This window comes from Falco rusticolus, chromosome 1 (genome assembly GCF_015220075.1).
Source record: "Falco rusticolus isolate bFalRus1 chromosome 1, bFalRus1.pri, whole genome shotgun sequence".
In the NCBI taxonomy this organism is placed as follows: domain Eukaryota; kingdom Metazoa; phylum Chordata; class Aves; order Falconiformes; family Falconidae; genus Falco; species Falco rusticolus.
The window spans coordinates 112,966,172-113,254,529 of NC_051187.1; the positions used below are offsets into that span (position 1 = coordinate 112,966,172).

The following is a 288,358-nucleotide window of genomic DNA, read 5'->3' on the forward strand; positions in this document are numbered from 1 at the left end:
CCTGCAGTCCACCTAAACATCTTAAACATGAGGCTATCATTTATCATGCAGGAAGTTTGTTTCCCTGGCATGCATGTGCTGTGCACATTGTGTTTGCATGCTTACTCTCCAACATGCCCACAAAAGCAAGACTTTGGTGGTCTCATAACACAGAATTGTTTAGTGATTTAAATGTCCCATTTTTCCAGACAGCTGTAGCAGATGGCAGTGAAAATGACAAAGAGGAAAGATTCTGCTAAGGTTCAGTGTAATATGATCAACCCATCCAGAAATGCAGTAATACAACTTTGTAAATGACCAGCAAACTAACTTAGAAAGGGTTTGTTAAAAAGCATGTTGGATCATATAGTGTATTGTTGCTTTATACCACAAAATAAACCTTTATGCTAATACATTCTATATTTACAAAGCTTATGCTAATGCTACAAAATAGTATGCCATAGAATTAAAATGAAAGAAGAATCTTTAAATAAGACAAAAACGCAAGCAATAAAATTCCAAACTGACAAAAAAAAAAGAAGTTACAATCATAACCGATGCAGATGTGTGGGGAAAATTAGCATACAGAATACGAATAGTAGTAAAAGATTTGTTTCTAGCATCACCTAATAGGGTTCTAGAAGGGACACTGGGAATCCATCTATCTAGAAGTTAGTATTTTTATCTAATTTATTTCCAAATTGGGCCCAGGTTTAGAAAAGAATTCTATGTTCCAACAGCAACCCCATCTCCACACATCATTATATTATCTTGCAAGAAGCGAAAATGTTCCACCAGCACTTCCCGTCCTCACCCTCAGTGGCAGTTACACATTAATTTGTTCTCTGATAACTAGTGTTTATCTTTAGCACACAGAAATAAAATTGAGAAATAATTCATGCGAGTTCCCTTCAGGATCAGTTACTACTTCTGGCCAGAAGGGGAAGCTAGTGCTACGTACGTTTGTCACGCAGCTTGGAGGCATTCTGAACACAGGAATTTGGTATTACTTCATCATCACAATCGTAAATCTACCCTGTTTGGCCGTGGCAGACTTAACAACCTGAGGAACTTAAACACATGGAACATTTATTCGGAGTGCATTCAGTAGGCTTCAGAATGTAAAATATAAAGTCACACCTCTGACAGCATGAATTCCATCTGTTTTGTTTTGGAGAGTTACTCATGGAAGACTAGCAGCAAGTGGCTGTAACGCTATTTAGGAGTCATTTAAAGTGAGTTTCTAACTTTCCAGCAGAATTTTGCTGTTGCCTTCTCTATGGTCGCTGCAGTAAGTCAGGGATCTCCGTGTAACATGGGGCTTACATAGGAATGCCATCTTTTTTCCCCACCTAAACCAGAAACAAAATACTAAGCATAAAAGTTTAACCAGGAGTTCTGTTCCTGTGTTGACACCTATTCAGAGTATCAGTGTGGGGAAAAAACTGAAAATGTCATATGAAAGGTATGAAAAGCTGCCTTGTTGCATAAATCAGTGTCCAAGGACTATATTTTATTGTTGAGAATGAAGAAACCTGCAGTACTCAGATGACTTGTGGTTGTCAGCATCCTTCATCCTTTTCAAACCAGATTCAACTGTATTTATGTTTTGCAATTTTAGCAGAGAGGGAGACAGACTGAACAACTGAGGGTTTTTTTTTGATCAACTACTCTGTTTCAGCTTCTCAGCATTAAAAAGCCCACCTATTTGATCAAAGCTAATTATCGGTCTTACTAGATGGCCTTTCTCACAGTGCGGTGGAAACAAACAGCAGCAGTCTGATGTCAGAAGCTGTATCTAGTTTTGTATCTGTGTGTCCCTGATCTGGCCTAGGCTCAGCCTCCGCGCCCATTTCTGCTAACAGCTTTACCAACTTCCAGGAGTGCTCCAGCTCTCAACCCAGCTCGGCAGGAGGCAGACTATTCAAACCCTCAATGCACAGAACACTAACAAATGAACAGAGGAACACCCAAATACAAGGTTGTGTTACATATACATGCACACCATCCCTTGTCCTTGTTTGCCGCTTGTTCCGAGAGGATATATTACTGGTACTATTTCCTTCTCATGCAACAAGATTGATGCTAGAACACAATAAACGGATGCTGAGTTCTTCAATGAGGATGTCAGCCACCAATAGTGGAGGTCTGACAGCAGGCCTTACAAGCCCATCAGATCTTCAAAATGACCTAAAATGATAAGCAAAAATTGATAGTGTTGCATTAAATGTATTCAAGAAGGCCTCATTTGTTGAAGTGTCTCTTCCCACCACCATCCATTTCCGCTGCATTGTGCACCTACTTATTCTAAAGAAGACAGAATGAATAGACACTCAAAGGATTAGAACCGCAGAATTACTGGGGGAACAAGAAGCTTCTTGAAGCAAAGGGACCTTGATTCTGTCTTTGAAAAAGCTTCTAATATTATATACCAAACACTGAGCTTTAAAGGTTTTTGTTAAAGAGCAGTATCTTTAGTCAAAAAAGCAAATCAAACCCAAAACAAACAAGAAAAAATGGAGCTCAAGTCAGAGCTCTTAGCTCTTAAGCCACATTTCAGAATCACGAGTCAGTGACATTTCACCTCTTCTGTGCTACTGTTCAACTGAAGAAAAAGCAAGTAGTCATTCAAATCCTCACTTACTTTAGCTAGTGTTCTGGAAAAATAGCATTTCATGAGTTAAAGCCTCATGATCTGTCCATCTAATTGTGGAAAGCATAAAAATTCTGATGTCATCTCCTCAGAGTGAATCCATTCTTGTAACTAAGACTATGACAAGAATAGAAATGGCATCAACAATCTGTTTTAATGACACTGTTTGTATCATTTCCAATTACAAAAGTAACATTTCTTTAAACTCATTAGTGCCCTGCCATTATAGCTGTCACCACTTCTACAGTCTTCCTGCTCTGAAAGTGAAGACTCTGAGTAGGTTCCTGTTAGGAATATTGATAATCATCATGAAAAGCTCTTTTCCAGATGGTCTTATATGAGGCATTCATACTCCAGCCGTTCCCAATGAAGGTTAAATGCTATTAGTAGAACACAGTCTCCAGCAGAATGTGAGGTTTGTCACTAGGACAGCTGTGCAAATCACTGATTTTTTTAGCTATACCTCACCTTCATTTTAACTACACAGGCATATGGAACAAGAAGAGGGGAAAATATTCTTGCCTGTTTTGTATTACAGCGGTATGTCTTGATGGGCATGAAAATATTCTCAAGTGACAAAGGGACCCTCAGCATCTGACACAATTCAGTTCTTAAAACGTTCAGACCAAGCCCTAAACACTCACAGCACAGAGCAGGAAAGCATCCAAGAAAGCATCAAGGACAACCATTCTATTCCCAACATGCATTTTTCCAACCTGTCATTGACAATCTTCAATGACTAATTCTTCAAAACCTATTAAGGAAACTTGTTGCAGTGTTTTACTATCTTTACTGATAGGAATTTCCACCCCCCACCATGACCCCAGTATTAAACTAAATTTTATTATCTGCAATTTAAACCTGCTATTTCTTGTTCTATTCCCCATGAAGTAAAGAAAAGGGATTGAACTCTTCCTCCTCACAGCAGCTTTCTATGCATGTTTCAAGACCTCCAGGTTTGTTGCAAAAATGTGAGTAACAAGCCAAGTAGGTCAACTGGAACCATTAAGGATGCTCATTCCTATCTAGTCATCTAGTCCCTATATTCACACCATTTTTATTCTTGTTGCAGTGTTAGCTATCACATTTGTCCCTATTAAACAGCAAGCTAACTTTTCTGCTACAAAGTTACCCATCTCAGTACTTCAAGGGCTTTAGGAGTTAATGCAAATAGAAGGAAAGCTGCTGGCCTTTGTTTCTCACCTTTACTTTCGTTAATAACAAAAAAACCCACAGCCTGCTGCCCCCCCCCCTCCCCAAAAAAAACCCAAACCAACAGAAAACCACAACCCAAACTAACCACAAAGCTTTTCTCCCTTCTCCCCCTCCCCAAATTTCTATTTACTTCTAACATCAGAAATTGTCCATATATTTTTCCTAGAAATCTGTGTAGCAAATGTCTTCTTATCTTCAGATCACAGAAGCTAGAGAAACCTGCGAAAGTTCACTAGTTAAAGTCCTTAATTCTACAGGGACATTCTAGTAGTCTACATAAAATTAACAGGGCAGACCACAAGTATAACTGTGCAGTTAAGCAGTTAAATCTAGTTTGGTTTTGTTAACATAGTATTAAATGCCAAGACAGATGATAAAAAAAGTTCCTTAACCATAAAATATAAAATCCCCGATTTCTTCAGTTAAGAGCTGAGACAGAGGCCACTGACCAGATCTTCAAAGACTTCCAACTAAACAAGTACAACCCTGATCTGATATTCTTTAGCAAGCAGAGCAGAAGGGAGGGGGTGATAATAAAAAAAAAAATAAAAATCAAACCTCGTTTATATGTCACAAATCCATTCCTCTGACCTTTTCATATTTTTTATCATATTTTTAATCATATTTATTTTAGAACAAAACTTTTCATAAATGATAGTAATACAGTGAGCATAGCAAGCTCTGATAGGCAGTTCCCTCACTTGATTCTCTCACTGTGCGCACAAACACTCCTACATTACTTAATGATGACTGCTATCTCTCAGAAGCTCAAACAACAGGGCAGCCTGTATTCTAGTGAAGGTTATTACTGATAAGTTTGTGGTTGGCCTTTCTGGAAGAAGACTACAAGTACAGACCTAATGCTAGTTAACTAATCACATACTTTCTTAATTCACACATTCTGAGTAACAAAGATCACATTTTAAAGTCTGATCTGCAAAAGAAAACTCAGTTTCTTGTGATCTATGAAAAAGGTGACAGCATATACATTTTTCTATTGAAATAAGAGGAAAAGGGGGGAAAAAAGTATCTTTTACCTCCCTTCTTCACTTTAATGCAACTGTTAAAGCTGTTGAGGGGTGTCATCCCCCCTCCCCTTTTTAAAAAAAACCCAATAGTGACTCAGATGCTTGTTGGGTAAATATTTCAACTTACTTAAGAAAGAACAGTAAATACTTAAAAAAACCCACATCTACTTCTTTAAAAGAGTTGTAGTTTAAAAAGGTAACAGATAAACAGTCAAAAAAGAAAAGGCAAAAGCAAAAACAGTTTCATCCAAGGAAACAATCTTTGTCCATTAGCTTAATTAATCTTTTCTGAAGACTAATCTGGACATTCCCCATGATCAATTTCCAGGAGATATAAAATTTAAGATTTTGGCTCAATTATGCATGTAAAAGTCCTGGAATTAGGCCAACATTTTCCTCCCCTCATTGCTTATTCTCTCAAAAGCTTTGCAAAAGCATCAGGAGACTATGAATGCATCAGGATTCCCAGGGAAATATGATGGAACCCCACTGTATTTCTAATGGAGTGACAATCACTAAAGGCAAGTGCAAGAGACAACATTTTGTGTAAAATAAGTACATAACCATAAACCAAAACCATTTGGCTAGGCACCCATCTTACTAAAAAGGCTTGGAAACCAGAGACTGGAAATGCTGTTGCAAAACACAATTCTGAGACGTATGAAGAGAATTGTTACAAGGAAGAAATGAAGTCATCATTTCACTTTACTCAGCTCTCCACTCAATATTTGCAGTATTGGTGAGGCCTCAAGTAGACTACAGCGCTCAGCTTCAGGCCGCCTACTAGGAGAGATGTAAGCAAACTGGAACCCAGAGGAAAACTTCAAGTACATTTAAATGTGAAGCAAAGCAAAGAACTTTTAAAATTAGGTTTCTGACAAGAGGAGAATTAGAAAAGTAGGGGAAGGAGTAGGAAGATACCCTTCAAGGCGTAAGGTGTTATGAAGACGACAGTGAATGACTTGCTGCATTACCATCAAAGGCAGATTAAGTAATCCGTTACATTTGTAGGAAGGCAAATTTAAACCAAATCACAGAAGAAACTTTCTAACTACAAAGCTGATTAAGACCTGAATTAGGATACACAGACTGCAAAATACCTTCCATTTGCATTTCATTTAATCCCTATTCAAAGTCTTTCTCTTCTGTCCATACCATATACCACCTGAAAGCATGCCTGATGATGCAGCCAGCCCATCACCTGGCTGGGATTTACTGCACTTCTGCACATGCATAACATGTAAGAGGCTCAAATAGGCTTCAGATGCAACATTCCTAAAAGAATTTCTCTCAAATATTTATGCACCCGAAGTGTTTTGCTTGGTTTTTAAGTATTTTTCCTCCCCTCATAGCCCTCAGGTGTCTAGACGGATCTTTTTAGAAGCCGAAATTCATACTTCCTCTGAAGAACACAGCATCTGTTCCACCGTGAGGTATCCCCCCTGTTGCTGGGTCAGCTTTAGCCACAGGGAAACCACACGGAGCAAGTCCCTCTAGATTTTTCCCTTTCCTCCCAATAAGACCTACAGAGGCAGGATTCATCTGGGGGATGTGGCAGGGAAGGAAGTGAAGCACATCCCTGCACTCCCCCTCCCCAGATACTAGGACTGTAATTTCTAACCTTTTCCATTCAGCTTTCCAGGAAAAAAAACATTATCAAAAAACAACAACAAAAGAACCACAAGAGATCACTAGTTAAGCACATTTGATGAGACAAAATAAAGTGACCCAAGCTTGGTTCTGTCATTAACATTGTGTATTTCCGGACTGTTGTACCATACGAATATTATTTTCAACCTAGCCTGGGTTTGATTCTACACACCATGCATGTTTCATTTTTTTAGACACCACAATCCGTCAACTTTAGTTTCTTAACGCTTTGTCCATTATCACTTTGAGAGGTGCTATGGTATTATCTAGTATAAGCACCTATGGAGCTAAAGAACTCCAGGACCACATGAAGACCTAGGCCCTGTGCAATTTTGTGACAGTTAGTAGCTACTGGGTACTATAAACATAGGACCGAGCTCCATTTTTCAGGTACTCTACTATTCTGACAGTCAGAGAAATGCATACAGCGCTCACAACCAACGCTGCTAGAGAACGGCAACAAGCACGGTGAGCTACGACAAATACCACAGACCCATTGGTTTGGCTGTTACCCTCAGACACTTTGAAAAATGACCAAAGGGTGCAACTGCCATGCACAACATACCCATACCGAGCAATGTAAATCACTACTTTCTGTTCTCACCCATGCTTTAAAAATAGGGTCTTACAGAATTTGTCTTCTCTAAAGAAAGAGAATTTGAAATTTAATTGCAATTGCAGAATTTGTACCTTAGAAGTGAGCCAGCAATGCCAGGTTAACCATGTCAGACTTGCAGTCTGGAAGCTACACTCCCAACAATCCACAGACAAGAAACAGGATACTTAAAAACAAAACAAACAAAAAAAGACAACCCCCCAAAAAAACCCAACAAACCAACCAACCAAAAAAGCAAAAAACCACAACTGTTTGTTTTTCCAGGTATATACTAAATACCTTCTCATGGTACCACATTAACTTGTGCTCCACACTCTTTCATTAACCAGCCTTTTTACTATGCTCTCAAAGGCCTCTGTAAGAGCTCAGAGGAAGAAAGGTTTTAGAAAGAGGGAGCAGGCTACAAAGAATGCAAGGTAGAAACTTCACGAGACACAGAATATAATCCATAGATTATTCAAGTGACAATATGGAAGTTGACAGAGCCTAATAATTATACATGCCTGAAGAGGGTACCATCAGTCTATTGTGACATTATATGGTATTCTTTTTGAGGAAATTAAGCCAGTTTTTACCGACATACTAGCCAGCACTTAGAAGTACATTGCATTCTCTCTCTGATGACTGCATCTAACAATATATGCTAACTCCCTGGTTTTTACTACTTACTGTCATCAGAAACTTCAGGTAATCAGACAAACCTCAACCTTGCTCCTAGTGGTTCAGCTAACCTTCACATGTGCAGGCTTTCACCCACAACTGCTGTGTGTGAAATACTTGTGTCTCAGATCAATTTTAGAAAAAGACTTAAATGTGTAAGACAACATCTGGTATCTATGCATTCATCCAGCCATGTGGAAGCCAGTTACAACCACGTTTTCCAAACTTGCGTGGCACTGAAAGGTTACCACATGGAGATGACTAACTGTTATTTGGATTAGGCTTTCAGCTATACTCAGTCCCCTACAAGGGCCATTTCCTGTTTATGTGACAGGCATGTCACATTTTTCAGGCATGCCATATAGAGTCACAGAAATAATGAATTTTGCCTGGGCTTCCTGTGTACATCACCTGTGTGAGGCCATGGTGATTTCCAATGCAAGGAGACACAGCAATGTTTTACAAAATGCAAGGGGTGACCAGAGCATGGAGAAAAACAAAGGGAAGGCCACATACTCTGCATATGCTTCTGTCTACCTTACTATTGAAGGAAAAACAGTACAAGAGCAGCCAAAGTACTCTGAAGTAACACTGAAAATAAACACCACACACAATGAGATCACTCATACTGCAGTCAGGCAATGCTTTCCCCCACTCAAGTCCAACATGACGCTCATATGCAAGTCAGCTTGTTCAGCTGTGAAATTCCAGGTCTGACCAACACATTTGGGATTGTTCAGTGTAACAGCGGAACCATATGCCAGTCACCCACCCACAGCTGCTGGCACAGAAAGGAGCAGTCCCTGTACTTTCTCAAGTGACGGTAAGAAAACCTGGCTGTGAACACACTGCCTTGGTACTTGCTCAGCCATCGACTCTTCTCTTCCCGTACCTGCTCTGCACTGGCTCAGCTCCCCAGTACATCAGTGTCGCCACTGCTGCTCTCTTGCTTCTCCCTGACAAGGCAGTCGTAGACACGGTACCGGCTTGGGTTTGTTTCTTAGGGTGACTGGGGCAGAGAAGGGAGGGAAATTAAGACTAAGAACAGCTTTCAGCTCTCTTCGTCTCCCTAATCAGTTTTGCTTATCATAAAAGAAACACCATACCCATATCCAATTGAACTCGGAGGGTGTTATGGGGGGGTGTAGGGGGTGTGGAATATCAGAGGCTACTATGCTCAGTCTACGTGGGGGAGGGGGTGTGAAATATCAGAGGCCCCTACAGCAAATCCACCTCTGAGGGAAGATCAGGGAGCCAACTGCTGTCATGTAGCCCTAACAGCCCAGTCTGTAACAAAATTAAAAAAATAAAAATATACAAATTCACCAAGTTCAATGAACCCTCCCCTTGCCACTGCACGCACACCTTTTTTTGCTTCACTTCTGTTGAATACTCACAATATGGATTAATCTGGGGTGTGTATGGTGCCAACAGATCCCATGAGCCAGAATGTGTGGCCCCTTACTGAAAACACGCTCTGCTGAATTAGACTCCTTGAACTTGAGGTTCCTACCTCAAAGTAACTGCTTAAATTGCCACATGTCCCCACACCAACATTAAGACCATTCCGGTGCTTTCCTAGGAACCACTTTGAAGATCATAAATTTCCAGAAAGTTTAATGTTTTAATATTTTGCTTAGAATACAAATAGTTGCTTCCTGTCAGTGTAAGGTCATCTAATTAAAACTAAGCCCTATTGCTCTATCTGTTCAAATTTGCTCCTGTGACTTGGGGGAATCACAGAAACACTTAGGGAAATGACATGACTCCTGAAAGACCAACAGCAATACAGTGGGTCAGAAAATGGACTGGCCACAATGCCCAGAATGCATTCCCAATTAGTGCCAAATCAATCGTTCCCAGTAGGGGTACAAAGAAACCCCACACAAAAATTAAAAGCTAACCCATGAAGGAGTATTTACAAAGTTACTCTCCTGGCACAAGATAAAAATCCAACTCCTGGATAAGTCTTCAGAGCATGCAGATCAAGGCAGCTTCTTTCTGTACTGCTTTAGAAAACACCATGGACCAAATCCAACAGACACAGGGATCAGGCTGTATTTGAGAGGTTTGTGGAGTTTGTTTGTAGCCAAACCATTGTCTGAGTCATGTTCAAAATGAAGCCATGCTTGGATCCAGTTTTAAAAGAGTGCTGTTGCCAGCACTATGGCCTATGGTGATTTTGACTTGAGAAGACTGGTCCACAAGCTTGAAATATCTGATGGGACAGCAGCCATCTTCCAGTCACCACATACATATCTGGAAATGCTCAGGATTACCAAATCCAAAAGCATCAACAGAAGGCAGCAGTAAGGGTCTCAGAGATGAGACAGATCCTGCCCTCCTGCCAAGAACCAAGTGCTCTGGGAAAACAGTAAGTCTTACTACAGCACTACACACGGCAAGTCTCATTCTCCTGCTTGTACCAAGTTTGACCCTGCCTAAAGGAACAGAAAACCAAGAAGTTCAAAGTCATCATATATAAGGAAGGGGAATGGAAGGGGAAGTTAGGCACATAATTTTTCTTCGTGTAAAATAATGTTCTTACATGTTACAGGGATACTGGGCAAAGAAGCTGCAGCAGGAAAATAATATTCTTTATAAAGGCAAACTATGCTGATGCCAACACGTCTAAGCAAGTGACCTATCTGCTTAAACCAAACTCTTCGAGCAAGGAAAGCTTGTTGGCATGTGCAGAGCCCCCTCTGTAATAGAATTACCGCTCATGTTACATTTATTATAATACAGAATTTTAAGTGGCAGGTTTTCATCACTGCTATGAGAGATCTTAAGTCCTCTCTACAATCTGAAGCACAGGAAGGTGCTCGCTTCAAAATTTACCTACAGCAGCCTCCTCTGAGCTATACAGATTTGCAGTCTCAGGTGTGCTGGCTGGATCATGAAGAGATGATACAGATTTTTCAATTCATATCTTAGCAGCAGGATGAAAAGGGGAAATTGCACACTAATTCCTAAGAGAGAACTAGGAATCTGCACCCACTAGAATAAAAATTCTTACATTCCTGAAAGATGAGTGAATCAAATTCCACACTTTTGGGGTGTTTGTAAAATTCGGGGGTTTCTTTGACATTACTTTTGATGACTTCAGCCGCACACAACATACACTGAGGATCCACATACCATTTTCAACTGTATAACACTTACCAGAGCTGAGTAAAAACCATACCCATCTCATCTATTCACTGCAATAGGCCAGGGGATGCTTTCATTATAAATCTTATTAAGAATTACTTTTGTGTTTGCAACAGGCTTGATCAGGAGGCTGTCTCTCCATTGCAACTGCTTCATGAAAATCAATTCACCATGCACCCTGACAGACACAGCTGTTGCAGCTGAAGAGACCATCATCTCCCACAGCTGGGATGAATGAAATAGGAGCCACCTTGTCAGCCACCTCAACCAGATCGAACAAAAGTGGGAAATCAGAGCCCTCCCCCCTCAGCAGTTCACAGCACATTAACGTACACAGACAAACCTGTGGCAGTTTGCCACACCACACAGATGTGTGACCTGCAGTGGCACAGGAACAGGCACAGCACCTCACAAGGATGGCAGCCTCTGGGAACAAGGACCACTTCAGCCAGCCCACACATACCAGCAGCCCCTGCAAACGAGAGCCAGGTCCCAGCTACACAGCTTCGTTTGTCCTGCAGAGGTTTCCCCTCTGAGCAAGTCACCAAGGCAAGCTGAGAGTACAGCAGTTCCGTTCTACAAACCACACAAGTTATTCTGGAGGCTGTTGGGAGAGAGATGACAAGTGCAAGGCTTGCTTCTGAAGCTGAAGGTAGCAGTCAGGGGACACAACCACTAAATACAAAGCCTGAGCACTCTGGCTGGCAACTTCTGTCATTTCAGTCAGATGCAAACCAAGTGACATACTACAGTAGAGAGGAAGGAAGGGAACTTTAATAACCATAAAGACCTATAAAACAATAATCCCAAAGTGAAATGCAATAGATAGCATCAACCTGTCTCACACTTCACCTTCCTCTTCCAAAAATCACTTGGGACAGCAGTTGTTGAAAAAGCGGTGCCTGTGAAGCACATATATCTTTATGGGTGGCTTCCAGTGCCTACAGCAACCCATAATTCTTTACCTGCCTTTGGCAAGCATACTGTAGAGGGTTTTTTGGCTGACTGAAACATACAGTCTCCAGCAGGTATGAGAAAAGAACGACACAAAAAGCTATTTGCAAAGAGTTCAAAAAAAGTGAGGAATGTCATCAAACATATAGGAGTCAGAGAGAGGGGGCTTAGGGAACAGAGAAGAGAGAACATCCTCTTAAAAGGTTAACATGACAAGGGCATCTCTCTTTGTTGAGCTGTTTAAGTCGGGGACAGTGTAAATTAAGAGCCATTTTCACTTCTCCCCTGCACAGAATTACAAATGTATTTGAAGAAAATAAACTGTGAGATGATGCATGTATAAAAATATATTGCTCTACCATGACTGGTGATGGTAGACTTATATTGTATATTTAGGCACACATCCAGAAAAGGATGACTGCCAGTTCACGGTAATGAATCATGACTCTCAAGAGCAGAATAAGAGGCTACAGTGTGCTGAACAGAACGAACCAGCAGCAATTAACAGAGACCATCGAAAACCAGCCAACTTCCAAGATGTCAATCAAAGGTTTAAAGTGTTGCAAGACAAAGGAAAAACCAAGGAGACAGGCACACCAAGAAAGGGCCGTGTAAACTTCAGACATCTCTGCATTAATTTATTGTTTTCAAACAAGGACAGTCACAGGACTGCATTCTTTAAGGCTAGAAAAGACAACTGCAGTTGTGAAAACAGCTATAGTAGCAAGAGAAGTGATTTAGTAAGGGAATGGCTTTATTAAACTAAATAGCAATACCAGGTTAGCTAGCATTAGAAGATCAGGTCGTTGATTGTGATACAAGGTATGTTAAAAAGTGAATTATTTCTCTCTGTACCTTTTCAAAACCACACAAGTAACCATGACTACCTCTCTTAGCTTGCTTCAAGCCTTTTAAAAGGTTCACCAGAGACTTTGAAATGTTAAAAAGTCATCTTCACCCAGGAAGAATTATTTTCTTTCCAGCACTTAAAAGCCAAAACACAGATTTCAAAACATGTTAAGCTCTGTCTCCACATCTACTGTTCACTGCTTTCTCATTTCTTTTTCAAAAAGAGTTATCCATACCTTTTCAGTTTCTCCTAACAGGGACCATCTTGGCTTTTCATCTTGAAAGAGTGCCTTCTGGGTTTAACTCTGTTGTTCAGAAGCCTAGACCCAGGAAACCATGGGGAAATAAAACCAAAATAGGCAGCAGGGACTCACCTGGTTACAGACTTGACACTGTGAGCTTTCTCCAAGTTTCTAACACTCATCATTCTCTGTTTTGTAAGACGTCAGCAAGTAACTGTTGTCTTTCTGTCTTGTCCTGTGATTTTTCCAGGTTTCTGACTCCAGCTATCCGAAGTGGGGCAAATCAGTAAGAAAACTCCAAGATGCTCCAAAAATCTTCACAAGAGCCCCAGGCTAGCAGTTGCCTCCTCCAAAGTAACTTCTGTCCTACCTCTCATTTTTCTGGCTATTAGTTTCAGGTGCTACTCCAATCCACTCAGCTTATTTAAGAAAGTGCAGCTGGGGTACTCTTGTGCCATCACATGAAGGTACATTTTTTTCTTACACCTAGTGTCTCCTCACCACAAACAAAAAGCTGGATAACAGACAAAAAAATATTATGCATTGATACTATGCATGTCAACAGTATCAACAGCATAGAAAAATCCACAACAGAAGGAACTTACAAAAACTGGGACCCTGCAGAAGTATTAACACTGAAAGTTTCTGAGATGCTGCAGAACTAGTATTTTCTAATTTTAATCCCTGTTTGGGAAAAAAAGAGAGGCATTACAGTCCCAAACATGCAAGACACCAAGCATTCAAAAGCAGTCACAACACAAAACTGTCTTTTCTAACTACAAAGCTAATTTAAAGTTCACCAAAACTTGCACAGGATCATACAAATATGAAAATACCCAAACAGAAAACACTCTTAAGACTTGCATGCTGGTTGATTACAGCACTGACCAAAAGAAAAAAAAACACAACACCCCCACACACCCCCGACTCTACCTCAGTGCTGCATTCCAACAAAAGGAAGGAAACTGGTTGGAAACAGCTGGGAGTTAATGTAGTAGGGGCTGAAGATGGAAAAAACAGACAGTGACTGAACAGCAAACAGAATTTATTCTCTTTTCGGTCATCTTTAAATTCTACTTATTTTTAAGACTTACATTTATGCTATGACTGCTTCTTCACGAAAAATATATGTTAAATTGAATTTTTAAAAAATAATTTGTTCTTGGAACTTACAAAAACTCACTAATCAAGTTCTAAATAGGGAATTTTAACATTACGGATTTTTTTCACCCCCCCTTTAGTAGGGAAAGAAGGGTTAGTTTTAAAAACATATAGTGAATGAAGCAATGGTATTAACTTAAAAAGATGGCATCAACTCATTCTCCAAAAAGGGCTATTACTCATTACAGGGACATAACACATGCATACATCTGGCTGAACACACATTCATCTCTGTTGCTCAGCTTTCCCCCATGCCCCTGTTAGCACTGCATGGTCCATTATACCCAGGCACAGGTGCTGGATCTCTTGTCAGCCCCCACTCTCTCAGACTCCATCATGCCAGCACCTGACAGACACTTCACAGCTGCAAAGGGACAGTCCTTCCCTCACCTCTCCCCAGAGCAAAGGCAGAGGCACAGGGAAAGGAGCATGGAGGCTCCTTTCACCACAGCCATGGCAAGCAGCAGTGAGAGACCGCCGATGGTGCAACCTCAGCAAAATCTCTCGTACAGGTATTGTATGTTGAAATCTCACAGAAGTTTAACTGAGCAGCCAGGATACTTCAGTGTTAACTGCATCCATTCTAATCTTGCCTGGTTAAGCAATCTTTCTCTCTAGAGAACTCATCTCATATACCAAGTTTAGTAGGGTTACTAACCTGTACTAATGATAAATGTCTAAGTTCAGCATATCTTAATTTCTAGTTGTTCCTCCTCCAAGACCGTAACTTTATCTGGTTTGCCGAGTCTACTAAGAAGTGGACAAGACAAGGTTTTAATCAAATGTAAGCAGTAACAACAGGTTTTATTCAAAACTTCCAGTAAAGAGGACCCACTAGTTTTGGAATAAAGGTACTTAAAAAGTACTACAGCTTACATGAATATAAAAGATCAAAGAGAAGAAAATAAACCAAGCAGTAAAAAAAAATAAAAATTAAAAATATATATTTTTTCGAAGTCTGAAATAGACCCACCGAGGGATTCTGAAGTCCTCCAAACAATTAACAGTTACTAAGTTTGGCAAAACAAGAGTCTCTTACAAAATTAATAGCCTACTTCTGTTACATAAACTGTATAAAACTGCTCAATAGTTAAAGAGCACTCTGTACAATTTTGTCTTGAAATACACTGAGCTGCAGCCTTCAAACCGCAGGAATTAATCATTTTGTCCTCTTCACAGGTAAAAGAATTAACCAGCTGCGCAATTGTTCTGGGGGAAAACGAAGAGGCAAAAATAGTCAGAATTAAGAAGATGAAGCCACTATAAAAATGAAATGCACAGCAAAACTCAGACCTCAGTTTAAACTAACAAGCTATGTTTACAATATATTCTACATTTCAGTTGTCATTTTCCCATCCCACTCCCACCTCCCCCCATTCAAATATTCCTAATTCCGTTATGGTCTAACCTAATTAATTTCTAAACTTTCAAATACACCGTACATACATTTAGCAAAAAACATACCTAACACTCTTACAGCAGTATGGTCAGGACACCACTTCAAAGATTATTACAGAGTTATTGAGATTAAACCTTATGAATTATTTTTTTTTTCCTTTTAAAGAGAACACCAATCATCAACTTAGACAAATGGTTTTAAAATATACTACAGAGAGCCTGCAAAAAGCAGGCTTCACCAACATCGGCTCTTAGCCCCAGAGGACACAAGGGAAAACAGCAAGCGCTGAATGCAGGGAAGAAACAGAGTATGAGAATGCCAGCTACAGGAAGATCCTTTGGGAACTCGGTCCGACAGATTGTGGTTTTGGCTCGGTCATCCCCGTTGCACTAAGCCCTGCAAACCAACTTTGCAACAGTACATTACAATGTAAACTAAAATTCTTGATACCAACAGTTTGACAAAGGGGTTTGTATTTGTTTCTTTTCTGAATCCAACAGTTGGTCTCAGAAGTTAAGTATTTTCGTGGCTCTTATTCTGCTGTTGCCAGTTTGGGGTGGGGGGGGGTGGGGGGCGGAAATAAAAATGTGTGTTTAACTCATACGTCTTTCAAGTACATGCAAGGCTCAATTATTTCCACGATGCAGGAGCTTGGGACCTTTTAAGACACTGAAGAAATAGGATTATGAGGAGAGCCCATCTGAGTAAGTACTTTATCCAGCCACTGAAGGGGACCATGAAGATGTATCTCTATCCAGCATGGAGTGCTCGTTACATCTTGGCGATGATATTCAGCTCCCCAACCCTGGAAACAGAATCATAAGTTGGGAAAGAAAAAAAGTCACTTTACTTTGTAATTCCAAATATGTGAGAAGCATACTTCAATTATCTTCTTTCTTACCAAAACACTCTGGCTTTCAACAGTCATTATCAGCAGGGTAGCATAATACCCTTGATGCACCAACTATTATCACATTTCAACAAACAAATCTGAAGTTTAAAAAAAAAATAATTCATTTTAGAGGAAACCTCATTCTGAGATCTCTTGATCTCTTGGAATAGAAGTCTTCAGATTCCTAAAGACAAACCTATGGCAGTGCAAAATTTCCCCATGCCTCACTGCCAGCTGCACAATGTCCCAGTAAAGCCTCTGAAGAGGGGGATAATCAAGTCTTCTCTACCAAGGCTAAAAATAGAATAAACTGGGGGGAAATGCTGCCAAACAGATCAACGAATTATAAAATGAGGTCACGGACTGACATTATGGAAGTGGCGGTGAGGCATCTGTCTGACAAGAAGCAAAGCATCATTTGCAGGATGGACACGATGAACCAAGCAGTAAGCCAGAAACATTCCTCTTTGGAGGAAGGGCATGGTCATTCCCCAGCAGGCTATTTCTCAGATTAAGACAAGATAGGTTTTGTTTCAGCTCATACCCGACTCTGTTACAGTAATTACCAAAGACATATGCAGATATTTAAACAGCATTCAAAATCATGCTGTAAGTGGGTCACTTTGGGGGCAGGTCTGGAGACAAGATTAAGCCACAGGTGCCGTTTTCTCTGCTCTATATTAATCCCTATTGAAGGTATTACCCAGCTCCCAGCGCAGGTGTCAGCAACTCTAAACACTGTGCAGTGTAACATCCAATATACAGGAGGTCCTGTGCAACCTGTTCAGGCAACACTGCTGTAAAACTCCAGAGGATGCAGAGGTATAAAGAACGTATTCCATTTTAGGAACCTCTATCCTAACATATCTGAAACTTTCTATCCTCCTATCAAGAGCAGCATTTTGGCATATTACCATCTTCATTTGATTACTTTCACACATGTGACCAGCCCTTTTAGATCAGTACCTATGTTGACACTCACAGCCACATCACAAATCTTGACCTTGCACGCCTCCCTAGAATAGAAAGGTATGTATATTATTCTAAATAATTACTGCAGCTCCTAATCTGGGAGCTGCTGGTCAAGACAGATTAGAGGATTATGCTATCTACACTCCTGCAATGGCTATAATGACTTGCACTGCAGTCCCAGCTCAGGTCTCCAAGAATACCACCCAGGACCAGGAGCATGAAGTTCAGCTGGGCCTCTTAGAGAGCAGGAGATGGCACGGACCGTAACAGTGGGCAAAAGAAGGGGCAAAAGCTGATGCTACATAATGAATTGGTGGCTTTTCCACTTTTAAGACAAATACTTAATGACTTAATTCTTTTCAAAACTTACTTGTACTGTATCTTGCCAGATCCCACAAAATTGAAAAGGCAAACTCCATAATTCCAAAGTAATTATGCAAATAAGTTATACACACACAGAACCTATATGCATATTAAATACAAGAATTCAACACTAAAAATTTACAAGAGGCAATACAATGAAATTAGAATAGTTAACAGAAATGCTTCACAAGTGACTGTGGACTTATGTGAAGAAACATCTTCTGCAAGTCACCTCAAGTTTTCAAAATATGTGTCAGATGAATTTTTGTCCACAAAGAAAACTTCATTTCATTAAGATCTGTCTTACACTTAAACATTATTCCACACTTAAAATATTAGAGCTATTAACAGGGTGATGGCGGGAGGCACTGGACCATTCAAAATCACCACATTAAGAAAAAAATAATATTTATTTTGCTTACAAAATAATCTCAAGAACATTTTCACATACCTTTACAAAACTCATTCGGAGAGTGCACATCTTAGTAAGCTCATACACTGTCTCAAAGCCATGGTTCACCGACTGAGCCAAAAGCTGAGCAAATTCTTGATTATTGAAAATCTTCAAACTGCAGCCACTGGGGATTTTGCAGACTGTGGTGGGATGGAACCCATGATGGTAGTTGCAGTTCCGACTTTGTACAAAAATACTGCTGTCGCTAAGACATTCAGCATAGACTTCCCCGCCAACATAATAGAGATGAACACCTGGGAGGAGAAGGTTGACATAAGGAAGTTAGACAAATTCACAGTGTGTATGTTTTTCATGCTCTGTCTCCACAGAGATATGTTTCTGCTTAATAAGATAAACATTAATTGTGTATCAGACCATCATCTGTCTGTCTTCAAACTTGATTTTTACTTTTCTGTTTCATCAGCAGGTCATTTGGAAGGAGGGTGTGTATGTATGCATATATATAAGGGGAATCAGTAATTCCTGCATTTTAACATGTTGTATATTCAACAATAATAAACTAGCAAGCATTGCATCAGTTTGGATGCGGTACACTGGATGGCTTGACCATTTGAAATATTTTGCATTATATTCAGGTAAACCAATAGCTGGGAATGCAAGCAGAGAGAGCAGAAACCTACTGCATTATTTGTAGATACTAAAGCAGCCCCAAGCTGGATTCTCTAGAAAAGTCCTGAATGCTATTTTTGGTAGCATGAGTTTTTTTCAGCTCACCTTAATTCCAGAAAGTGGGGTGATGGGGGAGGGGGGAAGGGCCTTACATCCCTCAGATATATCTTGTCAAATGAGGGTACACATCAATTTTACAGTCCTTTCCCCTTCTACTGCCTGCTCCCTCACCTGCCACTGATGGCAGCAAGCCCCAGAAGAGCAACACAGAGGCAACCTTAGGGGAGATTTGTTGTCAGTAGGACTCAATGCTAAAGGCTTTGAGAATGTCTTTTATGTTTAGAAATGGATTATTTACCATTTTAACCTTTCTCATCCCACAGCATCATGAATCAGATAAGTGAACATATTGAATTCAGGAACTAAACTGAAGTCCAGTCAGAAAGCCTTGACTGTGCTCTGTCATGCAGTATTTTGCCACTGATGATGCGTGTAACTGTGTGGGTACACAAATACCCCTACCTGATCTGCAAAAACATTTACAGCTATGTCTTCAAGTTTGGGTTTTACTCCTTCTTCCTCAAAGACCAACAGTCTACATCATCATTAGCTGTTCACATTTACTTATTCAACAGCATCCTTGTCTCTTCCTCACTCTGCTTTGGCACATACGCAGCTAAGTGCTTCAGCAGAACTCTGTTGCAGCTGGGTTACTTTTAACAGGAAAATGAATGAGGTGTTAGGTAAATATCCTGATACTTGGTAAGATGGATGGGGAGGAAAAGAAGGAAGAAATAGTAGGACTTGAGTGGCACAGCACAGGTGTGGTGTACTCCTGAGAGCTGCACAAGTCCTCATGTAGAGAAAAGCTCTCCAGACTGAGGGCTCAAAGGGAGACCTGACAGTTCTCTTCAGTTTCAATTCTTTCCTCATCTAAGGAGGAAGAAGATACTTCATTAATTGGCACTTACAACATACACTCCACTACCTGGGCGTGCTGACCCTTCAACTGTCTCAGAAAATTTAGAGTCTACTAGAAACACAAACACTTAAAAAAATTGTCTGGTAGGAACGCCACATTGCAGGGGGCATGTCAGCTTTGCCTGTCATTTGCATGACAGGTGAGTTCTCAGAAAAAGAGGACTGTATTAAGTCACACACAAACCAGAAGCTTTTCTCTTTTGCAGGACACTGTCGCAGGCATAGAAGAGAAGCACAGAATACCCACTGAAACAATTACCAGCCTGTGAAAAATGCATTTGGAAAAACTGTTTTAGCAGGTTGTCTCCCTGAATACATGTTAGGATAGCTAACTTGTGTTGGAACTAAGGCTAGCTAAAAACTTCGGTGCAAAGAACTGTAATTTGGATTTCTATATACACCAATAATCTGGGTAAATAAAGAAATTTCATTAGACAAACTGCCTTAAGGTCTCATTCTAATTAAGATTATGACAGCCCTTGGGCAATTAAAAATTGATTAAGGGTTAAAGCTTCCCGTAATTACACACCAGGCAAGAACAATACTTTACTTGTAAGACCTGGCCAGAAAATTATATATTTACCAGCACAAGCACTTACCCCATGTACCTAGGAAGAGCAGTCTGCTCGTGATGCATATGGCCCAGGTTGTCACGTCTAGAGAAAGGAAAACACCCCACCCTACCCAAAAATGGATGCAAAGATCCAAAACTCACCTTTGCCAATATGCCGCCTGGTGTTCTCAATGGTGGAGTTGCGGTTCACATTTGAGAGCAGCCCCAGGCAAAATCTGTTCTTGTTGTTTGAAGGATCAGTAAAGCCATCCACCAGGACGCTGGTGGAAGAAGCATGGAATGCCTCCCCGACGCGATTGTTCAGCTCATAGTAAACGATGGAGCACCAATGCTTTGGCTCTTCGTAAGCAACTGCCTGAACATCTGTAAAGCAACAATGGAAACGTTACAATTTAACTGTGCTGGAATACAGGATCAAGATGTAAGGATTCATAAAACCGCAGATTTTGGCTGAAGATCACTAAAAGATGAGCCAGATAAGCAACTGCAGCTAAATGAAGGCTCTTCTATCTTCAGTTATTTTTGAACTTTTCACAGCCACAGACACACAACAGAATAATCTCACCTCAACTTTACTTGTACAAGACTCAGAAGAGATAAAGGTTTGCCCTAGATATCAACAGAAAAGTGCAGAAAGCTCCTGGGCACATACCAAGCAGTGCCGCAATAGCCCTACTGCATTTTCTCCAACACACTGTGGTGTGGGCCCACAGAGCAGAGAAATGCTGCAATTATACAGCTTGGCTTTCTTTCCAATTAAGTAAATTAAGTTCTACTTCAGTTCATTTTCCTCAGCTACCAAATTACAAGTCACCTCTGTGCTTACTGCAAAGTCGTATAGTGACAGGGAGAAACGTCACCACACAATTGCACAAGAGACCATTTGTAACTTTGGGTCCCAAGAAGCGTAACAAGGTAGCTTAAACGTACAGTCAGCAGATCAATCTTTCAGCATGCAGGCCGTGCACAAATCTTTCTCCTGGGCTTCTTGGGGTAAGGGTAGGAGACTTCAACAACTAAGGGAGACTGACATTTCTCTGCAGAGCATGCATGAAACACATCTTCTGTATGAATAGATACTGCTTGGGACTGGAGGCTGAACAAAAGCCTAATGAGCAGGATCCTAACAATTGCGCTGGGCTGAAAGGCAGATGAAATGGAGGAAGATATTATTTAACGAGAACATTTTATTCATCAAGTACTACCAAATGCAAAATCTGCAACTGCTCATCACCAAAAGAATTACTTGTTGAGTAACAGTATGTTTCTCAGAACATGGTTTTCCAGACTCTGGTAACAAGAAGCTCCTCCTCAGCAGCTCCTAACCGAATCTGGGAATTGTGCAGAATGCCAACAGGAAATTCCTAGTTCACGACTTCTACCCACCAAGCTCTAGAAACACATGAAATGCTTGAGGTAACACTTGTGACTGTGCACAGAGAACAATTTCTCCAAATGATACAGAAGGTCTTTACCAAAAAGTTTCCCACTGGGCGTCCAACAGCAGCATAACCTTCTTCTGATACCTCCACCCAGTGTGCATTCTTTCAAGTGCCAAATACAGCTACAAATCATTAAACTGCTTCCAAATAAAAGGAGGCTAGTGAAGGGATGTGGTTGCTTTATGTGGTTTCTTTTGAATGAACAAGACTATTTCACTGCTAAGCCTAGCACAGTTGGACTTGCTGCTAAAATACCAACTTTGCAAATTAAAGCTCCAACTACAGGTCAAAGTGCTAAAATGAAAATCAGGTTGGTATTATGGGAAAAGTTGTTTCTTTGCCTAGAGGTTTCCCTCCCCCAGCCCCAAGTCTTTACTGGAAGCAGTCAACTAAGACTAGTATTCACATTTTCTTTTGTTCACAGATCATACTGCTATAGGTTTACTGACACATGCAAAACAAAAACCGAACACCCCTCAAAAGCAGCAGTACATAGCAGATACAAAAGGTGGCAAATAATCAAAAGCAGGGTAACATATCCTACATCCCTGTGCAAAACTTCTAAGCAGTGTTTATTGCTGACCAATAATGCTTAAAACACTGGTAAACAGGAGACGACCTATGCTGATACCTTAGCATTTTCTATCCTTTCACATCACTGTGGGGGAAAAAAAATAATCTATCAGTCATTAATTATTAGTAAGAGGTTACTACACTTTTAATTCCCATGAAGATGCCAGCAATTATCAAAGCTGCAGCTTTGCCCCAGTTCTCAAAGTCAGGAAGAAACCTTGCCAGCTGGCCATTCTTACAGAATTAATCATATCTCTCTCACACAGATTTCATACTAACTTCCTTACATTTGCTTTAAGTCATGCAGAGCAGGTGCGTTTAGTCTCTCTATTCCCAGCATGGGCCAACAATGGAAATTACCCTACTTCACTGACAGGATGCAGCTTGTTAAATCAAATCTCTTAAGACTAACAAATCACTGTGAAAAACATGCTTCTAAAAGGTTTGCAACAAAAATGCTGCAGTAAGTTCACAGTAAAACCTCGTATTTTACAACCTGCAGCAGATTTTTTAAAGTACTGCAGTTACAGCATATATATATATATATATATGAATAATAAACACATGAAGGCACACAGAAGTAAGGGATTTTTTCGTTGTGGTGGTGGTGGTGGGTTTTGGGTTTTGTTTGTTTTCTTTAAATGAAGGGATGAAGATGAAAATCCATTATATTAAAGTATGAAGAGGGAAAAATACTAACAGACAATTTTTATTTTGAAATGGTTGAAAGTTAAAAAGCAAGAATAAAAACAAACACTTTTATCTTTATCAACTCTCATGTAATAGAGGAATTCTATCTTGCGCATTTTGTGAGAAGGACAAAAATGCAAAGGTCTGCAGTTAGGCATAAACATTGATAAACATACTTTGGGCCAGCAAGGACTATACATACACACCTAGTGTACTGGATCAGTGGAAAGTGGAAATGCTACAGATGGAATTTATCACATGCAAAATTCATTCCATGCAGAGTGTAAACAGGTTAGCACAAAAGCTATCCAAATAGTTCTGAGAGGGCAAATATACTTCCTGAAACCAGAAATCAAGCTTAGCAACAAAACAAGTAAAAAAAAAAAAAAAAAAAAAAAAAATCAAACAACAGCTAGATTGTTCATATGCTTGTGATCTTGATAATCATTCTGGCACAGCATCCAGCTTGCTGCTCTTTCTTGGCATGGGCCACAACTGTGCAAGCTTATGTGTTCTCTAGAAGGGCTATTTCTCACAGTATGATGAATGCGCTAAATCCTTTACTTAGCAGTCATGGCTGGCTGCAAAGGCTTTAAAAGGCAATGTGTAAAAAGATGTGTGTGTCACAGTCATAAAGCAATAGGTTTTTAATACAGATTTTAGAGTCTGTAGCAATACCACACCTCAGGCGCACAGCTCTGAATTCCAAACCAAGTGCTATCACTGCGCGACTCAAAGATGGAACAAAAATGGGGAGAGAAGGTGCTACAACACAAAATACAAAAAACCCAAAAACCTCAAACACGCTTATGACCAGGAGAATAGTAAATTATTAAAAGCAGAGCATACACTTGAAGGACTGAAGTTTAGAATTCAGGGCAAAAACACTGTAAGAAAACACCATTTCATGAGATGTACTGTCTCACTGGAAAAAAAACAGTTTCCAGTTGCCCATGTAAAATATGTCTGGGTGTTTATGTAAACTGTCAGTATTAGCATCTATCCTCTGATTAAGTCTTTACATGGAGAGCTATACTTGACCATACCTACTGTCATCCACAACTCAGTAGGCTTTATATAGCATTAACTGCATTTTTCCAGTAAATCAATGTAATCGTAATAGAGAAAAAGGGATTCCTTTCCTTGCACACATATAATTTCAGCATCACACACAGAAATGTGCAGCATCATAGGAATTCTTGCTGTTCAGTGATTAGTGGAAGTTCCAGATACAAAACATAAAATTACTTTGGTCATTGAGTTGGTTAGGAGTAAGAAAGTAATAAACCTCATAAATTTTATGTCTTTAAAGAGTCATATGATAGTTTCTTATCCTAAATAAATATTTACATTTATAAATTTTCATCTCCAGATTTACTATTTCATCCCTCACAACAACACAAAAAATTACGTCTGGGTTTTTTTATTTTCTACAGCCAAAAATTCCATAAACAACATACAGCCAAAATCAAAACTCAATTATTAAATGTAAATCCTGAAAGTTCTTTATTCTTAAGACAACAAGAAGGAAGTGTTTTTACCTCCTCTGTGTATGTCAGGGGGAATTGCGGGTGCCATCATGTTGGTATCCATTGGCTGGGAGGTATCATGTGTCATCTGATCTTCCGGAGGCAGGTAAGCAGGAGGGGGAGTATCAGCTAAATATAGAAAAGGCAGAGACACACAAGTCCTTTCCTCTCTTTAAAGTATATATACATAACCACATAAACAGTTTTGGCCTGGAAAAGCTTCCAGCCTGACTCAGCAATAAACTTCCACCTACCAGCAATCTGAGAAAGCAATCATGGACCTTGAATCAGAAAAGCAAAGAATTATTGTGCATATTAAGCACAACTGCGATAAAAACAAGTCACTTCCCCACAGTCAAGCTGCAAAATAAAACTCAGCTATGCTTCCAGCCCACATTTTTTGCATGTTCAAAGTAACATGTAGACTTTAAGAAACAAAAAGGTCTCAGGACCAGGCCAGAAGTAGGTACCTAATATGGTAAACATGAACAGAAGTTGAGGCAGAAAACTTCCAGTTCGAAGTTTTCTGTCTCCAACATGATTCCACCAGCAAAGTATGCAAACATCCCAGATCTATTCAGGACCTTATTATTGTCGTTGCAAGTTATTAGCTCTATTTTCCTAGGTTGGCAACAGCAGAAAGTTTTCATGAACCCGAATTCTACAGAAGTAGCCGTCTGGGTCTAGAACTCATCTGTCAGTGTCTCTTACCAGCTGTACTGCCCTGTGCAGGACTGAATCACTCCCATAAAACTAGCCCGTGCACAATGACCGTACTCACTAACGCGCTGCTTTTAGCCCTGTTTGAAGTGTTCCAGCCAGGTACTCGCATTGCCCTTCAGCTGCCTATTCCACTTCTGGGAAAGTTTCCCAAATGGCTTCTTAGAAGCTGCAGGAAGTTGCCAAAGTCACTATTTCCCAATACATCAGAGGACACTCTCCTTCCAATCAACTGTGCAGAGATGCATGCAAAAGAGAGAAACCCTGGCTTGATCCCTGCAAGGCTTCACTGCAAAAGCTGAGATTAGATTAGCACTGTACTATCCTGGCAAACACGGCTGCTGCTCATCCCACATTTACTTCCACTACTGAGAGCATGGACTGCAAACTACCACAGCAAATAATCACAGGGGTCTCCAAAACCTCCAAAATCAAATTAGCATCAACAAAAGGCAGGAGGATCATACCACTACTGCTTTGTAAGTTTTGGGGTTTTGTTGATGTTTTGGTGTGGTGTGGTTTGTTGTTTGGTTTTTTTTTTAAGAAAACACATGTTAATGCAATCTATTAGCTGCTTATTGTTTAGCAGATACTCTGCTGAGAGCTTTACATCTAATGCTGGCAGGTACCTTGCTAATTCCCTTACTTGGATACTCTCAGTTGGACAAGAGACAGCAGTGGAGAAAGACTTGAGACAACAACAGGACTGCATTAAAAGCTTAACACTCTGCCCTGGAGTTTTAAACCCCGTGTTTTACTAAGCCTTAAATGTTCATTTGTGTGCAAACTTGTTGGTGATGCACAGATAGGGAAACAAGATTGTAAGGCCACAGGCAGCAAATCAGCCAGTATCTAAAAGTTTTCAAGATCTCTGGATAACTGCTTTGCGCCTCTTTTTTTTTTTTTTTGTATTTTTCCAAAAGTCACCCTCTTTCCCCATTAGTGCAAGACAGACAACTGTCCAGAGCTAAGCATGAAGGATGTCAGTATCTTGACCTCTCCTCTAGTTCAATTTCTTGACTGCAGCTGTTGGCTTGTCTTCATGGGCATGTGAACAGAACAGACCCTGAAAGATCAAGAGAACTTCCACAAGCCAGTGTTCAGGAAGACCTTGCCAGAGAAGCCTTTATCTCTGCTGGAAGAGCCTCAATCACACCAATCATTTTTACTAAAAAGAAAAAAAAAAAAAAAAGGAAGGAAACACAGCTGGCTCTGTGGCATCTTTTCACTTAAAAAAAAGTGAAAAAAAATTAGAAAAGCCAATACCAACTCTCCTTCCTTCCCTCCTGCCTCTGCAAATTCAGCAGTCTCCACTCACAAGAGAAAATTTTAAAGAAAAATACATATCAGCAGCAGAAATCTATGGAAGTTCATTTCAAGTAATAGAAAACAGATTTTTACAAGTCTGCCGCTTTGTTTACACATGCCCTCCTTCAGCCCCGGAAGAAAACATGCAAACAGAGCACTGCAAGTATTTGTATGGAATCCTTCTCCTAGCACGTAGATCAAGAAATGTGTCACAGACTGCTTCTACAGTATTTTTATACATCCACATGGAAAGACCATAAAAAAGCTTTACAGAATTTTCTACAGACATCACTCGACAAAAGAAAGGTTGTTACATCTTTGACTTTAGGAAGTTAAACAGTCTGAAGATTTCTTTCCAGGGCTTTAAAGAACAATTTTTCTGTTGAAGTATACTTGTTTCTTGAAATTACATCATTATGTAAATAAACTTTATCAAGCAGCCATAGCATAGTCCCCTTGAGAAACATCCTTCTGCAGAATTAAAGCCTTGTGCTGGATTTCTGATTATCTCTTTCCTAAGCAAGGATGATCTCCAGCATTACACTTCTTGTGCATTAAACATTATACTTTGTGGTCTAAACTGTCGAACTGGTCCCCAAAACATTCTGAATCCCTCCCCCCTGCCCCAGAAGAGTTTTACTGTAACATTGTAACAGTGAGAGAGGCACAATATTAAAATCCTCAATATTATTACTAGACAAAGTGATTACATAGTCTTTATTACTTTATATCTCTCAGCTTGCTACTGAACACAAGTGTTGGCTGATAATTTGGCATTATTAAAGCAAAAAAATCATGGTATCAGTGACGTCCAACCCCTTCTCATGGGGAACCAAAGTTGACTGTACCTGGCATCTGGAAAGGACTTCCTGGGTCTGAGCTGGCAGGAGAATGCGGGTAGGTGCTACTGCTGCTTCCAGGCGAGTTTGGATAGCTGCTGTTGGGCGAGTGGGGGAACGGGTGGCTATTGGGTTGCTGAAAAGAGTCCGGGAAAGTAGCATTGTGCGGCATGTGGGGCTCATTTTGTCCCAGGTTGCGGAATTGGGCCAAGAGGCTGTGCTGAGGGTTGTACTCACTGTGCCTTGGAACCAGCACTGGAGGAAGGACTGGAAAGGGAGAAAGAGGGAAAAGCCACAGCATTAGAGACTCAGTTCTGATGGACTAGGCTATACAGCGGAAAAAAAAGCCAAATTCTTCCTCCCCTAAGGCATATTCACATCTGTCTTAAAAACAACGTAGTCAAATCTAGGAGTGCATGTCTAAGCAAGAACTCTTTTCCTTATATCTGGTTACTGCATAGCTTGAATCCACAGCGATCATGCTAGCTACCTGGTTTGCCAGATGGGAGCTTGTTTTCACAGAGGGCCAGCGAAGAAGAGCCAAGAACAAACCACAATGCTGTGTTTTAGCTTTATTCACACAAAGAAATGCTGGGAAGTAAGCACATTACATTGCTGACATGCAGTTCATTTTGCTGCACTTGTGATCCTGCTAATCACGTAATGGCCCGTAACCCAAAACTTTGCTAATAAGGACAGATATTTTTCTGAGGACAATACTAATACTAATAGGCCTTGAACTCAGTCTGGTGTCAACAGCTGTAATTTCATTTTTAACCTGGACTACGTTCTTACAAGTTAGTATTAAAACAGTTATTAACTCTTCAAGTCAGTTTACAAAGTGCGCAATTTAAACAAAATTATGTAGTTCAAAAAAACCAACCAAGCAGCAATTGAGCCCCAACTACATGCTACTATGGGATCAGAGAAACACACACATCAGAAACTACGAGTCTCACCGCACTCCCAAGGCCTCCTTCACCAGCAGGAAAACAAAGGTCTCTTTTTAACTGGGAATACGAACATTGTAACAGATACACCAAGGCAAACTAATCAGCTCTTGTTCCGGTGCCTCAGTTTCTACCTTTGAACATCACACAGCAAAGTCCAAGCTACTCGAAGGACTAAAAGCTAGTCTTCTTATAGCTTAAGATTTTTGGGTGACAGGGGTAAGAGGAGAGGCAAGGGTGAGGTGAGGGAGATGAGTGCACAGAGTAGTGGAAATTTATTCCTCTCCACATCTGCCCCCCTTCAGCACCTCCATGGCTGAGCAGGACTGGAAGAAAGCCCCCAAGACAGCCCACCTTCAAGGGAGGGTGCTGAAAACCCACAAAAACCAGCAAAAGCAAGCCAGGCTACCATCCCCTCTCCTGGAGACTCCTGCCTTGCCTCCAACATCTGGTGGGCACACAGAAAAGGAACAAGAGCACACATACACTACAAGCCTATATTCACATAATTACCACTCAGATTAAGAAAGGTGTTTCAGAGATAGCTGCTTCAATAAAAGGCTCAATTACAAACTAATTGCAAAAAAACCCATCTTCTTGCCAAGACAAACAGGTTCTTCCAGGACACTGGGGCAACTTCACTGTTCTAGCACTTTGCTTATACAGAACCATTCAGATATTCACATGAGCATCCTGGAGCCCAAGAATATCAGGACATCGCTCAACACTTAGACCAGACCCGAGGTCTGGGTCCATGTCTAAAACAGGTACAAAAGGATGCCACACAGAAAACTCACTCAACTCAGTCACTATTCCTAAAGCAAGTCACAGATTAACTAAATTAAAAACAAACAAACAAACAAACAAAAAAACCTAAAAAAACAAACCAGCAGCAGGTTTCTCTTACTCTTTTTTTTGGTTTACGCCTAAGGGAGAAATTAAGCCACCAGATTTCTGCCCACTAGCGGCATTAATGCATGAGAAGTTTTATACTGGGAATCTTCACTGAACATACACTGAAAAAAACCCAACCAAACCCAACCCTCACTACTGCAATTAAGGCTGCCCCTTAAAAGTCAATAGCAGGTTTTAAATATTTAATCTGACGTCTCACTTTCTTAGAGCAGCTTCACTGAGATTCCAACATATCTCAAATACTTGAGGCAGATGTCACCCCCAAGTTGATTTGTTTAAATATGAAAATTTTAATTAACCAACTCCACTATACAAGGAATACATGACATTCCTAACTATGACATTTTCTGAAACAAACCAAACAAGTGGAGCTATATTAAAGAAATTACAGCTACAAGGCAATTTCACCCACAGGGCTATTTCACCTAAGAGCCAACACATCTATCTGTCATTCTATTGACGTTCTCAATTGCAAAACATCCAAGGAGAAGCTGCATCTCCCTCAGCTGTGCAGACTGTCCCTTGCCTCTAATGCAACTGTCCTCACATGTCACTGGAAAAAGCCATTTAAAAAAAAAGTCCGTCAACATTCACGTGGACATCACAAATCCTCTCATTCACAACATGGCAAATGTCAAACCCAATCTCCCTGAATATTAGGATCTCTCAGAATTAAGCTTGAACCTAGCAGTCCTTTTGCAGTGAGGTCAAGCACTATTTATTTGTCATAGTCAACTTTTGCTGGGCTAATAAATTACCAGTGAAAAAAGTAACAATGAGATCATGTGTTAAAAAAGTATTTTCCTTCTCCTGCCTTTATGATTCTTCCTTACTTTTCCGAGCATTAAAAATACATCTTTCCTATCTCTTCCTTTCCTATGGATGAAGGTCAAAACCATTAACTTCTCTGAAAGTAATCTGTGCAGAAAGTATATACCTACATTTCCCACCGCCCTACCTCCCATTAAACAATGACATATATGACATCACAGGAAGCCACGTGATTTATAGCATTTTAAAATAGCAGGAGAACAGGATATTTTCTGTATGCTTTCTGTAATTAAAATAAAGCAGTGCCAGATTTTGCCGAGGTGTATACATGTTTTCTCCTGTTGGGCAGAAACACTGGTGACATTTAAGACTTGAAAGAAGAACAAGCCTCCTCTTCCCAACTCTCCCTCATGCAAACCTATACTTTTTGTTCAGCTACTTCAACCTCAAATCATTAAATGCCAAATTCTTCAAAATACATATGGAAAAGGGGGAAGGAGAAGAAAAAAGAATACAACTGGTATTGATACAGCACAAATTGTCTCAAAAATACCCTTGCAGAATTTAGTTTGAGCGCTGCCCCTAATTCACATCCTCCCTGCATACATACAACCTTAAATGAGGATTAAAAGCCCTGAAAGGCCATGTCAGGTGGGACAGAGACTAAAGCGCTCTAATTAGTCAAATTCCAAGACAGTCACTCACTGCCATAACCTGATCTTTCTGCAGCTCAGACTTTTTTGCAGGCTAGCTGCTCCTACTGGAGTCACAAATGAGTTAATCTGAATGCTGTTCACTCAAGAGTGAAGACTTGAGCAGGGACTGGACCCTTTGCACATATGGAAGGATGCCAAGAGTTCAAAACAGAGGGATGCCTAGCCTCCTTGCTCCCCTCACCCCTGTGTAAGGCGCTGAGCTTCTGGTTGAGTTGCAAACCTCAACCATATGGAATAACAAATTACTGAGGCTCAGTACAGCAGGGGAGGAGGCTGATCTCTGTTGCAGCTGCCAGCTCCAGGAAGAGGTATAATTGAAGGGGAGAAAGCACGAGAAGAGTTATTCTGTGCTAAGCCAGCACACCTGTTGCTATAAAATAATGAAGCAGCACGCATCTTTGCTGTGCGGATCTCCACAGGATGCTGCTCTAAAGGTTTGCAGACAGAATTTTTCCCCTTCCTCTTTACCTTCTTCAGCGGAAGGGAACACAAACAAAAAAATATATGATTTTTTTTTTCAATAATCATTGTTTCTATTCAGTAGGGGTGCATATATTTAAAGGAAACATACTACTAAATACACTGTTGTCTTGAAAAGCTACTGCAACAGATTTGCAAATCCAACTTAATATTAAAATGGTTAAAACCAGTTAATTGAGTAGAACCACAAGCCATCCAACAGCGTGATTTCCAAACTTTCTCAAACACCAGATTAAAAGGTTTTATGGGCTATACTGAGACTCAACTGTGCTCCAAGATTTTGTGTCAACGTGGACCTGGAGTTGAGAGTTAATACATGACGATTAGCAGTAATGCTACTAGTAATGAAGAGGAAGATAAATCACCTGGAAGTCAGGCAGGGTATTTTGTGGAACTGTAGCTAAGAAGAGATGCTGTATCTGTCAAGACAGCCTGGGAACTGGGTAGCTTGTTTTTACCATTCAAATAATATCCAGAGTATGCCCATACCAAACAACTGGAGCTGTATTAAAGAAATTACAGCTACAGGGCTATTTCACCCACAGGGCTATTTGATCTAAGAGCCAAGAATGCTAAAATACAAAAGCTATACTAAAGACAACCTGGTTGTTCAGATAAATGTTCCAACTAACCACACTAAGAAAGAAATGCTTTTATGAAAATGTAATGGTGGCCTTTGAAGAACGCTACTGATCTCTCTTTTTTCTGTCCCCAGCACGTCATCCTGTTTTTCAGAAAACTAACAGGTGTGCTGTCCTAGAGTAAAGATTTTCTTGGTTTTCTTTTTTGTTCTATTTTCACATTCTGGAGATAATGATTTTAGCAAACACAGGAAGTCTCCCATTTATTAATATAACTTATTTTAAAAAAAGTTTCTCTATTAAAAAAAAACCCACCTAATCCAAGCGAAAGGACCTGCTGTACTTTCAAAGTAGCATTCTTTTGGTCCAGATGGGTTTTGTTTATCTTACACAAGCCCAAATGACAGATAGCTTCCCTCAAGGGCTCACTCTTTTCCCCCTTTCCATGTTACACTAACATTTGGGTAGGTATCTCTCCTTCCATGCCTGGAAATTGAAAGATCAGGTAATGAAATACAAGGGGCCACAAACAAGAAAGCAGATTTTGATCATCTTTCCTTGTCACAGTAGATTCTACTACTTCTGTGAGCTTTTGGGAAGAAAAAAAAAAAAAAAAAAAAAAAAGAAAAAGATGAACAACTGCTGCTGCACCTTCTGCTCTTAAGAATCATGACAATTTAGTCATCATATGTTCTGCAGAAGAGTTTATACAAGCTTATAGCACACCAGGGCCTTCAGCCCTAATGAAGACCTGATGGTACTATCATTAGACAATGTACTTTAATTTCCAAGCATCATATAGCTGTATTTTCATATGAATTTATGCAAAGCCACTTATGTTTTCCTAGAAAAATAGAACTGTGGGTTGGGAAGGAGGAAAATCCTCACACACAAGTTCATGCTATGTGGAAATGGGTATGAAAACATGGGCAGGAGGAGGAACTTGCGGCTTGTACTCCAGATAGAAAATCCTGCAAAGACGAAGTTGTAATAAAAATGAGGGGTTGGGGGAGGGAGGGGAAACAACCACCAAAAAAACCCCACAGCAGCAGTGTTAAACTAACAAATTTCAACCCTCCTGAAGATTCCTAGCTTAATTTCCTGCCTTTGAGGCCACAGCAGCTGAACCTGGCTGTGGCATCCTGGCAAGCAGTCCAGTCCCACGGTGGGAACAGAGCAGGTACCAACGTATGCTCAGCTGAACGTGCTTAGTTTTGCTTGCTGTCTGTAGCATTAGGGAGTCACTGAAGCACGCTGACTGAAAGGTCTTGCCAAGATCTTGCTTGTAAACAATAAAACACCAAGTAGAAAGAAAAGTTCTAATGTCATTAGGTTTTCCCATGTTGCCTAAAACAAAACCTGGCAAAATTGAGTATTCTTTGACCAAAGGACAAGTTCTCACATACTAAGACACTTACGTGTCTATACTTAGGATAGGGTTTACTCTGGTTAGAAAAAAAAAATTAATAGTGTTGTGGCAAAAGCAATCTCTGAGGATCTAGCTACTTCATGTTGTTCCAGTAACACCCGGCTTAAGCAAAGCTGTACTGGCTGTGGTAGCAGAGCTTTGCTTTACTGTTTTCTCACAAGCAGAAGTGTCAGCCTTTTAGACTTTTGCTCCAAACCTAAGTTCTAGTAATGGCAAGTGAAAAGGCTCAATACTAGTTATTCAGCAGCCTGTTTTGGGTGACACAAACATGCCAGGCTTTCTACTCCCAGAGAAACCTGAGAACCGTCTTGCTTCCTCAACTCTTCTATTTTACAGTTTCAGTAGACCCCATTGATTTGTCATTTTATATAGTTACAACTGAAGACTGTATTTACTAAAAAAAAAAAAAAAAAACCAAAACCAAAAAACCACCCACCCCCCAAAAAAACAAACCACAAAACCAAAAAACCACACAAAACACACAAAAACCCCAAACAATTGTTGCTTTACTGACTTTACTTTTACATCAGACATCTGGTCTAAATGCATTTGGCAAGGAATATTAGTACACTTCCTGCATTACAATATTCAGCTAACATTAGATTTTATTTGCGGATGCTCTGATAAGCTAACATTTTGATTGAACTGATTTGTCAAGGCCAGTTTCAGAATTTAGTACTAATTATATGCACATTAGCAAAGGATTTCTTGTAAGCGGATTTGGGGGAGAAGCAGTCCTGATATAGGAGGAAGTTATAGTGCGATAGTGTATATTAACTCAGACGTTTACACAGACCAGAGTTCAAATTACCTGTACGAAAGCCACAGTCACCATCCTACCGAGTGGGTTAAAACTTGGAAGTCTGGTCTTTTAAGTCAGAAGAAACATCTGTATGTGGTTAATTTTAAAGAAATAAAAAGGACACAAACATATCCTTCTCGACAACTTTTATGCTTTTATTGCAGCTTGTTTTTCTGACACATGGTGAGGTTAGACAAGGAAAATCCTGTTATTAGACCATTCCCTCCTTTCTGCCTACTTCAATTCCTCTCTCTCCCCCAGCTTGGTTGTGGTGGGGAATTTTAGAACCAAATTCTGCAAAACTGCCATGAAGAAAGTTTTCTACTACATGCCAAGCAAACTGACAGTTACTTGCTATTTTGGGAAACCACCCTATAATTGTGCCCACCTGTTGCAGCATGCTATTTTTAAAGTTACACCCAACAGCAGCATTACACAGTGATATGGCAAAACGTCCCCGCGACAACACTCTCAGCTCCCTCACCCCCAGCTTGCAGAGGCACAGAAATCCTGCTACAGAAATCACATGGGAACAAGGATTTTTCTAACTTGGTTCTACCTATTAACTCCAAAGGCATGCACTGGTTCTCCACTCCCTTATGTTCTCTGGAGCAGCTTCCCTTTCGCCTTCACTCCTCTGGCCCCTCTCCCCCTCGCTCCAATGCCTGGCGCTGCTGCTGTTATCCTCCACCAGGCCTGCTGCTGTGGGAGTTGCACCAGCAGCTGCTCTGTTGGGCTCCCTCCAGCCCAGGCCATCAAAGCTCTTCCATTTGGCTGTGAACAGCATGCAGGCTCTCATGCTGACCCCCGTTCTCCCAAGTGCTAGCAGGTGGCAGCCACCAAGCAAGTCCCAGGACCCCAAGAAACCCAGCCATGCAAGCTCACAGTCCTGAAGGGACTAGCTGCTTACTCACAACTTCTCTCCTGGCTCCAAATTTGATTTTGACAGACTCAGAGCACCTGCCAATTTGACAGCCCCAGGAGCTGCGCTGGAACCCTGCTGCTTGCCGAAAGCGGTACTAGCGATCCCATGGGCAACCTGCCACACCAGGCTGCGTCAGGTTTGATGCGCAGGAGTAGGTCGTGATGGGGTTTTAACGATCCTCTTCTCAATTTACCCTGGCTAGAAACAGTTTGGGAATATTCAATAGCATATGTAGCGATCCTAGGCCAGTTGAGTACAGGGGGATGAGATGGGGATGACTAACTGACGCATTTCATTTTTCTGTAAAGTACCTAGAGAGAGAGCTCACAAGCATGACCACGCCAATATACACGAACAAACATCTGTGTGATTTCAAATGGCATTACTAAACTCCTTTAAATATGCCTTATTTTTCTTTCACCGAGGACCACAGCTGCAGCACTGTACAAAGGAACATTCAAGAAGCATTCACTTCCAGGACCTGCAGGTGTTTTCTAAACCTGCCTCATCCTGGATTTCCAGTTTTAAGCTTCCTTCTGCACCCCTGGAGCCTGCAGTAGGTGTGCAGCCTTATGGAGACTCAGAGCAAATAGCAGGGGAGATCAAGACATATAGGAAAACAATCAGGTTAAAGTCATAGGCAAGGTGTCTACACTAGGAGCAACACCAGCATGACACACCACCTACCGCTCTCCTCAGAGCCTGGAGACCTGGCCTGTTCTTATGGCAAAATGCAGCTGTACACTTAGGTAAGATGTTTCTTGCCAAAAACAAGCTTCCTGAAGCAGACATCCACCTTGAGTTCATGGTTATAATGGAAAGGAACATCACAATCTTTAGGCAGAACTGAAAATTTAACTGTTCTGACAGTGCACCACAAAAAAATTGACCACTGCTCATCCCCTAGTTTGGATAGAACATGGGCATCATCGGCTTCATAAAGCTCCATCATGTAGAGCAGGCTGCAGACATCTCTATAAAGAGCAGAAGCTTAACAGAGGAAAAATCATCCAGCCTTTTTTATCTACGCTTTATTGCTAATTGCAAAAACCTGAACCAGTATAGTTATTCTCTGCCTCCAAGTGGCTGTGCTAATGGGCTGATACATGCAACTAGAATATTTCAGACGACAGATTGGCTGCTTCTGGACTGACTTGTTTTAGTATCCCTGTGATTGCATGCTTCGAGCACAATGGAGCATCAGTAAGCACCTCCAGAAATGAATATTAAGAAGTTAACTGCATTTCCCAAGGCAGGTTTAAGCTCACTCAGCTCAATGAAGAGGGGGTTTCTCCCAAGCCTGACCTTTGAGCAGGTATTAGACCCTGCACACTCTCAGGAAACAACATTCAGTTGTGGGGTGGGACAGCCGTTTACATAAACACTCTGAACCTACAACCGCTCCCACGCATGAAACATAAAAGCGAACGCCTCTTTTGCCTCCTTTGTAACATACTATAAACTCAAATCCTTTTCAATCTAGCAGGCTTGTGAGCAAGAACGCTTCGTAGAGGCAAACTAACACAATTCTGCATCAGACGGAACCAAGAGGTAGCGTTCACTAGCACTTTAAGAAAATGAAATATTCTGTTTCATCTTCCTTCCTTCCTTCCCTTTAGCTAAAGGCACAAGAACTGAACCACCTCCCCTAAAGTCACCTTAGAGGTGTGATTTAGGTTTGGGGTTTTTTTTTAAAGCAGTGTCAATTTAAGCATCTCTTCATCCTCCCTACTCACTGTCCCATTCCTTTTGTTTTGCTGCCAGAGCAAACGGGATCCAGGCTTAAAAAAAAAAAAAGTATTTTTTCCCCTAAATTCTGGATGACATCTTTCACCTGATCCCATTGACATAACTGAGGACAGAGGCAAGCGACAGAGGCTGTATCTCCACAGAAACCAAAGGAACAGAAGGGAACAAAGTATCTCAGAATGGACTTCCAAATGTCATTTCACACATTCTCCAGCAAAATCTGAGAGGTCATTTGTGGTATTTTCAGAGATACAAGGAACATCATGTTCACTTTTTTCTCACAGCTTCTAGGTATGCTCTACACCTAATTATTTCTCAAGACTTGGTCATACTTAAGGATGGTCCTAAACCAGGTATGAGCCTAATAACCAGGTATTTCTAAACCAAAACATAAAACTGAGGAGAAAAACAGATTCGGCCAAGTGAGCACACCAGCCGAGTGTGCCAGTTTCTAACAGGCATCAAATTCAGACCCTGCCCTCCCTAATGAAAAGCTTTGCTTTGCCTTGCCAAGGGAGAAATTTGACAGCCATTAGCCACCCTGCACCAGAAACAATTTTGCACACAACAGACGTACAAAAGAGCAGTAGTACTATAACACGTCTTGAGGAGATATTTGTTCCTGGCAGCCAAGTCCAAGGTTGTATTTCTATCCACAGCAACAAAACAGCATCTACTTTCTCCTCTCGTTTCCCACCACCTCCACTCCTTCCCACATGTCATCCTCAGGGCTGTGCTGGCTTACATGTTCCCACAGCCCCTTCGCTGCTCTGATCAGCCTGGAAGATAACACAGCAGGGGAAGGAAAAAATGACTGTGATCTGGTTCAGCACGAAGCCACACAAACAGCTGTGCTGGCACCACACAGCAAGCAGGAGCTGTTTATGCACCCTGCCACAGATCGGGTTATCACCCGAGGGGCAACTTGCTGATACCAAGCTGACCAGGTGTCAGGCTGTCCCAGGAAGGTCACCCTTCCTTGCCTCCACCCTGTGCCGCCTTGCCCCCATCTGACTGCAGTGAGCAAACCGAGGACACTGAGCTTGCCAAGCTAACCCTGCCAATAAGCAGTTTTCTGTCTGTTCGGTTTTCTTGGTCGATTCGCCACAGGATCAGATAGGCACCTGTGTCTGCGCAGAGCCTCTAGGTCAGGCTAGGAATGAATATGGTACCGCCACATCACACCCACGTGCATTCCAGATGCCATGTTCTCCTCCTTATGCAGAGGCAGCAGCAGAGCCTGTGCTCAGGGACACCTGGGACGCTCCCTATTTGAGACTGCTGATAGTTTTCCACCACCTCTCAACTGTATACAACCAGTTCCTATCTAGCCTGGCTAACAGAAAAGTCTCATTTGGATTCAGGTGTAGCTTTGTAGCTGGGAGACACACCACAGCATGCCAGCTCTCCTGTTCTCCAAGCTTATCTTCAAGCTAAACTGCAAGGGTGCAATAAAGTATCAAGGTAGAACACCCATGCATCCCTCTGGCAACATGAAAACAGAGATGCATCCATAGCACTGATTTCCCAACATAAAGCATTACCTGATATTACGTATTTAAGGATTTACCACTAATCTGCTCCTCAAAACTTACAGACGCTGAAACAAATCACGCTACAATCAGCAAAAGAGTGAACATAAAGATGCCATCCTATGCATGCACCATACGCTTTAGGTCTCTGGTAACTGGATCTGCACAAAGCAGTTCACTGCAGACAAGCAGAGCCAACATTTCACAATGTACCCTGCACCCAAAATGTGCATCGTACACAATCTGAGCATCCAATTTTGTTTTGTCAAGAGCAAGTACATTTCTAACCCTCCTGGCTGCAATTATAGCCTTGGAAACACAAACCTTGATATCTGCTCGAGTCCATAGACTGTTGGAAACAGTGAGTCATACACGAATTCCCACTACCCATTAATCTCAAAGCATAAGCACTTATGCAGCAATAATGGTGGTTTAATGTCCTGGCAAAAATGGGAAAAAATGGTTAGCAGAATTTGGGAGTGACTGTCAGGAAATGAAGATAAAGACAGTGCTTGGAGGACAGCAAGAACAAGGAAAGGACAGGAAAAAAGAAGTCCTAAGTTACGAAGCACAGCTCTTCATGTCAAACGGGAGTTCAGCTATCACCTGTTTCCAAAAGCCATATTCTCCCCACTCATCTCCATGCAATATCCCTCAAAACAACAGCAGATCTGTGACTGACTAAATATAAAACCCTTCTCCTTTACATACGCAGCCAGAGACCTCAGTAAAACCACACTGGGCTTCAAACCCATTCTCACACTTTGGCAAGCCGTTAAAAGTTCAAGACATAATTTCAGTATGCATATAACATTGTACCTCCAGACCCTGATTTAACAGAGAACCTCAGCAGAAATGAACCCTAGCTCCTAGTCAGCAGCTACCTTCAGAATATTTTAAGTGATTAGAGCAGCACAATTAAGCTTGTAAAAGACTGAAAACTTCTATCAGCTCTGTCAAACTGACTACAGCCCTAACACTTACAAGAAAACTGCCCAGTTGTCTATTAGGCAATTGACCAAGAGTATCTAGTTTTTCCTGAAGAAGGGTACTCGGGACAAAAGGGAAGCATTTTATTTCTACCATCTCCAGCTTCATTAACATTACTGTTTTGGATCTTTTTCCAGCAAAAATTCCATAGCTGGATGTAGACGAATGTAGAGATTTTATCTAATCCAAAAACAATTAAAGAGCAATCCAGAATTCAGGCTTACAGATAATTTTATATTTGGGAAATGGAGGAAAAAAGTTATCACTTAAACTACTCAGCAGCACTCAACTTAAATGCACATTTTAGTTAGACATCTTCTGAAAGTTCTATTCTATTTTTATTTTGTATATCTCATTGAAGTGACAGGACATTTACAAATATGGTATAAATCGTCCAAATGAAAACATTCTTAAAGTCAGTAATTGTTTCCAAGATTAAAGCAAAATGAGTTACAACATGTCATTTAACATTACAGTAACAGTTAAGAGCCCAACTGTTGCTCAGTCTGACAGAAATAGATGTCTTTCAGGAATCTTAGTTTTAAGTATTTTGGAATACCGAATGCACAGACGTGTGCTGACAGCTAGCAGTACAAGGACATGACTATTTTATTATCCCGCTACTGCTTAACACAGAATTGTTAAGAATTTTAACATTCTTTTTAAGTTTTCAAATTTTTTAAGATGTGTTTTTCCAGTGCACAGTTCCTTTGTTCAAGCTTCTGCTGCATACATACATAATGGGTATTACCTCTGCCACTCAAATGATTTCCAACTAACACACCAAAGGAAAATATTTAACACCTAGATATGCTGTGTTGCAGATCCAAGACAAATGCAATTTTTATCCACAGAAAAGCAAACAATCTTGCAACAGTCTTACTTCTACTGTAGTTCTCAAGATGCCCATGACACTGCAGAGACAGCATCACAGTTTCTGAAATGCCTAACACAGATGGACTTCCCAAATTTAAACCAGGGAAGTCCACCCACACCTACAGTGCGTTTCTGCAGATGTCCCTGTACAACCTCACAAGTAGCTGCAGCCTAGTGTAGGTAACATCCAAGCACATTTCATCTTAGTCCCTGGAAGTATTCCCTGATAAAAAACTTGCATAACAAAAATTAAGCAGAGATTTACCAAAAAGAGGTTTGGCCTTTGAAGAAGAGACAGCCAGAAATGACTGCACCTTAGAAAAGAAGTGGAGAAGTGGGTAACAGGTAAGCCAACTGTGCTTACAGGACAGTAAAACTTTTAAGTACAACCAAATGTTAATACAAAGTTTTAAGTTGAGGGGACTGTATTCTGCTGCCTAAAATTCAGTCTTTTCAAAAGGCTAAAACTGTTGGAGACTCTAAAGACATACTACCTTCTGAGTGATGAAGAAACAAAAGCGAAAAGTGAAATAAAAATCTGGAAATAATAAGAATACTCCTACCGCAGTACATCAGAACTGTTTTCAAGCACAGACTGCAATAATCCTTTACGTTAGCTTGCAATGTTTCAGAGATTCACTGACCTGCACAACTCAGTAAAAAACAAATTAATTGAGGGATAGTGGTCACCAACAAAACCAGGTGATACCAGGGCCAGCAGCTTGAGGCATATACTAAGACTATGCCTCTCCATACTGATAAAATATTTACACAAGTAAAGCATTCACCCTGTGAAAGCGAGAACTACCAATTAATGCTTACATCCAGATAAATTGCAGAGGAAGAATCTGACATGCGCAAACAGCTACTTCTGCTTATTTAAGCTGATGAGTCACATGATTAATTGCCATACTTTGCATTGTTCAGATAAGGTGTAAAGGTACAAACAAGCAAGAACCTACCAGGACTCTCTACCCTCTTGTAGTGGTAGGGATTGATGCAAACCTCCTTCTGTTTTGAACCAAAGGGAAACTCACAGCATTCCAGCGGTTTCAGTTCGTGATGGCTCTGCAGGTCTGGCCAGCGCCACACTCTACAGTAAATTACATGTGGTAGCCCTTTCCGGTGCGAAACCTGAAGCCGGCCATCCAAGGAACGAGGAATTGTGACACAGTTGCTGGGCTGACCAGGACAACTTAATGCTTTTTCCAGCTCCTCCATAGCACCTTTCTTCTTCTTCAGTTTTTTCACTAACGCATCAACAGCTTTCTCTGCCCATTTTTCTTCTTCGTCCCCCTGCTTCCATCCCAACAGCCTCTTTACTGCTGGGCTGGTGAAGGAGAATAAACTTGTCACATTCATGGTGAACCCACTATGGTGGTAACACAGAACCAGGCAGGAGAGACTGTCCTGTTCTTCCACCACCACCAGAGTACAGCAAATTGTGAAGTAGTCAAAAGCAGCCTGTATCAAATAATTCTGGTCCCTTCTCCTTTTCAGTCCTCCAGTCCCAGGAAGGCAGTGCTGACATCCCCTCTTGACAGCCGTGACATTCTCATTATTCTAAAGCCTTTTGGCCAAGAACCTGGAGGAGAATATCAGAGGGAGAGAAAAAAATAATTCTACCTTTTAAATTAACAGAGCAATTGAAAACTCCGCCCCTCCCCCCCGCCCCAGCCTGCAGAAGTGGTGTGATCAAAACCCAACCAATATCAAAAAAACCCCAAGAAAGTCCTGACAGCCTCCACAACTGGACTCAAGGCGCATCTGATGAAGACTTTTAAGCAGTAGGGCCTGCTGCTGAACCCTGTATATCCCTCTCCCCAAAACAGACCTGAACAGATGAGGTGATCACCTTGGAAAATAATGATACAGCATAAAACCAAAAGAGGTTGGGGAAGGGGGGGAGTAGCAGGAGGAGAGGGCAAGGGGTAGAGAGGTAGGTGATGGGACAATTCCCCATCAGCTCAGTTCCTTCATTTGATTTGCTGTGTGGCCTTAGTCATTTTTGTGCCACACAGCAAGGGGGACAGCTACTGCGTTTGCCAGCTTCAAACAATACTTCTGCTCGATGCCAAGCAAGGTCTCAGTCAGTACCATGAGAAGCTCGATAGAAAGAGCCAAAACACAAGATGACATGGCTGTATTCCCACACATACTTCACAAAAGAGCAAGGGTTCTGTATTAGAAATGTAGTTCGTATTAAATCTAGCCTAAAATAGTCCCTCAGATTTCCTCTTTCACCATTAAGTGTGAAGAGCACTCCCTCTGCCTATCAGCTGTTGCAACCTTAATCAGTAAAATGTCCCAAAGAACCAGTGCAAGATGACAAGCGCTTTTCTTATTTCTTTTGGAGAGCAGCTGGAAGCAATATGCCCCAACAGCATCATGCTACACAGTCCTCTCCAAACTGCCAGTGATGCAGCTCAAAAACCACTGCACTAGACTTATATATACCAATCTGAAACAAACACAGTTCAGCTTCACCTCTGACTTACTTTAAGGAACAAACCAAAAAAGGAGGAAGGAAACTAGAAAGATCTTTGCCTTCACTCATCTCACATGAGAAAGAAAACTCCATCTCCTCACCCCACCAAAAAGCCCTCAAGCTCATAAGCAGACTGTGAGAGAAAAACACCAAGAACCTCACTGATTACATCCTGACCTTTCCCATTGCAATGCCTGTCTGACATACTCAGGGACATACGAAGGAATAGGAAGCCCTGATAAGAGGATTTTAGATGGCACAGTGGCCCTCAAGTTGGGAGACATGGAATAGGAATGAGAAGATGGGTGAAGAGGGGGAGGAACTCCACATACGAAGAAGCCCCAGCTGTGACCAGCAAGTTTTGTACTTGCTCAGGCTGGGAGCAGGCAAAAGGCTCTGCTGGCGGAAGCAGGAGACCCTGCACTGGTAGGGAGGAGAAAACGAGACAAAGAGCACTAAACCACTGATTTTCAAACAGAGCATGAAGACAGACAGGAAACGTATCCTGGAGTGGATACTAACAGGTTGCAGAGGAAGGGGGAAGGGGAAAAGGATATGAATGTTTTTGTTGTCATCAGAAAGACAAAAAAAAACCAAAAACCACCCAACCAGCACCCTATACACACACAGAATAGAAGGTGCCATCACACCTGCATCAGACAGAATTTCAGAGTTATAGTACAAAAAGATTGCAGATATTAGAATTGTAAATGCTATGCCACGCTTACCCTCCTGGCCATCATGCACTGTAATGGTTTCATACTGTACTACTATTCTTGAAGTACTTTAAGCTGAAAACCATCCACTTGATTCAAATTAATTTGTCACTAAAACAATTATCTAATTGCAAAGGTTCAGTTTTATTATGCTGAATGCATAAACTACTTTTATGTGAATAATGATTATGGACTAAGACACGGACCATGTCTACCTCCACTCCAGAGTGGTACTTCCCATTTCTTTTATGTTAAGAATTGTATTTGAAATAATAATGTCAATGCAATGGAAGATTCACATCAGCCTGGGGCAAATGTAAGATATTTTTTTTGTTACCTGGGCATATGCCATACTATTAAATGAACTGAAACTCCATTACTGTCACTGACTGTACCACAGGTATACTTACTTTATCCTTACATACAGGGTAAAGAGCTCTATTAAAATGCTGAGCTAACTTGAGAACTGTATTACCAGAACCGCAGTACATGTGCTTAAAATGTGTTCGTAAGCAAGTTATTCTCAACTTCATATATAGTCTGTATCAATACTCTCAATATCTTTTTTCTGTATCTTTGCAACAAAAGATACAAGTTCCACACACAAAACTTTGCTACATCACCAAGTAATCAAGTCAAGCTTTCTACTTCACATTCATTCAAATTAAAAATACAATATTTAAAAGACTTGAGTTGAAGTTCTAATAAAAAAGAAAGTATGAAGTCTAAATCTCAATGTAGACTTCTTTCAGCATTGATAATGAACGCAGACATGGTTCTACCTAGGCCTGACTCATTTCCACCAAGCTACTTTGAAAATAATTGGCCAACCAACTTGCTGTGAAAAAGTCCCATCTATTAAGACTTTATGTTTATACCAGTGCCTGAAAATATAACCCTAACATGAACTTGTACACAAGCTCTCCAAAGACTAAGACAACACTCAGGTGCAGCCCCAAGTAGTCAGACCATAGAAACAGATTTTTTCAAAGCGTTTGGATTAAATCCTGTAACACACACGTGTCCCACTCCCACAATCATGCATTCCAAGACATATTTCACCATTACAATCAAAGGTATTATCTTAACAGATAGTATTTCTTTAGCAACAACTGCAGCAATAAATGCGCTGGGAGCAGGAGTAGCAGCATTATGTACAGTACTTGTAGATATGCTCAGAAGTAATGCAGCTCAGCAGGACCCAGCCAGCCTCTAACCCAGGGATTCCTGCCAAAGTCCTGCCTGCCCAAGCAAAGTCTAAGCACACTCCAAGACCTGAACAAGCCACAAGATAAAGGGGGAGAAAACCCACAGACTGCTGTATACTACTCACACTAAGCTCCAATACCAGTATTAAGCTTAAAAAAACACTAAAAAAAGGCAGTGTAGGTGGAGTTTTTCATTTCCAAGAAGCAGAGCGCGCATCCACAGTGCTGAGCCCTTGCCAGTACATTCCGTTTCCCTTTCTGCCACTCTTGGTTTTTGCCGTGCATCATTTCCTGTATTACTTTTGCACAAAGTGGTCTTATCAGCTGGAAGTACAAAATAAAGATTAAACCACGAGTCGGCAGATGACACAGTCTGCTTCTTTCTTCCCCAAATACACATGCCCTTCTGGGAAAGCAGGAGTTAGTATTTCTAATAGCTGAGTGACCACCAGCCCTTGAAGGGTAGGTTTATTCACAAGGTAAGAGTGAAACAGAAACCTAGGCCAAACAACAAGACACTCTAAAAGACAGCCTGATATCAGTTTAAAGGAAATTGAATTGTTACCCACTTATCAGCCACTCTTTACACATCAAAACTCATGCACTTTTTATTATGTGTTCTGTCTGCTGACGGATGATTTGGAATCAACAAACTTGTTTTAAATCCCAGTGCTACTTATTTGTCAACCTTTGCTGCTGCTTTTGCGTAAACTTTGGACCAACATACAAACTTGCACACAGCTTGTCAGAAGCCTACAAGAAAAAAAAAGTGATTTTATATACATATATGTATGTTTGGCCAGCCTTGTATTTAAACAAATGTATTCAGGCAAAATGCCTGAAAGTGAAATTCTATTTTCTATTTTTCTAGCCCTCAAAGAAGAGATGGTTACTCTGTCAGCACCACTAAGCAGACAGTAAAATACTCAATGAGACTGTTTTCAGATTCCCACAGGAGATCCCATAGGAAACTGTCCCACTTTGCATAAATGACTGTTTTTGGTGGGTGGAGAAAGGGTTAGGACAATTAGATGATCCTCTCCCAGGGGTGGGGTGGGGGAGCGGGGGGGTGGGAAGTGAAACAACTCCTAGCCCAACTTTCAGGCAAACAAGAAGCGGCTCTAACTCTTCTACTAATTTCATTATTTGTATTACAGGCTTAGTGATGCAGGCAAAAAGGATCCTATTAAAATATTTTTAATATATGCTCAGCACACTTAAGACATAAAAAGGGGCAGAAACCACAGTGAAGAGAATCTACATAATTGTTAATGGAGAGAACTGTCTAGCCTTTGACTACAGTTTAAAAATTCAATTTATTTTATTTTGTTCAACATACATACCTCCTCCTAGTGTCCATTACTTACTGATGATATAAAAAAAATAACAAGCAGAACGATTTTAATTTGCTTTTTTAAAAAATTAGGAATTTAGCTTCTCTGAAAGAGACATCTTTTCAGCAGCTCATGTACTCAGTACAATATATAGAACTTTTTAAAAAAAGAAAAAATATCAGATTTGGTATAGAAGCCAGGGAGCTGTCACTTTACTCCTGCAAATACTGTCTCCATGTATTACTAAAAAGCATGCAGTCTAAGCAGCTGTAATGCTAGAATGTGTTACAACAGATTGTGCACTTACTAACTAACTTCCTCTGCCTCCCTATTCTTGGAAAAAGCAGAAAAAAGTTTCAATTTCTTTCTTAAAGAGATGTGACTTGTAGAACAAAAAGTCCAGAGTCTTCTGCTGAATTATTCTGTTTTTAATCAAAGAGTTCTTTCTTTGCACCTTCTTATGGTAAAAGATCAGATCTTGCTCATCTTGGAAAAACGCATGGAAACCTGCTAAAAGCCTCAGTGGCACTACAACGCACATGCAAAAAGAAAGCCAAGTTTCATTTCAAAGTGCTGTAGAACTCACTAGACCAGGGGTCCTCAAACTACGGCCCGCGGGCCAGATATGGCCCCCCAGGGTCCTCAATCCGGCCCTCGGTATTTACAGAACCGCCCCCTCCCCCCCCCGCCCCCAGGGGTTGGGGGGGAACCAAGCAGCCGCATATGGCTGCCTGCCACTTCATCCGTGCGCCGCCCCCCTGTTTAAAAAGTTTGAGGATCCCTGGTCTAGAGAGTTTATACAGAACCTGACTTGGCCTCCCTTGTATTTCTGGAAAGGACCATGACACAAACCAAACACTTGTATATGACTTCTTGGCATGGTAGAAACGATTCAAGAAAACACTTGATGTGTAATCCTGTGTTAATTTCTGATATGTATCATATTGTTTGAGGAAAGAGAAGCACACTGGTGTTGAAAATACTTCATCATACTTAACAGTTCCCGGACACTGCATTAGCCTCCCTCACTTAGGCCCAGCAAGGGGAAGGAAGGTACTTCCAGCCTGTTCTGCAAAGTAGCCTCTGTCTTGGATCCTGAGAGACAGACCAAAACACCCAGTCTGTGAAACCTCTTCCAGGATCACTGCTCACCCTATCTGGCTGAGGGATGGCCCTTTCAAAACCTCCCATGTATCACTGTTCAGCCCACAGAGAAAATCCTTCCAGATATCTCCGCGCAGCCTTTAGCTCAGCAGGTGGTAGGAAAGTGTCACGCACAGAGCCGGTGCTGACTGCACCCCAGCTAATGTGACAGCAGCCCATCCAGTCTCCTGTAAGAAATACCTAGCTGTTCTCTACAGGGAAGTAATATTTGCCTTTAGGAGGAGGACTGGCACAACTTCTAACTTACTTGATAAGCCAAATCAAATCCATGAGGTCTGAGCACCTAAGAGCAGATTCACAACTTACTCAAAATGAGACAGTAGGGTCAATATGCACTTTACCGATGGAGGTGAGAAGGGCAACAGCAACCCAAACAATTAAACCCACACAGCTCAGTTACTCCAGAGCATGAAGAAATAATCTTAACACTATCAGCATCTGCCATCTCCTTCCTGATGCTCACCACAGTTCAAACCAAGTACACGGTGTCCAGCCAGTTTCTACAATGAACCGCAGCTTTTCCTCCACTCGCCTACCCACCCAGCTTCTGGCAGACAAGGCACCAATTCATGCCCTTGAAGTCTCAATTGCCACTATTACAAAAGTAAAACAATAACAAATTTTTACAGGTTTTCTGGATTTATACTTTACCTTCTCAAATTTGAAAGACTTACGGCAACTTCACTGTTGCTTCTCCAGAGAAAATACAGGGTTTCCATATACATTAGAACCCAAATTCTGTGCTGTAATCCAACTAAAGTGGCATTGAAGTCTTTGTAAGCAACACATAATTGTGAGAAAAGAACACAGCAAAGGTGCTTTCCCAGTTTAACAGATGCATCCACAATTGAATTTGCCCTTTTTCTGATTAAGAATACTTCTTTCCAATGCCTTTGCAACTGTGTGACATATTAAAAACTGTACTCCTGAAAGCAAATTTGAACACCACATCTTGCAAGAGTCTTATCTACACCTTCATTAAAGCACAACTCCTCCCTGTTTACAAGAAACATTAATACCTACAGCCTCCTAAATGATCGCCAGATCCTTAAATTGTGCAGTTTTCACCAGAGTTGAGAAACAGTGGTAAATTTCTAGGTTGCACTGCTAAATTTCACCTATTCCTGCATTCAGATGTTTGTGAGACTCCACAAAATCAAACTGTCAGCTCTTTCTTAATTAATGCCTGCTGGTCTCCCCTCTGTGCTGATTTGACTTAGCAGGACTACAGGAAAAAACTAACAAAAAGTTTGCCAAGTTACTTGGTCAGGAAGCTGCCTAAGCCTGGTGCACACCAGGGCTAGCACAAGTAGGACACATCAAAATGATCACCCAGGTGTGGACAAATCCTTCCTGGTATCGGCAAGCAGTTAGACTGAATTGGATGCATTATCAAAGATTTTCTCTAAAACTGCAATTTAATATTTGAACTGAATTCAGGAAGGAACTGTAATTTGATGATGAGTCAAAACTCTGGCACAGATGGGGTTACAAAACTATCAACTTCACTAAAATAACTTAAAAGATAAATACAATGCTGTGAACCACAAAACTTGCCAGAATAGTGTTCATGAGGTTTGGGGTTTTTTTTCTGAACGCTATGAAGGAAGAGCCACTTCATTTTTCACACTTTCTCCAAGCTGAAGGCCTCTTGAAAGAAATCCTCAAATTAAGACAAAACATTTGAAATAAAAATTATCCCAACAGTTGTTAAGACAGCCAGCCATCACAGTGGGTATTTCATAGTGCATCTTCAGGGCAGGTTTAGCCACTTCACTTGTGCTGTGGGGTATTTAAAGTCCATATGTTGCCCCAGCAGGCACTAGGAGCACTCAGGAGTAAAGGACCTCAGTAGTATTGTTAGATGATACAGGCCAAGTCCTGAAAAATGCACAGCAACCTATAGAAAAAGTCTGAAGCACTCGCTATGGCTTTGCAAACATGGGATATCCACAAAGATGCCATGACTAGTCTAGCTATTAAAGTAAGTTGGAATTCCTTTTCTAAAAGGTCAAAAAGCTGGGGAAAACAGGGTTTTTTTTCCCTTTCATCATAAAACTCCTGCATAACTCCCTTTTTCCACAAAGACCATTCCCTTTCCTGACTTTTTGAACTGTCTTTAGAAAGCAGGTGTTGTTTACAACAATAACAAACACACATCTGTGTGGGTGTGTTAATACACACAAAGGCAGGATAACTGAAACCTCTTCCTATATTTAGATCTGTCTGGTCAGCTCTAATTGCATAATTTAATCAAAACCCTCTCCAACGGAAACACATCCATATTCATCACAGGCATCAAAGGAAACATCTTTACAAACTATATCCTTTTACAAACCAACACATGGTCCCACGCCACTTGTCCAATTGTTGAATTCCTCCTTTGGGAAGGGCATGGAATTTTATTTCTTTTTATCAGCTGAAAAAAGCATTTCCCTCCAATTCATCAGCACAGGGCGGGAGGAACTTCCTTCACAGGTGAGATGGGAAAAATTTACTGACATGTCACTTTCAGGGTTGGTTTTTTTTTTTTTAAGTAGTTAGTAGTTAAAACATACATTTGCGACATAAAGTAAAACTATCAAAAACAAAAAGAAAAATGCTCACCACCACTCAGGCATGAGATTTTTTGAGTTAAGCTCAAAATATGTTCTGTCTTCACAGAATGGGACAGCCTAGCACAGACTGCATGAATTTAGAAGGGGTTGTCAGCCCCAACCAGAGTAGCACTACAGCAGAGTATTTTTTAAGGAGGGAACCCTACCAAAATGCACTCCAGTTATGCTCAGCTTATGCAAGCCACTGCTACTCCAAATGATTCATTTTACCAAGAGCATGCACCAATACAGTTACATCAGCTGCATTAAACCACTTCTAAAGACTGTGACCCAGACCTCATTTATCAGAGATTAAGATGTTAAATTACAGCTCAAGATCCCCAGCTTTCAAGCAGAATGTTTCACCAAAGCTACATACAAAAAAACCTGAGAAATAAAAATCACTTATTCACTAATAAAAGTGTTATTAGGTCAAGCTTCAAAGCAGAATAAACTGATGAAAATTAAATCAAAAAAGGAACATTGCTAAAATAAATCTTTTCACAGATTAGTCCCCCACCCACCATTTACACACTTGAAATAACAGACTCTTCAGTTTGCCAATACTGAAGACACTTCAGTGCATTTCATGAGATGCACGTTTTTCAAAAGGATTCCTCTACCTTTCCTCTTTTTTGCCTTGTTTGCAAAAGCTAAGGAGCTATTTTTTGCCTTTAAATGATCGTAAAAAACACTGTATCTTCATCTTGCCTTTAAAATGTCATGAGACAGAGTGGAAGACCTATGTTAAATTTTGTGAAGTGTCCTGTAATTTGCAACTATCATTCTGGACACAGAAAGTGTTTAAAGATGATACAGCTTTCCAAGCCAAGTTTATACAACCCAGAAACAAACATCAGGATTTGCCAGATTTCCACTGTCCAGGGAAACACTGTTTAATTACAGCATGCCATTAGTGGCCTTCTGAAAAGCAGGACTGGACTTCAGATGACATGAAACCCAGTCTACTCCTGCTCCCCGGGACAGCAAGCAGCAGCTGCACTACATCACAGCAGGTACTCCCTGGCAGTATCTTGGTATTTGTCAAGCCATGCTAACTCACCAGACCCTTTACAAACGGAAGCAGCCAAGATCAGAATGCTCAGAGTTGCCCCTTCAGCATACACACAAGAAAATGAGACTCTTTATAGATTAATATTTGCAGGCAAATACAAATTCACAGGGATCCTCCTGAGATCAGGTCAAGTAAACTTCAGGTTTGTATTTAAAATACACCAGCAAACACAGATCTAGGTCGAGCAAGGGCTTTAACGGCATGTGAGGTACAAGTCTGAGCTTGCCTATACCAAGAACTTAAACTGCCTTGAACTACACCTCAATGTAATCCTAGAACAGGGTACGATTTCACCAATATTGAAAACTATACTTGTGGAAGAATAAAGCCATCAACACACAACTACGAAGACATTTACATGGCCTCTTACTTTTCCATATGTTTTCATCCAGACAATTACTCTATGGAACCAAAAGAACAATTCTTGGTTCAACTGAAGAACAGGCATTAGGAGCACTAGTTTCCCCTGAACAAGCAGGCACACTTAAAACAGGTATCACACATTATTGTGGTTGGAGGCCAACAACCTTCCAGGTGACAGTTGGTTCATCAATGAAGCCCGAAAGCTCTGCTCTCAGGAGCATACTGACTGCAATGAATTTGCTATCAGTGTTATTTTTTCCTGCCATACCTAAGCCTGTAAATCCTTGTCAGCAGGAGTACTGTCATGGAGAGCGCTGGGCTAGAAGACACAGTTCCCATTTCCTCTGGGCAAGCCACTTCCTCACACTTCTTAGCTTAGAACGTCTCCAGCTAACAAGTGGAGAACAACGCTCTTGAAAGCTACTGATTAAAATGCAAACACTAGACAAAGAAAGCCAGAGAGGTGACCATGCACACACAACATTTGCTGGCAGGACAGCACCAAGGCAGCTCCATGAGAGCACCTGCCATTACCCCAGGGAACACACCTCCATGCCATGAAAGAAGAGGCAAGCCACTCGGCCAGAGACAGCTTGTCCTGACCAAGAATCTATGACTACTGCAGCAAAGGGCCAGAGGGCAAAGGCACTGGAGCTGAGACCAGAGCATTTACCGGTGCTACCGCTCCCATCACAGCCAACCAAGTGCCTCCTAACTGCTGTCACCAACAGGGAACAGCCAGGCACAGACCCAGAAGTCACAGACACACCTTTCCCCTTCTAAAAAGGGCAAACCATGGGTACACCTGTATGTGAGGAGCCACAGAAACCCAGAAAAACTGCAGGATGAGGCAAAAAGAGCTGTCACAGCCCTATGCCAGCACATCTGCAGAATCTCACATCAAACCGTTTTCTCATATTCCTGAGATCAAGGCTTTGGAGCGTTTTGTACAAAGGCTTCAACCCACAGATAGGAACTGATAGTTCATACAGCACTTGGAAACTGCACAGCTTGAAAGGAAGTGGGAGATATCCTCCTACATTGCTTACTGGGAATACAGAAGTTTTAAACCACAAGAAAATGGCTGTGATCTACCTATCTGATTCCCTGGTTATCTGCAAGCTTTTTATGATTTTTGGAAGAGGAACCAAGCCTTGTAAAGAATTACTCAGTACTCTTTCCTAATCTGTGAGCCTTTTTTTGTTAACAGAGCCTATATGATTCAGCATATGGAGTTAAGGCAACTTATTATTCATTCCACCGTAATTTTCCAAGACCAGTTTAAAGTCTCAAAATCCAGGTTTTGCAAAGTTGCAGTACTGCAAACTCACAGCCGAGACACCAAAACAGTATTTCCCAAATACCATATGCCCTGCAGGGTCAGCAGCAGTCTAGCTAAAACAGCCATAGTGCTTCCATACTTTCCACTGCTGCCTGCTTCTGAACAGTCATCACTGTCCCAGTACAGGGGACAGAAGGCCTCCAAGCCCCGAACACATCACAAAGTGAGACAGCAAGAACAAACTTCCAGGACTTGCAGTTTTCCAAGACTACTTACTTCTAGGCCAAAAGCTAGTGCACAAAAAGAGCACAGAAAGAGTTCAGACTTCTTGTCTCTAAGCTAACAATCTAGATGCCTTGAATTCTGGGGCTAAAACCAGTATTCCCCAATTCCCAAGACAACAAGCCTTTAGGCTCAAAACAGACCTGACTGCTGGCTGGACTGGAAAATTGAGAGTCCTCCCGTCCCAAATCAGGGGAGGCAAGAAGCTAGGCAAGGGTGTGATAGAAACCTGCCTATAGTCAGAAATATAAGACTTCAGCCACAGCAGCTTGCCACCAGCACTTCCAGGTCTCAACCGCTCCCAGTTCACAAACCACAAGAAACGCATTGAGTCTGACCATGAGCAAGAGTTAGAGCTGTTAAAACCAGTGGGGACAAGGGCAAAGGGAACAGTTATCCAGTAAACTGTAGTAAATAGCCCTGGAGTATTTATGCCAGTTATGCTAGGTGATGTTTTCTGCACAGAACAAAATTTCTAAGTGTGTAGCTGATCGGGGGGTGGGGGGAATTTACAGTCAGGTTCCCAACATCCAGATAGTTCCTTGGCATAGCAGAAGGCTACAAGGTAATTCAGAGAGAACCTCGTTCCAGCAGTGCCATTAGGTAAAATACTTAAAAGTTTGTATTTCAAATTTGTAGATACATTTCTTAACCTCAAGGAACTAGAGTATTACAAAGATACAATGTTTGAAGACGTTAAACAGCTAGCAGTAACGAGAAAAAGTAAGGGGTTTAAAACACATTTACCATATACCATTAAACAAGTGCTTATAAATTTCTTTTGAGAAAAATTGATTGAAAGCCAAAAATTTCAGAGTGACTTATGCAGTGGTACAGAACGCAGGAAAGCTACAAGCAGTGCACTGGCTTACAGCACATATCTGCTTCAGGTGCTCAAACTCTCTTCACTGGCAGTGATTTCTGGTAACACCAGCCTGCTTTTACAGGAGAGTTTTTAATGGATTTAATATTTAGCTTTTCTCCAATTTCTTGATAATGCTGTTAACAGTACCTGGTCTGCCAGTTGTTTCAAGTTATTTCATCCTCTAAAGAATAAAGTTTCTGCTACTAAGAAGTTAACCTTGGAGAACGTTCTTTTCTTCATGAGAAAAAACATTTGTCCTAGCTCATACAGAATGTGCACTAGATGCGCTCTGCTCAAAGCTGCATTAAACTAGAAATACATTTCTAGTATAGCTTGCAGCTTATACTACCAAAACAGCACTTGACCAGGAAAGCTTGTTTAAGTGTTCCTCTCCATCCATCCTCCCTCACCTCTCATAAAATACACTGTATCATTAATCATTGTCGTTTTGCTGCCAATATAACTACACTGGGGCTTTGTGACTGACGTAACTGTTGGCAGTCTAACCTCACCATGCTAATCACCAACATCAGTATCTGGGAAAAAACCCTGTAAATTAGACCTTTCCTTGGCAAGCATATTAAGGAAGTCCTCATCTGGGAGTACTACAGTACTCATTTGTAACTGGCTACCTCTGACAGCTGCCTTGGGCCAGCAAGGTCACAGGTCCACAAGCAGATGAGCAGCTCTAACAGCTTGCTCCTACCCAAAAAGAAAAGGTTTCCCTTTACTCCCTTGTACCTCCTTTGGTACTCCAACATAACTTCTCCTCTGCTTACAGTCTGTCAGCCAATTCCCCTTCCTAACCTGGCAATTAACAACAACAAAATAATGTTCTGCAGAACGGCTGGATCAACTCTGAGCAGAATAAGCACCGAACCCACCCAGCCAGCACATGCAAAGAAATCTGTGTCTGGGGTTGAGAAAGGCCAAACCGCTAACAGTTCTCTCCACCTTGTGGAGCTGCCACCCCCCTAATGTTAAAAAATTATATCCAGGACAAAGATTAGCTTACACTCAGACATGAGTATTTCTGCTGATTTGCAAAACCTCATCTCATCCCCGGAGCAATGAGCTCTGCCCTAGCTGGTTCTGAATATCCAAATGCTCTAGCAACCACTTCAATCCCCCTCTGCCATCACCATCTTCTGCTCTAGGTAACTGGACATCAAGCTTCAGAAAAAATAAGAGTGATTTCATATCGATCTCTCCAAAAACCACACACACTGCAGAGTTTTAAGCTGAGAGTATTTATAAAATATTTTGCAGGTTAAACCTAATACGACACGTTACAGAAACTATAATTACATTATCTGAAGTTTTTAAGCTAATAAAGACAAAGACTTTTCCTTTGGCTACTAGCTGACTCTAGCTAGCGTGGATAATAAAGGGTCTGTTATAAAATATGCCAGACAGCAAAACCAGCAGCAGGCAAAAATGCAAAACAGGAAACTGTAACAGCAGAGATGGCAACCTATATGTAAGCCAGGTTTTCCGAGACATTCAGCAAGGTCAAAATTCACATTTTTCAAAATAGTATCGTTCATCACTGCATTCACCAGACAATGAGCAGAACAGGGACAAAGACATAACCAATGTCTGTTGTATCTGTCCGTCTCCTCAGTGCTAAAAAGGCAGAGGTGGGAAGACCAAGAGACTGTGTGAAGGGAGATGAAACTCTGGTCCTGAGTGTTGGAGGTTCACAGTGAGATGTCAGTAAAGCCACACAAGTTAAGTCTGTCTCCCTCATCTCCCTCTTCCCTCCCTGTGCAGGGAAGCGCACTCTTTAGATGCGTATGAGATTTCTGAAAGACCACACATTTGAAATTAAACCAGTGTAATCACATTTAACAATCCCTGAAGCCATCATGTACATGTTGTCAGGTCTGCGAGAAAGTCTAGGTAAATTTCAACTCTACTTTCATCACTGTTGTGACAGAACAATAATGCTGTTGTCATACAACTGGAAAAAAAAAAAAAAAAAAAAAAAAAAAAAAAAAAAAGGAGTCACCTGGACATGGTCCTGGGCAACTAGGTGGCCATGTTTGAGCAGGGGGTTGGACAAAACGACTTCCAGAGGTCCCTTCCAATCTCAACCATCCTGTGATTCTGTGAAGTTCTCAAAACAATCACCTGCTCAATAATTTGAAAACAAGAATTTGGGCCACATCAGAAGAACAAATGGTTCAGTCCTGCAGGTGTTTCCATACCATGCTCTTCGCTATAGCACCTGATACCTTAAGCAACCATGACTAAGCCTTATCATGTTTGCTCCAGGCCTATCTGCAAAGGCAAGATTAATTATTTTAATATACGTGGAATAAGGCCCACAAGGAAAAAAATTTAAAAGAATCAGTCAACTTGTTGTAGTAACCTGAAGAAAGTCCCACCTAAAGCCCTCCCTAGGTTAAAATAAAACCAAACCACAACTTTCCCCAAACTACACTTTACTCAGGAAACCACAACAGTGGTAAAAATATGTCAAATTTCACAATGGAGCATTTAGATATTAAGAGAAAGACCCTTTAAGCAGAACTATGCTTTATTGATGAGCCAGTTTTACGAACTTTTCAGGACCTGTGAGCAGAATCTACACTCCTAAGCAGGTACTAGTGGCCTAACTTGAAAGTAACTTGTTACATACAATACACCTCCAGAAACCCTTGAAAAAAAGACAACTGGCCAACACTGAGCAGAGGTGTTCTGCCAACATTTTTATCCTACCAAAACATTAGCAGAGTTTGGTTTGCAGCATCTTGGGAGGGCTAGAAGAAAAAAAAAAAAAAAGGACAAAGAGTTAAAACCTAACAAAGAACAAAAAAACCACACCGGTACGCTTTTGCTATTCTTCAGCTTTATAATTTACAGGGACACCACAGAGAATTAAACCATCAAGTGAAACAGCAGGAGATGTCAGTTCCACACCTCCACACTTCTACCCACTCTCTCACACACACACTTGCAAATTTGTCTTGGAGAAAATTTCTTCAGAGCCCTCTCTCCACTGCCTCAGGAAATAACAGCTAGTTACAAGCTACCTTACTAGTAAGATACATGTAAAACTGCAAGGACAATTGATCAATTCCTCCCACATCCATATTCAACTGTAACAGATAAAAAAGTGAAATATATTGTTGGAATAAAGTCAAATATACAACTTATTAACAGCACCTGACCAAACTGCAGATGTTTCCTCCTCCTATCATCCTTAGAAACCCATTTAAGTGGAAGCCACAATTTGTTGCAACATGATTCTCCAGTTATTTACTTTATCTTTAACCAAAACTGATTTAATGCTTTTAAGCCTTTAAGCAGCATCTAAGTATTTATATATAAATAGTTATTACATACACACACCTTGATAAATTTACAGGCTCTTCTCAACTATATATAGGTTTAGTCTACCTTTATCTGATTCAAATAATTAAACTTTCAACAGCAGTGGATGTTATTTTAGGCATTCATATGTGCACATGCACATACAACATTCCTATCAAATGTGAATAAGTTATTTACATCCTACATACACAGCAGTACAAGAATAAGGTATCTTTAAGAGTCTCATGCCCAGGTGTCATCACACTATGCCAGACAGAATGCTGCTATTATTGTCAATGCCTTAAAATGCTTAAAATCAGAAGGAAAATATCCTCAGTAAATCAGTGTTTCATGTAAACACGTAAGAATGAGATACCAATTCCTGATACTAAACAAAGTGAGGAAGAAAAGCAAGCAAAAGTATGATCAACTATGGTCACTGCACACCCCAAGCAATCTGAATATAAAGGATTCTCTGCTTTGACCTGCTATGTAAGTGTCAAGCGTTAGCTCTCTCTGCACACTTGCTTTTTTGCCTTCATCTACACAGACAAGTTTTTAAACATTTGTACATCAGTCTTGCAACTTCTGTACAAGAAACTCTGTAATGCTGTAAATCCTGAAATCCAGCTTCTACTCATGCACAAAAACTGTATTAAAAGGATACAGGATACATTTTCAGCTTCCCCTTGAACAATAGCTCCATGTATGGAAAGAAGGTCCATCAGTTGAAGCTGGAGGGTAGACATGATTCTTACACCCATGCTGGGGACAGAACGAATAAGACAGTGAAAAGTCTTGCGATTCTGTCTACAATCACTTCAACGCTGTAAAATTTCGCTAATGGATGTCTTATTTCCAAGTTACGCAATAGTGCATTGATAGCCCATAGAATACTTTGATGTGGATTGGCATTTTAATGCCAAAAAACTTGCAAGTTAAATACATTGGAATACCATTAAGTACTATAATTCAGACTGTCTATTATACTGACTGATTTAGTTTCATCTGCTGCCATGTTGGAAAGAGAGTTCCCTTTATAAGCACAGAAATACGAAATAATGCCTCAGAAATCACTGGTGAGCCACATTAATGATTTGCTTACATGCCAAGACAACATAATAGTTGCCTTTGGATGATACTGCTTTGAACAGTGCCTAAATATAATGACTTATATAAAGGCATGCTTAAAAATAATTTGTTTTCCTCCTTGTACTCCAGACTTCGCCTGTGCATGCTAGAGAAAGGGTGGGGGAAGAACAAAATGAGAAAGACTGGTGACATCTATTCTAATAACATTCTCCCAAGTGGCTACCCCGTACTGAAATACAAGTAACATATAGACTAGAACAATTACTGAGCTACGTTAGAATGACTGAATTGTGCAGTGTCCAGAAGAGCTGTACTGGTCAGGTTCCCTGCACTGGCAAGTCTGGAGGGGAAAAAAACCAAGCCAGCCTTCAACTCTTGATCTGAACTCAGCTTTTACGCAGTCTCCCAAGACACAGCACTCACAAGAAGAGTACAACGGAGTAAAGGAATCCATGCTTGGCAGAAAACACTTCGTAATTTAATGACAGCTCAACCCAGCAGCTGTGTCACACACAGTAAGGTATCAGGAGGCAGCACTGTGGTCACACAGCTGTGCAACACTTCCACCACAGCAATCCCAGTACCACAGAACCTGACACATCCTCCCTCCTTCAAAAAAAAAAAAAAAAAAAAAAAAAAAGAGAATGGATCCATCTACATAACTCGGCAGAGTTTAGCCTTACGTGCACTGAATACTTGACCTCACAGTCTAATTAGTATAAGTAGCGTGCTCGATCTCTGTTCCTATTCAACTGTGAGGCACTTCCAAAGCCAATACATGCAGGCACGAAACCGAAGTAGGGAGAGATCTTGTACGATCTGGGTTTATTCTGGAAAATGCCTTAAATTCCTTGAAATTAGCCTATTTTATGAAATGTTTGGCTTCTCTATCCTGTTAAAAAACAACGAGTCCCCCACTCAAATACACATAAAGCCGAAAAGCTTCTGTAATGCAAATTAACATTTGTCTCAGGAGGAGGATAGGGATCTTTGTGGCAGCCATTAGCAGCCAAGAGTGTCCTTGTCCTCACCCCCGAATCTACCCTCTGCAAAGCCCTTCACAAAAGCCCAATCTAGCATTTTCTCTAGTTATTTTAAATCTTGAAGAATAGCAACATTCTACTGGAAATAGTTACACAACAGCCTACAGGGATACAACTCTATCAATTAAAAAACTACCAATTTAAAATAACAACTTTCCCATCCCAACCAAAAACACCTGTTATAACATAAAAATTCCCTACGCTCTTCTACCGCTACACCATCATAGCTTGAGCAAAAGAGCTAGAGAAGGGCAAGATGCCTGTGCAGATTAGTCTTTAAGTCACTAGCATTTCAAGCCACACTTGCCAATTGGGTGTTTATGTTTTAAACTCAAATTTTCTGTTCAGTAAACTTCAAAGGTAAACTTCTAGGAACTGCTTATCATCATTAAATTATTAAATTTAATAATTATCATTATTAAATTATTCACTTTTTTGAGACACTGCTGTAACACAGAAGAAAGGCCAGTGGAAGAGTACTAGTCTGCAGCTACTAGAGGGAAAGAAGTGAAGTTTTTATTGGCAGAACACCTTTCCCCACTCTGAAAGCACAACTGGGTGAGTTCGTCATCAAAACCTGAAGCAGAAATTTTAAGGGGGAGGGGGGTGCGGGGCAGAACACTGAACCACAAAACAAACACCAGTACAATCACTTCATTAACCATAAAGTAATTTGTTAAATCTGATTTTCATTTTCACAGATATTATGGTTCTCTCTTCAATAGGGTGGTTTCATTTATTCATCTGCACTGACACAGCAGAAGAGAGCTCCATAGCCACAGTCTGGAAGACACTGTACCCAAAAGCAAGCTTTAATTCTTTCATCTGCCACTCAGGAAGCACCTTAGCTAAAGCACAGGACTTAACGGATCTCTCACCACAAAGATTTATTTTCTCTGCTTCTCTTGTATCCTTCATAATTATTTTTTTTTAGTTACATTTGTGACTAAAAATAAGAGATATTTCTTTCCTGGCTGGGAAAAGATCAATATGTAGTGCAGAGTTCACACCAATTCAGGTATGAGGAGTTGGTTTAACCACTAATACAAAACTCTCAAATCACCAAGCAGCATGCTGGCTAGCAGAAAGAAGAAAAATCAGGATTTTCCCAAAACACTTCATAGTGATTTTCTCAGCAGAAACAGCAAGACCTAAGACATTCAGTATATAATAAAGGTTTTACTGTCTGTTGCATGCTAATTTCTAAGCTACTTAGAGCAGAAATATGGATCTGAAGCCACAGTTGCCTTCACTAGGAAGAGTGACCTATGCCAATATTCAAAATTACAGTCTGTTCTAAAATAAGTTTGGTTATATAGTTCAAGATATGACTAAAATGCTCTGTCTTATAAAAGAACTCAGATCCAGAGGAACATTTCAACTAGCAGTTACAAACTCTAGCTGGATAAAAACACTAGGTAAAAAAAAGCCCAAACAATTGGCTTGTTTACCTGATCATCCCCTTGATACCTGACAACACAGTCTGCAGGTAAAATCTAGCTGACTTTGAGGCTTGAAAAAGGATATATAGAATTCAGAGATATTCACTCACGAACATTTCCCACACACACACACCTCCAAGCTGCACATGCCTTCATCTGTTTCAGTTGCAAATGACTGCAGGAAAGAGGTTAAGAGTCAACCTAAATTGTTCAGCATTTACTCTTCACAGGGCCACAAGCTTTAATTTCAACTACTCTTTGCATAACTTAAATAATAAAACACTGTGCTCTCTTTATTTGATTCTTAAACCACTCATATCTGAAGCACAATGGGACATGTCACAGACACTTGCTTTGCTGCCCTCATAATATGGTTTAATTATGATGACTGAACTAACGGGCTCACATCATAGACTTTTACAGGTTGACCCTGTGTCATCCTGATGTATCATTTTGCACCAGTTCAGTGCTGTAAATCAATTTAAGATCTCCAGCAGGTTGAAAAGGCTGGTTAATGATGCTTTCTCTGCAGTCTCTGGGGACTCCACATTATACACAACTTACATTATTTATAAAGCAGAGATGATGCCTCCATTAGGCTTGTAAGACTACTCAAATGAGCTTTTATTTTACACACACAGCTTGGGCTTCATAGAACAGAACACTGGCTATATGCGATATGCAGTGCGATCATGATTCAGTTTTTTTAAAAAAAGTCACAACCCCTTCTTTTTTTTTTTAAATTTAAATCTTTATACCAAGCAAAGAAACTCATAATTTAATCTGAACAATTTCCCAGTATTCAGAAACACAAGCACTTTTAGTAACCTTTGTATTGGTTTTCTTTACGTTCAATTCTGTCTTCAAACTACAAAGGAAAAGCAAAAACTCATCAGCTTTCAGACATTTGATTTGATAGTTAATATTTATACAGAAAGACGTCCATTCAGTCACTTTTCTCAAATGTATTGGATCATCACATCTTCAAGGGTATACAAAAAGGCAAGCTAAACAGGACAAAGTAGGAAAAAATGTATTTGATTACATACCCAATGGTTGATGGGGTCAAAACCAAAGCAAGGACAAATCTCTACCCTTAGGGTAACCTGATCATACCTTGAACTGATCCTCTCTGGTAGCTGTGGAAGGCTTCTGGATCACCCAAAACAAGGGAGATTTCTCTCAAGCACCTACTTACAGTCTGAAGTAAACTGCAAGATTTCATTACTAAGACCAGAACAAGAACTTCAAAAAGGGCTAGCTATCTTTCATTTTCATACTGATGCTCTTCCAGCACAGTCACAGCAAGCACTCAAAACTTGCACGAAAATCCAATGAGAATCTCTAAAAAGGTTTATAGCAGTATTCTGTGGTTCAATCAGAAAATAAAACGAGTATTAATCAGCTGCAACTAACAAACCCATCTCCCATTATTCAGCAGGATAACTACAGACAAGTGAAAGAAAAAAAAATTAAGTCAATGTTAACACCTCAGGTTCCCTCACATGATTTGCTCCTATTGTTTGACAGGACAAGGTGCACACAGCCACATGAAGACCAGCAGAATTACAGACACACGCCTGCAAAGAAAAGTGGTCTCTGCGAGCTAGGTTAGCTTCAGTTATTAGTCTTATTCTTGAGTGCTGCTTAAAAACACATATAACTGAAGGAAGGGGGGGGGGGGGCGCGCGTGTGGGAGGGTGTTAAAAGTTTTTTGAATTCTTCTCTGCGTGCAAAAGAGATTTGAACTCTCAGCCGTGACATGTCTGAAATACAGCTTTTTCCTAAGCGCATTAGTTTCAAGATGCCATGTTTTTAAACGCTGACATCCATTAAACACTGACATGTTTCACACAATGATCTCTTCCATTTGCTTGTACGGGAAATACACATCTACTTTTACTCCTCCCCACCTGGATCTAACATTACTTCTCCTTCCCCAAATAAAACTGTTACCTTTTCTAGATGCAGTGAGCATAATTTTTTCCCAAAAATACACCAAAATAATGATTATTTTTTGGAATAAGCTCTAATTATTCAGATACCGTCAAAGCAAACTGTAAGGTCAGACCACATATCTCCTTCGGATTGATCTACTAACAAAAGAGCAAGCACAGCAAGCCTTCCTCAGTCAGAACTCCCACTGACTTGAGTTTATAACACAGAAAAAAACAAAACAAAACAAAACTCAGAATTTGGCCCAGATCCTTTTAAATGCATGACTGTATATTTCCACACCAGTAAACTGTAATAAGCTTTAAAGATCTATACTCAGGATAAAATTATTTGGCTGTAGAGCCCGAGCCTACGAAGAAACGACACCGAGGAGGGGAAAATCTCACACATCCAAACCTTCTACCAGAGACGAGGGAAAAAAAAAAAAAAAAGTGAACTTTCCTTGACCTCCAAGCACAATTTGTCATTTAAAAAAAAAAAAAAAAAAAAAAAAGGAGGAGGGGAAGGGGGCTGCGGAAAGAAAGGAAGGGGGGAAGCACCCTAAGACATGCAGCGGCCAGGGACAGGGATCGGCCGAGGCAGGAGGCGAAAGGCTTCTCCCCGCAAACACAAAGGCGGGCTCGCCCCGTCGGGCCGGGGCTGCGCCGCGTCCCCCCGCGGGGTGCACAATGGGGCCGGGGCCGGGATCGGGGCCGGGCGGCGGCTGCGGCGCAGGGCTCGCCGAGGAGGAGGGCGGCTGCCCGCCGGGGAAGGGCGCTCCCTCCCGCCGGGCCCGACGCGGCACCTACCCACAAACTTCGAGCCGGGAGCGGCCGGCGGGGAAGCGGCTCCGGGTCTCCCCCGGGCTGCCGGAGGGACGCCATCATGCCGGGGAGGAGAGGAGGAGAGCGGAGCTGCGCTGCCTTCGCGGCGCGGAGGAGCCGCTCCCCCCGGCCCGGTCCGGCGCGGGGTTCCCTGCACGCTGCGCCGGAGCCGGGGACCACCCGGGCGAGCGGGGGTGGGGAGGGGGGGAGGAAGGGGGAGGGCGGCGGAGGCGCGGCCGCCCGGCGGGGAGCGACAAGGAGACGCGAAGTTGTTACCGGCTGCCGGGCGGTGAGGGGGCGGCCGGGGCAGGCGGGGGCTCCGCGCCGCCGCCGGGCAGCCCCGCGCCCGCGCTGCCTCCGCGCCTGGATTGATCTGGTCTGGCTGGCGTCAGGCAGTCGGAGCCGCCCAGCCGCGCTCGCCCCGCTGCCAGCGCGCTGCGCACCGACACACGCACACACACACGCACCGGCCCGGCAAGGGATCCTCTCCAAATTACCGCCCCCGCCGCGCCGGCTGGGTCACCGGGCCCCGCTAGGAGCGCTGCGCCCGCCGCCGCCAAGCGGCCGCCCCGCGGGCGCGGCCCTGGCAGCGGGAGCGCGGCCCGGCGCTCGGGGGGCGTTATTCCCTGTCCTGGCCCGGCCCGGCCCGCGGTCTCGGCCCCCAGGGCCCAGCCTCGGCCACGTTTGCCCTCGAGGCTGGCGGAGGATTCAAAGGCGCCTATGTAGCCGCTGGAGCGCGGGCGAGATGCTCCGGGCAGCTGGGGCTTTCAGGAAAGCTCCAAATACAACGAGACTTGCAATTAAAGTTAATTCTGTAACGCTCTGATTGAACTGGATTTCATCCTGCTGCTTGCTTACAGGTGGCTCTGTCCCTGACTGAACCTATTCTTAATATTGAAGTAATTGCTATAACACCTAACAATCACAGACCGCTCTTCATCCCCAGGTACTTCACATGCGGCCATAGGTGCTGCTGCAGTTACTCCTGATTTATGCAAGTAAACCTATTAATAAGCACATGACGCTTCTTGTGCAATCATACCTATAGTAGTGAAGTCTCACCCCTATAGCCCTCTGAAATGAACCTGAACTCCATCTGAATCTGCCAGCGTCTGCTCAAAAGCCGAGCTAGCTGAAAGCTTGCAGCCCGCTTGAGGAGCTTACAGCAGTCTTTACTGTAGTAGTCAGATGAGCATGGCGCAAGTAGGACTGAACTGGAACTGATTCTTTAACAAATGCTTTGGCTTTTACTCAGTCATCATTCCTGGAAGGAGATATGAAGTAACAAGTGCAGGATGTTTCTACATGGCAAAATATTACGATACACCTACACTGGCATAATTACATCTCTATACTTACACCAGTAAGTTTTCACATGTATATGAAGTCCTAGGTATGGTATTAACCTTATTTTAAAACATAAAAAAACTGAGGCCCAGAGAAGTTAAAGGCCCTGAGAGTTTTACCAGTTGAACGGTAATAAGTGGTAAGTCCTGGACTTACCCACTGGCCCACCCAGGTGCATGACGAGTCTGAGAACACAGAACTGGAATGGATTGCCCAAGGTCACAGAAGGAGCATGACAGCAGCAGTAAAAAGTACCCAGTTTTATGGCTGTGAGGTTATCAGCACTTCTAACTTCACAATCTAAAATTCCTCCATTTCTTTGTCATGTAAATACTATGTCACTTGCAAACAGGTAAATGTACTGATGTTAGGTGGCATGTTACAACAGAAGCGTAGTGAAGAACTCCTGCACAGAATGATGACACAATATTGATGGGAATTTGATTTTAATATTGATCAAGGCTGGAATAAAATTAGACTTTTACTACTTAAGTTTTGACCCGTACTTGATTCAAGATCAGTGAACGTTGGTAATCAGCTTTAACTTGCATCCTGTGGTTGTACTGTATATAATTACAGTTAGCAAGTAAACTTTTATTTGTAATGTGCAGTCAAACACAGATACAATGCAGCACTGGGCTGCAGACATTAACTGGAAAAGGTTTATCTCAAGACAAAAATGTCTCTAAATTTTCTCAATGTGATGAAGATACTTGCGAGCAAGGTATAGAAGAAACCTGACACTGCTACTGGTTTTTGTACTGTGGTAGTGCTTACATCAGGGCCAAGTGTCCTGGGTCTAGAGTGGTGGATGCAGCAGCAGTACCTACCCCCAGAGTGTGGCAGTCTCAGTGATCCAGTCTCAGACAAATACGTGGAAGAGGCCTTACGTGTGCCCAAGGTCTGCTCTGCTCTGCTCTGCTCTGCAGGCTGACTTGGCAGGACTGGGGCAGGCAGCAGGCTCCATCCGCTGGATCTTCGTTGTCTGAGTACCTGTCTATTCAGTGCATGATTCACACTAAATAGATATGACAAGAAGGTAATTAGGAAAGCGCTGCAGTTTGTCAGGTGTCTTGTTAGAACCATGTTTTTACTGCTTTTGTTGTTGTTAGGGTTGACTGGTTGGGTTGCTTCGGCATGAGAAAATTAAATTATTTTCTACTTAGACTGAGGCTTGGGGATGATCACATTGATATGCTCCTTTACCTAAAAAGGGCTATGAAACAACCTAGTATGGCCTTTTGCTGATGTTTAATAACCAGAACGGTTGTTCTGGAGAGAGCTGGTTAGAACTAGCTTCAGACAGATCAGTTGTGTGAGAAGATCAGAGGGCAAGCAGAAACAGTGAGTGCGCCATGGTAAAATCTGCCACGAGGCTTCCCTGCCTGGGCTCTTTTGGTACACAGCCCAGCCAAAACTTCAAGCCTGCCACCCACTTTAGGATGTTCAGCTCAGAGCTAACTGTCCAAACCCCTTACTCTGTGCGAGTAGTATCAGCAGTGTATTAATTGTACATCCACCACTTCTAACTCCATTGGCTGCTTTGAATATACCCTAATTAAACGTCATTAGCATCTGCCTAGCTTTTCTGAATAACATGAGGAAACTTAAAAAAGGAGAGCAGAGGGGCACATACACCTGGGTATCTAGCTTGATGCTACTCCTGCAATAGTGTTTCTCCTCTGCATTGGGCTAAATAACTGTGCTATTTCAAGAGGCCACAGAGAACTTTGTTTTTTCTCTTTTTACTCTGCAACTACATGATCATTCAGACTGGTGTAAGGAAAACAGGCCATGAGGCTGGGGCAACGAAGAAAGAAAAGAACCATCCCTTCTGTAAACAGCCTGACCTTTGATCAGATTAGATGTACAATCCAATGATACCATCAGTCATAAGGCCTGTGAACCTGAATTTTAATGTAGTCGGGGCACTTAAGCAGATAAACTCCTAAAAAGATTCTCAAAGGAAACTTTAATCTCATAGACACTTTTTAACGTCTCATCAAGCACCTGCCTAATCACCTTTAAAATCTGTGTGTCAGAAACAGCTTATCAGAAGGCAGAATGCTAAAAGATATTCGTCATGCTGCGTATTTGGTACTATTATATTATATAACAAATATTTAAGAAATACTGCTACTAATACTGTTACTAATACTATTAGTTTTCAATTTTCCTCTAAAATCAGAGTTTATATGCAGATTATGATTTAGTATTTCTTGTTAACCTCAGCCAGGCTTCATCTGGCTTATTCAAGAGGTTCCAGGGATAGAGAGTGCCTTCTGGAGACAGTTTAGCTCCAAACTCAGTAACTTTGCTTCACCTTTATGTACACCAGATTTCTGCCTGTTTCATGATAACTAAATTGTATCAAACACAACTTATTATTTACATTAAAAACACTGGAGTAATTTTCTTTTTCACCATTACTGTGTTGCCCTAGTGTGGGAAAATACCAACAGTATTTTCAGACAGAAGAGGCAGTTCTGTCAAGAAGAATAACAGATTTCTAAGGATACTGGATTTCATTATTTCCTTCTTTCCTGGGCTGGCTGGTAGAATTTATCAACACCCATCCTTCATGGTTTTTCTGCTTCTTCTTTGAATAGTTGAGGTATTAAACAATCCTCCCACCTCAGCATTATTACAATAGGTTACGCAGACTGTTTAGCAACTACACAAATCTGTTCAGGAAAGATGCCTCAGGGAGAAGACAGCATGTGGGAGAAGGTGAGGAGTATTTTTAGGAGTCCATCATAATTGGGCAGAGCTGCATATGGTTTTCTAAACCCATGTGGATAAAAGGATCCATCTAACCACAGTAGCACAGAGTTCATAGCTGATTTCCACTGTCGAGACAAGCACTTGGGTTTGAGCTAGTTAAAATACTTCAGTCCTGCACCACAGCAGGAGTTGTACAGCGTACCCATCAGGGCTGACTGAGCTGTGGCCTCCAAGGGCAGACTGAATGGGGCAGCAAAATGACAGCATCAGCAGAACTGCTCAGCTGACACCCTGTCCCCATTAAAGAGGGCCTAGTGGCCCTCCTGTCTGCTTTCTTTACTGCCCACCTGCGCTGCCAAGCTCTCTGCTGGTAGCCGTGGGCAGCTGGGGTAAGGGATTGTTGGGGCTGCTGTCCTTCCCTTTCACCTCTCTGCTTTCCAACTCCCCTGCTGTCCAGTAGCAGAGGCACAGCAGCCTCAGCAGCCCCAAGCACCTGCCCAAGGCAGGCTGAGCACAGAAACCAACCACCAGCACTTTAATGGGGATACAGAATTATTGGGGTGGTGTTACCTTGAGCTTTTTAAGGAGGGTGGTGCTTGGAGGAGCTGTTCTAGTGCCCTCCTCACAATAGGGATTTCTGCAACCCCCACCAGAAGGCAAAGCAAGGTATTTTATGCCAGAAATTGATCTGTCCTCGGCCTTGAGCGCCAAGATTCAATTTTCCCTCACTGAAGAGAAGTTTTGAGCTGGCACTGTGAAGGTTATACAGACAGAAGAACTAAGTTGTGAAAGGACTTGAAGACAGAACTTGTGACATGAGAGCTCTCTCTATACGCCTGCTTTGGTGTGTCTGGCCATTTTCTAGAATGAATCCTTCATGAGTTTGCCTCTGTAGAGTTAAATGTCTACTTGGGACCTGCCTTAGTTTCCTGACTCACTCTCATAAGCAAAAGAACAAAGAACCCATTTCACTCTTAGAAATTCTTCCTAAACTGGCCCATCATGATTAAGTGGGATTTATATAGAATAAAAGCGGAACTGATAATTTTACAAGGTTATTACATGTATTTCCCTCTGTTACCTTAAATAAGGCTTCTGCTGTAAATCTATCTGCAGATATCAGAAAGGTCTTTGATCAGATTGAGTAGTCATTCATCTTTTCCACCATTGAGATGATGGGATTTAGACCAAAATTCATTACTTTCCCAAGATTAATGTACCCAGCTAAAGCTGCCAAGGTCCTTATTAGAAGTTATGAATTCAAAAGGTTTGGACCAAAACAAAATACTAAGCAGGGCACTCCCTTATCTCCTTTACTGGTTGTTTGATCTATAGACTTTGACATAAGGACTTTGCTCCAGCAATATTACATTGCACCCTGTTTTGACAGCTAATCACATGCTGCCACGAAGCACAGTATTCCTGCCCACTGCAATGCACCAGTAGTGTACTTTCTAGAGAATAAAATTGCATCTGCCTGTGCCCATGTAGAGGCTTTTGAAGGTAGTTTCACTTTCTCCTGGCTATCACTTCAGCAAGAGATAATGGACTCCATGTAACCAAACATTATTGGTTCTTTTAAAATTAAATATCTCTTCAGTCACTCAGCTTAAAAAGATTTCCATAACTGGAATAACCTAGCTCTGTCATTGGTTTCTTGGAAGACACTGCTAAGATTAATCTTATCTCCCATTTTAATTACTGTTTTCAAGTTCTTACAGTCCTTGTCCCAGTTACATCTTGTTGCAAAATCCACCAGAGAATGATATATTAAAATTTATTCAGACAGGTGGCAGATACAAAATTAAAGCTAATAACTCTATGAGAAAAGAAATCAAAGGTGGTTTGGCAAGCCTGAGCTCTTACTACTTGGTCACTCAGTTGAACTGTCTGTACAACCATTACACTAGGAACTGGTGCCATGCGAGTGGCTGTGTGTCACAGCTTGCCATGTGGGGCTAGGGAGTGTCACGGTCAGGCAGTTGCACTAGCATCCACGGGCTAAAGAGGCCTTGGGGTAGGACTGGATTGTAGTGACAGATGAAAGCTAGGCAATCCATGGTAAGAGTCTGGATACAGGGCTCTATCTCTTCCTTTATATCCGAAGAGGACACAACTATGTTGCACGTTGGAAGACTAACAAAAGCACACGTATGGCATCTAAATGCATCCCTTTACTTCCACATCTTGTTGATATTTTTTGACAAAATACTCAGCCCATTTTATATAATGATTAAAAATATAAAAGAAAAAGGCACCATGTCTTATTTTTATTCCCTGTGTAAATAGTACTTATTGTGAGTAATTTAGAAATGTCTTTTCAATTTTCCAAACTGATGCAAGCCTAAGTCACATTGCCTGAGTTCAGTAAGCTGTCAGTAGTAAACCAGCCCCACCCTTCCTCCTCCACAACGGCTGCTCATCCCTAGCCCCATGTCACCCACCCCCTTTGTGCTGCTGGCACAGTTGGTGGAGCCATGAAATGAACAGGCCTAGGGAACTGATCTCCTTGGGGAAAACAAGTGTTTCAGAGGCCAAACTCATTTTTAATTTGGATCAGTTCCCTGATCTGGTTCATTGTATGGTTGTCCAAATCCTTGTGCTGATCTTATGTATGGGCAGGACTGAGGTGGGAAAAAGGGCAAAACTTACCTTTTTGATAGTGTCGTTGGCTTCATCCAGTTTAAAGTGGTCATAAAACTGTGGTAGACTTAGCGAGGTTTTTTTTAAACTAAGGAAAAATACTTTCATTTTGAGTACAACTGCAAGCAGTTTTAGAAGAGCTATGGTAAGCATAGGAGCAGGGATCACCACTGAGTAACAGAAGACTAGAAGAAAGCATGACAGGACTGAGGAACTTAGTGAGTTGTTGTGATCACTGCATATTAGAAAAGGCAGCTGTTGAACACTGCATTATGCGGTAAAAAGCAAAAAACCTGTTGCCCTTCTGCTGTTCATGAACCAACAGAGGCCAAAGAATCACAAGGATCCCACCAAAAATTAATTGACTCTTCAAAAGGCAGATTTGTGCTCAGCTGGCTTAAAGAAGCTGATACCTGGGCACCGGGTATGCCTGTGTTCCCATGGTTTTTCTTTCATATATTCTCCAATTCCAGGATTTTCATTTGCTCTTTGCTTAGGGTGTGGAAGCAACTGAACTCTGGAGAGCAAGTAAATCAGTGTTTAATTAGTCATCCCAAGACAACGGGTTCTTAGTGCATTCTCAGTAACAGATAGCCCTGGTAATAAATGTACATGTATTGTATTAGTTTCCATTTGTACTTTCAGGAGGAAATTACCTTGTAGGTTTCAAACATCCTGGTGGTCACACAAAGTGTTGAAAAAGGTTGCCCACATGACAAGAGCATTTAAATCAATTTTAAACTCTACTATTTTCTTGCTTTAGAAAAAATAGCCAAAATTTTGACAAGTTTGAGCAGCTTTAAAAGCAACCCCCTCTACACTTATATGCTATTGCACAAATCACATCTCTAAATCCTCACTATAAGTAAAAATCACACATTAAAAAAAAATGAGTTAAATGCTTAAAAGTCATGACTGATCAAAATTAGTATATGGTATAATCTTAGTTAAGTATTCAGTTTGGGTGCATCCTGGTACCTGTCTTTAATTGTGTGCTTATATATGTTCCTTCCTGCAGACCCCTGATTCAGTGAACAGAACAAATAGTGGTCAAATAATGGAGAGTGATTTTGTTTTGTCCCCAGGTTCATGGTGCAGCTAGCCATTATAAAAAATGTTTTTGCAATTTTTAGATGCAAAAATAAGCCTGGCTTACAGCTTATAGCTTATCTCTTGACACAAAATTCGTCTTTCCTTTCCCTGCCAAATTTCATCTCTCTTCCTAAGTGGACAGCCTTACAAAAAAAAATCAATTTGTTATTCTTTAACCTGTTTTCAGAACTACTTGAACTGTTTCGCTGATATTTTCTACACATATTCTGCCTGAAGCACACACCCAAGGGCAATTAATGTTTGATGAAGTTCTAAACACATAAAAGCAACATAATCTCAATGTAGGTAGTACTGGGCAACCTGAATTACAAGTGATGATCTCAGTCTACTAATAATGTAAAGGACTAAAGCATGCTATGCATATCCAGTGGGTCTGCTGTTGTTGGAGATGTCAGAGAGAAGGGAAAGGACTACATGGCTTACCAACACTTGGGAAAACAGATTTCTAAATACCCCAGTCAATGGCCCTTTAAACATAAAATCAAAATTAAGGTACCCATTTGCCTCTTCAGACAATTAGGTATAAAGCAGTTTTCAGTGTAAAGCATTTTATCTGGCTGCCTAAAAGTATAATCTTTACAGACAAGGATCAAACAGACATCAGCACAGAAGGCCCCCAGAAAACTGCAAATGGCAAGAGATAGCCATGCCTTACTCTAGCTTTACTCTAGCTGAAAACCTGCACTCTGAAAGTGGCCTTACCATCAATGCACAGTTGGTCCAGCTTCTGCAAAATCCAGTTGTACAGTACCTAAACCCTACAGCCTGGGGAACCCTACAGCTACCCCACCCTGCTCATGTGCCTAAGGCCTTCAGCACCTAGAAGACAGCACAGATAGGCTCTATCACCCTGGTTAAGCAAAGCATACACTTGACAGAGAGTGACCAGATGGAGGATTACAACAATTTATGGCCTGCAGTTAGACAGGCCTGCACTGTGATCTCATCAATTTTTGAACAAAATAGGTCAAGCTTGGTCAGTTTTCAGATGAGATACACTCTAGGGAAAACACAGATGCTGTAAGAAACCGTTTAGGATTCGGATTTAGGATTCAGCTAACAAAACTGCTAAGGCACTCTCCCAGTTTAAGACTAGATTCCCAGATGTCTGACATACACAAAACAGGTTCCTGGTCTGTCATGTAAAAGGGGCACTGTACTGCTGGAACCATATTTCTCATTTTTCAGATTAGAAATAAAATTACAGTCATGCCTTGCGATTAATTAAATAAATCATTCTTTGCTTATGGACATGGCATTTTCAGAGGCAGCATAAATGGAGAAAAGGAGCTTGTTTGGTTTCTGTGATCCTGATACAACCTGCTAGCCCATTTTAAAGCTTTTCAGTGCTAGGGCACCAAAAGTAAGAAGTTTAAACTCAGTTAAGACTGCAAACATCATGAGAACTTTTTAGCAAGACATATGCAAAATAAAGCAAATTCTATAAACTATCACTTCACAGATACATTCTTTTTCCTTTACATTCACATTTCCCATCCATTCACACTCCCACTTAGCAACCTTTACCTCAACTCATTTCCCCAGATGCTGTTCTAATGTGGTTTCACCCTCATGTTGATTTTAAGCTCCTTGGTTCAAATCCTGTGCCTTTTCCTTTGCTTGCAAAACACAGTATGCATGTAGAGTTGTATCTGTAACTACTATGCTCCACAAAAACATGCAGATTTTTATCCTCATATAATTAAAGACAATTACAAGCTTCTTAGGAAATTAAGTAGTCAGAATGTAACTAATCAAACTGAAATTTAGCCAGGACACTCAAAGGACACCACTGGCTCAAGAGGAATGTGCTCATGAGGATTCTAGTAACGGCAAGTGGTCAGGAGTCTGCTCTCCTGTCTCACTTGCAGTGTAACACCTCCTGCATGCTGTGTGGTGCAGGATGCTGCAGGGTGAATGCTAAGGCCAAAATGAATTTATAAACCTCACATTCTCTCTATGATTGTATTGTTCAGATGTATCAGTCTATCAGTCTACAAAATAAATTCTAGATTTTTTTAGGCTGTAAAGCATCCACACGTTATGTATTTTGTTTTAATTTTTGTTTTTCTTTGCCTTATGGTCATTCATCTTTGATGAAAGTGAATCAGAGAAGCAATGCCTGCCTTATCGTTGATTTGTGGTGTATAATCGTGTTAAAGACAGATCACTGGTCTCCTTACTACAGTGCCATTTATAACAGACAATTATCCCTGCATGGTGCAGTTGTCATGATCTAGTGATTGTAAAATGCTTGCTACCAATGCAGAGCCAGCTAAATGCTGTGTGTTTCTCTTTAAAGCTAATTTGATTTTCCAGAGCTGTTTGCCATCCTGGAAGTTTTCTCTAGTGCAGCTCAGGTCTCAGTCTACACACAAGCGAGGTCGTTTTGATGGAAGCGTGCAGGGCAGAATCTGCATACTGCTCCAACCTACTCCAGGCAGACTATAGTTCAGGAAAAAGCACAGCAGCATGTCTACACTGGGAACTCTCCAGCCATTGCGCTATTGAAAGGAAGCCCTACTAATGGCAGTGACAATATGCAAATGCCAAGATAAAGAGCAAGAGGGGTTTGAATACAGTGGCATTGCCCATAAAAAGGAAATGTACCAAAACACTATAGTTAATTTTAAAATTAGCTGGAGAAGATGCAAAGAGTTCTAACTCTTAATGACCTCAGTTCTACAATATGCCACTAATTAGCTCTATGATGAATAACTGAGAACAAAATAAGGAGCGACAGAGTAGGTCAGCCAGTGGTTTGCCAGGCCCTTGTCTCATCTTTCCTACTGGGGCTTATCTATGATAATTTTTGATTGTGTCTACACTATCTTTTAATTGTAATCAGGACTGGAATTGCGTTGTGTTATACACCCTAGAAATGTACAGCAAAATACTGCATTTGCTCTTTGAACCTGTAAAGCATGTCAAAGAGGCAAAGAACATCATCCTCTACGTTTTTTTCTGCAAGTTAATGATTTTTTTTTAGAGAAACACATACATATTTACAGCTCGGTGAAGAACGATTTGTGGAAGCCTTGAATATTGTCTCACTCCCAAATGCCTCACTCCTCCTTAAAATCCATCAGGCTTCCTCAGACCCCACAGGATCTGTACTTTGAGGATTCCTGGACATGTTACACATTTCTGTATCCAGAGCAATTGCACATACCCCCAGTTCAGCTTAACATATGTCATAAGCAGTCAGTCAACACTGAGAAACTGCTTTGAAACGCTGTCAGTTTGCTCAGAAGGCTGCTGCATGCAGCTCCCACAGTGCCAAGTGATCTGGAATCGTTTTGTATTCTTCTTACTAGGATTTGCCATTTGAGTGTGTTTTGGAGGAGGATGTGTCTTTTTTTTTTTCCTTTTAAAACTCATCAGCCCCGTGGCTACCAAGAATGTAAATGCTGCAAAAAGAGTATTAGAAGCACTGTAAGTTATTACATCACTGGGTATCTGGCAAATGTTAGATCATTGCATTAATGAAATGTATGGCTAAACGTCACAAATCTAGACCACTCCACTAACATATATTATCAAGGTATACAAGCTATCAAGAAGAAAGTACCCTGCAGGTATGCAGGTGTTGCTTATGCAGAGGTGGGGCAGAGCTCAGCAACAACATTTCTAAAAGGAGTCTAAGGCTTTTAAAGGGACCATGCTCTTCTCACCAGTAAAACAATGAAGCTTATTAGTTAACACATCAGGGTTTTTTTTTTTCTTAAAGGGCTTGCCATAAATAGAAATATTGTAGTTCCCTTCACATCATTAGTCTTTATTTCATTCATGAGAAATACTTTAATCACCAGGTACACATTTACCAAGCAGTGGATAGCCAGGAGGACTTCAGCCCTTTTACTGGGCTGGGACAGCGGAGTGTGCATTACACAGCTTTCCTCCCATCCCTGTTCAAATTAGTGCTGTGTTCCCCCACTCACATTTTATTAATGGTTAGAACAAATGCCAGCTTAATTCTCACCTATTGGTCACACATAGAGGCATACACGCAGCAAACACCTTGACAGAACGCTCTTCCTCTTTATTGTAAGGAAAGCGATGTTAGCCTTCTAGCATTAAGATGTATGAAAGTAGACTTGGTTACGCACTGTTACCAGCAGATCTTGTAAACCCAGAGCCTTGCTTTCAGCAAGACAGACATGATAAAATCTTTCCTCTTTCTTCAATAACATGACTAATAAATGTAGAAATTCCCTTCTCCTCTCTCCCTTTGCCAATATCTGTCTTATCTCTGGTTCTTCCTTAGACATAATTTCAGACATGAAAGACATGTCTATACTACGAACAGGCAACCTTAATTCTGGCATGAGATTCACGGCACATTGCAGTTTAGTGCTAGAGAGCTGAAGCTTAACATCTGGCATCTACAAAACATGGTAACTGGAATTTCTGCTGCTGACTCTCTGCTTGCCTAGTGAGATACTGCACCTGGGGTTAGCATGCTCTGTCTTGTGAAGGGAACATTAGGCTCCACTTCAGATTTCTTTCCAGAGCAGGTGCACAGCTGAAAAAATGTGGCAAGCATTTATGAAATGGGGTCACCATTGAACACTATATCCAACAAGTAAGGGGGACCATCCTGAAGCCTTCCTGGAATTTTGACAGCATTTCCAAGAGACCATCTGCAAATTACCAGAGATGGATATTACATGTATGCTGTAGGCAATAAACAAGAGTGATTTTAAGGGGCAGTCTATATTGACAAAGTAACACCTCTAAGAATAGAATGGAACCGCTGGCATAAGCAGTAAAGACACACTAATAAAACTGAGGAGGACCTAGTGAGTGTCTTAAAAGTGTATCTAATAGCAAAAGTACTAGTTTAAACAACAAAATCCAAAGAATGCAAAAGGCTACAACTATACTAAACCTACTCAGTTAACTTGCTAGTTTATTGTTTCTAAAGATCACAGTAACTATACCTTAACTTGAGCACCCAGAATACCCCCAGACTCCTCCTGCACGTGCATCCCAGCTACATTACAGCCTCGTAACAGGGTGAGACATATGCATTCATCAGCATCCCACTTTGTCTTTCACTACAGGGAGAGAAACACAGGCACGTTAGCTGAGAGGGAGCCATGGCTTTGGCCAGGTCCCTGGTCTAGAAGGCTTGGAGACCAAGAGCATGATTGTCATTCAAGCCATTTGTACTTCAGCAACTTTTATTTACTATTTGCTCAACACCCACCACATGACAGCTTCCTATCAAGGGAATATTTAAAAGTTAAGCTAACTAAAGTTGGTGTTTCTTAAGACCTGACTCTAATTCAGTGGGAATCAATGGGAATTGTTCCAGTGACTTTTATAGAGATCAGATCCTTCAGAATTGCAAGATATCTCAATTTTAGAGCTATGCTATCTTTCCCCTGCTTTTCCAGGGGTGAAATTTTTAATTTCAAAAAAAAAAGTAAATACTTGGAGTTTGTGTATTAATGACCCAAACCAAAATAACCATACTCTCTGAATTATAAAAGATAATAGTCTACTTATATTTTGTGCCTAGCTCTGAATTTTGCAAAAGCAAGCTTGCTTCTTTTTTTTTTCCTCCTGAGACAGTACATTTATCCTATGACTTTTTCTTTTACTTTCCGGTGCAAGTGGCTACAAGGAAGAAAAAAGTCCTCTTGCACTGCCTTATGTGCAAACACTGAACCTTTGTGCATATGGAGGAAAACCTGCAGGCAAAATTCTAAGTAGCAGAAATAAAATAACTGTTTCCAAAACCACACATGAACACCACAATACAGTGTGTTGTGACACAAGTCACAGAATTATAGTCATAGAATAGTTTGGGCTTGAAGGGACCTTTAAGGGTCATCTAGTCCACCCCCCTTGCAATAAGCAGGGACATCTTCAAGTGGATTAGGTTGCTCAAAGCTCTGTCCAGCCTGACCTTGAACGTTTCCAGGGATGGGGCATCTACAACCTCTCTGGGCAACCTGTTCCAGTTCACCGCTCTCATTGTAAAACGTCTTCCTTGTATCTAGTCTGAATCTACCCAATCTACTCGCTTTTAGTTTAAAACCATTACCCCTTGTCTTATTTTTAGTAGGCTACAGGCCCTACTAAAAGTCTGTCCCCAGTCATGTTCATACGTCAATACTGAGATTCTCCAGTGAGGAACCTGGTAGTTCTGTACCACGTCAGAGAAGAATCAGGACATAGGCAACACAGACAGGTGTCTTCCTCAAGGAATAATTAATTTCTATGAAAAAATACCAAGAACAATTGCAGTATTGGTACCCTTCTCAGCCTGCTTGAATAGCTTATGACATTTCTTTTGCAATCCTTTTCCAGACTAGAATCACTTAGGTTGGAAAAGACCTTTAAGATCATCAAGTCCAACTGTTAACCCAGCACTGCCAAGTCCACCACTAAACCACGTCCCTAAGCACCACATCTATGTGTTTTTGAAGTATCTCCAGGGATGGTGATTCAACATCTTCCCTGGGCAGCCTGTTCAATGCTTGACAACCCTTTTGGTCAAGAAATTTTTCCTAATATCCAATCTAAGCCTCCCCTGGTGCAACTTGAGGCCATTTCCTCTCATCCTGTCACTTGTTACTTGGGAGGAGAGACTGACACCAACCTCGCAACAACCTCCTTTCAGGTAGTTGCAGAGAGTGATAAGCTCCCCCTGAATCTCCTTTTCTCCAGGCTAAACAACCCCAGTTGCCTCAGCCACTTCTCATAACATTTGTGTTCCAGACCCTTGTCCAGCCCCGTTGCCCATCTCTGGACATGCTCTAGCACCTCAGTGTCTTTCTTGTAGTGAGGGGCCCAAATCTCAACACAGCATTTCGAGGTGCAGCCTCACCAGTGCTGAGAACAGGGGGATGGTCAATTCCGTTACACATGAATTCCCCTTGCTCTACTCCCTGAGCCAGTAAGATAATTTGCTGGGATGCTGTCTTAATGTGATAGATTCATTTGGCACTGGGCAATCTGTTGTAGGTATATCTAAACAACATATTTTGTTCAGATGACAATTTGCTCCTACTCATGCTCCAAGCTGACCTAAAGCCCTTCAGCTTCATTAGCATGGTGCTGAGCTGAAACCAGTAAGAACCGCTAGAAGTGCCAAGTTAGGGCAGCTCCATAACTTTGTTGGCTGGTTGACAGTAAGAAGACATGTGCCTGCAATGTACCATCCCATGCTTGAAGACCTCCTATCAAAGGCCAGCTGCTTGTTCTTTTTCAACATCCACTGGTGTTTGAAAAAAAGTGGAAAGACTCCTACTGAACTCAGAGGGATGTCAGAAGAGGCTTTAAGACTTCTGAATGACCTTTGATAACCAAGAATCTTTTAGAATATACTTTAAAAAATTAAAACTAATGTTCTCCTTTATGCGAAAGGCAGTTGTCCAAGCTAAATGAAGTCTGTTTATAGTTTTAAAATAGCTTTTAAAACTGCATGGTTACCCAATCCACATCAAATTTTAAAGCATTAGGCAACCATGTTACCCTATCATGAATGACCACTAGCTAATGCCAATTGACTATAAAGCAGCACTTTATTTTGTACTATCTGTTTATATTATACGGAGTTCAACTTGTGGTTCTGCCAAACGTGGGGTCATAGTAGAGTGGAAATTTGGTAAGAGTTTTAGACAGAGCAAAGGGAGGGGGAAAAAAGACGTGAACATTCAGAATTTGGCCAGTGACAAAAGCAAACCAGGACTTTTTCCTGTTGATTTTGTTGCCTTTCTGAGCAGAAATAATAAGATGAAAGTAGAGAAGAAACTGTTTTTGCAAACTCTTGTAGATGTGAGATATCATAAAGCCTTGAAATTCTGCTGTCTTGAGACTTTTTTAACCTACTGTTGCTTTTGTCTGTGACTTAAGACTACTCCCCTTGCCCAGGAAAAGCAAATACTGGGTTCTGAATGCTTTACAACTTTATGCTAGAAGAGGCCACAGATGGGGAAGCAGTTTAATCAATGTGGGAGGGATCAGCCCAAAATAACAGTAAGTTATATTATACCATCAAAAAATGGCATGACTGGAAGGAAAGTTTTGAGCATAAATTAATACTGACCTTAGCCAGAATAACTTGCTCTCTTTAACATCTGCAGCTGTGTAGTTACTAGGGAGTTATCTGGCTTCACATGCTTTTTCACATCTGTCTACTAAATCAGAGATAGAAATACAAATATCTAGCACAAAGGGACATGGATTTGTGACACTCCCTGAGGGACTTCGGGTCTTTAAACTAACAAAGATACTAAAATGGAACACAGGTTCTCTTTGTGACAAATGCAGTATTGGTCTAACATTGTGCCTGATCCATTGTGCAATGGAAAAACTCTATCTATTTTCTTCTGGTGAGCTCTCTGAAATTTCCAAACATGGGTAAACAGGACTACAGTATATGAGACAATAAGTTTGGCTTACATGCATGAAACTTCATACTTTTGGGATGAGCAAAATGAATAAACTCAGTTCACATTAATTGCCTTACAACACCATATGTGAGTGAAAGCAATAGTGGAAGAGATTGAGAGAGGACAGAGAGACTCACAGTTTAACGCATACAGTATTATCATCATTCTTCATCATTTTCAGCATCACTAGCGACTTCCAAAGACTAAGCTGTGAAGCCTTAATAGAAATGGGCATGACGGCGTTATTCAACAGGAGTAACAACATTTTTCAGCATGTAGCATGTGAATTAGTTAAATGAGTGGTGTGTTTTATTTCCCCTGCCTGCATCATCTCAGGTTATGTTATGGTCCAGTCTAAATGACAAGGTGATGAAATTACATAGGTGTAACATGCCTTTATTTCAGCAGCATGCATGACACAAAGTACTAAAATCCCTAAAGTATAACAGTCTTGAATAATATGGTTCTAAATCTTCAGGTGTCAGTGGGATATTCGTATGTTATTGCCCCATGCTTGCAAAATATGGGAGTTATTCTCAAATTATGTTCTGAGCTTGTATTAAAAAACTCAACCAAATCAAAATGCAATAGCTTTTGCCCTCATTTTGAATAGCTAAACTTTTAATTAATACAAATTTTGTGTACTTTTATATCTTTATAGTATCAAACTACAATTTAGATTAAAAAAAGGTGAGATTTGAAATGGGCAGTGCAAATTGATGCAGTTTTAATGTACTAAGAGATTTAAGGACACAAACCTATAAGTACATAATCAAAATCAAACAAACATGTATGCAGGCACAGACATAAACAAAAAAAGTCAACTTCAATTTATAGCCATTAGGCAAGGTGAAGAAATTCTGTGCAATTCCCTCTGGAGAGCCACTAACATAACTTGTACTTTACAGCAAGCAAATAACTTTTTCATACAGGAAGAATAATAGAGAAGGGGATTGTAAACACAAGCTAAACAAACGTAGTGGTGACAGATATGAAAGGTAATAGAGATACGCCTTACATGGCAGAAAACTATTTTTTATTGAATTTATTTTCTGCTGGATTAGCTTAACGGAACAGCTCAGACGAATGTCAGCACTAGTGCAAAAGAAGGGCTGCAGCAGCAAGATTGGTTTAGACGACTGAAAAAAGAGCCACTGCTTTGGCTGCTGTCTGGTTAGCTAGAAGGTAACTGCTCAGGAGCAACAGTGGTCTCAGTCATGTGTCAAACACTCAGGTTCAGAGTGATCCAGGCAAAAGCTCTGCTGGAAGTTGTTTGGCCTCCACTAGAACATCTGAATGGACAGTCTAAGAGCACTTAAAAAAAAGCACTGGAAAAAAGGCAGGCCAGCACACTGCTGCTGAGAACACACAAAACTTCAGTCAGGATCAGAGCACTACAAGGCAATGAAACAATCAGGAGCTGGTACAAATAAGAACTTGGGCACCACAGCATCATGGCACCTTACTTGGCAAGCAGTGCTCAGCATTGCCCCACAGGCATAGCCTTCCAAAAATAAGCCTTTTGTTGTACAAAGAGGCTACTGTATAGACCTGGTGTCCTCAGTTCCACAGAGGACAGGGAGTAGAAGTGCTTGGCAGCAGACAGTACGGCACAGCTAAATTCTTTAGGATAGGCAGAGTCTGAAGGAATCTAACAGCTTTGTTGAAGGAAACCAGCAACCTGTTTTGAGGATATGCTTTCTAAATAGCCCTAATACCATGCAGTATTACTTCCATCATTATCATTAGTAACGTGGTAATATGAGCCTAACATTTGATATTTCTTTGTTTAGTAAAAAAATTCTTCTGTTCTTGCTTCTTTTAAGATAGTGGACCTTGCCCAAAGATGGTCTGTTCCTAAAAATATTTTATAGCATGCTAAAAATCTGTGTACATGGCCAGCCTGGCTCAAGCTGATGTTAAGGGTGAGGTCTGCTCATGGAATGAATACTTTGAATTTGGGCTTAATTGGCTTATAATAATTTTTTGCATGTCATTTAGTGATATCTATAGCTCTGAATCTCATAAAATCCATCTTTAAATTACCCTGAACTCATCTAGTCTGTGATTCTAAGGGTTAATTTGAAAACACACACATTTAATTAATGGAGCAGATTAATTAGAGCAAGGAAATGCAGAAGCATGATTACTGCAGGAAAAAAATTACAAATCTAAAGTGAACTTAAATTTTAAAATTAATTTTCTTCATCTTTTTTCTTGACTTTTTTTTTCCCCCATGAACACTGAAGCTGCTTTTGTATACATGCATATGGATAGCAAATTTCAGTGTCCTGCAGGAATGGCAGCAGAAGCTCAATTTATTTTCACATCCAAGGATAGGTATGACAAAAAAATACCTACATGTTAAACCAGTATACTGAAATCGACATAAAGCAAATAACAAAGAGCTTTATAAATGTGCATAAAAAGTAAAAAAATATTCAGTATCAGAGGAAATAAACCAACAAAACATATAAGCAGAAAAAGGCTACTGTAGTTGGTTGCATTTTTATGCTGAACTTTTCACTGAATTGCACTAAAGAGGTTGTAATGTGGCAACCTGAGTTTTTTTCCCAAGCATGAATAGAAAAGTAGTTATCCTGAATACTTGTAAACAAGGCCATGGCTGGTGTGAGGTTTCCCTGAACATGGTGTTTGGTGGCAGGGTTGGTGTATCACTGCTTCTGCTCATATCCTCCATGTCACCACTTATTCTCTCTTTCCAACTGCAGGGGACATTCCTGCAGGTTACAGCCATACAGACATTTCTTGCAGGGGTCCAGCTGTTAACCCATTCCTTTTCCAACCCCGTCACCTCATTCCTACCCTCTGCTGTCTCCTCAGTCAAGTCATGACAACTCTTTGTAGGGTAGCTTATCGGGGCTATTTTTAAGGAAAAGCACGACTGTGTACTCAGCTCTGCAGCTGATGCGTGGGCTACATTCACATCATCAGCCCAGCTTTTCCATTTTTGGCTCTACACTCCTTAGTCTTGTGTAATCTAAAATCCAAGCCTTTAAACTTCAGCCATTACAGCCAACACTAAAACACATCCAACAACCTCTTAATATCTGCAAAGTTCTTTCAAGTAAATCCAGCATTTCTTGAGAAGTTAAATCTGGTTGGATTGTGATGATTTGGAACTGAAAACAGACAGCCTGGGTAACTGGAACTTAAAAATGCAAAATTGACAGAGAACCTAGCTTAGGTTTGGGCATCGTATTGTGTTTGTCTCAGCAGTAATAACAGCTATTATGTTTTAAAACAAATATCTAGCAAACAAACAGGTCAGATGTATTTCAAAAAGTGAAAGTCAGTCTATTTTTTTCCACTTGCTTGACAAGGTGATTCATTTACACACTCCTTACTAAACCACAGGGTGATTTTAATAGGAGGCAAAATCTGGGATTGCCAGAGAGGGGTAATTGGGTCAAGTTACCCTTTGGAAGAAGTCAGTGAACAAAATGTAAAACAGAGAAATCCACTGCCTTTCCTCTTCAAGCTTCATGCAAATATGCTCTGGAAATTTGGTATGTCTCATTTTCTAGGGCTCAACCGCAGTACCAGGCCTCCAGGGATGTAATTTCACCAACACCTTAAGCAGTCACTGCTGCTGAAAAAAAAACCCCAGTCTTTCCCTCCACTCCCATACCCCACTCCTTCCTGCCCCTTTGTCACTCATCTGTAAAGCTGATCTTGGTTGAAGCTAAACACTGGTACTGTTGGTTTGGCTTTGGCGCCTGGCTCAGTTTGTCAGCTGGCTGTGCAAATGCTGGTGCTGGCATAAAGAGGGAGGTGGTGGGGAAGCAAAAAACAAGACCCAGGTGGGACTGCAGCAGAGTTAGCTCAGGGTGCAGCTAGAAGATGCAGCTGAGCCAATTTAATAGCTTGCTGCTGCCAAAAACATCAGTCCCACGCCCTCCTTCCCCTCTCCTCTACACCTGTCTGCGGCTGTGGAGCCAGATCCTTTTTCCTTGTGTTGCCCTAAAGCCCAAGCAACCTTGCAGTGAGCCAGCTCAGCTCATTAGCCACAGGACAACTGTTGTCATGTTTTAACTGCATGGGAGCTGCATGGCTCACTGAAAGATCAGAAGAATAGCAGAGCTAGGGCAAGAGACGTGTAAGGAGTGCACAGAGCAGCAGTGAGGCAGGCTGAGGGGGTGGACAGAAGAACCACCCCCTTTCAGCAGCAATGACCTGTTAGTTTGGCTCAACTGGATCTTCTCACTTCACCCTTGCACTGTTTTGGGCAGCAGTGCTGGCTTATGTCAGCTAAAAGTGTTGTGAAACAACATCCTATGTCTCATTTCAGCCATGTAGGTAAGCAAGAATTCAATGAGCAATTCATGTACCTACAGTTAAGAATATGCTGATACAGATTTTGCATTAAAGCCCTATCTCAGGAGCCACATATAATTTCACAGGAAGCCAAATAAATGGCCTTCAGAGAGGTTCACTGATCTGCATTTCAAAAATGTGAACCATTATGCCAGTAGTTGTCCTCTCCTGAATGATAGTTTTAAGCACTTGTTACTGATCTAAATTTTGAACTAGTTTGTTTTGATTCAAAACATCATTACATCTACAACTTCATTTGTGTTGAGTTACTGTCCACTGTCCAAGCTTTCACATAAATTACTTCATCAGCTCAACAGAGGTCCGAGGCTGTGGTTCCCCATGCAGAAGCTGCTGGCTGCAGCAACTCCCAGCAACCCCCTTCTGTTTGTCCTGACCTCATGCTGGTGCATCGTGTCCCTTCAGCTTTGCCACTTCGTGGGGCTACACTGCAAAGGTGATAACTGCACTTAGACACAATAAAAATACTCCAGCTGCCCCTTTTATTTTCTGGGGGAGGTAGTGCCTCAGGCTGTAGTTTCAGCAGTAATACTGGCTTATTGTATAACCAAACACTGTAATTTCCCCCCTGCACATACACAGTTTATACCTGCCCACATTTCACTTACAGTACCCTTTCCATTGTGTCAGTGTGCACGGCTGTGCTGGGAATGGGAATAAAGGACTTATCAAGCTGTAATGTAGGCTGGGAAAGGCACTTAATTTCCTTCTCTAGTTCACACCAAAAGGTACACAGATAGTGTGATATACAACTGAGGCCATGGTTAGATACTTGTAGGTATTTTGCTTACAGAGATCCCCACTGTTGCTTTCCCTTCCCCAGTGCCGTATTCTTATCCTAGAACTTCTTCCAGCATTGTGCCAGAAAACAGGCAATTTAATATCTATGTTAAAGTCTAAAATAGCAGATAGTTCTAAGAAACAGAAATTCTCTATCCACCTTGTTATTTATGCAGGCATTTTGGATTTTTAAACAAGCTAAGGTTTAAAACAGTCCCAGAACTCACCCAAACAGTCACAAAACAATAGCACTGGAATCTGTAGTGATGTTCTTAAGATCATCCAGCATGGAAAAGAAAAGCTACTGAGCAAGAGTGAAGCACCCTCTCTGCTACCAACAGGCACAACAGGCTGTCCTGGGTCCCCGGGGCATTATTGGCTTTGGCAGAGCAGACCGTGCCATATCCAAACCAGTTAAACTGGCTCCAGAAGTACCACAGGAGCCCAAAGGCAGGTAGTTGTTCATCTGCCTGGGACAGATACAGAAGCTGCAAATCGTGTCAGAGGTTTTTTTCCCATTACTGTTGCCATTTTTGATTGCCAGGGTCGCTGGCTGGCAAGTATGACTGGAAAGCATGCCAGCTGTGGAGACGGTAATCCTGCTATGTCCAAATATTACAGCCCTGGTGAAATCTGCACAGTGGTAGGTTCTGCATAGATCTGTCCACAGCAAGTATGACAGTCGGTGTACTCTGACAATGAGTTGGCCAACAGTGTTTTGACAGTGCACATTAGGTGAAGGAACTGCAGTTATCTTATAAATGCTACTGGCTATGTTGCGTCTGTGATAGTTTTCCTGATGATGAAATAAGGTTCCTAGTCTGATAAGGAAGAGGTGGGGCATATGATTAACCAACCAAGTAGCTGGAAGCAAGTCCTGGGGTATTTACGTAATGGTTCCTTGGGTGGACTGTACTTGTTTGGGAAAGACAATTTCTGCTTTTTATTAAACAAACAGTAAAGATAATTTACATGTCAACACCGTTAACTATTTCAGCAGTAGGGGGGAGATAAAGTCACAGATCTGCTCAATTAGCTGTGAGCAATGTCTCATTTTCGTGCCACATTAAATGATACTTGGGAGATACCCTGATTTCTGTGCCTCCCAAGAAAGAAGTTCAGTGGAACTCAAAACATATTCAAGCCACGTCAAGAAGATGCCCAGGCAAGCAAAGCAGCAACACAACCTACCACCTTTTCATAACCCATGTGAATAGGGCTCATTTTGTAAGTGGGACTTAAAAGAGAGTGGTCAACTCATCTCTGGACTCCACTGCTGTCAGAGGGTCAGAGGATCCAGCAGCTCGCAGCTCACCACTTGCTGCTCATCTAGTCTCCCTGCTCTTCTCCCAGCAGTGTGATTACTCTGTTTACCTGCTGCTGTTCTCAGATCTTGTCAGACCCATTCCTGAGCCAGTTCAAACCACTAATCTAGTAGAAAAATCCAGGAAAAAAAGATGTCTAGTCTTTTACTGAGCGAGTGATCTGAACAAAGAGCCTAAGAGCATACAACATGTATCAGAAATGATTCAAAGCTGGGGGCAGCACACATGGCTGATAGCAATGGAAGTGAGGAGTTAGTTTTCAATAATTATCTTTCTACTATGAAGAGTTCATTAAGATTCAAGATTTGTCCCTTTTGTTTATATCACCTGCCCAAAACTCCAGTTTTGCCTTTAGTGCAATAATACAGTGGTTATTTTATTACTTGTTGGCGACTGAATGCTAACAAGGTCCCAATTTCTGATTGTGACAAGGCAAACTTCATTAGCATGTTCATGAGATTAGATAATTAGGTTGAAGCTAGCTAACATATTCTCAAAAATTCATCTTTTATCCAAATCTAGGCAAGCACATCTAATAAGTGAGAGATTCCACAGGCTCGTATGTTGATTTTAAACAGGTGATAATCCATCAAATCATGCTTTCTTATTTTCAGGCACAGTCAACGAGAAAAATGCTATTAGCAAGAGTTTGGTGATGGCTGGGAAAGCAGTGTGCAAATTCAAAAGAAACTGATGTCAGTAAGAAGGAAAGATTTTGAGGAACTTGCAAATATTCTCATCTAGCCACTGTGGAAGAGTGGTTTAGGATCTTAAAAGATACAGATTCACAGAACTATGTGGATTTCACCGCAACATTGGCATAAAGTATTCCTCTGCTCCTGCCACTGACTGTTGCTCTCACGCCATAGTAGCCCAATGAGGCAGGTGGGACATTTGATCTATTTTAAATACCAGAAATGCAAGTCTTGTAAGGTATTCCAAAAAGCTGAATTTGTTCACTGAGCAGCCTCACAAGAACAGGGGGTGGGGGCTGTATTTCCTAACCTAAATAGGGTGTATTTCCTAACCATTTTGTATCACAAAAAGACAACCTTGCAGTCAAGACAAAGTCATGACAATCATTGGACAGCAGGTCACAGTGCTGCATTGCTTACATGAAAGGTTTTATGTCAAAGCACTTTAAGATGACCAAATGTAATTTCTGGGGAAACAAAGACACAGAAAATTACTTCTTCTATCCCTAGCTAGCCAGAAAGCTGTTCCACTTTTTCAGTTAAGCTAACTATTGACCAATGGTTTCTTTACTTCCAGCCTTGCTTCCCCAGTCTTCACCTGTCTGTGAAAGGAAGAAATCAAAAAAAAAAGGAGTTCAAGGCTGATACAACCTTTAGATAGCAACCAGTTCAGCTTTGGGAAGTTTTCCAACTCCTGTTTGTTCTTTAAAAATACTATTTACATGTTCAGTGTTTCTGCCCTATTTCTTTGGTTTGTTCTTGTTTATTTGTACCTCCACTTTTTGCCTGCCCCAACCTGGATGTCTCAGTTCTCCGAGTGAAACAGTGCACATTTTCTGTTCTCCCTGCCCCAAATCTTTGCATGTAAAATATATAGCAAAATATGTGCAGGCTCCACCCAGGCAAAGCTCTTCAAATCCTACTGCCCCTGTTAAGGCAGGGGCCCCTTGCACCTCTAGCTAGTTCTCTGCACTCCTCAGAGCCTCATCAAAGCACTGCCTCCAGGGCCTTCACCTCATTTCCCTAATACCTGCATCTTCTGCTTGCAAAGGCACCTCCTGAGACAACTGCCTCTTGCCCTACAGCCTTGCCCTTCATAGCTCCATTCCATGGCTGCCATGCCCAAACCAGTGAGCCTGGGCTCTGGCAGAAGAGGAAGCACCACTGGGCCTCCAGCACTGCAGCAGCACCTAACTTACCCTGGGCCAGGAGAGGGAAGAGCACAGAGGTGGAGGAGGCAGTTTCTTCCTAGTCCATTAGCACTGCTGTGTGCACAGAAGGCAGCTCAGCCCCAGCTGCAACCCTTCTTCCCTTTCATGTCCTTTCCAGCCATCCTGAGGGGGCTGGTAGAAATGACACTCTTTGCAAAACTGCCAGAAAGAATGAAATTTTTGGGTGGAGGGGTAGGGATTTGGAGAATGAGAGAGAGAAAATGAAGAGGGGAAAAAACAAAGGCTGGGCAAAATATTTATGGCCTTCCTGCATCCTTGCGGAGGGAGCCACTCCTTCCCACCCTGTCCAATGTGAGAACCTGCTGGCATCATAGGCGGAGTAACAACAGAGTTTTGTGTTTACAATTTTAACATCATATTTGAGGTCTTTCATCTTTTTCTCTGAGTCCAGCCACTTGAAAGCAAATGCATTTTCCATGAGCTATATTATACCCCAATTTCAGTTTACTATGCTACCTACTGTCACGTTCTCCAGTCAGCAGCCTTTCCCTCTTCTCATTTCCCACTTCTCTTTTCTCCTTTCCCAGGATAGGCATATTGCTTTCTCTCCCTCTTTAAAGCTTCCTCAAATATTAGGCAGACCTCCCTGGGGAGGTGATATCCTCACCCAACAGAAGTGCAAGACTGAAATACACATAAGATCAGCATCCTGCTGGGAATATGCAGTGTTGCCCTTAGCGAGACAGTGGATTGGCACTTAAAGCTGTCTATGAGATTTGTATCACTTTGTCATAATCCTTTTCCTCTTCTTGGCAGATTATCCTCTAAAAAGGCCACAGTCAAAAAACTGAAATGGGAATATTACTTTCAGTTACTACAGAGTTTTCACTAAGCCAGCAAAATAATAATTCTGTACTGGGTAAATCAAATGGAAATCATCCACCTGGAAAAGGCAATTGCTTTTGAAAATGTGAGATAAACCTCCTTCCTTTTCACATAAAATGCTATCCACTGAACATATCTTTGGTACAAACTCACTAAATTTAAGGGAGCCAGTCCCCTATATTTCTTCACAGGTTGAAGGAGAGATGCTACCACAAGATTTGAGACCATAAAAGTGAAAGTCAGGAAGCATATTAGTAATTAATCTTCCTTTTCTCTTACATTACAATCTACCCCAGTTCTGTGTCAGCTATCTTTGTGGTGCTCACAACAAACTTCTCCCTTGGTTATATTTATATTTTTCTGCAGAACATCAACAAAATGTCATGCTTTTCCTGAGAACACTGTTAATTACTCATGATAACTACTAAAGGGTTTAAGTGTTTGCTTTACTAGGCTCTACAAAGATGCATTTTAAATGCCACAGGATAAGCTAGTTGCAATAAGAAGTTTGTTGTTTGGATTGGTTTCTTTTTAAACAATTCTACAGTTTGAGTGCTGTGATATGCAATTAGGCACATAGGAGTAGCCTGGTGAACATGAAAAGCCTGAATAGACTATTCCCATTTCCCCTACAAATCTATTTTTAATGCAAAGAAATATGGACATAATTCTTGTTAGAAATAATAAAAAAATATCTTTATAAGTCAAAATGAATAGTCTAAGTCCCTATTTTTCCAGCCCTATGTGCAATCTTTTTCACCCCATGACTGTAATTAGCATTGCTAGAAATCACAAAATTCCTTTGCATCCTGCAGAAAATTATCCTCATAGGGCAACACTTTGCTACTCTTATTCTGCAAGTCACCAGTCCCATACTATAAGGTACCAGTCACATTGATATCAAGTATGAGTGAGACAAGCTTGGCTCTCCCTCCTATTAAAGACAAAAAACCCCATAGCAAAATTCTCAACCCCTTACTGTTATAGTTCAGAAGGGATTCTCAAGTCTAAGCCCACTGATATTCTAAAATGTTCATAGTCTATGATTTTGCCTGTAATAGCTATCAGACAAACTTTAACCCTTTTTTAACATAAGGAGAATTGTGCCCGCCTTCCTAAATTAATTAGGGTTCATGCACAACCTCATCAGATGTTATTCCTATTTATAAATGCACCAAGGGAGGTTGAAAAACAAAATGACCTGCTCATAATTATTCCTGAAATCAATGGCAGAGCTGGTGTTAGAAAATAAGACCATGCTGGGTCCCAAAAACATGTTCTAGTTACAAACCATGATCTACCTATGTACGTTATGTATGAATGACATAATCATGCAGATGTAGGAAGTGACTTGAATCACAGAAGCTTCCTGGAAAAACTTTAATCCCCCGTATTTCAAAGAAAGTGCTTTACGCTGCTATACTAAATCAAGATAAAATTAACACAAACAGCATTTCCAATGCAACAGAAATACAGTGAACACAAACCTGTGGTCACCAGACTATAAAGTGGTGCAATGAAAACAGATCAGAGCAAACAACTTGTCTGGCATCAGTACAGTTGACAGTAGTTTACCCGGAAGTATGTATGTAGACTTGCATTTGCAATGCCCTTGCTAAATGTAACTCCAGGGCAATTAGATGCAAAATACTTTTATTTTTTGGCTACTTCAGTGCTTTCTGAGAGGGCAAACCAGTTGCTTCTTTCCTTTTTCTGCCACTCATTACCTAGTATAAAACCCACAGATTACATAAAAAAATAACAGCACAAGGCAAGAAGTAGGTATCTGAAAAGATGGGTAGGACTGCTACCATCCAAGAAGAGTGATGGATTCTGTATCTTCACCCTGTGATGTGTGGTCTGATATATCATTCCCTAGAGAGGCAGCTGCTTTTTAGAACCGAACATTCATATTAAATTCCACTGCAAACCTCATCTCAGCAGATGGGGTTGGTGATGGCATCTCTATGCTGCTTCTTCACCAGCTTCTGAAGTGATCAGTGTTGATCAGTGAGATCAACTGTGAGAAGCTGCTCCTTCTCACAGGCCCTGTGCGAATGTTAGGAAGTAGCTGAAAGAAAAATCAGCACTCAGTTGGAAGACTGTATTGAGTGATAAAATTAAATTTGATGTCTTTGTAGAACTTTGAAAATTCTTTGCAAGAAAATGAATATTAAAATTCATCTGTTCGTGCAACAGAGACCAGAAGCTAATAAGCAATAAGGACAGGAGACATTTTAAGTAAAGACATAGAAGGGAAAAAATATTTTTTTCCCCAGTGAAAAGCAAGCACTTGTATTTTTGCTCTTTAGTTTAATTGCAAAACCTTTGTTCTGACGTTCTGAGAGTGCCAAAGGTAATCAGATGTTAGTTTATTTTCTTTCTGCTTTTTTTTTCATTTGTTATCTCTCTGTCAGGTACTTGACTCCCTCTCTAAAAAAGTTCTGATCTTTTTGGTCTATCATTCAGAAATCTCTCCATAAAAACCTCTTGAATTCCTTCTATTTCTGCTATGCTTTACAATATAAAGCAAGGTTTGTGGGAAGAGGTAATGTTTTTTATTAGAAAAAATATCAGAGATGGGAAAAACACCCAAGCATTCAAATATAAAATACAGGACTTCTTTTTGAAGTAGACAGTATTTAAACTAAGGAAAGACTCCCAGGTGAGTATCAATGAGCTAAGGAAGGAATAAAAATGTTTGTTTATTGAGAACACTTGAATTACATTTTATTTTAGAAAGTCTGTATTTAAGCAAGTCTTCACAAAAGCATTAAGCAGTGTGAACTTTACCAACACTTTTTGTTAAACGCTTAATCCACACCCACATCAAAACAAAGACGGAAGGCTGAGCTCTTTACATATGAGAAGGTGACTTTTCACACATAATCTTAACAGTAAACCGTTTTGTTTTTTTCAGGGAAATACAAAGCTCCAAGATAATAAAGTTTACGTAATTTACCGATCTTCCAAGTGGAAATTACAAAACTACAGACAACAAACATTGGCTCAGCAGTCTAGGGAAAAAGGTGCAAAGGGAAGAGTCAGAAAGGGGTTTGTTTAAAAGCTACAGCAGGCAGAATGGACCTGGAGCTATGAATGCTTTTGTTTTGCTAATCTACCTAATGTTCTAGTGACAAAAAAAAACTCAACAAAAAAAACCCTTGAGTGAATGATTCTGATTTTGTACTAGTGTGAATTGAATCGCTGCTTCTTAAAAAAATCCAATACTTGCTTTGTATTTAAACAAGTCTTCCTGAAGACCTGTTTTGTCAAACAAGTCTTTATATGGGGAAAACAAGTGTTAATTTTGTAGTCATCCTGTGAGTAACTCCTATTAAAGTCAGCAGGGCCTTGCCTACTGTGAGTTTTTTTTGAACCTGTAACTCTTAATCAGTATAGCTGTCAGCTGTCGAGCTTGAGGAAGCTGTCATACAGACAATATTCAAATGTAGTTGTGTTTTTCCCACAGTGTTGTTGAAAGGAAACCCTTTTGTTTCCAAAGCCTGAGCGACATTAGTATCCTGAAATGGAAATAGAGTGAAGAAGGGTCTTTAACCTGATAAACACTTCACCAGTGCAATGTGTCCCCAGAGCTGAAACTACACACTACCAAAGATTTTTAAATCTCTTTCACAAATATAGGTTAGAAGTGTTAAGAATTTGTGGGAAAGTTTTTCTTCAGTGTAGACCACAGCTTGATGTTTATTCATACGCTGTAGTAAGCAAATGAGAAACTAAGCACTTTGTAAATGGTGCATCATTTTGACTACTTGATCCACTGTACTGACAGAACAGTTTGGCATAATTGCTGGCATACATAATATTTTCAAATGACAATTCTCCAAACAAGCCAGGGCCTGAGCTAACAGCAGTGGAAGGTAAAGAGAAGCTGTTCAGCTGAATTCTAGATTATTAAACACTACAGACAATTAAGATTTATAGTTGATGTTGTCCACAACATAAATGCATTCCTCTGCCTTCAGTACTTCCACAGCATGTACTGATATCTATCTTCAGCTGTTGCTTTAGATGTGAAAGCTCATGTTTATGCTATACCCTTTCCCTTCCTGAAATGGGCCCCAAATATCTTCAGTGCTGCTCCTACATGTAGTTTTGATTTAACATTGGTAGTATCACTCAGCTCATGCTGTTGCTTCTGAGTCATGTCAGGCAGTCCCTCGTGAAGTAGCTTCACCTCCATGCTGCTGTGTATCTTCACTTGTAAGACAGACAGGAGTACAAATACGGCTGCCTTGCTAATGGGAAAAATACTTAATCGAGAGTGACTGGCAGAAAACGATGAACAGCACTTTAAAGAAATCCAAGAGACAACAAAGTATGGCCAGTAACAAAGGTCTAGGGCTTTCAACAACCTTTCACTATTTCACTGGTGCCAGGATATTGTCATGGGATTAAGATGGAGAGCCTACATTTTCAAACATGCCTGTTTTGTTTTGGCATCTCAGTGTTTGGTTCTCAAATTCCCAACAATTAGCTGCCACCACAATTAAAGAGAACCTTCTATAGAAGCTAGTCAGGCAAGAAAAGACACAGTGGCAGTAAGGAGACTGATGGCAAGAGGGACCCACAGAACAGGATAGCAGGTCAATATACATTTAGAGGCTGCAGATATGCTAGCTCAGAAGAAAAACTACAGCTAAGTTTCAGCTGTGAGCAGCAGTGGTATGAGCAGCAATGTGGAGTCAGTCAGAGTGCCCCCACCAAAGAGTTGTACAGATACAGAAGACATCTGTCTGTAAAAAGAAGCCTGCACAGCACAAAATATGAACTGTTCTTAATTTATCTGTTTATATCTGGTCTCAGAATAAAAGCTCAATATTGAAAGTATTTTACCTATTGCCTGAAAGAAGCACTTTCCATTTTTGTCCTGAATCTTCCCAAGGTGTAATACCTTAAAAACTTGTCAATACTGCTGCATAAAACAGGCTCTGAAACCTCAATTCTCTTTTCAAAGTAGGAGAAAATTCAGCTTTCCTACCCTATAATGCTGTTTGAAACAAGAAAATCTTGTAATCAGTAATACTGTAATACCATACATAATGAAATTTTAGGTCCTTTGCATGTTTTGCCTATATTACTTAAGTCAGGCAGGTAGTTACTATCAGTGCTGTCTGCTCCACCTAGTCAAACTGCATCTTGTGTTACTGAGATGCCTCTTCTTGCTGCTTATTAGGGAGCTTGCTGTAGCCTCATGCTCTGGTTGATAGCATCACAGATTGCTTTCTGTGCAATCCCATGGCATATAGCTGTGTTTTTCTTTCCAGAGCTAAGTTCCTGACAGAGAACCACAAACAACATGTTAACCCTCAGAAAAATCTGTGACCAGTGTTACACTTTAGTGATCTATTTTTTTTTAATCATGCCATATTTTCAAGGCTGTCTTCGTAAGAAGAAAGACTAGAAACATTCTAAAATCTCTTTCATCTTCCAGGCCTAACAAACTGTAGAGGATAGGCAGCCACAGACTTTGGGAAGCTACAAAATGCTAGCTGCTACTTCCAGCTGATACTTTATCTTCCTACTCTGACTACTAGCAAAGGTAATAACTGTGATAATAGTTATAACGATTTTGCTGTCAGACCAAAAAAGCTTCCACAGCAGCACATCCAGATTGCTGACCAATATAATCTAATCAATAATATATGAAAAATATACCTATATGGCTAAAAGAAGACTAGGATTGACAGCTTTCTAGAGGTGTGGTCCAGACTGTATTCTTTCTTTCTCAAATTAGAGTTTAAGATCATGCTAAGTAGCCATTTCTCTTAAATACAGTAAACATGCCACTGATGGTGACACCTTGTCTTCTGGAAAGGCACTACCAGCAGCCCTATATACCACTCACGGATGTATATACCCTCTTTGTTAACTGTAGATCCATTGTCAAAGTGACTTATAATTTGAGTACAACAGAGGAACCAATTCGATGCATATGGAGTGAGTATACTGCAGATGAGCTGATACTTGCTAGAATTTTCATACCTCCCACTTAACAATAGTATCTCTCTCCTTGTGGTTACTAAAGTAAAGGCACAGTCTGAGGAGAGCTTTTTTGTTTTTACCACAGTGATGGAACTCTGGTTTTAGGCTGAACCACTGTCCTCATGTCAGCTGTGATTATTTTGTGACAAGGCGCATTACAGAAAAGGTAAAGAATAGGCATGTTGCATTAATACATTAAGAGATTTTTCCTTTATCATTAAGAGTTTTGGAAAGCTGAGGAGTTCCTGAACTTTTTAAGAATTACTAATAAAATTTCTTTTTATTCTTTGTCCTAATGGAAACAAAATCATTGTAGTCACAGTGTCTCTGTGCATGTCTTTCCCCCAGCCTGAATACCTTTTGCATCTGTGGGGCAACTGCAGATAGATTTGAGAAAGCGTAAAAGGTCTGAAGGCAATTATATTCCTACTAAATTTTATGCAGAAAGGGAATGCACAAAGGACAAAGACCATGAAAATACCTCTGTACGTAGGCCTATAAGGTATGTATCAGAGAAAGGGTGAAGCACAAAATTATTAAACATCTTAGAATCCACAGGGTCCTCTTTTGTGAATATTGTCCCGAGACTTTGCCTCAGCTATGAGAAAAACAAATCTCAGTCAGATCTTGTGCATTCTTGGACACTATGTCAAACAACAACAAGATGCAAATGGCCAGGAAAACGAATCCCAACATACAGCTAAACACATGCCCAGACCAGCCCATCTCATTCCAGCATTTGGTCTGAATAACAGTTATAGTAATTATTTTCCTGGGTTTTGACCTTGAATAGTCAGTTTTATCTTAGTGGGTTCCCTTTGGCCTTGGCACACCAGCTTTCTGAAGTAATTTCCAAATCCAGTATTCGATGACTCTGTTTGTACTGGCACATCATACCCTGACTTATGATCTGAACGGGGCAACACTGGTAACTATTTAGAATGCTCTAGTACACTGCTGCAAGGGTCACCTGAATTTCCAGCTTGTTTTGAACATGATGGCAGACTAGCTCAGAGTATTAACAAGAAGATATTACTGTCTGTTTCCTTATTCTTACTGTGTTCATCCTAAGCATTTGTGACTGGCCACTGTTGCTCCAAAATGGAAGTTAGCCTTCATGCATTAGTCTGTCTTCTTGGAGTAGTTCTTATATTCAGCTATTCTAACTACATTCTAAATTACGTTTTATGCCTTCAGCCTCTAATTTTAGCATCACTGTCCAGAGTTTCTGTCATAACCCATACCCATTGCTTTCTGCAGCTTCTATATTGGGATATGCTCCTGTTTTTCTGTTAACACTTTAAAAAAACATAATTCATATACTGAAGTTATAGACTGTGGAAATACCTGTAGTTTTTATAATGTGAGATAATATTTTTAGCATGCAAGATCACCTCTTGCTTACTGAACATGCAACCTAAGATACATAATTGATACATGCTAGGAAAAAAAATAGTGTCACTGTATATAATGGTGGAGATTAAGAGAGAAGCACCTTTTCAGAATGTCACTGCTTTTAAATGACATAGCCTTTGAGCTAATATTAGTTTTTATTGTAAAGCAATTGGGAGTTTCCATTAATATCTCTCTTCTTTTTAAAATCTAGTTTATACGAGCAAGTAGAAGCTTTTAATCAGACGAGCCAACAAAACATGGCCAAAGCATAGACACCACTGCAGACCTGCATGGGAAAAGCGAATAATGCAGCTATTCTGGAATGGTTTTGATGGTGCAAGCCTGGAATGACTCCCCACTGTGACATTTTTATTCCACAAAATCATTGATTTATTTTGGAAGACAGTACACATATGCACAATCACCCTGAATAGCTATTCTGGCCAACAACACTAGGCGGGCAAGCATAGAGCATGATTTTCAGAGCCATATGCAGTTTTATTGTTGTCTGTGTCACTTCAAAATCTGTGGGAAGATCGTGGTGTAAATCTCTCAAATCTCAACACAAAAGCTCAAGTCTCTAGCTAGCGCAGTATGAAGTATTTTAATTTATCTTAGCAGTATTTTATTTGAGCTTATTTAAAATCATAACCCCCTTCTTAAAACTTACTAATTTTAAATGCAGTTTAAAACCAAGAGAAAATAAACTGGAAAATGTTCATAGATTTTCCTCTTCATATTTTATCTAGCTAAAAAATGAATTGAACTTTGATAAACTTCAGTTAACATTTTATACTGAAAACAAAAGTGATTGTATCTATGCATGTATGAAACAGTAAGGAGTGTCAAGATAACTTAATCTTTCTGACAATTTTTAAAGCAGTTCTGTGAATAGGCCTAAAGCCTGGAACAATTTTTAGCTGGTGAGCCACAAAACTGCAGGAACTCTTGGAATTCAAGATGTCTCTGGGCTGCTTCCAGGGGGTCACAGAAAGATAAGGAAGAAAAACTAGCAAATGAAATTTTGCTAGCCAGACAGCTGCACAGAAAGAAATGCTTTGTGAATCTGCAAATAGGGAGGCTGATCTAAACGGTTATTAACAGTTAAAGATGAGCCATTTGTGCCTGTACAAATTCCACGTACAGAAACATTGAGAGAAGTTTGCCAAGTCACTGTTGTGTGTTAGCCTTGAATCCTATCAGTATTGATTAAAATATCAATCTATTAAAGAGCTTGTCATGACTACAGTTACCAGTTTTAGTTGGGACATATAATTTTTTAGTGTTACTACTTATTCACAAGAATGAACATGCTAGACTTTAGCCTAAGGGGTTTATTCTTTATAACTTGTAACACCATATAGGCAACAAGTTTTAAAAGCCACATGATTAAGTCAAGAGTGAAGGGAAAACCCAAACAAAAATACCTCTCACAAGCAACCTATACCTTCAAGTTGTTACATATATTTATATTCTTCTCAGAGGCCACAGCTGTATTTACATCAGAATTTCTGTAACTAACAAAAAAGTTTTGTCTCTTTCATAAATATGTACATATATTCATCTTAACTGGTTTTGAAAAAATGAAATAAACAGAAAAAGTAGTAGTAGATGCAAATGCAAGAGCTAGGTATAAGCTCCTCTGTAGTTGGGTACATATTCCAAGGTACTAAGCTTTCACTTTGAAGCACTGTAGAATGGTTACATTTTTTCCATTACCCATGGCACATAACCAAACCTCAGCAGTAAGGTTAAACCTGTGAAGCTGAGTAGATACCCTAGTATTTTTAGATGCGCAAATGAATTAAGAAAAATCTCAGTAACTTCTTATAAACAAGCTAAAAAAAAAAAAAAAAAAAAAAAAGATAGTGCTGTCAGAAGAGTGAAGGTGGTTTTTGCACAGGATTAACTGCTTAGAAAGGCTAGAGTGAAAAGCATATTAATCCTAATGTAGCTGAGAACTCTGTCTGCTATTCAGCAAATAATTTAAAAGCCTGCGTGAGATTTACTGGAGCTAATGAGATTTAAAATGCTTAATTTTATACTCAGATTCATATTGTTTCCTGAATTGGCATCTTTGATAATGAGGCAGTTTGTTTAAAAAAGGAGAGAAACAACAGTTCATACCATCTTCATAGATGCAAGCTTTCTTTCCTTCCTCTGAATTGAATAAACTGTAGAATAATTGAAACTTTATTTGTGCATTTATTGAAAGTAAGCTGCGGTATCAGAAACATACATCTAGAGACAGAAATAGCGGTTAAGTCATTTAGCTCTGTCATGCAGAACTTGTATATACAGACAGAGACAGCCATTTTCATACTGATAAATGTTCTTTGAAACTCCCTGTGTGTGGGGTAAGAAGAGACAAGTCGTGTTAATACCTTGGCACTTCTGTTTCCAACCAATTAAAAAACTCACTAGACTTTGTTTCCAGTTTCATGCAACCACAGAAATATAATGCTAATAATATATTATACTAAAATCTCTCTTGCAGCCACCTTGTAGTATTTCAGTCTCTACAGAACTTAGATACTGTTTTAAGAAAATTCCTAGCTATTTTGGTTATAAAGAAAAACACCATAATATGAAACAGTCCTCTCTATTTTTGGTTGTTTCCAGACTTGCCAAAGTAGCTATATCCTCTGTGTATTTCTTTTTAAGTAATAAACACTTCAGATCTTTATTTTATGGCAAGCATGTTGTTGTTGTTAAGCAATTATATAAAAATTAACATTAATAAATGATACTGATAACTGGAAAGAGTAACTAAGAAATCGTGTGTACCACTGCCTCGAGCCACCCTAGGCTGAGCATTGGCTCTAAATCTCAAAAATGTCACTACCAGTGTTAGTATTTTTACAAGTTTTATTATCTATAGATTATCTGGATGGAGTTGGAAGCCACTAAAAGAAACACTTGAAAGAAATGTTATTGCATTTTGTATAACTCATCAACCTCCACTTTCCCCTGTATCTCTTAACATGCACAGCGCTGAAAAAGGTAGTCCCTTTGAAGAAAATTGAGAACTTTTGTACATGGCACATATACAGCAAATAAGCTGAAGAAAGATACTTCTCTATTCAGAAGAAAAAAACCCCAGAACATTGTAGTACCTAGGCTGACAAAGCAATTTTTACAACCATACATTACATACACCTGTATCTGTGATACACCTAAAAAGTCATTGCAATTGCTGACATGATGTTTGCAAGATAAAGAAGTTCAGTGGAAAAATCAGAATCTAAGAGATGCAGACTAAATACCATTAAAAAAAAAAAGACAGAAAAAATGCAGTTTAAAAAAGAGTGTATTTCAATTCTGGGACTACACGATGATAGCAGCCCTTAGGCTGTTAAATTAGATGTTTAACAAACACAGCATTTATTGCGGGTTTAGCAAGAATTTAGAGGAGAAGATGTTTATGACCTGTAATGGCCACGGTAGCCTTATATAGTTAAATGTGGAAGTCTGTATGGAAAAGATCATACTGCTAACGAAAATGAGTGGGTTTTGTGGTCTTTTTAGGACTTGATGCTGTGTTAAGCAGGGAGCTGGGCAAATGCTCCTCATCGCATAACCAAAGGACAGGTTATGCTCATACTGTCACCAAAGCAACCTCATTAGGTCCAGAAAGAGCTCTGGTTTTCCACTGGCACTGCCCAGGGTCTGGGTACCTAACGCAGGTATTCTGAGCCACTCTGATGGGTTAACTACCTGCTTCCTAGGTGTTGTAAATGCTAAGCTAGGCCTTCATGGCTACATACACATACCTTAGCATAAAACAGACTGATATGAATTAAAGAAACATTGCATGCATCTTTTCACAGTGATATTATATACAACAAATTCTGGCTTAACAGAATTGCCCCTTGTTTTTTGAATTCCAGTTATTTGTCTAAGCCACTAAAGAAGCTTTTGATTTCCTTTTAGTCAAGACTGACATCTTGCAAATAGTTACTTTTATTACAGAATTCCTTAAAGATATATTTTTACACTCATTTACAAGAGCAACAGTATACAGTAAGGAAGGTAGTAGCCCACACTGGCATAGTTTATAGTTTGTCCATTAGCCAGGTGTGTTACAAGCAACAATCATATACTTGCCAGTTAGCTCAAATACTGTCATTTTCTCAAAGGATAATCTGCTCCAAGTACATGAATAAAATTCATCTCTAGCCATGTTCAAATCTTAATAATACTCACACTTGAATGGGAAAGCAAGGAGATTGTATGTTTTGTTAAGGAGATCTGGAAGGAGTGTCACAAATACAGCAGAAAACAAGCACATCTTTTGAAAAAAAAAAGATTTGACTGGTATCTTTGAGGGTGTCACATTTAGTAAGTAGCGCTACCACTATTTCTTTTCTCCTAACCAGCAGGTCTCCATTATAAAGATGAAAGCACTTAGCACTCTCCTAGATGCCAGTTACATCTCTATCTTAACATAGTCTGTCCTCTGATACTAGGAAAAAAAACTTAAATCACCTTGTGTTCACATGTAAAAGTCTTGACTTTCTCAAAAACTTCAGCTTTAAGAGACACTTTCTAGAGATAAGAGATAATTCCAGAGATACTTACTGGGCTTCACTCACAGCAGCAGCTCTGTTGTTCCACCCACAACCATAAAAAGTGCTGAGATTCCTGTCCCGATCACTCCTCTGAAAGTAAGGCAAATAAATAGCCACTAGCATTTGGTTTCTGATGAGGTAAACTGCTTACACATAGCAGTCTGCCTCTTCTGACACTTCTGGGACTGGCACAGATGGTGAGTCAAAGTGCTTTCAAATAGTAGATTTAAGTTCACGGAGTCCCTGTTTTTCAGACTCTATTTTCCCTTAAGAATAGGTATTTTTAAAGTACTTGCATCTCTTCTACTTTAAAAAGACCATCAGAAAAGCCTTTCAGCAATTTACTGTGAGGACTGAGGGGAGGTGAATTCGATTCTTTGTAGAAGATTATCAGCAGCTATCACACGCTTAATGTGCTGTAAGGTTTAAGGCTGGAAACAAATTTGTGTTACTTTAGCACAGAGCTCCAACTCAATTGCTTAATGACTTGACCACACTGATGAACTACCGAATAGAAGACCCTGATTTGGACCATGCTTATTGGACTTGTATTTGGACAAGCAATTCAGGATAATAGGAACAAAAACCTGCTTACTGTATTACTTGTTATTACCTGTATCTATGCTCACAGAAGAGAAAGTTGACAGAGCAGTATCTGTGTACATTATTTATGCACATTTATCTGTCAGCAGATACAGCTAAAATCCTCTCAATAACTACTTTCAATATTGATTAAAATAGTGTGCATATTTTACCATAACTGGAAATAATCTTTCATGATTCAATAAGCAATGCTTGGTAACTCACTGGTGAATTAGGAGGTAAATTAGTCAAGTTTATCTAAAAGACGAGCAAAATTTTGGCTACCTTTAGTTACTTTATAAGCATCATAGGACTCTTACTTCTAAACTGTAACTGCCATGGCATTGCAACTCTATTGACAATTTTCCTGTTACATTCACTAGACTGTATTTATTTAGCTGTGCTAAAGGAGACTAATGGTTAAAGTACATCTCTTTGTGGCTGAGGGAAAGCATCAGAGCTCAACACTTCACAGATTTCTGGGAAGCTAGTAAGATGTGTGGCTGATGCTGCATGTCAAGAAGTGGGCAAATGGCAGCAGAAAATCATTTCAAGCCACTTCAGGATCTTTGCTGAGTCATATCAGTTTCAGTGTCTGTGTGAGCAAGTCTGTGTGGTTTCCACATCACACTCAGAACTACCAGAAGAGATTTTTGCCTGCCTTTAATATTTCTATAGCTAATTTACATCATCTGCCTGAAAAAACAAACTGAAAAATGCAGACTCAGATGGTGTCTCCGAACATCTCATATAGCCATAATTTGGCAGATCCAAATCCAATTGCACATGCTCCACTACTGAAAAAGTGTTCTTAACAGTCGGTCTGTTAAATGGTGAAGCCATCATCAACACAGACAGAACTACTATAGCATAATATTTCTACTAATTCCTTTTCATTTTCTGATAGAGCAGCTGATGTATCTCTCTCCATCATCCATGCACTTGCCTATTTTAGGCCCAGTAAGTGGCTCATGGCACATCCCTTTAAAAAGGTGGGTGGGCAGAGTAGAAACTAGTTTATTTATCAGAGGAAGCACTAAGAGGCACATTCACTGAGAGGTACGAGTTCTGGACCCCAGTTTTTCTCCCTGTTCCCTTCATTGCTCCATGAAAGAAAGAGACGACACTTACCATGCAGCAAATTGTAATAACCAGGCTCAGCTCAACAGTTCTTACTGATAACATTTGGTCGATAGATCTAGTCAGAAGGCAGAACTAGCATTCATTTTCTTTCCCCTCTCTGCTTGCCTACTTGCTGAGAGCCAGAGGAGAAATAGCACTCAATGACTGTCACAGCTTTAATTCAGACCTGAGTTTAAGGCTTAGGCAGCCTAACTAAACACAGTGCAAGCAATTTCTGCACCAGTTCTTCATGGCTGCATCAATATATGGAATAAGCACCTATATTGTATATTCCAATAATCTATCCATGAGTAGAAAATGTTAAAGATATACTGGTCCATGCTGATTCAGACAGAACATAAGCCTTTTTGGAAATGAGCGCTGTTGCTTTCAAATTGTTCTCATTTGCTCTCAGACTGTTCAGATGGAGAACACAAGTGTCAGCTATATGCCATCCATAAAAGAAATGGATACAATTCTCACCTTACCTTTGTCTACTTCCAGTGGACAAGCATTACCTCAGATTTACCTTTACGTAGCTCTCACCTGTGCTCACCTTAACCAGACAAACCTTTCAATGGTGTGAGATGGAGAGGGATAAGCCTTGGTTTCACTGGCATATCAAAGCAGCCCTGCAACTCACCTTTTTCTACAACCCTTTCAGCAAATCCCTTTTTATACAGTTAAGGGATGGAGAGAACTAGATCTGAGACTGTCATTAATATGACAGAGCTGTGTTAAGTGTGCTTTTACAAATTAAGTTCTTTAGGACTTTGAAATTCACTGTGAGTCTGTCTTTTTTTAAGCAGTATGTCAAAAAAGTATGTATACTTGGAATATAAACCACTTTATGGGATCATAATTTCAACAGACCTCCAAAATAAAATTTTGCTTGTAGACAAGAGCAAGTCTATCAGGGAGAAATAAACATATTCTCAAGCTCAGTGCTACCATTTGTATTGCCAGGGAGCTCCCTGTATCCCTAGATCATAAAGACTCAGAACAATGTAGCCTAGAGTTACGCAGTGGTAAAAAGATTTATTAAGTCATCCTACTGACTAAAGCAGCGTACTTTCAGTCTTGGGGCTTCTTCCATTTCCCTTAGAAGACCATTTGAACTAAAATAACTCAAAGTAAAAAAAATTACTAGCCTGTATGCTGCAGTTTATCCCATCTGTCTCTAATTTAATCATACTAATTAGCTGAACTATCATAAATATCATGTTCTCCTTCTGTCATCACTGTTCATATTCTCTCTATTTACCTGCAGATACCATGAGAACTTATTTGTTCTTGCCATATAGAAAACGTTGTTATGTCAGGAAACTTACTGTGATAAAGCTTCTCTTTAACAAACAGTCACCCTAAGGGAAAAAAACAGTGTCCACAGCTCTGTGACAAGTAGTAACAGGCTATCAGGTGGTAACAAACACTCAAAGATTTTACATCTAATAGTGTGTCAAATGTTGGCAGTTCAAAGTAAAGATTTTCAGGACCCTAGGACTAATCTTTACTATTTTAAAAATCTTCATTAGCATATTAACTACACAGTTTAACTCTGTGTTATATATGATGCATATGGAAATAGAATACCATTTTTTTTCAAGCAAATGTAAGAGCTAGTGTGATTATATATGGTACCATTTTGCATCCAGGTAGAAATGAATAGTGCCCCTAACCTCTTGGGAGTACAGACAATATTTGCAGCCAACCAAGGATAGGGAAGAACAAGAGGACTCTTAAGATTTTGCCATGTTTGAAATATTTGGGAATACGTTTAAAAACACTATTTGGTGCCATTGCTTCTACACAACCTTATTTTACACATATGATTTGTTTGGCAGCAGAGTCACAAAATATAGCTTGAGAAATTTTGCAGGAAAACATTTAATTCCTATTTTTTGTTTCTCTATTGATGTTCTATAAACTATAATCAGGTTTTTTAAGGACATCCTTTATTATAAACAGATAAATAACTGAAGTGTTCAATGTCACATTTTGAGGTTTTATGCAATCCAACTGTAGTCCAGGTCATAGATTTAGAAGATCCACTTTTCTTATGAAGAAGTAAATTTTGCATAATTCAGAAGAGTTTTACACAGAACTGTATTCTCAGATGGATAAAGATGTGTAAATTCCTCAAAATCAAAGGGAACTGATACCCAAGAGGGCAAAGCAGACAAAACAGCCCATCAGCAACTCAACCACATGAAAGACCACAAAGAAACTCCAAAGCCACCCACGCAGCTGCCTGAGGAGTCTGTCAAGGAATGAGAGGCTCTTGTTCAGCTCATGTTGCTGCTGGAAATGTGTTTGAAGAGCTTGGCAATACATCTGGATTTTACAAGTGGCACACAAAGATGAGAAAAATGAAATCGGATTTAATCATGTGCTGCAGTACACTGGTGGTGTCACATCTCAGCTAACTAGTTTGTAATGTAATTTACAAGATAATGGAACAATCTCCTGCATTCATTACTTCCAGAGGGGCAGCTGACAAACATGTCCACAGTGTAAGTACAAACTTAGCTACACAGTCACTTAAAAGACAAAGATAGGATCCTTTTCATAGTATCTTAAACTATGTTTGTTTTTTAAAGATATCTATAAAGCCTCTGTTTCTGAAAAATTAATATTCAGGGTTTGAATATCAGAGATCTATAAAAGCAGAATAGGAATGGTGAAGAATCAATCCTTTGGTTTCTACAGCCTTCAGAAACTATGAGTATTTACTGGTAGAGTAAGAATAACACAGCTATTGTATCACTTTTTACTGCTTTCTACCTGTTTTATATAAAGTTGACAGAAATGTCCCATCTTACTGTCTTTCCACCTACAAATCTGAAGACATTCCTTCTCAAAATTCTTTGCTTTCCTCAGTCAGAAAGAAATATGAGAAGAGACATTTTAAGAATATTTGTCAATAAGCACTCAAAACAACTCGTCTTAAATTTTAATCTCTACATCAACATAGCTCAGCTAGATGGACTGAAATGTGAAGAGAGTTTTTAATGAGAAAACACTTGTTTAAACTATGTTTTAAACAAATTATTTTAAATGCCTTCAAATTGCTCCAGGGAGTAGAAGGGAGAATGAAGAAAAACCTGGAACACTGAAGACACTTGTCTTCAACACTTGTTAAATGCTCCGTTGTTTCGTTCATTTTGTGAATCTGTAGTAAAATGAACAGGATCTTAAATACACATGGTGAGGACTGCAAACTCCTTATTCAGTCTCTGTTTAATCTTCCACAACACTTTTTGTTTAAATTTGTGAGTGACTCATAATGGTGGCTTCAGCCAAGCTTAGCACAGACAGACTTTGTGCGTGCCCACACAAATACTGATGAGTCTGTTCCCACTGTTGGCTTGTAAGATTCCCACTATCACTATCTTGAGCTTTTTTGAGTAGAGATTATTCTTTGCATAGGCCTCTGCCAAAGTATCTCATATTCTGGTGATGGGAATAGTTGGAGACAAGACACTCTATATATTCATTTTCATTTATGACCTAAGATAGGAGATTATTTTTTGCATTAGTTCAAATGAAATATTTGTCCTGTAAATTATGCTTTTATAGGCCCCTGCATAATGCTCTTTTATTTACAGTTGAAAAGCTCTCTAGGCAGCACCTTTTATATGAAACAAATTTATACTGCAACAACATTCCCAAAATAAGAATCTACTTGCATGCTGTTGCTCATTGTTCCACACAGTTAGGAGACTTCAGTGGTTAGAGCAAAAAATTCATTAGCTTTGACCATCTGAATTAAAATCTTAAATCCTCTTTCAAATGAGAATCCTCTTCCTCATGCAAATTTCTGGCACATGACTAGCTTAAAAATAGTTATTATATGGCATGTTCTGCACTGTAGTTGCCCTTCCATTCCTGCAATTATTAGACAGAACACTTCTTCAATATGTAAATCTTCTGCTTAAAAAGCACGCAGGATATGATTAAGTATAGAAGGTCCAGCCTAGGGGATCAATACTGTACTAAAACTAACTAAATTTTCAAAGACAGGGTTTTAACCCACCCCACTTTTCTCCGATAGATTATTTTCTTCTGGTGACATAGTTTTTAGCCAGATCAAATTTGTCATCTGGCATATTTCCTGGCTGCTCAAACCCCTGTGTCAGGTCTGAGGGAAGCTGTGGAAATGCACACCATGGGGCAGAATAGGATCTCCCCTTTTGGCACTGCCCCTGAGCTTAGGATACTGTAAATGATCCTGGCACCATAGTTGAAGATTCTGGTGGCCTATTATTAAGTGCACTAGCTGTAGTGAAGTGTAACAGGGTTTAGTTCTACTGGAAATTTTACAGCAGTTCAGCAGAGTGCTCTGAAACACTCTTGCATATTTAAAAGCCTACGAGCTAACCAGTTCCAGTTCCTGGCTTTTAGGCCTTTAAATATGCAAGAGTGTTTCATATATGATATATACTCTACTGAGGCACCATGGGAAGGTGTATACAGTTTAGGATTAGGACAGGATTGAATTAATGAAATTTCACATAAAAATTGAGGTAGAAGTTTGCTATATTGCAATATCATTCTAAGAGCTTTTACATTAATTTTGATGTACACCCTGTACATCCTTTAGTGGATTTCTACCGCACTGAAACATACTTGAACAGTGTCTGATAACAGGCTACTTCTAGCTCAAGATCTGCCTCATGGTGAAAAGCATACTTGTGAAGCTTGTATTCAGGGAATGAATTCAAGTCAGGGGTTTTGCTGAAGACACTTGGTGGTGACAGCTCTGATTTCAAGTTACACATTTCAGGACTTTTTCTTGGCATTTATGCAGGTACACTAAGGCCCTCTTTGTCTTTAAGAAGACTACTATTACCTATGGATCCCATAATGGACCTGTAGCTCTGAAGATCTGCCTGTGTTTAGATGCAAGATTTCAAGTAGATAAATCCTGAATTAGTAAACCCTAACTTTTGGTCCCCACTTCCCCTTTTTAAAGAAGGGATTTGTTTCTCAAGCTTCATACAGGACCACTGTAATTTTCTCTATTTACGAAGTCTTGTTTTCTATCCAAGTCACTCTAGTTAACCTTTAGTTAAAATTTTTAGTTTAAAATCTTACCCTTTGGTTTTACAGCCAACTTAGGCTGATCTAATACTTCTGTGCACACAGCTGAGAGACTCCAGGTGCATTTTACAATTGACCAGCAAATTAAGATCCTTGAATGTATAATGGCATGCACTAGGTCAGTCTAGACCTGAGGGCATCAAATATGACTCATTTCTCTTCTGATTGTATCATACTTTTTCCTGTTTTCAGACCTGTTTCTACAGCAATCTTATTGACAAATTGATTAAATCTGGGGGAATTTGGCATTACTTGAGTAATCTTAAACACTACATAATATAACGTACCTTACAGGAACTGACAGTAAGAGAAGTATCTAGAAAATCTTCTAAATTCCTCCCATTTATTGTATTCTATAATGCAGTATTGATAAAATGAAAGCTGAAAGACTCTACTGCCCAGTGATGGAGATATTTCTTCTGTTCACGGTCTGGCATAAGCCATCAAACACCAGGATGGAACCATAATTTAGAGGCCTTTCGCTGCCAGCTACATTCAATGATGGTAACCGAAGTGGTAAACAATTACCCAATTGCTTTCCTGGATGTTTTTAAAATAAATTGTCTTAATGCATTTATCTAAACTTTTGATGAAAATTGACAGCTTCCACATTCAAGCATCCTTCAAACTTCTGAGAAGGCTGGAAGAAGTTCATAACACTGTTTGCTGCTAATGCTATAACATGAAATAAGCTTTGGGCTTCCCAGCAGTCATGACATCCCATCACAACAATGGGGCACAGTGAAAGAAGGAAGTTGTTTCAAATACTAGTTGGGTTCACATCATCCAAATGGCTACCAGATGGGGCTCTGACCTGCCTGGAGATTCCACCTGGGGGGTTAGAGTTGCCCATGCACTCTGCAGCAGGATGAATGGGCTCTCTGTGTCACCACTGCCCTGAGTGTGAAACCCAGCTGATCACATCTGGTGAGAGTCTTGATGTAGGCCACTGGAGTAGACATCAGTAGGGAATCCATGGGCAGAGGGAAAAGCTGACAGCACTTCCTAAATTGTCCAGGAGTTCCTTAACTGTCTGTTTTATGGGATTTATTAATTCTCTGGGATTAGGCAGTAAGCTTCTGCAGCTAGAGAGAGGATGCTTTCAGTAGCTGCACGGATTTTAGTGCTGTCCTACCAGCCAAGGCTGGGGAAGGCTTCAATATCTATTCTCAGTCAGAGGTCAGTAGTTACAACAAAGGGAACATGAAATGAAAAAGATGACTGAAATCTAAATATTTAAGTTTCCATTAATCAGAATATATAATATAAATACAAAAGCACACCAGATTACTTATCTGTAATACAGGGAATGTTAACAGTAGCTATAATATTTTTATTTTTGGTGTATCAGGTTTAGCTGTGTATCATACAGCTAAAATTCAGCTAATTTTCTGATACTTGAAACATTTGTTCTCAGAGTTGGCAAATGGATGTTTACTTGTAGTGAACTTAAAAATCAGACATAAACTTACACATTAGGTTAAATAAAATCTATCAATTTACTCTCTGCAATTCATGTTCAAAGTTTTGCTGAGTTACTTAAGAGACACAACTCCCAGAATATCGCTACTGGGTTTATCTTGTAGCAGTTTTGGTTTATCTTGAAAGTAGACATCATGGGAGGAAGCACATCTGGGTCATGTTTTCATAACTTTATTAGCAACCATTAGGAAGAAACTAACCTGGTAAATGAAAACTTTAATTTTGACATAATGACACGGTGCCAAGAATAAAAGCTCTAAAAATGAAGCTCTCATATGGATGATTATGTACTGAGTGGCAGTATTCTTTTTACCGAACAAATCATGAACTCACAAGTTCTGGGCTCCCAGAAGTGCCATTCCTTGAACAAAATACAAAGCTTGAATCCATTACATATGATTAAATGAAAGATGAATAGAGAAATACTGATCTGGATAACTGTGCTCCATTCAGCTTGTAGCTGTTCAGCTTGTTCCACTTCTCTTGTAGCTGTCCTATAGGTTTGCTCTGCACTGATAACCAGTTACTGCAATTAAATCCAGAAGTAGCTGCCTTTTAACACTAACTGAGAAGACAATTCATGGATATGCACTGATTTATCCAAGGTACCATCTGCACTGAAATGTGAAGACAAAAGCGCCTGACTCTTGTGATATGTCAAACTCAAATGAAACAAGAAACCACTTAAATCATGCAAGAGGCTGAGATTTTCAATCTGATTTTCAAACTAAACCATTCAGACTTACTTTGGAAACTAATTCAATCTTCTGGATCCTTACTGGAAAAAAAGTGAACCCATAATCCTTATGCTTGAAAGAACTTCTCTTCTTTTTCAGCAATACCAGACTTCCGCTGATTTCACTTCTTATTTGGACTGTTCCTTTTATATACCATAAGAGGAAGACTGGCAGTAAGCAATCGTCTAAACAGAAAAATTACTCCAGGTTATGTGTCACATACTTCAATCCAGGAGACATGTTCCCACCACATGATTCTTGCAAGGTACTCACCACTTCACAAAGCATTGACTAAAAAATGTTCATATCAAGGAGGAAAAAAAAATCCCTTTCAAGGATTGCTGTAGACTACAATTCAGCTTTGAGATATGAAATGAAGCATAGTAGTAAATGCTGAAGCAGGAGTAAAAAGGCAGCCTGTTCAGTGACTCTGAAAGGCTTCTACACCTTCACTGTTTTCTTCACAGAAAAGAGTTTTATTTCTGTTTTCCATTCAATGCACTCTTCTTGTGCATGATTTTTTTCAGTGAAGTTAAATAAGAAAATTGATGAAGCAAGTGCTTTTTTTAAAAGTAAAAGCTGTGCATTTATGTGGCAACATCATCTCTTTTTAACAAAGAGGTTTTCTGTGTATTCCTTACCTGCTGTACTATGGAGAAACAAATTATATTTAACTTTATGCAAACTGTAATAATCTGTACTCTTGTTTCACGGTACTCTGTGCCCATTGCTGCTATTATAGAAATTTCACACTCCCTGAAGAAATATTTGGTCGTTAAAAAATACACATGTATACATATATACTTCTGAATATTTTGCAGTCTGATAGAGAGGGAAGTTACTCACTGGCTTGTCAGTTTAGTGATGCTTTCACTCGGTGGTGCACTGCACAGAACAAAACTAGTCTGTTCTAGGATTTACAGAAATATGCCTACACAGGCAAAACCTAGTCACAAACTGCAAGAAAAAATACTTGGACAACTGAAATTAATATGAGGAATCAAACATATTTTCCTACTTTCTATCTCATACTATGGAACGGAAATGTTAACTTTGCTGGCTGATGTTTCTCCACTTAACACATCAACTGACAAATTTTATAAAATGCAATATGTTTTTATGGAGGCTGAGAGTGAGCTGAATAATTCAATGATTAATATAGTGATGAGGAACATAATGGCTTATTTTTACCCATAGGTGACATCATACGTTAATTTTGTAGAATTATTCAGGTCTTAAAATGGGGCAGGGAAAACGTCTTGATGCCTCTCAAAGGAAAGGGTGTGGTACACAGCCAAGAAAAAGAGAGCTGATAGAAAGAGAACATAAAAAATGTTCATGAAATGTGTCAAGGCAAGCACTGTAGGCCACATTTACTAAATCTGGAAGAAACAACTATATCCCAAAAAATAAAGTTTACAATGTTTTCTTACAGTGATGGAAGAAAGATGTGCAGTTAAATGTAAGAGAGGATGATAAAAGGTCACCGCACTGCAACGAGTCCAGTTCGAATTTTAATAAGCAGGTGAAAAGCTCTACACATGAGGAGCTTCCACTAACGCCAGTTGGACTAGGAGCTAGCTCAATTATTTTAAGAATGGGGACATCAGAGCATCAATGTGGGGGAGCCTGAGTGGGTTAATACTACCTGGGGAGGTATTATCCCACATGTACAACTGAGCATTCTTACTCTGGTAGGCAGGATGTACAGAGATTTTACCTAGTATATTCAAGAATTTAATCTGCATCATTGACACGCTAACCTGTTTGCTTTTGCTTATTTTTATTAAATAATTTCTTTTAAAATTCACAGTATTCTGAACAAGGGAAAAAAGTAGCTTCACAGGAGAAAGCAACAACGTACTGTCTGCTTATCAGAAAAAAATATATATTCAAAGACAAGAATTCTGCAGGAATCCAGGAAACACCTGCAGGTTAACTCACTGGCTAGCTAAAGGGACGTAAAAGGACAGCTGAGCTGAAGCAGAGATGGAGTAGGTGGCTGACATGTATAAGGCCTGGGCAGCACCACTTCTCAGCCTGTCCCACCAAAGTTTAACATAGGTGGTGATCATGAGACACAGAAACAGAAGGGAAAAAGAAGTGGGAAAAGAGTAAGAGGATAGAAATCACAGGGCTTCCCTTAACATGCATGAATACTAATGAATGAGAGGGAGGTTATTTTCCTCCTAATGATCTGTAAAATATGAAAAGTTCTTGAATCTGAAACTGCAACTGCTGCTTACATAAGGGTATGTCTGTGTACATAGGGGTATATATACATGGCTAGTTTTGTATTTGTGATGACAGGTTGTTTAGCTAAGGGGAAAGATTACAGTGTTAGGACCATAATTGGAAGAGGAATGGTTGTTAAATTTCCTTTGCAATCCTTGATATCTTTTCAGTCCAATTTTTGTTATGAAGATTGATTTCTTAAAGCAGTTCTATAAATATGGAGACAAAACACTGAAATGAGAAAACTTTATTTGTACTTAAATGAGAAGCTTACAGTTAGCCATAGAATCACTGCTGCCACAAATACATACTACCACCACGAAAAGGGAATCTGGCCTGCTATGTTCAGCTCCTAGTATTGCACCCAGCAAAACACATAGAAACATGTAATTTTAAGCATACGCTTAACTCTTTCCTGCATTGGAGTCTAAAATATTCCTAGTATTCTTTCTAGCCCAGTACAATTACTGGATTAGATGCATAGAAAGTGAATGGCATAAGGGAATATACCTATTCTAAGGGAGAGATTCTTTCTTTTAAACTTTCTACACACTCTACATTCTTCTCTGTCTGTTCCTGCTTCATTAGTATTACTAAAAGCTTGTGTATTCAAGACATTTATAATACTGAATTACATTATTCAGCAGTTCTAATTACATTATTTCTTGAATTCCAAATTGACTCCCAGCCGTACTCATTTTACCAGGTTTAAATAAGAATATGATTCATCATTTACAGAAAGCACATTATGTAAGTTACACAGTTTCACAATTGAGCACACTGACTGTCTCCATTGAAGCTACAAATAGGAAAAGAAATAGAGAGGATTTTCTATCCTTAGTCTGAAATTAAACTTAGGACTACTGTATCAATCATGTGAGCTCTGGCTGAAATGAGAACAGAAAAAATTCATCACATGTTTTAGATGTTCCAAACTAATAATAGTCTGGGACTGCTTTTCTGTGAAATATATAGCTGTGCTTAGGAAGGGTGTGAATCCCAAGTATAACTGCTGCAAATAAAAGCTTTGTTTCTTTTTTCTGTCAGATTCCTCATGAGGAAAATTTACTCCATATGTAGTACATATAATGGTTTTGCAATTCTAATGAAAAGGCAGATTATACAGCATCAAAACTCTAGTATATTCGGCAGTGTACTGTGGCCTACAGATGTGACTCCAATAATAGTAAGTGAGCTCATCCTTAGTGTGGAAGATTATTCATTAGGGAGAGAATAATGTAAGTGATATGATCATTACATCACCTTTCCCTGTACATTATTCTCACTACCGCTGACAAGGGAAATGTTTCTCAGTTTTAAGTTACATTATTTTCAAATTTTGCAGAATCTAGATAAAGGTGGTATTTGAAAGTATATGTACTTTTAAAGTTTAATTTGATAACAAAGAAGGGCTAATGCTGCTGTGTTGAATTTTTTATTTTATATGCTAATGCTAGCTATTTTAGTTTTTAGGTAAAGCTATTTTAGTTTTGAAGAAAAGATATTTTGAATCTATATAATCACAGAATCACAGTATGAAGGCTTTTAGTTGAAAGATAGGATCAATCTGATTAATGTAAAAGAGGTCTTAGTATTAAACTCAAAAGAAAATTGCCAGAAGTTACAAACTCAGGGAAATTTACATTCAGATTACTGCAATAACATGTTTCAACGACAATGGAGTCAATGAAGAAAAATGAAAACAATTCTTAGCTTTTTCTGTGGCTTTGGTAACAATGGTTTATATCCCTGTATTCATGCATGAGGAGAAAACCACATTCATTATGATTGGGATGGAATTTATCGTGAACAGTGCCTACTGATACTACTGCATAAAGGAGGGAAAAAGGTAAACCAACAGCAGAAGCCTTCCCAATATTGAGACTATGGCATTCATAATTTTGAAATTATGCATATTTTGGTCTTACGCTTCCAAATCAGACTGCTGTTCCACAATGTTCACCTGCCATCAGAATGAGAATTATTATCAACAGTTTGTAAAAGCCTTAGCCTTGACTATATTAGTACAGACAAGCATTTGTAGATCATGGCCTAATTTTCAAGTTTCCACTAAATGAGGATGTTGTGAGGATGTGGAATGCTTATGTGCAAAACTTATATAGCATTTTTGGAACTGAATTGATTTAGCAAAAAAATACCAGTTTCAAAATGTAAACAGTAGTCCCATTTGTTTTGCAGAAATTCTTCAGACAATTAATACAATGAAGTTTTTAAAATAAACCCATTCACTCCATTGAGTGCATTTGATTGAATATTGAGGTGGGGAACAGGAATAGACTTTTCATTCAGTTCTGCTTTCATGGGCATACACCACCTTGCATAACCACTTGACACTCAGTGTTAATAGAAAAGAAACATGGTTTTGGCTTAATCATAGTAGAGTGCAACTGATCCAAGTATTTTGTGTAAGGAAAACAACAAAATACTTATCCTGGTTTTGGCTTCTTTGCTCTGGTATCTACCTCATACACTTGTTGCATTCACAAGGATTTCCTGCCGCTGTGTGCACCAAGCTGGTTTACTACATGTGTTTCTACTTTTGCACTACACTGTTTCTCCTGCCTGAACAGTCACAAAGCAGTGTGGTGTCAGTCACCATGCAGTGTAAATGCTACATCAATAGACAAATCTCCCAAATACAATTAAATGAAATTCTGGAAACCTGCTCATAGATATAAAATTACATTTCCCTCTCATTTCTATCATCCCCAGATGTGAATGGAACAGAAAATGTTTTCTCTTTTTAAAATTTGGATACTCCTGTAGAAACACATGTGACAACTATGATTAATAAGGTGTCTTTAATTGTAAGATTTTCCTGATCTAAATCACGGCAATGCTCTGAGAATCTAGATTTCATGAATGTAGATACACTTGCTGGCTGGTGGTCTCACAAAATGGTTTGCAGGGACCAAGGCCATTTGGTAAGCAGTGCAATAAAGACAGTCTGGTTTACTGCAAGCTGACATCCTACTTTAACTAACATTGCTCTTCTCTCTTCCCTCCACCTCATCCCCCACCAGTGCTCCTTTCTTCTCTTCTCCCTATTTCCCAGTCCTCTTCAAAGTGTTCTGTCTAATTTGGACTAGCCCATGGCACATATGTGCTGTGGCTAGTATGGAGTAGTTGTGAGCAGTTTGCCTCACTGGTACCCACACCAGCTAGGCAACTGACTACAGCTTCTTGTAGGCAAAAGACGATGGGTTCGAACAGCTTTCTCTCACCATGGAGGCAGCATATTTGGGTCTCCTACTGCCTTTGACACACCTACTTGTCCAAGAAGTTTGGCTGACCAATAGATTTAAAGATTATTACAGTGGAGTGATAGTAACAGTGTGAATGCAAAGGGCTCACTTAAATAGAAAAACAGAACAAAAATATAGTGGAGAAGTTGAAGGTCTGGAAATAACAAAATCCTCATTTCCTTACAACAGGGAGTACAAAATGATGTTACTATTACTGAGATTGATAATTTCCCTCATGCTCTAATGAAACAACTGAGATCTATTTTCCTAAAACATTATTGCTTTCCCCCTTTAATCAGTGTTTCCATGATTTTTTGGTTACCTTTCAGGTTTCTTCTCTGGTTTTATTCAAATGTTTGGGAGTTCATACCTGCAAAATTTTCTGCCCCCACAAAAGACCAAGAAATACATTTTTTTCTTTGTAGTAGTGAGCCTATAAGAAAAATATCAAGCATTACAAGATCTTATAGTTGTAAAACTATCCTTGACAATTTAAAAATAAACCAATACTTTTTGTGACATGGACAAAACCACATAGTTTATAACTGTTGAATTCAATCCTTCTTCATAATAATAGTGCTACTTTAATCAACAGATTTCAAGATGAAGCCTGTAACTTACCAGTCTTCAAGAAAACAATTATGGGAAGTTTTCATAATAGATTTTATCCATATAACCAAGGTGCTCATATAGAGCCCAGTACCGGAACGCTTTACTATGATGTCTCAAAAGACCTCCGTTAGATATGCAAGTACCAGTCCCATCACTTCCCAGTCATGGGAATCAAAGACATGATTATTCTGCAGCAGAAAACCTTGTTGCTAGCACTTGCACTGGCTTACATCTGCCAGCCTTGCTGTATCACCAGAGCACATACCCACCTGGGTGCTTTTGCCAGGGCAGCATGTCTACCCCTATATGAAATTTCACTGGTTAAAAAAAAAAGTTTGTTATGAGTGGGGGCAGAAGCTTCTAGGTGCCGGTGCTGTTGTGTCATTTGCCATGTAGTTGGTGGCTGAGGGCTGGTGTGGTATGGGAAGATAGTTTCTTTCAAAGGAGGGGTCATGTTTTGCCAGCTTACAAACTTGTGTGGGAACACAAGACAACTTTTCTTAGAAAACTTTGTAGTGTAGATGAGGCCTGAGGAAATGTGGCTCTCTGGTTCCAAGGACACTCCTCACACTGACAAAGCCAGCTAAGTGCTTCCAGCCCCCTTTCGTCATCACTGATCACTTTCATGCCTGTGCTGACGCCCTGTTTGTTCTAATGCGATTGTCTGTGGAGCTGAATAATAAACCAGATCAGAGAGCTGATCCAACTTTAAAAGCACTCCTCCTCCTCTTCCCTTTTTTTCTATTTTTGAGGACATGCTGTTGAGAGAAACATCTATAGAACCAAGACCTGCAAAACTAGGGATCAGGTCCTTAATAACATTACATCCAAAACAAAATTAGATACCTAATTAAATATGTGAATCTGATCTTATATGACTGTTTAGAATTGTGAGAAGTCCAGATCTTCAGATTCTGCCAGATTCTTCTTTGGTACCCTAAATCTCAGTTAATCTTTTTCATTTAGTAAATGAATGGTACTTTAATCTGTTTTTTTCTAGATGCTGAGGTTATATATATTTCACAAATTAAATTTCAATGGAGGTACGAAAAATGTTGACTTAAGCCCTAGCTGAGGGATATGCAAATACAACAGTATACCAAATATATTTGCATTAAAGATCTAATTGAATTAACTGTTCACACAGCTTCCACAGTCAGCTTGTCATGGCTTCCTTTGCAGCTTGACTACCTCCATTTTTGACAGAGAGATTTAAAAGGTTTTCTCCCTTCCTCTGGGATTAGAGATAGCACGGAGCGCTAATTAGCCACCTGCACCCATAGCACACTGCTACAGCTTGTTTACCCTACAAAGGCTGCTGCACCCCTGGGGAAAAGTCAGTGTGGTGTTTTTTTCTTTTAAACATTTCAAGTTCAGTTCCTTCAAGAAAAGTTTAACGGTTTACGCATTCTTTAGCATTACTAGGAGGTTAAAGAGTCCCCTTTTTTCACATTGCTACCTGGATTCTGTAGAAGAGAAAATAAATACTGTTTATTTTTCTTCTCTTTTTCTCTTTTTCATCAAGCAATTCACACATTTGGTGTTAGCTGCAGCACTTTGCTCCCTATAACATGTAAAAACGAGACTTTTAAAATAAAAGTAACATCTGGCAATCACAAGAGCTTTACTCATATTGGTGTGATGTGGAATCCACTAAATAGCCAATTAAAATCTAAGAAAAAAATAAGAAATAAATAAAAGAAACCTCTTCTCAAATCCTTTACTGCAGTCATGCTTAAGTAGATTTTTTATTGTCAAATTGTGTCTTTGAATGAAGAAGCACTATTTAGGCCAAACACCTGATATAATTGAAACTGTATTCTGATTCGTTTGCTGCTTTTCCTTACCATGACTGGCTAAGACTGGTAAAAAATGTTCTGCTTTGTTTGTCTTTTATAAGTTCTGACTCAGTGGCAGGCAAGTACTACTTATGGGCCTGATGTAAAGCCTTCTGAAGTCAACTGGAATGTTTCCAATGACTTCATTAGACTTTGGATTGGGTCTGAAGTGCAGCAATTTACTCAACTCTGGAGCATAAATTACAGACATAAAAAACAAATTATTTGTGTGTTGCTGGATTACTGACAGCAAAATGTATGATGTCAGAAAAATAATAGGCAGAGATAGCCTGCACAAGTTGGAAAAGCTTAAAATATAGCCAAAGATAGGGGAATACTCTTTGGCAAGAACAGAGACAGTCTCAGCTCCAGCACCAATGGAGGAAAGTTGAATAATTTGACAGATAATTATGTGATTAATCTAGTAGGAGAAGACAGTATCTGTCTCAGTGACCACTCTGCTGCCTAATCACTGGACAAGCATTTGGATGAGACAATGGTCTGCTGTCACAGCAGGAAGAGCTCTGAATCTGTAACACCCGATGGAAACCCCTTTGGAAATGTTAAGAATTTCCGTGGCCTAAACTCAGAGCAGAGGCAAAGGGTGTCTGCCAACCCATCAGCTGAGTTTGTTGCCAGAGTAAGTATGATAATGTTGCACAGAACTGAATATGAATATTCCTTAAATAACAAGAAATCAAGCAATCTCTACCAGCAACGTAATATTTTGTTTTAGAGAAAGATCTCCCAAATACTGTTCTTCTGGAATTTCATACTGTATGTCCTGATGAATTAGGAGTGATACAATGAGCTAGGTACTTGTTTCAGTCAAAACTTCCTTAATTTCTCCTTGTTTGAAAACCTCAAGATGCCCTAGCTACCTCAGATAAACTAACCAAAATATTTGTTACAAAGTGTTTTTTTGGTTGAACCAACTCTTCTCAGGGAAGTATTTTATTTCAGCATGCAATAATCCAGTCACTGAAGAGTAATTCTACTTTTTATAAAATTACTTTCGAATCGACTAATTTTTTTGTTCTGGAAGAGTCTATCCAAGCAAGAGCTGTTATCCTGGAATAGCTGATCATGCAACAACTATGTCAATCCACTTCTGAAGATATGCAAAATCTGAGTATTCAAACATTGATTTCTTCCAGATCAGTAGTATGTTTCATTTTTATAATTTGTTTCAGATTATTCTTTAGCCAGGTGTATATACCACTAGCTTCACCTTATTAGCAAATCAGGAAAGATTTTTACTTAAAGAACTATTTACATAGAATAGTTTGCATTTTAAGAATATAGTTAAAAGAATGTGAAATTGAGATTTAATGTGGGTAAAATCAGTAAAAAACTTCAAATCAGTAGGTAATATTACATTGTAAGCCACAGAACTGAAAGATGCACATATTTTGTTTATAAAGTTGATATGCAAAATGAAATTGTATTTTTAAAAATATATGAAGATGCAAGTTAAACTTTAAAATAATAAGGTGCATATCTTCAAGTTTTGTCTTACATTAATCTATATGCACAATTTATTTATATGGTAGCATTTACTGATTTCGTTTTATGTAATGTTTTGCTATTAGAAGCCATCTCCCTCTCCCAAAAGCAAACAAAACCTTCTGTAAGTAAAAACCCCACCTTTCAGCATTCCTTTTCTATTCAACTCTCTTTGTATTTTGACTCCCTTTGTTTTCACAAATTGTTTTCACAGTTGAAACAGGGATGAACATGAAAATTGGACGGGCAAATGGAAAATAAAACCCAAGGGTTTTTTTTATTATTATTATTAAACCAGATGACACACTAACAAATACAGGTAAGATATCAGACAAACAAACATTTCCTCAGATCACACCTATGACTTGAAGTATGGCCATTTTTTACCACTGTATCAGCCTAGTAACAGGTTCTCCTCAAAAACCTTGCATCGCTTACTGCCTTAAATTGTCATGGTCGTCATAATACTCTCTAGGCTGGAACAAAAAGAATGGGAAAGGGAAAAGGGTACAGAGAAGAAACCCTTGGGAAGATAAAACTTGAGTCACTAGAAATGCTTGTCTTTTAAAAATCACTGTACAAGAAAAGATGCTTTTCTGAGATAATTTTTCCCCTTTCTTTTTATACTGGCTATAGCAGAAACTGTTTTCTTTTTCTTAAACAGCACCTGTTTTCTGCTGGGCAGATCACATAAGACCTGACCTCACAGGTGCTGCACACTCTTGCTTTGTTCCAGTAAAACACGTGCTCAACTTTATGTGTGTATACTCCCTGTAAATTCATGTCAACAGATAATAAACAATTTGATGCAAAAAGCTTTGTTCAACATCATTAAAAAAAACTTTGGTAGGATTCCCAGGCAGGATTCTTACAGACACTTTCCCACATAAGATGGGCAATTAGACAGTATGAAAAGTGACTCTCAGTTCTCAAAGTTTCATTTCCTTTGGGAGACAATATAATTGAGCAGCTAGACTAGTTTAAAAGACAAGGAGCTAGAAGGGTTTAATATTTTCAGGAAGACTGAGCCATTTAGTCCAGTTCTGGGCTTCCCAGCTCAAGAGAGACGGGGAACTACTGGAGAGAGTCCAGCAGAGGGCTATAAAGATCATTAGGGGCCTGAAGCACCTCCCTTATGAGGAAAGGCTGAGAGAGTTGGGCCAGTTTAGCCTGGAGAAGGCTGAGGGGATCTTATCAATGCATACAAATATCTTAAGGGCAAGTGTCAGAAGGATGGGGTCAGGCTCTTTTCAGTGGTGCCCAGCAACAGGACAAGGGGCAACTGGCACAAACCGAAACATGGGAGGTTCCATCTGGATATGAGGAAAAACTTTACTCTGAGGGTGGCAGAGCACTGGGCCAGGCTGCCCAGAGAGGCTGTGGGGTCTCCTTCTCTGGAGACATTCAGAACCTGACTGGATGAGATTCTGTGCGACCTGCTCTAGGTAAAACTGCTTTAACAGGGGGTTGAACTAGGTGACCTCCAGAGGTCCCTTCCAACCCCGATCATCCTGTGACTCACTGAATCTAATCTGGGCTAATCACTTAACGGTTATGTTCTTGAGTGAAACCATCTGTAATACTAGGTCAAAACACCCCACCACCACCCCACCCCCCACCCCAAAAAAACCCTACCCCAAAACCCCAACAAAACCCCAAAAAACCTCACTGAGAAACAGATGCAAAAGTCTGGTTCAGTTCTACAAAGTAAATAAATCACAAAAAAGAGCAAGACAAATATGGCATGACAACAAGACATTAATTTAGCAAGCTAAGTCAAACTGAGATGCAGCTGCAATGAAAGACTACTCAACTGCAATGCTGCATATTGAGATAAAAGCCAACACGAAACACACTCTGATGTCTACTTGATTATTAAATTTGAAATTAGAAGGCAAAATTCAGACTTCACTTGTATAGCTACAACCTCACTGACTTCAGAAAAAATAGTGGAAATCCATGGAGAGCATCCTGTGGTGTCTAAACTTTATGCACACAAAAGATGACACTTCTAAGTCAAGGAAACAAGCATTGGCAGCATTCATACCTCGCGTTCTTTGTTGATGCGTGTGCTTACTTTAAAACACTGTGCATTTTTATGTGTTGTGGCTTATCCCCAGCTGGTAATTAAGTACCACACAGCCGCTTGCTCACTCCCCCCTCCCCCAGAGGGATAGGGAGTAGAATTGGAAAGGAATGTAAAACTTGAGGGTTGAGATAAGAACAATTTAATAATTGAAATAGAACAAAAATGAAAGAACAATAATAATGACAATAACAGTTATAATAAAAAGGTGTGTGTGTGGGGAGAGAATAAAATCCAAAGGGGAAGTACACCATGGTACTTTATCAAAGAGAAAACAGTTGTAATAGCCATTGTTCTAATCTGGACACTAGCTCAGACTATCTCATGGAAAACAGCAACACTATTCCCATATAAAGATGTACAGCAAGTGTAAAATTAATCTGGCAGTTAAGGCAAAAGAATACAGATCGGTAACCCACACAGGTTCCATTTCCAGATATGTCAGACACTTCCTGGATGATCATGTGTGTATCATCGAATTCTGATGTTCTAGTTTCCTGACCCGCAAAATGGATCTAGCAGCACTTGTTAAAGAGGTTCTGTACTTCGATGAAAAAAAGGCTTAAAAGCTCTGCAGTTAAGATGGAACTGCACATCGCTAACTATGGCAGCCTTACTCAGTTCTTTTCCTTTTCAGTTAATTTGGCATATCATTGAAAAATTCTGCAGCAGAGACATGCACAGCTTAAATGCCCCTGTGTGTCATCATCAGCTGAATTAGTACTCTCTCTCTTACACAGAACACACATTAATTTTATACTCAAAAATATGCAGAAGCCCTGTATCCTACTGAAATGCAACACCGTATGTAGAATATTTATAGTTTCAAACAATGCTACTTGCAGTCATTCACAAAACCTAGGAACACAATGGTATTTTCAGCAAAGCAGTGTGCTATCGGTTATACTTTTTTCTCATAATCTTAATCACAACTACATACTGCAATACTGTCACTTCACGCATCAACAGTAAAACCAGAGCTAGCCACAGCACAGGGAACCACTAATGTATCACTTCAGCACACAAAGAGCCTCTCATGGCATCAAGCCAACAAACCAGTGTATTTCTGTGCCTCTATACAGCTGGCAGAGGCAGAATAGATGGGAGAACAACCTCACAATCCCCTGCTGCTTTATTTACACCTCAGAGTTGTTGTAGTACAATGCCTGGGGACAGACCGAGCTCAGAATCAGACATTTCTCAGCCCTGTGCTCTGGGGCTGGGCTCCAGAAAGAACGTCCTTCATGTTTTCAGTCAAAAACCTCTTTTTATGTTTTTTTGTTTGGGGGGGTCGTGGAGACGGGAGGTGCAGCATGCATTGAGTGTACTGGCTGTTTCCTTAACAAAGCATCAGTTCAAAAGTTATTGCTGTGTTCCCTCTTCTCACACTGGGAACTCCTTAGAAAAATCAAAACCTAAAATGTTCAAGGAGCTGATGCCACCTGAAGGCTAATAAGCTGAACTACAATATATGGCCACTGGCCTGATAACCATCAGGAAAACGACTGCATCTTAAGTGCTACAAATTTTCACTTATTCTATTGCTGACATCGGCACAGGCATCAGAAGGACTTAGCTGGAATGGCAACCCACCCCACCTCACTCCCAGCGGTTCTTATTACTTAGCCAGATTGCCTGACACAAAGTCCATTTCTTTGTATATGGCTTTTTTTATCACTAGAGCTTTATTAGTAACATGATTTATCCTGATTTTATTTCTGAACATTATTTCATTGCACTTGTACTTACTTTCAGCAAACTTGATAGTAGTATGAACTGCTGCTCATTTCAAAACACAGGAATGAATATTCCACAGCAATATTAAAGATTTATGTATTTGAATGATATTTTTTCTAACTTTGCTAAAAGACAAGCTCCTCCAATCATGTACAGCCTTCTTAAACATGACAAGTACCTGGTTTCTAGAAGGTCTTGACTTTGTGTTTTATTTAAGTGTAAGGCTGAAAAATTGTTCTTCCCTAGTAACTTCTCCGGCTCTCTAAAATAAAATAATAATAAAATCAATCAGGTTGAATAATTTAAAATTTAATTTTAAATATGTTTGCTTTAAAAAACAAATACTACAAAGTCATGCGCTGAACAATTAATCTGTTTGTTGAATTGTTAAACCAGTTTTTGACTAGCATCTTTCTCTGCAAGCAAGGTGGCAGTATTTTACTGATTTCTGTTTATTCAGATAGATCACTTAAATTAATTATCCCAGCTGTTTAGTTTTTTTCTCATTATTTCCATCCATAAATAAGAAACAGATGGAAAAGACAGGATGATCTCTGCTAGTTTTACACACTTGAAAGACTGAGTGATCATACCAATTAAATTATCTTCCTACAAGTATATTTCCATTTTTTTAATAAAAACTTTTTCAATGCAAAACATACTTAGATAATCTTCTTAAGAAGGTTCAAACACATTTATAGTAATCTTACTTAACCAAAAGCAACTATAGTGGTTTTTTTATTATTTTCTCAATTCCTGTATTTTATCTACTATGAGTTCAATACGAATGACAAATAGAAGTGTAATAATTATCTAGTAAAAAAAGAAATAAAATGGTCCACATCTTCTAAAATAGTAAAATGTACATAAAAATTAGGAATCCACATGAATGTTATGTTAAAAGTCTGAAAAGTCTCAGATTTATGTAGATATAGCATGCCCTCTTTGTTAGCAAAAAGAAATGCTAAATTATGCATAATGACTATAATCAGCACATTTTAATGGTTACCAATCAGTGAAAAATCAGTCTTTAAGAAAAAATACAACTGTAATTCAAGATTAAAAACAATCATTTAAATCAATGTTTCCTGTTCACTAATTTGATTAATTTTCATGATGGCTGATTTAAACCACTCCTCTAATATATGCTGTTTACTCATTCTGAGTTACAGAAAATATTTTTTTCTGCTTTTGAAACAAAATACTGCTGCCAGACTCCTCACTTTTCCTAGCTGCAGTCACACATTTACTTCTGTAAAGAAATCCCTTTCCTTCCTAACTTTTATCATGGACTCCCTTTGTCCACTTTTCACTGGACATCAACGTACTTGCAGCCAAGCAGTCAGCTGCATCAGTCCCCTGATCTAGGTGAAACAAAATTTGTTGAAAACAGCAGCAAATTACTTTTTATGAAGGACAGCCTAGGCACAAGAGGAGGGAGCTGGAAAAAAACTGGGGAAAAGGTGGCATTCTGTCCATAGCAGTCCTGTGGTGGGTTAATGCTGGCTGGACACCAGGTGCCCACCAAAGCCACTGTATCACTTCCCACCTCAGCTGGACAGGGGAGAGAAAATATAACGAAAGGTGGGTATCTGCCATATGGCTAACCTCCATGGTATGAGGGGGACAGCCTGCCTCACCATGGGCTTTACCATGGGCTACAGAGTTGTTCTCCCATAGTCTCACTCCTCTTTCCAGCTGCAGTTGCTCAGGTTTCCTGCTCCCCCCTTCTTAAATATATTATCCCAGAGGCGCTACCACTGTCACTGATGGGCTCAGCCTTGGCCAGTGGTGGGTCCCTCTTGGAGCCATCTGGCATTGGCTCCACTGGACACAGGGGATGCTTCTAGCAGCTTCTCGCAGAATCCACCTCTGTAGCTCCCCTGCTACCAAAACCTTGCCACGCAGACTCAATAATACAAGGTCCTGTTAGTATAAAGCAACCGGGGAAAGAGTACGCTTTTTGGGTACAGTGTACTGTTCACATTACCTACCGTAATACTTGACACCCATTCGAACCCAATTCCTTGTTTTATCTTTATATAACTAAAGACATTCTTTTAAATGGATATGGCTCTGCCATCTTCCTTCATACCAGTTTTCTTGGCCTCAAAGCGTATTTCAATATCACGCAGCACTCCAGACCCCTCATCTAACTCCATAGCTATAGTTAGAATCCTTTATTAATGCATTTAATGTTTCTCTACATATGTACCAACTACCTCACAAACCTCTCCTGTGGTCTTCTGTTCTCTTCTGATCACCCAATACCTCAGGTAATAAATTTGGCTTTGAAATAATTGATGGTTTACAGATAGATTTACATATTTCCATTTCGGAGTCAAAACCTGATTGTAAAAGGTACTATAAACTCATAAAGACAAACCCTTCATTTACCTTTAATTTTACAACTACCACTTTTAATCTAGTTTGGAACAAAGGAAAAAAAAAAGAAAAAAGGATCGTTTATACTGTCTGCTTGATTATCTGTTGGTTTCTTCTCTCTCACACATGTTTGGAATCAATCTGCAAATTGTGAACAAATATGACAGAGGAATGGAAGTCTCTGTGATGGTAAGATTCTGTAAGTATCAAGAAAATCAATATGCAACTCAAGGAGAAAGACCCAAATTACTGTCACTGTTGAACATGAAGTTACCTGCCCTTTTTGGCCTCCTGGCTGGATAATGAGCACAAGCCAAGCCCCTCAGCACAAAACCAGTGTATTTCAGAATCAGGCACGACACTTGCTACCTCTTGTTTGGCTAGCACTTAGGGAGCACAGAGGCAAGATGGGTGTATTACAGTGCCTGTCAGAGAGCTACAAGTCTAGTGGTGTGCCAGAGCAATGTACATCTAGAAATAAGGGAACATGGCAGGAAACTTGTGCTATTGTTGTGGCAGGACCATGTATAAATGATGTAAAGACAGAGGACACAACACTGTGGGAAACCAGGATTCAGTATTTCTGCTACTTCAAGACGAGCTAACAATGCAAACATTCATAAACTCCAAAACTTTTAAAATTACTTTTCTTGCCTCACCTCTCAATACTTCCTGACTACACAAACACATGACTTCAGACCAACATCTTCAAGACATTTTATAAAGTGTTCCACAAGGGTAGAAGGAACAACTTTTACCACAAAGTGCTTTTTTCATTTGTGTTGTACTGAATGGCAACCATTTGTCTAAAAAAATCCAACCAAGGAGAACTTTTTTCCCCAAATTAGAGACTGCAATGTGATATTCTGGCCAGAAACTCAGAATACAACTCCTACAGCAGCATCAAAAATACTTCTGGTAGAGAAATAAGAAATGTGGCCAATTACATCACATGCAGCCCTTTTATCCTGTCTTTTTCATTCTATGTAGGACAATGTTAATTAGTTGCTTTCACAGGAATTCATTCCCCACACTCAAGCCAACTCTTCTGTTGCTTGCTCTGTTGTGCTGTCATATTAAGCTGCTGACTGTGCCATCAGCCCATCATTTTTCAGGTACTGTCCACCTGAACATTAAACACCTTGAATCTGGTGCACTATTAAATCTGCATGGAAGGAAAGCAGTTAAAATATCAGGGTGGGTTCTAGCCTTGACCAAAACTCTCCAGAAGGCACAATGTTACATGATTATCACATTTTTGAAGAATAATAATTTCAGTCTCAAGGACACTACATTTCTGTAGTTCGCCGAGATGTAATGAAGGAACGCAGACTCCGGGAGTGTATGATCTTTGACTCATGCATAAAGCACAAAGATGTAGTCAACTATAAATAGTATGGAGGAGTAATGCAACCATTACTGTATTTTGCTACAATTGCACTGCTATTCTGCAAGATGGACGTGAAATCCAGGTCTATCCTTCATCAGCAGAATTAAAACCAAATTGGCCTACACACAGAAATCCATAAATAAAATGGTTTGTGTTGAAGATGCTCTTATCCTATATTTAAGCCTAATCCATCACCCACTAATGGCAACAGAAATCTTCCTACCAACTCAATTAAATGTCGGACTGAACTATTTATGCTACCTCTGATGTCAGGAAAAGATTTTTCCTTTCAACAGGTAAGAGAATCTCTTACTTACTGTTCAATTATTTTGTGTATGTATTTTTTAAAGCTTCTTCACGAGGGGCATAACTGTTTTGTAAATGCCAGTATGAACACAGCCTGGACAAGAGATTGTAAACATTCACAAAAGACTCCAAAACCCAAGTAATTGTTACTTGTCAGAATTCACACATCCAATGGGGATCCAATTTTACCATGGAAGAATTAAACTAAAACTTTTGAGCAGGCTGTTCAGATTTGGTACAAGGGGTTTGGGACAACTCTAACACCATTGGCCTCTCAGGTTGGAGTTTGACAAGGACCCGGCCTGGCACTACAACAGAACGCAAACCTGTAATGTCCTCTTCATCTATTTGCTCTTTCTCACCTTCTCCCCTCTCTTGTGCCAGTGTTTGCGCAGCAAGTGCACAACAAAATGGTTTGAAGACCTGATCTCACTGAAAAATAATTGCAGGCTAACACCTGGCTGTCAGCTGGGTCAGTTTTCTCAGTGCTTCACAATCTGGCACAAACAGTCACAGAGAGGCACTACCAGCTCAAATGCTTACTGTAGTGTAACTCTGGAAACCCAAGACCAAATAGGGATGAATGACTTAGGCTGGATTGGTTTTTAGCCTACTGTCTTCAAAAAAACTGTTCAGATGCCAACTTCTATTTAACATTCACAGAGAAGGTAAGACTGAATTGCACCTTACCAGACAGGCCTAATGGTTTATATAATCTCACATTCTATTTCAACCAAAAATGATCATTTCAGACAAAGACAAAAATCTCATCACAGACTACTAAGCGAACAGGCAGGCTATAAGTATTTTTTCTAACCAGACCACACTTACATGGGGTTTTTTTACTGTGTCTCCTTAAGAATTGGGCTTTATCACCACCAATAACATTAATGCTAGAAAATTTGAAGTATTTATTTTATCAATTCCCCCTAAATGCTTTGGCTCGATCATGTGCTATAAGTGACTATTTCCTAGCATAAATAAGGATTGGGGGAGGAGGCAAAATTCTAATTTTGGGAGAGAAAAATACATAAAATTTGTATTTGCCACACACTCGCTTACTGTTCTCACAACCTTCCCCCTACTGATTTACAGACACTTTACATTTTTTCACGTCTGTTACAGCATTTCTGAAAAAAGCAACGCGGTATGGAAACACAGGCCATTGCTGTAGCAGCACCCCCGATCCCCTCAGGGCCCAGTTTAACAGCTTTCCCTTTTAGCAGCGAGGCCGGCCGATGGGATCGCCGGGTCCCCCCTCTCCTGTCCCACACCTGTTCTTCAGGGCTGTTAACGCATTAAAACAAAATATTCACCTGTCAGAAAAACTCTTACAAACGCCCCCCGCTCCAACTGTGCTACGCTACAGCGCTGCGAGGACAAGGCGGGCCGTAACACCCTTCCCGCCCTCCGCGGCGCGGACCAGCGCACTGGGAGCGGCGGGGTAGGGGGGGGATCGAGATGTTCTCCGGCCGTACCACTGCGTGCCCCCGGCGGGGGGGGAGTGAGGCGACTGCTTCTCGCCTCGGTACCGTCCGGCTCCTTAAGGCCACGCAGAGACGCAGCCCAGAGAAACATCCCCGCGCTAAAACGCCGCTCCCTCCTCCAGTACCTGGGCAATTTTCCCCGGCCACCCTCTTTTTCCTCCCCTGTGCGCCAAGTGGTACGAGCCGCCGCGGGTGAGGCCGTTGGGACAAACCAACAGCAGGAGGGGGGGGGGGGGCGAGAGCGGAGCGGGCGCGCGCGCGGCGGAGAGTGATGAGAGGCGGCGAGGCGGGAGAGCGAGACCGGGACGGGGCTGACAGCGGCCGCATCATCGGCGAGCGACGCGAGCAGGGCGGCCGCCGCGGGAGATTGAAGTGCCTGCGCCGCCGCTGGGGCAGCTGCGAGGCGAGGAGGGGGCGGCGCCGCTGCTGCCGCCACTGCAGCTGTTGCTCGGGAGGAGGAGAGGAGGAGGAGGGGGCCGCCCGCCCCTCCGTCGGTAGGTGCCAGGCAACGCTGCTGCGGGGGGCGGTGCGGACCCCGCCGCCGCCGCGGCCCCTTGGGGCGGGGAGCCCGGCCCCGCACGCCCGGTGGCGGCTGGTGTGGCCGCGCAGGGAGGGCCCGCTTGGACCTGCTCCTGCTCCGAGAAGCCGCTGGGCTGCAGGCCGAGGGGCCGCCCCTGCCGGGTGCCGGTCCCCGGCCTGTGCCGGGCCGCCCTTGCCGGGCTGGCGGGCCGGGGGCGGCCGCTGGCGAGCGGCGCTGCCCGGTGCGGGAAGGGGCGGGCGCGGGGCGGGCGGGGGCCGGTCTCCTCCGGCAGTGCAGGTCGCTGAGGGGAGGCAGCCCCCCGCCCCGGGCTGGCCAGGTGTTGGCACAGGCAGGCCGTGGGCTGAATCACGAAACTAATCCTCCTTTAACAACAGAGTTGGGTTGTTTGTTGGGTTTGTGGGGTTTTTTTTGCGTTTTTTTGTTTTTTTCTTTTTCTGTTCTTTGTGGTTTATTTTTCATTTCTTTTTTTTTTTTTAGCTTGAGTCAGCTTCCTGAGCTGGGTCAGTATTTGGGCAGCAGAAGTGCTTGTGTGGGCGATAGAGGTTGGTGTGGAGGAGGACCTAATGGCTGGAGCTGCTGCTTGTGGTAGAAGTGCTGGCTGAAAGTGTTAATAAAGCTCCTTGCTGATTAGAACGCTTGTAGTAACTCTTGAGGTATAATTTGGCCATTCTTATCTTGATGGAGCATTTGTTTTAACATTGAGATGCTTCAGGTGTCTTTTGGTGGTTGCGTTTCTCCTTAAGCCTTAGAAACTCTGTGCACAGCCTATATTTCTTCAGTGAGAACATCACCTCTTCAGAAATACTTGCGTAGGGGTACTTGTGGGGAAAAAAAAATAATCTGTGGCTCACCATTGCTTGATTGACTTCAGGAATCAATTGTAAAAAGAACAGGCTTTTAGGAATCTGACAACTGTATGAGTTTAATTCTTTAAATTTCTCAGTGTATTCACTTACCAGAACTATGTTTACGTTCTGTCACGTACTGGATGCCTTTGTGTATAGGCATTCTTGAGTCTTAACAGATGGATTTGTCCTTCCTCTAACCGGCCTCTAGAATCACAGTGGCAAAAGGCTCAAATGTGACAGAAGACAAATCTGTGAACATGTTGTAGAAGATAGTTCTGTCTCTAGCCATGACAAATAGGGTGAGGAAAAATGGAATATTCCTAAGAAACTCTTGTAATGACATGAGTTTGATAGGTCTCAAGAGCATAGTGCCAAATCACTTCTGTCTACAGAAGAAGCACCTCTCACATGCGGGACTCTGCTAGTCTGAGTTTCTTCAGCGAATATGGTAGCTGAGTCAGTGGCAGCAACTGTTTATAGTTCAGCCTTGTTAGATGACTTTTTCCATCTTCTGGTGAGAAGTTTGAGCTTTCCCTCTAGCCCCTTGTGTTCCTTGTCTCAATCATCTTTACGCTGCCTAACCACCTCTCCAGTGTTTTGGAGGTTCAGGTGCTGTTAGGATTTCACTTTCACTTCTGTTTCTCTTTTTGTTTTGTTGGGAATTTGCTCTTGTTTGCAGTAGACCCAGCTCCTTTCTGAAAGCTGGCCTGTTAGGAAAAAGGGGTTTGATACTGCTTGTATGGAGCACTAGCCTCAGCCTGGCTTGTAACTTCTGCTTGTTCAGTCAGTTATTATATACAGAGCTCAGCTCAAGTCACCGCCCTCCCTGGTCATATTACTGTTGGTTGAAAGTAAAAATCAGGGGGTTTGTTCCTTCTGTCTTCACCTCTCTTTTCTTGCATCTACATTTGTTCATTTAAGCTAAGTAGTAACTGGTAGCATTTTATTTATCGCTAGTTATACTGAAAGTGTTGTAGTTTTTGCTCCAAGTTGCATAGCCACAGTAAAAAAAAAAAAGCCTTACAAGTTTGGGAAGCTGCCTTCCTTGTCACGCTTTTTGCACCAAAATCTTCTAAAGCCCATTTACGATGCCAAGCAAAACTTAGTCATGCAATTGTATTAAAAATGCTTGCTGCTTCTTACCACTAAAGGTGGTATATGGAAAAAGCAGTGTATTGAAAGTATTGAATGGCTATGGCTTTTTGAAAATCCCTTTTACTCTCCCAGTTTTATTTCCGTCTTCCTTCCTGCAAGTGGATAAACTAAAAAAATAATTTCACCACCTAATCTGTTGGGAAGGCGGGAATCAAAACCAAACTTAAATCCACAAAGTCCAGGTATCTGTGGATTGGGTCTCAGGCATCCCGGTATTAGTTCTAAAACTAAAAAGCTCTTGCGGAGCGAAGCGGGGCTGCCGGGGTGCGGGGCTCGCAGCCGAGCCCCGGGAGCGGGGTGGCCCCCACCGGGGTCCCGGCTCCCGCCTCTCCCTTCTCCGGGACTACCGCTCCCAGCAGCGCCCGGGCTGAAAGTGAAAGTAAATGCCAGGTTTCGTGTGTTGTTTGGTGGTTTTTTTCGGTGTGTGTGGTTTTTTTTTTTTTTTCCTCCCCCCCCCTCCTCTCCCCGGCGGCGGTAGCACATGTCCTTTCTCTTTTGTTTTCCGCCTGGCAGGCCGGCTGCGCGCTCGGGCTGCGGGAGTCGCCGGGAACCGCCGCCCCGAGCGAGAAGCGGGATCGGGCCCCCGCCTGAGCGGCGTCCAGGAGCTGCTGCCCGGCCCTCCAGAGAAGCCTAGAAGCGACGCTTTTTCACGGAGCTGCAAGTCCAGACTGCGGAGTAAAACTTTGCGGATCCGCTGCGCGATTCCCACATGCAAGTTGATAACGTGAGCCCGGCTGCTTTTCTTACTGCTGCTGCTACCTCGAGTGCAGGGGGGGGCAGCGCTGTTTTCCCCCACCTGCTGCTGTTTCCTTGGCCTGGCCCTAGAGCTGCTGGCTGGGTTTACCTGGCCATGTGGGGCTAGGAGAGGTGCAGCGAGTCTCCACGGCGTGAAGTGGTAACATGGAGGCAGCGTGCAGACCCGACGGCGGGGAGCAGAGTCATCAAGGCAGCGGCATGGACGCCCCTGGGGACGCTTCTATGGACTGCTACTTGCGATCTCAGGGCTTGTACAGAAAGAGAGTTGCAAAGGATGGATCTTGTCTTTTCAGGGCTGTGGCCGAGCAGGTAACTGCTTATGTAAACAGAGCTACTTTCTCATGAAAGCATGGGAAGTGGATCTTATTAGCAGGGGATAATTAGTGTTGAAATGCAAACAAGTATAGGTTAAGGTTACACAGTCATGTGCCGGGAAAAAACCCCATTATTTTGAACATAGTCTTGCGAGGTGAGTGAAGTTCTGTGTGTACGGCCGCCTTCTGTCATCGAGAAATTGTTACCTGTTTTGACCTTCCAGTGCTGCCTTGGAGCTTTCTTCAGTGTAAGATTTCAACGTTTGGGGACAGTGGCTTTGTATGGGACAATTTAGGGAACGGAATTTAGTAGAAAGAGCTGAAAAGCCTCGTTCTAGTTTTGTGAATTAGTTTACTATAAAATTAGAGCAAGTGAGTAATTTATTTTCAGTTCTTCCTGTTGAATTCCCCTCCCCCATTTCAGTGTTACTGGTAAAGGAAAAAAGTGACAGCGTCATCTTGTCTTAAATACAAACAAACAGCAGTGGGAGCTCTGGTGCTTCCGATTGTGGGAGCCCAGATTCCTGTGCTAATTATACGTGGTTTGTTCGTTTTTTAAGTTACTTTCTCCACTGAATTTATAAGTTCAGGCAAGCAAATGTTATTGATCTGAAGTGACCAGTTATTTCAAAGGAATAATCAGTAAACTTACATTGATATTCTGATGTTTTTAGTATATATAGAAGGTTTCTCCCACATTCAAGCCTATGTAGAACTTTTTTCAACTGTTACTTAAATTTTTAACATCCCATTCGTGTTTCATTGAAGGGAAGGTCTCGAATTCAGAGTTAGTAGGTGTTTATCCAGAAATGTGGCCTAATCTCTGTAGTTTTCATGCAGGAAAAACTGAACTAATCTGAACTTGGAAGTGTTTTAAATTGAGGGTTGTGTGTAAGGTTTGCAAGAGAGGCTGCAGTTTAAGTTGACTGGAACCTCCCTATGTTGTAGTGAGGATGCAGGCGAAGTCATGTTAGAAAGAGCTCTGAACCTGTGATGAAAATTATATTTTTCCAGTAGAGATTCCAGATCTGAATTTCTGGCTTCCAGATCAATGTTTGGGCAACAGGCCTATACCACTTAAAGTCAAGAGAAAGTAGACCTGCACTTTCTTATATCTGGTTTGATTTCATTTGGATCAGTGCATGTTGGTAGTTGATTTCCTCATCCACTGCTGTGGTAACTTACTTCTTCAATTAATTGAAGCCTTTACAAAGGAGTCAGTTAAAGAATGACAACAATTGCTATTAATTTAGCTTAATAAATCCTCATAAAAATGAATGTTTCAATTTAGTAAATCTGTGGATTCTGCAGTTACTCAGTTTTTGATAAAAGTTGAGGTTTCACCTGCATAAAATTGTTGTTACTGAATGGATGCACATTTGTAATAGTCTTAAAAATAAAACTAGAGTATTTCCAAGCCTGTATTTAGACAAGTCATTCATTATTTGTGACCTGTCATCAAAACTCCTAAGAGCCAGTGTCACTTTCTTTTCTTTCTCCCTTTATAGGTGTTACACTCTCAGTCTCGGCATATTGATGTTAGGATGGCTTGTGTAGACTATCTTCGGAAAAATAGGGAGAAATTTGAAGCAGTAAGTATTTTTGTTTTCTTTGTGAGCATTTAAAAGAAAGTTACTCTGTTCCTTCCACTTTTCTAAGATACATTCTGCTGTTTGTGACAGTATTCATCGTAGCTATATACTAGTTGTTGCTTTTTAAAAGGGAGTGCACTTTAAATTAATTGGCACGTGTGTGGTAGTAACTTACTTTCATAAGCTTGGAGAAGGACATATGTACTGCTTGGACTGGAGGGATGTGGGGTGGGAAGAGAGGGAAGGGGTTTTAATGCTCGTTAAGAAACAAACTTTCTTAAACTTTCATAGTCTATAGTGGAGCAACCAAAATCTGGATTTCGTTTTACTGTAATGCCAATTTTAATAACAGTCATAAAATGTTCTTATTGTGCTACTTAATTGCTTTTACAATATGTAAGGGATTTGACTAATGAGGTTAGTAAAATTGTTTCAGGGTCTACAACTTACTATGCAATGCCACTGTGGTTTCTTTTTCTGACACCTGTAACGAAGTTTTCCCATCAACTATGGACATAAAATATTTTGATACTGATCTATATTTGGCCAGCATTGTCAGTGTTAAGGTTATAAAAATCCATTTTCTTTTCTTCCTTTTAAAAGAACAATAATAAGTAATGTTGCTTCTGCTCGGGTTTGTATGTATTCTAGAGTATATGCTATTTAACTAATTTTGAGGATAGGCAAAATAGGAGTATGTGTAAGCATTTGTTACTAAAGGATTATTACTCAGCACTCTTCTTCTGTTCTAAATTTACCTGGATCAGAATTAAAAAGGCTGTTTTAGATGCACACTGGTATAGGGAAGAGAAGGAAAGCAGGAATAAGAGTGTGTGTATTTGCTGTAGTTTCTGACAAAGTGCCCTATGCTCAAATGTGACTGATCACTGTTAATGTGGGAGTTGTCAGGAATGAATGACATAAAATACAGTGATTTTTTTCTGGCAGGATGCAGCTCTGGCTTCACTATTTCTGCTTGCCAGGACTCTTTGTTTGTTTCCAGACCATCTGAGGACTTACCAAGTCTTAGAGCTCTGTCCCTTCTTACTTTATTTTTTCATTGTTGACTCTTTAATCCCTTTCTTTCCAGAATTACCCCGCTCACCTCAGTATCTGCCTCTGTACTTCTGTTTTCTTGTTGTATTGTGTAGCTTTTGGAAATACCTTGACCTTTCTTGACTCTAAATATGTGCTGTTTCCCCTCCCTAGTTCTGCATCTTCTCAGCTGGGTAACTTCTTTGTCAACCCTGGCAAGTCTTGATCTCTCTCCTCCAAACTCCCAGTCTCACTGATCTTTTTTTTTTCCCCTCAGACTGGTCCAAGTGATATTGACCTATCATCTATCCATCTTTACTGTCCTTCCAAAAAATCTTTTAAAAAAATTTGTAATTTTTCCATATAGGTGTTTCATGATTGAGGTGTTTTGTATGTGTTCTCATTTCCTAGTGTTCCTACTCCCTCAGGTACTTCAGTTCTGCTGATCTCCTTTGCTCCCCATCTCTTGCTATACTTTGTATTTTCCACCTGGAATATAGCGTTGTTAACTTCTCTTTCTAAAAAACCCAAAACAAATGCACTGCAAACAACAGATATCTCTATCCATAATCTCTTAATTCAACTATTTACTCATCTGTCATCTTTGGAGTTACGCTCTATTGACATATACTGGTGGCACTCACTGAAGTTCCTCTTTCTCTTGTCATTTGTAACCAACCATTTTAGCTTGGATTTTTGTCTCTTTCATTCCACTGATACTGCTGTCACCACAGTTTCAGGTGACTTTAACCACCATCTTCCATTTTCATCCTCATCCTTTCTTGAAGTTTTATCTTTGATTGCTGTAGTCTTATATTCATTCTCATTTTAAACTCTTCAGTTCTCTATGAGAACTTTCTGGTGGCCCTCCTTTCTTCCTCTGTGCGTTACCTTTAGGTTGTTTAATTTGGACACACAAAACAACTGCTGTCCATGATCTAATACAACAAAGTAAATGTCTATTTACTAATACACCTTTTAACTACATACCCGATGCCTTTTGTCTAAATCGAAAATTTTGGACAGACTGATTTTTTTTTTTTTTTTTCCCATGAATGACACTGTCCAGCCAGCTTCAGAAAGGCTAAAGCAGAATTTTTAATCTCAGTACTCTGCTCGGTTTCTCTTATTACACTGTTTCTTAATCACTATGGGTGATAAGAGGCCATCCAGCTTGTACCTTAACTTGGAATTACTTCTTTGGTTGGACTGCTGTGGATCTTCATTTTAACTAAATCAAGCAGTTTGTGTCTAAGTAGCTATTTTAAAATTTTGAAAAAGAAGCTATTTAAATAGCTGCTCTGTTGGCCAGCATGGCTGTAACACTTTGAAGTTACTATGTCTCAGTTACTGCAGCATCTTTTTCCAGCTTTGACAAATGTGAATTTAGTGTCTTCATGTGTTAAGGAGTGTGGCTGAAAGATTGCTTTCTTAGCCTGGCGCTTGCAGTGTAGCCCAACTGTTTGCATCCTTTCACTGAAAATAAAAGCAGTTTGTTTGAAGCGATACAGAGGAGAGAGAAAAGTGCTTCATGATTTGCCTATACTGTATCTTATCACTACTTGGATACTACAGAAATGTGACTCCCATGTCTGATTGTCCATTGATGCCTTTTTCTTTTAACAAGATACTTGATAAGCCTACCCATGCTCTCTTCAGTGATGCTGTGCATGCCAGGGATGAATTAATTGCCCATAAACATGTACTTGACAGCATCTTTGCTTTCTTTCAGATTTCCTATTTGGCTGCTGGATTTCTCTTTGGGTTTTTTGTTTTGTTTTGGATTGTGTAATGACTCCGAAAGCTGTTCATGTGGTTATTTTCTGGAATGCAGACCTGTATGTTTGACTGGTTATTTGCTTACCTCTACATCACTTTATACTTAGATTGTAAGCTCTTTGAGGGCAGGATAGGCTTAAATTTCCAATGGTACATTCATTCCCATTGGTACAATGGGTCACAGACTGGGGATTCCATGTGCTATGCTAATAAAAAATAACTAATTATTACTTTTTTTAATACAGTTCATAGAGGGGCCATTTGAAGAGTATTTAAAATGTTTGGAAAATCCACAGGTATGTTAAACTTTATTTGTAATAGAAAGTAGTACTTCTGTTGAAGTTGATGGGTAATTGAATTTTTTCTCACGTGTTTTTGACTGAGCTTAAGAGGTTTTTGGGTTACACGAATATATACTCTTATGCATGTCCTCTATTGTAAAATGATATGTGGATTTTTTTGTGTGTCTTGATGTAAACATGTTACTCAAAATTGTATCCAAACGTTTCTAGCCTCTGCAAATGCCAAGAAGCAGCATGGCTAGCTCTTTCTTGAAGACAGCCTTGAATAAAGGCCTAAAGGTTTAGGCGATGAAAAGACAGTTAGTCATGTAAGGGATGTTATGAACAATAGCCACGGATTCTTACGAAGATGATAATTTGAAGCAGAATTATTATTATTCCCCTCCCTCGCCAATTTAATTTCAGTATTTTTGTTAGGGAGTTAACAATTCATGTAAGCATAAGGGGGCGGGGAGGACTATCTAGTACAACATTGCAAAATCTGTTAATTTTTTAAAGTGCTTGTACATAAATTTTATTAAAATTTCCTCTTCTAGAAAGCAGAGCATGTAATTTTTGATGTTTTGTAGGGTTTTTTGGTTGTTGTTTCTTTGGATTTTTTGTTTGTTTGTGTTTTCCCCCTGCCATGCTTACAGCATCCCCAGTTAAGAGTGGCTAACCAGATGGTTCTTTATTTCAGTTTCCAAAATAAATGGTGGAAGGAGGAAAAGAAGTGGGTGTTAGCCTATTCTGCTTCTGTACTGCTTTGTTTATTTCAGGATTTTTAATTGCAAAGCTTTGTTAGTCAGTTCCTGAGGTTATATGCTATGCTAAACGGTAAATCATGCTGTTTTCCAGTGGAACATACTCTGCATTGAATGACACTAATGTGAATGGTTTACAGCACTGCAATGTGTGTACAGAAAATGTCTTTTTCATAATGTCTACTAACTTTTAAAAAATCTTTTTGAAAAATAGAACATACAGCAGCTTCTTTACATGATCAGAGAAATTAATGTTGTTCTGAATATGAAATATACAAAAAAAAAAAACCCCGAAGAAAAACCCCTCTACAAATTGCTGCCCCAAACTTCACTTCAGTCATTTTTAATTTAGTAAGAATTTAAAAAAGGAAAAAAGTTAATAAAGAAATAATGAGAAAATCTAGTCACATCATGCTGGAGCACAGTACAGCAGTTAGACTGGGAATGGAAGAAAAATCTTGCTTTTCTATGATTTGAGTCTGGGTTATGGTGTTGCTGATGATTTACTGTTTAACAGCTTTAAAGGACAGATTTTTGGTCTTAGGTATCAATATACAGCTGCTTGCATGAGAAATGTAACTATTGCAGGTTCATTTTGGCTGTTTGGTAGTGCTGTCTACTTTGTTGGAGCACTTGACAAAACTGTATCGAGCCACTTGTACAGAAATTATCTGTGTTTTAGGCGTGAGAGTTAAGTCTCAAGGTTCTTTTTCTGGTTTGACTGTAGCTAAAGGTCTGCCTTCAAAGCATGACAGTTTTGAAGGTAAAGGGTAACATTTGTAAAAGCACTTGGTAAATCTAATGCCTGCGCTTTTCAAAAACCACTTTTGAAAAGCTAGACTGCTGGTTGGTTGAACAAAAGAAAAAGAAAACCTCACCACTGTATCACCTTTCAAAATCATACTTTTTAATGACAGATCTGCATTTATGTGATTGTTTTAAGTTACCTCAGTTTTCATACAAATCCATTTCTACTTTTGTAAGAAATTCCTCTAGCTTGTACCCCTTAACCACCTTACTGGAGTAGTTACTGTTATTTCAAAAAAAAACCCCTTCAAATACAGTCAAAGTGTCTTGGCTGAATTTTGGACTCGGTGTTAATATATTTTTGACAATGATATCTTGCATCTCTTGATCTACACAGGAGGAAGTGTAATAACTGTGTGTATTTGAACTTAATTTTCTTTTGTTTTTTCAATACAGGAATGGGTTGGACAAGTAGAAATAAGTGCCCTTTCTCTTATGTACAAGTAAGAAAACCTTTAAATATGTTTAATTGAGTTCAGTTCAGTTGTTTTGTTGGTGAATCGGTTGGAATAGCAAAGATGGAATTGTGTGTTATACTGTAGTTCTCCAGAAAATTACAAATATGCTTTGAAAATGGCAGCTGTCAAGGTATTATATAAAAATATTGCAAATCCCCAATCAAATGTCTTTTTCAAAGCTCATTTTCTAATGTCATGCATCTCATCTGCACAACTGATTGTGGATAGTGTCATACAATTTGTATTTTGTTAATTTTCACATCTTTTAATTTTTTTGTTAAAATCCCTTTTCTTCCTATTTCTCACCAAGGCTTTAATACTAAACCTGTTGCTAGACTGGGGGCTGTACCATTTTTTTCATTATCTCTGTACAAATGCTTTGATGTAGCTTGGAGTACTGTAGGCTGCATGCTAGAAAGCCATTCTCACATCTCCCCTGGTATGAAGTTGTATGTACCGATGTAAGGCTACCTGGTGTACTGCTGTAGCTTACTGTATTTTTTGTATAAACTTTCCTTTTTGCACTCCATCAGCACGGATGAAATAAAGAGTTTGTCAGGGGCCATAGCCTGAGCTATGCTTAAGAAATGTTTTGGTATTTATATGAAGATAAACACTCCTCTTGGTGGTGTACAGTTTTGCTGATGTATTTTAATTAAATGTAATCCTATATATTAATCTTTCTTCACAAAGTAGTATGAAACAATATGCTTGATATTTATAACTGCTTTCTAATGACTGTGCAAGGGCATGAGCAATGTACAGCATCTTTCTGCTGTTTGTGAACTAGTTAAATTCAGTATTTCAAAATGCTTACTGTAAATTAATGATTTCCTTTGTACTTGGACTCTTGATGAGACAGTTGATAAGAGGAAAGAAACAAACTAGTTAAATACTACTTTCAGGTACTTATATGAGTATTAAGTGCCAGAAATTGCATGAAATTCTACCTTTGCATTTTATGTGGTTAGTGGGACAGTTTAGAGTTGCATGTGCTGCATGGGTGGAAGAGGACTGAACTGAAAGTCAAAGTAAGTTTGGCCTCGGAAGCTTAAAGGGAAGGTCTGGTGGTTAGATTGAGCCAGGATGTAGAGGGACGTAAGTCAACAAAATTGCATCTTGATTACATTGCAACCAGATGGTTATGATCTTCTGTTTGTTATATTTTTGGCCATGGAAGTGGTTTATTTTGAAGTCGTGATACATTGGTATCCAGGACCGCAGTTGATCCATGAATACAGAGGCAAATTCTGGTTGTCGATAGGATTTTTCAATTTCTATGGGAAGTACGATTAGGTTTGTGGCATAGTTGCAATTATATGTAGTATTTCACTGCAGAGTTGAACGTGCAAGAAATATTACAATAACTGTTTTGGGGAGATTGGCTTCTATTAAAAAAGCAATTTAGAGGCTCTGGGAAAGTAGGAATGGTGATGGAGGTAAGGGGAAAGAGTTGCTTCCCTTCATGCGTGCTGGCAGACTCAAGGAAACCAGAAGTATGAATTTCCCATTTGGTGCCAAGTGGAGACATGAGAGTTTCAGGCTTCTCAAGCATAGGACAGAAATGCAGTATGAAGAGGCTTGTTTTCATTTTCACTCCTCGGATCTGTCGAAAGTATAATTTGGTTATCTAGTAAATCTTCCTTGTCTCCCTGAAGCGGGTGGGTCTCTGAGCTATGAAATGATTTTCCTCTCAGAATTGCTTTTTCTGAGCTGTTGTAGAAAGTTTTGGTATTGTTTTGTTTTTAATCCAAAAACAGCACCTGTGAATATACTTAATCATTTTGCAAGACTGATAAAACTTTTGCTTGTGTGAGCAAAGAAGAAATTGAAGGAAGTGATAGGTGGCTGAGCAAAGAATTCAAAGGGAGGATTAGGGATAAAAAAAGAGAAAATAATTAAATTTAAGGTTATGACAGAGACTGATTATAGCAGAAAAACCCGTAGCAAAGATTGATAGTCTTTCAGTTTTTAGAAAATATGAAATCAAATAGCATGTCAGTATCGGTTCTGGATTTTCCTGTATTTGTCACTTTATACCCAGTTCAGCTTTTTATGCTTTTTAATGTAACAAGCTAAAAAAATAGTTGTAAGTGCAGAATGTAACTTCTAAATTTGCTTAATGGTAGTAGCTCAACTGTTCATTTCTTATATTTAATCTTCTTACACATAATGAGGTACCCTAACTTAGCTTGCAGTGATTAAAAAAATTTCTAAATCTGTTTTGAAAAACTATACTAGACTGATACCTTTGATGATGCGTATCTGTGAGCACTGCAACAGCATGCTATCTGCTGGTTCAGTCCAAGCTTCCTAAAAAGTTTCTGTTACCTCAGTTGAAGAGAAAAGAGGGCCACTTTAGATCTAGCAATTTGAGTTCAATGAATGCAGCGTGATGTTCGACTCCATGAAGCATGGAGTCCTTATCCAAAGAGAAAAGGAAACTGAGCCCTCTGAATGTCTGTCTGTTTTTGGTTTTTGCAGTGTTTCATTCATTTTAAAATGCAAGGAAAGATTTCTTCTTGCTACACATGAAAAAACATGTGGAGGGCATGATTTTTCAGAGGTGCTGGAGGTTTGGTTACAGTATCTGATGCTGAGACAATGCCTGCTGATGGTCGGTTGGGCTTTTGGCACATTCCTTAGCACACTTTGGCAGCTGGGCCATGGTTTGGGAGCAGGAATGTTGTGTGGACCCTTCTGAGCATGAGAACTTAGTTTTGGAGGCAAGAAGAATTTCTGTGCACAGATGGGGGGCTGTGCTGTTAGCTGGCCACTATGTCCAGAAGAGTTCTTGCACGCGTGTAGTCAATCTGCTAGTACAGATTTAGCCTAAGCTGTTGCTCATCTTCTGGAAATTTACCACGGTTTCCTGTCTCTATTCATAAAACCAACCTCCTCTTTGCTCTGGTTGGTTTCCAAATGGCAAAGTGTAGTGAATTCCTCCAGGACTGGTAAGCCATCATCTTTCTAGACACAGCTCCAGAAAGCTCCAGAAAGTCTGGAAATTTGTTTGACTTGTTGGCTTTGTGTATGTTGTGCCAGCACATCTTATTCTAGTATATTCTTTTGTAAAAGTAAGCTTTTTTTCACCAGTGATAGCTGTACTGATCATCTTCAGTATTCTTTTCCACTAGGTCTTTTCTGTAGTTATGTATGTTTCTTGAACTTGACTTGAATATTCCAATTTCTATTGACATAAATCTTTAAATGAAATTTTAACTGCTACTTTTTTCTCAGGAAAGATTTCATAATATACCGGGAACCAAATGCTTCTCCTTCACATGTAACTGAAAATGGCTTTTCTGATAAGGTAAAAAAAATTAAATAAATAATTCCTGGCTACTGTGAAAGGCTGATTTAAGACTACTTCATAAACAGCAAGTAGTTTCATTTGAGTTTTACTATTCAAAGCAATGAAATGTTCTGAGAATTCAATTTTAACAAATTCTTTTGTATGTATTTAAGGTGCTATTCTATTAACACATGTAGCACTTTTTAATAGATGGTCCGTATTTGGGGTGCAGTGTATCTTCCTTGTAAACTGATTTTTACAAAATTTTCTATTACAAGTGCTAACTCGCATAGCTACGTCTGTCTTGAATTCTTTTTGACTTTTGGTCAAATTCTTGGTTTAAAGGACATCTGCGAAACATTTTGATAATTTTATTGATATTTATTGATGCTTTGAGATCATGAGAGATAACAATGCTTTGATACTTTAGGTTTTGTATCTCACTTGATTTTTTACATGAGCACTACCCTTTCAACTCAATTTAATGTATCTGTGTGGTTTTGTTAATAGGTATTGCTGTGCTTCTCAAATGGAAACCACTATGATATTGTTTATCCCATAGAGTATTCAGAAAAGGCTGCTCTGTGCCAGTGTAAGTATTATGTTGGTTAGTTAAAAGCATGTATTTTTACCAGAAATGTTAAAATGTTCACTATCGGGTTTCAGGAAGAGGCTGCGTATGAAAGTTTATTATAGTCATTCTTTAATTAGAGTTGTCAATGACTGTATGATTTTGGAGAGCGTGAGTTCCTGTTGTGTCCTGATCCTTGACAAAGCAGATTATATACCAAGAGGAGATTTACCGACCAATTTGAATCTGGGTGGTCCAATATAACAAATAAACAGAACATGTTAATGTACTAATCTGTTGCGTTTCTTTGGTCACCATTCTGGTTTTATTTTTGTATTTCAGACTGCTAGCAAATTGATTGTCTATGTTAAAATTATCCTTGCATGTGTAACTTTTCACAGAAATTACGGGGGTTGCACGTGCAAAAAAAACCTGTCTTCATTGGTTGTTTTCTTTACTAGATGGCAGAAATACCCAAAGGTCTTAATCGCCTTTGATGTGTTCTTGTGACAATCCCTGCAAGGATTCTAATTCCTTATGAAATCTGCCTGTGTGCAGAGTTAGAAGGCTAAGGCCAAGTTTGCCCCTTGAGAGACCTGATTTCTAGTAGTTTCATGTATACCCATTAAGCCATAGTAGCTGCAGCTGGTTTTGCTTCTAATGCCTTCACTGTTTCAGTTAGCACATCAAAATGCTTGCTTGCTTTGATTGAAGTAATTTGAAGTGCATCTGTAATGGTGGTATAAAAATCCCATTTACCTTGTAATTGATTTTTCCCTTCCGCTTTCTCTTCCTCTTCCCCAGCTCTGCTGTATGAGTTGCTTTATGAAAAAGTATTTGATACAGATGTAAAGAAAATCATAGCAGAACTTAGTGCTGTTGGTGTGACAGAAGAAAGTAACGGTAGCAGTGAAGTATCAGCGTCAGATTCAGAAGATGACAACTACAGGTAAATGCGATTTAAAAGTTAATGAAAGGTACCTATGGGTGACACATGTTGAAAAGTGTTCTGAATTTCTGATAGGTAATAGAATGTAACGGAGTTGAAAAACTTCACAAATTACTAAGAAAAGAAGCATGAAGAAGTAAACTTCGAACTTGAAATGTGTAATCTTCCCTGTACCTAAGGACAGGGGTTGGATTCCTCTGTTCTTCCTGCAGGCTAGCTTTGGGTCTCTTTACACAATGGAATATTGGCATTGCAACCTGTCCATCTTCCTGTTTAAAATAGCAGAATCCCTTGGGATTGCTGTCAGTGTGCCAGTCTGGCATGGTAAAACTCCATGAGAATTAACTTGGCTCACTCTTGCAAATGAGTAGGGTTACAGGAATCTAATCCAACTTGTGTTGCTTCCACATCTGGGGGCTGAAATGCCTGCTTGAGATGTGGCTAATGGAGAAATACAGATGTAGCTTGCTCCATGTTGTTCCTTGACCTTTGTGAAGTGGTTATAGCTGTGGGTTTGTATTCCTTTTGCTGGACCTGGATGCTCTAGCCAGCTTTGAGATTTTGACCTACTGATTCCTTTTGCACAGTAAGTCTTTCACAGTGCTGTTTTTGCATTTACATGTTGGCAGTTTTTCTTCCGTTTAGTACTGTTCTTAAAACCCTGGCTTGTGTGAGGTTCCATTGAAGCCATGGAGATTACGCTATGCTAGTGGATCGTGTCAGCTCTTCCTGCTGAGCGTCATTAAAGTCCTTTCTGGGGGCTCTGCTGTAGTCTGTATGGCATGTGGCAGAAAAAATTTCTTGAGATGTTGGGAGGTGATTTTTTTTTTTTCTCTCCAAGCTGAAAACAACAGAAGGGAAGACTATGGAAATTGCCACAGAAGGAAAACCAAGTTCTGGGAAAGGGACTGGTTTTCTTTCTTGTTTGGAAAAAAAAAAAAAAAAAAGAGAAATACCAGGGAACACTTCCAATTAAAATACAAAGTATTTCTGCCTCAGGGAACAATTATTGTAGTTAAATGTCAGAGAGTGGAAACCTTCTTTATTTCTTTCTGTTCTCAGAGCTTTCCTGGGCTTCATATGCGGTAGCATTACCCTGTATTTTTGGGATTCATAAGAAAATATACTGCTAACCTTAACAGCACCTTTGTAAATGAAGGTCATATGCTCACTTAGGACTATCAAACTCAAATGTTTTTGATTTAAACCATATGTCTTATGATGTAAGGGCTAGTGTGTGTGACCCTTGACCTAGTTAACACAAATTACAAACATTTTGCTGTGTTTCTGTAGTCTTAAATTTTTGGCTTCTCTTAAGGTTGACTTTAATCTGTTTCAATACCTAGTTTTCCAGAAGATCTTTTTCATTTTAGAAAGGTGGGCTTTTCAGTTATGTTATTATTGAATGTAATAGTTCAGTTAGTTTTAGAGAAAAGATAATGCTGGCAGCTGTACTACTACTGCTATAGGGAAAAATACAAAAATACTTGTTTGGGTTTTTTTCTGTGGAAGGTAAATTTCCAGCAATGTCAGGTATAGAAAACAAGAGTAAATTAGAGTGCCTGATGCCAGTTGACTGATGGAGTAGCTTTTGCTTTTGAGTGTGTGGTTTTTTTTGTAATGTCTGCTTTTGTTAGGTTTTCCTTGTGTAGCTGCAAAAATTTTAGAGTAATTTTTGTTTCCCTTGCCTGCCCCCCCCCCCCCCCCCCCCCTTTTTTTCTTTGCTTAAATGATGGCTAAGTCAGTATGTGTGAGACTTTGGAAAACCTCTGCTTGAAACAAAAAAAATCTTATTTTTCCCTTTATATGATATAGAAATTCAGCTCTTGTTCTAGGCACCTATTTCATTTTAAGAGATGGGGATGTTCTATGGTAAGCTTGTTCTTGAAAAATACGTAGACAGTGATAGTTTAAGTGTTTTTATCTACTTCCAACTGATTTCTACTTCCAACTACTTCCAACTGTATTACCACAGCTTGCTTCTGTCCTTTTGCAGAAGTAAAGTTACAACAGTTAGTGATATGAATGGATTGAAATCTCTTTCTGGCAACAAGGTATTTATACGTTAAGATTTATTTTCTTCCTCATAACTTGTACTCTGCTATATTTCTTCAGTGTTTAATGTTCATGAGAGAATGAGTTTCTAGTTTTCCTAATGTGTGATATCTGAAACTGCTTATTTCTTTGTAAAGTAATGTTTGCTTTTGGTGCGCCAAAAGGTGTGTATAGTGACCTTCTCAATGCTGCTTAGTTCTTAATTTTGCTCTGGTATGGTTAAAAGAACAGTATTGAACTAATTTTTCAAAGCTCTTTATGCTTTATGTATTTTCAGCTTCTTTATATTTCGTTTTAAAGCTTGAGCACTGTGGCTGAAAAATGGATAACTGTACATCTTTAGGTAGTTGACCATTTAGCACTTTGTTTTGTTTCATACAGCACCTTAAGAGCAATGGGAGTCCTACCTTGTTGGTCTTGCCTAAAAAAGTTCTTAAATCACTCAATCCATCAGTTTACAGAAATGTTGAATATGATGTTTGGCTCCAGTCCAAATGGGGTAAGTAACTGAATACTTAAAAGTTGCAGTTTTTGCAAGCTGATGTATAAAGTGAATCCCTCTTGCAGAACAGTGGTGCAAATGGCAGTTTGGGTTTAGGCAGAAGTCTTCCTCACATGGGTCGATGCGCAGATTTAAGGCCTGAACTTGTGGTTTGCATTTTCACTGCATCAAGAAAGTATCTCTGTTGGTGTATTTAAACTAACAGTATATTACTGCTAATGTGTTTACAGATCAGCAAAAACAAGATTTCTCTATTGCTGCTGGCATGCAGTACTCAGTTGGAGATAAATGTAAAGTAAGTAACATTGAATTACAGTTTATAGAGACATTAACGTTTTGCTCAAGATGCTGATTTCCTCTCCTTGTTAACTATATTGATATATAGTTGCTACTTTCTAAATATTACTTGCTTATGTCTTCAACTGAGCATATGCTTATTATATAATTGATGGTGGTGTTCGTGACTTCCCAGCACACATGTAGAAAAGGTGTGTAATAGAACATCTGATTAGTGCAATATTACCGCATTAAAAAGCGTGGTGATTCTTCCTCTTGAACTATTCAAAGTGTTAGACAATTGCTCTTTAAATTCTATTAAAACTTGCAGTAAGTATCAGTGCTTAAGAAGAAATAAGATTTTTCCATTTAGCATTCGGATTTTAGATTAAACTCCTTACATGTGTTAACTGAACTGGTGATACTTGGCTAAATATAGTTCTTTCTAGGACATTTGACCATCTATTAAAATTATTAATGTTGAAGTGAAAATACTCAGTTAGGTTTATCGTGCAGCATGGGGGCTCTTTGAGTTTGTACTTCTAATTCCATTACGCTAGTGAAAGCATAGTAAATAAATTGCAGGAAAAACACATTCCTAAACTTCAGGGAAAAAAACCCCAACACAAACAAACGAAAAAAGGGCAACCCTCTCCGCCCCCAAATGACAAACCTCCAAAAGCCCACAGAAAACAAACAGAAAAGCCTAATGTGGAGTTTATTATTTATTGTGTAATAGTACTGGCTTAAAACTTGTATTTAAGGCCCTAAGGCTGTCTCGTGTAGTATTTACTACAGGGTACAGATACTATTAGTAGAAAAAACTCTAGTAGTTAACATACTCTTGCTGTCAAATTTTATATGTATGCGGCAAGGCAGTAAATACATGGCATAAAAAGACTGGAAGGGAAGATGAAGTAAATAGTGAAAAGTGGAGTTGACCAAATTAATACAACTGGAAAGCCAAATGTTGTAGCTGAATGTTATGAAAATTATATTTAATGGAAGAATTTTAAGGACGCAATGTCAGTCAGACAAGTAACACTGATGATCGTGTCTGAACAACTGTTTTTGGTTGTTTTAAACATTCTGAATAGTAACTTCAGAAGTAATTGGTGCTCCTTATGTGCTTAACTAAACTGGATTTCACTGAGTTCTTTTAATGAATTTTTAACAAGGGCAAGTTTTGGGTTTTATTCTGAGAGAAAGATGTTTTCAGTAAATCTGAAATCCCTTGATACCCTGATTACTTCAACTTTCTCATATAGTTTTGAAAGCGGAATTTCATAAACTGGTATTACCCAGCAAGCTTTCTGGATTTTTCTGTTGTTTTTTGACAGTATTTGTATTTCTTTTTGAAGAAGCAATATGGATTGAAGATATGGTTTTGGCACATTTACTGAATTAAGTGGTGTTTATTTCTCTGTTCTTCTGTTGCCCAAAGTAAAAGTTCTCGTTACTGGTATTCTAGTTATGTCCTCTGATTGTATTATTTGACGCTTATGTGCGGTTTTTTCTTTTTCTTTGTAGGTGCGCTTAGACCATAACGGGAAATTTTATAATGCTCATATTCAAGAAGTTTGTTCAGAGAATGGGCCAGTTGTTGTATTTGTAGAAGAGCTTGGAGCAAAGTAAGGGCTTAATCTCTTTCAGAGAAAAGATTGCCAAACTGAACACTGGGCATGGCAGCATTACTTTACTTCAGAGTTAATTTCAGCCCCTGAAGTATATCTACTGAACTTGAAGCAGTACTATGACAAAATTGTTAAGAAAATGACACGCTAAATGAAAAAAAGGGGGTGGGTGGTTGTTTCTGCATTGATTGTCGATTCAGACTTTTTTTTCTTTAGTGCTAAGTAGCCTGGATATTACTTGCAGAGGACACTAGTAAGTACATTATTGTTAGAATTTTTTTGTGCAAGATTCAATTCTAAACAGATTGACACCATCCTAATTACAAAGCACAACAAGCAACACTTTAATTAGATGTTAGATTTGTGACAAGCTTTTCATATTGAAAGGTCCATCACAGCACCTAGTTTCTCTGTTGGTTGAGTAGCTCTGCCTGTTTTCACACGGAGTGCCAATTTTCTGTTTAGGTCAGAGTCACGTTTGCCCTATGCTGGGACTGTTAAAAGCTGTTGTTGGGGATTGCGGTGTGGTTTTTTGTGTGCTGTTGGTTGGCTGGGTGTTTTTGTTGTTTTCAGAGGCGGCAGTGGTGGCGGTTTTCATTGTGGGGGGTGGTGTGTTTTGTTTTTTGGTTTGTTTTTTTTTTCGGGAGGTGGGCATGGGTGCAGTTTAAGACCTGTTTTTGAGCTCTGCTGTAAGTTCTGTAACTCTTCTGGAGCAAAAAAACCCCAAAGTTGTGTAGTTTGGGAAGAGGAAACACTTTCAGTCAGAGTGAATGAGGGAACGAGAAAGGTGCCCATTAATCTCATCAGACCTCATTTTGTTAAAATAAATAAAAAATAAATTGTCTTGCACTTTGTTCCTTTTTTAAATTGAGATTTAATCTGATTGGAACTGTGTATTATAGATTTGAATGTCTTCCTTTCAAATAACGTAAAGTTGTTTGGACATCCTACAGCATCCTCAATTAAAACAGCAGTAATTGCTCTGGGATATAAACCACCAATATAATGTTTTTCAATCTTGACATCTATTGCAGTGTTTGTGGTAATTTTGCCTGAGTCTGTTGGTTTTCTGTCTGCCCTGAATACGTTGTAATACTCACTTCACAAATGATTGATCATTCTTTACCAGATAGGCTTGTATCAACTTGTCAGAGAGTTTTATTTATAAAAAGGGGAAAAAAAAGAAAAGGTTTGTTTTTCTGCATGTTGCTTGAGTGTAATCATAAAGAGCAAAGGACTTTGCAATGCTCTCAAAAACTGAAAGATCCACCAGTCTTAGTAAACATGTAGTATTAATTTATGTAAGCCCCGGTCTGGTCTTTAATATAATTTTTTTCTCCATAATTCCTTGTTTTGTAGGCATGCTGTCTCACTGAAGAGCCTTAAACCTCTTCCACAGGCCTCTCCTATGGAGGGCTGGAACACTGTGCCAGGGAAGAAGATGAAAAAGTTTTTCCCAACATGGGGTCAGAATGCTCAGCCCGGTAGGATTGTACCTGTCTTTGGGACAAAATGTCTGACAATAAGGATTCTGCCACACAAAGAGCTTAAATTATTTAAAAAAATGTATCTGTTTTCACTTCTTTATTACAGATGCAGATGGCAGAGGGCCAAAGAATCAGAGCAAGTCAATAAAGCCCCAGTCAGCACTACCTCCTCGACTTCAGCATACTGTGGGAACCAGGCAGCATCAGTTCTTAGGTTCTGGACCCCAACCTTATCAGACCTCAACTGAGCAAAAAGCTCCATGCAGGAATCCTTCCCAAACTGTAAGGTAAAACTGCAAATAACATCCTCCTTATCTTGAACTCTGGCTGAGCTTCTTGAAGCCCAAGTGTCTGCTTCAGATGCTTCCAACATGCTCTTTTGAAATATGTTGCCGTTAAATTCTTCAGCGGTGTTCCAGGTCCTTAAGAATACACACAAGCACAGGAAAAATAATTATTTTTTTTAATTTTATTTTTAAATTTTTTTCAAAATTGCTATCATCGTGAGCTCCACTTTTTTTTTTGCATGGCAGCATCTTCCCTGCAAGAAAACTACCAAACCTGCAGTTTCTCATTGGAAAGTGGTTGTGTTGGGGGTGTGTGTGTGGTTTTTTTGTTTTCTTTTTTTTTTCCTAGTTGGGGCTGAAGTAATGTTGCATGTAGTTCTTGGGCATGGCTAAGATCTTCCCTCAGCTTCTGCAAAACCTGTCATAGAGAGGACTCTTTCATGTTATTACTGATCGCTTGAAGGAGTATAAGAACGGCATTTTGCCTGCATTTGTCGGCAGTGATTTTTTTAATTGACTGGGCTGCTGCAGCAGAGTTTTTCATCATCGTTGCTACTGTTCTGTCCTATCTAAAAGACTATTCCGTACTTGGTTACAAACCCAAACTCTTCATGGTCTGTTCTGTCACTCTTCTGTATCGTAACTCCTCATGGAATAAATGGGGCTGGGGTGTCTTTGGAGTCTGCCACATACAATATCCTAAGGGCGTTTTTCTTCCACCTTTAACCTAAATAGATAAGTATCCCAAGATGTTTAGCTAAGTAATTCAGAAAGCCAAAACAGTGATGTTGTTTTTGTGTGGCAATACTTCAGACATGGAAAACTAATGCATTTTCCCTTTTGTTGTTGTATTTACAGAAATCTTCCTCAACTGTCTCTTACATGTTTATATGTAGCATGTGGGGGCGTGGTCAGTTCTCAATTGGCACAGAAATGTATTAGATCACTTGATGTAGGAATTGGTTTTTTAAACTGTGATCTAATAATTACCGTTTGTTAGAAAGTCTTTCAAAATTGTATCGAACTGAATAAATAATGGACAAAATCTTTTCTTTCTCTTCCTTAAACTTTATGTGTGTGGGTAACTTGCAGTAGGCAGAAAGGGATCTGGTATATGTGGAATCACATAAGCAGTGCTGTATAATTATCTTCTTTCTTCCATCTAAACAATGGCTTTCTGTTGTGTTTGATACCGGTGAATTTCTTAGTCAAAGTGATCCCATTTCATTTTTCCCTTTATAGAAAACCAGACCGGGAGAGAACTGAGGATCTGAACCATGGCAGCAGAGATTGTAACTACTTTGGCTTATCTCCAGAGGAACGCAGGGAGAGACAGGCTATAGAAGAGTCTCGTTCGCTTTATGAGATCCAGCAGAGGGATGAGCAAGCTTTTCCTGCTCTTTCCAGTGTATGCTTTTTTCATTGTGATTAATAGTGCATTTTTCATACTTGCCCATGAACCTTTAATTAGCAATCGTTATTTTGCTGTCCATGCATTACAGTACAATTTGGAAGTTAAGGATGTTTTCTTTACTCTCACTTTCTACATAGAAGTACGCAAATCTACAACACTTTGTGTAGTCAAGATAAGACACATACGTACTAATTTCCCTGGGAATAGTTGGTGTGCGCCATACATGGTTCTTTAGGCATGTAAATACAGTAGACACATGAGCTTCTGAAAGCTGTGGGTATTTTCCTTCATGTTCCTTCTGGTTTTGGACAGCTCTGTGCTCCCTTACAGTTACTCAGATGTTGTCTTTTTTTTGTATGGTGGGATCAGGCTTCAAGGTGAAGAACTTGCTCTGAAGTACAGTTTAATTTAGCTGAGAAATAGCTCAGTAAAATGGCATTGCGGCGCTTGAATTAGTAGCGGAGGTGACTAGGTGATTGTTTCTGATTTGGTTTGCATAAAGCCTGTTGTATTTGTCAGTGACTCTTCTTTTTAGCCTGAGAACTTACTGGTGTGACAACTTGCCTGGTGTCATAAGTAATACAAATTCTTTGTCAGCCTTTCCCTTTTTCTGTCGTGGAGCTGAGCTGGCTTCAGTGGACTTCTCTATGTCTGAGGGAAGAAGGTGGCCTTTAGATTTTGAGAGTTTATTTTATTGATGCAGTTTTTGAAGAAAGTGGGTTGGAGTCTCAGTACACGCAGGGAGTGAGCAGGTCTTAGGGGTAAAAAGGGCTGCTGTTTACCAAGGTTTATTCTAGAGATATGGAGGGCTTTTTGGATTTAAATCTGAGGGCAAACAGAAACAAAAACCAGGCTGAGAGGAATGCGTAGGTGAAAGATGGGCCTTAAATATCTCTTGCTTTGTGGAAGTGACATTCTGTGCTATATCTTTCAGTTCTTGAGCAGTAGTAACTTGGTGTAACTGAGAAGAAATGAACAGCTCTTTTGCACTGCCAAGAGCAGACTAAGTCTGAAGCCTAACGGGCGGTGGTTGCTCTCTTTCTGTGAGCTGTGGTTAACAGAACAGTATGCTGTATTTGCTCACCTGAAGGAGGAGGATGTGGTTTTAAAGCTATACTATCTTGAGTGAAGTGTTTTTTGTTTGTCATGTAAACTAATGACATGAATGCTTTTAAAGGACACTGCAAAATTTAGCAATGAATGAAAGAGTGGATGAATCTGATACTTACCATGACTGCTCCCCCCCTCCCTTTCTGCCTATCATGGGTATTATGTGTCATGAAGGCATAATAGTGTCATATCAGATGATGGCAAAGTGTTATCTCACTTATATAAAGTCATATTTCTGCTTTTCTAAACTTTTTTAGAATCAGTCGGTCTGTCAGGCTGCAACACAGACTGTGGATAATTTAAACCAGAAAAAGTTCTCAAATAATGAGAGAAGAAACAGCAAGTGGGCAGCAGAGGTGGAAGAGCGAAAGGATAAAGGTAAAAATAAATGTTTTTAGATAAAGGCTTTTTTGTTTGCTTATTTTTATTACCAGCCTCAGAATTTGTTCAAGACAGGGCATTTGTTCAGGCAACGACGGGGAAATTATCGTTAAGTAATAGTGCCAGACTAAGCTAGGCTGAAGGTAGCAAAGGTGTGGTTTGGGAAGAAAGTACATGTTTTCCTGCTTTGAGTGTGGCTGAGAGCAGATTCCTTGCTGGGATTTTTTTAGTACGTGGGAAGAGGTATGAGAGAAATGAAAAGACTATCAGAGCTACCCTAAACTCGATCCTGTAGAAATTCCAATGAGTGTGGCAGAAGGTGCCAGTGGGAGGATTATTAAGAGTGCCTACTGTAGTCGGTTAAGAGGAAACCAGGTAAAAGTATTCAATGTGGTATGGTTAAGAATTAGCGTACAGAAGGAGGGGAGAAGATGGTGTACAGAAGAGTGGAAAACCTCCCCACTTACAGCAGAAAGAGCTGTCACAGGGTCAAAACTTGTCTGGGTTTTTTCCTCCCAACCCCAGTCTGTTGAAAGCTCTTTAAGCTTTTCTTCATTCTTCTTTTCCTCTTCTGTGAGTAATAGATGAAAGTTGAAGCTGGCTGTCAGGATCTAGTTAGTATATCTCTGCTAAATGCAACCGATACTTTTTGTTTGTTTGTTTTTTGTCCTGTCAGCTTTGCCGTAACTAAACATTGACTTTGACCATAGCTTCTTCCACTACTTTTTTTTTTTTCCTTCCTGATTAAATAAAATTCAGACTCTCTAGCCTCCTCTTAGAAGCTGTTCTTTCCCTCCCTTTTCTTGAAGTTTTTGTTTTCTCATCTCTAACAGCAGAGGCATTGCTGTTGTGTATTCATGGTACTTGTGCTCCTTAGTTCCTTTTACAACATGTGAGACTGTTCAAGAAGGCCTTACAAGGACTGATGCTACCTATTTTTCATTCTCCGAGCATCTGAAAACTTGTTTCACTTGAAAACTTCCATCAGCAATGCTAAAAAGAATGTTCATGTAGAGAAAGCTCTTAACTACAGTGTCATGATAGGTTTTGCTGAAGTGCATGGCATGTACAGGTTTCCCTGTTTTTTGTGACACTCTGGATTGCGTTGCCTCTTCTGAAACTAGGTTAAAAATCGTATAGGAATAAACTACTTCCTTATGAGTATTTAGAGATTCCTGTTGATGCTTGGGGAATTGGCAGTAATTCTTATAATTAATATTGTTACAATTTACTTTGTTGTCTAGTTGTGATGGTGCATATACTAGGCTTTTAAAAAGTACCTATCTATTTAGTGGCTACTATTAAACTTATGTGCATTAATTTGATTAACAAGCAGTGGTAACCAGCTTTGAACATAAGCTAGAATGTGAAGAACTTGTACAGCTCTTACTATATGAAGATTATGCCATGACTGTTTTCCAGCACCATCTCCCCGCAACAAGTGTTTTGCTGGTGCTTGAGAAATTAAACTCTTTCTGCATCAGTCTGAAAACTTTGTAGATCTTTTGAACCATTAAAAACCTCCTAAGCTTATCAATCTTTTACTCGGTCTAAAGTAGACAAGACTTTTAAGCTTCTGGTATCTTAACGCCTGAATATGGAAATGCTGATCAAAACATTTTCACTTTAAGCAAAGTACAAACTTTCTTTTTCACTAGGAGGGACTTAGGATGAATGATATGTGTTTAAAGAGACAGCTATGTTTCTTTCCTGCTTCCCTCAAGCATCAGTGAAATGGTTAACAAGCATCAGTAAAGAACTCCTGTGGAGCTTTGAAAACTGGGTTTGAAGTAGTAGCTCTGTTACTGCCCTAACAACTGTTTGTTTTAGGATGCTTTGATCTTTGATAAAAATTTAAGTTTTCTGAAGTAATATGTGCTGAGGTAGGTTTTGTTTTGAAGATTTAACTTTAGAAAGACAAACTTTTAAGTGGCTTAAGTTGTGATAGCCATAAATGGTGTAATGGTTCATTTACTAGGTTATGTCTTGGTGTTACAGAGTCAAATTCCAGGCAGATCCACTTAAGTCAGAAGCTTGAGCCAAATTCATCTGAGGTAATCTTAAAGAAAAGACCAAATTTTTTCTTAATGTTATTGCTTCTCTGATACATGATTAGCAGAGCAATAGCTGCCTTTAGAGCTGTGATTGCTGCTGCTGCTTTACAGCTTTTAGTGAAATACTTCTAAGGTTGGAGGCTTGTATTGCTGTCAGCTTTCCTCAGCCCCTGTAATCCATACTTATAGTCTTTCTCTGCAACCTGAGTTCTCAAATCCGGGCTATCGAGAGCACTTGTGAATCTGGATTTGTAACTGCTTAGTACAGTCCATATGTTCAGTATAATGGGACCAGAGAAGATTTGATGTTTACTAATAGCTGCTGTGCTAACAGACCATGGTCTCTGAAGTTCAGTGGAGATTTGTGGCCTCTTGTTGGCTTTTAACCTTTGCTGTCCTTTCAATGAGCAGAATGTTACGCTAGTTATAATAGTGATTGGGTGCTTAGCCCACTTTGTATGTAGTGTGGTTTAATATCTTTGAATGCCTCTTTGAAAAGTAAATCTTATTGTTAGACTAGCTGTGTCTGTTTCTAACTTTGCTTTAGAAGAATAGTCAAGATGAGAGTTTTCCAAAAGCTTCAGCTCCTTTGGAACAAGTGAAAACAGATTCTCCGATTCTTGCTGAGCAAGTAAGAAATGTTTGTTTGATTTCAAAGTTTTCCAGTCAGGAGACTTCAGACAAAGGGGAGCTTCATCACAGCCACGTATGTATTATAATACTGGCTTTTAATTACATAGTCATTTCTATGGTGATAATGCTGAAATTTTGTATTTACATCTAGGAATCTATTATGTCTAACATAAAGAATTTAAAAGAACAACGCTTCCTAGAAAAGTAAAAGTATATCCTTCCTCTTCTGAGAGGGGCTACTTCATATCTTTCTGCTAAGAGAGCTGTGATTTTAACTTCTTTACCTTTTGCCTTTTCAGGTTTCTCCAAGGTTATTGGTAATCATTTGTGAGGGTGGCTTTTCTTTTGGATGGGAGAAATTAAATGTAATGCTTGTGGAGGTGGTTATAACACTTCTGGCTGTCATGGTACAGGCATGTTCTGGGTAGAGCTCGGTGCAGAGTTCTTCACAGTGATGTGTAACGTACCTCAGACATCTCTTACGTATGCAGCCTGATACGTTAGTAGCTGATATTTTGCTGTGGTGTTGGTCAATAGTCTGGGTAATACCGAGTCATCGAGCCTTTGTTGGTGGAAGTCAGACACATGAAGGGTCACCAGCAATGGTGATTTAGAATAACTTTGTGTTATCTCTTTGTTTTTATAGAACCTGACAGACTGCTTACCAAGCCTAACTCCAACACCCTCACCAGTCTTTTCTGAGATGCATTTACCTCCAGCAGTGCCTTCAGTACCAGCCATTGTGCCAGCTTGGCCAAGTGAGCCAACAGCCTATGGACCAGCAGGTTTGAAGAAATATTAACATAAATGAGAAACCACTAGCCCTGAAAAATACTTTAACTGTCTTGCTAAATTGAAGGTACTTCCAGGAGCCGCGGTTTCCTGCAACTTTGCATTCCACAGGCAGTCATTTATAGGAATATAGTTTCTCACTGCTGAAAGCTAGTGAGAGTTGTAGGAGTTCTGGTATATCTTTGATTGGCCCATATGTGTAGTTTGCTTTACTCCCTACCTGAAGTTGGAAGAGGGATGCGTACTCGATTCTCTTGTTTTCCTCCTGAGTGGGATAGCGTTGAGTTTTGAGGGGGCTTACTCGGAGGATCTGCTTGAAGTGTAGCACACTGTCAGCACATAGAAGCTTGATTATGTGTTTGTGCTCTGTGTACCATGTAATATTAAAGCCCCTTGATTTACTAAGGACGGTCTGGTATGTCTGGAACTAATGAGATCCATTTGGACCTGAGCTGCAAAGCCAGTATAATGTTTTTTCTGCGCTACACGTATCTTCTGGTACGTGGAATTTTTTTTGATTCAATATTGCTCACTGGATCAGGTGCTGCATTTCTTGTCCCGCTGTTGGGTTTCTGTACAAGAACTAGCTTTCAAATCTGCTTACTATGTTCAGATGATACAGTAATAATCCTCTCATAGTTGACCGCACCTGTGGCAGAAGATGCGTAGCCCATGTAATGGAAGCTCAGATGGAGGGTTGACTGTAAATGCCTGGTTGGAATGAGAACTGCAGAGATTTACACATAACTTACCAGTTCCCCCCTTTTTTTTTCCCCTTCCTATTTCCTTCTGGTATTAATAATTCTAAAAATAAATATGGGAATGCTTTATCATTTCAGGAAAGCTTAACTGTTTTACTCTTTCTGAAAATTATTCTCTGCATTTAGCCATGTCTTTTTTTTTTTTTTTTTGTTTGTAACTTCCCGACTCAAGGATATTCTATATCTTCCTGAATACTGGTGGTTGGTTTCTTCTCCCTTCTGTCTTTTGAAACTTGCTTTCCTGCTGTCACTTTCTTTTGTGATAGTACATAGTTGATGTGTTTCTTTCCCATAGGTATTCCAGCCCAAATACCTGCTTCTTCATTGATGCCAGCCCCAGCAACGGGACCTGACTCTATTGTATCACAGGCTCAGGTAACATCTGCTCCAGTTGCTGGAGTTCCTGTGTCGCTGCAAGCAGTTAACCAGCCTTTAATGCCTTTGCCTCAGACTCTGAATCCTTATCAGGATCCACTATACCCTGGATTCCCTTTTACTGAAAAGGGAGAAAGAGCCGTTGCACCCTCTTACTCCCTGTGCAATACTGGGGAAGACTTACCTAAAGGTGAGAAACTAGAAGCGGGGTCGGGTTTTATACCATTTTTCCTAATAGGTTTTCTTCTCTTTAAATGTAGATTAGGACAGCTTCATTGATCCTGTTGTTAGTCTATGTCAGAAGAACTAATCGTTGTCATTCCATGATGTAAGGTGTGGAAGGGATTATTGAATAGAGTTTTAACTTTTTAGTTTGCATTGCTAACATTGCGATTATTTTGCGTGGTTACATCTGGAAATTGGATATGATCATTTTGTGGTTCTTAGCTTGACCCACCGTAACTTCAGGTTTTGTGAATGTAAAGGATTTTTTTTCTCTGGGGAACTGCTTTCTTTTTACAGTAACAGGTTTTCTCTTGTAATCAAAACCTTGGAAGTTGTTGAGCATTTCCTCTCTGGTCTGGGATACAGGTTTTGGCATACTACAAATATGGAATATGCCCATAAAGAACATACCATGTCTGACTGTGCAGTGGTGTTTTACTGAACCGTTTCTTTACAAACGAGAAGTTCAGTTCCACAAACTGTTAAAACTGAAATGTGAACTGTGGTTGTGCTCTAGATAGCTTAACTGTGGCAAGCACCCACCACCTCCAGTCAATCAGACATGCAAGCAGCAGCTTAATACCAGTGTTCCTCTACTGAAATGGAACTTTCTGCAGAGACTAGTTTTTGGATCAGATGAAGTGTAATATTTTAGGTCTTCATAGATCTTTTTCTGTTGTTTTTTTTTTTTTTCCCCCAGATAAGAATATTCTTAGATTTTTCTTCAATCTCGGTGTGAAGGTAACTCTTCAAACTTATTTATGTTTTTGTGTGTGTGGTACCATAAAATTTGGTTGTGTTTGGTAGCACTTAGAGTGCAGGCGTTTGATTGCTGGAGCTGTGCGCTTCACTTTCAAATTTGAAATACTTTCTTCTTTTGTCTTCTGTTAACCGGGTTCCCAGCAGTGGTCCACACTGCAGTTCAAGTTCACAGGAATAAAATTTATCTCAACAGTGACAGTGAGAACTATTGGCTTACAGCTGTGGCTATACAGTCAACAGATTGTGCTTTACAAATGCACAGGTAAGCCATTGTGAGTTTGAAGATGTATTTGTTCAGAAGCAGGGTATAATAAAAAGACCCTCAGACTTTGACCATGTCCATGTACAGGCAAAGCCATTGCAGTACAAATATCTAGTATGTCTTTCCCTGTGGATGCTCCCTTAAGTAACCTGCATGTTTCTCCTTTCTGCTGAGGTTAAGGACAACAGTATTTTACTTTTAGCCTTCCAAATAATTATAATAATAGTCCATGTGTTTATGTGGTGCAAATCTGTGTGGTTAGGGAAGAGGCTTATCCAAAATAGCAACGTTTCCTATTTCTCGGTAAGGACTAGGGGGTTTTTTGCTTAGTTTCTCCCTTCTGCACATAAAAAAGAAACATTTTTATCTTCTCTTACTCCTGTCAGGCAAGCTACTTTGGAAGAGGTGCTGAATGCTCTGAGGCTTATTCCACATGACTTTGAACCCAGAAGTAATGATTTTCTTTGGTGTCTGTGCATGGGAAGAGGGAATGTTCAGCACAACTTACAAAGTAAACTTGGATTAATAACTGTGTGCCTAATACAAGTCTCTTTGCTTAATAGAAATTCCATAAGCCAGAAATAAGTATCACTGAAATATATTTAAACAGCAGTTATTTCATCAGCCTACATACGTTTGGGACTCTCCTTACGGAGATGGTACCAAAAATGGTACTTTGCATTTTTTGGGATGTAGTCTGTCACTTTGGTGCTTCAGCACCATCTACTGGTCAAAGTACCGTGTTGGAGTAGTTGTGCTCCTCACTGGTGACCAAGCAGCGTGGTAGACCTGGGAACTACGTTTTGCATTACCCTGTCCGCTGCCTTGGTCCCGGGTCCTGCCGTGCTGTTACTCACACCCTTCCAGCTGCTCGTGCAGGGTGAACCAACTAGTTCCTGGTGAGAGGCAGACGGGGTGGGCGTACCAGGGTGGGTTTGCTCCAGGAACCGTTTCTACAGATAGTACAGCTGTGCCAGCTGTTGGGCTCTGCACTCTACCTACATCAGTGTTTTCTTAAGACAACCTCGTGCCTCCCGCAGCCTTACGTGGTGTTCTGTATGGCCTGAAATAGGTATAATATTTGGCAATTTGTATTATGCAATCATGCTACAATGTTGCTCTTGGGCCAGTTGCTAGGTACCATAGTACAAACACAAAGACTGCCTTCATAAACTGAGCAGTGTGACTGTAGGCCATTGTGCACTAGTTAGCTAATGTGGAAGCAGAGGAAAGGTGTTGCGTTAAAGGGGAATGGAGGCAGGACTCCAGGATTGTGAACGTAGCTTGTGTTCATTAACAGCACAGAAAAGGTTGCTGCGGAAAATGCTGCGTGTCCATTGCGTGACTCTCACCAGTAGATGGAAGTGTGTTGTATTTTTTAAAGAAACCTATCCCCCTGCTTTATGAAAGGTCTTTTAAGAAAGCTGGTCTGCGGGTTGTGTGTGTACACATGGATTTTAGTCTTTACAGATTGTCCTTGGGGAAATAATCTTAACTCCAGGTCTCAGTGTAGTATTTTTTTTTTCTTTTCCCCCTTTTTTTTTTTTCTTCTTCTTCTGGTTTGGTGTGGGTTTTTTGAGGTGAAAATGTGTGCATGGTGTGACTTGTTTGGATTGTTGATCTATTAGAATTTTGAGAAGTGAGCTAGTAGAGTAAATTGCTGATGAATAGTTGTGATTCTGGAAAATGAATTTGAAATGCGTCTCTTCAAATGCGTAGCTAAAGCTTGACTTAATAACATGTGTTTATATAGAAATTGTTACTAAGGTAATTTAGTTTTCTTACTGGTCATAACTTGCCCATTTCGACTGCATTTGGAAGGAAAACAAAACGAGAGCATCATCCTGGGGCCTAGCTATTTAGAACTGAGGGCAGTCACTGTAAAAAAAAAAAAAAAAAAAAAAAAAAAAAAAAATTAAAAAAAATTGACCTTTACTTTCTGTAACTGTTTCAAAATGGTAAATGACCTGTATGTCTGTCTGAACAGTCAAAAGACCAATCACTGTTGTGTGTGTGTTTTTTTTTTTTGTTTTTTGTTTTTTTTTTCCCCTCCCCCCCCTCCCCTCATCTTGCAGGCATACAGTTGTCCCATGTGGGCACCGCATTCTTACTTGTACCCCCTGCACCAGGCCTACTTAGCTGCTTGCAGAATGTACCCAAACATGTCCCTTCCTGTGTATCCGCACAACGCCTGGTTCCAGGAGGCTCCGCCGACGCAGAATGAAAATGAAACTGCACGAACAAACAGGCACTTTCCTGTTCAGAGCGAGGCCAGATCCAGTGGTCAAATCCCCCAGGTTGATAGATCTCCATCACTGCCCTTGATTATACCGACAGCTCATGTGTCAGAAAGTCAAGGACAGGTCTGTGTAGAACCAGAGAATGCAGTGCAAGCGCTTCATGCAAACTATGAGGAGTCCCTGAGAGGGAAAAATATGTTCCCACAGCCACCCTTTGGACACAATCACTTTCTAGGAGCTGTTCCAATAGCATCTCCTTTCTTTCCTCACTTTTGGTATGGGTACCCAGTTCAGGGTTTCATTGAAAATTCAGTAGCAAGACCAAATGTTGTCATCTCACCTGAGGACAAAGAAGCAACAGCTAGCACCTCTGCAAGCATGTATGTGGCTAAAGAATGCAGCCCTCCTGTTCCTGTCGTAAACTCTGTGGAACAGCTTCAGAAGACTCACAGCAGCAGCAGCTCAAACACTGTACCATTCCCTGTGGCAGGTGGAAGCGGTGAATGCAGCGCCCCAAAAGAAACTTCGGCTAGGGCACCTCAGCTGGAGCAAACTTGTCCTTCGGCTTCTCCTGCTAAGCAAAAACCAGCTGGGCAGCAAAATCGTTCTCTGCAGATGCAGGGGACTGAGAGGCAGCAAACAGCAGCGCCCAATACTCCGCCGCTGTCGGCAGAACCATCAAAAAACGAACTAAAAAATAGCATTCCCGGTCGTAAGGAGAAGACTGACAAAGGTAGAGATTCCAAGGGTGCTGGCAATCTGCAGACAGAAAGCAGGGCACAGAGAGCGAGGGAAGAGAGCTCTGAAGATGAGAGTGAAGTTTCAGATATGCTGAGAAGCGGTAGATCCAAGCAGTTTTATAACCAGACTTATGGAGGCAGAAGGCCTAGACTTGAGTGGGGTTATTCCAGCAGGGGAGGATACCAGTTCCAAAGAACCGAGGAAGCCTGGAAAGGACCCCCCAGCAGAAGCAGAGATGATGGCTACCAGTATCAGCGAAACTTTAGAGGAAGGCCGTACAGGAATGACAGGAGAAGGGCAACACTGGGAGATAATCAGAGAGGGCATCAAGCGTAGAATGAATGGATAATAGAAGACTTTAAAATACAAGAAGTAATTGGAAGTAGCAGTTTAAAAATCTTTGTTTTTAGTGAAGTTCAAGGATATGTTTTAACTTCTGGCGAGTAAAGACAAGGAGGATCTGAACTCCTAGCATATGTTTTTTGGGGGATTATTGTTTGGCTTAGTGTTTTTTCCTCAATGTCAAATTAGAAAAAAAAAATAGGTTTAGTGTTTGAAAATTATTTTTTTCCCCACAAAGGTTTGAGTTTGTGTTAGAGGATGGATATGTATGTTTACTAGAGTGAGAAATTATAGCATTTGACGTGATCTAGATTCTAAAATTGATAGTAACATTGCACCAAATATAACTGTATATTTTATCATACAATGCCTTAGTTCTGAACTGAGCTAAAGGAATTCTCAGCCTACTGCACTGTTGTCTTTGATATGCTTCCAACCCAAAGGCCTTTCATCTCAAAAAAAAAAAAAAAAAAAAAAATCAAACTTGAATGTTTCTCTTCAGTGTGTTACACGTACGGCAGCCAGCTAACCCTGTGTCTTAGGTATGTTGTATATAGTTCTTTTCATATTCATAGGGTATATTTTTGAATTTTAAAAAGCATTTATTTGTTGAAATCAAAATCAAAAGACAAGCAGTCAAGAATAGCTGTGTATAAATTGGTAAGAATGGCTGTTTCCACCAAGAATTCTTAATACTGGTGTGACTAGAATGGTGCCTATGCCAACTGAATTACAAAGACAATAAAAATGTAGATGCTATGCATTTCCAAAATAATTCTGCATCTGTTATAATAGCAGAAGTTTTTTTAATGCCACTTTAACACTAATGCACTGACAAATCCTAGATATTTTGTGAGGAGAGATGCATAAAGTACATGTTACGTGTTTTTAAGTTTGTATGATGGAGCTACTGTTCAGTATTCTTTTGTTGTTGCACTGTTGATGCAAAGTTTGTTTTGCATGTACAACTCCTTGCTGGAACTACTTTTAAAAGCAAGATGGAGAGTCTCGGTGTGCTCTGCTCTTCCCTACAATTCAGAAGAAAGTGGCTTCTGCCTTATATTTTTACACTGTGTCAGAGTTCTGATGCTGTTTCTTCTGACCCCGATAATGATCTCCGCAGTGTTCCTGTTGCCTTTGCAGTTTGGACGTTCAGCTGTCCAAACTCGGAGAGTGCAGTGTGCACAGTATTCACTCAGCTCTGTTGCTCTGTAAAATTAACTGTTGTGTATATTTTTATATCTCTGTATATACTAGTAGAGGTGATGGTACACTTTCTTTCATGTCTGAGATTGAGGAAACCTGAGTTATGTGATTTCTTTTCAGATGCATGCCATGTATAAAACCCTACTTAAAATAAATGTTTGTGTTTTCACTTTATTATATTTATGTATTTGAAATTGTTGCAGTGACATGAAATGCATATTTGGTGTTGATAGAGCCATTTGTAGAGAGCAGCGGAACTATAAACTATAGATAGGCAAGATGCGAACTAAACAGGGATGTAAACTGGATTTCTACTTCATAGTCAGAATAGTGGTAGGGGCTGTACTGTGGGTGGCTTTTTTTAAAATCGAAATAGTTTTCAGTATTCAAGATTTTGAAAGAGGCAATCTTTAGTTCTCAACCTGAAAAACTAAGCAAGTAGAGAGGGATTTAATAGTCAATACCATTGCGGTCCTCTGTTTATGTCTGCTACTTATGAAGACTTTCAAGTGTCGTCTTGGCATCTTGGGAGGTTCTAAACCGTAACTCTAGCTCTAGCCCAAATCTGTCCAGCGGTCACCAAAATAATCATTTGGTACTAGAGCAGGCATTTAATCACGAGCTTTGTTGTGAGAACAAAGGCAGTACATGGTCTACAGAAACTTTTGGGAAATAATGGAAAACGTAGGCATGGCAGTAACTGCTAAAGCCGTGCTGTTTTCGAATTACTTTTAAAAACTGACTTTAAGTATTCAAGCTGAGCTTAAACTCTGCCTTGCTATTCAAGGGCAGTTGAGGACTGAAATGAGCAGATCTAGTATTGTTTTTCACCTTTGCTGATTAAGTATGGTTTTCTCTGGTTTTGCTGAAAAACTTGTCGATTGATTAGCCAAACCCTTTACCTGGGGCAAGGTTGCAGGATCCCAGTGGTTAGTAGGGGACTACATGTAACATCTAGCATATAATGAACTGAGGTATACAGTTTCAGGTGTTTGCTAAAAAACATCTTTTCCCTTACCCTAATTAGGACTGATTAACAGAAGATGCAGAACTCAAGTCCAAAGGGATGTGTTACTTATCTGTATGACTTAAGTTTTAGTTGGTCTTTGGACGTTTTTGTCTAAACACAGGGTGGGGGTGGTATAAGGCTGCATTCATCACCTGTACTTCACGGAGTACTTCTCCTGGTGTAACAGAGGTGGACTTCTGTTGTCAGGTAGCCAGGGCAGTGTATATCTAAACACCTGATACTACCAAGGTTATAAAACACCAAACCACTGCCTTCTGTAACTTAACAGGCAAAAATGTAAATAAAGAGCAAAACTATAATGATTTTCACATGCTAATGCAGGCAAGACAAGCACTGTTGCGTGGAAAATACCCTTCCTTACTTTTAAGATACATAGCTGAAAGGGGTTTTACATGTCTGCACAACTTACTTGGAAGTGACCTCTTAAATACAGGTACTTTTCTCTCTGTCTCCTTGAAGGACCTTACATTGTATGGATAAGCAATTTTTTTATTTACCTCCCATTTTTGTCTACAGTAAGGATTAAAGCTTTTGGTTTAGGCAAAAGTAATTCCTGGAAAAACTTAATCTTTCTATTCAAAGATGATTGAATGGGTTAAAGGGAATGAGTTGGAAAAAACAGCCATTAACCTTTCTTTACTGGGGAGGTTTAAGTTAGAGAAGATTGAAAGGATTTCAGTGTTTTCTTTTATGACTTTATTTAATTGGTTTTTCTTCTGTAGCTAGGTCTGAGAAGATGCACAGGCACAGATGACTAAAAGTGTATCTTTCTATTATTTGTACTCCATCTTTTGTGTGTTCTTTTCTATAGGATGCAAAAAGGTGTACATGACTACATGATATAAATAAACACACTTCTGAATTAGTAGTGCAAAAGTTCTTGAGTTATGTCACAAGAGAGCTGTAAGTTAGGAGGATATTTATTTATGACACCCTCATCCAGAGAGATTCAACCTTTTTAAAACAGGAGTTGCTTCTGTAGCTTGACATTCTTGGTAGGCTTCCCTCTTAAATGCCAAACAGCTTCAAAGATTTTTAAAATGAGGAAGTTCAGTCAGTACTTGGTACATGAGTAGGATATATTGAAGTGAAAACCTCCCTTAAATTTTGAAAAATCAGGAGACTCATTTGTACAATTTCAAGGTGGTCTATTTTGAAATTATTACACTGAAAATAGGGCTGTGTCACCAAAATATAGAAAGTGGCAGTTTTACTTGGACTAGGATTTACACTGCTACTGGTCTCAGATGTTACACGCAGCAAGAGATTTTAAGCTCCAAATGATTAAGCGTTCTAAAACCTGATTGAGCCTTCTCATTGACACATGTTTAGGTTCCAATATGCATTTCTACATGCCAGTTACAAAGATGCTCCGATTCAGTATTTAGTCATCCAGGAAAAAGTAGTTTCCACTCTTCTTTTGTTCCACATCCTTGGGAAGACAAAGAATGTCAGTATTAGTTGAAGTAGCCTTTGGCAGACTTGAACATAGCTGAAATACAAGACACTTACCTAAACTCCTTTCTACTTTACTTATTCCTCTTACTACTCGTTTCACATACTGTTTTCCAGCACAGCAAAACTACCAGGTTAGTTTTTGTTCTGTAGCTTACTGTAAAACCTGGCTTTATATTGAACAGTCATGGCTTCGTCACGGTAAAGGTGTTTCTCTCTTACCTTGATGGAATTGAGTTTGTTTATTCTTGGTCTGTAATTGTTGGGGTCTCTTCTAAAAGTGATTTCGAGTTGAGATAAAAACTTATTCATTCCAGCCAAAAGAGTCTGTGGACTGCGAAGAGAGAAGAACATTCCAGCTACGTTTTCAGAAATTCTATACGATGCAGATTACAGACAGCTCACTCAGGTGCAGTAACACAAATGCGAGCTGTTTGATGTACCAGGATGGGCTACACTTTCAGACAAATTACATCTCAGGCAAGAAGTCGTAACTACTACTCTCATCTTTCAGCACTATCTCAGCATGGTGCTACAAGTCTTCAGACTGCTACCTCTACATGCTTTTTATTTTTTATCTATGTGTGCTGGAACACTTGGTTCTTTACATTTAAAGAAAAAGAGCGCTGCACCATTAGCAGGGTAAAACAAAGATCACAACATACACTGATGCTGAGAAAATGTTAAGTGATTGTGACTTCAAATAAGTTTGTTCTTAGAAGACTACCATCAAAACCAGGCTAGCAGCATGTAACACATGGCTAGACAGCCTTGTTTACTTCATTTGGCTCACATCAAATACGTGGTAGTTACACTGGTCATAGATCATGTACCTTGTATGTTGCTGTGCAGACTTGCATGTGACAAGGTTTGCACGCAGGTTCAGTTAGTACACTGCTTTCTTTTAATACATCTGAAAGTTATTTTCATAAGCATAGTTTACAATTAGTCCTTTTTTCATTCCTTTCAATCGATACCACTTATTTGTTCTGTTCTGATAGTAACTTCATTGGTGTACAGCTGCATAAGGTTAGTTTAAGCCAGGAGCTGGTCTTGTTTTTGAGGGCTTGGTTACATTCCAACTATGCTCCAACTCCATCTAGGCAGCTTCCACGTGTGGGTCAGTCCTCACTTCAGAACAAAAGCCAGAACCCTTGGGACACTCTTGGATCAGTTCAAATGTGGCTTGAATTTCCACTGGCAGGGACGCTGTACTTCCTTATTTTTGTTGCTGCTTCTGATAATTTATTTCTTTCTATGTTGCCCTTCTTTATCTTGCTTACTAATCCAAACAAATCTCTTACCTGTTTGCAAGTGTATTCTTGGAAGGAATGCCATCAAAAACAATCACACGATCAGCAAGATATGTAGCCATGATAAAATCATGTTCTACCACAAAAGCTGTTTTTTTAGCATGGAGAATGAAACTGAAATAGAAATAAAAAGAGCGCTGAATGTAAACTTTTTGTGAAAGTACTGAAAATTTCAGGTTTTTTTCCCCATCGTGTATACTTTACCGTTTAATGACTCTAGCAGCCATTAGACGTTGTTCAGAGTCCAAATACGCCGAAGGTTCGTCAATTAGGTAGACGTCTGCAGGTTTACCAAGACACAGAGCTAATGCAACGCGCTGCAACTCACCACCAGACAATGTCTGAACCTGCCGGGGTGGGAGGAATAAGGCTGTATTTAGTTCAGGTACAGGTAGAGAATTGAAGAAAAGTTAGGATGTTGTCTCAGGCCATTAATACCTCCTGGTCAATGATGTTTTCTATTTGAAGGGGTTTCATTACATCAGTTACAAACTGGGGGTGGGTATAGGCATCTCTAATCTTCTCATGCAGCAGCTGCCGGACACTTCCCTATTGGAAGAAAAACATTGCCACTCACTTTTATGTACCGCGCCACAGGAAAACAAGAAGAAATACAATTAGTGGAGCTTTTTGTTCCAGGCATAAAGAAATTCTACCCGTGTACTACGAACATGCTTTTTGTAGGAAACAATACTTAATAAACAAGGTTTGAACGTACTGTAGATTTAGGACTGATCTTCTGTGGTTTGTAGCTGACATTTAAAACTGGGACCTCACCTAAAAAGAAGATAAAATTTTATCATGAAAACAAAAGCCTTTCCAGGATCTTTAAAACGGGTTTCAGCTAAGCTTTGAAGCACTACCTCCTTCATCAGGTGTAAGTCTTCCTGCAAGCATCCGGATAAACGTAGTTTTGCCAGTTCCTAAAATAAAATGCAAGTTACATGTTACTTCAGACTTTTTAGCAACTTGGACCTCTAACAATTAAGTCACTGATACAAAAAAAGACTTAATAAAGAATGTATTTTAAAATTAGACTGCTTTGAGAATTCCTGTACTCACTTCCAGCAAGCAATACTCATTATTACTTGCTTTTCCAAATGGAAGAGACATCTAAAGCTACAACAGCCTAGACATCTGGCTAAGCTCACCAGGTCCATCTCTGTTGGCTCACCCTGCCAATCTTAAGTTCTTAAAATGAGGTAACAGAGAAACACAATGGCGTGAACATTCGATAACTTCAAGTTCCCACTGTTCAGAGACCGAGCTCATGGTGGGGTATCTTCACTAGGAAACCAGCAGTTTGACCTGCCTCAAACCCAGTGGTTTTGAAGCCTGGCCCCCAGACAGCAAAAGGGCTTTAGGAGAATGTTTAGGGCTGCAGGAACAGCTTCAAACGAGAATTGCACTTACCGTTTTCCCCCAGCATCACCATAATTTCAGAATCCGTGAATTCTCCAGCTACTATGGATAGTTCAAATTCTCCCATCTTTTTTTTCATTCCTGGATATTTGTACATACACATCTTTTTAACTTCTTCTTCATTAGCTGTCTCAGCCACTTTAAATACCAGAGATGCATCTCGAAACCTTAGATTCTCTGTTGGAACATAGCCATCTAAGAAAATGTTTATGCCTATGAAGGAGGGAAAAAATATAATTAAAAAGAAGTCTACAATAAAGCAAGACAAGACGAATTTCAGTTCTTGGCTGTAAATTCCAATTAGATAAGGAGAACACTGGATTTTAAATGGCAAGTTAAAAAAGGCAACACAACCTCCTAATGGAAAGTGTGTACATTATGCAAATTGAATGAAGAAAAATCTTACTAAAATTACAGCAAGGCTATAGAAGCTTTTCCTGAAATCCTAGTATTAGTAAAGTGCGTAGGGTTTAAAGAAACTACTGCTGTTGGACCCATTCTCACAAAAACAGTTATTACTGACTCTCTGTGCTTCAAGTGTGGTCAATTCAGTCGAATGCTACATATCTCTGTACTGTACTAAATCTCTGCTATACTTTCTCTACTATTTATAGGGTCTTTTGTGAAACTCCACTATTTACAAAACACCTGCAAGTATAAAAATAATGTCCATAGTGAGAGGCAAAGGGCATTTCACAATTAAGACTTCTGGGCTGAGTTATAAATTTAGGATCACAGCAACCAGAGATTTTGCACGAAATAAAGTGGTTTTTTAGTTACTGAACTGTAACAGTAAAAAGACATCATGTTCACATGACAACTAGCATTTTAGCACCTTTTCTTTTTTCCTTCCATAGAATTCTTTTGGTACATTTTAGAAGAGACAGATTTAAGAATTACCTTCTCTTACGCTGAAAGGCATAGTAACGACACCGTAAGCACTTGGCACACCATACAGGCAGCAGATAAAGTCAGAGAGATAATCTAACACACTTAGATCATGCTCTACAACAATAATGTACCTGAAAAATAGAGCCAGAGAGATGCTTTGATACTTCAATACGACACATTTTTTTCTTACTCTAGACTTGCATAATCAAAAGTTATCAACATGGTTTTCATTTAATATGGTTTCTTAGCTTTACACTAAATAAGAACAGAGTTCAAATCTCTGATCTGCTTTTTTTTTTTTAAACTGTACAATAAACAGGCATTGTGAATGACAAGCTGAGAGTCCATCTTCAGTGTAATCTGGCAGCTTTTTTATGTACAGTAAGTGGAAGGATATTGACTGATTAGAGCAAAAAAATTCTTACCACATTTTAAGAAAAAAAAAAAAAAATCTTTGTGAGAAGGGGATGGAACAGCAACATTCAGGTGAAAAATAACCACCTGCATTTTCACATCCTTATTACAAAATGCCGGAATAGTACAGAAATGATAGGAAATAAGTTTCCAAAATGCAAAGGAATAGAATATTATGGACTTAGAATATTTAAAACATGTATTACTCTACCATACTGAGAAGTCAGCATTTCTAGGGAGAGGGACTGGATGTTTCCTCCCTCTGTAAACAGTCACCTATTATTACAGTCTAGCAAGACATTTAAAGTTTGTACTTACCTGTCAGGGTTTATTAGGGATCGAATAGTAATGGCAGCCTTCAAGCGCTGTTTGACATCCAGGTAGCTAGAAGGTTCATCAAACATGAAGCTAGCCCCAAAAGAAAGAATTAAGTCTTGGTGAATGCAGGCTTTTAGTTATTTCAACCTAATACTAACATTTCAAACATTAAATAATCATTATTTATAATGAGAAAAAGGGACAAAGAATGAGAATTATGTACTGACATCTGTCCTGAACCTCTGATGACTGTCACTTGAAATTGTTAAAAGATTCAAGTTAAGTATTATTTTGCCAAAAGCTCCGACAGTTACCAAATATTATGAGAAATCAGCAATCTATTAGGAATCCCATGCATTCAGTTCTGATTCGGCTTAAATTTAACATGAACTAAAAAGTGCAAAAATGCTTAAGGAGACTGAAAGAAGAACATCTTCCAAAAGAGAAAAACGAAATAACAAAGCAAACAAGAAAATCCACCAAAACCTGCACCAACCAAAAAACCCTCAGCCAAACAAAAAACCCACAACCCAAACAACAGAAAAAAAAAAAATCATGACATTCATAGAAACCAAAACCCAAACCCCTCCAACTTTTCTGATCTTGCTTTCTTGGTTCCAAGGAGTCAGGAAACACCATGGACTACACAGTAATTTCCTGGTTGCAAGACAGGAGAAGAGGGACACAAGTTGTCAGAAGCGGGGAAGCATCTGTTCATTTCTTATTCAGAGAGGCAACTGAGGTACACTGTCAAACTGAATACGTTTATGTGGGATTAGGGAAAAGGTTAGGAAGTTGTGATGCTGAAATTTAACACTGGCCTCTGAAATTAGCTATTTCCAGCCAGATGAATTAAAAGTATAAAAAATCCAGAGCTTATATATAGAGTAAATGTGGATCTTGGCTGCACAGTTGGTCAAAAATATTTATTTTTCAAAATTATTTTTAAAAAATTATTTCAAACAAGTGTTATTTCTAACAATAAATGTGGATTAGAGGACCATATTCTGAGACAGATTACTAGAAGCAGTGTGTAACAGAAGTATATTAAACATACATATCAGCCTTCTGAATGCAAACAACCGCACAAGCAAATCTCTGAAGTTCTCCTCCTGAAAGGTCCTCAACATTTCTTTCTTTCAGATGGGTTAAGTCTGCAAATAAATGCTTAATTTTAGATATGTTATAACCAACACAACAGTTCATATTTTTATTACCTACAGAAACATGTATAATCACAGCAGACATCCTACACAGAGGAAAAAACAGAAAGTAGTAAAATAAGTGTTCAGTTTATATAGAAGGATCATCATGCTATTTGTACGTCACAGCAAGTTACAGCTTCTCTGCAGCAGTAGCTGATTAATTGGTACGGCTGCTACTTATAATGCAGGAGGAGTACATTTCTATTTGTTTTTCCACCAAATATTTGGTAAAGATTTCTGGCCCTAAAAGGAAATTATACCAGTTTTAAAAGTGTTTCAATAGACCTGGCTGAAGAGTTCTGATTTTCGGGAAAACCAACTCCCCCCCAGGTGTTACAGCAAAGGGGTTAAGCCTGTAATTTCTCATCATCTTTATGAACAGCAAATTTCAAGTATACACTGTTTCACTGGTAAGTTAAGCGAGACTCAAAGACCATGTTTCCTAGTGGTACAATGCAGCCCCCACCTTCACCACCCAGATCTACCAAAAAGAACCCTGTTAATTTAGCAACACCTACATTAACACCTAAATTTCACAACAACTGAATTCAAAACATTACTGTTATATATATATATAAATACAAAAAATTACTGGGGCTAGACTATGCAAAAATTGTTCTTTTTAACTGCATTACTCTCAGAAGTCAGTATTACTCCTGTTATAATTAGTTCTATACAGGGCTTTTTGTGGGGGAAGAAAAGTTTTTTGTACTTCGGTATTTTCTATATGCAATGGCTCCCAAAAGAGGGGATGCTAAGATTTTGCCAGAGTTGTAAGCAAGCAAGCAAAAGCAAAGCGGCAGATGGTAACTGGAATTTTTCCAGATTTAAAAATAAACACTTTCTACCATGACACAAAAACTGCATTAGATTCTGTTAACTAGCATGTATCAATTAGTTTGCCTTTGCCACTTGAAAGTATTACTTACATTAGTTCAGATATGCTTACAGCAAGCCCTAGACTTTAAAAAATACCTTTTTTTTCTCTATTTTTTTTTAAACTGGTGTAATTTAAATCTACCGTCACATTAGTAGTAACTTTATTTTGTTCAGTATATATGAATTTCTTACATGCTTTGAAGTTTGACTTCACAAAAATCACTTACCAAGTTGCTGACATACAACAGTTTGTGTCTTAGTTTCATCCTTCCTATCCAGAATTGATCCCACTGTTCCCTGCATGATAAATAACAAAAAACCCCACCAAAACAGTATTTCAACATTATAAATTTCAGACAGTAGTGGATTTTTGACATTGAATTATGTTGCTAAATAAAATCTTTAAACACAAGAGAAGTATTCCAGGAGAAGCTCCCAGCCTTCTTAGCTCATGAAATTTCTTACCTTTGCAGCTTTAGGGATCTGGTCCACGTACTGAGGTTTAATGATAGCTTTCAGGTCATCTTCCAGGATCTTGGTAAAATAATTTTGTAATTCAGATCCTCGGAAATAAGTCAAAATTTCTTGCCAGTCAGGTGGATCCTGTGAAAAAGAAAGCCTGTGTTTACTTATACCGTTCTAAAAAAAAAAAAAAAATCATAAAAAAAATTTTTTAAAGTTCTGATCTATTTAGTTACCAAACTGTTATGTTGCCTCTGCAAAGTTTCCATTTAAAAAAAAAAAAATATAGAGGAAAAATTGTAAACTTGCAAATTGAAGGGGTAGAATGAGATTTTTTTCTCCAGGTGTCACTAGCTCCTTCAAGAAAAAGGATTTTTAATTTGCACCTAGGACATCCAAATCTGTCCTTAAGACACTTAAGAAGCTACGAGTGAAACTACTTCATGGAGAAAATGATAGCATGGATTAGTTTAACTGCACTTATTAGTGATCTGATCCAGCTAATCCAAAGGAAGATCGTTGGACTGATAAAATCAGCTTGCACAAACAACTCAATAAAATTTGGTCACTTTCTCTGCTTCTAGCAAACTTCATTCCAAGGAAACAGAAGAAGATAAAGGAAAAATGACAGGAAAAAAACCCAAACCAAACAAAACCAAAAAGGGAACTTTTCAGAGCAATCAGCCAAGAAAAAGTCCCAACTTGTACAGTTTTGTTGTACACAGAGTACTACTCTGAATGGTGCAGAGTTAATTGTTTTGATGGTAAACAGCACGGAAACAGAGCGACACAGCCGTATTTCCAAACCAAGCAAATACACAGAGGAACTGCTTGGTAAGTTTTAGAGCAGAAGCAACATGGAAGATTCGATTCATACCATGTGTTTCTGTGATCATATTGATTTGGCTCTTCACAGGGAAGTCTGATTTTGGAAGCATGGTAATTCAATTAAGAACACATTCAGAAAGTCAAAAGTTTTGCTATTTCTGCAATACTACCACCTGAAACAAGAAGTCCACAAAATAATATAAAGCAAACTTGAAAGAAAGTGGAAAATGTAGCTGGGAAATTATTATTTCTTTGTAGTTTTAAGTGGCAGCCATGAAATTAATAATTTATGAAAATGTTACCCTTTCAGCTAAAGAAACTGATGAACAAATTTTGAACACACTTGTTCCTACAAGTCCTTATTGAAGGACAAAAGTAAGCATCAGAATTCAATTGTCACCATGTAATTTGAAGGTGAGAAGGTGATAATTGAAATACTGTCTGATAAGAAGTGTCACAATAGTTACAATTTAAGTCTTTTCTCTAATATTCCCTCTTTGGAGTAGTGCTGGGCAAACAAACGCTATAAGCTATTTTGCCTGCTGGCTGCACAGTTCAACTTTGTGTAAATACATAGGAAAATGGGTTATGATCTCCCTTGAAGACCACCAGATTACAAGTTTTTTTATGCCTAGAAAAAATACATCAAAATTTCTAAGCAACTCTCAACATGAAAGAACTGAAGATTTTCAGAACTCGGTATTAAAATGTACAGTGGGAAATACCTTCAACAACAACTTATGATAACAACGTATTTTTTAAGAGATCATCTTCAAAAGAATCAAAGATAAAAAAGCCCAAGAGATCACAAGGATACATGATAAGCGTTCAGACACTAGAGCTGTTCAGATAAAAACGTTGAAGAAAATCCAAAACTTCAGCTACAAAAATCCCTTGAGGAGGAACAGGTAAATTGTGCCGGGGAAAAAACCTGACATTTTAAAAGACTGGTATAAAAAACAACCCCACCCTTAAGCGGGACTTACAGACAGAAACCTACCTTTGATATTTATCTTTAATGAGTTACAATTATAATTAGAATCCTTATCTTTCTTGAAAGTTCTACAGAATTTGCAAAAAAGCCTTTGTTAGCATCCTTCTACTATCGTTTCGTGTGGAATACGTCATTGGCTGTTAATAGGGAAAGCGCCAATGTCTTCGCAAATTCTATGGCATTCACAAATAACGAAAACTCAGTGAAAAAATATACAGCTATCTGTAACGCCAACTGTAGTTTATTGCTGATACATACATCGTATTTTCCAAGATTTGGCTTCTGTTTTCCTGCTAAAATTTTCAAGGCAGTTGATTTTCCAATACCATTGGTTCCAACCAATCCCAGTACTTCACCTGGACGAGGGATAGGCAACCTGTACACAACAGCGATAACTCTGGATTATATTAATGCCATCAGACACCAACACTTGGTGGTAAAGTAAATGTTACAACCTGTTTTAAGACTCTCTGTTTATTTCCGCCTACTTTGTTAACTTGCCAGTATATAATTCAAATTAAATCAATAGTCCTTAAAAGTAGAAGATCACAGAAAGACTTAAGAGCAGTCTGTTCCTTAAACAGGAGCTCTGTAAAATGAACACTCAGGTTTAATTGAATTTTAAGACTTTTTAATAAGAAAAAAGTAATTAACATTCAAAAAGAAGCTACTGAAGTAACAACCAAGAGCTCCTTCATGTGCACTATGCCTCCTTGATGTGCACTATGTTTAGACTATCAAAAATTTGAATGTTTTGTCTCTTTTATGTTGATTTGAAAAATAAAATACCTGTGAAGTTTGAAGGCATTGGCACAATATCTGTGTGTTGTTTCTTTCTCCAGGTTGCTAGGTAAGTTAACAATTGACAAGGCTCCAAAAGGACATTTCTGTAATCGAAAGAAATTTATCCATTACTGGTGTACATGAACAACTTATTAACAAAATTCAATGTTCTGCAAAGCCCCCAGCTGTGGATTTAAATATTTTTAAAAGAACTTTTACCAGATTACTTCCTTTGCATTTAGACAATCAACTTTCCAAAGAAGTTCTACGCCACAGTTTTCAAATAAATAGTTAGCAATTTAGACTATCAGCCTACAATACCAATAAGGCATGCTGCATATATTCTCTAGCTCTTTTACAAAAACATCCTTCTATTGCTAGGTGTCTACAGCCACAAACAAAACCTAACAAAAGCCACAAACAAAAAGTTACAACCCACACCCTGCAACCCAACCAGGTTCACCAAGCTGACACAGTATTTGACGTTCTATAAACAGTAATAATTAACAATGTCTGATTATTCAGGGAAACAAAATTGCTTTTTGAAGCTACAGTATGCATTAATAAATACAACAGCAAAATAAGGAAACTGTATCACTTTAAAAAGAGCACTCTTACCTTGATGCATATACCACAACCAATACAAAGTGTTTCTGAGATCCACGCTATTTTGCTCTGTGATGTGACTTCTATGCAGAGTTTGCCTGGTGAAAAACGGTAAGATTAATTCAAGAACGTTTCTGATTAATCAGAATTCTTGCCAGTACTACTAAATTCCAGAGGAACATGTAACTGATTTATGTTCACTGAAGCTTCAGATCATCCAAAGAACTGAAGAGTGGCATTATTACTACAAATTGTTCATGCTTTCAGTGATACTTTAAAGGCTTTATGAAATGAAGTATGAATGATAAACAAAACCCTAGCAACTATAAAAACCTAGTTCCTTCTAGTAGAAAAGGAGTCCTCAGACTACGGCCTGTGGGCTGGATACGGCCCCCCAGGGTCCTCAATCTGGCCCCCGGTATTTACAGACCCCTCCTGCCGGGGGTTGGGGGGAAACCAAGCAGCCGCAGATGACTGCCTGCCACTTCATCCCCACGCCGGCCCCCTGGTTAAAAAGTTTGAGGACCCCTGTAGTAGAACATTATTTAAAAATTCTCCAACTTCTTAAATACTTTGTTAAATCACATCTCTTACCCATTCGAACCACAGGACAACTCTTCTTGCATTCCTGACGGCATTTCTTTGGCTTACACTTGTCATGGTTGACAATAGCAATTCTTGTTAATTTGTCTGCCATAATGCACAATTTCGGGTTAAACACCAATTCTGAGGAGTAGTGGGAATCTTCCAGATCTTAAGGAAAAAAAAATTCCAAAAGATACCATAATTACTGACAGCACAGAGAAGAACATACGTATCTGAAGTTATTGCTAGTAGAGTTCAGAAATGAAAAAAGCAAAAATTATTTGATTTTTCCCTCTCTTTTAAGCAACATGGCAAACAGGGCAAAGTCTCAGATACAAGCAGTAAGGGTGCTGATGTGTAAACAATGGCACATATCTTTAACATCAGCTTTCTATTTCATTACTGTTTCTCTGCTGTAAAAAAAACCTGTGATTATATGTGAGAATGTATTTGTTTCCAAGAAAAGCATGTCACAGTAAGAACAGAAGAATGTATACAAATTCCAGTTTCACAAGCTGCCTTGTATAAAGTAACTTTGTTCATGCTACAGCGTCTGGTCAAGTCAAGTTGTGACTGCAACTATTACTCCAAGAATCTGATCATAATATTTTTTCAAACTGTATGCCAATATTCTATATTAAATGATTAAAATACTGTAAAATTTAAGCTAGCTTTCAAAGTGAAGATTTGTAGTTGCATATAGAAAAGTAATCCAAGCAACGTGAACCAACATACATGACGTTTCATTCTTTTATCTTAAGCTCTATTAGTATTTGAATAACTACACTTACATTCTACATTTCCTAACATGGCACCAATAACTATAATATATCCCAATAAAAATAAGCAAGATTCTTAATAAAATTACTTTATTTTTAGAACAGAAAGGTCTTGGAGCACTAGACTAAACATTCCTGAAATAAAAAATAAATGCACTCAAGTGAAATCACTACTTGTATGCCTCTACATAACTGTCTCTTCTCTTGCTTAGGTATTTATAATGCCCATTGGCAAGCACTGGACCGTACTGGGAATTTATGTCAACAATTGCAGCAGAGGGCAGGGAAGGATGAAGAATTTTAAATTTAACTCTTGATTTAAAAAAAAGATGGAATGTATCTAAAATTGCATTTATATTTACACAAAGTACTGAGAATAACAATAATAATGATTTTAACTTCCTATGAGCAACACACACCTAAGGACAACTCTTTCTACTTGCTTCCGCTGCAGAAGAACAAGCCCACTGAATTATGAGGCGCTCAAAGTTTACAAGTGATTACAAATGACAAACAGATTATTTATTTTTTTTTTAGGTCTAAAGAAAGACCATAAACAAAGTACAAAGCATTTCCAGTTCAGCACTGCTAAATAAAGTGATAGCAGCCCTACAGACGATGCCAATTCAAAAACATTGCAATTCAATGCAATACGTATCAGTAGTTCAAAGACATAACTGGGAAGGAGTCTTGAAATACTTCAGGTTTCCACATGGCCCACACGTGCGCTTCCTTCCAAGAAAAGGATTCCAACATTTCTTATTAAAGAAAGCATTTCCTGCTGGATGTCCAGTTCATCTTTGCTACACCAAACTAAAGTATGCTGCAGTGGTTTAGAGACTATTTACTACATACAGCTATTATACGAAGAAAGGCTGTGACTTCCAATCTCCTGAAAGAAGCAAGAATAAAACAGGTGCACGGCACATTTATCACGTTAAAACTCCATTCTTCTCTAAACACACCAGTGAATTTTAGATAGAAGGAATCCTACAGATACTACTGTAATATGAAGGAAAGGAAGAGACTGGCATCCAACAAGGAGCAATGGTCAGAAATGAAGAGGTTATTGTATCTTTAAATCCATTATTACCATAATTATGAATATTTTAAGTAGTTCCTTTTGAAGGTGGTAGTCTTATTTCTCTTTTCAACGTCCAAAGAGTTTTTAAATCAATGTCTAAAATATATTCTTCACCAGATATAAATGAATGTAATTATTTGTCATGCTGCCAACCAACCTTATTGTGGCACTTTTTACTTGTAACATTTTTTTTTCTTTCATCTTTTAACATTTCCTAAGCCCAAGTGTCCTAATAACATAGTTGATGTTTTCAAGTAAATGATTTTTTTAAAAAAAGTATTTTTAAAAGTGATTTTACAGTTCTGTACCAACAGACCAGATTGACAAAGTAGGGCTGAACATTGCAATTACATCCATAGACCAGACCAACAGGAATGGAATAACGGGTTTGCAATTCTCACTTTAATACATTTTTCTTACATAAGACAACAAGAAACCGAAAGTCTTATCCTTAAAAACTACAAGGATCTTTGAGTCAGGGTAACTTTCTAGGAGATAGATACTGGATTTTGTTAGTGCTTCAAATAAAGACACATTCTTTAGGAATATATCCCTGTGCTTTTAAAAGTCCTGTTCACAGTGCATAGAGTATTTGGGGGTGAATCACTCGCTCTCCCTTTGGTTTTCCAAGGCAAGTGCCCAATCTGGGTCCGCCCTTGCTCCAACAATGCCTTTGTGGCCGAGTATGAGCAGCCAGACCACACTGCTTTTCTTTCTGGCAGGGTTCTCTTATCTTAGCTCTAACTGGTACGTATGCTACTTCTATGCGTTACAAAAGCGAGACAAAGACAAAGCTGCCACACTTGAGGAGCTTACCTCTGCTATCCAACCTCCCAAACCTCTGGTTTGAGGTTACCGCCTGAGCAGTGCCGGCAGCAGATGGGACAAACTCTCCCCTCGGCCACCCACCCACCCTCGCGTTTGGCTTAAAGCATCAAAGCAGGAAAATGGGATGGGGGTTGCTCTAAAAGACCAAATCAAATATGGCTTGAAACAACTAGTTTTTGCCACCTACCTCCGCAAGCTTTCCACCTAGTCTCAGTGGGATAATTAGACTGAAGTCTACACTACTACCCATTGCTGAATCAAGTCATGGTTGGTAAGTAATAAAACAAGTCTAAGATTCTTTTTTCTTTTTCCTTCTAACTTATTTATAAGGGAAAAAGCCCATTTGTGGTGAAGAGTTTTGAAGGGGCCACAGAGGCAAGTACTCTAAGCACTCAAAAGTGTGGGGAGGGGACGAGACTAGAACTAATGAACCAGCATGGAGACATACACTCATGCCCCCCGGTCCCATCTACAAGATGGAAATGTAAGTTTATCCAAAACTCTCCAGCAGTCTTAAACCATTTTCAGAAAAAAAATAAATAAATACTTGTGACTTCCGTCACTTTGGCAATATTTCCAGGACTGTCCGGAAGTCTGTGATGATAATGGTCCACAAGAAAGAAAAATAAATTTCTACTTAGAAATGACAGTTTAGAGCAAATTAAACACTGTCCAAAACCAGACGGGACTCAAATTACATATTTATATGCAGTCACTTTGCTGGCATTTAACATACCAAACAGGATCTACTGACTTCAGGATGCAGACAGCAGAAATCTCAATACACTGAACACAGCTCAGCAACACATACAATATACATATGATACAATACAGCATAGCAGTTGTTAAGTGTAGTCAGCAGTTTAAGGGCAAGAGAAACTGGTATTCAGAAGCTGTATTTCTCCTTTCCAAATCAAGAAGAACAGGACAAAAACCAAAGTAAAAAAACATTAATTTTTTTATTAACTACAAGAGTAAAGTGTTATTTTTGAATCAGTGGCTTATGATGGAGTGACATGAGAAAATCTTTCCACAACAACAGACCGATGACACAGGTGAAAGAATGAGAAGGAATAAGAACTGCTAGCAAATAAAACAAAATAAAAAAAAAATTCTAAAAAACTTGACAGTAGTACTGAAGCCAAAAGCTGCCCATTAAGTCCAATTATAACACTTAATACAAACACTAAAACATGTCTAAAAACAAGACACAAAATATGTTGTCACAAGCATTTAAAGTCAGCATTCTTAGGCTTTCTGACACAACTGCTGCTCTCTGTGACAAACCAGAAGGAAAAAAAAAGAAGGCACATAAGACAACCTTGCTACCCATCACAAAAGGAAACAGTAATATACAATCTATAGAGCAAATGCAATGTATTAAGAACATTTATTACTTTCACAGGCTTTAGAGTTACATTAGAATTTACTAAGTCCAGTCAACTACGACCATGAAGGACCTGTAATTGCATTGAATTATTCAGACATAAAGAAACATTAAAAGAAACAAGTAAACGAAGACTGAAACATAACCAGAGACAATTCACCTAAATGATGTGAAAGCAAGATCCAAGTTCAGAACTGAGCCATACCTTAGTTAACTTGCAGAAAAACAGGTAACATTTTATTAAATTACATTTCATCAGACCTCAAAGGTAAATGCTGTGGAATGAAGTGAGGATGTGCAGCATTTCCACTTTCCTCTGAAAAGCATTAAGCTCAAAAATTATCTCTCAGTGCATTGCTAACGGACTACATAGGGTCACTCCATAACAAGAAAATCAAGAATTAGAATACCCAAAGAAAATTTAAATGAAAGACAAAGTGCAGGTTTTCAAATATGCAATATGGGAGATTACTAAACTTCTAAGAGCCAAAGCAGAAATAATCATAAATGCTACGGGCCCAAACAAAATCTACTAAGAATTAAGAACCAGGCTGTGCTTAAGGTTTTGGCGTTTGTTTGAGAAACTGAGGCAACGTCCAATAAGTTTAAACAAGCCCCGAACCTCCTCACTGTATTTAACTCATTATATTACTCATAAGGCACAACATGAATATGAAAATAAATACGTTAACGTGAAAAGCATATGGTCAAATATACTGACGCAGCATAACGAGCGGGTGTGTTTCGCTGGTGCTGCACAGCGTTAATTACCACTCAACCTTTAATATTTCCTTTTAACATGAAGCAAAGCGCATGAGAATAAACCCATAAATCAGCACGAAAACTGCAGAGACATTTGACGACCCACTTGCTCAGGAAACCTGAGCAAAGAAACAAATCACAAGCGGAAAACGGCCCCGGAAAGCGGCAGATGACCCAGCCGAGTGCACCCTGAGGGGCCACGGCCGCGCTCCGGCAGGGGCTTGTCTGCCGGGGCCTCCGGCCTTCGCACCCGTCCGGTACCAAGCAGCCTCACCCGTTACCTCAGCATGCTGCCAGAAGCATCACCTCACCCCCGAGCCGGCACACGGGTAGTAACTTTCCCCAGAGTAGGGCAAAACACGGCTTTCCCCCCTCTCCAGAAGAGGTACTCCCCTGCTTGCACAGCAGAAAGCCGCCCCCCCGGCCCCGGCCGCGCCAGCAGCCCTGGCGGGCTCCGGGCAGGGGGCGACGCCCGGGGCACGCCTCCCTTCGCCCCGGCACACGGCGCGGACAGCCGCCACAAACGCGGGGCCCAGCAGGTGAGGGGCGGCCCGCCGCGAGGGCCAGCTGCCTGTGCGGAGCGGGAGTGCCGGCCCGGGCGGGGGCGGCCTCCCACCCCCCGCGGGCCCATCCTCCTGCCCGCGCCGGCAGCGAGCCCCGGGGCAGCGGGGCGGGCGGCCCGGCTCCCCCTGGGCGTGGGGAACGGCTTCAGGGCAGCCCGGCGCTACCGCCTGCCGGCCCGGGAGCAGCCGGCCCTGACGCCCGGGCGAGGGGCGGCCACACGGCCTCGCTCCCGCGGGGTGTGGGGGGAGCCCCAGGCCCCGGCGGGGGGCCGAGCCCGGCGGCGGGGCAGGGCCGGCAGCACGGGAAGCCGGCGGCGGCTCCCGGCAGGGAAAAAGGGCCCCTTCCCTACCCGCCTCCCTCCCGTGCGAGAACGCCGGTATCCCCCCACCCGCCTCGCCGGAGACCGCTTACCGGGAGACGGGGGAGAGAGCGAGGCGCCCCCGCACCCCGGGCCGGGCCACAGCGGGGAACCGCCTCCCCTGTCCCGCGGGCCGGCACGCAACGTGCTCCCGCCGCTGCCACCCGGCCAAGATGGCCGCCGCCCCCGCAGGGAGGGGCCTGGGCGCGCACCATAGAGAAGACGGGAGGGAAGGGAGGCTCACCATAGAGAGAAGGGGCCCGTTCGGAGAGAGAGCGGCGCCTCCCGCCGCGGGGCGGGATCAGCCCGCGCGCGCTGGGGATGTGACGGTTGGTGACGCCGCGTCCGGGTGACGCCGCGGGAAGAGGCGCGTTACGCGCGAGGTGCGTCTCGGCAGCCCACCCTCGACCCGCAGCGCTCCCTGCGGGGACAGCGGGCCGCTACGGGCCGCACCGGTTCCGCGCTGAGGGGAACCCCCGGGGGTCAGCGGGCTCCGCCACTCCTCACCAGCTGCGCGCGGGCTCATCCCCCCCCCCCCCCGCCGTTCTCTTTTAAACGGGGCTCGTGCGGGGTTCTGCGCGTGCGCGGCGGGAGCCAGTCCGGTAGCTCTTTGGCGGGCTGCGGGCCCTGGTGAAGGTGACGGGTCCTGCCCGCGCTGAGGTGATCCCCCGCGCTGAGGTGCCCGCCCTGCTGCCCCTCTGCCGCCCCCTCACCCACCGCAGCGGCTTCGAGGATCAGGTGGGGACGTTGCTCCGTACCGACCCGGGGGACGGGGTGGGGAGGGAGGAGATGGAGGACGGCGGCGACCGTAGCTTGTAGCCGACCCTCAGCCGGTGACGGGGACCGGGCCGGGGGTGAGGTGGAGGGGGTGCGTCTTCTCCCGCGCCTCGCCTCCAGGTGTCAGGCCAGCCGCGGGAGCTGGTCGTGCCCGGGCAGAAGCGAAGCGCCGCTGGCTCGGGTGGGCGGCTGGGGGCTGCTTAATCGGGTACCTCCTCCGGGTGCCTCCCTCAGCGACTCCCCCCAGCTGTGAGAGGGGAGCGTGATCTGGTGATTAAGCACAGCCGATGTATTTCGTGAGTAGGTGGTGTTGATTTATTTCCAGTACTTAAGTGTTTTGTGGGCTTGGGAGATGGGGCCACAGTACAGTGTTGTAAAGCTAATCAATGGTACTTAAATTCGCAATTGAAAGCCCTATAAAGAGGTCGTAGGGGGAAGGCTACCAAGGAGCTTGAGTGAAAGCAGCTTGGTTTGTTAAACTGACTTCATCCTCTGGTTGCAGTGTTTTTCCAAGGCTGCTTTTACTTGCATAAGCACTTGTAAAGAAGTGCTTGCATCCTTTACAGAACAGCTTATATCCCTACTAGGTACTTTTAGAAGCCTGGGCTTGTACAAAAATACATTTGTAAAAAATGTATTCGTTTAGATTGATTAGGGATATATGTATAAAACTGGTAATGTACTTCTCTTGTGCCGTTGCTCTGATTACCTTGTTTTTAGTGAAATATACTTGTGACAGTGAAGGACTTAAGGTAATTTTCACTGATAGGCTTAAAGCAATATACTGAAGGCAGAGTAAAAGTAATAGGTATTTAAAATTGCATTGAGAGCATGAGAGATCAAATGTACAGGTGAGCTAGTTGTTGAAATAGGTTGCTACTGAACGCACACTATCATTGTTAAATATTAATTAAATCTTAGTAATTTCGATGTTCAATGTTACTGTTCAATCTTCCACCTGGATAAAACCCAGGAAGCATAGTAAGAGACTAGTTTCCAGATATATCTTGAGATCTTTAAAAGCTTTAAACCAACAAGGGGCCATCCAAAGAAAATCAGAGCTTGTGAGGGAAAATGAGTAATGTAAGGATGAAAATCAGAGAATCCTTAGGTTTGAAAAAAAGGTATGAAATCCCTTTCTATTAAGAAGAATGAAAAACAGCCTTATAAATCAGGGATGTTGCAAAAGTGCTGTAATGGTCAGTGCAACCTTTGTTTGGTTTTGATAGAAAAGTTTTAGCCAGGTAATTGCTAAAACTGAATGAAATATGAAGGCAATGCAGTCAGTAATAGTTTAAAAAAAAAAAACCAAAAAACAAAGCTAGCTGAGCTTTGATCCCCTGAAAAATTCTGGGGAGGTGGCTTGGGAGGAGAATTTGTTGGTAAGTAGAAGACAATTAAAACCAATGTGCAAACAAACCAAACTAGTTCATTGTCTGTTAAGAACAGTCTGGATCAAACTTGTTTTTGCAATAACCAATGCAGTTAATGAGGAAGGAATATAAGGGGTTTGTCTTGAGTTTTACAGGGTTTCTGCTATTCTCTGGGTCACTGTTAAAAACAAGCTACTGAAATGTGGTCTAAAAATAATGTTTTTGAGGTCGTCTACAGCTGGTTGAAAAATTCCTGTTTGAAGCTGACTTGTAAATAGTTCACTTCTAAACAGGAGTGTCACTAAATGTCTTTCTGGCGGGTTCTGCTTTGAATGTATTTTCATTGTTTTCTGTAAAGGTGAACACGAAATAGATATGTTGCGGAGTTGGAAGGATTGCAAGGATTGTACAGCTCAGAGTCAGAACTCAAAATTATCTTGAGAAGATTGATAGCAGATTGGAAATCAGTGTAATTAAGCTTAGTTAATGGGAACTGAGGGAGGAAGTGAACAAAGGGACGAAAAATCCAAGGCATGAGTAGTGGTAAGGGTATTACTGAACAGCAAACCGTATCCCGAAAAAGTACTTGAGTGCTGCAGTGTATAGGAAATCAAATATTAATCAATAATGTAATGTCCTTTCAAGTAGACAAATGTTATTTTGGTATGTTAACAGATGTGATTAAAGACAAGGGAAGTGATTGCTCTGCTCTAACTAAGGGCCTTAGCTGAAGTGGTATGGCTATTTTTTTAACCATAGTATGCAGATCTCTAGACTCTGCAAGAATATGAGGTTTATAAAACTTGGTTTGAGAGAACCTTGAAAGGCATGGGCACACTAGTGAAGAAGAAACTAAGCAAATTTGATGAGTGGCCTCACATCTGTAAAAGGGTTGCTATGTGAAGGCTAGTGATTATTTAGTCTTTGAGTTCTCTGGAGCAAGAGAAGAAATAATGCTTTTTTTTAGAAGGTAATACTTAGGTTAGGTGTTAAAGCGAAACATTTGGCTTTTATGTTGACAGAAACACTGAAGCTGGTATCTGTTGAGGACAATCTGGTCTCTCACAGGTCCTTACAGGTGTGTGTTTAAACAGCTCTGTGTGTACTAACATAGTGGAATTAGAAATTTTAGTTCAAGAAAACTGCTTTGGAATCTGCAAAAGCTTCCTTGAGCCTGGATTTTTATGGAGCTTCAATAGGAAAGAACCACGATGTATCATGCTCTGTCTTCTCTTCAGTATGTTGCAGCAGAGTATGTGTGTGCTTAGTGATGGCTTTGCTTTCAAGTAAGCATTTTTTAAAAAATGTCTTCCACTGGTGTTCTGAGAGTGACCTCTCTGTCTCGATTGTGAAAGGTAGATTATTGAACTGTTTAAATCCATTCCACTCTGTTTATAAACCGTATGTTTGTTAAAACATTTCTAATGGCTGCTACTCCACAGCGGTGTTCTCTAGATAAGAGCAAACTTCTCTAAGGAAGATGCTGAGGGATAAAGAGTTGGGGAGGAAGGGGTGGAGAAGAGCTTAGCTGCTGCCTTGTCTTGATCAGAGGATGTGCATACCATATAGTGGGAAGTGGCAAAATGAAAGTGTGATGTTGGCCATGTCATTGAGACATATATGTTAATGTTGTTCATGAGTAAAGCAGCCTATTAACGGTTTTTTGGAATAACTGAATTGGAAAATTGGAGATGCTTCCAGCCAATGGTTCTATAGATGAGGTGTGTCTTTCCATTTTTCAGCACATGTCAAGGAGAAGGGCTTCTAGGCAGATTACTTATTTTTACACAGCCTGAAAAAAATAAGGATTCTCATTCCATTGTCTCCTTGAGCTAAGAAAACATTTTGCTTTGTTTTTTTATTGGTGCCTTAAATTGCTTTTAATGGTAAGTATTTGTGTCTTGTGCAAAGTGAGGTACTTCTGCTAGTAAAATGTCAAGAAGTCTCACTTGAGTGAGCTGGCTTGTTGCAGTATTATTTTTCCTTAGTACTGCTGTAAAGTAAAAGCTTTCTGCTCTTAAAATTCTTAGGAGTATTGGGAACCTTCAGCAAAACTATCCGGAATGTATTATTACTAACTATGCTGGTTAAACAGAAGTTCTGTCATGAAAAGCTGACTTGATTAGTTCAATTCATGAGTTCAAACATAAAAGACTTTCAGTTTTTCACATTACTAATGCACAATTTGTGGTTGACTTGTGTCAGCAGTGGTTTGGAGTTGAAATCTGGATTCTGAGCAGCTTTGCCTGTTAGACAGAAGGAAATGAGCTCGGTTTAAGATAGTAAAAGTTGGATGGCGTTTCTTGCTGTACATTTTTGACCCTCAAAATCTGTGTCTCAAACTTTTGTGAACCAGTACAATACAAATCTTGGCATTTGTGTAGAACTTTCCTGTGTACACTGAAGCTTATAAGACATTTCAACTTAATTGTCTTAAGGGATTCTGCATACTTGAAAATTCTAATCATCTCAGAAAGTTGATTATGCATACTTTTTCAAAAAATTACTAGATGTAAAATGTAATTTCTGTGATTTACCTTATTTTGGTGGGTGGTATGTTTTGTATACACCTTATGTCTTAAGGTTGGGTTTTTTCAGTAATCTGACAATAGCTATTTCTTGGAATGAAGGTGTGACTATCAGACTTGGAGGTTTTTGTTATTTTTCTCTTGAAGTCAAAATAATGAAGGACTGTGAAGACTTGCCGGTGGTGATACTCAAGAGATGTTTTGTATCAAATGGATAATTTAGCCTTACCTTGTGAAGTTGGATTTTCTATGTATATATTTTAGAGGTGTTAAGAAAGGCATTTTTGGTTTCTGTATAAATCTGAGAATTAACATGAATGCAGCTCAACTTCTCGTAGTTGATTTATTGTCACAAATGTAATAGCACAGTTTGGACTAGTGGGTGATTTGAGCTGTAATAAGTCTGGGAAAAGTCTCCCCAATGCTTAATAAACATATTTTGAGTTTTGTTGTAGGATGGGGGTTGGACTAGATGATTTTTTGAAGGTCTGTTCCGTGAATCCAAACCACTCTGAAAAATGTTGGGTTTTTTTTTCAGGTAGCTGTGAACTAAGTGTTTTGTAAGTCTTTCTGAAATTGTTTTACTTTTTTAGAAGATTAGAATGCCTTTGTCACTTTTATTAAAGTTGTACTAAGCAGTAACCAGAGTAAGTTACTTATGGAAATAGAGGTTTTTGGTGTAGCCAAATCAATAGAGAACAGCTACATTTTAAAAGAGTCTATCGTAAATGTCTGATAAGGGTTTTAAAACGAAGAATGTAATATTTAAATACAGTGACTAGGAAAGATTTCTGTGCTAGTGTATTGTTACAGAAATGACTAATTAATTGCCTGTCTAATTTTAATAGCTTATTTTTTTAACAACTTTTCTGCATGGGCAGGGACTTAAAACATCTTGTTGCATGAAGTTTTTTGATTGGATGGCATTAAGATTAGTATATCTGTGAGTATATGAATATATATGTGATATATGTGGGATTATGTGTAGTGTTCAACTGACTTTTTTGAGGATGGTGTTTGAGCAGGACTTTGTGGATTTTTGTGATGCTTGCTGTTGCCAGTACTTAAATTTTACTGTACATGTAACTATTCTTTTCAGATTTTTTTAATGCTAGTCAGGACTGCAGTCTTGTATATGCAAAGGCAGCAAAAAACCCCCCAAACCTGGGAGTCTTTCAAGTCTGTTTGCACAAGAAAAACAAAAAACCCCAAACTTATCCAAGGACCAATAGAAAATGTTTGGTATGGACAGGGATGTGCACTACAGAATTCGGATTTCCTGTGTCAGACAAGTTTTTAGCTGCAGTGTTGTTGTTACATAGAAAGTCTTGTTTCTGCCTTTTATCAGTTCTGTAGTGGGTAAGGTCTGGATCTTGTGGACGCCAGCCTAGTTGAATACTTCATTTGCTGTCTAGGCAGGAAGATGTTCCCCAAGAATAAGAGCATAATATGATGTTACACATGTAAACAAAGGATTAGATGTTAACTCTTAATTCCCTGGCTCTCGAGTGTTTTACATTAAAATTTAAACTTTACTGTAGTTCCTTGCATGGGACTTATGCTTCTTTTGGAATTTTTTCTTTTTTAAAAAAAGTCTAGGGAGTAGTAAAGTGCTCCATAATATGTGAAATCCAGCATGATTATGTTGTAGTATGTGTAGCAGTAGTCTAGGTGTTGAGGCTGAATGTGGTAACTTGAGCAGTGCAAGTCACAGATTAAGGATTCCAAATGAAGTTAAGGAAGTGGACCATGGGTAAATGTGTTAATGATGAATCCCTACCAAATTAGACACTACTCAATTTGTTTGAACTCTCATTTCCTGTTCTTAAGGAGAAGCATCTCCAGGAGGACAGGTTTGCTCTAGCTTCTGATTAGACTTCTGAACTTACAGGTTAGGAAAACCCTTTAAGTGTATGTGAAGGGGAAACGAATATGTATTGCTAGCCTTTAAATCAACAAGATCTGTTTTAATTTCTTAAAAACAAACAAAAAAGTAAAAAAAAAAAAAACCCACCCTGAAACCCTGACTAACTCTGTGTGTATGAATTAGAATGTACAATATGTCTTATAATTGTTCCAAGTTTGTATTGAATTTTTAAGGACACAAAATTGAGATGTATGTGGAACCTTTTATTTAAAGATATAAATTTTTTACTTGTATAGTATTTTGTTATCTATATAAATAAAAGATTCTACAGACATGCAAAAATGTATATGTATACATGTATAAAGCACATATTCTGAAGACTATATGTAAGTGTAAGGCCAAAGAATTAAAGTGTCTATATGAATGAACATAACCCTTTAATTTTCCCATCAAGCTAAAAATGTATCAACTAACTCATTGTTTTCTTTTACTAGAAATGACTACCCCAAACAAGACACCACCTGGTGCTGATCCAAAGCAGTTAGAGAGGACTGGTACTGTTAGAGAAATAGGCTCACAAGCAGTTTGGTCTCTTTCATCCTGTAAGCCAGGTAAAAGCACAACAAATAATGTAAAAAGCTGAATGTACACTTTTGTTATTAGGATATATAATGGTTTACGTTTTGATAAGAAAACACACATACAGAGTGTAGCAGTAAAACTGCTGGTAGTATAAGGGTAGCCACTTACCGTGGTTTAACCCTGGCCAGCAACCAAGCACCATGCAGCCACTCACTCACTCCCCCCAGCCCCCCCAGCAGGATAGGGGAGAGGATCAGAAGAGTAAAAGTGAAAAAACTAGTGGGTTGAGATACAGTTTAATAGATAAAGCAACAGCTGCACATGCAAGCAGAGCAAAACAAGGAGTTGATTCACTACTTCCCATCAGCAGGCAGGTGTTCAGCCATCTCTAGGAAAGCAGGGCTCCATCATGTGTAATGGTTACGTGGTTACAAACACCATAATGCCCAATGTCCCTCCCTTCCTACTTCTTCCCCCAGCTTTACATACTCGGTATGACGTCCCATGGTATGGAATATCCCTTTGGCTAGTTTGGGTCAGCTGTCCTGGCTGTGTCCCCTCCCAGTTTCCAGTGCCCCTTCAGCCCTCTTGCTGGCAGGGCCCGAGAAACTGAAAAGTCCTTGACTTGGTATAAACATTATCCAGCAACACCCAAAACCATCAGTGTGCTGTCAACATTGTTCTCACACCAAATCTAAAGCACAGCACTGCACCAGCTACTAAGAAGAAAGCTAACTCTGTCCCAGCTGAAACCAGGACACTACTATGAAGGATTTGTGCCTAGTCTATATTTGATGCAATATGAAAGTGGTAATTACATCAGAAATATCCTACAATGAGGAAATATCTCATATTAACAAAACAGATGTTTTACTGATTTTATACTGATTTAGTTTTTTTTTACTTGCACAGTGAACAAACACAACCATGTGAGCAGAAACATACCCAGCACTGTGCAATCGTTACTATGCTTTGGCATTTTTCCTGGGTATCGTCAATTTTTGACTTAGAAAAGCCATGCAGCTGGATGACCTAAACATTCTGTCTGAACTTTGTGTGGGCTTGGCTATTATATTGTAGCTCTCTAAATCCTGCAAGTGAAACGGGACTATTGTAAATGGTCTTGAGGTGCAGTTAATGATAGCTTATACCTGCTCAAAATACCTGAAAATCTGTATTCTTACCATCTGAGGTGGTTGAGTTGCTATTTCAGAAATATCTGCTGGGAACTGATCTGGTATCTTGCTGCAGCCTACAGTCAATGATCCCTTTATGCCACCATATTGAGCTCACGTTGAATGGCTTCGGTCTGATGTTCTGGTGTCCTGGAGAAAAATACCATAGTTCAGTTGCTTCAGAGTGAAGACAGTTTTTTGTAGCAGATTAAACTTAAACAGCTGAATTAAAACTGCAGCTAATGTGGGCAAACAAAGGCATGTGATTACTCAAAAGACAAATAATGAGGGAATGGAAAAAAGATTTGGAGTTGTTTCTTCTAATGTGGCAGTATTAACTTTCAGGAATACTGGTTTTTGCATCTATTTCTTGTTCTAGTCACCAACTTGAAAAGGTACAAATATTTCAGGAGAATATTTGAAAAGAAAATTTTGCATTTGGCTAAAATTTTACAATAAACAAATGGTCTCTGATAACAATTTTCCTTTAGTTCAGCAGTTAGATTATAGAATATGTGGAAAAGCTTAACCATTTGGTATTGTTCTTGCAATTAGTATGAATTACTACTTAACCATTTGATATTCCAGGACATGTTGAATGATTTCAAACCCCACAGACTTCAGCAAGAGATAAGAATATAAAGACACTCAAGCAATGAACTTTGACAGATTCCCACATCGCAGTTTTGGTCACAAAACCATAGGCAAAACTCAGCTATCTAGAAATATTTCCTTGTGTTAAAACTGAGGATACATCTTTTGGTTTGTAATAGCTGAAGAAAAGTTGTATCTGTGGTGCCTGCATCACAGAAATGGGATATTCAAGACTATTACATTTTCTTTTTCTTAGGATTTGGAGTGGATCAATTACGAGATGATAATCTAGAAACTTACTGGCAGTCAGATGGATCACAGCCTCATTTGGTGAACATCCAATTTAGGTATTAAAAATTACTCTGTATGGGTTAGGGTGTTCTGTGTAACTTTGTATTTATTACTGTTCACCAATATAGGAATTCTGGAAGTGCAAGGACTCCAGGGTTAATCCTGTTACCCAACTGGTAAGAAGCCAGTTAGATAGTGTTTATAAAAATGAGGATTTCAAATGTTATGGTTACTGAATGCCTAAATAAGGAACAAAAAGGAATGGTTTTATGTATGTAATTTGTAACAGTTTCAGTTACCTTCCTAAGGTGACATTTTTGTCCTGACTTTCTGTCTTTGAGTGTAATTTGAAGGGTAGGTTTGAGAAACCTTTTCTTGTTCTGTTCTGTGTAGGATGCTTTCAGTCTTTTTTCTTTAACCAGACTCTTTAAGGTGAGGTGAGAAGTTTGTCACCTTTTTTTTTTTTTTTTTTTTTATTTGCTTTCTGGAGGACTCTTTGGTATAGTAATAGAGCCCATATTTGATAAGCTAAACATGCTTTATCACATGAAAGTTGGCATTTGGCCTTTTGTTGTATTTTGTGTTATACTGACACTTCTGAAGGCAGACAAAGGGGAGCAGGGAAAATCAACTCTGTGTGCATAGCAATGTGGAAAAACACCTAGCTGCTTTAACAGTGGAGTTCTTATAAATCAGTAGACACACTTGTGTTAAGTTTTAGAACATTTCAATCCTTAGGTTTTTGCTAGTTTGTAATAACTATCCTGAATGTTTTCCTGTATGATGCTTACATAGCTTTTTTGCTTCTTGCAGAAGAAAAACAACAGTGAAGACATTATGTATTTATGCAGACTACAAATCTGATGAAAGTTACACTCCAAGCAAAATCTCTGTCAGAGTAGGAAATAATTTTCATAATCTCCAGGAAATCCGGGTAGGTCAATGGTGCTTTGCTTTCTGTCTTAAAATAGTCCTCTCTCATTAGGACATCTGATGTAGTAAAATGGTTTTTGGAGGTAAAATATGACCTTGTGCTTGGAAGGGGGGAAATGCCTGGGTTAATTTTGATACTTGCTTTTAGTTTTTATCTTGCAAATTTACTGGGCTGGTTTCTGTGGTTTTCTTCAGGGTCCATTACCAACATGGTTCTAGAACAGACTTTGATATACCTGTAATGGAATAAAAGACTGAGGTTTTCTAGAACAGGGCTGTTAAAAAATGGTTAAAACTGATCTCGCTTAAAATATCTGCAAACCCTATGCATTGCATATATCAAAAGGGAAACTTAGCTTTTAAATACTTACGTATTTAGACTTAAGTCAAATTCATGCGTTTTTTATTTTATGAATGGGTTGCTCGCTATTGAGCTGACTAGGAATCAGAATTTAAAACTACAGGTTTTAATTATGCCTGTGTATGGTGCTTATATGTCTTTGGAGTCTGGATTTCATTTTTGGGAAGCTGCGTGTACTCTTAGTAACTAGTAGCATCTGGTTCAAAGCTTACTTTGACACCCTGGCAAAAAGAAACTGGGACACAAAGCCTAATAATGAGTTATCAGTTATGCAAACGTTGCTTGTTTTCTGCTGGTTAGAGAATCTTCATATAAGTGAGAATCTACTACATATTTGTTAATAATAGTTGACTCTAGCCACTACTGATGGTGAGAGCTAGCAGAATTGCAACACTCGCTTTACCATAATGATCTACAAAGCATGCAAGATACCAATTAAAATGGGTAAGTCTAACATAAGTAAAACATCATTTATGAACACATCTTACCATAATTTACAAGTATTATTTCTAATCTTTTGCAGTGTGGTTTTTTTATACTGGACAGTCACTGAGATGTAGAAATTTTGGAACAGATTCAGTGTTTTTGTTTTTAACAGTGAGGCAAAATCCAGTTTCCATTTCTGTAGATATGACATTTGATGCTAAAGACTTCGAATGGGACATAGATTTGTAGTGTGTTGTGAATGTTTTTATTTACATAAGTGTAATAGTCAAAACAGTATTTTTTTTCATGGTGACACTTCTAGCTAGGAAAAGTTTCTTTGATGGAATAACTGAGATCAGATTTGAGTTCCTGTAACTGTTTAGTTTTGCTAGCCTTTTAGTAAGTGGTAAAAGCAGATTTTAAATAATCCATGATATTTGTAGCTTACCTTGTGAACTACTCATGAGCAGGTATCTTTGCTAATTATGAGTTACAGTAGCCTCATGTTTCAGACTGCTCTTCTCTGAAGCTCAGCAGCTACTGATATATTGGGAGGGTTCAACTTTCCTCCCTTATGGCAGGTGTTACAGTAACAGAAGGCTTAGGATGATGAGGAAAAGGGAGGTGCTAAATAGTGGTTTGAATTTTTACTTTTGGGATTTTTGTTTTCACCTTTTCCAGTGTTTGAAGTCCCAGCAAGAGCAACTAATAAGTAGGTTTTAGATGCAGTGGGAATGGAAAGTGTAATAAACATGTATGCCTCTGTTACATATCTATATACTGTGAATGATCTGTGATCTCTCAGGTGTTGACCTATACTTTATCCTAAATCTTTTTTCTAAATTAAATATTCTTTTGAAAGAAATGATTCATCACATTACTTTGACCTTAATCAGCTGCAAATTCAGTCTTAATCGTAACATAGCAATTTGGGAATTGCACATTTTTTAACAGTAACAGCAGATGATCTTTTCCTTGTTGGGCTGTGGGTGTGTTTTCCGAGTGTCCACTAGATGTCATTGTTGTCTGTAATTAGCAGTTTGATTTTTGTGCTTGTCCATTCTTTCAGTTATCCTTTTATAATAATGTTTAGTGCAGGATTATACATGTAACTGCAATAGCTTAAGTTTCTTATACAGTGGTAAACTTCCACTTTTGAGGATATGTGTCTTGTTAAGGTTCTATAGAAACAATAACTTATAATAATAATAAAATGTATAATAAGCTTATTCTATTCAGTCTTAGGCAGTTTCTCAGGCAGTATTTCTTTGGCTAGTTTCTTGTTAAACACAGGATTTTACACATAATGTACTTAGTTAAAAAGGGCACTTCTAAATTAAACAAGTTGCTAGTATCTTTTATAGTATATTAATATGACTGTAATATGTTGCATGAGAGCAGTCATTCTTATGCATACCACATGCTCATATGCTTTTTTTATTTCAAAACTGAGACGAAATCACGGTCAAGCTGCTTAATGAGATACAATACTTCAGTGCTGTAGAATACTAGTGACTAACTTTGTCACCACTGTGATGTTAAATATGGATATCAATTTTCATATTTCTTAAACCGTTTGATACTTGGGTTGTTACTTAAATTTTTCTTCAATCCTGAAACTTTCTCTTTCCTTCAGCTTCTCTGACACATAGGCAGGTTGTTAAAACAGTGTGAACTGTTATGAGCTCTTCAGAGAAATCTGCTTAATTATACAGTGATTCCATTGGCTTCAGGACTGATTAACTGGGTGGAAAATCCAGCTAAATGATTTTATATTTTTCCATGGATGCTTGCCCAGCTCATAGTGTCTAATGAAAGTTCTGTGATGTGGTTTTTTTTTTTTTAATGGTCTAACTTTCAAAATAATGCAATGTGCTGTTAGGCTTGTTTTTATCACTAATATAAGATTAGCTTTAGTTTGTCTAGTATGCAGGCATGTTCTTTTCGGAACGTAAGATGAAATTTTCTGAATAAAAGGTTTGGTGGGTTTTTCCCCCCTCTGAGAAACAAGTCATTTGTACCCCATTAAATGGGTGAGAATAGCTGTCATAATCTGGCAGTATTATTCCCTTGCTCGGCTGAAGGAACTACAGTTAAGAGTGTGCAGTAAGCCGCCTCTTCCAACTTAAATGCCTTTTTATTACAGCTGTCAAGCTTGAAGAGCAGATATTTTCTCATTTCCAGTCTCAGAATTCCCCCACATAATGGTGCAAACAGTCTGGATGGTAGTCCGTAGAGGCACTTCTGGAACAGTATCCAGACTCTTCAGTATGTGATTTAAATTATTACACTTTCTCACAATGTGAAAATAACTTGCCACAAAGGATGTGAGTGAAATCTTGGCTGCAAGAGATCTCTGGTCTCTTCAAATAATGGTCACCAGCTTGTTGCCTTCCAAGACATTTAGGTCATCAGCAATTCATCTTGTCATGAAAAAATTAAGTGTTGTAATGCTAAGTGCAGATAGGTTTTTGGGTAATAATCACCTAGTAGTTTCAATCGCTTCTGCTGTCAGCCTATAATGTAGGGCCTTTACACAGCAAAGCAAGACACCTGTAAACTCTTGTAAATCCAAAGATGTAGAACTGGCTAACACAAGACATTGGGAAAGTGTGGGTCAGACTTTCTAGAAATAGTTAGTCATTACATTAGTTCACATTGAGAAGCCACTGCTGCTTAATTTCCAAATTAAAGTTGCTTTAAGAGCCAGAACCCCTCCTGAAAGAGACAAAGTTTTCTGCTGTGCCTTGTAGAGGACTCGACAACAGAATGTGGTGTACATGTCTTGGCTGTAACTAGGTAAGATGCAACTAGACAGGTACAATTTCCTTCCTGTCCCAGCAGGAGTTAATTCCTCCAGCATGCTTTTGGATATCTCATGCTTTTTGATTTGGAGTAGGACGTGTTTTTCATTTAGTTGTTTGTGTAGTTCAGAGAAACTGGGAAGCTTTGTCATAGGACCAAACCTTTGCTAGCATGTGGCATTGCTTTTTGTACGTTGTTTTTCAAATTGCTCACAGGTAATAATAATCCACATGGCAGGTAAGATGTATTAAAGTTCAGGCCTAAAAGGAAATGATCAGAAATAACCCACTGAAGGGGGAACGGGAAGCCTCTGGCTGGGAGTGTGTGCTCCCTATGCAGTAAATATGCAGATAGCATCGCGGCTCTGTGTAACCTAGTTAAGCAAGGTGTTTGCTCTTGGCAAGCCATTAAGTCTGAAGCAAGGCTCATGGAACAGGGTAACTCCCCTGGTTAACAACCTTCATAGGCGTGCCATGCTCTACCACTACGCAGGGAAGGATGGCCCTTAGGTAGGAAAAAAGACAGTTGGTCACTGGAGGTCCCGTGTAGTAAACTTTGCATCAGAGTGATACAAAGTATTAAACATTGTTTTGGAAGAGCCCTGCTTTATTTAACTGACTTGCCCAATGCTTTTCTTCTGGAACAAAAGCCTACTTGGCCTTTTCAACAAGACTCTGTTCTGAAGATGACTTTGAAGATTCAGGTGAGAGCCCTTAATACACCTTTCCTGGCAACAGTGTGAGTCCTTTGTTTCAGCTTTTTGTTGTCTTTAGTTGAATTGCTGTCAACTTTGTTTTCAGTTTGTTTTCTAGCCCTTTTGGTCTTGCCTGGTGTTTTGTAACCAGGTACTCCAGAGCTGTGGCAAGCGCAGCATTCTCCCTGGTGGCATGGTGTTGTGGCCAAGCACCACGGACAGGGCCGCTTCTTCACTGTTTTAAGAGATTCTGCACTAGAACAGGGAATTATCAACCAGAGGAATGACAAAACTGGGAAGCCTTTCTGAGAGGAAGTTAAGGAAGTCTGACCCAATTGAATCTTTCTATTCCCGTAATGTCCAGTGATTGTAGCGGAGAGGCTGGACTTTCCTAGATGTTTTCTGAAACTCAGCAGGTGGCAATCTCAACCTGTTTTCTGTATGTGGAGTAAACTTAGATACCGAGGAACAGTTAGGTGCTGACTTGTCACAGGACTGTTGCAAGCTAATGAATCAAGAAAATGTACTGCTTCCGAGTCTCTGATCAGACATCTCTAAGGTGCATTTTAAACTGCTTTCTTCTGAAGATGGAGTACTGAGTTGTTACTGCTTTATTTAGATTCCTGACTAGGCTTCAAGTACTTTGGTTAGAAGCATAGAATAATTTAGGCTGGAAAAGACCTTTAAGATCATGAAGTCCAACCACTAACCCAAGACTGCCAAGTCCACCACTAAACCATGTCCCTAAGCACTTCATCTAGATGGTTGTTTTGAATGCTTCCAGGGATGGTGATTCCACCACTTCCCTGGGCAGCCTGTTCCAATACTTGACCATCCTTTCAGTGAAGAAATTTTTCCTAATATTCAATTGAAACCTCCCCTGGTGCAATTTGAGGAAATAATGCTGATGTTTTCTTCCATATAAGGAAAGATGCATTTCTGACCCGTAATTATTGCTTGGGTTCAGAATGTCAATTAAAAATATTGTCTGCTTTCTGCAAAGTACACTTGATACTAAGAAAAGACTGAGTAAGCTTTAGTTTTATAGAATTTCAAACTGTATTCTGTCTTATCTGTGTCCGGGATGTTCTGCAGATTAGGTCATCTCATAAGCTTGTTCATTTTGATTGTTACCTTGCTGCTATGCTAGTTGCGTATGGATTTAATTCATCAGGATGTAGATGGTACCTCTTCCTTACGTAAAAAATTTACCAGTACTGGAAATCTGCAAACCAGGGGAGTAGAATGATCTGCTGGTATTGGTTAGTTACTAAGCCTTGTGTTTGATGTCAAGGGTAGTAGTCAAGTTTAGGAAGCAGGGTGATTTCCATTTGATGTAGATTTGTACTCCACATTTCCACTTCCAGAAGAGAGGATATTTTGTGAGTCACCAGCTGGGGTCTTCATATGAACCTCTCTCTACAAAAGAAAGGCTAATTAAATGGCATAGCATCACTGTTCCATGCTATCGTCATCATCAGGGTAGATGATATGACCTGCTCATTGTTCTTATGCTTATGGAAATCAACTAATACATGCTTGGAACTGTGGAAATTATGAACAGGATTGCAGTTTTCCTGGTTTTTGTACCCTGGAATGAAAATACATTGGAATGGAGCTTACTATGCAGTTGTGAGAAATGCAGTTGTTGAAATAGGCTTTTGTGCATATGAGTTACATGTATACAAATAGAGATCCGTATTAGATTCAGAAGAATTCTGAAGAGTGGAAGATTATTTTGGTCCACACATCATAAAATTGTTACGCATTATCTTACTTTGCTGTGAAATGCTGCTTTAAAGAGAAATAAACATGTCTTCTGTTGGGTCTTAGAGGAAAAAAAAGAGGAAAATTAAACATTTTTTTTTTTATGCTGTGGTATGTGTTGTATGTAGAAAAATATTCTTGTTTTGTATCCCAGCATTCAAAAACAATTCTATGAAGGAACCTTTTCTTGCCACAGAGGGACTCAATTAGGCAAGGGTACATTAAAGAGGCCCTGTATTTTTAATTCTGTCAGTCTGACTTTACCTTCTGAAGCCGAGGAAAAGCCATGTAAAAGAAAGTGGCAACAGCTCCATGGAAGGCAGGAACTTGATGAAGTACAGAGCTTTCCTCAAGGGAACTCAAGTACATGGAGGCTAGGAACTGATTGAAGCACAAAATTTTACATGTATGTGAAAGCCTTGCCTGGAATTATAACCTTTTTCATGATTGTTCAATCTAAGTTCCACTGTGGAAAAGGAATTAGAAAACGTGTATGATTTTCCACGTAAAGTGAAAGAGCTTTCCTCTCCACTGCCAATGAGAAAAAGACAAAATAATTTAATAATCAAATTGACTCTACCTTATGTTATGCTGTGTAATACCTGTTTTGTGTAGGGAGTGTTTGGTTACGTCATTTCACCTCTTCTCTCTGCATGAAGTTCTAGTAGGTGGATTTGAAGAGATTTATCTTTTACTTCTATCAAATATTTTTCTGGTATGGATGGCTAAAAGCTTCAGATAAAAAAAGCGCACATTATCAATGCAGGGAAACTGTCATCCAATATGATGAAAGAATTTTTCATAAACTTTAATACAAGCCTCCAGTAGTGTATTCTAATAATACTATCAACAAATTCTGGTCCTTTCTCTGGCAGACAGGAGCAGGTTGCAGATAGTGCTCTGTGTGGGAGAAGGAGAGTGCCAAATAATTGAACTGTTGATATTGGTGCTTTTTTCAGAAATTAGGGTTAGTATTGTGGCCTTACAACAAGTAAAAATTGGTATGGGAAACCAAAAATTTAAACAAGTGTATTTTCCAACACTTTTGAAGCATGTAGGATGATAATACTGTTGTAGAATGGTAATAATATTAGTCATCTTGTAGAAAGGTTAAGTGATTTGTTTGTCTGTGCAGATTGCCTATGGTATTGAACCAATATGTCAAGTCAAAGCCCACTTTGGGCTGTGTCCAGTTTATACCTAACTGACTGAAACCTGTAATTGTGATGTTCATTGGTACCAGATTGTGAATGTTTTGACATTCTTGTTCTGAGTGAGTTCTTTCTATAATTGCCTGGTTTGCACTGGTAAAATTTCAGTCTACCTAAAAAAAAAAAAAAAATATTCCACAAAGCCAAGGTAAAGCATCGTACACACTTTTATATATAAAAGTTCCTACTTCAGTTAAGCCAAAATAAAGCACTCCCCCTTCCAGTCCCTAAAACCTGTTGTTCCTGTTTGTTCATCAGTTTGTTATACTAACTCAACTTTTCTTGGTAACGCTATTTGTTGTCAGTGGTGCTTTAATATTGATTAAAATAGATTGATTAAAATAGCTATTAGAGATTTAATATACTGTGTATACTTCTGTGTTGTTCACCAGGTTTATTAATTTGTGGAATCCATATTTCCTCATTGATTATCTCTTGATTGTCTCCTATACTACAGACTGCCCAGATGGTTTCAGTTGGCTTTGGGTATTCTACAGATACTGCAAAAAACAAAAAGTGGTAGAATACAGCCATGAAAGATTGCTGGTTTTCCATGATAGTTTCTTACCTTCTTTATATCCCAGAAGAATTTGTTCATGAAGACTTGAGTAATGAAGAGCCGTGTACTTATAGACTAGCACCTTTACCAATCCTAACTAGTAAAAAGGAAGAATCTCTTCTTTGCAAGAATACTTTGTATGAAGGGTGAAGTGAGTTACATATATGTGTTAATGAAAGGTCTGTGAAACAAGGGTCTGTCACTTCTCTTTGCACATTTTGTCAGTGGCATGGCTGTGCTGCTGACCTACAAAAAATCTAGCAAGTGCTGTGGAATAGTCCTCTTTTTTTTTTTTTTTTAACCAATAACTGCGGCTGATTTCCAACACCCCCTTCTGGCTTTTGTGAAAGCATTTTATGTTGCCTTTAACCCTTAGTGCTACATATAGCATGTCTTTGTTTCTTTTAAACTGTAGCTCTTTCTTTTTAATGCCCGGATAGATCAGAGATGCTGATCTCTCTCTTTGATATCATTACCAAACTTTTGGAGCTCCTAGAGGGATCAGTCAAATGTCTGTGTTCTTTAGCTCCTAGAAATTGGTCCAAATATGTATATTTAGGTACAATAAATCATATATATTTAAAACGGTAGCGCCCCCCACCTGCCTTTCACTCCCTGAAATTCAAGTTGTAATCAAATTTACATGCTATCAGGCTGAGGGAAGAAAAGCATCTTTTTCTTTTACATGCCCAAAATGTAGTGAAAATCCCTGTGGACAGTCGTGTTTACAAGGGTAACTGTCTGCATTCAATTGTGGGTTATAAAAGTGCTTGCTTGAATAAATACACTGAGCTATCAGACAGAACAACCAATAGTTGGGTGGACTAATTGACCTTGTCAGTAGAATAGAAACACTTGCAAATAAAATTCCCATTGCCAGCAAAGTTGCAACTGGAAACCCCTGAAGAAACTGTGTATATCCTCTAACTATTGTGGAATGCAATGATTCAAGCAGCAGACATTGGTAAAGCAGACAGCTTTACTTTGGCTTTGTGGAATATATTTTTTTTTTTTTTTAGGTAGACTGAAATTTTACCAGTGCAAACCAGGCAATTATAGAAAGAACTAACTCAGAACAAGAATGTCAAAACATTCACAATCTGGGTGGGGGGTGGGGTAGTAGTGGGGAATAATTAACTAAGGAAGTTTTATATACAAGCATTTTTCAGTGATCTTTTTTTGTGGTGTGAGGCTACATGCGTTCACCAAATCATCAAGCAGTTCACTTCCCACATTGAGTTATGTTTTCTAACAATTGCTATTACTTTTACCATATCTCAGGTCCCCTTGTATTACTTGTTTTGCTGGTGTGTTTTTATTATAATGTACTCCTTTCAGAAAAGGCAAAGATGTTTGGCTAATAACTACAGCATGTTGTAATGAGGGTGGAGTATGTTTGTCATTCTACAGCAATGGTTGGCTTACATGAATGTCATGTCTATAACTGTGCATACTGTGGCAGTTTTATATTTTTTAACATATTCAAATTGCATAACACTGGAAAAGAATCGCAGTAAATAGCAGAGTATCTGGTCTTCCAATCAGATGGAACCATTTTTTACTTTACCAGTGATGAGTCACGTGTCTTCTTAAAAAAAGGAAATATTTTACTCCAGAAATAAGTCTTCACAAATGAATTACTCAGGTATCAGAAATTTCCTTTTAAAAAGTTGGACAATGTCACACAGGTGGAGGTAGTATTTAGAAATAAAAGCAACAGTAGAAGACATAACAGGCTTTGCTGTGTACTATAAAAACATGATTTTATTTTGGTTAGGAAACAAAACAGGAAAAATGGCATTTGGGAAAAAGGTCTGAAAAACAGTCTAGTTTAGCTGCTAAATAAACTTCATAGATGAAGGTTTAAAAAAAGCACCAAGATTTGTAAAAGGCGGGGGATAGTGTATTTCACCTTAAGTAAGGGACAATGTGTAATAAGGGATTTTGTGGTTTTACAGCTCGGTGCATGTGTTTGAAAGCTGTTCTCTCAGCAACGTGGGTGGCAGGTTATGCTACCATATAACGTATTGTAGTTGGCTCTCCACACTTGTCAGGGTTAGCGTTCAACCATTCGGAAAATTTTCCCATTGTTCTATCATGTGAACCAAGGCTAGTGTTGAATTCCCAATAACCTTCTGCAGGAAAAAGAGGTTTAATTAGAAAGTTTGAAATTTGATTACTTCTGTTATTGTCTTAATGTACTTCTCTCTAATTTAGGTGCTTATCTGCAAATGCAATCAATTTTTGCTCAGAAAGATGAAAAATAAACTTAACACTGTACTGCAGTTGCTTCAACACTTTTAAAAGAAAACTTGTATACTCAGTTCTGTCTTTCTTCAGCATTAACACTCTATTTCCATCTTAAACATGTTTGCTTTAGATGGATCATAGCTTTTGGCAGCTACTGCATTTTTAGCAAATAATACTGTTTCTAGTAAGAGTTGCAAAAAAAAAAAACACACAAAACTTTGTGTGAGGTCCTTGTAAACTGAACCTTGGGAACGTTATGTTATTTCTGTATTTTCCCTTTTGTGCTGCTTCTCTGTTTGTGTCAGGGTTATAAATTACATTGCTTGAACTAGAGAATTAAAAACATTTTATTTTGTGATTCCTGTAATTTAAAAAGAGAATGTTTGTTTTATGTGTGGGGGATTTTTTTTTTGTTGTTTGTTATTTTGTTTTTACCTGTTATTTCAGAGGCTGGCACACAGAGAAATAAGCAATTATGGTATTGAAATTCCATTGTGCCAGCACCTCCAGGGCATAATCCAAAAAAAACAGAAAACCCGCCTGCTGGGTTGTATGCAGTATGCTTCTGTGAACATCAATGTCTGCTGTTCACACATCATTTTTTACTAAAAGTTCCTGTTGGAATAAAGGTTCTGTGTTTGGAGAGTGTACTGGGATATTTGTTGGTCAATGGTTTTTCAAGGTTTTTAGGGATCTCTAATTACAGTTTACCAATGTAGGCTCACTAGATACTTCTTTCAGATAATCATTAATGCTTCAGAAGCAAGAGAAAAAGGCAGAGATTTGGTTTTGGCAACATAAAAAACGTATCAAGAGTGAGCTTGATGTTCTTCCATTCATTTAAGCGTTCTGCTTGAAGACTGAACATGGGAGTGAGCAATAACGTGGGTGGGTGGAAGGGGAGATGATAGCATCATAGAAAAGACTCAAACACTTAGTGTCCCTGCTTCAATATTTTAACCCCTTCCCTTCCTTACCCCTCCCCCTACCCCCCCTCCTTTTTAATGCAAATGTGTTGTCCAGTCGACATTTGAGAACAGTACGTGCGCATCCAGCATTACAGTTTGTACTGGGTTTCAGTGTGCAGGCTCATCTAGAATGCCTTCATGGTGCTCAATCAGATCACTCTTCTCAGTTGATCGGAATTCGTTTTAACTGTAGTTACAAAACATGTAATACTATTCACTTGCAAGCCATAGTGTGTAGCAACATTTGTTTTCTCATTTGTTTTCAATCTCTCTGCACTTGGGCATATTGTTGGAGACTCTGGGAGGCAACCTGTTTAATGCAGGGACAGATGATTAGTTTCTAGTCTTTTGCTAGATTCATAAAAGTTAAGAGAAAAGGAAATTATTCTAAACCAGATCATAAAGTTCAAGCTAGGTAATGTGTGATAGATTACCGTGATACTTAAGATAATTATCTATTTATCTTACTGAATAAACACTGCTAAAGTCCTTCTACTAGTATAATTGCCAGTGGCAAATGATGTCAGTGGAAGCCTGCCAGTACAGAAATTACGCTTTTGGTTGTCTATCTAAAAAAAAAAAAAAGTGCAGACTGAATTCACCTGTAGGTTGTTTTCTTTGGTTCCTACCCCCCTCAACTGCAGTTAAGATCATGTCATGTGACCACATAGCTACATACATGTACATGTGTTTCTTTTTCCTTCAGTGAAGTAATTGCAGACATGTATGTCTTTCATTTTTGCTGTTATCAGTACGGTAATGGACTATTTCTTAGGTATAGGTTATCTTAATTTCTTTTTCAGATTAAAGCATAATGCTTTTCTGCCCAGGTGTGGTTGTCTGTTAAACAGCAGATTACTTATGAGTTTATCTTACTGCTTTTATAACTTCTTGTGAACAAATGTGCTACAATCCATTGCAGGAATTGGGTCAACAGGTTGTTTGAGCACAGAATTAGATTTTTTTGATCACTAGGGGAATGCCTGCAGTCTGAATTTCCATACAATGTTAATTGCTGTAACAACATCATGTATCCCTTTTAGTTTTACTTGCTTGTAAAGATCTGAAGGAAAGCTTCTGGTAACAATTTTAATTGTGTGTGTTCCCAAGGGTAAATTGCTGCATGGATTGGCAGTTAGTTTTTTTTCCTTGAATGTTTGAAGTAGCTCCTGGTCGCATAAGGTGTCAAGGTTTGAGCTAACGAAAGCTGAAAATCTTTGCCGCCTTTGTTTGCCTGCTGGATTGTTTATTGGCTTTTGGGGAAGCGCAGGGGGAGTGGTGAATATTCTGGGAGGAATTCACACACCTGACTTTACCAGTCATTTAGCAGAGTAAGAAGGTAGGTACCACTGAAGAAACTGGAACAAGGGACTCTAATGTCTAGTGAGTGGCATGTTAGGGAGGAGGTCTTGGAGAAGTGTTTCCTGGTATCAGCAGACCGACCTGCACTTGAAAGGGAAATTATGTTTTCCTGTAGTAAAGGGCCCCGTGTACCGTTAGAGGGCTGTTTATCTCCTCTTCTTTTTCTTACCCCCTACCACATTCTACAGCCATATTTTTTTCCCTTGAAGTTCCCCAAAACCTGAGAAATCCAAAGTTATCTGCTCTGGTTTTGGATCCCGTATGTAATGGAACATTGTAGGAGGCCAATACTGAATGCCAGCATCTTCACTGAAAGATTTAAAACTGAGTTCTTTTGTGTCAAAGATGGTAGTAAGATGTTGCTCACTCATTCCTGCTTTTCTCTTTCTGGAGAGGTTGCTAGCCAGCTGGAAATAACTTACAGTAGCATTAAAGCTATTTTTTTTTCCAGAAACTGTGGATCAGGATTGGGAGGATAGTCAGTGCATAATAAATAATCTGCTTTTATTTACCTGATTATCCTCACAGACTTGATTGCGGAAAGAAATCCTTAGAGGGAGTACTAGATAATTCCAAACAGTGGGAAGTGCTAGATACATGCAGAAAGGTCAAATCAAAGATTCTGATCCCTCTGGGTGCTACTGCTAGCACACAGTATTAAAATCCTTCAAAGAGGAGAGCCAGCAGCTGACATCTAACCCGGGCTAAGCATAAAAGAAGAAGATACAAAAGGAATGAGAACTTTTTAGGATACCTAAGAACTAAGAAAGTCCTATGCTGTCATCTCAACTGGTGCACCACCACTTACTAACTTGCAGGCAACAGCAGCTGGGAACATCCTGTTACGATCTTAACCACCGAACAGTTTCCAAGTGGGGTGGGGGGAGGAAGTGGCCCCTATGTAGAAGAAATTAGGAGCCAATTAGTCCACCACTTACTGTTTTCTGGCCTATGTGGAGCTTCCATGTTGTAAGTATCTTTTGTTTACATCAGTGCAAATTCAATCAGATTTAACTAATTGTAGTACTCCAAAACAAATCCACAAAATGCACTGGAAGTGGCCATGCTTTGTCAGGCCAGCACCAAAGCAAACAAGCAGAAATTTCCGTAAATTTACAACTAGTATTGGCATGCATAAACAGTAGTAAGAATGTATTGTTCTGTATCTCTAACAGTGAAAAGACAGACTTTTTTCTTCAGGTAAAAGTAGAGAAACAAATGCATTTCGTGTAGGTATATGAGAGGGTTTCAACTTCATAGTATTTTTTTCATTGTTCCTGGAGCTTAACACTTTAGTGGAAAACTGAGATTATTCCCAGTGTCATTAAGAAAGTAGTTATGGAAAGGGATGCTGTTCACATGAGAAGTTAAAGCAAACCTCAAGGTGCAGAAGAAAATGCTACCTGGTAAGCGGTAAATATCTAGAACAAGTACGGAGTTCCTGAGCAAAAAATTTAGTTGCTTCAGAGACATCATGACAGTCCTCTCTAGAGTTAGACCTTGCTCCCTTGATTGATCAAATGTTAGTTTGATCAGGAATGATGTGTCTGCTAGGAGCTTTGAGACCTCTGCTAGACAGTGTCTATATTGTATTCTTTGTGAAGTTGTGTGTGTGGGTTTTTTTGGGTTTTGTTTTTGTGGGGTGGGTTGGAAATTGCATGTGGTTTTATCCTGTTCCTTATCTCAAGTAGTGCATGAAATTGTTTCTATGATCTGAAGTATAATTTATTTCCCTTTGAGGACTGTTCTTTGTCTTTTCTGTCGTAAGATAACTGAGACCATGCATTTGAAACAGAAAAACCTTTCCCAGGATTTTCCCATTTTCTGCAGGAACACACAAGAGAGGGTGGAATGAGAGTGATAATGTAGCGTATGTGTCTGGCTCGAGGGCTTGTGCTTTCTAACTGCCTTTGTCCGATTCTGAAACTAGGTTTATCTCACCACTCCTATTTTATTTCAGAATGAATTCTGGAGTGTTTTATGTGTCATGTTAAAGGAATGTTAGCAAATACGGTTTTTATTGAGGCTTTTTATGAATGCTGTTCTCGGTCTGAGTGAATCATGAGGCTCTAGCCCCTAATACTTACTACCTTTTTTAATTTTTTTCCCCATCTGTATCAGTTGGGTCAAATTTAACTGTGTGTGTAAAGAATTTTTTTGATAATTTCTACTAGCAAATGCAGAAAACCCTAGTTTGTTTATGTTGAGATTCATTTGTTACTACTTAGCAAGGTGATGTTACTGAGGATAATTAGAAAGGTAAAACGAAATCTTATTCTGTTTTTTCATTGTTGTGAAAGGAGTTGCAGTTCCATATCGGGAGAAATCATTTAGTAAAATCATCAGGTAGGTTTCCTTCTGTTTGAACAGGTTTCTGTTGTGATTATGATGGTCACTGTGTATGAGGTTTTCATAAATCGGCTTTGCGTAAATCTAGCAGTGCTAGGTTAAGAACTTCTATTGTGGAATTATTAGACTTTGTTCTTTTTATTTATATTGTCCGTTACGAGGAGATAAAGATTTACTCTCACAGTAGAATTAAATTAAGCAGAGGAGCATATGTACCCACAGGACTTTGATATACAGCAAGTCACATATATTTGTAATCCAATTCGATCAGCTTCTTACTGACTTCTTGTATCTAAGCAGTAAGATGATATCCAACAGTAACTCTAGATTTAGGACTTTGTAGGCCTATTAGTAAGGAAGTTTTCAATTATGCCATTCTTGTTTTGTTTTTTCCATTGCCCACTCATTCTTGAGGAGCATACACAATGTAATTTTATTTCAATTCCCATACAGTTTACTGAAGAGCTGATATTCTTACATCTGTTGAACATAGCATTAAGACTATTCCAGACTGCTGTTTATAGTAGACATGCTGTTGCAGTATGGTAGTCATTAGCCCAGCACCATATAGCTCCATCTGAATATCTTTTTGAACTGTACATTCTTTGGGTGGATGGTCACTTGGGGAATCTTTGACTCCTAGAAAGAACTCCAGAAATAATCTAGACTGAGTAGACTCCAGAGGCTGACCTCCACATTAAACAATGAAACATAAGCTTGCATTTTTCTGGACACACTTGTATGTGGATTTGTAAGAAGGCACAAGCAAAAGGTAAAACTCTACTGCGTTTGTTCCATTATGTTAAAGAAAAAAATCGCATGTAGGTATAAAATTAAATGCTTCCATTGGGCAACAGTTCTGGTTCCAGCTTTGCAAATTTATGGAAGTGTATTCTGGCTCATAAAACTACCCAGCTGAACCTCTGACAGATACACTCCTATTTCTTCTTTTGAAGTTCATTTGTACAAAAATATATCTCCAGTGAGATGTGTTTATGAATGTGGGATCTTTCTCAGATGAGATACTGCGTTGCATTTTAAATTTACACAAATAGTTTTCACAACAGTCTCTTGCATTTGTTTCCAATGAGTAAATATTCCTCGAGTTGAGCATTACATCTGCGCTCGATCCTGTGAAATGTTATTCTGCGTTTGCTTATTGAAATCTGGCATGCTATAATGAACTTGAGTAATGTTACAGTTTATCTGATTTCACCCTACTTGCCTTTACTGAGTATTTGCATCCACAGAGTCCTTATTCAAATGCAAAAATGTTTAAGTTTTTTAGTATACTGTACTTCTGCAGCATTTTTAATTATTTATATAGGTTTAGGGTCTTTATGTTCCTTGATTTTAGGAGGGGCAACCCCCTTTCATTCCCTGCTTGCTCAGAAACAAGTAATTCCTGTGAAACCAGGAGAAATGCTTTCACTTAACCCCAGTGGTTTTTGTGTCTTACAAAACAACAACTTATTCTCTTGCTGGTAAAAAAGAAGTAGGATTTTTTAATTTGGTAGCACTCGGGTATAATTTATTGCAGTCTTTTTTTCTAACAAATAAAATCACAGGAGCTACATTTTTGTGTAACAGAGAAAATATTGGAGCCATGCAGTTTTGTGGGCCCGTCTTCTGGTAGAAGATCAGAAATCTAGTTCTTGTTAATGTGTAGTAAGAGCCTTTTTCAGTGAGGGGAATGCTTTTCTTTTAGGTGTACTTTCTTTCCCTCATCTATAAAGGCTGCTTGAGAACTAGCAGCTGGCTGCTACTACTGCTGTTGACTTACTAAAATCTCATGATATTCCCATTTTCTTGCATTTATTAATTTCCCATTGTAATTTTCTGAAGCATTCAAGCATTCTCTGAGATGCAAAGTGCAAGGCATGAAGTGTAATCACTAGGCTATCTTTGCTAAGTTATCAAGATGCTTGGATATGGGATTAACTTGGTGCGACTTGTTTTCAGACACTTAAATCTTTAATATTCATTGCATAATCTGATTTTTTCAAACACTTTCTTTGTGTAATTTAACTGTAGCTATGTCTAGACATATTTCCTGGATATGGCTAAACAATTCTGAAGGTAAATGATGAGCTGATATTTTTGCACTTTCACAAAAACATAGTATTTCACACAAACATAATATCATGCCATCATAACATTAGGACAAATGGAAACTGCAGACATGAGAAGTACAGTTTTCATCCATTTTGCAAACCTCTGCACCTTTGTAAGATTAGTTATTTCTCAGTAGTTTTTCCAGTCACTTAACTGTCATTTGTAATAAATTAATGCAGTGCATCTGTACAATCAATGTATATTGTTTCTGCTCGTACCCAGCAGTTCTGGTTTGGAAAAATTGATAGAACCTCTTCATTTAGGCTGTTCAGTCTCCTTGTTTCTGATGTCTTAATTCTGTTTGCCTCAAGGTCATCTTAAGATTACCTTTTATAAGGCCATCACTTTACAAGAAAATCCTACTATCATTACTTGTTAAGCACTTTTTTTCTTTGCATACAGGAAATTCTGCTTATTCTCTCCTTTCTTGTAGGATCCTGTGGTGTTCTGTTACCTTTTATGAAAAGGCAGCTGCCAATATTAACACCTTGCCCTGTTCTTTAGTCAGCAGTCCCATTTGTAATGTAAACTCACCTGAACTTTGAGGGTTTTAAAATATATTTTCAAACTTCTTTGCTGTAGCATGTTCCACTGCTCTTGTTCAATCTGTTTTCTGCTCTCTTTGTATAGCTCTTTCATTGCTGCTATCCTGCTTCCTGGTTTCCCCTGCCTCTCTTCAGTAGATGGTTGAAGTGCTGCTATATTCCCTGAGAGCAGCCTGACTCACCTGGAAATTGTAGATGTCCTTATTTTGCATGGCTGCTGCTTTGAAGAGGGACTAAAGTTTTTAGATCTCAGTACAGGAATTGGGCAATCTTAGGGCTTTTCAGTACTGTTGCGGGGTGGTGGGAACTGAAATTCATGACTAAGAAATTAAATTAATGGGCTAATAATGTGTTATCTTAAGTAATTTTTGAGAGCTTTGTACCCCATTTCCTTTATTATGAAAATTTTAGTCCATATGCTTAACCAGACGGGGTTTTTTTGATACTTCTGTCACTGTTTTGTGTTGTGACTAGAAAGTTCGAATACAGATAGTACCATTTGTTGGAATGAACTTGGGGAATTGTTGGGGTTTTTTTGTGGCAATGTCTGACACTTCCTTTCTATAAAGCAGTCTCCCTGTGTTTTTCCTGTCTTCTGATCAGGTAAAACTTCCTGGAAGGGTTTTTGAAGAAACAGTTCTGTTAATCACATTTTCCGTGTTTATGCAATAGTTTGATCAATTTTTACAACAGTTTATCTTCTTTTAAACATAAAATTGTTACTGTCTTCTGGTTCTATTCTGTACTGTCACGTAGCATGCCAAGAATGACTTGTATCAGTTGCTCATCATCTGCCAGACTCCTACTTAGCAGGATACTTACCTGTTATCTTGTGTATATGGGGCCTCCTCCTTAGTTGTCTGTGAAATGAAAAAACTTTGCAGTAAGATAAGCTTTTATGATCTGAAGTGTTTCCAAAAAGGTATAAAATGTTTGATTTCACTAAATGGGATTTGTACTAGTTTCTAAATGTGCAGTCTTGGCTCTATGTTTTTGTAGTAATTTTTTGTGGGTTTAAATGTACAGTTTCCTTTCTCCCATCTGCATCTACAATACTCTGAGCTACTGATAATTTTAGTTGGATAGTACCGTGGGGTGGTTTTGGGTAAATAATAATATAAATATATCCTTCATCCCTCTTTCAGAATGCTGGAATTTTGGGAAGTTTAAAGGCTTGCAGCAAACAATGGCTTTTCTGTCATTCATTTCCAAGACGAGACTGTCCAGATGCAGTCTGTTCCAGTATGTCTGCAACTTAGACTTTAAACAACTTAGGTACCAGAAGTAGGCAAACTGAAGCAGAAAGTTTGTGTTGGGTGGCATTACCTATTTTTGTCACTGTCAGCCAGGCCACCACTCTACAGTATAAGCTCAAGAATTTTTTTTGTTGCTTTTTCAGCTTCAGCATACTATTTGCCAAGCTCAAGGGAAGTAACTGAGATTCACATTGGAGCCAAGTCCCTGTAGGTCTGAAGGATTTCCCTTGGTACCCGGAGTCTTCTCAAAGTTTAATAGCAGTGCACCATCAAAGGTATGACGTTCCTGTCTATTGTGACAGCTGGTTAATGAGATGTAGGTCCCAGCAGGAGAATACTAATGAGCTTTAGGATATGTTTGCCTTCCCTTCCTCTGCTCTTCACTGATCCTTAAATGAATTCTGAAAGCCATTTTTCATTAGACATCCAGAATTTCACAGCTGTTATGACTGATTTCAATTGGAGATGGGATTTCTTCTGAAGCAACAGGTTCCTCTTAAGATGAAATCTGTTTTAGCTGAAACCAAACTAAACATAGATTGCTTCCTGCTGTGGGTTGAAGATTTGCTTTAGTGTTTCAGACTTTCTTTCCATACATGCCCATGTGAAACTCCATACAAAACTGTCGTCACTGTTTGCTAATTTGATCACGCAGCTTTTCAAAGGGACAGGGAGAAAGTTTTTGTGTTTTTCTTAAGTTCCAGTCGATAGGTTGGCTGCCACTTCATACAGAAACAGACAGTCCTTCTCTAATGAGACTTAATTTATGGATGTGTCAAGTATAAACTCTATTATGTGAAAGTTCAAGTGACCTTGCTCAACAACAAAAAAAGGATTTTGAAGATGTGGGACTTGAGAGCAAACTGTCTAAGCCTATTTAACGTTTGGCCTTCTCTGAAACATCATATGCATCTTGACATATATTTTTTCAATTAATTTTGAGCTTAGTATGCGTAGTCCATCACAGAACATATTAAAAAAAAATAAATATATCTGCCTCAACAAATGTGAAAACAGTTCCTTTCTTTCCAGGGAGACTTTCCTAGCAAACAGTTTGTGACAAATTCCTGATGTTTTCTGTAGTTACGTTTTCTAGAATGGAGAGTTGTTTTCAGCCAAATTCTGGAAGATGAAGTATTCAAAGACTGTTGTCTATTTTTTTTTTCTTCTTTCCTTTCACTTGCTCTTTTTTTTTTTTTCTGCCACCCAGAGTTAAGCAGACAGTATTTTCTGAAATAACAATTAAAAAAGTTTTTGCTGACAAATCCACAGTAATTGACCATTTGGCAGGCTATTTATTTGTGTCTCAGGCTGCGTGTACCTGACTGTACAAGTGTTACTGTCAGGTACTGTGAGCAGATACAGCAGTGTGAGCGTGATGGGCAGGGTGGTGGTTGCTTAAGTACCACGGACAGGGCCCCCTCCAGACGTGTCCAGACCATCTCTTTATCAGCCTGTGGAATTTCCACTGAAGTGATTTCATCTGTCAGAAGTTATTTATACAGGCAGTTCAGTACAGCCTTGACCCTTTTGCAGACATCAGTACTTAGGATTCTTTATCACTTGATATTTTTGAAACAGCTGTTTTTCCTGCAAGTGCATGCCATAAAATTCTTGGTGTTACACAGCATGTGCAATTGTATCCCATTTTCACCCATTTGACAATAGTTTTATCTGCATACGTACTCACCAGAGACTCCTATCACATCTAAGATTTAATTGTTGTCCTCTTACATGTTTCTCCTCTGATTTCGGAGACAAACTAGGAAGGCAATAATGATGTGAAACCTCACTTTCCCTGTTTAACATTTCATGGATTAAACTTCAGTGCTGTGTTCTTCCTAGGTTTATTCCTATTATAGCGTTGAAATTCTGTCTGAATCAATGGAGAACAGCTGGGAAGAGATTGCATTGGTTTTTCAGCAGAATCAAATCAAATGGTTTCTTGCTTTTTTACTGTATGGGGAAATTCTAATCAGGACGCATGATTCTAAAGAATATCAAAATGGACTAGTCAAGCAATTTCATAAATTGGCTGGTGAATCACTTCTGTCATAGCTCAATTGACATCATCTGCTTACTTCAGAAACATACCTGTTTCTGTGATCTACAGGGTAGCAATGTGATATTACCCACTGACATTTTCCAACATGTGTTGTGCTGCATATGTAATCCAAACACGAAATTTGGAAAGGCACTATAAGAATCTCTATTTAAGCATTATAGATGCTAATCCTTGGCCCACCATGCAAGGAGGATATGGCTTGCTGGTTACCAACACTGGGAACTTATCAACGCATTCTTGTAGAGTAGCTATTTACTTGCAGTAACTGCGATTCTTGGAGGTGTGGCAGGTTCAATCATAGCAGCTAAACTACATTGTTCTAAGAAACCATAGTAATTTAGGTGTTAAATCATAAGGAAATGAGAATAGAATGAGATTGTTTGGTTTTTTTCTTTTTATGTAGGTAACCACTAGGCAGTATAGGAGTTAGATATGATGCTGTTTTGATGAATTCCAGTTCTTCAAATGTATTTTTGTGTCCCTGAGGTAATGCCCACTGGCAATTCTGTATCACAGTTCCTGTTAGATAGCCATGGCAAACTCATACTGATGCTTATGTTGGTAACTATAGCAATGAGCTGGGGGCAGGATGTAGTTTGAATAAATCTCTGATCAGACTTCAGACAGTTTGTCGATAGCTTTTTTTGCATTGTGTCAGTAATGTGCCTGCAGATCTCCATCCATCCAATGCAGGTCTTATGTGAAAACTACTTGCAAGTTTCCAGTGATGCAGAAACATTGTGTTTTTAGTCCCAAGCATTACACAAGCCTCCAATTTAATGGTTTTATGCTATTTATGATGTATTGGTTGTTTTACAAAAATAAATTTTCTGTGGTTTGGATCCTTTTTGCACGTCAGTCTGTTGCTCTTCCACAACTTGTAAAGTGTATTTAAAACGTTGCTGATCATACTTCAAAGGATGAGATCCTCACAGTGGGATAACATACTGTCTTAGCAGATTCCTTCCCCATCAAAGGCTCTAAGTCCAGTTTTTAAATGTCTGCCTTTTACCAGGAGTTCACAGTGAAAGATTATCAAGGTGATGGTGACTGCTTTTGCTTGTCATAATAAAGCAGAAGCCTTGCTTTACAGAGCACTTTCTAAGGAATATTTAATTTTTGTGAGACTTCCTGCTAGTTCATTCAACAGCTCAGAAATGAGTGAAATGAAGACAAGCTATATGGGTGATTCTGGACATATATACACTGTCACTTGCAAACAGCTTAATTGCATAAACTGAATTGGCACACTTGATGTATTTGATTTATACAGGTACAAATGATTCCGAGAGAAACTCGGCAAGATATGTTTAAAACTGATCTGTGCAAAATGAAGTAAAATTTAGCGCATTCGTAAAAATTTGGCCTAATATATTTTGTCATTGTCATAGTGTTCCCCTCTTTCGTTGAGCTGATTGAGCACTTCTCTAGTGTTTCCAGAGTCTCTGGTCTAATTGATGTCTATGCTGCTTCTAGCCTCAGATACATATTCTGTTGACAAATACTTATTTTGGTAATCTATATCAGGAAACCTTACTTACTCTTTCTAGCTTGGCTTGTATGTTCAGTTGTCTTTATTTTAATCGGATACAACTTTCTAACAGGTGGACACTGGTTAATTTTTACTACTTTTAATCTAGAGCACAGTAGTCTGAACGAGATTATATAAAACTTTTTGCAAGGATTCTTTTTGACCTTTCTCTTTGTAAACCTTCCCAGTCTTTCAAAAAGTTACTACTTTCAGCTCATTTGAACATAAAGCTTATATATGATAGGAATTCTTAATAGTTGCAAATTTCACTGCCTAATACAGCTTATTCTGCAACAAGTCTCCTGTCTGCCCAAATCCATAGTTGAATCTTCCTGAGGGGTGGACTATGTTCCTCTAGACTCTTCATTAACTGCTATTTGGAAGAATGGAAAACTTCTCTTACCTAATGGACTGAAGTTAGATTTCTTGACCATTTAAGTAGGTGATTGATTAAGACCACAGAGCCACCTCCTTAGGTGGTCGTTGCTTCGTTAGAGTAAAGAAGTGTGCTTTTCACAGTGGGTCCTTTGAGCGTGTTTCTGTGTTTCTTGTTGAGCTGCTAATGTGGTGTCCCTCCTTTGACTCACTTGGAACTTGCAAAGTTTCTTTTGGACATGCTTCATTTTTCTGCTGGAACTGGTGCATCACTGCTATTAACTGGTTCTCTTACTTCCTAAGTGAAGTGATGGCTGAAACCCAAGCTCTGCTACTTCATGTGTTGACAGTTCCAATACTTGGAATTATGCAGAGGTCTACTGATTCTGAATCCTGGTAGCTATATGGTAGGGTATGTCAGGTACGGAAAGAGAATTTTGGAAATTTAGCCAGCCTTCTTTCTCCTTCCCAGTCGTGGAAACATATTTGGATAGCTGTAATGAAACAATGGCTAAACAGGGAAAAGCCTTTCCCATATTTGATCTCTCAACTCGGAGAAAATCTCTATATTGATAAATATTTCATTTCTGAAGATAGCATTTATTTTCTCTGGAACTTAGTTTTATAATCCTCTTCTGGTTGGAATAATGCTTTATTTGTTGAGAACCTCTCCTCTGAAAAGTTTAGGCTTTTTAAATATAACTTTATGGTAAGAAATAGTTAAGCACATAGAAAAGGAAAATTGTATTTGTGAAGAAGAGTCTAGCCACTCCTCTTAATTTCAAAGGTGGCTAAGTCACTAAAATAAAAAGCAGCAGCTTTAACAGTTTTATGAGAAGAGTAGGAGCAAAATCAAGCACTGTTTGGTTTCGCAGCCTGTTTTAGAGGCAGCCGCTAGAAATATTTGTTGCCATTTAGATCTAGTGGTACACATGATTAAATGGAAATGTGATGAGGTACCAATATCCCAGAATCATGTATCATGCTGAAGCTGTGACGGCAGCAGTAATTCTCAGTTTTCTGTCAGTATGTGTGTTCAGAAGAGATTTTTTTTTTTTTTCCCTCCAGGGAAGAAAACAGGCTGATTTTTCTTATACGTGCACAGAAAAACTTAATCCTCTGAAATCTGGGAGCCCTGTCTAGCTTATGCTCTGGGATGTGTTTGTAAAGTGACCCTGAATATGAAACTACTTATAGCAAGTTCTTTTCCTTTCTGTATCTTCACAAGAGATATCTTCATAGGGCAACAAAAATCATGTATTTTTCTGAGGATGTTAGCTTCCTGTAAATATAGCAAACCACTTGGGCTGGGTTTCTAAGCCTAGTAGAAGTAGCAGTTTGTTACATGCTGCATTGAAGACTTCACAGAATTTAAGCAGAATATCACTGGGTATGGAAAAGAGGTCAATATTCGATTTAAATAGGATTGAGTACAATAGACAAGCCTTCTTTTGGATAAATAATTTCCTGCCTACCCTGTAAGGAGGCCAGCAATAGCAGTATAGAACAAGCTTCCTTGTAAAATCTCTGGTCTTGTGTTCAGTCATCTTTCTGAGCTGTAGCGTCAAGTTGCTTTGGCCTTGATTATTTTTTTGTTTGATACATATTTTGTGTGGTTTGCATCTACTATGGTAGAACACCCATTAGTTGCAACAGTAGCTTTGCCAAATGTGTATGGAATTCTGTAGAACCTCTGGAATGTACAATAAAGTGAAGAAACAGGGCTATTAAACTGGCCTGGGAAGAGATTTCCATTGAGAATATTATTTGTGCTTTGGCTTTCGAAATAACACGGATTACTGGAGTGGGAGTATATGTCCATAGGTAAAGCTGTAGCACACAAAGGACAGGAAAAGTAAGAAAGCGATGGAGACAAAGCAGGAGAAGAGATAGATAAGAGTGTATTGCAGCAGCAAAGGACAGGTGAGTGATTTTTCCACTTCAATTTTTATCCCTTTGTTCCTTTATTTTGACTTTCATGCTTTTGTTGTTTACCACTTTTCACAAAATCTATAGTATGGAAGAAAAACAAACAAAAAAACCCCCCAAACACACACCCCCCTTCCTCCTCCCCAGAAAAACCCCACAAAAAAAACACACAAAAGAAGTCCATCCCCTCCACAACCCTGGCTTTTAGTATGTTGTATGTAAGATTAGTCTACAGCTGCAGGAACTGTCCTGAGTTACTAATGTTGAACTTGTATCGATTCTTTCCTTTGTTTCCATTTTTTTTAACCTTTGCCGGGCAAACACATAACAGTAGAACTTCCAATGTCTAGTTTCACTCGGGAAATTAATAATACAGCTGATTTTTAAAACTTTCCTGGAAGCCAGTTAATTGTGACTGATTCTTAATGACCTACATAGGAGGAAACAATCTGGCGTTTTCTCATAATGGCCTTATGCTGTAGAGTTGGGGTGAAACATATATGTATGTCTATAGAGTGGCTAGTGGTTTTGAAGAACAGGGTTGACAGCAAAGTCAACTGAAATCGATTTAAAGTATAGTATTTACTGTAGGTAGAGAGGCTAGTGCCACCTGTATTTAAGGTTGCATGACCCTTTCCTTTTTAAGGCTTAACTCTTAATTACTTTATAGCTTTTGCCAAAGTTCAGTTCATAAGGATTTTTCCATGCCAGATGTCTGCTTTGGGTTGAATTTTTTTTAAAGTTTCAGCCAAAGCAGTTCTGTTCCAAGAATAAGGCTAGTGAAGAGTATGTTATTTTGCTTGTGTGAGAATATTCTGGTGTCTTCCTTTGATGCTCCAGTGCCCCCAAGCTCTGAAGCAAGGATTTGAAATTTGGCAATAGTTCAGCCTTTGTGTTGAGGATATGCCTTTTGCCTCCCTGTAAAAATCCACCCAAATTTCCAGGCCGGTTTACAAGGCTTTGAAAGGTTGCCATTTTCATGGGCTTAATAGGAATTTCTTAAAACTTCACAGTAAGTTTCCTTTAGATTCTGTTCACGCTGGGAGTGCTCCAGGCAGCGTAGAGCTGCATATTTCATCCTACTTCTGCTAGGAATTGTAATGGCTGGATCCGGGTGCTGACATTGAACTAAGAGTGGACAGCACTTTGTCATGTATCACCACCGCCTATTCCCATGGCCTGTTCATCCCTGCTGAAGGACTTGGGTCCTCTGGAAAAGGAAACTGTCTCATTCATCTAAAAGAACATGACAGATGCGGAGAAGAAGAATTTAGGAGAGTATGTGTGTGTGTGTGTGTCTGATTTGTACTACTCCTTTGGTCGCAGAAAATGTGTGTCATACTGGCAAAATATTACTTCCTTTTCTAGAGGAAGTTCAGATAATAATTATTGGGGTTTGTTATATTTAAACTTCAGTCGTTGAGTGGGTCTCAAGGTTTTAATCATTTTACTGAACTAGGTAGGCATCAATTTAAAAAGTTAAACTCAAATGTCACAGTACACTGTTCTTTAGAGGGCAAAAATAGAGCTCACTTTTTTTAAACACTTAAGTCTAACTTAGACCTCTTGCGCTTTAATACATTGTAGTACAGCTTCCAACTTATTTACAAGTGTTGCATGCTTTGTCCAAGTAGCACCTACTTAATTGCAACGGGGAAAGGGGTCTGTTCTGAGGACAAATCAGGATAGATTTCTACGGTGAAGGTTGTGTATTCATATGTTACAGAAGTTTGAACTTGTGAAGTGAAGCAGAGATTTCAGGAATAAAAATGAAGGCTTTGTGGCTAAGGCAATTGAATGCTGCTTGATGAATTGTGTGCAATCTGTGCTTAGTCGTGGTATTGTTACATGATGCGCTCAAATAACTGTTCTGAAGTGGCTGCTCAGACTGTGTCTTCTGGTAGCTGGTTTGAGAACACTTACAACTTCCAGAAATGCAGACACTTGTAACTGCAAGTGAACTCAGTGGGAGCCAAGCCTCATGTAAAATACTGTATGTTACTAAAAATCAGGTTTAAACTATGTGAAATTTGACATCTGGAACTAGGGAATATTTTAATCTAATTAACCTAATGGCTTATTTAATGTGAAACTTTGTTTTACGGATGTAGAAATTACTTGTCCCTTCTGTAGAAAGGCTCATGAAGCAATTGGTGGCCTTTGTAGCAGAACTGAAAAATAACATGCCATAAATAAAGCATATGACCACCTCCCGTTGATCAGGGGTGAAACAAAGCATTGGGAAACGTGTAATCAAAAGTTTATCTAATAAGATACAACTATATTACTACATTAGTAAAATAACCTTTGCAACTTTTAACTTTCCAATGCTTACCTTCATGACCCTAATAATTCTTTTGAGATAAAATATGTGATTTTCTCTGTGAACTTAGTAAGCATCCAACTTGCTTTTGTACAAATACTCCCGTTTTGCCAATCCCTTGTTTCTGGAGGTGGAGTCATTATTTCAGTCTTTGCAATTTCTTTCCCAATAAAGCATGCAAACCTGAACTATATTGGATCTGTCTGAAACCAATGATATCAACTTACAGAAAGTGCTAATTTTTTCTTTTACTGTATTAACTAATCAATTTCATACTGATCCAAGCATAAAAATCCCTTGGGAACTTGAATTTTCCACTTTGAATCAGCAGTCAAAATTTGTAAATGGTGAGAGTGAGAATAATACTAAAATTCAAGTTTAGTTAGCAATAACCTTTTAATTATCTTCTAAAATAGCCTCTCTACCTTAGTACTAGTTGAATATGATATTACTGGGATCCTCATCCTTTCTGTTCACTGTGGAGATGGAAAGCATACTTAATCAAACCGTTGACTACTATGTCTCCATGATAAATTTCCCCATTACAAAGCCTCTTCAACAGTACATGAGTTTAATCGCTTCATAAAACCAACTGTTACCTGATGCTTCCTATGCAAAAAAAAGATTTTTGAAAGGCACAGGGCTACAACAAGTAAGTCAATGTGCATTTGTGGAAGTCCGTATCTTCTGGAGTGAAAAATTTGCTGCTAAGGTTTAGTGAATTTAATGCTTTGGAAATTATTTGTTGGTCAGTCTGCAGCAGTGGAGAGTTTTGGGTTGTGGTGGGTTTTTTCTTTCCTTTTTTTTTTAAGGTGGAGGTGTGAGAGAGTTTTTTGATCTCTTAAAGTAGTCATCAAACTTACTTTAAACTTGTTTCTTGGGTCATTCCCTCAGGGTGTTTGCTGCCTCAGAAACAGTAGATCTCAGATGGTGTTTTGAAAGCTTCAGCAAAGGAAAGGCATTTGACAGGATGTTTGTCATGCAGTATTTTCAGGAGAAAGATGGGCATTTTGAGCTGCTTGTAGCATAGAACTTTCTTAGAGGGACTTGACTGCTAAGAACAGCAGTCTTACTTGCTTAGCTGTGTGAAATCCACTTGCTTGTGGACAACTGTTTTGGGTTTGGGGTTGGCTTTTTCCCCCTCAAGACTCCTGCTTACTTGTGTACTCTTCCATATGTGTTTTGAACTGTGCTTTGAAGTTGGGCAACAAGCTTTAAACAAAGCTGTTACCACACTTCTGCATAACATCTAGCTTGATTTCAGCTTGCTGATGTCAGTGATGTGGTTTAGAGTTAACAAAACACAATTCTTTTCCAATGCGTTGACATTAGTTTCTGTAGGATTAAAATAAAAAAAAACACACTTGGTTTGTTGTATAAAAGCCAAATCAAAATGGACCTTAGAATGTGATAAATGGCTGTGCAGCAATTACTAATTGGCCAGCCTTCTGTTTTGACACACGGATGAGATGAAGTCCGAGTTACCCTGTATGTTTTCCTCTGTCACCTTCCTTTTCCTCACCCTAATAATGTAAGGAATTTCTGCAAACCAGATTTTGTGTGGATTTGGTTTCCTGCGTAAGTCATTCTAGCATATTGGTTCAGACTGCCTAGATAAAACAACTTAAGATGCATATTTTTGTCATCTTTGAGCAGTGTACTTCAGTAACAAGCTCCAAGTAGTGCTGTGTTGACTTGGATTTATACTCAAGTCTGTACCTTTTATATTGATTTTTATGTTAAGGTACAAAAAAGGGTAGATTCTGAAAGGCAAAAGCAAACAGAACTGTAGCCAGCTGAACCAACTTGCATCCAATTACACCAGCAGTAAATTAGCTATGATTACTCCACTGTACTATTTCAAATTCATTTAAAAAAGTAACTAAAATCTGGTTTGGAAGACTCTGCTCTATAAAACAGATTTAATATCTGATCATTTATATTAAGTATGTTAACAATTTCTGAATGTTTTGCGCTTTTGTCTTGTTTTTGGCAGCAACTTGAATTAGTGGAACCAAGCGGCTGGATTCATGTTCCTTTAACAGATACTCATAAGAAGCCTATTCGCACATTTATGATTCAGATTGCTGTTCTAGCGAATCACCAAAATGGAAGAGACACTCACATGAGACAAATCAAAGTGTACACCCCAGTGGAAGAGAGCTCTATTGGTAAATTTCCTAGATGTACAACAATTGATTTCATGATGTATCGCTCAATAAGATAAAATTTCTTGATGAGAAATAATAAAGGCATATTTTGATGGCAGTATCATTGTTTAAGTATTCAAATAGTTAAAGGGCAGGGTTTACTGCAGTGTAATTATATTTTCTGTTTATACTTTGTACAATTTTGAAATAAAGATAATCTTGTGTTACAGTATATTGTAGTCTGTAATTTTGAATTACAAAAAAAGCTTGGGTACTTTAAAAGAACTTATTTGTGACTGGAAATCAGTAATTGATATAATACAATTGGGGTTTTTTTGGGGTGATTTCTTCCCCTAATGATCATGCATGGAAACAGTTCATTCTATAGTGTTACTGTTCATTCCTTTACTTAGAAGTTGCTTCCTTTTTTTTTTTTTTTTTGAGCATTCTTCTTGAACAGACATGGTTTAAAGACATTGCCAGTAGTATTTTCCTGACACTGCCTATGTTAATGTGTTGTACCCTTTTCTGTATGTGTTTGGGTTTTTTTTTTTCTCCTGCTTAATGATCATCTGCATGGATTTAGCCTTCTTTGTAACTGTAAAGTAATCGTAGAATTGTAGAATATCTCAAGTTGGAAGGGACCCGTAAGTATCATCAAGTCCAACTCCCTGCTTCTTGCAGAACTGCGGAAAACTAAACCATATGTCTAAGAGCATTGTCCAGATACTCCTTGAACTCTGACAGGTTTGGAGCTATGACCACTTGCCTGGGGAGCCTGGTCCAGTAACTAATAATGCAATGAAGATCACAACAACATGAAGAAAACCCAACCTTTCCAAATAACTGAATATAGCCTATGCATTAATGTAGATAAATCGAGTATAGGTTATCTAAATGTTGTTGTTCAAAACAGGAGGAGAATTAGGAGTACAGTAACAGTAGGAATGAACCTGAAGGTCCAATGCACCTTCTAAAGTACTGAGAAATCAACTGTATAACACGAACTTATAGCATGAGTGTGAGGTTACCTTCTTTAACATGTTCTTAAGTAAAGAACAAGGCAAGGACAGTGTATGCTTTGTCTGCTTGCTATGAATAGGAATATTTAACACCTCTACTAATGTCTTGTAATCTGATTACTAGTTATTTCACCTTTTTAAAATATTAAATACATTTTAGCAAGAGAGGCTCTTGAAGTACAAGGGTTTCTTTTAAAATGTTCAGTACTGATCAGAGCCATTCTTCCTTCTAACACCATAAAAGCTGATGGTAAATCCAGACTAATCTCAGCCAAGAAAAGCTTCTGACACTCCTCTTAATTGTTATCAAGGAAAGGCTGGTAATAGTGGAGGCTCATCAAACAATGATACCGCATCCTCCAGAGGAGAAAGGAAGTGAAATGGAGGAAAACAGGAAGATTGTCAAAGAAAGATAAAGATTCAGCTGTTAAAATACTTTATATACTTATGAAGTAAGCTTTTTACTGAACAGTTTTGTCCACTGGCTGAATTCCAGAGTCTTTAGGAGGGTAATTAAAATAGGCATTTCCTGATGCTGAACCTTTTAGAGAAGTCCATGACTAGCCTGAGTTCTGTATTTAAGTGTGGATTCATTCATTTCAGGAGGACCTTAATGGTACTTTACCTTTCCATGTAAAGGATGTATGAACAGCAGAATTCCTGTTTATCAGAAGCTGGTTGAATTCATGCTTTTCACCAAATCTGTTAGTTCAGTGGATTTTGTTATAGTGCTAAGGAGTTGTACATTTGTATTCACTTATTTGAAGCAGAATTTGTACTTTTTATGTACCACTTAATATTTTTCTGTCACACACCCCCCAAAACAAAACAACCCACCAAAAATACATTTATTCAGTTATTCTTGATAAGTTATTGATAAATCTATTTATTTTTTTACAAAAGGAGATTTTTAGTCATGCAGTTTTCCATTTTCTCTAAGAAGGTAAGATTGTGGTTATCTATCCTAGCTTTGTATTCTCAACCCACTGTTCCCTACTCTAATGATTCTACCACAGATAATTCTCTGGTACATCTTCTGAACTCTGGTCAGTAACACTTAAAATATTTTGTTTCAAAGATGCTTTAATGTTTTCTTCTCTCTTACATGTCATTCTGTTTATTATGTACTTAAATAATATGTGCATTTATTCTTTAATTAGTTCACAGAAGACCAGTCCTCAAAAGGACATGAATACATTCTACGTGAACCATCCCCAAGAATGGTTCGGGTAGCAGTTCAAGGGTTACATAAACAAATAAGGGTACACAGTTCAAAGCAGAAGCTGTTATCTTTAGGCTAATCAAGTCAAAGTAATATTGCTCAATGACAAACATTACCCAGTAGACTAGGAACAGGCCTGGCAGTGCAGTCTTATTATGCTTATTTCTGTCCTGCCTCAGTAGGTATCATTTTTGCATCTTTAGAGAGCTATTCCTGCTCATACTGATTTTTCAGGGTTCCAAAATCCGTGCAGGATAGGTGCTGGTATTGGCTTCAAATTTGAATTGTTATTCCTGAAAGTGCAGTTGAATAAGCGGAAACTTGTCTTAACTACTTCTCCTGCTACTCTGAAATCATAGATGCCGTTCAGATATTTTTAACATCCTATGATACATATGTTAAACTAGAGGATGTTAAGCTTTACTGTTGAGAAGGGAAACTACTTACAAATTAAATTTAATGCAGTCTTTTAGTAGATGTTAAGGTACACAAGGCTCTCTAAAGGTTAAGGCTGTAGAGTTACACTTTATTTTGTCAACAGGTGATCTAGTTTGAAGCTGCATGCTTTAATATGTTGTTTCTAGTTTATTGCCAGCGATTGGTATCTCCATGGTTGAGACGCTTCCGTGGCTGTTTGCTGAACTTCATCTGTGAAACAGATAACAGATCCTTGGTCTTTCCTTGGCCCTTTAAAATAAATGCATTCTTAGTACTGGGTGGAAGCAAGTAATCTGTTGTAAGACTGTGGGAGTGAACAGCGAGTCATGATGAGGGCGGCAGTAAATTAGAAGGGAGAGTACAACTATTGACTCCTTCAACTGCTGCTGACAAAATAATGTATGACCATGCCTGAAAGGCATATATAAAAATGCAAACTCATTACTACAGTTTGTCTTCCTCTTTGATGTTCAGCGTTACTTGAAAACAAGTGCAGTGGCTATTCTAAATCCATTTTAAATGTTTTCTGTGAATTGGGATAAACTGGTCTGCCAAACCATTGCAGGGAGTTACTATGTATATGTTGTGTTTAGCTGCTATTTTTTTCTTGCTCCCCCCACCAGTACACAATTGTCTGGTATCTTACTTATAACTTCAAAGAGCAATTTTATGTGACTGAGCACCAAAATTGTTGAGCGTACGGATTTTTCCAAAGATGGTTTGAGAACAGAAAGTTCTTGTAATGTTAATCAAGTTAAAGCTTATATTGCCTAGCCACATGCTTCTTTGGAAGGTGTCGGTAAGTGCTGTAAATTAGTTAACTGTTAATGTGTGCTAGAGATCTAAAACTGCAAATCTTAAGAAAAGCCAGAATGAATTTCCTTTGCAGTGAAAATCTGAGAAAATAAACATTCTTAGATTCATGTATAAATAGTGCTGATGGAATGCTAGAACCATTTTGATGTTGATTATGGATTTGCAGGTTTTTAGTGAAAAGGGGAACAATTTTATATACTTGTTTCTCATATTCACTTCCTGCCCAGTCTGAAAAAGAAATTTCTTTTGCATCTTTTAACAGTACCTTACATTTGTAACTATTTTATTTTTTTCCCCACATGCACACTTTGGCTGGTGTTTAGAAAGAGACAGGTCCTGGGAATTTGTAGTCTTTAGTATGTCCAAGTTTTCAGCTTCTTAGCAGAAATGAATATATAACTTTATCTCTAAAAAGCACAGTCAATAATTGACCTGTTTGCCCTACAAGGTGGTTTTACAAATGTTAACTTCAGGGAATGCTAGGAAGAGACATTTGTCAACTTGTTGCCAGCTTAAAGCATACCTTTTTTTTTAATGATGAGCAAACACTGTTTCTTCAAAGTGATGAGGACAAAATAATAAGATATTCACAAACATGGCTTGCTCAGGATTATAACTCTGTGCCTAAACCTTAGGGTAGTTTTGTGAGTATTTTGGCTGGTTCCTCTAAATGTGGATGAGTAAGGTGTACTGCTTACAAGGGTAACTGATCTTAAATAATTTTGATCCATGGAAAAAAACTTCTATAAACTTTGAAAATTTAACAAGGTGTATGCTCAGAAAAGACTTTTTGCTGTTTGTCAAAGAGAAACATACAATCTTAGCATTGATTTTAGTAAGCTGACTACTAAGCGAAGATATTCAAAGTTTAGAATTGAATTAAATTCAGTGGCATGTCCGATTAAAGATTTTGGAGAGGGGAAGCGGGTGTGTATTTGTATTCAGTAATGTCCAATACTTCAGGCTAAATGACTCTTGAGTAACTGTTTTTACTAAAACAATCCAATGCAGTATGTACTTTAGGTATGTCCCTACGTGAAAGATGTTTCAGAGGCTTTTTCTGTTTTCCCCTACCCCGAGATCACAAGGCTTTCCCAGTAGACCCATGAGTAATTTCCCAATTTGTTTTTACAAACCCTGTTTATAAAGACAGATACTTTCTTTACAGTGGTACTCTTTTTTTCTTTTTTCTTTTTTTTTTTTTTTTCCCCCTAGCCAGAGATTACAGTGGATGGTATATTATTACTGTAGTGGTATCAAAATTGGCTAGTTTATCAAGCAGCAACTAAGCAGCTGAACCAAGGGAGTTCAGAATTGTGTGTTTCTCTAACATTGTAAAACTCTTCAGAGCTGTACGGTGAGAGTAATGCTATCAGGGAGAGGAGAGGTAGCCAGGAGGCCACCTTTTATTCTGTGATGGCCTATTGTGGTCATAACTTTATATATTTGATAATTTATAGTCCATTGTGACTGATGTGGAAAATGGAGGGAACTGCAGAGGTATTTATAAAACCTAGTAAGGCATGAACTTTCCATTTTGTTTAACAATGAATTATAGAAAAAGTCCAAGACTCAGAATGTTATCTCTAAAACCTGCTTTGCTTTTTTGAAAACCCACTCTGGTAAGTGGATGAGCACTTAATTTACTTATTTTCTGTAGAAGTTGATGGAATACTGCTAATTAATTTCAACAGAGTATTGAATTAGGTCCTTTACATATTGAATTACAGGTACTTTTAGGTCTTGGGTTTTCAAATTTGTGTTGTAGTCTGACTGTAGTGTTACCTCATAATGACTTTGTCTCAGTCTTTTGAATTTTACATTTTTCTTATTAAAGCAAGAGAATCGCAAGTTGCACTATGGCTGAAAAGTTGAAAGGTTTTTTGCAAGTTATAAACATAGATCCTGAACTTTTATGTTTAAATGCAGTATCAAAAGCAGAATTGTAGGGTAGATGAGAAATGAAAGGTAGAAATCATCTTGTTTTAACTTGTACAGCATGGATCCCCCCCATAACTGGAGCATTGTCCCTCACTGTCAAAGCAAGCAGCACTTCATAATCCTAAATGCACTCACTGGAAAACTAGAGTACCATAAAAAGGATATTAGTGTATTGTGTTTGAATTGCTATGATTAGCTGTATAATACAGCAAATATCACTCCTTGATTACTGGACTGTGTTTTCCATACCTTTTGTTTTGTCATTTAGGGTGCTGCTGCCAAGTAGTCTTTCTCTGTTTTTCTCTTGTATGAGAAACAACTGATAAATATTGAGTAGTATAAGATTAATGTAATATTGAAATCAATGAGAGACAAAAATGGAAGGTGTATTTGTTGTAAGACATCATGACTTGGCAGTGATCAGAATCATCACTTCAAATAGTGGTAATTTAGGGTTTTAAAAACTTTTCTGGAAAATACCACACTAGGCATTTCTGCCTTGCAGAACAGAAATTTGCTTCCTAGTATAAGTGAAAAAGCTTTTCTTTAAACTTTGGCTTAACTTTCTTTGTAGACACTAAGGAGAGGAAGGTAACTGAGTGACCAGTTGAGTGAGGAACTCCTGTTGAAATGAATAAGAGTAACTGTGTTTTGACTAAGTCATGTCTGTGTGTCTTCTCAGTACCACAGCGTAAACAAAAAAGGCAGAGGACAAGAGAGGGAGAAAAGAGGTATTGGCTGCTCCTGGTTTCTGAAATGGAGAACAGCAAAACATTTATGTTTTGCTTAAGCTCGCATAGGGAGTCTCTGGCAGAGCTGGAAGTTGAAGCCATGTCTGGTTTGTCTGTCTTCTCTTTCACATGAAGAAGATTTTCAGATAATGAGACTGTTTTAAAATCAAATTCTGTAGTAATGCAGTTTCTGTATGTAATTCCACTTTAAACCATGTTTTGGGTTTTGCTATTCTAATTCATTCAGTAGAGAAAATACTTTTGCCGATACTGTGTCTATAGGTGCACAACTGAAACTTTTTAGTTACTGCCTTGGTGCTTGTTCTTGCCTTACCAAAAAGGTGTAGCATAGACTTTAGAGATAGAGGGATAAGCTACCTTACATTTTATATGGGATACTTGATGTAAGTTCAATACTAGCTTGCAGTCTGGCTTGAAGATCTGTGTGCATGCCATTTTCCATGCTCTGTTTGGTATAAATGTGGAATATTTGACTTCTGTTGATTTTAATTTTTATTTTTTTTTTATAGGAACTCTGTATGTTAGACTTCAGAAGGCTCTTGCCCGGACTGTTACTTACATGAGTGACCCACTTAAAGCATCACTTGCTGCCTAATTCTGTAGTTGCCCTAGTCTTTGCAAATAGGCATGCTACTAGGCTGCGGGGTACTTAAAGCTCTAATTCATCCCCAAGTTATTGATAGCCTGACAGGAAAACTATCAGACTGAACAGTTGGCATGTACGTAGTTTTCTGAGAATCAGAGGCTTAATCTGATACGAACAAAGTTTGAGAGGTCAAGAACTGAAGTGAGTCTTACTCCTGGGACTTGTTTTTCTTCATCTGTGCTATTACAGTTTAAGGGAAGTAATTGAAACATGATTTAGGCATGAAACCTGTTTATACACTAGAGGCAGAGCCAGGTGTCCAGATTACCAGGACTGATTAACAAAAATGCATGAACCTGTGTATAATAAATGAAGTGATTGAAAAGACTGAAGGACCATGGAGAGCTACCGGTTACTGGGAGGGCAGCTAGTTGCTTCACCTAATAGAAAGTGATCCACAGCTCTAGGCAGCAGGCCATTGCTTGACAAATCCACACCTCTCAAAGAAATGGCTGGCAATAATTGTCGTTGTCTTGAGTCAAGGACTGCAGGTGAAACAGGTGCTCAGGCATTTATACCACCACCTTGTGAACTAGGTTGGCCTCGCTACAGAGCAGAGTGCCACTTGCGGTAAGTCAGGGTGGCAAGACGATCACATTGTTCTATAAAGAAAGAGAGTGAGAAGCTAATGTGGTAAACTTCTTGGGAAATTCTGACAACTTCAGTTATCGTCAACTGTGAGTATGTGTCTTTTCTTCAAAATGGCCAGTGGGTTTTTCTATATCTCCTATTTTCACGGTGGATCTGGATTAGTAATACAAAACACAAGAGTTTGTTGCTGTATCAGGTCTAACTGAAAGAAAAATTGGTCATCTTTGCTGTTACTGTGTTTTGGTATGTGAATGAACTATGGAGATGAATTTTAGTGTCTCTTTTTCTTGAATTTACCATTCAGCTCTGCAGCTTAAGTATAATGCATCAGAATTCTTTGGGATCATTGGAGTGACCCCAGGTTGATGTCGGCATGTGCTTTTCCACCGCCTGGAAATGCAGGTTTGGGGCTCTGAAGAGCACATGGTTATAACATGCAGTAGAATGCTGTGCTTAGAGAGCCCAACTGGTTTCATCTATGGTAACCTTTGGGCTTTTATTCCTAATTTTTCTTTGTATGTAAATGTTTATTAAACACTGATTGATTAATTACAAGAATGCCTTGCATTCCTTTGCAGGTATACACAAAAATAGCTGTTTACTTAATATTTAACTACCGCATTATTTTACTACTTAATTAATGCCATAGGTTTTTGCTGGAGTGTGAGATAATAATCTAAATGCAATTAAAATGTTCATAGTATTAAGAATATGTACACTGTACTCCAAAGACAGGATTGCTGAGGCTTCCAGGCAAAGGTATTGGGTGGTCTGCTGTTGGTTTGTAATACTTAAGTGTTCTGTTTTAGATCAGAAAGGTGTTAAGGTGCTTTTATAAAACTGTATAAACCATCATTAAACATTGTTCATTGAAGTAAATTTTAAGTAATCCTTCACATGACATATTTGCTGTAGTTCCAGGCTGACATTTCAACAAGCTGTTTTACGTCAGCCTAACAATTACCTGTGACAGTTTCTCCATTTGCACCAAAGGATAAACATTTCTTGCAGCCAGTCAATAGTATTAGTGTGGTTTAGTTTAATGGAAGAGGGGCGAAAAAGCCCCAAGTATTGAAAATGATGCTGATACTGGATGCTGCTAGAGGATATAATCCAGACATAATTATATATGAAATGAGAAAGTAAGTTTGGGATCACTCAAAACATTAAATATCTGAATTCTGATCCCACTGAAGTGAATTACCACTTTTAATTATAGTAGGGAACAGTTAAGCCAATATTTAATACTTGAAGTAAATTTAATGAGATCAGTGATTTCCCAGTTATGTAGATAAAACCAGGTTGACTTGGAGCAGTTAGGAAAATTTCTTTCTCGAATGCTTCTTTTGATGTACAAAACTCTTCTAGGAGTGAATTTCAGATGCATGCAATGTAGCATTGAACATGCCATTTATTAAAATCTTTTAAAATCAGAAGGTAAAAATTCATCATGTAAGATGAGAGCATGAGAGTTCTGCAACACTTGAGACAGTTTATGGCTGTAGATACAGGTCTAGTGTTGACTGAAGATGCCTACCGTCACGTGCTGACTGGTTATCATCCCCCATCTTCAGGAAAGCCCAGTGATGGCTTAGATCTGGCAGCTGAACAAACTGTGTGATTTTTTTTTTTTTTTTTTTCCTCCCACACAAACCTGTCCTAGACAAGACAGGCTGATTTACAAACAATTTATATGAACTATTACTTGCTTTTGATTGAGTTAGGAATTGATCTCCAATGTATCGATGATTCACTTGTGTAATTGGCATACCTGGAGGGTAGTAACTGCTGGTGGGGATGGGTTGCGGTAAGTTACTTGGCTTGCAGGTGAGGGTGGGCATGGATGCAGTAGTCCTGCTGTTGCTGCATATAGATCTCAGAGGTGTCTTTTTAGCATAAGTAGTGCTCAGACTTCTCACTGCTACTTATTTCATGTTTAGCAGTTGAACTAATGCAACTTGAGAAGGAAAAGCACTGGGTTTGGCTCTACAGAGAGCCTGGTATTACATATCAGTAAAAAGCTCACTGAGAAAACTATATGGAATTTCATGCAATTCCTTGAATTAATTTGGGTTACTGAAAACAAGCTAGTGAGAACAATATACTTCTCTAGTTTTTGTCAATTTATTCTCTAATAATTAAGTGAAATAACCCCCCAAAGAAATAATGGTTATAGCTTAAGTAAAAAAAAAAAGTAAAGCTAATATAAACTTAGCTAATTAATCCAAGCAAGATGAGATTTGTAATGAAAAACTTACATCCTTCTAACTGAAGTTGCTGCTAACTAAAAGGAATGTTCAACAAAGGGACTTACCTCGGTTTCTTGAGTTTATTGTCTAGGGGACAATATCTAGCTTACAGAATTGACCAAATAAATAATGGCTATTTCATTTCAATATTTACCACATTTTTGTGCTGGAGTTTTATATAATCTTGTTGTCTGAAGCAGCAGAGGAGAAAGCAGTCTGTAAAATTGACTGTCATTCACCCTAGAACAAGCACTATCATGACAAGCAATGAATTTATGAAAAACTAATATCTAGACGTTTTAATTAGAAAACACCTCATAAAAGGAACCGGCTTGTTTTCTGCATTTGTGCATTTCCTTTAAAAATGTGTTTCTCACTATTCAAACTGATCAGAAATTTCAAGTAAAAGGTGAACTGTAAACTCTTATTGCCCTTTAACAAAGGTATTTGTCTGGTGTTCTATACAACTACTTCAGGGTGCTGTCCTGCTGCTGTTGAAAATCAGTTGTAAAGTAGATGTTCATTGTGGTGCTTCAGGGTAGAAAACTTGATCTTGGACCACACATCTCTCAAGAGAATTTCTACTCTTAGGAACAAATAAGCCCACACAGTCTAATCCTTCAATTGTCTTTAAATTATTTTTCATGTTCTGTTTGGTGGGACTTTTAATTTTTTTAAATATTTTTTATCTTTAAACCCAATGTCATGTTTAATATAATATCTGCTGCTCAGCCAGGATCTTGTGATAGCTCGTATTCAGTATTGAAGATTATTCTTCTGCTTTTAATTAAAACGAACCTTAAATATTTCAAACATTATGCTTTATCTGTTCTGTCCATTGCAGATGTTATTTCCCATTATTTGGCAGGCGTCCGTGGTGAATTACAGCCCTTTCTGAAGCTGTATTTTCCATTGGAAAACGACCAATATAATTGGTAGTTCAAAGGGGCACAGATTTAAACCAAAATCTTAGTGTGTGGAAATGCTTAGGGCTATTGTTACTCTTCTAGCAGAGCTAGATAATCTTTCAATATGAGTTACGTATACCTTCATTACATTTGATTTTTCTATTCTTCAATGTATTGAAAAAGCAGGAGAGTCTATTCTGTGTTGCTTCTCAACTGAGGCTCAAGTTATTCTACATTCCTAGTATGTAGATACGTAAACTTCAGTGGAATTGCAGGTACCTCATCATCTTGCTGTATCCTATGTACCCAGTCCTACATTAGTTTCATATTTTTATTCAATGTATGGGGTTTTTTTTAAACCCCACAATAAACAGTGATGTAGGTAATTGAAAAATATTTTTTTCTATTAGTTTTTGTCTTTTTCCCTAACCCCCCTTACCTCCAGGAGCAATTTGCTTTTGATTCTTTCCTGTCTGTGATTTTTTATTTTTTATTTTTTATTTTTTTGTTTTTTCAGTTCTTAAGAAGACTTGCTACCAAGTAGTGATACCTCTAAAATGAGACAATTTATCTGGGTATACCTGAGAAAACAGCACATAATTTGTCTTTGTTATTTACCAAAGAAGTGTTTGCACCATCCCTGGATCGCTCAGAAATACTTTTTTCTGAGTATATAATTTCCATCAAATACCTGTTTGGACTGCCTTCCTCCAGATACTGTAGATTTCATTTCTTTCAGATAAAAGAATTGTGCTTTTGTGTTAACATAAAGCAAGGGCAACCTCATTAAACAAGTGAAACAGTGTTAAGTGAGGAGAGAGTCAGGTCTTGCATGTTAAATGAAAAAAAGATTGATACAAGTATCTTGCAAAGTAATGCAAATTAGGTTTGTCTCTGTTGTCAAAAATTAGGTTCATCTACATTGTTTGTGCAGTCCTCTTGTTCCCATGAATTATGATGTGGTCTTTAAATTTATTTATTTAGATTTTTTTTCCCCCACCTAGTTCTAGGAATGAATCAAAATAGCATAGTGAAAGGAGTCTGTTACTTCATCTGGAAACTTGAAAAGTATAGAGTGAATGAGGTGAAGTCTTGCAGAAAGGGAGGGCATGTTTTTTTGATTAAGACAGATCACTGTTCTGGAAAGCTGGACTCCATTTTTAGCTTCTCACACAATGGTTCTAGCAAAGTCACTTGAATATTTTCATAGGTGATCACTAATTGTCTGTTTTTCGGAAAATTTACTCTGAACCCCCTGGTTCAGATTTTGTAAAACAGTGTTCTCAGATGTTGCTGAAGGCAGAGGTTTGCTTGCATCATCCATTCTAGTCCACTGAAAAGCTGGCCTGTTAAAAACCCCAACAAACTAATGAAAAAACACGCTTTGAATTAAGAACAATGTATTTCACTTGTATGGGGGACAAAAGCTTACATTCAGTTAGTCCGTTTCTCTGGCTTCTGGCAGCAGCCTTGAATTTTCTTGCTCTAGAAGCCATCATCTCTGGACCCCCCCCACTTCACCCATTTGCCCTGCTGGTTTCCTCCCAGCCTTCAAACTGGACCCAGACTCCTGTCCAAGTTGGACTGCTTTCCCACCCTAGCCTTTACTTTTGCCCTTGCTCCCATTCTTCTTCCCCGGACCACTCATCTGTGCCTTTTCCCAGATTCACTGTTGCAGCAGGTGTTTTTTTTTAATCCTGTCTAGTCACAATTTTTCTCACCCAATACCTGTTCCCTGTTTCCCCCCCAAATCCCCCGATCTCCCCATTCTCTCCCCCTCTCCCAATCCTGAAGATTTTGCTTCCCTTCCCAGCTAATACCACGTGCTTCCTCCACGTATTGTGTAATACATATTCCACCTGTCAGCTCTTCCTGTCCTGCTGAAATAGCAAGATGATGAGATTGAGAGCACAAGGGAGAGATTGTTCAGCTTCTGGTTATAACTGTCAACCCAGCCCAAAGGTACAATACCTGGAAGCAGCTATTATAGCAAAAGATTGACTTTGCCCTGTAGCTTCACAGCAGATCATGTTCAGGATTGTTCTGTAGGGTGTGCATTTTTTAGGCTTGGCCAAAATTAGGCAGACTTTCATGAATGGTTATAAGTATAGCTTCTATTCGCTCTCCTTCCCCATCTAATTTCAGAAACTACTGTAAAGCATTAGAGTGCTAAAAGTTTCCAAATAAAAGATTGTGAGAGTATTTCTCTGAAATGGCTGAATAATTTTGGCTGGAGTTTTCCAAAATAAATTAAGCCTGAGGCAGACAGCTGGTATGGGAGACTTCAGCTAAGAGAGCTGCACTTTAGCTAAGTTTTCAGAACCTTGGAAGAGATTTGTGAAGGAATTAACCCTGGTAATGTTTCATGTTTCACCAAATATCATCTTCTGGGCAATATGCATTTGTCACTTTGTGCAGACCTTCCTACTTGGTTTAAAATTCATTCTCTATAGTAACTAGCTGTGCTTCAGTACAGTAGAAGAGCCATTTTTATTTGGGGTTTATAGAGTCAAAGAGTTTTAAAAAATTATTTATTTGCTTCCCTGCACTAGTTGAAGTAGCTTTCTATATAGGTATAGACTGTCGGGGGCATTTCTATTGGAAATATCTCAGTTGTTTTGTACTTGTTTATAGCTTACACCAGGGATTTGAGCTGGAGTAGCACTGTCACAGAGCTAGCTCTCTTAAACAGCTTTAACCTCCCACTGTCTGTAGCACCAGGCTGTGAATCCGCTTCCCTAGTGTGCGGTCTGTGTGGTAATAAAAGAAGCCAAGTACACTCCTCCTGCCCAGTTCTCCTTAACTGCTTGTGTGAGCCAGATGTATTTATGCTCTTGTTTTTCAAGTTCTGTCATTATTAAACTTTTTATTTTTTCTTCCTTACACCCCCAGCTTTTCACTGGGTTTAAACCCAGGCTTACCTTCATTACTGCAGGCCTTTTGGGGCTACTTGATGGTTCTTGATACCCGGTGTATGGCTGTGACTGGCTCAATCAATTAAAAAATATTAAAAAAACAACAGTATCTTCTGTCCTGCTAGGTAGATGTTCCAAACATCTTTGTCTTACAGTACAAACCTCATGTACTTTATCTATCTGGCCTTCAAATATAAGAGATACTGCGCATCAGGGCTATCAGGAGTTTCTAATATCTGAACCTCCTAAACCCAAAAGCTCTGCCAAAGACAAGGAAGTAGTTGACAAAGACAGATCTGATCATATGGAGCCTTTTTGTGCACCAGTGGTTCTGAAGCACTCAAACCAAAATGAAAGTAGCTAAAAAAAAAAAAATAAAATCAGTTCACCCTGGAAGATAATTAAGGCATCCCCATCTATTTAATGTTGACTCCTATTACCATCTAGATGAGTGAGTTGGGATAGATGAGTGCTACCTCAAGACAATCTCTCCATTAAATGTAATCTTGTTTCACACACTTGTTAAAAAGCAGTCTGCTAAAAACTGAGCACTGTCAAATTAACTGATTAAAATAATGAATAACATGGAGCAAGTAGGAATTTATTCCCCCCAATGTCCTTTTTAGTACAAGAACGAGAGGATATTAAGTTACATCAGCATATGGGAAGTTAAAAATAAATAAAATAATAATGTTCTCAAAGCTGTATTTAAGCTGTGTATTTAACCTGGCTGCAGCAGGTTGTAGATATTTAAAGCTTGCATAGTTTCAAAACATGACTGAACAAATTAATGAGAGAAAAATCCATTGAAGTTTATGAAATTTAGGAGTTGTAGGCCATGCATTGCTGGAGATTCCTGTAGTATGGTGAAATACTGTTACATGCTTGTCTTCTTACACTCTTCCCTAGGCATTTGCTTGCTGGCATTGGTCTGTACCAGTTCCTTTTTAGGGACAGAATGACATCAAGCCCTAGCAAGACCAAAGAACTTTTGCTTGAAAAAGGAGGAAGCAATAAGGGAAAGAAAAGCTTGGAGAAACAAAGTGACTACAGGGGACAACAAATGTGGTAAAAGGAAGAGGGGTTATGTTCAAAGTATCAAAGATGGAAAAAAGGAAGTGGCAGGGATGCTGTTCAGAGCACCCTCCAAAACATTGGAAAGTGCTTGAAAACATCTGAGGGACCTGGTGGATACTGCCCAGGGGCTCCTGTCAGGGACAGGTTGTTGAACAAAATGGACCTTGTGGTTTTAGCTGATGCTGCCACTCATACATTCTTTGACAGTCTGAGTTCTTGAACATCTGGTTGTTGGCAAAATTTGTTTAGATTGTGAAGCCAAGTGAGAGCAGAAACATTGTGATCTGAGAATTAAGCATTGCATATCTCTCATCCCAAAAAGCAAACTTTTGAGGAAGGAGTATCTCTAAGGCAGGGGGGGGAGAACCCTAACTGTTTTCTCATCACAGTACGCTGAGAAAATGTTTAGACTGATATATAACCTTCATAGTGTTATGTTCTATAAAACTGGCAAGAGCTTAGTTCTTAGTCTGAATGCTATGCTTGTTTTGAAATTTAAATAATAAACAATTTATGTATGTATATATTTTAGCTTAAAATCACATTTTGTCGGATTTGGCTGTTAATAAAAGCTTATGGTGGAATCGGCTCTCTGTCCATCCAGTGAAAATATGAGCAGGACCACACAAAATGCTTCCACTGTGTCATTTCTTTTACTGCTGTTCCATTAAAACAAACTCCTTGCCACAGAACTTACTTGTCATTTCCCGCTTCTCAAAAATATCACAAGTAGTGTAGTTTCTAAAGCTTTTCCACTTCTATCTTTGGTATCTACTTGACTGTATTTGCAGAAGATCCCTTTATATTCTTCCCTGCCATTCATTTTCAACCACATACATTATTGCATCTTAAATATACTGTACTGAATGCGGCTTTTGGCCAGCACTGCTTACAACTAAACCTAGGCTAGTTAGTGTCATATTCATCTTGGTTTCTGTCACCCCTGATTCCAGAAAGTGCTTTTGATCTTAATGTATGCATTCTTCTGTCCATGTCTACTTTAGCATTTACTGAGATAAATTTTACTTGAACTGTATCTTCTCCTGGTTACAGTATGCTTTTTCTTTTTCTACTGGATTTTATATTGAGCTCCAATGAAGTAAAAAGAAAGAGACTTTAACTTTATGGGCATTTGCTGGGCTGGATAATTAGCTTATCTTGCTTGTATGTTTGTGCTATCTCCTATAACATGGTCCTGTGTCATTATCACATCTGCTGGGCTTTCTTAAATCATAAAAAACACGGGTGTATTCTTACTGAACTTTCTTGATTCAAAATAACTTTTTGATTCATCTGACAACAGGATTTCCGCTCCCTCCTTTTTTTTTTTTTTTTTTTTTTTTTACAAAGTAGGAGAATAATCCTGTCATGTATGAAAAATTTTAGTTTCTAATGTGTAAACCTCAGTGTTCCTGAGGTTTTTCTAAATACTTTTCTGAAGGCAAGTGCATAACTAGGATTTGTTTAGAAAGCAGAGGAACTGGTTTAGTAAAGAAATATTTTACAATTTCTGCTTCATATGCATGAATGAAAACTCACAAAATTTCTTTGAATGTTGTCTTAAAACTCAAAAATGTAGCTAGTGGTACCTTCAAATCACTAATGCCCAGCAAATAGTGAACTAGGACTCTCGAGGTCTAGGATGAGTTGTCATACGGATTTATTTTTCAATACCACCGACTTGGTATTCCTTTTGGCATTATACTCTCTTCAGAGTAAGTACTCAGAATCATTAAGGTGCTCCCTGTAAGACTCAACTATAACATTATCATTCAAAGATGGTCTCCCAAATGCTAAGAATATGTGGGACTGGTGTCCTAATAGGGCTACAATTCTATTCTGGTAACAATACACAGTAAAACATTAGATGTGCTATTAACATCCTTAACAACAGTTTTTTGCTTTCAGCATGATTCAGAATGCATTTTAGTTTGCAAATCAAATTACTTCACCTCTTAATCTTGGGATCGAATAGCAGCACTCACTTACTCCTACAGTTGGGGAATGCTTAAAACGTTTTGTTACATTTTTCTATGCAGTTAGTTTCCAACACCTTCTCTTAGTTTACAAGTGTGTGAATAATCTGCATTTATATGCACTGCCAGTAGTGTTCACAAGCTGGCAGGTAATACTAACTCACAGGGCTGTGCTTGAATGCATCACTTCTGCTGTGCTCTTACCCTCCACTGTGCCAGCAGCTGAGAGAACTGTGAGTTTTCCCTACACTCACATCTTTCTGGCTCTTTGTCAGTCAAGCCATGCCAACTGCACCAGCCAGTAAAAGCATATAGGAAAAATAAATTTGTCATAGGAAAAGTACAGAGAAGTGATTACTTGCATGCAAGACTACAGTAAAGGCACTGTTAAGCTACACTTTGCTAATGCGGAAAAAATAGCTTTCAAAATCAGGATTTTTTTTGTCAGTGATAGTGTGCTTGAGGACACTTCCACTCAAAGGGTTAGGACCAAAACTTGTTTTTTTAAAAATGCTATAATGTAAACGTTTGTAATAACTCTTGAGTGGATGAGACAACATGGTATCATTGTGCTTTATCATTCTCAAAGAATTCTGTGTAAATAATGATAAAGGGATGTGCTGGCTGATATGCAAGAACATACAAGAAATGTGTAATGAAAATTACGTTTGATGGTGACCTGCACTTTCTACAGTGGTGTATTTAAGTCTCCAAACCTAGCATTTTTCAAATTATTTATAATGTAATATAAAATAATGTAAACTAAAATAGTTGTTGAAGTACATTTGTAACCGTTAAAGAAATTCAGCAGGCTTTTGTCTTTTAATCTTCCCTAAACAACACTACTTACCATTTCTTCATGTTATTATAGGGAGGGGAAATCAAGAGGCTCCTTTTTCTGTAGAACTTCACTTCTAATTACAAATCACAGCATCAGGATTTGTGTGATTATTTTGTTTAATTCTTCCAAAGATCTTTGCAGGACCATGCAGAAGGCATTGTGATACTGAATGCTTCAGCTTACACTTAAAGTTGCTTAGTTTTGGTATACTGATTTGAATAATAAGTTTGCAATTTTTGTTACTTGTACATGTTAAGCAGAATCAGTCTCACAAAAGTCAGTAGTACAACTAAACTTAACAATAAATAATGCACACAATGTTTGTCACAACTGTCTTAAAGGACTGTAGCAAGTGCATCAATTATTTCACTTAAAGACTAAGGTCAATCTCATTAATCTGTACTTAATATATTGTATTGACATATCAGAGACCTAATTTCTAGCCTTCACTCAAGACTTCATGGGGCAGAGATGGCTATTGAGTAGAAAGTTCTTTTTATTGCTCTGTAAAAAAGGGGTACAGGTTATAGAAGGGTGTTGGATTTTCTGAAGTCAAAACGTTCAGCGAGTATAAAATGTGCAGAACATTACAGGTGCTTAACTTTGACATTTATGGACAATCTTGTCAAAACTTGCAGAAACCAGTCTGTACCAAGGCCAAAGCTTGTATTTTCCATTCTGCTGAGGAGGCTTACAATACCAAGAGCACTCGGGCATAGGAGTTTTCATGGGAAAAATAATTCCTACGTGCCAGAAAGGAAACAAAGTCTGCCTTCTCTTACACCCGCTATCTCCTTGATCCTCATACATAGTGAGAAAGGAACTATGATGAGAAACTTAGAGTAAGACAAGGGATTGGTGCTTGTAAATTGCACCATATCAACTCCTTTCCTGATGTGAAATGCTCAATCAGTTTTAATCTAACAATAGTTGCACCTTTTGTTCCATTAGTTGAATGTACAGCATGTGTATGAAGCTATATATCACTTATAGAAACTTACATATGGGAAATAAAAAGCCAAGACAAAAATAATTTCTTCCATACAAAAATATAATTAATTATAAAATTAATATGAAAAGTAGTATTAACATGTCTCGTGTAAAATACTCTTAAGATCAGGCTGTTACCGGTGTAGTTTACAACAGTCTTTTTTGAGGAGAGGGGACAATGCTTTTTTGGTTTCAGAAGATAGGAAAACCCAGAGTTTCTGTTAATGGCATATTCATTTTGTTCAGTTGATCAGAGGATCTTCTCTCAGTGTGCTTATTGTGCATGGGAGGTGAACCTAAGACTGCCAGAAAAATGCTCTGTTTTGCTAGCTTTCTGGTGGCCCTTCAGATACTTTTGTTAAAGCTCTCTCTTCTTCTGTGGTAATTTAGAACTTGGCAGAAATGCTGTACAAAGCAGGTATAACAACAGCGGATCAATTTCTCCATCTTTTGGAATGTAGTTTGGGTGAGCAAAATTCTCAGAGCTACATGTACCAGAAAACCTGCAACGATTTTTCACTGGGCTCATCTCAGCTGTGTGAAGCCCCAGAATCTTAAATTATTCCCATATCTACATGAAAACTCTGGCTTAGATCACGAAGTCCGTTTAGAGGCTTAAATGCTAAGTGCCATCCTCTGTTTCCTAATATGCTTTTTTGATCTCTAGAATGCCCATTCTGTTATCTGGCTGTATCAAAAATCCATAAGACCTGTATTTTCACTGGTCTGTTTCCTCTGGCTGTCTATGAAATCACCCACATCTGATTTTAACAAGCAATTATTATGAGTCATAGGTGTGTGCTTATGAAAAAGAGCAGAGGAGAATACTCTAGTTGTCTGGGCATGTCTCTAGGAATAGGGAAAAATTGTGTTCTGTTCCCTGTGCTGGCCCAATGAATGTTTCCTTCAAGTGGATCAGTTTTAACATGAAGAAAAAAAAAATCAACAAACTGTTTTCCTTCCTTCCTTTCCTTTCCTCGTTCTTGCATCCTCTCTGACCTGCCACACAAGTGATAGGTGTGCATTCAAAATCACTCTGGATCAGAAAGATTAGCAAACCCTGGTATTGTGCATTGGTGGTGGGTGAGGGTAAGAGGAGAGGGAATTCCACTGTCCAGTCAAACCCCGGGGCAGGGTCCTTCTTGAGGAGTGTTCCTTCTTACAGCCAAGTTAGGTGTTTAAGAGCATATCTACAGCACCACCTCAGACTCTTAAGTCAGCTCTGTCTGCACGCCAGTCCTGAAGCTATCAGTACTGGAAACCACAGCAGAGACACTGGTGGTGTAGGTTTACTGGCTGGAATTCTGTTAGCATTGTGTAAACATATTCTGGATCCAGGAGAAAAGCAAATCCATCTCCAAGGCATTTGCTGTAGACAAATCTTACACAGCTCCAAGCTTAACTTGCTCCCTTTGAGGACTCTTTTCTGAAGTGCTTGTGTCTCAGCAAACATTGCCAAGGGAATTGAGATAGCCAGGTTGGGACTGGGGTTTTCACGGAGTGGCAAAACAACAACGTTTTGGGAGCTGTTGCGGTGAGTATCTTCTGTAATATAGCTCTGATTCTCTGTGACAGTTCTGTGATGTTGCATCTTTATGTTTCTGGTGATTCAAGCTCAGTGTTGTTGTCTTGTAAGCTCTGGTAAACTGGGAAAAGAAGAACAATTTGAATTTTCTTGATCCTTTTTTTTTGTTTAGAGCCCTGAGGAAAGGTGATGTTACTACAGTGGCAGGTGAGACCTCATCTATAATGAGCAAAAGAATAAGCATAGAAGGCCCTTAGCAAGGGTGGATCTTTGGGATGGTTCCCATAGCCCTGTTTGTAGGAGAAAGATATGTTAAAAGGGAAGAAGGAAAGCCCCACTATAATGTGACTCTATACAAAACTGTGGTGTGAATTTGAGTGGTAATTTACGGGCCATGATATTAAAATATGTTTTAATAGAGTTCATATAGTTTTGAGATTACTATAATGACAGCTGTTTCTCCTGAAATGTAAAAAATACATTCATCAACATGAAATCCCACACAAAACGGATTAAGTACAGATTGTGACTTTCACTTACATTCCCTTTTTTTTTCAGAAATAATTCTTTTTTTTGTTTTGAAACAGTATAAACTGTTCTTGAGCAACTAACAACTTCTTTTCAGTTTGCTCCACCCTCTTCCTGGATTTCTTGTGCTTCTGAAGGGCAGTAGGAATAGAGCTAGCCATTTAATCACTGAGTAAGAGTCTTTTAAGCCCTTTGCTGTATGAGTTTTTGATGCAGATAGGTTTTTACTTGGAATATGTGGGCTAAATAAGCTTGAATTTACCAACTTATCATCTGTCCTGGCTCTTTTATGTACAAATAAAACAAGACTCTCAATAATTAAAAACCATACTTTCTTGCTGCAGGAGACCCAGCTGACTAAGATTATATGCTTGAATCAGGGAGGGTTTACCTGCATCACGTGTACGTAATTTGGTGCCTCAATACTGCTTAGTCTATTTGATATGAATGAAGAATTCAGAACATGGACTTACATTTTCTTCATTCACAAGTTTATTTAATATCAATACATTTTTAAGCATAATTCATATTGGGATGAGCTTCTGTAGTTGTAGACTTTTCTCTTTCCCACTTTAAACACAATTGCTCCAAATCTCTGGTCAGGCTCTGATCTGACAGAGGAATAATATTACTAACAGTTGGAGAATTTTTAAATGTTCATTTCCTTACATACTCAGCGGATATGAGCCCTGCTGATAAGCTGCTGGACACTACTGTGTATCAAAGCCAGATAGATACTTTCCTACATGTGTACCAGAGCAGCCCCTGCACCACTTCTTCTCAAATTCTGGTAAGATTTGTTGCTGGTGAAAAATGAGACAGTGTGGCATACAGACACAGCAGTCACTCGCTGCCGAAACAGTGCCAATTACTGCTGTTAGGAGAAATGAGATTGAATACTTTCTATTTAAAGTTGTATTTGCTTCCTTTATTCAGTTGGGTGAAGTCCTGTTCTCTAAAAGTTCAGAATTTGGGATCTGGATTACCTGGAGTAATGAACAGTTGTTGAAACTGCAAGACCGAGCTGCTTACGCTACCAGAACTCATTATGTCCCAACTAATGTAAGCTGACATACTGCCATTAAGTCTAGAATTTCTAATATTTCTACTGCTTGGAAATAAGAAGGCAGAAAGACATTTTAAAAAACCCCAAACCAGCTTTAACAGAAATATCTAATATTCTACAGCATTTTTTCAAGCTGTAAAATTTCATAGGCTAGTACATTATTCTATGGGACACCTATCCTCCTTCCATATTCTGTGGAGAAATAGCATTCTCCATTTTAAATACTATTTCAAAGAGATTTTTGTAGAATCCTTCCAATTGTCTGGTTCTTAACTGAGCAGACAGGCCCTACATTAGAATTCATAATTAATTTTGTTCCTATTGCTTATCATTATTGCTAACTCACAAACAAACCAGCATCATTAAGTATTTAGAATTTCATTTGACAGTCGTAGTCATGGAAACTTTTTTTTTTTAATGATAGAGACACAGGATTGAAGATACCTCTGAAGTCAGTCAACTGCAGTCCTCACTTCTATCTTACATATGCCTATAGAAGTATAGTAGTATTATATATATCGATTTAGATAACAAATTTATACATACTTGAAGGAGTATTGAGCTAGACTAATCTCACAGCTGATAGCAGGTTTACACTGGTATAACTATATGATTTGGAGTGGCTTCATTGACTACAACAGAATTACTATAATTTGCAGCAGTCAAGGAGATCACGTACAACAGTCACACATTGTTGTGCTCTTGTTGCACGTAAGTGGAACAAGACTGGTTACTGAGAACAGTGATTTGTTTCCTCCATGAACACTGTAAAGTGTCTTTTAAACTACATTGTGTGATTTCTACAACTAGTAAAATACAGTTTTGTAAATGGCATTTACTGTAATAGTAACACCCCAATATTTGTGCATAGTCTCTCCTTGCTCTTGAGTGCACAATAAAAAACGTTACTGACCAATTCTCTAGATGTAGCTTATGTTATTTAGTTTGAAAGAAAGCTACGCATAGTCTATGCTCTGAAGTCAGGAGTTCGGCAATCTTAATAGGGGGCAAAATCTCTCACTTAAAGGAGATTAAAACCTTTAAGGCAAAATATATTTTCCTTGAATAGCTATATATTTGTTTTTATTTTTGCTGCCGCATTACATTTCAGAGGGGTTTTTTTTCTGGCAGTGATTCTGGTGGTGTTTCATGATTAGCATTACAAATGCTATTTGTACCTTTTTCAGTACACAAATGGCAACAGCGTATACTGTAGCACAGTATGAAACATTGGACTATGCATTGCCCAAAGATGCAACTCGATATTTTGTCTTAGAAAAATGAATGCATGCTTTGGTTGATGAATATAAGTCAGTCATATTTTGGAACATATTTGAGCATCAAATTATTTGTACTTTTGCACTCTTGAGATAATGTTGACTTTAGAGCTGTAAAAAGGTTTCTTTTTGATAGCATTTGATGCATGTCTTTAATGACTGGGCATTTGTATCATATGCCTAGACATGGTACCTGACAGCAGGTAGAAAAAATTCTGCAAACGTTTTGAAGTGTGCTCTAACCGGCAACTTGTGAGAAAGATTTTTAAACTGAGTATCCAGCTCTGAATCAGGAAGTGGGATAAAACATGAAACAATAATGAAAAGAAAAATTCATCTAAGCAGCTTATTTCTATATTAGAAAAAAAATATAAACGGTTCCGTCAGAGGCTTTACTAAAGATGCCATTTGACTTATGTGGGATATGAAGAACTTACTGAGCCTGCACTGAAAGTTTTAAATGGTGGTCTTTCCAACAGAAAGTGGAAGTCAATGGCTATTTACTTCAACTTCATTGTAATGAAATAAAACATACTAGTTTACCCACAGATAAGATTGTCTAGTAGGAAGGCTAGCAATTCTTTGAGATAACTTGAACATGCATTAGTATAGAATTAATTCAGATGCAATGGTTGTTGTGCATCAGCTACCCAAATCTTTAGAGCCTGATCCATCTTTCACTGAAGCTAACCCAAGACTTGCCAGCTCACATCAGATTTTAAATTAAATTGCTGTGAGTTAAAAGTTTTAAACTATAATTTTGTAATAATTTTGTATTTATTTAATTCAAACCTCCCTCATTTACAGAACCATAATACATTCATGATCTCAATTGAATTCAGCGGGAATTTTTTTGGGATAGTATTATCTGTTGGTCTTGATTTTATATATATGATAATGAACTCTAAATTTCCTATTTCCAGTCAGGAAAAAGAACCCTGTAAGTAGTTCTATAGAACTGTAAGTAGTATATGAGTTGCAAATTGTTTTTAATGGTCCTTTAGAAAGGGAAGGAGGATGACATGAATAGTCCAGAAACTCTGTCACACATGACTAGATGCGGGAGAGTGTGTTTGAGAAGTATCACTTATGCTTGCCTGTTTCTTTTTATTTTCTTGCCATAAATATTCTCCATGACTGCTTTCAGGTAGGGTACTGGGCTATATACGTATGTGCATGTATATATGTCTGTATGACTTGTTTTCTTCTGTACATTAGAAGACTAACAATGATGTATTTGAAGTATTCAGTACTGAAAAATGAGATGGAGCCTAGAAAGTATCTAATTCATCATTGGCATTTCAAATCTTTTAATGTCAACAAAGGTAATCTAAAGCTATTGTTTTGTATATGTAGCCTTCATCTCGGACAGAAGCTTAATTTGGATCTGCTGGACTGCTGAGAGACAAGCATAAAACATTGACAGAAATCACTCTCTTAGCAGACATACCAAGAGGTGATTAGGAAAGAAGGCATGATGGCAATGGTGCAGCTAAGCTTTTGTACTCCCAAACCAGCATACTGGTTCCTTGAATACCTTTATAAACCGGTGAAGCTATGACTAGTCCAGAACTATTTTAAATTCATGTAGGAATCGTTTTGGCAATGTTCTGCTGAAGGATTGAGCAGAGATAACACATTCCCTACGTAGTCCAACTAGGCTAGCTCCCAAAACTGTAAGACCAGGAGCTTATTTTATGGGGTCTTATACTGTAATTTTGAAATATACATTGATATTTCAAAACCACTGAAGGAGAAATTGAGCTTTACTAGTCACAGGCATTGAGAAGTCTTCAGTGAAAACTCCCAGAAGTAGATGTTTTGATTGCCCCTCTTACTCAAACACTATTGCACCCAGGTGTTTCCATTACACTATGTACTGTAATGAGAGCTGTTCAGTGGAGCACAGGGCTCCCTTGGCTTTGGAAAGAACAAACTATTGGGTATTTAAGAAGAGTCTCAAAGAAGAGCTAATCTGGTTTCATTAGATGGGCTGTTGAAGTTGGAAATCCTCTTTGAACGTCTCCTTCACAGTATCGTTAAAATGTTCAGAACACCGTCAATCCATGATCACAAAATTATTTTACAGTAGACTGCTAAACAAGAGTTACTGTGTAAATTTATCCTTTCATATATTACTCAAAATTATCTGGTAGCTGGGAGAGACATAGGTAAGCTATTTAGAGTTTAGATGTCTTCAGCATGCTGCCTTTTCAATACATGGCTTGTTTTATCTCATGGTAGCTCTGAAAAATGTTTTCAAAGTTGGGAAGAGATTGTTGTGTTTACACTGTTCTTCAGGAACAAGTTAGCAGCCTAGAAATCACAATAATGTGTAGATTTTTTCAGTCAGTCATCCCCTTCCCTTTATCCTGTGCTAGAATACTCTTACTGAAGAGGTATTGCTAGGAGAGGGAGGGGTAAGCCTACAATGGCCACTTACGGAGTGGCTTTACTGCTTACCCAGTTTGGGCTATTGGTGCTGTTGGTCTGCACTTTTCTAAGTGTCAATGTGGTTTTTTACGTTGGAAGATAAAAGCTGGGGAGAAAAGGAGTCAATTAACAACAAAGTGCATGGACGTTTTCAGTATTCTAAGATAATATCTGTTCACATAAACCACCAGGCTACAAAGGATTTCAGAGTTTTACAAAGCTTCTGCTCAGCTTCCAGCTGGCAAAAATAACTGTATTTTCAATAGTAGGAAAGGTGGTGGTTATGCTGTTTTGTATTGCTATGGGTTCCTTATCCCGTGTTGTTTCATGTCTCAGAGTAGGTCAGTATGAAATCAAGAATGAAAGAAATGAAACTTTGAAGATATTTGTTTTTTCCAGCTCAGTAACTTCATCAAGGGCCTTCTGGGAGTGATCTGAACGCTGCAGTGAAGAGAGCAGCCGGGGAGGTACTCTAATGAGTCCTCAGTATACATTCCTGACAGCCTTCAAACAATTTGGCGGCCATAATTTTTTGAAACATTCCAAGCACTTATCTCTCATTGTCTTTTGCGGTTTGGACAGAGGATTGTTGATTGTTGGACTGGTTTCGAGGTAGTCCCTTGAGTGGAATTGTGGATCCTACCTCACACATTATCATCTACATTTGCATATAATTGAGACATAAGCTTTCTGGCAATCTGCAAAAGGAATGCTGTAGAGCTGTTGTTAAATTTTCTAAGAACAAACACGGTAGGAATGCCAGCCGAGGATGTAGGTCAAGAATTCGTCCACGGAATAGTCTTTATTAAATCCAGTGAAATTCTCTGGAGGTTGTTAGATACAAGTTAAAGGAAAGACCTGTATCCAAGACTTCCTTACTATGGGGAGTAAAATAAAATGAGATTTGGATGTCCTTTGCCTCTACACTTGTTGGTTTGAAACTAAAATTATTCCATGTTTTGAGGTTTTGGTTTTTTTTGTAAATGCACCAAACCATCCCCAAACCCAGGGTGTCACTTTTGTAAATAACATCCATGCATGAGAGAGAATGTGTGTGTGTGTGTGTATTGGGGGTGGGTGATGAGACGGAGAGTGAGAAACCACAGAGGCACTTTATACTGAATGTTGCTCCTGCAGCAGCTAGTAGGGTGAGAGGTGACTTTAGCAAAGACTTACATTACATAATACCTCCCATCTCTCTGCAGATGTGTGAGTTTGTTTAAATGTTTTATGAGGTTTTTATTACACTGTAATATAGTCCCAACCCCTCTGCAGTTGCCAGTTTGGTCACAAAATATAATAAATTTTAAAATACCTAATGCTTCAGCTATTCAATAATTTTCTGACAGGGCCCCCAATGCAAATATGGTACCACTGTGTCGCTGAACTCCTTTTGCTTGGGATGTGTAGAACAGCAGTTTTAATTCTCTGATCCTGTTCTACAAAATCCCTCTGTTTAAGCAGATTGGAGTGTTCTGTACAATTGTTAAAAAAAAAATAAAAAAAAAATCACTGTTCTCTGTCCCTGTCTTTCATGTGCTGTGATACAACAGTAGGCTGTCTAAAGTTAACCAGTGCCTTCATACTCTTTTGGGGTTGCCACGCCTAGATGATTTGTGGTGTAAGTAGCAATATCAACTGTGGTGTTTTTCCAGGTTCTGCAGCAAATTGGATTCATGGGAAGCATCTGTACTGTAAGCTGCTATGCTGCTTTCCACCCATATGATAAAGTTTATATTGGAGGCTGCTGAACGTTAAATGCTCTCTCATGAGACACCTGAGTACAGGCTGGTGCTGTTTTCACTTTATATTACAGCATTACTACTCAGTATCCCATTCCCTCAAAAATTTTATAATTCGTTATGAAAGGGAGGAAATTCAATTTCTGAAAGAAAAAACCCAACCCTACTCTTAATTTAATTTATAAGAAGTTGATAATTTTTAATTATTTCAAAGAATACTAAGGGAAGAAATATATGCTTTAGGAAAGTGATTTCCTATTTCCAGTCTCCAATTTCTAGTTCCAGTGAGGCAGCTTTCTGCTAGGCTCTGAACACTGTGTGGAGAGCCAATGGTCAGATCTTGATTGAGAAGGTCAATTTTCCATTCTGCTCTCCCTCCCAAAAAGGAATGGCTCCTGAGATGCAGAAGGCAGATAGAGCTTGAGTTATTTCAGCAGAGTTATGCTCTTAAGGCACTTGTGTTGCTGAGTGGGAGGTAGACTGCTGGAAAACAGCAGCCTGAACTTTTGCGTGAAATCTCTGAATTTAGGAAGATGGAAAGTGGCTGCATTTACAGAACTCTGAAGAATATGAAAATTCTGTGCAATTTCTTTGTATGATTACTTCTTTAGGGGTGACAAGTAGGAATAGAAACCATTGGTTTCTGGCATTAAGACCCAAAATTCTAGAAAAGGAAAGTTGTGTGGTTTTCCATAGTTACTCTTCAATGGACTTTCCAGCAGATGAACAACTGTCTTCCATACTAAACTAGATTCTGTATATTTCCCTGTTAAGACAACTTCTATTACAAATACATTGACAAAGGGCAATTAAAAATTCCCGTACTGAAAAACATTTAAATTGTATCTGTGCAGTGCCCAATTGTCAAAGACATCTGTCACGTACAACAAATTTGGCCTACAGCTTTCTGAATCGTCTTTGTAATAATAGGCTGCTCAAAGAACGGATTTGGGTCGCAATATATCTAATCTGTATCTTCTATATAAATATCTATCTGTCTTTTGTTCAGAAATATAAATGTTGTTTCCCTAACATAGCTCTGTCAATTTTAAACTTATTTGCAAATTCCTCAGGTCACCTCAGCAATAACCATACCTCACACTTCGTTTAGAGGTCACAAAAGGTAGTTTTTTACTAGCAGGAATTACTACAGGGATTAATAGATTTTGCCGATTTCACACAATTAGCCAATGGCTTAGTAGAGGTAGGAACCTGAATCCCTAGACCAAGCTGTATCTTCTGGTCTGCAAAAAATTACAAAATAAAAGAGCTACCGTTTGTTACAGTGTGCTATTTCATGTGTCAGACATCTCAAATTCAACAGAGTGATGTCTGATCGGTAGCAGGATGGGACGTTCTGAAGAACTGCAAGAGTTAACGTGAAATAATGCAGTGCTGCTTTTTCCTCTGGATCTATAATCGCATGCCTGTGCCCCTCATGGTATCAGTAAGATATGAAAGCATGCTGACACATTTCGAACATCTTATAAATGTTGTGTGTATATGTATCTGTGCCAATTAAAATTACGATTTGAATAATTAAATTATCCTTTTGGTAACTTAGGTGTGATACATCCCCATTTTCATTCTGCTCCTCTGTGAGGTGCCTTTTGCATGTGTTAAATAGTCATTTTCCATTGGTTTGTACTAGCTGTGTTGATTGAATACCTGCGTATTTGTACAGTGCTTTACTTTTGGGGTAAAAGATGGCATATATGTACAGTCTTTAAATGTTAGTGGATAAAACACAGTTATCTTACATGGAAAGGAGTCGGTGAGATGTTCAATTCAATGGAGGGTGTAACATAATATGAAACACTTTGGTAATTTGCTGGGGTTTCCCCCCTCTGGAAATGAAATATTAGAAATATTAACCTAAGCTAAGAAGAAAGAATTTTAACTTAATTTTAGCCAGATGGAAACAGTTTATAAGCAAGGGTGAGGTGGGAGAGATTGTTCACTAATTATGGCTTTTGTAACTTGGGTGAAGAGCGAGTGTGCTACCTACCGGGAAAGCAGCTAAAGCCTACATATCTCACTTCCAAGGTGTCAGGATTAAAGGTACTGAAAGAAGGTTTGAAGGCACATTCAGTACCTCAAGGGTGGATGCTGGTTTGTGAAACAGATGTGAAGAGAGTGAGACATCAGTGCCCTTAGCTGGTATATAGTTCAGTGGGAGTTAACTCCAGTTGACATGAGAGTTGGGAGAAAGCAAGGGCAGAGATTTTTGGCTGACGCTTTATTTTCTTCTGTGTAGCTTTGTGAAGAAAGGAGCCTAATTTTGTTAGAAGCTTTCCTCAATTCAGAAAAAGCCAGTCATCTCCTATGCTGCTTTCCACCATCTGAATAGGAATCGGGCAGAGGGCCCAGGAGCTACATTCTCTACCTTAACCCAGTGACGCCTGAAGAAGCCAAGAGTCCTCTTCCAAGCAGTTGCAGTGGGAAAGGGCCAGCAGCTACTTAAGAGTGCCCCTTACTCACATCACAGATACTTTGGGGGCTAGAAGGGAAGTAGTAGAAGGCAGCTGGGAGAGCTGCCAAGTGTCACACTTTTGGCAGCTTTGTCACACATTCCTTTAATTTAGGATTTGGCTCTGCCACAGGAAGACTTGCAGGTTTCTGCTTGAATTTTTCCTTATTTACCACTTGGGGCCACTGTGGCACTCTTGAGCAGGAAATGTGGAGCATCTCCTCCCCGTTGGAGCCAGGCAGGAAGGAGCTCTTGGGAGGTAGAAATTGCAGCAGCATATAGGCAGGACCATTTCCTACTGTCCTTTGCTTTGCTCCTGGTGACTGAAACAACCTTGAGCATCCTGGGAACTTCTTACCACTCTTCACCTAAGCAGGTTCCCTGGCAGCCCTGGACTAGGGCTGATGGATCCCCATCTCTGTTCTCCATCCAGCTGGGAGCGCTTATTCCACATGCTGGGCTTGTGTAGTTCTTTACTTTACCCTTACCCTCCCTTCAGGGGAGGGTGTGCTGACGACAGGAGTAGGTATTAGGTCATCAAAAATAACACTGTGGGGCAAACGGAGGACAAGATTACACAGAATTGTTAAACAGTGAGGGAAAGCCAGACAGCAGGACAAGTTAAAAAAGGCACGTGATCGCTGTGAAGATACACACGTATCTTGAGGTAGTGAAGCTCTCTGATGGTGGCAAAAAACACTGGAGTTTTTAGCTTAAAATGTGATTGGAACCGTGTGTTAACTCTTACTTTGTTAGGCAAGTGCTTTGCTGTTAAATTCAGTACAGTTAAACTATTGTTTTTTCTATAGTAGTACCTGAAAGAAAGTACCACTTAATTTCTGCCTTACCACATTACTCTTTCAATCTGTAGTTAGGACCATAATTTTCTTGTTCACTTGTATTTGAGATCTGGTGGAGTTCAGGCTAAACAACATTCCTTTTTCTAGTTGGATCAATGCTGGTAAGGTCGTTATTTAATTTTACGTATTACCGGAGTAGCACTAAATTGGAATGCTGGGGTTTTTTATACAGTTCTCTATATGTTTCATCCAAATTAAAAAATAATTCAAGAGACTTCACATTGGCTCTCACTTTTGTCACAAACGTTAATGTAGCTTTTTTGAAAGAGAACAAGGCAGTGGAGATCACTGCTTTGAAAGGGTTGGAGGGAAAGATAAACTTCCCGTTCTCTCTCAGTTTAATGATAGTGAGTGACCTGCTTAGCCTGGAGCAGCATGTCCCTGGGGCCCAGCCGTCCACTGGAAGCAAAACTGACCACGGTGACCCACCGCAGCTCTGCTTCTCGGTTGCAGGGGTGTGGATTGGTATTGGTTTTCAATTTAGACAAGATGTTGTGTGAGTCACCCTGCCCCCTGCCCTCCCACCAGTGCTATGAATAATAAACTCAGCGAGGAGTTGCAAGCCAACTGATGTGCTGCCAGGGCACGGCTCCTTCTCCCTGCGGTCCTTTCCCTCTGTGCACTTTGCTGGACCTGCAGGGCCTGTTGTGGGTGGAGGTGAAACACATCTGGAAGGGGCTGATTCAAATGGCTCTCCTAAGTGAAGAAGGAGGTTCCAAATCCGACCCACCCTGGGGAAAAGAGGCTGAGGTCATCGGAGGGCAGAATGCAGAGTATTATTATGATGAAAAAGTGAAAAAAAATTACATCAAATGTTTGTTTAAGGATCAGGAGTCCTGGCCCAGCCCCTTCGGTTTGCCAAATATTACATGAAGCTACATAAAACCCAACTCTAACCTCTTACAGCTCTCCCGTTAGGTCATATTAAGCTTTGGCAGGGAGGATGGTCCTACTTGGTGGTTTTCTGATTTGTGGTTTGAATTTGGCCAACCTTACTTATTTAAATTTATTTTATTTTGTAAACGCTCAATGATAGAGTAAAACTCTAGAGTAAACTTGTTCTGGCCAACATTTATTGTGGAAACATTCTGTATTATCAAGAGATCTTTGCAGAACAGCTAGCAAATTAAAACAAAGCATTTCAAGCACATATTGAAGTTCTTTTTGTAAATGAAGGAAATGTACTGATGGCTTCAAGCCATCACTTTGGTTGTTATCCACTTCTAGCCCTCTGAGCTTTTTTAAAACTGGTGTCTTTTCACTCTCCCCGTGAGGACAGCAGTCTCTTTGGCTGTGGTGCAACCAGGGGAATGAATCAAAATACGTTCTCCTCCTTTTAACTTTGTTAAATTTTTAACAAGTTTGTCTTTCCTTCCTTTATGAATAACTTGGTGAGCTTGTTTGCTCACATGGAGGCTCAGTTTGACTGTCGCTGTTGAACTATGAAGAGCTGATTCCAAGTAGGGATTTTCATAATCTGAAACAATATTAAGTACACTATATGTCAGCTATATTTTGCCCACTGAAAATAGAATTTAAAATAAGCGGAGAATGGCCTACGCTTCTTTTTATGCCTTCTGAATGAAAAATTTGATTTCTCTATCAGTAATGTTTTCTTTATAGAAAATAACTAGAAATTAAAAAAACAACACCAAACCAGTTGCATTTTCCTTTATGGGACATTTTTGATTTGCTAAAAATAATCAAAATACTTTATTTTGCCATCAGATTGGTATGTGACTACCCATGGTAAACTAATAGTCCTATTCTTTCTGAGGACTATGATCTTGTGACATACTTTCTCATCTTTATAGCTTTTACTATATTTTACTATAGTTGCCACACTGTATAATTGAAATATAATCTCACTGCCGATAAAAGTTTGTAATGCATGGAACCAAATCGCTAGAGCTGTGAAGCACTTGAAGAAGCCTTGCTTATGAACCTACTGCCTTCAAAGTTTGACAATTTGGGGATGCTGAAAATGTAATTTAGATTAAAAACTTGCAAAGAAACCATTTGAAACATTTGGGTTTTTTCAGAACTTGAGGATTTGTGAACTTCCTTGATCTGAGGGGTAAAAATGGCACACTGCTTTTCTCTTTGAAAAGATATTTTGCAACGGTTTTAAAAATAAGCCACAATAGTGCACAGGGAGCAATAGCCTAATTATAATTTTATGTATAAGTTACATGTCGGAAATATATCTCTCAAGTTGTTTTAAGAACTAGGACTACAATTTTGACTCAGCAATTACAATTAGGTCCTGCCAAAATTCATTATTTTATTCTGTGCACATATCTTGTGTAGACGAGCTTTTCCTTCGTTTTGCATGTGAACTTATGTTCTGTATGTAGCAGACTGACAGCTCTGTAATCTGGTGATTGTACAGAACAGGTTCAATACACGTAGCAGTGTTTGTACAATGTTCCCCGTATTTGGCGCTTAGCTAGGTTAATCATTCTGGTTTTTGGCAGGATAATTAACCAAATACCGTGCTCACTGATACCTCAGTGGAATTGTTTCTCATCCTGGAGTTAGCTTGTTGAAACAAGTTTGAATGTTCTTACATTCTAACTGTAGTGCCGTCAGCAGTGTAGATTTAAAATATATTATAAAAGTCACTTGAAGAAATATAATCTCTGGGGTTTTTTTATGCCTGTGCAGTTTTTGAACTCTTGGCTGACTCTGTCACAAATGCTGGCAACTATAGCAATAATTTTATTGATATGGTTGATTATCTGCTAGTTACTGTTAAAACACCAGTCTGTTCTATGGGAGTCACTGTCATACCAGGTAATGATGGCCTGACTGGAGGTGAAGAGTGACCTAAAGATGAAAAATTCTTGTATTCGCTGAAACTCTTGAAACTTTCTCTGCAGCTTAATGTTTTTTCCTCTTGATAGTGAAAACACCTTTAAATACCAAAGCCGTATTGTCATGGCTGTCACTGACTCTAAGATGCAAAGTTGGAGACACTTCTTGACAATGGACATGTCAATAGCATTTGTATTGTTGTTGAGAAGGATGTTGAATTCTTTAAAAATTGCAAAGCTAAAGGTTGTTGCAGTGACAGTTTTCCCAATCTATTTCTTATGTTTTACAAATTGGCTGCCATATGACAACATTATTTCCATTTGTTTTTAAAATATCTAGATAAATTTGACTATGAAAAGACCCATACAAAAGCTCAATAATTTCTTCTATGGAAAGCATCTGTATTGTTCGTTAACAGTAATCTTCTATTATAGTTTATGATTTTGCATTTATGAGTTTCTAGAGTTTCAAAAGGGACAGAAGAGGTAGTATATGATATTTCTTATTGCAGGGTGCCTGTGAATACATCACTTCCTCCAGTTTGTGAATAGCTATGCTTACTAGCTTGCCAGAGGTTTGGATTAAATGCTTAATCACCATTATGCTAAAGCTGAGAAGATGTCACTACTTCCAGTTGTATGAATAAGTAAAACTGAGGAATCTAAATAGAGGTTGTTTGGGTCAGTACTGAGTCAGTACTGCTGACTGCTCCCAAAAAACGCTACAAAATAAGTATCTTGTCAATCTGCTTGTATTTGGTGTGTTTTTGGCACAGAAAGCTGTATACTTAGCTCCCTCAAAAATTTAAATAGAAAGCAACTAGGGAATTGTGCAGTTTTTCCTCATGAATCACACTACCCCATTTGCATTATTAAGCTGTATTTTGATTTCACAACAAGCTTCTATGACAATAGCATTTACACTCATCTTGGCTATTATTGTGCACTGGCCAGATTTAGACACTCTTGCTTTATTTAGTATAGACTAGCTGATCTCACAAACAGCCAGCACAGTATAATAGCGGTATCCTGAATTTAGTTTTACTGTCACTCCTCATCTGTGATACTCCCCAGTTGTGGAGAGGTACTGCATCTTGCCTGGTCTCTTAAAATTCTCTATAGCTGACATCTGTGTTACAGTTGCTTACTGGTGTATAGGTATATAAGAAATGTTTTATAGAGGTAAATCTGGCCAATAGTAGGTTCCAATGGCAGGGCTCCCTTTTCTTACTTGGCTCCAGATCAGTTAACAATATTCAGTTTTATTGCCATAAACATGTAGCCTGTACATTTAAGTTCATGATGCTGAATACAGTATACATAATTCACTGAAAGAGGCTAACAAGAAAAAAGTCTCTCTAAATTATAATTAATTTAAAAAGTAGAAAAGAACAGCAATTAGTAGAACTAGTTGAATAATGTTGACTTTGGGAAAAAAAGACTTGAAAAGTTTACAAAAAAAAAATTTAAAATGCTACTTATTCAAGCAAATGCCAAATACTGCATTGGCATTAAGATAGGCACAAGTATTCAATTCGTTCCATGGGTATGTTGCTGTGATGATATACATCTATGATTTGAGAATTGTCATAATAGGTGTGGGTTTGCTTCCTCTGGAATACTTTTTTGTGCTTTTCAACCTCAGGTACATGTCTATTACAGTTCAGACCATGAGTATGCTTTTGAAATAAACCTCACAGTCATCTCCACTTGCTGCATTTTTGGTTTGTATCACAATGAAGTCCCAGATGACAAAAACTGGATTCCTTTCAAGTGAAACTTGTGCTCCAGCAGCGCAGCACACCTAAAAAAATCCAGACTGTACTGGTGTTTTATCTACAACCCCAAACTAGAGCGATTCTGAAACAGAAACCCTCAAAAGGCGTATATATGCAGGGATGCCAGGTCCTCAACGCTGTCAATATAGTAACTGCTACTTCAATAGGTCTTTCAGCATTAGTTACTTCAGTAGACCCTCTTCCATTGTACCACACTGCTCGCTAATGCAGACATAATTGTTGTAGTATCTCTTACCTTTTCCTCACGGGATATCTAGTTTATTCAGGGTATGTTCAGTAAGGCAGATCTAAGCTGACAAACAAGCTTGCCTGTGTAGTAATATTTATTCTAAGTCTGCTCTCATCCTCAAGCATCAATGAGATACCTGCACAACGCTAGGAAATAGCTTGAACTTCTACTGAGAAACATTCTGCTCTTAGATGAGTTATGTATGGTAGTATTTGCTTTTTCTTTCAATGTCAGAGCTACCACTTTTCCCTTTTAAGACTCCCCTGTGGTGACAGTAAGCATTGCCAGTCACATGGCTAAGATTCAGAGCTGGGAGAACTGCCATAGTAAACTGAATTTGAACTCTGGTCTTCCCATGCCTCCACTGGGATCTATAACTGTCTAAAAGGCAGGTCTGGCCAGAAAATTTTTGTGTTGCAAGATTACTTTTGATGTGCAGCTGGCTATGTAAAACACTTCTTATTTGTTTGTCCAAATTCCAGAGCCAATTTAAACCACACAGTCTAATCGATAATGCAAGTTCTTTTTAAAAATAAAAATATTTATCTTTTTTATTAGTTGATTTGATGATAATTGAACCCAAGTGTTCTTGAACACTGAAAGCAACTGAAGCTCGCTAATTTATTATCGATGGGCTAGCAGGCTGGTGAATCACTGCAAAGCTATGCTGGGGCAATGACAAGCCTCAGGTAAGTTGTGCTTGTCAGGTTTTTGTACGTAACCCTGAAAAATGCATGTAATTTCTGTGTTAATATTGTTGATGTAAAAACATGTAACTTTTAAAGCACAACGTTTTGTGCACAACATCCCTTAGATCTGCTGGTGTGAAACAGCGGAGCTGCAATGCATTCAAGCATTCATCAATTTAAACTGAAGGTCCTGTCCAAGCTTCTTGTTTTCAGGAACCTTGTTTAGAAACCTGGTACCACAGCAAGTGAAAGAAAAAGTGTGTAGGAAAGTTTAAATCAATGACATATGTACTCATTTTGATAATGCACTGGTTAGCCTAATTTTATAATACATACCCTTGGAGGAAATGTGAATGAAATCTGTTGTCAAAACAGATTAAAACAATTGAGATTCATTTATTTTTATTTTGGATGTGGCTTAGTATTCAACTTTGAATTGGTTAGTATACTGTCATTTAAAAGTTGTGAAAAGGTTACCCATAGAGTCTCACAGCTCAAAGAGCTGTAATAAGTGGAGCAAGCAGCATCTTTCTTCTAGTAGACATGAAAAGAGAGCGGCTTGTCAGTCAGTCTGTTCACCTTCAAATGTGTAGTAAAGACCAACAATGTGAAATGCATCCAGAGTGTATATGAAATACACTTTTCTATGCATGGAGACAACCATTTGTACATAATACACTTTTTTACTGTTTCCACGATCTAAAAAATGTGATAGTTTTTTAAAACACTGATTAATTCCAGATGGATTTAGCAGAAGGATAGAGGTTTGAAGGGATAGCATGTTCCTACAATCTTTGTGGAAATTGCGAACTAGATGGAGGTCACATTAGCATTCTTATCGTAGGAAAAACATTTGTTTGAGCTTGACAGTCATTTGTATTACTTGTTCCAGCAGCTGATCAGTCAGCAAACATGTACTGACTAGCCAAGCAGCACATCTGTACCTCCAAGCCAGCTGTGGCACGTGCTGCTGTTCCACCAGCTACAAATGGAAGCTGGCACAGGAGGTGTGATGTACCTGTGGTTGCGTGTGTGAGAGGTACAAGGGATAAAATGTTTAAAATCCTATGAAAGCTGTTCTGAAACGTTTAGGAGAATGAGAAGTTCTGGGAGGGGATGAGGAGAAGGAAAGTAAGGAATGAAAGAGGAAAAAGTGTATAGGAGAGACCCAGAGTACTACAGAGTGGAGAGGAAGGGAAGCAGGGACAGGGGGCACAGATCTTGCAATGAGCAAGTCTTTGCTGCACTGGTCACTGAATGTAGTAGGCTGCATAGGGACCAGGACGCCAGATATGCCTGTCACTGGTTTTGTTCTGTGCTTCTATGTTGTATTGGGTTTGCGTGGCAAGGTTTTGGAACTGCGGGGGGCTACAGGGGCAGCTTCTGTGAGAAGCTGCTGGAAGCTTCCCCCGTGTCCGATGGAGCCGATGCCAGGCGGCTTCGAGAGGGACCCGCTGCTGGCCAAGGCTGAGCCCGTCAGCAATGGTGGCAGCACCTCTGGGATAACGCGTTAAGGAAGGGGGGGGAGCGGGGAGTGAGACTGTGAGAGCAGCAGCTGCAGCCCCCAGGCCGGGGCAGGAGGATGCCGGGGGGCTCCAGGCCCGGAGCAGCTCCTCCCGCAGCCCCTGGTGCAGCCCCTGGCAGGGCAGGCTGTGCCCCTCAGCCCGCGGGGGGTGGCGGGGGCAGATCCCCCCCGGCAGCCTGTGAGCGGCTGCAGCCCCGGGGAAGGGGCAGTCGGAGAGGCTGGTGGGGGGCTGCCTGCCGGGGGTCCCGGCTGGGGCAGGGCAGGGTGTGAGGGGTCCCCTGTGGGGGAAGGGGCGGCAGGGACAGCGTGTGGGGGCTGAGGTGACCCCTGTTCCCCTGCGCTGCTGGGGGGGTGGGGGGCGTGGGGAGAGAGACAATCGGGAGGGAAGGTAAACCCAGGAAGAAGGGAGCTGTGGGGGGAAGGTGGTTTTGAGGTTTGGGTCTATTTCTCGTTACCCTACTCTGATCGGATTGGTAATAAATTAAACTAATTTCCCCAAGTCAGGTCCTTTTTGCCCATGGTGGTAACGGAGGGCGCTCCCTGTCCCTGTCTCAACCAGGCGCCTTTTGCTGCATTTTCTCTCCCCCTGCCCGGCTGGGGAGGGCAGTGACAGGGCGGCTCCGGTGGGCACCGGGTGTCCGGCCAGGGTCAGCCCACCGCATATCCCTATGACCCATTGCTTCTCCATATCTTTTACTTCCTTGTCTTCAGCTATTTCAGGTTTGGGAATATAGGACAAGAGAAGACCACAACCGTTTTTACTCTGGGAAGACATTCTTGGAAAATATGTGGGACGTAAAGAGCAGGTGGAGGCAGTTTTAGTTTCCCTGCATGACTATAGATGTCTCTTGGCCTTGCAGGCTAGATTTTAGGCTGGTCAGCTTTACTCAGGAAAACACATTTAAAGGTCAAAGTAAACACACTTTCTACAGTCAACCAGACTAGTTACAGACATTCTGCCACAGTGGTTTTGAGCTTTCTGGTTCAGGTATATGTATAAATGAAAATATTTTGATGGCACTTTATAATTTTCAAAAAAATGCTGTTTTTTTTCCCTAGTTTTAAATTAAAAAACTCATTGTAATACCTAAGGTGAAAAGTGTCATCCTCTAATTTTCTCTTCCCTGTTACTTTCTTACTGACTTTGTAGGGCAACTAAAATCAACAGAGTATCCCTTCTTGAATGATTTTATTACAACTCAAAGATATTGGACAGATTCAGTATTTTATTTTGGTCTGCTACAATGCTGTGGTCTAAATTCTAGATTTTAATCATATTTTCTTTGAATATTTCAGGATTTTAATTTTAATTTATGAGGCCATATTAAAAAGGGAACTGTGGAAATCAGTACTGTAATTTTGAGGTAACATAAATTATATTCTAAAACAGTTATTTTCTAAACTATGTAGGTTGAGTTGATTCAAATAAAAAGAAAAAGTTTCCTGCAGGGCTAATGAAAGTCTTTGTCCATGCTCATGCAGTCTCACTTTTTTTTCAGACAACCTCATGACTCGTATTTTTAAAACTCTTTATTCGTGAATGTATTTTTGCATTTAGGAAGTAGGAAATAATTGGTGAGCTACCCATGATAGCATGAAGCATTCAAGCATATTATGTATGAACCAGTTCTCTTTTTACATTTCCAGTGGATCTCTCTTTCACTTGAATACTGTAAAAAATAGTTATAAACCTGACCCTGCTAGGACCCCTGAAAGGTACCAGCATGACTCTTCAGCTGGTGTTGGAACCAGATGCAATTTGGTTTGGTATAAAATTTGTCCAAGGAAGGTAAGAAGGACACACACACACACCAAGCCCTGTAAGTATGTGGTCTTAAGAAATGCACACAGCTGCAGGAAAGAACTGCCAATTAATGTAATTTACAACAGGTTTCAAAATCTTGACTTAGATGGTGAGTTGAATGGGGAGGGGGGAAACACAGGAGGGAATGGTGTAGAACTTCAGGCAAAGGATGCAATGTGGCAGGGAAAAAAAACGGGTAAGCAACAACATCTGGAAACTACCTTGAAAGAAGAAACAACCAAAAGTGCAACTAGTAAGAGAGAATCCAGGCTACAAGAGATTGGGAAAAACCAGAAGTAGCCAAGAGGAGAGCTTTGTGGTGATGTAGCGCACTGTGGAATGCAAACACAATTGCTCCTTTTGGCTTTAAAGGTTCTATCACTTCTTTTAAGTATTGATACCTGTGTAGTTTGGGATGTGCAAGGTCTGAGATTAACAGAGATTTGTTTTCAAAGGTGGGAAATGAGTAAGCTCCACTACTTTCTTCACAGTTCTGCTATCAGCGATTGCCTTGTGACTGTAAAAGTTCTTTCCTTATATGAGTGTCCAGCTGATTTTATAATCACCTTACTAAACTACGTGGTTAACTACCGTGCGATGTGCCTCTAGAGGAGCATCTTTGGTTGTGCACACATAATATATCACTGGATAAATACTTTTTTTGGCAGGTTGCTCATAAGTCATGTTATCATCACCTTTGCCAGTCATATGGAGCCAATCACAGCTTTCCCTGTTCATTGCAAAAGAATGCAGAACAACCCATTCAAAGTGGTCTGTGAATGCTTGCTTTAACTGTTACCAGTTGCTTTGCTCATCCCTCATTAGTTACTAATGGATGCTTTGGTCTGCCGTTAGTGCAATGTACATGCACGTGTCTCTCAAAGCACATGCTGACTGTGGGGACTGACACTATTGGACAACTCAGGGCAAATGTGTAGGAGGAAACCACTAGAGATGTGACGGTTGATTGGGTGGTTCTTTGACATTAAAATTGGCTCTTCATTTTAGATTAGAAGTTTTTTTCCAGCTCTCACAAACTTGAGGAATGTGTCACTTCTCATGGGAGAAAACTGAGATCCACGAAGTTCCAAAACACTGTGGATCTGCTCACACCTATCGAAACACTGAATATTCTTATAAGAAGAGGAAATCACCATTTGACAAACCAGAAGCAAAGGAAATTAATCTTCATGAAACTAGCTGGGTAATTTTGCAGCTGCCATGGTATCATAGAATATCTTATTCATATTTTCATCTGTCCAAGGTGAAAGCATTTTACCTTTCCAATCTACAGGTTAAGGTCCAGGCAACACAAGTGCACAAGTTTTTGAAGACAGGAGAAAAAAAACCCAAAACCACCTGAATTTATATTTTATAAGAAATGACAAAGATAGCCTGGTTTTCTTCCCCAGTACATCCTTTATCTTGTGGTGGGGTTCACCAAACAAAACCAACCTTCTTTTGCAGAGGTTTGCTTTGTACTTCAGAGTGTGAAAGCATTCCCTGGCTTTTCACCCGCTGAAGTCTTTTAGACTATGTGGCTGTATGGCAAAGATGATTTTTTTTTTTTTTTTCTGTTTGTTTGGAATAATGTGGCTGCAAATCAAATGGAGTGTTTGGGCTCTACCGTAGTATAGACATCATTGTGATAAAGATCTAGCTTATGTTAATTTTCCTCAAGAGACGCTCAGTATCCATCCCTGTGATCCTAACATGTGGATGTTTTCCCAAATGCCTGGTTTTCCCTGTTATCATCAAACCTAGTCTGTTTTCTCTGGACAAACTACTCCTTCTCAAAGCACAAACAAGAAGCGTTTAACAGAGTGCTGAAGGGGCCTGTGTTGGATTCATGTTAAAAACCTGTGTGCTGCCATAAATCCCTGACTGGTAAAGCGTATGTCTGTACTTAGGTAGATGTATAGATGCACGCAAGAATGCGTATCCACCCACTCACGTACATACATACTTACACATCTTCGGAAAACACACAAGTGTAACAGTAATCTGTTGGGCTAGAGTCCTAAATGTTTTCATGCAGTGCTTTGTGGAGAGTAGGTTATGTTCCTTTGCTTCCTCACTGTTCTTTTACTTACAACTAATTTTGAAGAAGAGGGGGGAAATGGTCTACAAGTGATTCTTCTAAGGTCTGTAAGGGTCTTGTCTTGTTAGATATGCACAGTGGTACAGCTGCCAGAGAATCTCAATGTGTAACTGTATTTTATATTTCTCTGGACTTTTTTTCTACTTCTATTGAAATTTCTTACGTTTATTATGTACTGCACCTTCCACTACACAAACTAAACATACTTAAACTCAGAAAATCTGATGCAAAAGAAAAGTGTAAAGTAAAATGACATCTCACCAATGGTTATTTTTAACACCCTCAAGTTCTGTTGCAATTCGAAAACAGGTAAGGGCGTACAACAACTCTCAGAATCATTTAGGATCTATGAACATGTCTTATACGTATGCTTCTAAGAGATACCACTGAGAACTTTAAACTTTTAACTGAATATGGTATACAATTCATAACTTGTGCATTTTTGAAGTCAGGTAATTTTTGTTTGTTCCTATAGTGCCTTCTCTGCTGTTCCTATAACTTAATATAATTACACTTCATTAAAAGAAATTCCACTCTGAAATTATAATGCATGATTGAAAGAATCCATATATTTTGATATTCAAATTCAAGAAAAAAAGATCAAGCAGTTTTTGATGAAAGGTGAGAGTGACTGGGTTTGTGATGTAAATTTATAGGAGCAATTAGTACTGCTATCTGAAATGATGGATATTTTGAAAAATAAAGTCATCCTTTGGAAAATGCATGTTAAAGTAGTCTTTAGACTTAGAAGTTACTCTTTTCTGGATAGCTGAAATTGCATGTTATTTGGTCTCCTCTCTTTTCTTCACTCTGCAGATTGATTTTCCCAGCTGTTTCCTAAGGTGTATGAGTTATGTGCGTGTCTATCTTGTTTAGCCATGAGTAGCTCTTTTCTCCTCAGTTGTACATTTCTGCTGGTTACGGGGCGGGGAATCAAGCATATCTACATTGGAATGACATCTCACACAGATTCCATTCTTAGCTAGACAGCAGAGAAAGTGCTGCATTTTATTTTACCTGTTGTGTAGTGGAAGGTACAGTACACAATAAATGTAAGAAATTTCAGTAGAAGTAGAAAAAAGGTCCAGAGAAATATAAAATACACTTACACATTCCAAGTCTACATTGGAATAACATCTCACACAGATTCCATTCCTAGCTAGACAGCAGAGAAAGTGCTGCATTTCATTTTACCTGTTTTTTTTGTTTTGGTTTGGTTTTGGTTTTTTGTTGTTTTTGTTTTTGTTTTTGTTTTTGTTTTTTTTACCAAAAGCAGTTGAGAATGCTCAACTAATTTTGGTCTGGGTTTAGGGTACACATTTTTAGCCACAATTACTAGATATTTTAGAAGCCTTTCCGTTAAATTCTAAGCAGAGCAAAGTTTGCAGGGTGGGCTAAGGAGAGTGGGCTATGTGTAGTGTGAGAAGTGGTAAATGGAAAGCTGTTCTGGAGGGAAACTGGGAGGTTAGCAGAAGGCTTCCCTAGGCGGGAGCGCCTGCATGGGTGTGAAGCTGGCCTCTCTGTACTGTCCAACTGTCCAACACTCCCAGGTGGCATGTCACAGGACACCTGGTGGCCTGGCGGTGGCACTGCAGCAACAAAATTGTATGGAAAATATTTTCTTTAATTGGTGTATAGCATGCATTGTGTGCTTTTACAAGTCGTAAATTTTGCTCTGGGAGCTAACATTGTTAATCCTGTATTTCCTTCCATGCAACAGAGGCTACGTTTTCAGAGAAGTAATACATTCAGAATGCGTTAGTATGCTTTAGACCGTAGTAAGCTATCCAAACTGAAATGTCAGCTATTTTCATATCTGATCTTTAACGTGAACCTCCTCTTCTTACAGTCTTCTAAGGCTCCGTAGAACTTCAGCAATGCTCCATTTTAGCTTGCTTTATTTGGAATTTGTTTGCAACAAATAGAACATGCAATGTAGGATAAAGAGATACAACACTTGTTCTCGTTCCGTTTCCACCCCCCCCCCCCATTAAAAAAATAGAACCATAGAATCATTTAGGATGGAAAAGACCCTTAAGATCATCACATTCAATCATTAAACTAACACCATCAAGTCCACCACAAATAGTCCTCTCATACTCCTTTAGCTTTAGATAATTCAGTACATCTTGTATATTGCATAGGAATTATTTTTTAATTACATCAAGCTAACTTTTCAAATTTCAGAGTGGATGATTTTTTTTTAATTAGTGCTAAAGGTAAGTAATTTGAGGATTACTATTTGCAAATTAATCTGAATGGAACTATTTGGTATTAAGTATCTTGTTGAACCAAGTCTCAGTGCTAGAGTGTCACACCATCTTAGATGTGAACTTATATCCCCCATATTGTTTTGAGTATCTGTATAAAAAAGTCAAATAGAATGATCTATGATATAAGAATGTAATTAAATAATTACCTTAAAATGCATTCATCTTTTTAGGAAGTTATACCTCACTGCAATTGTTGATCAGATAACCGGGGAGTAAGTTTTGGTAAACAGGTTAGCTGATGGGTGGTCTTAAGAATATTAATACTAAAAGATAAAATCAAAGAATAGAAGCAGATAGAATGAAATTGGTTAACCTCCCACTCTGTTTAGAGAAGGATTCTGTTTCAGTAGAAGCTAGTTTTTTTTAAGACCACGACAGCTTTTGGGTATCTCAACAGGCAAAGTTTGTGGCCATAGCTATATAACAAACTTCCACAGATGTTTAGAAGAGCCTTCTGGTTCACCTGAGGTTTTATATTAAACTTGAGTTGAGAGGTCTGCAAGCACAAATGAATAAATATCTGAAACCTTTTTCCATAAGTCACACAGCTGGGCTTTGGGGAACCTGCAGAGTGGAATGGGGCAGGCTTCTGCAGAGAAAATGGATTATTTTCAGATAAAGAGGGGTTGTACCCCAAAATCTGTCTGTGAGTGGTGGCAGTTCATACAGAACTGAGTATAAAGTAATGATTAGGATAACACAGAGAAAGAAAAAGTTATTGGATAATGCCACTCATGTATTTTCTGGATCTACTAAGCACCATTTTGGTGTGTATTTTTCAAACTTGGAAGTTGTTATTCAGTATCTGTATTCATATTCTTCCAGTTACAGGAATGGCGTGTTTTCAGAGGCTGGAATGGTCAGCACTGAAAATAAAGTTCAAATTTGTTGTGCCAGCTTTCTTTTTGGTTCCTTCTCTCTAAGATGTAACTAATATTTGTGATATACTTAGAGAATTAATTAGCCCTTTCAAAGTTATCTGAAATGTTGGGTGGAAGGTGATATAGAGGTATAAATTATGAGTGTGAATATTTAATTTTAGAACATAAAAATTTGCCCAGAATGTTTTTGGTAGCCAAGTGCAAAGGAGAAGTAGAAGAGAGGCAGGGTAGTCTTAATGGCCACACTCTTGAGGAATATTGTTTATTTCTGGTATTAACATCGTATTTTATATGCAGGAGGCAGTATCGACTTGCTGTTAATTTATCTGAATAAAGCATGTGTACAACAGCTGTAGTAGCTGTTGAGAGGTCATTAGTTAAACCTTAATTTATGTCTGGCCGAGATTTGGGTTTGTTGAGCAATGATACTGAAAACACTGTAGCCTTGAAAAGACTTTGACAGAGCTCTGTCACTTGCACTTGCAAGAGACCTGGAATTTATAGAGGTTTTGTCTTTTTCCATCTGGGATCTGGGGCAGCAGTCACATTTTTAAGAGATGAAGGGTATTTTCAGACCGTATCCAAAACGATCAAGAGTGAATCCCTTTCCTGCCTACTAGCATAAATTGTTACAGTAATCTGTTGCATTCTTAGTTATTGCCCAATGCTTTATTTTTAGATAGTTGACATTAAATACACAATCATCAGAACATCATTTTGCTGCAGGGGAAGCATAAAGACTGTGGAATACATACATGATACAAGAGGTAGATTTCATTCACCGTAAATCAGTGAACTTCTGAGTGTAAAGCCTGGTTCAGAATAACTCTTGCATTATTTCTTTTGTGCATAATTTGATATTTGATTAGTGTCTCAGAAAACAAATAAATCTTAATGTTTTAAAAATATTAAAAAGACTTTAAATAGTAAAGCTAAGCTTTCAAATTCCTGCAGTATCATTTGATAATGGTGATTTAAAGTAAATAGAATTGTACTAAATCCCTTCTAATAGATATGGACATCTATGAACGATGAAAAAAACTCTTGTATGCAGTTAACTTGAACTTCACAGGCTTCTGTTATCATTTTATTGGAAATCTGGTTAATATTTGAAGGCTAACAGACTCGTATTAGTTTAAAAACATCTACAGCCTATCAAAGAAAACCCAATGAAACAGAATAAGTGGTTCCTGATTATTGCAACTAAGGCTACAGCCAGCTTCTGTAATTTTCAGTCTTGTGGACAAAATTTTCAGTTTAATATTTTCCTGGTGGAGGATATGAGTATGTATGTGTCCTTGAATCTAAAGAATCTGTTCTACCAGTTATTTTCATGCTAGATCCAAGATTCTACAGAGCCTGGGATTAACTAACTAATTCACTAATGGTTTTGGGTCCACTTTTACCTGAAATTATTGACCACATATTTATTGTCATGCTTTGGTCTAATAAATTTTTTAATGAATGTAGCATTAATATAGAAAAAAGCCTACAAGATTCAGTAGTCTAATGAAGATTGTTGGCTAGGCATCAAGAGAATTTAAATTTTATCCTTATTCTTGAAGTGTAATAATTTTGGATAATGCTGGGAAAAAAAAAGTCAAAATATGCTGAATACTGTGTCAGTGTTGGAGTATATTTGTTTCACAATTATTGCTTTCTCAAATATTTAGCTAACAAAAATATTTCTTTTTATCAAATGCCTATTCTGTAATAGAAAACACTCTAGTGAAAGGTTGAGATGATCTGTATAAGGTATCGTGGGCTAACCGCACATGAGTGGTACACCTCTAGCAAAAGCAAGAATGCTTGTGCCAAATTATCTTACAAGGCAGGAACTGGTACAGAATGGATGTAATGTTTGCTTAGGGCAAGGATGTAATGTGAACTCAGGATGTTGCGACACTACCTTGACCGTTGCCGAGTGAATTGTGATTAGGGGATGTTTTACTTGATGTACATCACCTTTTTGTCTATTTGTAAATGAGTTCAATGTAATTGTCGAGATTTAAGATATTCTCAAGCTTAGCAGTTGGATTATTATTAATATTTTTAATTATTATTAATATAGTTATTATTAATAATAAAATATTATCATTATTAGTATTTTATACATTTAATTCAATTCATGTAGTTAAATAATAGATGTATAGTTAATCAACATCAAATCAGTGCAGTATGTATTTGCTATCGTATTCAAACTTAGTTCTGATAGATAACATAGCCAATGAGAGGAATTTCTAATCTAATGGCTGAATACAATTCTGAGAATCTGTTTTCTTGTTAAATGCAGGATTCACTTTCTGGGAATGTTCCATCACTATCTGCTTAATTATTTTTTCTCTAAGTAATTTCTGCAAGTAAAATGCCAGAATATTTGCAAAAAATATTTCAAAGTCCTGAGCACAGATACAGTAAATCCATTAGATATTTAAGATTTTGGGTATAATATTATTCTGCAGACTAATTATAGTTTATTCATATCTATTTACTTACGTAATTTCTCTTTTAAAGCTGGTGTTCAGCAAGTGGGGGCATGCATGCTAGGATAGAAGCAGTTGAGAGAGGAAGGCATACAACAGTAGTAATTGACACAGAAGAGTCATATTGTACTGGGATTTTGGATTTGGATTTGGATTTGGATTTTGATAAGAGGGAACAGATAGGCTTATCTAAGGGCCTGAATAGCTCTGTACACTGGTAAGGGACTCAGAACTGCTGCTGTTACCACACAGTGTTGTACAAAGTGGATATGAGTAGTACATACTTTGACACAGAAGTGGAAACTGCCACTGCCAATGATCCTGACTGCTTTCTGCTACCGGTTCTACCCAATGCCGTGTCCAGTAGTGATAGTAGCAAAAAAAAGTCTGTAAGATGCCTGGGTAGAGATAGGTATTAAGAAGTATTTATATTTTCCATATTCACAAAGAATTCGCAGCAATGAACTGTAAGGATGACTGTTATTGTTCATGTCCCTAACTTTCTCCTTAGGGCTTATTATCATATCAGTCCTTCTTTATAATCCATCATTCCATTTCACTTTTCTTTGCCATTTTTCAGACCCCTAATCTTTTCCCATCAGTCTGTCTGCTTCTACAGTCTTTTTACTATTCTGTCCTGTCTTTTTCACTTTGTCCAAGGATGAGGAGCTCAGGAGGAGCTAGCAGTGCTCTCTCCTGGAATTGATAGGAAAGATTTTAATATAACAATAACAACAATAACAAAAAATAGAAAGAGGAGTTAATAAGGGGAGTCTTCTTATAACTTCTCCGCAGTCAGAAGAAAACACAAGGGCTAGTCTTGCTGTGCATTCTTTCCTAGAAACCTTGGAAGGTTGTACCACGGTTGCCCAAACCCTATTTTTCCGAGAAGAGCTGTCTTTCGTTCCCAGGGTGGATGCAGTGTAGGAACTATGTCCACACCCAAAGGCTATCATTTGTAGCTGGATAAAATTGATCAAACCAAGTAATCTCTGAAAATCAACCAGGTTTGTGCTATTGCAATGGCTGGCTTAGTTATATTTGCAGGGAGCAAAGCTATTTAGCAGCCACAGCTTGTTTTAGGATGTGGACCTCAGTGTTGCGTGGACACAAAATGTTAAATCATGGAGTGTATAAAAACTTATTTTCACATTTGATTTCCATATTTGGAAAAATGTCTGTTTCTTTTTCAACTCGGGAACATGAGTTTTATTCACAAAGTCTCTTCTGTTACTGTGGCAGGGATGAGTTTCAAAGTCATATTTTTATGCAATACCTATTTCATATACACTGTTAATGAAGTAAAATTGGGCAATAACATCAATTTATTTTGGGGTTTGAATTAATGATATGGAAATGTTGAGTGTTTCCTTGTATTTGCTCTTCTGATTTTGCCCTTTTTTTGTGTTGAAAAATTAAACCCCCAAAAAACCTAAACCTGTCACAACCAAATTAGAACATTTTTTTGATCAAGATAGTATACATGTGTAAATTGCAGCACTTGCTGTTCTGTGTTCCGAGCCTGCTGTTGCTTTCTCCACGAGTTGAGACTCCAGTACTTAAAATGCTCCTCTTTTTCATGCATAAAAATGTACCTCCAGCGCATCAAACTATTTCCTTGGGAAGTTGTGGTTCATGACAGCAAGATCAAATTAGTGTTCTAACCTGGAAATGAAAGGAAGGCAGAAGCTGAGCTGTCTGAGAAACACTGGCATGGTAGGGGATTACCCTGTCTCCCCAAACCACATTTTTCTGGAATTACACTTCCAGTGAGACTCCCCACCCAGGCAGTCCTTCTCCCAGATGAGGTAAAGGAAGCCACCGTCGAGCTGAGCTAGGAGCTGTGTTCGGCTTCTCAGAGTTGGAAGCCTCTCTTCATTACATCACACCTGGCCATATTTCAGAGATTAATGAACAGCATCTTGTCAGTTTTAATATATCGCAGCGCTTTAGTTTACATTGACGATGTAATCATAAATTCCCTGAGCTGTGAACTACACCTTAAGGACTCGCATGCAGTTCTAAGAAGGCAAGAAAAAGAAATGACTATACACTAGAGAGTGTGCCAGTTTTGAGAAAAAACTGCAGATTTTCTAGGACATTAGGTTTCAAAAGAAGGATTACACACAGACTAAACAGAGTAGAAGTCATAAAAATTTAAAGACATCACAAAAATAAGATCCTTTTTAGGTATGACAGAATACTAAAGGAAATTTATACTGAATTATACCACCCAAGCAGACCCATTAATTAATGTAATGAGAAAATATGTTCCATTTCCATGGACCTAAGCATGTCAGGAAGCATTTGACACTTTTAAAAGGGGGAGAGGTGAAAGCATGCACTTCACCACTCCTGAAATTCTCAGATTTTACCTTATCTGTTCACATTCATGTTAGGGCTGCTGAGGCTGTTGGATACATGCTAATCAAGAGAGAGGAAGAAAAAAAAAAAAAAACCTGTAAGTGACCAATGTGTCTAAAAACTGTAATCACATTTTGTGCTGTGTAAGATACATCTTGTATCTTGAACTTATTATTATTGATTATTATATCACACTAGGAAGTCATGAGTGAAAAGAAGCTTTTTATTGTCAAGATATGATTCTGAAAATGGTGTATATGTGAAAATTTTAAATCTATGAGCAGTTGCTGTGTTTATTCCAATTGCTTATCCTTCTGAATCTGACAAGTAGGACAATTTGCAGGATCAGGAAATAAAAGCCAGACTTTAAAGGTTGTTCAGGCATCAATTTTCCATGCAAATGATTTGAAAAATCAGGTTCTAATTCCTTTTCTCAGAGTTTTATTCCATTCCTGTTTTTCAGATATTCCCCTGCATACTGCTTGGAAATTCTTATGGTCATTCGTTGACAGAAGCAAAGTGAAAAAATTAGTTTGATCCTTAATTTTTTTATGATGCACACCCCCCACCCCCCACCCCCCTGGGATACATTCTTTCATTTCATGTGTGTGATGTAATGGTCACTTGATCTTAAGAACAGGATATTGTAGGTAGGATCTTCTGCAACATGTCATGTAATTTTTCAGTTTGGGTAGCACTTCCCAGATGTTTCCATCCCTGTCAATTTAAATAAATTTGGATAGATGTGACTACCCTCTGCAGATGTATTCTTAGACTTACTACATTGATCTGTCTGCATCAGGGTGATGCATTGCTCTAGTGTATTTTAATAAATGTATGTTTCATACATATATAGCTGATGCTGAAGGATTTTCTAGCTTACAAATAAGTACAATTTTTATGCACACAAAAATTCAAGAGTTAATTACACTTGCATAAGTAAGTGTGCACGTCTGATACAGTTCCGTTAATTCATTGACTTTTTGGATTAAACTTCATGTTTCTTTTCACTTGTTAGTGGCAGGAATTGGGCCTGCAGGTCCCTTTTCTCTTTTGTGCTGAGCAGTTTACATGCTGTGTGTGCAAAACGGTGCTATAGCCAAAATAATATTTGAAATATTTGGTCAACATGGATCAATAGAAAGAAGGCCAAACCTCACGCTTTTATGACCACAGTAAAAAGCAGGAGGTAAGTAACAATAGCTAACCTATCTGTGGGGTTGAAATGCAAGGTAGCAGTTGTTTTGTAATAGAAAATAGAAGATCATTGTTGAGGCAGAAAATACAGGAGAATTTTATGTTTAATTGAATCAAAGAAAAATATTTTATATAGGCAAACCCCGGTTCGTTTACTTTTAAGTATTATCAGATACTGCACTGTCATTTTATAGGAGTGCTAATTACTATCCTGATTATGTTAATCTGAATGTTTGCAATCCAGTGAATATTCATTTGTTTAAAATCTTTTGCATCCTGTAGTGTTGTGCAAAGTTTATCAGCATTACCTGTTTCTAAGGACAAACTTACTGGGGAAAATGTGCTAATAATCCCATAAATAGATAACTGATAGCAAGCTCTTTCTGAGCAGGTAGCTTTCAAAATAGGTAGAGGAAGGAATCTGATTTGCATGGGTTTACTCTTCATAAAAGGATTAACATTAGTTGTTAATGAATCCCTGTTAATTTGACTGATCATTTTCTGATCTGTGGAAGGTTTTGCTTAAGTCAGTAACAATACTAAAGGCGAGTCTTTGGCCATGTCTGTACTGCGGTCAATAGTGACTGCAGCACTTAGCATAAATTCATGAATGAGGTGTCAGTAAGCATGTTAGGGAGAGCGGTCACAGTTAAAAATAGTCATGCAGAGCTTCACAGGCTTACCTGAGATGTTTATTTGCTTCCCTAGACTTCCTGATGCACTACTAGACTGCTGCTCATACTCAGGCTGACTTAAAGCTACCTCCCAGATCTCTGTACCGCTCAGTAGTTCACAAAAAAACTTCAGCAAAGACATCCTCACTTTCATTTTCTTTTCTAAGATAGAAAACACTTCAGCACTTTCTGTTACCTGTTCAAAAGATTCATTCATTTAGTCTTGTGGGGTTGTAGTGTCTCAGTGCCATGATCTGACAAATCTTTCGTTTTGAGCTTTTTGTAGGGGTATTCATTTGTCAGGGACCTGAAGCTCGAAACTCAGTGATAGCCACACGCTCCGCTGAAGCCCATTGCCGTCTGAACTTGCCTTCCTAAAGACTCTGTTAAACTTCATCAGATTTTAATCTCTTTGTGGGTTGGTATGCTGAAATCACAGGCAGAGCTCTTATGGACATCAACAGATCTGGATTTACTCTGTGAATTTTTTTGGCAGGTGGATTTTAAAAACAAAAAAGAAGTAACTTCAATCTCTCAGATGGAAAAAAGTATGTCAGGGCTGTTTTCTGAGCTGTTCGTGTGATAGCTTTTTGTTTTTTCTGTCTAGTCTTCTCTTCCTTGTAAATCTGTGCCTGTGATATGAGCTGGGGCTTTTATCATCTGTAGAATAATAATAATTTTAAAATCCCTGATTATTCCCTACAAACAAACACTTTGAGTCTTGTCCCTAAATTCTTTTACAAAACTTCTCGGAGATTTCAGAGATGCTCTGCACAGGTGGGGGATAAGTGAAGAAGTGCAGGAGAAAAATGCATTCTCGGTGCTGCCTGTTGAAAATGGACCAGTCGGAAAAGCAGAGCATAGAGGCATAAAAGGGAGTTTCATTCACCCAGAAGGAGGAAAAACTGAGGCACTGTGTCACGCATCCTTAAGTGTGTATAACTACATTGTTAAGCAGAACTAATTTAGTGGGCCTTTGCACTTTCAAATGAGCTTTCTAGGCCAGAAGATTCTGACTCTTCTTTTGACCCACTGATTTGTATCATTTCTGGCTGCATCATAGCTTGGATTCAACCAGAAGGACTGCAGTCAAAGCAATTTCTTGGGAGTAACCAGAAGAGTTAGATCCACCTTTTTCTGAATAGTAGTAGTGTTCTTATCATTAAACTGGCACCACCACCCATGAAGTTAATTGAGGTGCTGACTATGACTAACTTTTTAGGATTCTCCAAGGTCTCAAGCAAGCTTTGGCAGTTGTATCTCTTATCCTGGATTGCTTTTAGAAGGAGATAAATATCTATCTCCATATTGTTCGGGTACTTCTGAGGATGTATGCTAGCCAGAAAAATTTCTAGCCAGATTATAAGGTATGTAGTAAGTTCAGGTACCAGGAAATTTAAGCAGTACTGGAAACTGAATAGGTGGGATTGTTGTTTGGGGCTCAGAAGGGGTTCCGTGCATGGGACACACTTTGGGTAGACATCAACAGCATGTAGTTCAAAACCTGCTGTCTTGGAAGAAAAAGTGGTCCTAAACAAAACAAAAAATCCCAGTCCAATCTGTGTATGACAGACATTAAAAGTAAAATACTAAGAGTGTGTTCCATCTGGGGTAATTTCGGGTGAATTCCATACCAGGTCAATCTGCAGTCTCAGCAGTCACTGCTACCTGAGTATTATGTGACGTGTTTTATCTCCAGGCTAATAAAAGTAGTGAGGAATTTCCAAGACAAGAATAAGTTTAGAAAATACTAAAATGACAATTTATCTGCATACTGAAAATCTGGTAATTGCATAGAAATTCTGTCATAAACAAAAAGCTGTAATTATAAATGCAAAGCAAATATGATTCTAGTAATTCACAGGGGGCCTCCAACACAAATTCATCTTGCTACGAAAGTGTTTAAATAAGAAAACCCAGAAAATGTCACAGCTGTACTCTTTGGAACAATTTTAGCAAGCTGACATGGTAATGAGTTTACTGGTTGCATCCTGTTGCCTATATTCAAGTGTCTGTGCAACTTAGTCACTTCACTGTAATTTTTCTCTTCCATAACCATCTTAAAACACATCTAATCTATTGTGTATCTTTCATTCCTTGTTTGCATTGATCTAGAACCAAATAGCTTGGAGTAAGTGCACAAGTGATGCATGAGGTATTACGCATGTGTGCGTAGCTGCAGGTTTCTGTTACAGATATAATAAGCACCAGATATATGCAGACTGTAGAGTTATACATCTTGGAAATCTCAGGGCTAGGCTGACATAAGTGCCTTCTGATGGCTTGCTAGGTAAGATCTAGCATGAGGCTCTCTAGGGATGAATTTCTTAAAATAATAAAAGTGGGGTCGACCACATTTATTTGATATTACATTCATAGGTGTAAAATAGCAGTTTATAGTTTCACTTGTCCGTTTCCCTTGCTCTGGATCTGCCTCCCTGATCAAGAAATTCAATAGCTATTAAAAGCTGCAGCTGTACTAACAATCTTACGCTTTATAGGAGGCGTTTTGCAGCTATTACTTTTGAACAGGCGTTCCGTGCCAGTACAGATGTTGCGTCCACCTTTTCATAAGCACTTTATCTGCACCATGGGCATTGCATTTCTAATGTTTGCATGGAATTGCTAAATACGCTCCATAGCTGTAATTTATTTGGGCTGGTGTAGTTTAAAAGACCTGAAAGCTGTACCTGCACCTGTTCTATTCATCTGACCAGGAAAGCACTAATTCCACTGCATGAGAGTTTGTAGAGTTTGGATCTCTTCCTTATAAATCTCTTGAACCAAATGCAGCCCTTTGATTCACATGTTATTTCCCTTCCCTGAAGTGGAAATAGCTTGCATATATATCACCAAATTTCAGTTTTCTAATATTGAAGGGAGAACATACCGCTTGGTCTAGTGGAGGACCAGCACATAACTCCTACATTCCCTCCCTCAGCCAATCCACCTCCGAGTACTCAAATGTACATACTGAAAAGTGAAACATGTTCAACTGTGTGTGTAACAGGAGCAAACTCTGCTAGTATGATGACACTGCTTTCATTGTGGAACGGTATGATAAATGTTCTGAGTGTAATGTATTTAAAGTGATATAAAATGAGATACAAGGAAATGCAACTACTTAACCTGGTCACCCCATGACAAACTGATATCAGTCGATTTGCACTAATGTAAGATAAACAACAGTTGAAGAAGGTGGAGATACTGGCAATAGCCTAAATAGTAAATGAAAAATTTTAAATATTGGATGTTGAACCACTATGAGAGCCATTCATTCAACAGTTTCAGCCCAAAATTTTGGAGTTCAGACAAAATCCAGTAGTCCTAGCTTTGAAAAATGAAAAAAACCCACACCTTAAAAAAAAAAAAAGGCAACTTTAAAAAAAAACCAGAAACCACCCCAAACCAAGCAAACAAGAAAGCCACTGTTCAGTGAGGTTTTTCAAAACCAAAGCTATGTCCCACTTTGCCCAGTTCTGCCAGAGATGTATGTCATCTGTAGACATGTCATCAAATATGACTCAAACCAGCCCTTCCCCCAAAATAAATAAATGCAACCACATAGACCGAAATGATTCTTTGGCATTTTAAAGATTCTACTCTACTTACTTGTGGTGCATTTTTAATTTAGAGTTAAACTAGGGGCTGATCCCTTACTCGGTGTTTTTGTCTAAATAAAAGAGAAAAAAACCACTTGTGCCATAATCAATCTTGTTATAAATAGGTAATAAATTTAATGCAATAGCATGGAGAAGCAGCATCTCTATAGGAAATCAGATAAAGAACAAAAGACTTAAAGAACAGAGCTATATGGAAATAAAGAAAAGGCAATAAAAGGACAGAAGCTTATTCCAAGTATTCATTTTGGGAATAGCGATTAAATACTGAAGCAAAGGTATTTTTAGTAACTATTACTAAAATTAAATGCTCCAGAATTGTGCATTCAGGCTTTGAATTCCTTTAGAAAGTTCTGATGTCTTTGACAAACCACACAAGCCTCATTCAAAGAGGCCACGGATGCCTCCTTTGATTCATCAAAAGGCAGAGCAGAGTTTGGCTCCTCAGGTTTAAGATGCCATCAGAAGGTCTAGGTAGAATTACAGTCTTGCTGTACACAGCTGAGTGTATATAATTAAGTAAAATTCATGTCTTATGTGTTGTAAAAGAAATGAAAGGTAGCTGTTAATTCCAAGGCTTATAAATATGTCAGTGGGTTTTCATAATGTCTTAATAAATTACAAGAACAAACTCAATGACTCATGATGTCACTAGAACTACATGCTTCACTGTATTTATTGTAATTATGTACTATACCTCACAGGATTCTTTTACTTTCTATGTGAATATATAGGTCCCACTAAAAAATCAAACCAATCCTCATCGATTTCTTCATTCTTTTTTGTTTGCTATCTTTCAGCTGTTTTCTTGTCTGCACCCTTCTTCAAATGAAGAAAATTCTTAAGAAAATGTATTTAAGAGAACATTGCTGCAACTGCTGTATTTATTCATTGAAAAGCTGAAGTAAAATACAGTTTCTAAATATCCTCAAATTTGGGTGAAGTTCAAATTTTCCTTGGATCCTAGTTCTCTGGCTGGCCACCAGCCCCTATCACTAATGGTATAAATAGCTGAAAAATGAAAAAACAATTTCATGAATATTTCAAGATTATTTTGGCTTAGATCTGAAATGTAGAGATAGCATCAATATTTTCGGTAATGCTTCATTCTTTATTCTAAGAAATAAATGCAGGATGGGCTAAACACTTTAGGTAAGTTAAACATCTAAGACTAATTCAACAGCATTTCAAAACCACTAAGGTAAACTTGGTGTGTGAAGAAGCCCTTGGCTTTCCAGTCCTCCCTGTCCAAACTGGTTTTTAGTTTCACAGATGTAAGCTGCAAGTGTAGTTTGCATTTAAAGTGTCATGATTAAATGTTCTTTTATATAAAAAAATACAGCGAGTTGATACATTGAGTTGGCCCTGCTCCCATATATATGCTTAGGTGTTGATTTCAATGGAAGAGAACCTGTTACTTAAGATGGGGGGAAATGGAAAGAATTCCACACTGCATCCATTTTTTATGGCCCTTATTTAAATCACTGGAAATCTTACATCTGAATTTAACATACATTGACTTGATGACATGCTTCTCTGAGGATATTAAATAAACAAAACAAAGAAATGACCCCAACCTTTCTCCCATCGTTACTGAACTAATTCTCCAAGATACCTGTGCCTGAAAAGCCTGTGCATGAAATCCCCTTGTTCAAGCTGTACATGCATTCACGTATTGCTTGCAATGAAACAGGTATCTTTTCAGTGTGGAGGTCTTAATTATCACTGTCATATATCCAGAAGCAAACAGGAAATCCCATTCCAAACTTCCCATTCCAAAAATAATAGCAGTGTTCACTCATATTTTATGAAAACATCTTAGAATTTATATAAATAAAACTAGTGTACATTTCAAAGAATATATATAATGCTGGTGTTTCACCTTTACTGCAAAGATCAGAGAGCCAATTAAAATCAAAGTTTCATGAATTTTAAATTATGCATTTAGTCATAACAAAAATATTAAAAAAAAAAAATTAAAGCAGCAGGTGTACCTTATATAGTAAGATAAAGTTTAATATATTTTATTAGCTTAAGGGACAAGGAATAGCTATCTATTCAGAAATTCAGGCATGCATTTACATAAATATATTAAATTAAGAAAGGCAATTATACACTTAAACATCCTTTGTCTAAAAAAATCATTAAATCCACAGATTGACAATAAATCCAACTCTATGCATTTATCACTTCCAGATACAACTGTTCCATTTCTCAGATATTACACAAATACATTTGTTAGAATTTATATGCATTATACATATATTATATATTACATAATAGTGTGTATACATACATGGTGTTCAATAATATAATAATAATTTGTACTTTTTATAGCACTTTTCATTTGAAGAGCTCAAAGCGCTTTACAAGGATTGATTTCACTAATTTTCAGATGGAAAGTGGAGGCACAAAGATGCAATTAGTTCAGGTTATATAGAATTTGTGACAGACAGTAACTGAATTCTTTTGTGAACTTCAGCCGTGCTGTCTCCCTAAAAAGAAATACACATATAGCATATGTAGTCTATGTAAGTAGACTTGCAAAGACTTGTAAGGTCTCAAACCAAGAAAGCACTTAATTATATTAATAACGTTAAGCACATGACTTTAGTGAGACTCATGTGCTTAAAATTAATTACTTGGGTGCTCCAGTGCTCTGCTAGGTTGGTGCCTGTATATGCTTAGTAGTATAATACAGTTTATAGAAGATACCTAAACATAGTTTGAATGATATTTTCTAAGCTATTTTCCCACATTTCAAATGTACATACAGTACCTGACAGCTACTATAAAATAAAACTAATTGAACAGAGGAATATCACAACAGTAATGTTATCAAGTGACAGAATCTTGTTATTTCATTTTCCTTTTCTGCTTGGCTCCTATTACAATCTAATTGTTCTCAAAAGGGAATTGGCGTTCTAATTCTGCGGTATGTTTTGTTGGGGACAGCTAATAGCATTTCTGGATAACTCACAGGGTAAGGTTACTGCTTCTGGTATTAATGGAGATCACTACAAGATACCTCTGGTGACTTAATACCAGATGGTTTCTGGTCTCAGTATATCTTGATATGAATTAAGTTCATTTTGCACACCAGTTTTGACTCTGCCTAGAACATTTTCCTTTTAGTGTTTCCTCCTCGGAACATTCAGAAAATGGGATTTGTTTGTTGCTGCCTTGTGATGCGAACTACCTTTTTGTCCTCCAGCAAAATGCATCCTACATAAAAAATACCCCTCCAAAGCAGCCACTTCTCTCTGCCTTCTTTCCAGCCAAGATTATTGTGAACACAGCCACTGTGTATATCCACAGGCTTTAGCTGGTGCCTTCTTTCTGAAAATCCCTGGGGATTTAAGCAATTTTTCATTTTGATGTTTTTTTCGCTTCTGTTTTCATTGCAAAATGAGAAAATATTTGTAAAAGGAACTTAACTATATGATATATGGGACCCTACTGATGACTTCTAATAGATGAAAAGTTTTTTTATCAGTAGAAATAAACCTCTTCAACAGTGCAGCTGGTTGTGCACATTCTTAGCAATAGCTTCTGACATTTTTGATTGTGGAAGCCACTGTGTGTACAGGAGACAATAGGTAAAGACATATATTAAATGTATGTAACATAGAATATTATTTTTTATGAATTCCTATAGCATGAAGTCATCATAAGAATGATATGTTTTCAGCACTGAGAGCTCTGGTAAGCGGGTGTGTTGCTTGGCTTTCAAATCAAACAGTACAGTGTAATGTGAAGAAAAATTTCCTATAGGAGTTTTCTTTGGGTTATGGGACAACATGATAATCCTTTGCTAATATATAGACCAAATTAGTAAGTATTAATAACTCATGAGTGAACTCAAGGAAAAAGGTTGATGTGTCAGTTGAACCACTTGCACAGTGCTATAAAATAGTAATGTTTCTCTTTTCCCAGATAAGGCATTAATAACACTGATTAGTCAGTCTGCCCAGTGTAAATCTATGCAGAATTAATTGCTATGCTAAGATTTTTTGGATGTTGTGCGCTCTCTAGCACAATAAATTCTGTGTGCAGGGTCATAATTGAAATCAATGAGTACAAGGGCAAGCGGCTATCCCTTTGCCTAGCACGCGTCTATAGAATGCCTGTTCACGTCTGAGTCCCTAATCCCTTATGCCTGTCATTTCAGTACTGAGGAGTCTCATCGCTTTCTGTCTTACTACTCTTATTAGCAAGGGTGACAACAAAATCTTTGAATTAGGATATAGTCTTGATTGAAATATTACACCATCCCTATTAAATACAGGAAGAAATGCTTGAAAATGTACCTGATATTGCTGAATTCAGCCTTTGCAACACGGGACTCAAAAAATTTGAGGGAACTCTTTCTGTGGATGTTTGTGAGCATCTGTGTCTTCTTATGGCTATTTCATAAAATGGGGCCACTGACTTGGTATTTTAATTGCTTTCCTGCTTAGCGCATATACTTACGTATTTGAAATCAGCATATATATGTGTGAAAGAGAAAAAAAGTGAGCTAATTGCTCAACATTTTTAAAGGAGTATCAAGAAGTCTGGCAGATTTAGTAGACCCCTTGTGTAACTGTTGGCAATACCTATAAGGAAACCCAAGAGGATTGGATGTGGTCCGTAAGTCTTTTAAGAAGGATATGCTCCGTACGGCTTTATGCAGGGCTGAATCTCCAGTCTTATTCCAGAAAACCTCGGTGTGTCTAATGACTGCAGATGCAGACACAGAGAGGTCACGTGTGCACTGATGTCTGAAGTTAAGATCTTCTGCCGGCTAAGTGGATATCTCTTAAGGACTTAATCCTATCACTAATGAAGTCAATAGGAGATTTTCAGTTGACATCAATGGACTTCAAGTCAGGCCCTCAAAGATTAAAGTAATCCTTTACTAAGCTTTCAGGTGGCTTCTGCTGTTTCACACCTATATCCTAAAAAGTACGTGTCTTATTTCACTGAACTACACTGCTGTTGAAAACAACGAACATTTTAGCAGAATAGTCATAACTTTTTCCAGTGTTTCTACAACATTTTTCCCCTGAAAATAATTATGGAAATATTTATCAGTTTTTTGTAGCCAGAACTGTGATTATTTGGTACATATTTTCTGCAAATTTGGATTAGAATAGATTTAGAAGGTTGGTTGTCTTTTTGGTGAGATTCTTAAGATTTTTTTTAAATGACAAAAATAAAATATTGGTCAACTTTTCAATATTGAAAAATGGGAAAAATTAGTTTTATTTACTTCATTACTTCTATTTTTTTCTGAGACAAAGATCACCCTTTAAGCGGGATAGAATATCAAAATGCTATCATTCCTAATTAAACTGATACACAGTTCAACTAAAGGGTAGTAAATGAAAATGCACTAATGTCTTTTAATGGATTTACATAATTAAGGAAAAATAAGCAGAATAGGATGTCCTCAGAGTTGTTTTTTCCATGTAGACCCAATCTTGCAAATACCTGTTTCACAGGTACAAAAGTAGAATTACATGCATGGATATTTATTTTCACTTTTATGGGACTTCATGCCTGTGAAAAATTACTTGTTCGTAAAGTGTTTTCAGGATCTTCATCTGGCATATTTGTACATGAAAAGGTCCTAATTTCTAACCCCAAATTAGAGAAAGTATATACCGAAAAGCAACTTTTCATCATCCCGGGAATATCATTGTGCTTTATACTCGAGGCGTCTGATTACTGGATTGAAATCGGTAGCTTTCTGGTTAGCATAGTGACTGTATCATGACCAAGGGTTTTCTCCTTTCCTCCAGCTCCAGTCTATCTGTGGCTGAGCTTCACAGCCTGAGGCTTTGCTGCTTGGGGCTGACGCTCCTGAACTGTAAATGTCCAGCTAAGAAACACTGTTAGATGTCACTATAAAATAACAGAGTTCTGTGGAATGATCAAAAGGTAAAAACCTCAGCCTGCTGGCAAGCCTCTTTGATGCACACTTCCTTATATCTATAAATATATATATATATATTGATGTTTGCTGTGGTTCTAAAGGGGAAAGAGCTGCAAAGCCAAAATGTGGAGGAGCGAACAAAAGGAGAAGATAAACAGAGGTGTCATGTTGGCGATAAAAAATCTATACACTTATTTATACCTAACTTATTTGTTTGCATGAAATAGAATAACCTGTGAGGATTTAAAGGTACAAAGGGTTTATATCTGTGTCCCTGACTGTTAATGGAAGGAATTTATTTCCTTGAGAGGGAGATTTGAATTAAAATTTCTTACTGGATGCATTAGAAAAATGAGTTTACTGTTTTTCTGAAATGGAGTGAAACAATTTGGAACTGATTTTACATAACATTTTTTGTCTCCCTACTTATCTATGGAGTAAAGAAGTTTCTCCTTATATTCCAGTAATATACCTTCTTTCGATCAGTGGCACTTAAAAAGAGAAAGACGAAGGTTTTCTGTCCCAAATTAATAAAATGAGGGTTGAAAACTAGCAGACGTCAGGAGCAGAGTTATGTTTCTTGCAGCAGGTATGTTTGTTCTCTTTTAACAGTAGAAAGCCTCAAAGCATGCTTGAAATGTACAATGCGTTGGGAACAGAGAGGCAGTATCTCCGAATAAAGGAAGAAATGAATGGAATAAAAGATTAAGAGAGAGAGACAGAGACAGACACAACTTGAACACATACATAAAATCCCTTCTGGAGGCCCTTATCTAATTGCCTCATTTATCTAGTTTCATTTATAAGCTCAGTTTTATTCTGGGACACTCTCGGAGGTTGTGTGAGAATGGCTGCAGAATGACCTAACTGGCAACAGGCTTTCTACAGACCCTTTTTTTTTCTTTTTTTTTCTTTTTTTTTTTTTTTTTTGTATGCCAATTCTCAGGGCAATTACTGCAGTTGCCCTTTTTATATCAGCATCTTGGGTGGCTAGGCCTGGGGTTTACTCACTCTTTTTAATAGTATAATTTCTTTTGATAAATAAGCAGCTAGGATTTTTTGTGTCTTTTTTTTGAGAATACTTCTTTTCCACTGGGATTTCCTATGTATGCATGTGGGCTTAATGCAGATGCTTGCTTTCTCAAGATATAAAAGATGATTTTAAAATGAAGCAAAAGACTTTCTACAAACTATCTCCCCTCTCTAATCTTCACTTAGATTACTTCTCAGTTTTGGTGGAATGACTCAAACAGAAATACTTTTTTAAAAATAAAATAAAACAAATGGGAGTATTTTGCTTAAATTTTGAAAGCAAATTTCTGGGTGCAGCAGCACAGCCAATGTGAGTTTTTTGCCATTGAGTTGAACAAGGCCTGGATTTAATTCTTAGCTTTTACTGGAGTTTTATTTTCTGATTTCATTAGTAAATGGAACTGTCTTTAGTATTAAGATCAAAACTCTAAGTTCATTGTTATTCCTTCTCTACATGACTATGACACATATATTGCCAGGGTTCTTAATTTAGGTGCCATCCAAGGTATTTTTTAAGTCTCCAGGAACTAAGCAGTGAGAAAAGAACTATCACATCTCCCCAGCTGGTTGTTGAAAATAATACGTCACAGTAGAGTTAAAGTTGGTTTTATTTTTAAGTACATTTAATTAAAGAAAGTGTTAAAGCGTTGTTATCTCTGTCAGATATTTTGCTAAAATACTTCAGCAACTTTCTTGTTTTGCCAATTATGAAGAGTGTAATAAAACTGCGCTATGTGACAGATTTAGACAGCTGGCTCATTCATGAGAAGTTCACATTTTTGTCACCCACGTTGAATAAGGAAAGATTAGATGCTAAGGTCAATTTACAAAAATGGTTGTCAGGACATTTTTTAATTGTAAAACTTTTTGTGATGGAATTCAGGGAAAAGACTAAAGGCAGAAAGCAGCGGAGACAAAGAGCTGCTATTAACCTACAGATGCTACCGCAGGGTTCATTTTAAGATTGGTCACACTGCTTAGCCAATGAAGTGTTCATGTGACTATAAGGGACCACCCTTTTCTGGGGTGAGAGGGCAATTTGGTCTTCATGCTCATTTAATCCCAAGACGTCTTTCAATGGACTGTCAGTTGAATCTACATTGTGCAAAATTATGCATGCACTTTTTAATGCAGACCATTGTTCGCTGAGCACTTAACCAAGATTTCTCAACCAATTTCCATTTGGCATGAGGTCACTCGAAACCCAGGCAAACATATATGGAAGGCAAATGTAATTTTCTGTTCCTCTGAGCTGGAATGCGTAAGACAGAGAAATGCAAGTATCAGTCATGCTGTACTTTCAGATTTAATACTTACTAAATGAAGACTGACAACTTTCTATAAAGGACAATCCATTGCATGTCACTGCCCTGGAGAGCGACTGGAGAGTAATACGGCTAAAGTCTTTTGCATCCTGTTGCCTAAAGTGTTGTAAATTGTTGACGCATGAGTAGCTGCTTCTAAGAACCATACGATGTGCATGCTGTGGCTACTCTGTTCTTTTCATAGGCGAGAATTTAAAAAGCCAGGTAGTGCAAAGGAAATCTGACAGTCTGTAAGTAGTGAGCAAAGAAACTGACAATAGACGCCCTAGTTCTGGAGATAAGCGGGCACCAGTTCTGAAGATATATCTAGTTAGACTATTAATACTTTAGAAAACCTGACTATAGCATGTACAACATATTTATTGATACATTTACAAAGACTCAATTTTATGTTAGCTCTTCAAGGAACACTTACATTTAGAACCACATTTGGCGAGAATTGTTACACGCTTTGTACAGGTGACATCTTACACAGCCAGCATGTGCTCATGTGAGCTCTCATCCAGGGGCGTTCCATTCAGTGTGAAATTGGCAGCGGTCTACTTGTGTATAATCTGGCCTGTCCTGTTACAGTGAAAATCACTTGATGAACACTTTTAACATGTGCTGGAATTTTATTATGATTGGTTAGCTGTTGTATTTTTCATCCATCATAAAGGAATACGGGTTGACACAAGGATACATTTCTAGATTAGGTCCACAACACATTAAAGAGTGTGTTTGCTCTCTCTTTCCCCATCTTTCCAATTAAGTTGGTGAAAAATGTAACTTTAGTATTTTACAGGACATGGTAAAGCTGTCTCATCTAGATGATGTCTATATTATAAAAATAAAATAAAATAATATAAATATGTAACATGAACCCAGTGCCCATTGTTAAATAAAATATATGATAAAAAGCAGACCTTCTAGGATGACTGGTTTTGAAATATGCGAATATAATTTAATTATTAAACACTTGAAACAATCTTGATATTAAGCTGCGATAACCAGATTTTTGCATCTATGCTAGATAAAGAAATGCGTAACATTCTGTAATAGAGTTACATTGATGAAGGTGAAGGTTACAGTCTTACAATGAATTGCCTAGATAGGAATGCATTAAGGAGTGCTGAAATACTGTTTCATGATGTAGTTCGCCTTAGAAACTGTTACAACTGGATTTATTAAGTCCAGCAGTGTATACAGCGATGTTTGAAAACTGCTCTCTCAATGCTATAATCAGATAGGTACAGCCACGAGATTTCTGGGATGCCCAAGAATCCATTAAGACATCACGAAAGTCCTTTGACAAGAATGTGGTTTACGGTGGAATTACTTTGTAAACTATTTCTCATGAAGAAATAAATATTAAAAAAAATTCCACTAGCTGTAAAACCGTATTTGTGATAGTGCGTGCATGTGTATGTGTGCATATATTGGATATCCGTACGTCTGTGGAGGTGTACAGAAATATTTACACACATACAAAGAATTTATCTGCACATTTGTGGATATTATACTTAAATTAATAAAGTAAATCAAATTACCGGTATTTGTTGCAGGATAACAGTCTTTTCAAAATGACAGGATTCAAAACAAATGCCCGTTGAAAGTGTAGTTTCCAAATAGTCCCAGAAACTATACAATATAGCTGGTTAGATCCAGCAAATAGGATGTCATGTCTAGGATCTGATCAAGAATACCTGCCCTTGTCACTCTTCGGATGTTTCTATCCACTTGTTCACACTGGGGGCCGAGATAGCCTTTTTTACACAAGCATTTATTAGGCCTTACACAGACACCTCCATGTCGACAGGCTGGGTCACATTTTGCTGTGGGTGAAAGAAACAGTGATTTTCTAATTTGTTTAGAACATTGCAAACTGAAAAGATACATCACACATTCATTAAGAGCTTTTCTAAACTTAGAAAGCACATAAATGTAAAACAAAACAGAAAAGATGAAATATTGGAAGATTTGAAACTGTATCTTTTAAAGTTTTAGAATGTTAGGGAGGGGAATTAATTGTGTATGTCTGAGAGTGTATCACCCAGGACAGACTGTGAATATCAAATAGCAGATTTTTGAAAACGTCCATATTCATGCTTGATTTTGGAGTACACAGAAGACCCATCTCAAAAGACTTCAGGCTTCGAATGTCTTATCGTTTGAAAATAAGACATACAGCACATCTAGATCTTTAAACAGTGGTGGTCTACCTCATCCCATTTCTTATGCTGGCAGCCCAAAAAAGGCCTGAAGTTGGTGAGACATTTTAGCACCTGGCCATCACCAAGCTAGCAAGTACTGAATCTCAGGTAAACTCCTCTGTACATGCAGAGTTCCTCACTACAGACTTTGTCTAACAGAGCAGGCTACAACTGACCACAGAGATCTTTGGCTCTTGAATCACTTAAACTTGGAACAAAATTGAATTCCCTTTAGGAAAAAAAAAAAAAAAAGAAAAAAAAAAAGAAAGAAGAACCTGAGTATCTTTTCAACGACTTTTATCAGTGAGTTAAGTTTCAGAGTTTTTCCCTCTTTAGCAGATGCCTGACAATTTACTTATCCAGGTTAATCAGCTTGCTTAAGTTTTTCAGATATAAATGCTGTTTTAAATTGTAGCCAGTGTTAGCAAAACTAACAATCAGTACGTTTAGTTGCGGAAGTATTTTCTTCTGGAGTAGAGTCACAGCACTGTGATAAATATAACGTATCCTTCTTTTTGCAGACATCTTGCTGTTTATTGTTATCTGTTAGAGTAAAGGTATAATACTGATTTACAGAGATTTATAATACCTTACATATAAATAAGTTTCTTGATTTTATTCATGAGTTTCTTAATTAAACTATGTATAGGGGGAAACTGATGACTTGTAAGGTAATTTTTCTTATTTAAATTACAATAATAGCTTGAGGTTCAACCTAGAACATCTCCGTTAAGAGCTGCATGGGTTACAGGGAAGAAAGATCCTGTTTACACATTTTCTGTAGCTTTCTTGTACATTGCATCTATCAAATTAGCTATCTGTAATTTTTTTAAAACAAAACAGATTATTCGAAACCCATTTATGTTCACACTGGTGATGTTTTTTACTTTAAGTTCTGTTTGGACAAGGGCTGTAGAATGGGCTTCATTCTCTAAACGCAGGAAATCTCTGACTGACAAGTGAAGACAATTGAAGTTGGGCTGTTTGACCAGATTACGTCATCCATCTCTCCAACGTGTTTTTGTTGCACTGTTGTGTGATGGTCAGCTCATTAATCTTGCCAGTAAGATATATCATTGGTGATTTCTTTCATTTAATTTCATTCCAAGTGAAGTCATTCCTGCTCATCACTAAAAACTGGGAAGCTGCTTACACTCCAGGCTGTAAGGACGTCATAGCTGACCCTGCTTCCAACCGGAATTATCCCTGTTCCATCATGTGATCCTTGCTTTATCTTACTCTGTGATTCTTTTCCTCTTTTGAGTTCTACTGCCACTATTTTAACCTTATCTCTTTGTATAGGCATCTGGTCAAACTCGCTGAGCAAATACTCTCAATCAGAAGACTGCTGATGCACGAATAACATCTCCTGGCACCCAGGCTTGCTCTGGGCGATCTGCATGGGCCAGTTACACAGCTCAGCCATCACCGCAGCCCCTGTTGGGGCAGTGGTATCACGGCTGTGGCACTCCAGGTTCATTCGCCTCACCCCTTTGGCAACATACCCAACACCTAGTTTGATCACAGTCACTTTTTAAACTGACTTTTAAAAGATACGTTACAGGAACAAGATAGGACTTAATAAACGCACTGTAATTAAAAATGGATTGCAGTAAAGTTCTGATTATTAGCTGCTTTGTAACAAGTTGTACATAGAATTCTCTTTAACAAACGGGAGACATTTTATTTTGTAGGATCAAAAGTAAAAATGTACCAAACCTAAAGCATGTGATTTAAATTAGCGAAGTGCAAAAAATGCAATAGTGACCTGCAGGTCTGATTTATCATCTTTC

General features: G+C 39.1%; 6 protein-coding genes across 13 annotated transcripts in view; 3 read left to right on the forward strand and 3 right to left on the reverse strand.

The window, feature by feature from the left end:
* Positions 1–14,932: 14,932 nt before the first annotated feature.
* Positions 14,933–63,693, reverse strand: SMAD1 (SMAD family member 1). 2 transcript variants are annotated; one of them, XM_037396727.1, is made up of 7 exons: positions 63,547–63,693; positions 41,205–41,827; positions 27,536–27,793; positions 24,672–24,788; positions 20,567–20,788; positions 18,238–18,494; positions 14,933–16,364 (listed from the first exon to the last, which is right to left on the reverse strand). In XM_037396727.1, the coding sequence occupies exons 2-7, from the start codon at positions 41,602–41,604 to the stop codon at positions 16,221–16,223; spliced, it is 1,398 nt and encodes a 465-aa protein (XP_037252624.1). In that variant the 5' UTR covers positions 41,605–41,827; positions 63,547–63,693; the 3' UTR covers positions 14,933–16,220. The 2 variants fall into 2 exon arrangements, with proteins under 2 accessions (XP_037252624.1, XP_037252615.1); XM_037396718.1 differs by lacking the exon at positions 63,547–63,693 and adding an exon at positions 63,256–63,483.
* A 65,119-nt stretch (positions 63,694–128,812) lies between these two features.
* Positions 128,813–143,713, forward strand: LOC119152068 (OTU domain-containing protein 4-like). Its single transcript, XM_037396777.1, has 8 exons — positions 128,813–129,058; positions 131,622–132,173; positions 133,687–133,770; positions 136,830–136,880; positions 138,833–138,879; positions 142,135–142,207; positions 142,700–142,781; positions 143,565–143,713. The coding sequence occupies exons 2-8, from the start codon at positions 132,009–132,011 to the stop codon at positions 143,711–143,713; spliced, it is 651 nt and encodes a 216-aa protein (XP_037252674.1). The 5' UTR covers positions 128,813–129,058; positions 131,622–132,008.
* Positions 143,714–151,242: 7,529 nt separating this feature from the next.
* On the forward strand, positions 151,243–165,038 carry LOC119152060 (OTU domain-containing protein 4-like). Of its 2 annotated transcripts, none has more exons than XM_037396741.1 (7): positions 151,243–151,358; positions 152,732–152,852; positions 155,457–155,615; positions 156,189–156,327; positions 157,391–157,660; positions 158,396–158,436; positions 160,795–165,038. In XM_037396741.1, exons 2-7 carry the CDS (start codon positions 152,799–152,801, stop codon positions 162,034–162,036), a joined length of 1,905 nt encoding a protein of 634 aa, XP_037252638.1. In that variant the 5' UTR covers positions 151,243–151,358; positions 152,732–152,798; the 3' UTR covers positions 162,037–165,038. The 2 variants fall into 2 exon arrangements, with proteins under 2 accessions (XP_037252638.1, XP_037252644.1); XM_037396747.1 differs by having other exon boundaries at positions 155,457–155,540.
* A 142-nt stretch (positions 165,039–165,180) lies between these two features.
* ABCE1 (ATP binding cassette subfamily E member 1) lies at positions 165,181–182,394 on the reverse strand. The gene is made up of 18 exons (XM_037396761.1): positions 182,249–182,394; positions 176,443–176,601; positions 175,861–175,946; positions 175,249–175,346; positions 174,718–174,835; positions 172,641–172,778; positions 172,403–172,472; positions 171,149–171,245; positions 170,092–170,181; positions 169,369–169,490; positions 168,460–168,681; positions 167,910–167,969; positions 167,765–167,823; positions 167,485–167,595; positions 167,251–167,393; positions 167,038–167,160; positions 165,956–166,067; positions 165,181–165,710 (listed from the first exon to the last, which is right to left on the reverse strand). The coding sequence occupies exons 2-18, from the start codon at positions 176,543–176,545 to the stop codon at positions 165,663–165,665; spliced, it is 1,800 nt and encodes a 599-aa protein (XP_037252658.1). The 5' UTR covers positions 176,546–176,601; positions 182,249–182,394; the 3' UTR covers positions 165,181–165,662.
* ANAPC10 (anaphase promoting complex subunit 10) lies at positions 179,459–221,588 on the forward strand. Of its 6 annotated transcripts, XR_005105668.1 has the most exons (7): positions 187,391–187,411; positions 189,235–189,351; positions 191,348–191,438; positions 192,196–192,316; positions 211,127–211,258; positions 216,779–216,877; positions 221,203–221,275. XR_005105668.1 is itself a non-coding variant. In XM_037396815.1 (5 exons), exons 2-5 carry the CDS (start codon positions 189,237–189,239, stop codon positions 221,431–221,433), a joined length of 558 nt encoding a protein of 185 aa, XP_037252712.1. In that variant the 5' UTR covers positions 179,459–181,812; positions 189,235–189,236; the 3' UTR covers positions 221,434–221,588. The 6 variants fall into 6 exon arrangements, 4 of the variants coding, with proteins under 4 accessions (XP_037252712.1, XP_037252701.1, XP_037252693.1 ...); XR_005105667.1 differs by lacking the exon at positions 216,779–216,877 and having other exon boundaries at positions 221,203–221,314; XM_037396815.1 differs by lacking the exons at positions 187,391–187,411; positions 211,127–211,258; positions 216,779–216,877 and adding an exon at positions 179,459–181,812 and having other exon boundaries at positions 221,203–221,588.
* Positions 221,589–278,104: 56,516 nt separating this feature from the next.
* LOC119152090 (hedgehog interacting protein) overlaps positions 278,105–288,358 on the reverse strand; it is an 80,667-nt gene continuing 70,413 nt past the window's right edge. Inside the window, exon 13 of the mRNA XM_037396832.1 lies at positions 278,105–286,187. Within this exon, the coding sequence (XP_037252729.1) occupies positions 285,994–286,187 (194 nt within the window). The 3' untranslated portion in view covers positions 278,105–285,993. The remainder of the gene's footprint in view (positions 286,188–288,358) is intronic.

Excerpts from the sequence above, each read along its gene's own strand:
- SMAD1 (XM_037396727.1), bottom strand. The coding sequence starts at position 41,604 with ATGAATGTGACAAGTTTATTCTCCTTCACCAGCCCAGCAGTAAAGAGG. Across the intron at positions 27,794-41,204 it reads CAAGAGGGTAGAGAGTCCTG|TCCTTCCTCCAGTGCTGGTT; the intron begins GTAGGTTCTTGC and ends CTCCCTTTCCAG. Across the intron at positions 20,789-24,671 it reads CCCTGACATACACAGAGGAG|ATGTTCAGGCAGTTGCTTAC; the intron begins GTAAAAACACTT and ends GTTGCTTTACAG.
- LOC119152060 (XM_037396741.1), top strand. The coding sequence starts at position 152,799 with ATGAGAGAAGAAACAGCAAGTGGGCAGCAGAGGTGGAAGAGCGAAAGG. Across the intron at positions 152,853-155,456 it reads GGAAGAGCGAAAGGATAAAG|AAGAATAGTCAAGATGAGAG; the intron begins GTAAAAATAAAT and ends ACTTTGCTTTAG. Across the intron at positions 158,437-160,794 it reads TCTTCAATCTCGGTGTGAAG|GCATACAGTTGTCCCATGTG; the intron begins GTAACTCTTCAA and ends CTCATCTTGCAG.
- LOC119152068 (XM_037396777.1), top strand. The coding sequence starts at position 132,009 with ATGGAGGCAGCGTGCAGACCCGACGGCGGGGAGCAGAGTCATCAAGGC. Across the intron at positions 132,174-133,686 it reads TCAGGGCTGTGGCCGAGCAG|GTGTTACACTCTCAGTCTCG; the intron begins GTAACTGCTTAT and ends CTCCCTTTATAG. Across the intron at positions 136,881-138,832 it reads AATGTTTGGAAAATCCACAG|GAATGGGTTGGACAAGTAGA; the intron begins GTATGTTAAACT and ends TTTTCAATACAG.
- ANAPC10 (XM_037396815.1), top strand. The coding sequence starts at position 189,237 with ATGACTACCCCAAACAAGACACCACCTGGTGCTGATCCAAAGCAGTTA. Across the intron at positions 191,439-192,195 it reads TTGGTGAACATCCAATTTAG|AAGAAAAACAACAGTGAAGA; the intron begins GTATTAAAAATT and ends TGCTTCTTGCAG. Across the intron at positions 192,317-221,202 it reads ATAATCTCCAGGAAATCCGG|CAACTTGAATTAGTGGAACC; the intron begins GTAGGTCAATGG and ends TGTTTTTGGCAG.
- ABCE1 (XM_037396761.1), bottom strand. The coding sequence starts at position 176,545 with ATGGCAGACAAATTAACAAGAATTGCTATTGTCAACCATGACAAGTGT. Across the intron at positions 167,824-167,909 it reads ACTTACACCTGATGAAGGAG|GTGAGGTCCCAGTTTTAAAT; the intron begins GTAGTGCTTCAA and ends TCTTCTTTTTAG. Across the intron at positions 167,161-167,250 it reads GCTGCTAGAGTCATTAAACG|TTTCATTCTCCATGCTAAAA; the intron begins GTAAAGTATACA and ends TTTCTATTTCAG.